This window comes from Galleria mellonella, unplaced genomic scaffold (assembly GCF_026898425.1).
Source record: "Galleria mellonella isolate WM207_F2 unplaced genomic scaffold, CSIRO_AGI_GalMel_v1 utg213, whole genome shotgun sequence".
Classification (NCBI taxonomy): domain Eukaryota; kingdom Metazoa; phylum Arthropoda; class Insecta; order Lepidoptera; family Pyralidae; genus Galleria; species Galleria mellonella.
The window spans coordinates 6,033,299-6,321,656 of NW_026442039.1; the positions used below are offsets into that span (position 1 = coordinate 6,033,299).

General features: G+C 33.6%; 2 protein-coding genes across 4 annotated transcripts; both read right to left on the minus strand.

Moving 5' to 3' along the window:
• Window positions 1-13,878: 13,878 nt before the first annotated feature.
• On the minus strand, window positions 13,879-17,388 carry LOC116413485 (uncharacterized). The gene is made up of 4 exons (XM_052894446.1): window positions 17,307-17,388; window positions 16,830-16,988; window positions 16,072-16,224; window positions 13,879-14,043 (listed from the first exon to the last, which is right to left on the minus strand). The coding sequence occupies exons 1-4, from the start codon at window positions 17,376-17,378 to the stop codon at window positions 13,879-13,881; spliced, it is 549 nt and encodes a 182-aa protein (XP_052750406.1). The 5' UTR covers window positions 17,379-17,388.
• A 71,531-nt stretch (window positions 17,389-88,919) lies between these two features.
• Window positions 88,920-225,660, minus strand: LOC113511618 (netrin receptor UNC5C-like). 3 transcript variants are annotated; one of them, XM_052894511.1, is made up of 14 exons: window positions 225,476-225,660; window positions 188,908-188,987; window positions 145,255-145,349; window positions 138,188-138,754; window positions 125,983-126,182; window positions 122,312-122,390; window positions 115,617-115,790; window positions 114,694-114,726; window positions 104,948-105,103; window positions 95,979-96,116; window positions 95,235-95,382; window positions 94,380-94,501; window positions 92,441-92,674; window positions 88,920-91,900 (listed from the first exon to the last, which is right to left on the minus strand). In XM_052894511.1, the coding sequence occupies exons 3-14, from the start codon at window positions 145,325-145,327 to the stop codon at window positions 90,723-90,725; spliced, it is 3,102 nt and encodes a 1,033-aa protein (XP_052750471.1). In that variant the 5' UTR covers window positions 145,328-145,349; window positions 188,908-188,987; window positions 225,476-225,660; the 3' UTR covers window positions 88,920-90,722. The 3 variants fall into 3 exon arrangements, with proteins under 3 accessions (XP_052750471.1, XP_031769310.2, XP_026751086.2); XM_031913450.2 differs by lacking the exons at window positions 188,908-188,987; window positions 225,476-225,660 and adding an exon at window positions 155,407-155,681; XM_026895285.3 differs by lacking the exons at window positions 114,694-114,726; window positions 188,908-188,987; window positions 225,476-225,660 and adding an exon at window positions 155,407-155,681.
• Between the last annotated feature and the right edge of the window lie 62,698 nt (window positions 225,661-288,358).

The window sequence follows — 288,358 nt, forward strand, 5'->3', positions numbered from 1 at the left end:
AATGAATAGTAAAGAAAATCAATGGTAAAGAATATCAATGGTATAGATTATCAATAGTAAAGAATATCAACGGTACAGAATATCAATAGTAAAGAATATCAACGGTACAGAATATCAATAGTAAAGAATATCAACGATACAGAATATCAATAGTAAAGAATATCAACGGTACAGAATATCAATAGTAAAGAATATCAACGGTACAAAATATCAATAGTAAAGAATATCAACGGTACAGAATATCAATAGTAAAGAATATCAACGGTACAGAATATCAATAGTAAAGAATATCAACGGTACAGAATATCAATAGTAAAGAATATCAACGGTACAGAATATCAATAGTAAAGAATATCAACGGTACAGAATATCAATAGTAAAGAATATCAACGGTACAGAATATCAATAGTAAAGAATATCAACGGTACAGAATATCAATAGTAAAGAATATCAACGGTACAGAATATCAATAGTAAAGAATATTAACGGTACAGAATATCAATAGTAAAGAATATCAACGGTACAGAATATCAATAGTAAAGAATATCAACCGTACAGAATATCAATAGTAAAGAATATCAATGGTAAAGAACGTCAGTGGTAATGAATATAATGGCAAGTGATGATCTACGGAATATAAATATAGTCCTACATAGTTGCCAGTACAAAAGGTGCATGTTACTCAGCAAGCTATAGAGAGAGTTTTGCTCGGAGTGTTTTTGTATGATAGAGTCCGAAATGAGTATATCCGTAAAAGAACCAACGTGACCGACATAGCCTGTAGGATAAGTAAGCTGAAGTGGCAATCCTATCGTGGCCTATCGTGATGAATGCACCTAGGATTCAGCACGATGGTTTCCAGGGGGAGAATGGTGTCCACGTGAAGGTCGACCAGGCAGGGTATATTGCTAGCAATAGGACTGGTAGTCCGCATTAATAAAAATGTCTTTTCCTCTACAGAGATTGGTTAAGGCATTCAGACGATATAAGCTAACAAACACACTTTCAAATTTATAATATTAATAAGGCTTTATAAAGACGTGAAGGTAAGTACAGTGGTAAGTTGACATTCTTAGATTAGGTATATAGATAGAGCATCGAGCTTCAAAAACGGGTCACCTTTTTGTCAGCTAATTGTCAATCTAGCTGACTCATTTTTCCATTATTGTTCTATATATTTATGCACACAATGCGCTTTGTATGTATCTATATTATTTCATAAATAAAATAAGTTTTTATAGATTAAAAAAAAAAATGCAAAAATTATAAGACAAAATAAATATAAGTCATAAAGGAATCACTCATAACTATGTATTTATCACGCAAAATTGTATGAAAAATTTGACCCAGTTTTCTCGAAGCATTTGTATAGAGACATTTTATCTATACAATCTAAGTTGTCATTCTACTTGACATTCGTTTTAGATAAAATAATGTTTATTGAGGATCTGATGGTAAATCTTTGTGAGATAGACCGATGAAAACTCTCCGAAGCGAATAAAAAGCGAACCGGGAAAATAAAAAAAAAAAAAAACTATGAATATTTCAGCGCATTTTCAGACTATTGTGTGGTGTACGTGTTTTTTTCAGTATCCAGAGGCTTTGCTGTATCAACTAATTCGCTATACAATATTGAATTTTGTATAGTTTTGTAAAAAAATGTTTTTTTTATAAGTCTGTGTTGTCAAACCTACTTTTTACTTAATCACTTGTGTTTTTAAGACTTCTAAATTAAGGAGGAGATCTTATTTTGGTTGTATTTTTTTATGTTGTATATTTCCTATATCTCTGTCCCATTCGTGTTTCTACCGTGAAGCTGTTGTGTTTGCATGGCTGTGTTTCGGTTTGAAGGGTGGGATATGGCGTGAATTTACCGGGTACAGAGGAATAACACCTGAGTCCTTAGAGATGGCAACGCATTGGGGTTATCATGGGCGAAACAGTATACCCTGTTATGTCATGTGTGGTATGTTATGTCCATAATACTGCTCATGTCTATAGGCGACGATTACCACTTTCCATCAGGGGGGCCGTCAGCTTGTTTGCCATTCTAAGTTGTATAAAAAAAAATCTTACTTAATAACTCTGTCAGTAAATTATTTTGTTATCTGAAAGAATATAGTTTCCATTAGAAATTTTGTCAAAATTTTTTCAGTACTTTAGTTTTTAGAATAACTAGTTTTGTTGCAAATGAAGTCTAATATTTTTTGTAAAGCATAACCTTATTTTGGGCGTGAAACTATTTTAATAATTCTTTTTGGAATCGATGAAGTTTAATAATGTGATTAGCTTCTATATTGATGGTCCCCCATACAAATTTTGCCATATTATTTAAATCGAAACCGTCCTTTAGATTGGTGTATACCTATCAAAAGGACGGTTTCGATTTAATTTATGGTGTTCATTATGGTGGTTATAATAGAACTCCCATTTTTTTGTCCAAGGTTTTATATTTGTCCTGTTTGTAAACGTAGCTAGTACGTGGTATCTCGATATTATATTGTGGTCCAAGTAACGAGTGAAAAACGATTAAATAATATCAAATAATATGTACTAAAATTGTGTTCCAAAAAAATTTTACTTCAATTGTAGTAGAATCAATTATATTAATTTAAAAGTTAAATTACTAATATCTTAGATAAAAAAAAAATATCCAAATTGGTTTATAACTAATGGAGTTATGAGACAAACATAAATAATACAACCGAAGTTAGGGCCTCCTTTTTGAAGTCGGTTAATAACAAGTAATTCCGGTTTATATAATTATGTATTGCCTCGTAATACTAAGTTAAGACGCTACGTCATTATATGCAGTACAGTGTTAAACCTGTACAAGACTTCCGGATGAATTCAGAACAATTGTCGGAAACGAAAAACATAGTTAGTCCATTAAATTCCCGTTAACACATTTATACCATTAGTTAAGAATATTAACATAATTGTTAAAAAGCAGTCTAAGCGTATATTTTATTTTTATTTTCACTTGTTGTTTGTTCTCTTTGTTTGTACAGTACGAAAATCAATGTTTAATTGTAATAAGTTTCTAAATAAGTCATTCATACACATACAAGTTTACTTAACAATCTTTTGTTAGAAATCAGATTATTAGAAATTTACCAGAGGAAGACTTTGTACGTTTTGACTTTGTCGTGTTTCAACCGTGAAGCAGTTGTGTTTGCATGGCTGTGTTTCGGTTTAAAGGGTGGGATATGGCGTGAATTTACTGGGTACAGAGGAATAACATCTGAGTCCTTAGGAATGGCAACGCATGGGGGGTATCATGGGCGAAACAGTATACTCTGTTATGTCCATGATACTGCTCATGTCTATAGGCGACGGTTACTACTTTCTATCAGGTGAGCCGTCAGCTTGTTTGCCATTCTAAGTTGTATAAAAAAAATCTGATAAAATTAACTATTGACTACCTTTCAGTTGCGACTTCGTCTGCATCATCAGGATGTGAATAAAATCACTGATTGGAATAAAATGTAGCTCATATCCTTCTCTATTCTATATAGTGACTGTATACCAAGTTTCATGGTGATTAGTTTAGTCGTTGGTGTGGATATAATGACAAACAAACAAATTCATTTTTACATTTAAAATATTAGTAAGGAATATTCCTTTTTAAAAGGCCGGCAGTACACCTGCAATGCCGCTAGTGTTGTGGATGATCATGGGCGGCGGTAGACACTTACCATCAGGTGAGCCGCATGCCCGTTTGCCTCCTGTGTTGTAAAAAAAAAGAAAAGAAAAAAAACATGTTTTTATTTCTTTACAAATATGTAACATTAGACTGCAAGATTTTCAAAAATAAATAAATATATAATAAAAATATAAAAATCATAGTGCTCTCTTTTGTCCGCTGACACTTCTGCTGATTCTTGTCCATTGTACCATGCGAAAATTGTCGTTTTAATTTAATACGAGAGCATTCAAGTGTGCGCTGATAAATTATTCCTCTCGCCTACCAGCACCTACCGACACCCACCTGATATTATCACGGTTTTTGTGCCAAAATTAATTTAAAATCTTCCTGTAATTGTCACTTAATTAAGCGTGGGACATCATGTGAAGAGGATGCGTTGCGTTGGTTAATAGCGATATTAAATTTTGTGACGTCAATGACAATATATTATAATATAGGGGTATAGGGAGGGGGAGAGGAAGGGATTGTTAGTAATAAGATTTAACAGCCTTATTGCTAGCAATATACCCCATTAGGTCCACCTCCACGCAGTTCCCCTTGGAAACCATAGTGGTTAATTCGTGTTCAATTGGTCATTATGAGCCAACTGACCTACTTTCATACTCAGCTGAAGGGAGACCCTTCACTGGTGCCTTGCTAGCGTATACCGTATATATCTTCACCCATTAAAAAAATAGGGTATACATATATTTACAGTATTGTATGTACGAGTATTACAGCTTCAAATGCATTTAAATAGCCGTGTGGTACCGGCATAGAATGGGTCACCTCTTTCCCGTGGGTGTAGTAAGAGGTGACTAAGGGAGGGCGAGGGATGGGCAGCAGCGTCCCTTTTAAAACATTTCTAAAAGTATGCCTGCCAAGCATGGCAACTACTGGCAAATCTCCCCTTATGGGGAAGGCTTATGTTCAGCAGTGGACAGTTAAAGGCTGATGTGATAGTTAGTCTCCCTCCTTTAGTTGCCTCTTACGACACCCACGGGAAAGGAAGTGGTGGCCTATTCTATGCTGGGACCACACACAGTCTTCCACCGTGCGTTTTTCAAGGCACTTTCTTCCACGCATAACCATTCTTTGGAATCAACTTCCAGCAGTAGTATTTCCGAACCGATACGACAACATAACTTTGAAGAAAAGAGTATATTCCTTTTTAAAAGGCCGGCAGCACACCTGCAATGCCGCTAGTGTTGTGGGTGATCATGGGCGGCGGTAGTCACTTACCTTCAGGTGAGCCGCACGTTCGTTTGCTCGTTGTGTTGTAAAAAAAAACACGGCCACGGTTTTAGCTACTTTTTGCGTTACAAAATTGATTGTATTTATAGTCCAGACTTCCTTGTTGTAATTTTTTTTTCTATATTTAACGGATAATGACTGAAATGATGGTGCTGACGATGATAATGTATCTACAAAATATCTCCTTGTTTATTGCTTTGCTTTGTTATAAGCAAAGTTGCTTTTTTCTTTTTTTTTTTTCGGAGAGACAAGATATATTTTTACTTATTCAAATTTAAATTAAAAAAAGGTGAAGGAAAAACAATTTGGTTGTTTTTCTTAAATTGTTATCCTTGCAGGAAATTTTTTTTCAAATCCGCTTATGAACGGAGGCGTTTTGAGGTAATAAATACAACAGAAACAATCGAATAACAGAATCGTAATTGTAAAATGATTTTATAGAAGTTTTATCAAAATCGGTTCAGTAATTTAGTTTTTAAATTAAAAGATCTGATTTTGAGGTTCGTGTTTTTTCATGGTATGTAATATAATTGTTTTTATCGTGTCGTCCAATTTAGCAAGCAGTTTACGTGCGAATCCCATAAAACTCGACTACAGAAACGAGCAAATGTAAGAAAAAAAAAAAACAAAATAAGTCCAATTACCGTATCAACAAAATTAATCTTTGGAACAACAATTCTGTAAAGTTTGAATAAAGCGTATTTTTTCTTTGTACAAACACAAACAGCATTTATATTGATAAATACGTACAGCAAAGAAAGTCGCTAATCGTCAAAGGATAAGTTAGTTAAAACTACTGCAACGAGTTCACTTAATAAAGCCCGGTAGAGGGCGCTCGCGTCGCGCGGGAGCACGGCGCATTGTGAACCACCTGCGCTGCTCTGATAATGAAACTAATTTAGTAGATTTAGCACTTTGCAGGAGGTAGGAAACTTGAAATGGATGTGTTGGAACTGAGAGAAGTTTTTATTAACTGAAATACCAATGAAGGGTAACACATTATTTGAAGAGGCAAATCCAAATTATTGTACTAGTGCAAGTGAACATTTTCAACCGACGTCAAAAAAAAAAAATATTTTCAATTCGGTTGTGCTTTTTATCTTTTTTTTTGTTGTTTGTTACCTCATAACTCAGTCAGTTGTAAACCGATTTGGAAAATTCTTTATTCATTTGAAAGGAAAAAATTTACAGATTGGTCTCGTAGAAATTTCATTAAAATCGAGTTCGTAGTTTAGTTTTTAAATTAAAATAACTATTATTTTGTTACAATTGAAGTCGGTTGTTTTTGGGGAACACAACATTAATTGGTAAATAAATATTGGTGGAAAATATAAAAATACCCTCACAATTATATAAATTTACGAGATTAGCTTAAGTAATGGGGACTTTTATGTGTGAAAATTAAATAACTTATTATTCCAGCCATTGTCCACTGCTAAATATAAACTTTCCCCATAAGGGGAGTTTAGCCAGTAGTTGCTATGCTTGGCAGGCGGGTTGGCAATCGCAGGAAGGTTTTTACAGATATTTTAAGAGGTACGCTGCTGACCATCCCTCGCGTTTTCTTAGTCGTCTCTTACGACACCCATGGGAAAGGAAGGGGTGGCCCATTCTATGTCGGGGCACACATGGCGGAAATGGAATAATAGTCTGCGTTAATGTTTAAAAAATCCTACCTAATTTTCACGAAAAAAACTTACTGTGCAGACTTGTTGATCCTTACATTTATTTTTATTTGTTTACCCACAAAATACACTTTTTTGACATATTACAGTGATTTGTCATAAACTTGTTGTTGACAATAAGCACACTTTTTAAAATATAATTAAAAAGTTACTAATTATTACAGTACTTTCAAATTAAACACCAATATACACGTATATCTCTTCCTTTCCCCTGTAGATCGTAAAAGGTAATTAAAGGAAACTTATCGGTCGTGGGATGGGCAGCAGCGTCTCTCTTAAAACATCAACAAAGGCCTAACTGCGGTTGCCATTCCGCCTGCCAAGGCACGGTGTCTATAGATAATTTTAAATTTGAAATATATATATATATATATATATATATATATATATATATATATATATATATAAAATATATATAAAATTTTATGATACCTACTTTAAACGGATTTAATGATTGTTAAGATCTTTAGTTCTTATATATTATCTTTTAGGATTGTACTGGATTTTAAATTAATTTCATAATATAATTCATAATTTATAATAAGTCCTTTAAGACTGTACAGAATTTTAAGTTGTTAAATAAACTAATTGTAATATTATTTTATTCGAATCTGAATGTGATGACGGAGGGAACTAAGGTTGAAGGTGGGGATTAAACTTCCTCATTCATTGAATGCAAATATCAGTAGTTAAGAACTTTCATATTGTATTCATTGAAATAAAAATCGCCAAGAGTAGTTCAGTATAATCTAGATCAATTGAATTGATTGAGGATTAACTGCTGTCCTTTGAGGCGTAGTAGTTAGCAATGTTGTGTACTGAATTCGATTCTTGATTAGAGTATTTTTTCATTCATATAATATTTAAATATTTTTTTTATCATTATTTCAGCCGTTAACTGTCCATTGTTATTTATAAGCCTTTCCCATAAGTTGAGTTTCCCAGTAGTTGCCACGCTTGGCAGGTGGGTTGGCAACCGCAGGTAGGCTTTTACAAATGTTTTAAGAGGGACGCTGCTGTCCATCGCTCGACCATTAACTTCTCTTACCTCTTACGACACCCATAGGAAAGAAAGTGCTGGCCCATTGTATGCTGGAGCACATACGGCGCACACTTATTTAATATTTAGTACTTATATATTTTATATAAATAATTAAATTAATAATAAAAAAAAAACGCTAAATAATCACACTAACACCTAGTGTTCTAAATAGAAAAATCAATCCCGGTCACGCGGACAAAGTCGCGGGAAAAAGGTAATAATCTATAAAGTCAAGATAATGTTTGATTTAATAAACATAAACGAAACACATATGTATATATATCCACAATGTGAAGCAGCTCTTTGATGTTCTTGAAAACCGCATAATCGAAATAACATGAAAGATATGCCAGTCATTTGTCTGCGAAGTATGTACGTGTGGAGCCCTGCTCATATTCCGGTATTTTTGTATTCGAGCGATAAAATGTTCTAGAATTATTAATCTTACTTTTTACTAATATTATAAAATTGCAACTGGACGATGTCTGTACACACCCCAGAGGGAGACTTTGTAACAAAAGTCGTTTGCTTTAGCACCTCTGTCCCATCCGTGTTTCTACCGTGAAGCAATTGTGTTGTTGCATGGCTGTGTTTCGGTTCGAAGGGTGGGATATGGCAGTGAATTTACAGGGTACAGAGGAATAACACCTGAGTCCATAGGAATGGCTACGCATGGGGGGGGGGGGGGGATCATGGACGAAACAGTATACTCTGTTATGTCCATGGTATTGCTCACGTTTATAGGCGACGGTTACCACTTTCAATCAGGCGGGCTGTCAGCTTGTTTGCTATTCTAAGTTGAATAAAAAAAAATCACTTAAACGATTAAAAAGTAAGTAAATTTGTATGAAATTGCGAATTGATATTCGTATAGGTTTGTAATAAATAAATTTTGTATTTTCTTCACAACGTACCGTGTTCAGGACAGTTCGTGAAATTTTAAACATGAATTTCCAATGGTGTATACTTTTATTTGCACTGACGTGCACGGTCCGATACACTCGACGGTACCTCGTATTGTATACTTTGTGTACACCTACAATGTGTCAACATTTGTTTCATTTGAATTATATAGTACACTTCGTGTTCAAATAATTGGGATGCAACATATCATTTATGTATCCTCCCTGCAATGTTATTAGTTATTGTGTTGTTGATACAGGTAATAAAATCGCATCATAATCGACCCAGCAATGTGAGCGAACATGAGAAAAACACGGCTTCGTGGTTATTCTTTTGAACAAATTAAAACAGAAATGTTGACGGAAATTGTTAACTGTCATCTAGAGATAATTGTGTTTATAGGGTACAGAGGAATAACATCTGAGTCCTCAGGAATGGCAACGCATGAGAGGTATCATGGGCGAAACAGTATACTCTGTTATGTCCATGGCACTGCTCATGTCTATAGGCGACGGTTACCACTTTTTATTAGGTGGGCCGTCAGCTTGTTTGCCATTCTAAGTTGTATAAAAAAAATTAACAACTCTATAAACGTCGTGGGGAATTCACACTCGTATCTATCTATTTATACGAGGCTCGACTTTTTTTTTAATTTTTGATTCACGTAATTTCTGTCCTAATATATATTTTTTTTCATATGGCCTGATACTTAGTTTTAGACTTTAGTAGTTAAACTTGCTAACTTAAATGATATAAATAAACGAATTCAAAAGAAATAGTGTAGCTATCCTAGTATGGGAATGCGGTGACAATATGAGTAACTTATACGTCAGCCATCCATCGTGACAGTGACACCAACTTGTCACCAAGTTTATGAAATACTGTGCAATACAATACTGTGCTTTTACTATTCTTTTTTTATTATGAAATTTTTTAGCTTTTAGTTTTTCTTTAATAAAAAACAAGTAAATAAATAAATAGATAGATGTATGGATAGATGAACGGATAGATGAATGGTCAGATGGATGGATATATATATATATATATATATATATATATATATATATATATATATATGTATATATATATATATAAGTTATTTTTTCACAAAAATTATTAAACAATTTTGAATGAATTTATGTACACAGGTACGTTATATGCTAACTTAGTAGATAGGATAATTATATATAATAGGGTTGAGAGATGTTAGGTGAAAATAAAAAGGCAGGTCAGTTAGTCAATCGTGACGAATACGCCTGGAATTCAGTACGACGATTTCCAGCGAGATACGACATAGAGTTGTAAACTTGTATTATTTTTATTAAGGTTAAGTTTACGCGGTATCGTAAACCAACATTACAGCGCAGCGTTTCTGGCGCAAGGTTAGTTTTCTCATACGTTACGGTCCTCCTTAAGCTACGCCATAAAGCCAAATTAGTAGTCCAGGTTTCAGACACACTGTTCTTTGAAACTCTAAAACATTTTATACTATTATTATTATAAATGCGAATATTTACAAGAATAGATAAACAGATAGGTGGATGTTTGTTGCTTCTTCAAGTAACAATTGTTGAATGACAGAGGGAGACTTTGTACAAAAGTCGATTGCTTGGGTACCTCTGTACCATTCGTGTTTCAACCGTGAAGCAGTTGTGTTTGCATAGCTGTGTTTCGGTTTGAAGGGTGGGATATGGCGTGAATTTACTGGGTACAGAGGAATAACATCTGAGTCCTTAGGAATGGCAACGCATGGGAGGTATCATGGGCGAAACAGTATACTTTGTTATGTCTATGGCACTGCTCATGTTTATAGGCGACGGTTACCACTTTCCATCAGGTGGGCCGTCAGCTAATTTGCCATTCTAAGTTGTATAAAAAAAAAAGAATGAACTTTTATACCAAACGAAAGTCTCCCTCTGGTAAAATTCCAGCAAACCCAATATGAGATAAATTGACAGTTTATTAGTAGTTACAGTCATACATGTGTACCAATCGACTTACATGTTATAGATAAAAATAAATAAATAGTACTTAATAATATGAAATCTCTGAAATGAAATCGACAGTATGTATTAAGTAAATTACATATTTTTCTTTACAACTCATAAAGAGTTTTATCCACTAAAGTTTTTATGATATCGGGGTTTTTCAAAGCTGAGTCTCGGAGAAACGGTATCTCATTTATTTCCTTAATCAAAATAATAAAAACATTGCTCTTGTATTTCTAGTAATCATTAATGCAAATAAAATATGTGATTTTGTGCATGGAAATTTGAATTTACCACCTTTTTTTTATCACATCGCTCGCTATTCTCAAGAAATATATTCTTACACGCTAGAATCTAAATGGTTGTTTATACTGCGGTTTTAGAGTTTTCTCCTGCAAACTCTCGGGGAGTGGAATTAGCGACCTGCCGAAATTTTCTCTAGAGACTACTGTATGGGGTTATGTAAAGAGAGTGTATTACAATTTCCCCAGGGTCAGCAATGCCTCTAGTGTTGCAGGCGTCCATAGACAACAGTAACGTTTACCATTAGACCGGCTATATGCTTGAATGTCACCTTCACGGTATAAAAAAATATAGGCTTGAAAAAAAAACTATGCACAATTCGTCCGTTGGTTAACCTTTGCCAAAATGTAATTATGCGGTGAAAAATTTAATCACACTGCTATATATAAATTATAACTGTTGATATTAGTTATCATCATTTCTGTACCATATATAGGCCTTTTCTATAGATTGCCATAAGGAACGGTCTTGATCTACCTGCATCTACCGACTCCCTGCAATGAATTTGAGGTCGACACCCGATTTAGTGAGGGGTCGTCTTACACTGCGTTTGCCCGTACGGGATCGCCACTCCAGAATCTTTCTTCCCCATCGGTTAACGGTTCTTCGAGCTATGCGATTAGTCCATTGCCACTTCAGCTTGCTTATCCTTCGGGCTGTGTCGGTTATTTTGATTCTGTTGCGGCTATCTTCGTTTCGGATTCTATCACGCAAAAAGATTCCAAGCATAGCCCTCTCCATAGCCCGCTGAGTAATTTGAAGCTTTGGCATATATTTGTTGATATAAATATTTATAATTTTCTATGAACATTAGAATATTTCCGTCTCTTATGAAAGGTCCAAAGGTCAAGTCAGATCCCTTATTTATAAAGGGTAGGTGGGTTTTAATATGGGTGAGATCCGATTCTACATACGTTTAGATATAGCTATGTATTTACTGTCCAGAAAATCGTCGTATTTTGCACGAGTATAGGAAAACCTACTGGACTCATCAAACGTTTATTAAAGGCGAATTAATAGGTAAAGACGTGTTCATATGTACATACCAGAGTTTGATTATAATTTCATCATCATCACCTATTTAGTTATTAAATTCGTTGTTACGATATCATGAGTTATCAATTTCTTTCGTGTCAAAAATTAATATACATACTTCAATTTGCTGATGATATAGTAATCGAATCGATGGCGAAATCAATGGAGGACTTGAATACTATGCTCAATGACCTGAATAGTGTTTCTCAACAGGTAGGTCTTAAGATAAACATGGACAAGACTAAAACCATGTCTAACTTCCATGTCACACATATACCGGTCATGATTAAGAACGCTACGAGAATGTGTATCTGGGACAAGTTGTCCAACTTCGACCGAGAGGTTAACCGACGAATCCAATTCGGCTGGGCGGAGTTAAAAAAACTACGCCACATCTCCTCATGCAAAATTACCTTAAACCAGCGCGTGTTGACATGACCTCTAGAGCCAAAACGTGGTCCTACAAGTTAGCCCATATGCAAAAGCTTCAAGTTACGTAAGAGGGGGCTATGTTGGGAGTTTCTTTGCGTGACAGAATCTGAAATGAGGATATCCGCAAAAGAACCAAATTCACTGACAAGCAAGCTGAAGAGGCAATGGATCGAGAAAAAAGTACTTGTATGAAAACGGATTTGTATGAATTTGGTTTTTGGGTAGGCTATATATTAATTTGGCACATATGATACTTAATACAGTGATTCAAGCGGGTGAAGCCGCATGGTATAGCTAGTAAGCAGTATTTGAAATAATAATTAATAACTCAACTAATATAGACACGGCCTAAGCCAAATTAAAGGCAAAGGTACATCCGCCCTTACCGATTCCGACGGGGACTCATTTACCTAAAATTGCTCCCAATTTATTAGGATTCCCAGAATAATTCCATCTCGGTCGGAGACAATTTATAAACGGAATGCTTCCGACGCAACTCTTTTTGTTCACTCATTTGATTGTGAAAGGTACCTTCATTTTCTATCCTATAATTTTCTTTAGAAAAAAATATTAAAAAATTTACTAAAGGGAGACTTTGCACTCGTTTGCTTGCGTGAAATAGTTGGGTTTGCATGGCTATGTTTCAGTTTCAAGAGTTGGGATATGACAATGAAATTACAGGGTACAGAGGTATAACAATTCTTCGGGGATGTCAACGCATGAAAGGTATCAAGAGCGGCATAATATATCTCTGTTATGTCTATGTCTGTTCATGTCTATTGGTGACGGTTACCATTTTCCATCAGGTGGATCGTCATCTTGTTAGCCATTTTAAGCTGCATAAAAATGCAATTGCTTATCTATAGCTATTCATGTTTATGGTTTATCTAGTGGAATCTGGCAACTATCTAATATGAATAAAAACTGTGATAGATCTGTTAGTTAGTTGGCTTTCAATATATATTATATATATATATATATATATATATATATATATATATATATATATATATATATATATATATATATATATATATATATATATATCAGAGAAGGCAACTTATACGAGATATCATGGGTTTAACAGTGTATTCTGTGATATTCATAGTACCATTCAGGTGTAAAGACTTAGCCATTTTCCATTATGTAAATGTATTTATGTATTTATATATATGCCATTATATATGTATGTATATATATATCTGTGCGTGTGCGTGTGCGTGTGCGTAAAAACTTACACACAAATATATATATGTATTTGTGTGTAAGTTTTTATTTATTTATGTATTAATGTTATATTATTATTCATGTACTTTTATTATTTACATATGTAGGTATACAGAGCTGTATTATTTAGTTTATCTTTATTTGTACGGTTATTACCCTTATACATTTTACAGTTTTCTTTCAGCTTCTCAAAGGTTGACTGTAAGAGATCCCTTTATGGGATAAGTCCGCCATTGTATATTAAATCATTTATCAGTGCTTAATTTGAATTATGTACAATAAAGATTTTACAATACAATACAATACAATTAATGGACTAGTTTATTGTTTCTTGTAATCTTTTATTTCCATGTCTATGTAACCACTGCATATAGGTTCCTTTAGTGAAGTATGCGTGATATTAGAATATATACGTCCTTTCAAATACGGCAAACTCCTGGGTATATTCTCCACTGGTATACTCATGTTGTACAAGTGATAATCACCCTGAAACACAAAATTCGAATATTTATCTAAATTATTTATTTCGGTTTCACTCACATTTTAAATTCGGGGATGCCCGACTAGTTTCGCAATTAGTGGGAGCCCGTATTCATGAGCGCGCTTAGAATACAGTATAACTCACAATAGTTATAATTTAAGTGGTTGGTCACCAGTGGCGTAACTATACCATTTGGGGCTTGTAGCAAATTCTTTCGATGGGGCCCTATCATTTATTTTCAAGTAAAATAAAATACTCAGGAACAAGGTAAAAAAAATTCTGAGCTCGCGGCTTCTTGAGCCGGGGCCCTTTTGGGTCGGGGGCCCCTGACATTTTGCCAGCCCCTATTGTTACGCCACTGTTGGTCACTAAACAAAATTAGACAAGGAATATTAGACCGCGATGGAATAGAGACTTGTGATTTTTTTATCATTATTATCATGTCAGCTTTTAACTGTCCACTGCTGGACTTAAACCTCCCCCTTGGGGGGTTTTGCCAGTAGTTGCCACGCTTGGCAGACGAATGGCAATCGCAGTTAGACTTTGGAGATTTTAAAAGGGACACTGTTGGCCTTTCCTCACCCTCTTAGTCGCCTCTTACGACACCTACGGGAAAGGAAGAGGCTACCCCTTCCTTTATTTTATGCCTAGAACATACGGCAATGAACATTTCTTTGCATATTGGTGGAAATTTCCATCATAACATTAAATGCCCAAAAATTATATAAAAGACGAAGTTCACTTTAAGTTGATTGTGTATGGATTTTTTTATACAACTTAGAATGGCAAACAAGCTGACAGCCCATCTGATGGAAAGTGGTAACTGTCGTCTATAGACATGAGCAGTACCATGGAAATAACAGAGTATACTGTTTTGCCCATGATACCCCCTATGCGTTGCCATTCCTGAAGACTCAGGTGTAATTCCTCTGTACCCAGTAAATTCATGCCATATCCCACCCTTCAAACCGAAACACAGCCATGCAAACACAACTGCTTCACGGTAGAAATACGAATGGGACAGAGGTACCCAAGCAACTGACTTTTGTACAAAGTCTTCCTATGGATACCTTTTTAATGTCAATTGTAAAAAAAAAATTGACATTTTTTTTTTATTTTGAACATGTATTATATCACCTTGATTTATTTCACCAATAAAAAAGAAATCATGCAAAGAATGTTTAAATATTTTGTAAAATTTCGAAATTGGCGAGTGATTTTTATTATTATGTATAAATGTGAGAAATTGTTTGTGATATTTTAAAATTAATGAAATTGTTGAAGGAATTTTTGGAAAAGGATATAAAAAGGGGCTTGGATATTTTTTTAACAATTATAAAAAATATACATTACGGTGGTCAATTATCGTGTGGTCCCAGCATAGAATGGACCTTCTGGGTCCGGGTTACTTTCGTGGGAGTCATAAAAGTCGACTAAGAGAACATAACGGTCGAGGCATGGCCAGTAGTGTCGCTCTTAAAACATCAACAGCCCAACTGCGGTTGCCAACGCGCCTGCTAAACGTGGCAACTGCTGGCAAAACCCCCCCAAATAGATGTAGGCCTATGTTCAGCAGTGGACAGGTAATGATGACGTGGTGATGATGTTGGGCAATAAAGATATCTATACTTATAATAAATTTGTAAAGAGGTCAATTCTGTACATGAAATATATTTCCAAAATAACTATCAGGGGGTGATTAGTGATCGATACTGATGCCAAAAATGCAATCAGTAAAATTTTTGTCTCTCTGTCTTTATGTTCGTTATAGAAACAAAAACTACTAATTATTCTTTATATTCCTGGGCAGGTTATAGTAAACTTTTCATCACGCTACGATCAATAGGAGCAGAACAGTGAAGGGAAGTGTTGGGAAAACGGGAGAAGTTACTACATTTTTAAGCTTTCGTCGCGTGTGCAGCCTTAATGGCCACTTTTTAAAATGTAAAAATGTCCACCCGTGCGACGCCGGGACGGGACGCTAGTTATAAATAAAATTGAAACAAAAATGTAAAAAACAATAGAAATCCTACCGGTGGATGTGGACAGGGCTTCAGCAACTTCCCCTGTTTCATGGCGACTCCAAATATATTGTCCATAGTGATAAATTGGCACCATTTTTCGTGCATATCAAGTATGACCCGAAAATGTCCATTACCAACGTCCTGAGCGAAGTAAAAATTCATCTGGAATTGTAAGGAAACTTTTTTTTTTACAACACAGTGGGCAAACGAGCATGCGGCTCACCTGATGGTGAGTGACTACCGCCGCTCATGATCACCCACAACACCAAAGGCATTGCAGGTGTGCTATGCAGATGTAAAATGCAATCATAATACTGCTATATACTTCTGTCAAAAATTTATTTAATTGTTTATTAACGCATCTCATTCACTCACTGGACGCAAAAACTATTACACCAAAATGGATTTTTTTTTATACAACTTAGAATGGCAAACAAACTGACGGCCCACCTGATGGAAAGTGGTAACCGTCGCCTATAGACACGAGCAGTACCATGGACATAACAGAGTATACTGTTTCGCCCATGATACCTCCCATGCGTTGCCATTCCTGAGAACTCAGATGTTATTCCTCTGTACCCAGTAAATTCACGCCATATCCCACCATTCAAACCGAAACACAGCCATACAAACACAACTGCTTCACAGTTGAAACACGAATGGGACAGAGGTACCCAAGCAATCGACTTTTGTACAAAGTCTCCATCTGGTATATATATATATAATATTATATGTTGTAAATTATAAATATTTATATATGTGCTCACCGTAAAGTTGTTGTCAATTGAACGTAATATATTAAAATGCAAATCCACATAGTAAAATGGGTTCTTCCTGCTAAACCGTCTCGACGTTATATTTACATAGGAAAGGAATTTTCGATTATAATACATGACATGAGGCCGCTCCGTACTTATGTATCTAATCTGAAAAAAAATTAAATTAGTTTTTTTTTATTTAACTTAGAATGGCAAAAAAGCTGACGGCCCACCTGATGGAAAGTGGTAATCGTCGCCTATATACATGAGCAGTACCATGGACATAATAGTGTATACTGTAATCCGTAATCATAAAACTTTCCATGCGTTGCCATTCCTGAGGATTCAGGTGTTATTCCTCTATACCCTGTAAATTCACTGTCATATCCCACCCTTCAAACCGAAGAGCCATGCAAACACAACTGATTCACAGTTGAAACACGAATGGGACAGAGGTGCCCAAGCAAACGACTTTTGTACACATACCTTGTCAGCAACATCAAAATGTAGGCACAATAATAAAAGTAGAAAAATTATAAATATAATCTTGTTACACATGTTCTGTGATATTGGCTGGTCACTCTAACGAATGAAAATTCACAATACGAGCCGCGTAACATTGAAAAGTAATGATGCTTGTCACAAGGAAATGAGATAATTAGGAATAACGGAAAATGTCTATTGATGATATGAAACTTGACATAGTCCAGTCATATATTCTGTTACAAACAGTTATTTTATATATATATATATATAATTTTTTTATTTATTTATTTATTACATCCACTGAGTGAGCCTTACAGTCTTCCAATACGCTCACCCAGGAAAACATGAGTACAATAACATATAAAAAGGAATATTACACAAAAATATTAAACAAAAAATAATATAAAAAGATTTAACTAAAACAAAAAAAGTCTGAACACAAATACTCTGTGGTCACTCGATGAAACTCCAGCAAGTTGGAGGCAAATACATCCAATTGCGGATACTGGCTCAAAATATCATTGAGTAGTAGGTATATATATAGACGCACGCACACATGCACGCACGCACGCATTCTCGCACGCACGCACGCAAGCATGCACACACCCACGCACACACACGCACACACGTGCACACACAATAAAAACAGTGGAAATAATTATATGTATTTTAAACTATTATACAGATATAATAGATTCCATAAATAAAACCACATGACAAAACGTGAATTTATTTTCGATATTCTTTAGTCATTTAGCCATATATCTTATTAGCTCATCGTACTGCAACATTAATGTACTAGATGGACCATAATGGGTATAATATTTCATATTTTGTTGTGGCGTGACTAATATTAGTTTATGGTATTGTTTGTATTGTTAAAATAAATTATCCGTATTTATATTATTGAGCGTTATTAAATTTGGAATTATTTAAAATTATTCGGTGTCCTTGCACGATATGTAAATTATTAATTCAATCTTTTTATGCTACTTAGAATGGCAAATAAACTGACGGCCCATCTGATGGAAAGTAGTAACCGTTGCCTATAGACAGGACATAACAGAGTATACTGTTTCGCCCATAATACTCCCCATGCGTTGCCATTCCTGAGGACTCAGGTGTTATACCTCTGTACCCTGTAAATTCACTGCCATATCCCACCCTTCAAACTGAAACACAGCCATGGACAACACAACTTCTTCACGGTTGAAACACGAATGGGACAGAGTTATCCAAGCAATCGACTTTTGTACAAAGTCTCCCTCTCCCTCCCTCTCCAATTTCCATTCCTGGTTTCTTTTGTCGCCCACACTTCTCTTAACAATTGAATCAAAATAAAACATGAAAACACCAGAGGGAGACTTTGTACAAAAGTCATTATGTCCATGATACTGCTCATGTCTATAGGCGACGGTTACCACTTTCCATCAGGTGGACCGTCTTTTAAGTTGTATAAAAAAATATATGAGTATGTATATTGGCGAAAACAACTTATAAGACTAGGGTCGTAAAGGGAAGTCAAAAGGAAACAGTAGAGATGCGTATCAAATTCGAATTTGGTAAATAATAATATAAAAACTATGGATGATATCGTCATAGTCGTAGAATACTACGGATCTTTATATGTAATATTTGTCAGATCCGTCAGTATTCTACGACTATGACGATATAAGTACGTGTCCTGTATTCCACAAGTAGTGTGGATCACCTGAACTAACTAGAAATTGTTAGGGGGAAAAGGATTCCGTCGGAGATGTGGTGAGTGCGAAAGCGAACCCATGTCTCCGACATATGGCAGCTCGAGTGTATATCGTCTGGTTTTGGTGGGTACACCCCCACCTTACGGGGGGATTCCCACAGTATCCATTCACCTCCCACAAGGTGTATGGGTCTGCATAAAGCATTTTCTAGACGTTAAAAAAAAAGAAAGGGGTAAGGGATTGTTAGTAACAGGATTTAATAGCCCCATTGCTAGCAATGTACCCTATCAGGTCGATCTCCACGCGGTTTCCCCTGAAAACCGTCGTGGTTATTTCTCTGCTTGTAAAACTTTGTGTTATTAAACTCTTGTCTTTATCCGAAAACCGTAAATTTTTAGTTACAATTAATTATGTTAATTTGTAGTTATAATACGAAAAAAAAAATAAACCTGACGATTGTACGGAACCCTCGTTGCGCGAGTCCGACTTCCATTTGATCGGTTTTTTCTTTCGAGCCATATGTCTTCGGAAAAAATGGCCAGTCTCATTTGTAGAATACTCACTTGAACGGACACTTTTGGGAGATAAAATTTAAATAGTACTATAGACAATTTATGTGCAATAAAATATCTTTCTCTCGTGCAACATTGTAACTGGACATCGTGAGGAGCCGGTTTATTTTTTAATCAAATAAAATGGCGGGCACGTTGCCCGGGCGGGAGGGTTCGGGACAAAATTACAAATTAGACGCCATTTAATTGGGGTTTGATGGGTTGAACGTGAAATATTTGTTTCTTTTGTTTTGTTTTATTTACTTATATAAGTTTACGAGTATATGTACCTACCTATACACTGAATAAAAATAAAACTGTTTGAAATGATTGATACCAGATTTGATAATAATTAATGTTTTATACTATAAGAAAAGACATCACATCTAGACATGTAGTAGAGATGAGTGGTGACCTCGTATAGGACGACCCCTAACTAAATGGAGTTTATATATATATATATATATATATATATATATATATATATATATATATATATATATATATATAAACTTTTAGTCAGCCTAATATTGGCTGACGCGTATTTTTAGATTTTTTTAATGGAACATGGAAATGGAGTGGTGGTAGCGGTGGTGGTGGACAATGAAAAAAAAAGCCAAGTCAGTCAGTCCATCGTGATGAATACACCTGGATTTCAGAAGTAATTAAATTAAAAATTTTCGAATACAGGTCGATTTTTAAATAAGAATTGAGGACAATTTTTCTGATATATTCTAAATATATAAATGTGAGGGGAAAGGGATTGTTAGTAATGGAGGCTGAGAATCCCATTGCTAGCAATATACCCAACCTGGTCGACCTCCTCGCGGTTCCCCCTGGAAACTATCATGGTTAATTCCTGATGAATTCATCATGATGGGCTAACTGGCCTGTTTTCATTTTCATCTATCACCCTTCACTGGTGCTCCGTCAGCGTATCCCGTTAACGCAGGCGGGGTTACCATACCATTTTCACCCATAAAAAAAAATCCCTTACGATACTCTCGGAAAAGGCAGGGGAAGGGGAAAATTCTCGGAAAAGACAGTATTGCCATATGGTTTTGACATTCTATGCCAAAACCATATGGCAATACTTAATAATAAATGTACATTATGATAACTTGATTTACGAAGTATGGATGAAAAAGTTGACCTATTTTTAGGGAGGGATTTTTAAGGAGACATTATCTATATAATTTAAGATCCTCGCAGACAATGTTGCGTTATTTTGCTAGTTAAATTACTTAAGAGCCGAACAAGTGCTGTTTTTCAAAATAAGGCAAAGTAAGACCTGATAAGCAGATTATAAAGTTTCGCTACGTAAGGCACTTGCGAGTTTTACGTCTAATCAATCTCTAAGGCAGTTTTTTTTTATTAATTCCTTCGCTAAATCACCTTTGTAAAGGGAGAAAAAAGATTTAGGCTATCAAGCTACGTTGCAGTTTCCAGGACCACTACTACGTATATTTTTAAATTTGCAAGTTTTATTTTTATACAACTTAGAATGGCAAACAAGCTGATGGCTATAGGCGATAGTTAACACTTACCATCAGGTGATGGACAGTGGTAACCATCGCTTATAGATATGAGCAGTACCATGGATATAACAGAGTATATTGTTTCGCCCATGATACCTCAAATGCCTTGCTATTCTTGAAGATTCAGGTGTTATTCCTCTGTAGCCTGTAAATTCACTGCCATATTGGGATATGGCAAGGATAAGGCCTTCAAACCGAAACATAGCCATGAAAATACAACTGCTTCACGGTTGAAACTCGAATAGGACAGAGGTACTCAAGCAAACGATTTTTGTACAAAGTCTCCGTCTGGTAAAAGTTAGTTTTCCATAGATGAACGTGGCATAGTTTATGCTGGCTTGGTACCAGTGAGCGCTGATAGGTGAGAATGAAGTAAGGCCAGTTATGAAAGATGAAGGCCATGAAGAATTCACCAAAAATTAATCACCACTCATCAAGGTTACGTAGAAGTCGACCTGAATAGATATATAATATAATACCAATTGGACCCTTAGTCTCCGCTAGATTTTTGTAAATACATAGATATTTTACATAGAAAATGCTTAGACTAATACAATCGTCATACAAATATTTATATCGTGTGGGAATCGAACCCGCGATCATCGGAAGGTTAGGCGCTGTGTTATATCGTTTTACTATCAAGATCGTCTGTGATGTAAATCCATCAGTTATAGATTTATAGGTAATCATTACTGCTGTACAAGAACAGAATTGTACACGAATGAATATTGTTCAAGGTAAAACACCGCAGTGGAAGCGTTTTATAAGGGAAAGATTCTGTCTGTCGAGAAGGACTAACCTGGCATCGGCTTCGTAAGTCTTTCTGCTGTAGGTGCTCGGCAGTTCTTCCTCAAATCCTATATGCACGCACACACAAATTCTTGCAGGTTCTTCAGGGCACATACAGTTTAAAAAACACAAATTACATTTGTTTTACAGGAGCAAGCGTCCGCGCACACGCCTCCATTCAATATTTTTTTATTCGTTAAACTAAGGTTGGAGAAAAATAATAATGACGGACTCCAATATTGTAAACAATCTGTGTTTTAGTACAAAGGGATTAAGGTTTTATTTTGAACAAATATAATAGAATTTATCATACTGGTTAAGGTAATTGAGTTCGAGTATTAAAGTATTTTGTGTCTAGTATCATAAAATTTTACTAAATATAACTACCAATAATTAATAGTAGTTAAGTACAGTGAGTACACTTACTGCTACTTTATACTACAATATATTTACACTTTACATCAAAATAATACTCAATGAATTGCTATTTTACGATAGAAATAGAAAAGACAAAAAAAGAAGTCACACAAAACTCGATTGAAGTGATGTACTATCGAGAAACGATAGTAACGGTCTCATAATCCACCGTCAATGAGCGGTCGGGCCGGGAACTCATTAACGGCGGAATAAAAAGGTTTTATTACTTACATATTTTTATTTTATTTTTTGTAAACTTTGTGCGGCTTCCATGGGATATTTTAAACGAATCCTGGGTATATAACAAATAAAAGTAATTAACGTTTCGCTTAGCTGTAACACGTGACTTTGTTTGCTTTAATCAGTTTATTTTTTTGGGAACTCGTAATAGTAATCTAGCTGACGGCCAGCCTGGTATCAAGTGGTAACACTTTTTAACCAATTTCAAAAAGAGAGAGTTCTTAAATTGGTAGTTTTTTTTTGTATTTTATTATATCAGCTTCTATCTACTGCTAAACATTGGTCTCTTCTTATTGGAGGATTTTGCCAGTAGTTGTCATGCTTGGCAAGTGGTTTGGCAACCGCAGTTAGTCTTAAGAGAGATACTGCTGCTCATCACTCTTCCATTAAGTTCTTTTAGTTGCCTCTTACGACATCCACGGGAAAAGAAGGGGTGGTCCATTCTATACCGGGACCACACGGCGTATATACGGCTGTAAGCAATGATAGGTGAGAAGAGAAATGCAGGTCAGTTAGCCCATCGTGCCAAATACACCTAGAATTCAGCACGATGGTTTCCAGGGGAACCACGAGGAGGTAGACCTGACAAAATGCATTGCTAGCAATGGAGCTATGAATCCTCATTATTAACATTCCTTTCTCCCTTTCGCAGGCGGGGTTACCATTCTATTAAAAAAAAAAACATATACCAATAGCTTCGGCTGGGTTGCCATTAAAGTTTCAAGCGTTAAAGAAAGATCATATATAGTAAATACCACACCGCAACCTATAAAGTACGAAGTATCGGCTTTGTCTTATTTCAGTCGACCGTTTGACCTGAATTTCAGTATCAAAGGCTCGCGGTCGGCGCTACAATAAAAGGTGGAATTACGTGGAATTTATGTCTACTTTGTTTCCTGTATTGGTAGCCCTTTGAAATTTATAAGTTTGCGAATGCCCTTATACTTTGAACGTTTTCCAAGTAGGTACGTAGTGGCAAACCGCTGGGTACTTAAAAAACAATGAGAAAGGAAAAAATTTTTGGTCATTTCAAATTAATTTTAAGCATTTTTTAATAGTTATTTTCAAGAGACTACCGCTCGATTTGGGGTGTAACTCTAGTTGTGTTTTTTAAATACAGATGTAAAATTTCAAAGATTATGAATTTGTGTGAATACAAATCACAGTAAATATGTAAATGTAATAATGCAGCCACGACACTGGAAGACATTACAGGTTTGCTGCCGGCCTTTTAAAAAGGAAAACTCTCTTTTCTTGAAGGTCACGGTGTCGTATCGGTTCGGAAATACTGCTGCTGGAAGTGGATCCAAAGAGTGGTTGTGCGTGAAGGAAATTGCCTTGAAAAACGAACGGTGGAAGACTGCCACACATCCAGATGGTTGGGATGTATTTTAGTTTGTATTGGGTTATACAATAGTGAAAATCAGCAGCAAGTATCAATCCGAACAATTCCTCAGAATAGTATGTTCGATAAAAGAGGCATAGAGATGCAACGTCTCTATGCAGTCTCAGTGGGTCGAGTCAGAGAGAATGGATATGTTTTGGAGGAAAAAATCTAAGATGTATTGAAACTGTGAACAGTTTACAGCTATAGAGTACAAACATAGATAGATACAGAAGGTACATACATGGATACAGGAATAACAAATACACGCGGACAAAGTCGCAGGCACTAGCTATGTTGAGCATACTAGTATGTTGAGCAATGATATACTCATTACAGGGTATGAAAGTAAAACAAAAATATATATCATTCATTTTTCTTTTATACAACTTAGAATGGCAAACAAGCTGACGGCCTATCTGATAGAAAGTGGTAACCGTCGCCTATAGACATGAGCAGTACCATGGACATAACAGAGTATACTGTTTCGCCCATGATACCCCCCATGCGTTGCCATTCCTGAGGACTCAGGTGTTATTCCTCTGTAACCTATAAATTCACGCCATATCCCACCCTTCAAACCGAAACACAGCCATGCAAACACAACTGCTTCACGGTTGAAACACGAATGGGACAGAGGTACCCAAGCAATCGACTTTTGTACAAAGTCTCCCTCTGGTGAAATATAATACGAGTAGGTATATAACACGTACATAATTACCCACGGTGCTCCATAAAATATCAAGTGAGTAAACTTTATATTTCCAACGGTCTTGTGAACTTTGCTCGTAATTCGTCGCAAACCAACCCTCCTTAGGTCACGTAGTGTGCCCTAAATTTAAACGAAAACAGTCCAATAACTCTGTGGAAAAGAGATTGGGAACACACGGCACATTCGTGTTATACATTGTGCTTATTGAGTATTGGGTGGGGTCGTCGAATAGAAGGAAATAAGAAATATCAAATATTACTACTTTATCAATAGTATGAAGCTTAGTTTCAGCGACATTTTTTTTATGCAATTTAGAGTGGTAAACAAGCTGACGGCCCACCTGATTTAAAGTGGTAACCGTCGCCTGTAGACATGAGCAGTACCATGGAAAGTATTTTACAAAGTATACTGTTTCGCCCGTGATACCCCCATGCGTTGCCATTCCTGAGGACTCAGGTGTTATTCCTCCGTACCCAGTAAATTCCCTTAGTTACCTCTTACGATGCCTACGAGAAATGAAGGAATGGCCCATTTTATACCAGTACCATATGGTGGAAAAATAGTCTATATTTTTTTTCTTCTCTTTTCAAATAGCAAATAAAAAGACGCAGTGAGTTAACAAACAAACTCACTTTCATATTTATGATACTGGTATTAGTAAGCAAATATAAATACAGGTAATGGAAAGCTTTCGTCTTGAAACTCACCAGGATATAACCATGTCGAGATAAATGGGAACGTTAATTTATTATTCGCACACAATTAATTCCTGGCTCGGTTGCACCGGCGCCGTATCTCATGGTGTTGCATAGTAAATGTCTGAGAACTTGTAAAATGTTATGGCGGGGGTCTCGGGAATGGGGCGGGGCGCTGTTTAATTTTACATCATCTCGCGAAAAGACAGTTCACTGTGTTATGAAATTTTTGTAACCGACTTTAAAAAGGAAGTTATCAATTTGATTGTATATTTTTTTGTTTGTTACCACATAACTTATAGCTTTATATTTGTATATATTTGTATTGTTTATTGGTATTCTTATAGTTGTAAAAATATTGATATTTATATACGTATTTGTTTAAAATATTAGATATGTTATGTTGTCTAGTATATTTCTGTTTTTTTTTTAATTAGGTATTTTTTTTTGCCCCCACCATTTCACAATTTCTATCACACATTTAAAGGTTGACTGATAGAGATTCCTTTCATGGCATAAGTCCGCCATTGTACTCATTCTTTTCTTAAGAATTCTGTATCCTATAATCTAAGAGTTTACTGTGCAATAAAGTGTTAAATACAAAAAAACAAACTTGGTCACTTCTGAACTGATTTACAGTTTACACTTAACACAGTTTGGTTCCATTAGGTGGGTCGTCAGCTTATTTGCCATTCGATGTTGTATAAGTCCTCAGGAATGGCAACGATTTGGGGTATCATGGGCGAAACAGTATACTCTGTTATGTCCATGGTAATGTCTATAGGCGACGGTTACCACTTTCCATCAGGTGGGACGTCGGCTTGTTTGCCATTCTAAGTTGTATAAAAAAAAGTGTAGTATTAAAAATATATACAACCTGAGAATTTTTAAGTCCTTGTAATTGTAAAGTCGTTTAAAAACTATTAATTAATCGTATCAAATTTATACTGGTTTTTCAAAGAAAGTTTTTAATTTATACCTCGCCAAATTGACGGAACAATAAAACAAGTTTCAGCGAGATGAAGTCGCAATTTCCCGAGTTTACGCCAACGAGCTTCAAAGGGCTGCTCGCGAAGTTAGCGACCCAACAATGCTGGATGATTGATGCGCCGAACGACCTGTTCTGCTCTTTGGTCGCTAATAAAATGACATTTTAATGTTACGGATTAATTAAGGATTTTAATTAAAAGTGTACTTATATTGGATACTAGCGATCCGTCCTGGCTTCGCACGGATAGAAGTATATAGAAGGATAAATTAGTATTTTATATTAGCTTTAATAAGTAAATTTTAGATTTATTTATTTGACGATAATTTTAAAAATTTTTGATACTTTAATTGGATTACATTCATCCAAAGTATCAAAATTTTTTATAATTTTCGTAGAGATCTCTATTTTTTTTTATATAGCTCGTGTTATTGTATATATAAAGTAAACAGTTTTGTATACTAACATCTTTTATCCTGTCAATTTTGACGCAACCCCTGGATCCTGCTCGGGACACAAAATATCCAGTGTTTTATAAGATTATGAACTAAAAGCAAACCGTTGTCGCTCAACGGGATCATTCCATGCATGAAATAAGTACATGCCAAGAAAATTCCCGTGTACTTTGGGGAAAATCAGAGGCACGTGCTTACTAATGCCACAGTTTAAAGAAACGCCGTTCAAATTTTCGAGCACTGGACAGTTCCCTGTTTATTTCGCAATGCTATTTTCTTATCTGTAATGTATTTCGTGATTTTAATCTCCGCATGTGTTCATGTGTTGGTACGTAGCTCTGAACATTTTGTTTATAAAGCTTAACGCATTCTAGCGAAATAAAAGGCTTTCAGCCATAATTCCCAAGTCCGCAGATTGTTATTAAATTAATTTGCATGTAAAGATTTATTTTTTAAATTTTAAATTCCAATGAAATTAGGTGTTTTTTGTATGCAATTTAGAATGACAAACAAACTGATGTCCTACTTGATGGAAAGTGACAACCGTCACCGGTAATCTTGGATACAATAGAGTCCTTTTTAAGTCGTGTTAATGGAATTGTAACCCGGTATGTGCGTTTTTTAATGGATGATAATGGAATGGTAACCCCACCCGCGCTATCGGTATACACCGACGGGGCACCAGTGAAGGATGATAGGTGAGCATGAATCAGGTCAGTTAGACCAGCGTGACGAATTCAACAAGAATTGTTCACGATGGTTTCCGGGGGGAACCATGTGGAGGTCGATCTAATAATATTGCTAGCAATGGGGCTGTCAAACTCCATTGCTAACATTCCCTTTCCCCCCACCCGGTTTGTGCTGTCGGAATACGCTAGTGGGATACCAATGAGAGATGAGAATGAATGTATGCTATCATGATGAATTCGACAAGAATTAACCACAACGGTTTCCAAGGGGAACCATGTGGAAGTCGGCCTAATAGAGTAGTAATTTTATACGGCGGCGGCGGTAGTCACTTACCATCAGGTGAGCCGCATGCTCGTTTGCCCCCTGTTGTAAAAAAAAAAATGCTAGTTATGGGATTGTCAGACCCAATTACTAACAATTCTTGTCCTCCCGATATCATAAACTATACTATGTGTTATTCAATTACTCCTAAACTAAACTAAAAATGGCTGAACGGCGGGTACAATGAAATGTGAAATACAGATGGAGTCTTGCCTGAATTAACACATTAGGTAAGATATATTTTACAATAATTCACGGAAATGTCGTACGCTTTCTGTTTTTACCCAATGGTTAGCTGGCAGAGAATGCCATATGGCATTAAGCTCGCCATTTGTACAGAATTTTATTGTGCAATAAAGAATAAATAAATAAAATAAATATATCTAGCATTGTATATATGTATTATTATGTGACAAAATTGATTCAAACACAACGGACGACAGTCCTGAAAATTTACATAAAGTGGGGGGAAAAAAAAAACAATAACATGTAAAAGAAAAACCCTTTTATGTTGTGAAGTACATACACAATGGGAGAAACAAAGCAGAATCCTGTTTTACCTTCGCATTTGTCATTCGAATAGCGTGACCGTACACTTGGGGACAACAAAAGTACTATACTTGCGCGTAATGGCATCACTAGTACGAGAAATGGCACCCTAGTGTAGTTTAACTGTTTCTCTTCGCTTGGATTTGTCTATTCTCCGTATGAAATACTTGTGTGTATTTTTTTTTTTTTTGGTAATAAATTTATTTTATGTGATAGAAACTTTTTAGTGGAGCAAAATGTATTTATTTCAGTTTTTTTAATCAATTCGAAAACGAAGATTCTCGATACAGTTGTTATATTTCTTACCTTATTGGGTAGGCTTAGGCCGGCAGCACAACTGCAATGCCGTTAGTGTTGTGGGTGATCATGGGCGGCGGTAGTCACTTACCATCAGGTGTGCCGCTTGCTCGTGTTGTAAAAAAAACTTTCTTTCTACATTACTGCTTAGTAAGCAAGTAACTGAATCTGGTGATAAGCCAAGAATACTCAATGAGCGTCCAAACTGCCAAACTAGGCCGCTAACAAGAGTGTTTTAATTAATTTATAATTGATTTCGGAAGTTTCCCGCAAGGCGTAGTGCGCTGTACGATTATTTTGACTCGGTATTATGGTGAATATAAAAACGCCACGTTAATTTTGATAGCGCTAGCTTTTTATTATTCTTGTTTTGTTGAATATTTTATACTGGTTTATTTGTTTGACTAATTTCGTTTATTTTTGATGAAATTTGAAATAAGACAAAAAAAAATTTAGATAAATACAAAAATATTAATCAAAATTTGTATACTTTTTTATGCAACTTAGAATGGCAAACAAGCTGACGGCCCACCTGACGGAAAGTGGTAACCGTGGCCTATAGACATGAGCAGTGCCATGGACATAACAGAGTATACTGTTTCGCCCATAATACCCCTTCATGCGTTGCCATTCCTGAGGACTAAAGTGTTATACCTCTGTACCTTGTAAATTCACTGCCATATCCCACCTTTCAAACTGTAATACAGTCGTGTAAACATAACTATTTAGCGGTGGAAACACGAATGGGACAGAGGTACCCAAGAAAACGAGTTTCTACAGTTTCCCTCTAGTAGACTATACTTCAGGAAATAATACAAACTATCAAAATGTAAATATACAGGTTTTCTCAAGAGCCTACAGCATGGGGTTCTTCAAAAGGTTTCTTCAGGGTCGGCAACGCACGCGTAATACCTCTGGTATTGCAGGTGTTCATAGGCTACGGTAACCACTTACCATCAGGTGGGCCGTATGCTTGTTTGCCACCTCAGTGGTATAAAAAAAATATAATAAAAGAATTGTAAGGTTCTGTAAATAAATAAGAGTAATATTTAAATGTCGATAGATGGGCAACAGTGTCCCTCTTTAAACATCACCAAAGCCTAACTGCGGTTGCCAACCTGATTGCCATGTGTGATAATATAATGGCAAAGCCTGTTGAGGCATATGTTCAATTATATTTAACTCATAAGAGGTGATTTGCTAGTAGTTGCTATGCTTGGCAGGTGGGTTTGTCAACCGCAGTTAGGCTTTAGTAAAGTTTTAAGAGGGACCCTGTTGTAAATTTTTTGACTAATAAATTCAATTAGTCGTCTTTTACAAGAAACTTACTTACTTACGGGAAAGGAAGGGGTGGTCCATTCTATGCCGGGACCACCAATTTAAATAATAACACACGGTAGTTAATATTTAATAAATATCACACTTTATTATCGTTCTCAACATAATCGTCAAGAGAGGATCGTTTTGGCTGTACTCCAAGTGGTACACTGCGCATTTTACAAGCAACTAGGCTAAACAATATGGCTGTGTGCTGTCTTAATATTGAATTCCTTTCATAAAATCACAATCTTATGGTACGGAGTACCATCTGCTATATAAGTATACCAATTTTTTTTTTAATTCGCTGGAAGTGCAAGTAGTTTGCTTAGTAGCTTTCTAAAGTATATGGTGCTGAAGTTCGTTGGTGTGGTATTGTGATAACCGACGTGGTGGGACGAATCTCTGGTCTCCCTGTTATTGTGGTCGAATACGACGATGGCTGGTTCATCCGTCATACTAGTGAACGGGTGCTTCTTGTGGATTTGTTCAAGGACATTGCGAACAATTGTAATTTTTGTATGTAGTTTATAATAGTCACATTTTTCTAATTTTGTTTTAAAAAAGCAATTGTTGAATTTTTTGATTGGCCTTCTGAGCTGAAATTAAGTTATAGAGATATAGAGAGAGACAGAGAGAGAAAGAGAGAGACGTAGTTTCTTAAAGATAGACTATTATTTTAAATTCTTATAATTAAATTTACTGGAATAAAAAATATTTATTATGGTTGAAATGAAAATCAGATGAATTAAGAATCTTTTCCTTTTCGAAAAGGCTACATAATGTACGTCATAATAATAATTTGGAGAGAGCGCATACGTGTACAATATATACTTTCTGTACATGTGCAACTTCTAATAAATCATGTTAACGGTACGTGGGTGCTCTAATTAAAAAGTTGCTTGCGTGGATTCAAAATAAAATTGTGGCGAGAAAATTGTTACGACGAAGTTCCACGTTCATACAATCGCCGGTACAATGTTTCCGCGAAAGTGTGCCGTTGAAATGTTTATGATTGGAACGTTCGTTATACTTGTGCAGGGCGGGGTCGAAGTCATTTGCATTCTTTTGAAGAACAATAACGATAGCAAGTACATTTAATACACTTGATCCCGGAATAGACAGGACCAGCTTCCTTTCCCGTGGCTGTCGAAAGAGGCGACTAGGGAATTTAACAGTCAAGGGATGGGTTACAACGTCTCTCTTAAAAGATCACCAAAGCCTAACTGCGGTTGCCATATATGCTTACCAAGCGTGGCATCATCTGGAAAACTAGCTCAATAGGGGACGTCCCATGTATGGACAGTTAATGGTTGATACAATAAAATAATAAACATTTTAGGTTTCGAAACAAAGATTGTGATTCATAAAAAAAAAAAAAAAACTATTTTAATTGTGGCAAAACCTGTTATTTAAATTTACCAGAGGGAGACTTTGTATAAAAGTCGATTGTCTGGGTACCTCTGTCCCATTCGTGTTTCAACCGTGAAGCAGTTGTGCAAATCGAAACACAGCCATGCAATGGCTGTGTTTCGATTTGAAGGGTGGGATATGGCGTGAATTTACTGGGTACGGAGGAATAACACCTGAGTCCTCAGGAATGGCAACGCATGGGGGGTATCATGGGCGAAACAGTATACTCTGTTATGTCCATGGTACTGCTCATGTCTATAGGCGACGGTTACCACTTTCCATCAGGTGAGCCGTCAGCTTGTTTGCCATTCTAAGTTGTATAAAAAAAAATTCAAAATTAAGCTATTGAAATGATTATGATGAAATTTCGCATACACGCACACACGTACGCACTAACGCACGCACGCAAATACACGCAATCATAGCTTCGAACTTCACAAAGTTAATACAGAACTGTCACAGGAGTCCTTGTTGTTTAAATCCTAACTATTAAAAATACAACCGAATTGAAACACTTCTCCTTTTTTGAAGTCGGTTGGTAAACAAATTCGTTGTAATATAATAATAGAAGAGTTCTAAATTAGTAACGGTATCGAGAAAAATAGTTATAAAAAAACGATTTGTCTTCGAAAGTGACTTAAAAATAGACACTTTAATTTAGTAGAGACTTCGTCATTATACGCAAGTATGAGAAATATCAATAATTCTTAAAGACAGAGGGAGGCTTTTGCCAGTATATTAATTGATGAATAATATTCCGTTAGCATTCTGGGGCGCCAATATTCAGATATTTCCCTTTTGCTTAGATAAGTCTATGCATTCTTGACGTGTGGTCTAAATTATAAACTTGCAGCATTCATAATGCTGTTTTTCAATTTAAAATTAGTGATTCGGCCCAAATTCGCATCTGCAGATATAACTTTCGAAAATAATATATATATATATATATATATATACTACGTTACTATTTTTTTTTTCCAATTTAGACATTGATATAAAAAATCTAATAGTAACAATAATAATAATAGTATTTTTTTATATGTAGACGAATTTTTAATATCGGTTGAGTAGTTTTTGAGTTTATCCATTATAAACAAACAATCAAATATTTTTTTATAATATTAATATAGAACAGACTAGATGTTTTATAATAAAAAAAAATCGTATAACAACTTTAAAGCCTGACAGCGGTTGTCAACCCGCCTGCCAAGCGTGATAATTACTGGCAAAACCTTCCCAAAGGGGAGGCTTATGATCAGCAGTGGATAGTTAAAGGCTGAATTTATGATATGATAATTTATAATCTATAGATATACCCTTTCCGTTATATAAATTTATGTTGCACAGCCTGATCGGTGGTATATTATGACAATCGCTGTTCGCTCGTAACTTGCGACCAATGCACAACTTTTCCAATAAATGTTACGTAGGCAACCGGGCAACTGTCGTTGCGGTTGCTCGGCGCATTGTTGTCCCACCTCACTTGCCTGCCGTTGATTTAAGCACAGTTTTAATCTTTTAACCCCTTTACTGCTTTGTTCGAATCGGTTTCATGTGGCGAAGGGCAGGTTTGCGGTTCAATTTAAAACTTTTGTTACCTTAGATTGGAAAGGCCACTGTTAATTTTCGATTTGTTTGAGCACTCACAACGTACCAATAAATTGTTGTACTTTATAAAAATTCTCCCCTTTAAATTATTTTTTATTTGTTATATAAGTTTCTGTATTTGATAAAGTTTTGAGGTATGTATTTTAGTATAAATAAATATATACCTATACAACAATTAGTTCTTTACCTTAAGGTTGTCTTGAAAAGATTGCTCTCAGCAGTAAGACCGCCTTACTGTACTTATACAATTGTATCGTTGTGTTTGTAAATTGTCTTGCTTATTTTCTATATTGTATGATGCAAATAAAGTATACTCATTCATATACATTTATTCTTCAATTAGCACATTCTGTTGTTACTTTTTTTTTGCATAAAAGAATTTAAATGAAAGTCAATTATTACCTATTTAATTGACGTAGTATATTAATTAAAATGTGATGTTCATGATATATCTCGTATCTTGTTTTTCCTGAAAATTAAGGTGTTACGCCTTATTCTTATGGTGTTACCATAGGAATAAGAGATGGTAATGGTAATTATAATCTATGATGAATAAAAAGACATCTTTATCATTCATAATGGTTACACATATTTTACTATCAAGAACAATCTTAAACCTTCTTATCAGATAGTAAAATATTTTTTTTTTTATACAATTTAGAATAGCAAACAAGCTGACGTCCCACCTGATGGAAAGTGGTAACCGTCGCCTACAGACATGAGCAGTAACATGGACATAACAGAGTATACTGTTTCGCCCACGATACCCCCCCATATAATAATTAATATAATCATAATGATTATTTAAAATTAAGTACTTTATACTAAATAAGTAAATGAGAATACTTTTAAACTTGACACTTTTCAGATTTGAGCTTTTTCGTTTTTTGCTCTTGAACTTTGTGTAATAAATAGTCTTTATATATTGTCGATAAATTTGTTTGAAAACCATTGCAAAATCTATATTTTTGTTTATATATTGATATAACATTAAAAACTCTTATTTTATAGTTAACATTATTATTACGTTCACAAAAAGTTTTAATTGGAGTGGCGTCTGGTAGTGAACCTTATTGACAATTCGATATCTTGTCCAAACTGTCTTCGATGATAAACCAATAAAGGTTTTGTTACTTATAAGTAATACGCTGACAGCGATTTCTGCTTGTAAAATATTTTTTTTAAATTACCTGCTTAACTTTGCGTTAATGAATGAAAACTCTTTACTGTTCCCTTTAAAGAATGATACAGAATATAAAGATTTTTTTTTATACCACTGAGGTGGCAAACAAGCATACGGCCCACCCGATGGTAAGCGGTTACCGTAGCCTATGAACGCCTGCAATACCAGAGGTATTACGCGCGCGTTGCCGACCCTGAAGAAACCTCTTTACCCCCCTTTTGAAGAACCCCATGCCGTAGTCTCTTGGGAAAACCTCAGTAGGGAGCTCATTCCATAACCTGAGTGTTCGTGGGAGAAAACATCTCTGTAATCGCGTTGTACGCAACCATTTAGGCTGTAAGGTATGAGGGTGAACTCCCTGTCGATGGCGAGCCGTATGATGATAGAAAGTGGTCGTAGGCATCATTATGTATACAAACAAAATAAATACTTAATTACATAAAAGCAAGATAAAGAGGCAACAATGGGTGGCCTTATCGTTGAATAACGATCTCTTTCAGGCAACCTTAGGATGGAGAGAAATACATACATACATACATACATATCCGTCACGCCTGTCTCCCATTAGTGTAGGCAGAAACAATGAAAATTAAAATTGTGTCTGGTCAAGGCGTAACAGAATAATAATAAATCCAAAAAAGTCTCTTTCTTTATTTTACTATAGGAATTTCGGTAAATCCTACTTTAATATTATGTTTTTAAAAATTATGCAATAAGAGAAATCATGCCATAAAACATCAATACAAATACAATAAAAACATCCAAAAATATACAAATATATAACTTTTTAGGTTACAGGGATGGTAACGCATGAAAGGCATCATGGGCGACACAGTTTACTGTACTATTCATATTTGTATATTCAGATGAATCAACTGTAGCTGTATTCATTAAAACAATCATTAAAAAATACGCGAAACGCTTTACACATGTACCACACGACAATATAGATTACAAACACGATTTTTTTTAATTCCCGACACGCGACACCTGCAGTGAGTGTCACATATTATTTTCCCGGTTACCGCTGCAACTCGATACCAATAATCGAGTCGCGTGTCGATTACAGAAACCGTACGATGTTTTTGAAAAATACATTAATATCGGACGCGTGCTGGGAGATATAATTATGTATGTAGCTCTAAGAACAAGTAATTACATAGAAGGAGTGATAAAACTGTTCTGTTAAAATTCATAGCAGGCTAGTGTATAGAAAATGTTATACGGCCGTATAATCCTATTAAATTCAGATACAACCTACTTGCATAGGGGGGAAAGGAAAACATACTAACTGTAAGTTGCCAACCCACCTGCCAAGCGTGGCAGCTACTGGCAAAACTCCCTTTATGGGGAAGGCATCAGCAATGGACTGAGGTGAGGAGAGATGAAGAGATGTGGCGTAGTTTCCCGAATGCTGTCCAGTCGGAGTTGGATTCGTCGGTTGACCTCTCGGTCGAAGTTGGGCTTACCCGTTCGGACAACTTGCCTCAGGTATACATACTCATCAATAACTTCGAGCGTAGTGTTCTCAATCGTAACCGGTACAGGTGTGTCATGGACGTTAGACATGGTTCTAGTCTTGTGCATGTTTATCTTAAGACCTACCTGTTGAGAAACACCATTGAGGTTATTGAGCATAGTATTCAGATCCTCCAGGAGTTCCGCCATTATTACTATTTCAACCGCAAATCGAAGGTGGGTGATGTATTTGATGGGTGAAAATGGTATGGTAACCCCGCCTGCGCTAACGGGATACGCTGACGGAGCACCAGTGAAGGGTGACAGATGAGAATGAAAACAGGTCAGTTAGCTCATCATGATGAATTCATTAGGAATTAACCATAATAGTTTCCAGGGGGAACCGCGAGGAGGTCGACCTTGTTAGGAATGTTGTTAGCAATGGGATTCTCAGTCTCCATTATTAACAATCCCTTTCCCCACGGTGAGTGATGTATTCGCCATTGATGTTTATACCATAATTTTTCTAGTCCAAGAGTTTGAAAACATTTTTTAATGCAGCTGTGAAGAGTTTCAGGGATATGACGTCACCCCATCTTACACCTGTCTACACTGGGATAGGTTTCATACTCTAGTTCTGTACCCGGATAGACATCGTGGCTTTACTGTAAATACATTTCAATACTTCGATTTACCTATAGTTTTTTTTTTAAATGGATGATAATGGAATGGTAATCCCGCCTGCGTAAACGGTACACGCCTATCGTGATGGATTTACTTGGAATAGAACACAATAGTTTCCAGGGGGAACCGCGAGCAGGTCGACCTGACAGGGTGTATTGCTAACAATGGGGCTACTAAACCTCATTTTTATTACATTATCCCCCGATATACCTATAGTTAATCTGGCACCGCTGAAGGGACCGTAGTACCGCCCATATTTCGACCGTATCAAAGGCTTTCTCATCGTCCACAAACGACAGACATAGTAATAATAATTCGATATTATATTAATCACAATAATAATGATAAACTAAGTAAAGCCCCCTATACAATGGCCGTCATAATTCCTAGCGGCACCGCGCCGTGCGGTGTGTGGTTTGTCTGCGGTTAACAGCGTTTAACTATTCGCAGAACAATCAGGGAAGCGGTTAAGTAAGTGTATGGACCAGTGTAAATATTGATACTCCGATGACTATGGACATGCGAAAATTAATATCTATAAAATTATGGGGCAATTAATTTTTAAATTAATGTTGTTTGAAATAATGTTTGTTTTCAATTGACTTCAAAAAGAAGGTAATTCTCAATTCGGTTGTATATATTTTTTATATTTGTTACGTCATAACTCCGTCAGTGTCCAAATTAATATTATTTTTTTATTTGAAATAAATATATTTATAGATTTGAATTTAATTTAATTATTAAAGACTTTCTTCCAGCATTAACTGGGTTTTGTAATAATTTGTTAGTGTATCGATTACATACGATTATTATATACGATATAACAAAATATCGTAAAGTAACAATATTATATTTGACTTCAAAGAGAGATAAAATAAGCAGATATTTTTATTGCCGCAATCAGTAACTTTATTATTTGAAGGTTATTTGTACGATTTGTCCTTTCAACGGTCTGAAAATGTGGTCTCATTTTTATTTTTGTGTAAAACTGATAGAATTATGGTGGTTATTTAATTATTTATTCATGGTTATCATTTACAATCAGGTAGGCCGTCAGCTTCTTTGCCATTCTTAGTATCGTAATGTATTAATTTTAACAAATTAAATGTTTTATTACAGTTGATAGTCACATATTTAATTTAAAGATTGTTGTTTTACATTTTAACTACTTTGCCGCTTCGGGAAAAAATAAATATTTCGTGTCTTTTGCAATGAAAGAAGTAATATAATGATAATAACTTACAGGGAACTCATTTAATTATTATCGGCACTTGCTCAGCCTCCGTCGTTCTAAATCGGCCCCTATAGCTGAATAAGCTAATTGTGTCCGAAGTTCAAAGTTTCAGTAGTATAACAGCACTCAAGAATATCCTTACATTATGCTATCTGTGACGAATCTCGCATTTCTATTTTACGTGGCGCGTAGCAAATTGTTTATTCCAAGTTCTCTGTTTCACAAAAAGCTGCCTATTCATGCATGAGTTGTACACGCGTTTGTATGGAAATGTGTGGATTTGAATGCCACGTGCTACGGTTTCCGCTCGAGAGGATGTGAAGGTTTTTATGTTCTTGTATTGGATCTGTTTGTATTAAATTTATTGGTACAAATATAAGTAGCTACTGCTGCATCGTTTGTTTCTTTGAAAACTTTTTATTTCATCGAAATTATTATTGTCGTTCTTAAAGATTCTTTTTATATACTGGGCCACTCCTTTTCTATGGGTGTCGTAAGAGTTGACTAAGAGAATTTAAAGGTTGAGGAATTGGCAGGTGCGTCCCTCTTAAAATATTATCAAAGTCTAACTGCGGTTGCCAACCCGCCTGTCAAGCGTGGCAACTAATGGTAAAATTCCCCAAATGGGAGACCTATGTCCAGGAGTGGACAGTTAACCGCTGATGTGATGATGATGATGATTACGCACAGAGACTTGGTATTGACTTTCTAGTTCTTAATATAATTTATATATATACATTTATTTATACACCTTAGAATGGTAAACAAGCCGACGGCCCACCTGATGGAATGTGGTAACCGTCGCCTATAGACATGAGCAGTACCATGGACATAACAATTATAGTTGGGAAAAGTGTTGGTTTTCCTAATAAATAAATATTTTTTCCGTTAATACAGCACTTACAATAAAAGGGTTAATGAACATTTACCCTCATTTGGCTATATTTGGAAAAAGAAAAAAAAATAGTACAATGCAACTAACAGTAGTGTTGAATTTTACTAAATGTAACATTCTTATTGTTTTAGCTATAAGGTTTAAATTTGCACAAAAAGGATTACAGAGGCACTACACATTCCTCTACACAGCTGTTTTCTCACAGAGCGATATAATTTTCCGTGCTATTGAACTGCGCTACTCCAATGTTCGTGTTGACATGACGCGACACACGGGGACGGATTGCGTCGAGCATAGAAATTTTTATCACTAATTTCCATACAAATTCAATAGTTTGAAACAGCGCTTATTTAAGATATTTTTTGTTACAATCGATGCGGAAGACACTACAGTATCTTCGTGTTTCAACCGTGAAGCAGTTGTGTTTGCATAGCTGTGTTTCGGTTTGAAGGGTGGGATATGGCGTGAATTTACTGGGTACAGAGGAATAACATCTGAGTCCTTAGGAATGGCAACGCATGGGGGGTATCATGGGCGAAACTATATACACTGTTATGTCCATGTACCACTTTCTATCAGGTGGGCCGTCAGCTTGTTTGCCATTCTAAGTTGTATAAAAAAAGTAATTGTTTGGTCATGAACGTTTTGTAATCCAAACGGTGTTGCTTGTCGTGGTAGAAGGACGTGCCTACACGCTAGTGCAATGACGTGTTTACTCATCACCGGTCAGCAAAGTGTTAATTAATTTTGCTGTGCAAATAAATAGATAGATAATTTATTTGCATTACTTACAGCACACAATTTATAACATATACATAAAAAGCGAGATAACATAAATGATTAAAAAAAAAATACATAAAGCCATATAGTATTAAGTCCGCCTTTTGTACCAGACATTTTTTTGTAATGTGGTCAATAAAGAATAAATTAATAAATAAATAAATGAAATACATTCTCGTCGTAATACACTCGAGTGTGTCATCAATGTACGGATTTGTTCCGGCTACTTTCGGAAACGTCCGCCCGCCGTCGTTCGGATATTACATCGTGTTGCGGACGGCAAATGTCCAGATTATGGAATTAATAATGAACTAGGCTCAGCACTATTGGAATTCATTTCGCAAATTGGATTAGTTGGCCCGTCACGGGACAGTGGTGAGACAATGCTTACTTAGAATATTTTATATTACAATTGATGCAGAAAAAACTACAGGATACTACTAGTTTAAAATATATAATGGATACTACAGAAAAATCGGTTACTGTTTATATGTTTATTATTTCGTTAATTAATTTTGCTGTGCAAATGAAATACATTCTCGTCGTAATACATTCGAGTGTGTCATCAATGTACGGATTTGTTCCGGCTACTTTCGGAAACGTCCGCCCGCCGTCGTTCGGATATTACATCGTGTTGCGGACGGCAAATGTCCAGATTATGGAATTAATAATGAACTAGGCTCAGCACTATTGGAATTCATTTCGCAAATTGGATTAGTTGGCCCGTCACGGGACAGTGGTGAGGCAGCGTTTACTTTTTAAACTTCGAAACAAAAGTAGAGTTTAATATGCCTAGGTTTTTGTTTTTCTTTTTTTTTATACAACTTAGAATAGCAAACAAGCTGACGGCCCATCTGATGGAAAGTGGTAACCGTCGCCTATAGGCATGAGCAGTACCTTGAACATAACAGAGTATACTGTTTCGCCCATGCTGACCCCCATGCGTTGCCAGTCCTAAGGACTCAGGTGTTATTCCTCTGTACCCAGTAAATTCACGCTATATCCCACCCTTCAAACCGAAACACAGCCATGCAAACACAACTGCTTCACGGTTGAAACACGAATGGGACAGAGGTACCCAAGCACTCGACTTTTGTACAAAGTATCCCTCCTCTCCCTTTTGTATTTATTGTATATACTTATTTTATTTTATTTGAGAAATAAACAATTTCTAATCACTTTATTACATACTATATAATAGCATAAAAATCAGTGAAATATACACAAGTAAATAGAATATATTTAACTTTGAATAGATATAAATAATTTAATCATAATTTTAAGCCTTTAACTGTCCACTGCTGAACATAAACCTTCCTCCTTGAAGAGTTTTGCCAGTTGTTGCTACGCTTGGCAGCTAGGCTTTGGAAATGTTTCAAAAGGAAAGCTGCTGCCCACCCTTCGCCCTCCTTAGTTGCCTCTTACGACACCCACGGGAATGGAAGGGGTGGCCTATTCTATGCCAGGTCTATACGGGCATTTTATTACTAAATTACTTAATAATGATTTAATAATAAATATATTTGTCTTTATGTGTATATTTGTAAAATAGTAACTTTCAAAGAAACTATTTATTTAATAGTTCGATATATGGTATTCATGGAATACTCGAAATTGTGTTTAGACAAAATTTACTTGGACAGATAAATTTTTAAAATAATATATATTCATATAATTAATTTATGTACAAAGACGTTGGATATAGCTAGTATTATAATAATTTCCCGTGGATATCGTATGGCTGACTATAGCTCAATAGATTAACTGGTTAAATGGACACGACTCGTCCATTTGGTACGACATTCGGCTAATGGATGTGCGGTGCGAACACAAATATACAGAAAATGTTATTTATTTGGTGGCCGCGGACTTTATTGACTTTTTGACGCAATTATTTCAATATAAACATTGGAAGAGAGACGAATTTTTATTGTTAATATTTATTATTCAGTGGTGTAGTGGCCTACAGAACTGAAATATGGTCCTACACGGGCTTTTTTAATGGAAGCTGATGAAATGGTAACCCCGCCTGCGCTAACAGTATACGCTGGTGGGGCACTAGTGAGGGATGTTAAGTAAGGATGAAAAGACAGGTCAATTAAGGTCATCGTGATGTATACATTTGGAACTCAATATGATGGTTTCCAGGGGAGACAATGTGGAGGTCAACCTGGCAGTGTATATTGCTAGCAATAGAATTGGTAGTCCTTACCAGCAATTCCTTTCCTCCCCAATATACTCAGGTTACGTAAATAAAGTCGCGGGTGAGAACTAGTACCCAATAAACTAGGCGTTAATCTAACAATGTAATAGTTATATCGTTGACGCTATCTAGTTTACGGGTCAGTGGTCGTGTCACTCTTGCTTCACTACGTCCCGTGCAGGCTTGTTCCACATTCGACCCGTGATATCATGCTGTTAGATATACCATTCTTTACTAGCTATAGTCCGCGACTTTAACCGCGTGAATCAGCACATAAAATATCTTATGTGCTAAGTTACGATATAGCTTACTCGCGTAAGTTAAGTATAGTGGAACACCTAAAATCAATCAATTTCATTCAAATTCATACATATATTTACACATAATATTTGTTATATACACAATAACCGATTTGAAAGATACATTGTATGTATCTAACGTGTCTAAGCGTAATCTTACTAATATAATAATAAAATTGTAACTAGATTATGTTTGTACATGAGAGATATTTAAGAAAAAAATATACGAGAGTTTTCAATAACAGCGGTAGTAGTGAACACATTTTTGTGTTGAAATTTTGTCTGTTTGCCTGTATGTTTGTCCCGGCACCATTATAAATTTAAGTGTTCCTCTTTTAAACAAGAAATTCCCACTGTTTTATTATTAACCTTCAAGAAAAGAGCATATTCCTTTTTAAAAGGCCGGCAGCACACTTGCAATGCCGCTGGTGTTGTGGGTGATCATGGGCGGCGGTAGTCACGTTTGCCCCCTGTTTTGTAAAAAAAAAAAAAGAAAAAAAAGTAACTGGTCATCGTTTAGAAAATGTTCAAGTGTTTTTATTTGCATTGAGAAATTATATTGATTCCCTTTTTTTTTCTTAGGCAATATTAATTTCAGATGTTCCAAATTTAAATTACTTAATAAATTAACAACTATTTAGTGTGCCTTTTATGAATACAAAAAGCTGGAAACAAGTTTGTATTTATTAATAAATATTTACTATGTAAATATTTTATCTATAATTGTATTTTTTTTTATACAACTTAGAATGTCAAACAAGCTGAGGGCCCACCGATGGAAAGTGGTAACCGTCGCCTATAGACATGAGCAGTACCATGAACATAATAAACTATACTGTTTCGCCCATGATACTCCCCATGCGTTGCCATTCCTGAGGACTCAGGTGTTATTTCTTTGTACCCTGTAAATTCACGCCATATCCTACCCTTCAAACTGAAACACAGCCATGCAAACACAACTGCTTCACGGTAGAAATACGAATGGGATAGAGGTACCTAAGCAATCGACTTTTGTACAAAGTCGATTGCTTTTGTGTAAAATTATGTAGAAACTACTACATATTTTTACACTGAATTGGATGCGTTTTTACAGTTGTGTAACTGAAGGTTTAATTTAACATGTGGTATTATGTTTTATTCTGACACGCCGTGCGTGCCACGCGTGCCAAGTAATGGGCAGAAAGCTAGTGTTGAATATTTTTTATTTAATTTATAAACAACTAGCGACCCGCCCCGGCTTCGCACGGGTGCAATGCTGATACTAAATAGCACCGCCGGCCTCCTATTACATTAAAAACCTCTAAAATTACCAGTGTTTCTCTACTATATTATGCATGTATTATACATATAAACCTTCCTCTTGAATCACTCTATCTATAAAAAAAACGCATCAAAATCCGTTGCGTAGTTTTTAAGATCTAAGCGTGCATAGGGACAAATGGATGGGAATTGACATTGTTTTATACTATGTAGTGATGGAAATCAAATGAGTAGTTGCTGTTGAATGATTGTAGAACTTAAAAAAAACCGACTGATGTTAGAAAAAAAATAACGGAATGTGACCTTACGGGATGAATGTGGAACAATCCATGCACAGTTTCCTGATCCTTTACACTAATAGGGAATAGTTGAACACAAAATATAACGCACAATGGCTTATGTGAACCATGAATTGAAATGCCACAGGAACCATTCATTCATGCATGAATATCATACAAATCGAGGCACATTCTGCATATTTTTATGACAATCTCGCATTTAGGAAATTATTTCCGTTATGTTTATTTATTTATTTAAAAAATCCAACAGTAGTTTACAAATAAAATTAACAAACGTTTTATAACAAAGTAGTATGGCCAATAACAGGTTTTTCTAAATTAATTTCGTAGATTATGTAGTTGAAAATTGTTAAAGATTAGATACCAAATTTGCAGAATTAAAATAATTCTGCAAATTTGGTAAATTTGGTACCGCCCGGGGAAAGGGATTGTTAGTAATGGAGTTTGACAGCCCCATTGCTAGCAATATGCCTTATTAGGTCGACCTCCATGTGGTTCCCCCTGGAAACCATCGTGACCAATTCTTGTTGAATTTGTCACGATGGGCTAACTGTCATTCACCTATCATCCTTCACTGGTGCCCCGCTGGTGTATACCGATAGCGCGGGTGGGGTTACCATTCCATTATCATCCATTAAAAAAAAAATTAACCGCCATTTTGTCAACGACTCTTTTGTCTACCTACATCAAATCACTGTTTGTTTTATTTTTAATTAATAAATCTAAATTATGTTATAAATATTTTATTTTCATGTTTAATAATTTTATATAAAATTTGAATAAAATATTGTCAATTTTTTATCATAATAATTAATGCAATTACAAAATGAGTACTAGTCATTCGACGACTCGGTGATAGTTATTTGTCGATATATTCGTAATAATGGCGATAACCCGTGTTCGGAACGTGTAAACGAACAGTACTGTGGAATATAATACAGTAAACACTCTATATAAGCAACTCATTTGAACCAATTTCAATAAAAAAGTTTCTTTTTGGGAGACATTGCTTATAGGGGAAAAAGGAGTATAAAAATACTTACCGTCTGGAAAATATTTTTACTTATTTGTTTTACTAATTAAGCTGAGTAGAATAAATAAATTATAAAGAATGTTGCTTGTGGAGAGGTTGCTTATATAGAGCGTTCACTGTACTATTTATTTATTTACACTTTATTGCACCAAGTAAAAAGAGAAATAACAAATACAGTAAATATTAACGAGAAGTGATACAAAAGGCGGCCTTATCGCTAAGCAATCTCTTCCAGACAACCTATACTACCAGGACAAGCAGAGTGTTATTTTACGCCGATCATCCTAAAAATTGTAACATTATGATAAATATCTCTTATCATTATAAACACTGATAAGATTACAGAAATTTTACAACTAACTTTAACTAGAGGTTTTGTTGAAGTAACTTAAAAGTTACGTAAGTGACGTTAAGTGAAGTAACTTATATGTTAATATTGAATTAGGTTTATTTGTGTTTTCATTATCACCAAATATATAAAATAGTTTTTACGTGAATTTATAACATTAAACAGAATTTCTGTGAATTTAACGTTCATATCTTTTGAATATTAATATTATATAGAAATATTTTAATTTATTTATTTCAAAAATAAAATAATTTATTTATTTCAATAAAAAAAAAGAAGTTTATATTAAAATCAGTTTTCAAATAATATTAATTATAAATAATATTAACACTATAAAATTACTATGAAACTTAGTTAAAAGAATCACTATGAAATGTAGTTAACAGGTACTATATGGGATGGTAAAGGGGATAGGCTACTGTTGTCTCAATCACGCGGACAAAATCGCAGGTAAAGGTCTAGTAAATTTTATAAACATAACACTTTTGTAAGACACATAATTATATATTTCATCCAAATTATGTTTTGGATACAACAATATAAGTGTGAGCAAAAAATTTCTATCTTTATAAACTTTAATAGATAGATAGATAGATAGATAGATGACATTTATTACCATTACTAAGAAATTAAAACAACAAAAAGGAAAAAAAAAACAATTAATGTTGCTGGTAATAGGAGCCGCCTCAGCTATTGCTATATATGTACAGCTCCAGCGAGATGTACCTATATAGCGCTGATTTTCAGGCGGCCCCTTAACTTCTTTACCTTTAGCATGCGTGCGTTAATATTATGCGTTAATATTCCTCGTATTCGTATTTGCTATTGTAACTTTAATATTTCTGTTTTTGCAACAACAAGCAATTTTATTTACTGTTTTCTTTCGCTTAACATTTCAATTTCAATGTACAAAGCTTGTCAAATTAAATGCGTGACTTTTCAATATAGCGGAGAATCATTGGAAAATAAATAAATGCGGTGAAGCGCCAGTCGGATTGCTATTCCCAGGATTCTGTAAACTAACTTCTGCCCGCAACTTCGTATGTGGAGATATTGGACGTAAGTAATTAGTTCGATATGGCGTATTAAGATGAAACAAGATTTTAGGTTTAACTCTTCTCGATCCAAAGGTTGCCTGGAAAAGATCGCTTTTAGCGATAAGGTGGCCCATTGTTTTCTCATTGTGATTATTTATTGTAATTGTATCTATTTATAATAAGTCTACTACTGTAATCTTTTGGAGGAAACAATAAAGAGTATCTATCTATCTATCTAAGTTATACTATACATACATATAGCCACAACCGATAGGTCCTAGCAAAGAAAGGCCACTCTTTTCTTTCCCGTGGGGAGGCGACAAAGGAAGCTATGGTCGAGGCATGGGCAGCAGCCTCTTAAAACATTAAATAAAACCAAACTGTGGTTACCAATTAACCTGGCAAGAGTGGCAACTAATGGCAAGTTATGGGGAATGCTAGGTTCAGCAGTGGACAGTTAATTGAACATGAGCCTCTACTATAGGAACAGTCCCGACTCACCTGCATCTTCTGACGTGGGAAATATTTTAAGAAAATTTAATATGAGTTCTCTTAACAGAAGCAATAGATGCCAAAATAATTTTAAAAAATTGTCTGTCTCTAGGTCTGTACGTTTATTTCGGTATTAGGCAAAAACTACTGCACTTAAATAGATGCAATTTTCATAGTTGTGTTACTGAAGTAGATTTCCTTAACATCTGTTTTTTTTTACAACACAGTGGGCAAACGAGCATGCGGCTCACCTGATGGTAAGTGACTACCGCCGCCCATGATCACCCACAACACCAACGACATTGCAGGTGTGCTGCCGACTTTTTAAAAAGGAATATGTTCTTTTCTTGAAGGTTATGATGTAATGTTTTATTTTGATATACCATACAGAAATGGCTTATTTCTTAGTTTTTATACTTTTTAAATCTACGAAGTAGCGGGAAATAAGTTAGTACAGAATAAAAATCGTTAGACAGGATATTTTATGTCAGTTACAAGCAAGTGAACGCAATAATGTTTTACTCCACAGTCATTGAAATCGCTTCGCCGGGGCACTTCGACTGTAACACGCATTGTTGGCACGTCAACGCTCCGCACCGGCGTGTTCCACGAAATTGTGAATGTATTTACGTACTTATATTGTTATAAGTACATAAATGAAAAATAAAATAATTTCCTCACGATATTTGGTGGCTGTAAGAATGATTCTTTATCAGCACAGCTCAGTAACACAATGCTGAAACTGTTTCTAACTCAGTTTGAGCGGGGGAAAGGGATTGTTAGTAATGGAGACTGAGAATCCCATTGCTAGCAATATACCCAACCAGGTCGACCTCCTCGCAGTTCCCCCTGGAAACTAACATGGTTAATTCCTGATGAATTCATCATGATGGGCTAACTGGTCTGTTTTCATTCTAATCGATCACCCTTCACTGGTGCCCCGCAGCGTTTCCCGTTAGCGCAGGCGGGGTTACCATACCATTTTCAACCATCAAAAAAACTCAGTTTGTGCCGAGTTAGTTATGTGTGTCAACTAATAAGCAGTATTGTGTATCTACCCACTAAAGAAATGGTAAAGAGAAATTCATATTCTTCTTTGTTTCTGATAGTTTTTGTACTCTTTTTTTTTTTCTAAATCTTTTAAAACTCAGTTTTTGTTAGAAAACAAGCAACAGCTGAGTTCCTTGTTCGTTCATTTCAGCTGTAATTTCATTCTAAATCGAGCGGTGGATTTATAAAAAAATACTATACAAAAATGCTTTTTAAGTTTAAATGTATATAAAAAAAATATTTATTTAATACTATATTGTACACACTAATTATAATATGTCAGAGGTAAATAAATGCACAAAGGCGAGCTTAACTCTAAAAGAGTTCTCCAGCAAAACCCAAAGTGGAAAGGAGCATCAATGCCAACGGATAAAGCGGTGTACATAATATTGTGACAGTTTTCAAACAAGAACATGACAAATTTAAGTGTATACATAATTAAGTAAATCATATATATATATATATATATATATATATATATATATATATATATATATATATATATATATATATATATATATATATATATATATATATATATATATATATATATATATATATATATATATATATATATATATATATAATATCTTAATATACTTATATATCTTATTTAAGAGCTGCTCTCTTGTCGGTGGAGCTCTTGCCACTCACTACGATTTTCAGCGAGTCCCTTCACCTCTTGATACGACACGACACCAACTTTTTCCTTGATCTGCCTGATGTATTTATGCCTTAGCCTCCCCCTTCTCCTTCTTCTTTCCATCTTACCTTTTATTATAATGTTCAAAAGTATAATCATTCGTCGTGTCGTATCAAGTGTCCTAACATTTTTTCTCTTCTGACCTCAATAGTTCTTATAATTTGTCTCATTTCCTTAACCTTATATATATAAGGTTTAAACTTTTGGTAGACAATTTTGGTACTGCATAAAAAGAATAAGGCGATATCTCGTTCTACCTTATGAAAATACGTTCCCGAAAACGTTAATCAATCAATCGTTTATTTTCCATTACCAAGATCAAGTCTGATTGGTGTATCTCGATCGTTTGGTTTCATATTATATGATATATCTTATCTTCCTCGTGACACACTGTCACAGTTCAACTGAAACTGTGCTATATATTTAGTACTTCGATTATATAGATAGAGTGTCTCCATACAAATGTTTCTAGAAAAGCGGGTCAACTTTTTCATACAATTTTATGTGATAAGTAGTTATGAGTGATTCCTTTATGATTTCTATATTTATTTTGTCTCATATTTACTGCTCATGTCTGTAGGCGACGGTTACCACTTGCCATCAGGTGGCCATCATTTTAAGTTATATATAAAAAAAAATTGCATCTTTTTAATGCATAAACACTCATTTTATTTATTAAATAATAAGTCAAGATATCTTATATGCTTAATTATATAGAAGCTTATTTGACAATTAGCTGACAAAAAGTTGACCAGCTTTTGAGATTCGATGCTCTATCTATATAATTTATGATTTTTTGATATAATTTTTATATTATGTTCATACATTTTCAAATACGTACGTATAAGAGAACTAATAGTTGAAACAATAAAATCGGGGTTCAATTTAAACCAGTAATATTCCCACGATTAAAATTTCAGAGAGACGAAGGGCAAAGTTCATTAATAAAACTTAATTACGTTCGCATTAAGAACGTCACGGTGGATTAAGTGTACGTCACTTAAACGAATTAATAGGGATTTGGCGAGATTAGAGGGAATACCTTTGGGATACACGGGCAGATATCGATAACGTTCACGCAGCGCTTGCGGTGTATGAAGAAAAAACGCTGTTTAATATATTTTTTTTAATACATATACCTAGTGCTTTTATCTAAATGATTTAAGATAAAAAGTATTAATTAATTTATTTGTTTATTTATATGCTTTTGTACATTTATTTATAGTACAGATAGACATTATTCGCGTTGTAAGACTATTTCGACATAAGAATATGTAAATAATAATTTCACTGTAGTATTTCATTACTTAATTCGAAACATATGAGTTTAAACAGACAGATGGTATTTTCGACAATATTATATAGCGAGTGTATTAATTAATGATCAATTAACTTAAAAACATTTTCATTACACATATATGTTTATTTTATGCATTTTTATTTCGATAAAAATTACATACGAAGATTATTTCCTGAGCATTCGAAGTATAAAAGTAGCAGTTTATACAGAATATCGACCCGTACGTTTCTGTTAGTACCTAGCTAACTTTACTCTGACCTCGGCTCTGACTTAATCTGAACTCGCATAAGAATATTTATAGAGCTGTGTCTCTAATTGCATTGCCATTAATAAATTTCAAAGAAATTCCTTATTTTAATAATGATATTGTCTTATTTCGTAATCATATGGAGAGCGTTCACACTGAACCTTAACAATTTATTTTCAATTTATTTAAAATTCCAAATGAAATATTTGCACGCCGCAAGGTTGAATGCAGACGTTGAATACTTCTAATGTATTGACCTGTATTCGAGCAAATAAAGTTATCATTCATTCATTCATTTATTCAAATTGACGCGAAATCGGATTATCTGTAAATTTTTGAAATTAACTCAATAATTGTCAATATTTTTGACTGATTATTCGAAAAGTCCCAGTCAAGTAATTAAAATGGTAATCTATACTTATAATAAATCTGTAGAGAAGTCAATTCTGTACATGAAATATATTTCCAAAATAACTATCAGGCGGTGATTAGTGATCGATACTGATGCCAAAAATGCAATCAGTAAAATTATTGTCTGTCTATCTGTATGTTCGTTATAGAAACAAAAACTACTAGACGGATTTTAACGAAACTTGGTACAATTATTCTTCATATTCCTGGGTAGGTTATAGTATATTTTTCATCACGCTACGATCAATAGGAGCGGAGCAGTGAAGGGAAATGTTAGGAAAACGGGAGAAGTTACTCCATTTTTAAGCTTCCGTCGCGTGTGCAGCTTTAATGGCCACTTTTTAAAATGTAAAAATGTCCACCCGTGCGACGCCGGGACGGGCCGCTAGTAATGAAATAAGATTTATCAGATAAAGCTGTCATTGAAATTTGGATTTTAATAACAGAAAAGTATTTGAACACTCTTGTAGCAAAACATGAAATAGGTGCATGGTAAAACCAAACCTGTTATTTATTTATTCTTTATTGCACAATAAAACTTTGTACAAATGGCGAGCTTAATACCATATGACATTCTCTATTAGCTAGCCATTAGGTAAAAACATTTTGTCTTTACTAATTTTAAAAATTTACAATTATTATTTATTATTATTATATCGGCCGTAACCTGTCCATTGCTGAATAAAGGTTTTTCCCGTAGGGGAGGGGGGAGGGGTTGTTTGTAGTTACCAAGCTTGTCAGGCGGGTTGACAATCACAGTTAGGCTTTGGTAATGTTTTATAAGGAATGCTGCTCCCCATTTCTCGAGCATTAGTTTCCTTCATTGCCTCTTACGACACCCATGGGAAAGGAAGGGGTGGCCCATTCTACGCCGGGATCACACGGCAATATAGTTACTATTAAAATGTGCGTTAACTTTTTTAAATCGGTTAACCAAATTTTTGTAAATTTATTTGTGACTAGCAACCCGCCTAGTCCTCGCAAGGGTGGGCATTTTTTAGATTGAGATAATTTTTTTATTTACGAACCGATTAAAATAAAACAAACACTAAATGTTAAGTGAAGTAAACTGCAACGCATTAGTGAAAACCGTATTCAAATCGGTTAAGCCGTTTTTGAGATTAGCGTGCATAAACGTACAGAATTTTTTTTTAAATAATTATTTTGGGTTCTATTGCGTTCATGAAGCCCCCTATAATATAGTTTTTCTTATATATTTACTATGTACAGACAGCGACCGGTTACGAATTTTTTTTATATGTATTGATTGTTTGATTAATTTGTAATAAGCAGACATTGGTAATGTGTACTTGTATACGTAAAAAGATTTTAAAAAGCTCTCTTACTGTATCGACTAATAAAATTTCTTTGAAGCACTTTGTACCTATTATAGAGTTAATACGACCTCCTTCCCGTATGCCAGTTCCAACAGATTTATTTATAAATGGAAAATGCCAATACCAAAACAAACAAACAAATGGAAACCGTGTTTCTAGAAATTAGTTGATATTCATAGATTTCTTATAACGTCTTTTTACAATCTTTCAACCGTTGAATTTAAATGGTTTTGATGAAAGGGTTTCTTCGAAGTCGCTCTTAATTTTGAGACTGGTAACGAATTTAAAACTTTATCTACTTTTTGACAGATTTTAAAAAAAGAAGGTTTTTTTTTATACAATTTGGAATGGCAAAGAAGCTGACCGCCCACCTGATGGAAAATAGTAACCGTCGCCTATAGACATGAGCGATATCATGGACATTACAGAATATACTGTTTCGTCCATGATACCTCCCATACGTTGCTATTCCTGAGGACTCAGATGTTATTTCTCTGTACCCAGTAAATTCACGCCATATCCCACCCTTCAAACCGAAACACAGCTATGCAAACACAACTGCTTCACGGTAGAAACACGGATGGGCAGAGGTACCCAAGCAATCGACTTTTGTACAAAGTCTCCCTCTGGAAAAATTAATTTTAAGTATGCTTGGAATGGTAAACACATAGGTAGTAAACACTGAAAATGGTGATTATCAAATCCGTATGGGCAAACGCAGTGTAGGACGACATCCCACTAGATGGAGTGACGAGTTCAAATTCATTGCAGGGAGTTGGTGGATGTAGGTGGATATAGTGGACACGACTAAAATGTATAGCTATAATAAAATTGTAGAGGTCGAATGTCTGTACATAGAAAAAAAAATGCTAGAAATCGAGCCAGGGGGATATTAGAAGTGAAATAGAACACGTCCAGATTTTTTCAAATTTTTTGTTTCTCTATCTGTCTGTACGTTTGTACGGGCTAATCTCCGAAACTATTATACTATTATTTATTTGTTTAATATATTATAATATTACGTATTTTGTTCTTTTTCAATTGTTTATAAATATTCTTTTTTATGAAAAACTACAATTGTCAATATATAAAAAGGTTAATTTTGAACAATACTGATTTAAATGAAATTTTGCTTAGTTGTACCTTACATCCCTGGTTAACATTTTAGAAGTTTTAATCACGGAAAATTAAAGAGTTTTGTGGGATAGTTAAAAAACTATAGTAACTTAGTAGCTTAGTATACAACATAATTAAAGTGATTTTGACCTAAGACGAAGAGTGAGAACGACTCGTCATTTGTTAATTTTACTACAGTATTCCCAGACATAATTTATTACAATAAGGACGTTAAAAATGTTAATCGAAGGAATAACAAATACCACGCAAACAAAGTCGCAGACATCAGCTATTTGACAATATTTTTCCTGAACGTAATAAACATTGTGTTGCTAAATAACTTACCACTCAACTAAACACACAAAGCTTTCCAAATGAAGCCACATTTGCTGATAAGGTCAAAATCTAAGAATTTAACATTGTTAACAATCTCATTCATTATAATAATCTAAATTTACTGTTCATCATCATCATCGTCATTTCAGTCATTATCCGTCCACTGCTGGACATAATCCTCCCCCATATACATATATAGACTGCCATAAGGAACGGTCTTGAGCCACCCGCATCCACTGACTCCCTGCAATGTATTTCAGGTTGTCATACCATCTAATGAGGGTAGGGGGGGGGGGTTGCCCGTACACGAACCACTCAAGACCCTTTCTTCCCCATCGGTTGTCGATTCTTCGAGCTACGTGACTAGCCCATCAGCATGCTTATCCTTAAATTTACTGTTAAGTTTATTCATTCCAATTTAAAACTGGTGTTGTAATCCTGATATTATTTATTTTTATTCCCACTGACACCGATGTATATGTTTATTTCTCTAAGTGCCTATTAATATCAACAAATTTATACATATAGTCAAAATTTATTAATAGGATCTATATATATAAGTCCATTTTTTAATTAAGAACTCTAAGAACACACGGAAAATAAACAATTCGGATGTCACATCAAACGGGGCAAAACAAAAATACGCATTAAATAAATATCACGATATTGGACCTATTTTTAAACATTGTTTGTCATATTATACATGTGTTTTGAAAAAGAAAAATCAACTTTAAAACGTAGGAGATAAGAACTATTTCAAAATAATTTTATAACAATCAGCGGCGGGACACAAATTACTTGTTCAGAAGAAATTAAACCTTGTCACTGTGGTAATAAGGTGATTTATCGTTCAAGATAGTGATGTCATAATAAAAGCTACAGCAGTAGTTGGAAATATAAGGGAACACCGTTCCACTAAATATTAGGGTTCGATGCGCACGCGCACGCCTGTCAGCTGTTTTTATGTTGACACTGACGCTGACAGGGTTGACATTTGGACGGAACTATTGCTGGTAACTATTTATTTCCAAAATAAACTATTTGTAGTTTTAAGTATTAAGTATTTGACGTATTTCTTTTTTATGAATAATAATGGAATGGTAACCCCGCCTGCATTATCGGTATACACTGGCGGGGCACCAGTGAGAGATGATAGGTGAGAATGAAAAAACAGGTCAATTAGCCCATCGTGATGAATTCTCTTGAAATTCAGCACACATTATTATCTGTGAAATTACCAACCTCATAAATGCTACTTGTACACGTTATGAAAAGTGCACTCTCTTGTAAGTAGCTCGTTTCCGTTACCAATAAAACCCATACCAACTACCGTGAAAAACCCATGAGTTCCCATATAAAAGTTATCATGCCATCAATCGCTCAGCAAACGTGTGTAAACATCCGACCGTTGCGAATTGTCCTAGTTCGATCACCACATCCGTGTTTGATTCTATCTCGCGTATTCGAGTAGTGGTGTCAAGTAAACACGTAGAGTATCGAGTAAAAATCGAGTGTAGATGTTTACTCTGTGGTCGAAGATCAGTTTCACGTTTAAAACTATAATTCTTGTATGTTTAAATTTAAAATTAGTCAATTTGAAATATTCTCGTTTTCATTCGACTTAAAAAAAAGGAAGTACTCGATTCGGTGGTAACAAAAAAACCCAATGAAATAATATTAGGAGAGTTTTTAAGACTGTCACTATGGTATAGACTTAAAAAAAATATTTGTATAACTAAATATAGCCCATTCTATACCGTGTGGTCCAGGCATAGAATGGGCTCTTCCTCGCTTTCTCGTAGATGTCATAAGAGGCGGCTAAGGGGACTTAATGATCGAGGTATTGCAGCGGCGTCCCTTTTTAAACAAACCCATTGGTGAATAACTGCAGTTGCCAATCTACCTACCAAAAATGGCAACTATTGGAAAAACTCCCCTTATGAGGGAGGCCTATGTGCAGTAATGGACAATTCACTGCTGATACGATATGATCACTTAGCGAGCTACGAAGAGGGCTACGCTCGAAGTTACTTCGAGGATATTTACAAAAAAATCGAAGTCACATACATAGCTCAAAGGATAAGCAAGCTAAAGTGGCAATGGGCTGGTCATTTAGCTAGAAGAACTGACAACTGATGGGGAAGGAAGGTTCTTGAGTGGCGACACAAATGAAGTGTTGGACGACTTCCAACTAGATGGAGTGACGACCTCAAATGCTTTGCAAGGAATCAGTGGATGCAGGTGGTACAGGGCCGTTCTATATGGCAGTCTATGGCCTATGTTTAGCAGTGAACAGATAATGGCTGAAATTATGATGATAATGAATGGGATTAATTAATAATTAGTTAATGGGATTAATTATTTATTAGTTAATGGGATTAATGATTAATTACTCATTAAATACTTAAAAATATACTGATACTACTATTATTTACTAATAACTACTAAATATAAGTTTCAAATAGCCAAATTACAATGTCACAATTTCACAATGACATATGTCCAAATATGAAATCACCGATTATTAATTACTAACCCTTAAAAGCTAATGGAATAAGAATGATTTTTGCATAATACAGTACATATAGCGTAGCAACAGATGTTGTAATTGTGCCCAAACATTTGGAGGGTACTCGAGAATTGATTACGGTTTTGTATGATCTAAGCCTGTAAGCGGATTTCCTTTTGATAGTTTTCTTTTTTGCACCCAACGCGAGGGTCAGGCGATACGGGTACGATTGCTTGTTGGAAATTGATTTCGCTATCAAAACGGACAGAATTGTGTATTATTATTATTATTATATATATGAGATTTTAATTTGATACAGTATTATAGTAACAATATGGGATAATACTTATTTCATATTGTTATTTGAAATAAATGTTCTGACGTCTAAGCTGTTTTGTTTAATGGGTAAAAATGGAATAATAACTTTGTCTGCGTTATCGGTATACACTGGCGGGGCACCAGTCTGGGATGATAGGTGATGGTGAAATCTAGTTAACCCTTCGTGACGATTTCCACTAGAATTAACCACGATGGTGAGAGGTGGACATGACAGGGTGTATTGCTAGCAATAATTTAGTTAGACTCCATTACTGGAGACTGAGAATTCCATTGCTAGCAATATACCCAACCGGGTCGACCTCCTTGCGGTTCTCCCTGGAAACTATCATGGTTAATTCCTGATGAATTCATCATGATGGGCTAACTGGCCTGTTTTCATTCTCATCTATCACCTTTAACTGGTGCTCCGCCAGCGTATCCCGTTAGCGCAGGCGGGGTTACCACACCATTTTCACCCATCAAAAAAAAGACCCCATTATTAATAATCCCTTTCCCCCGTTTTAGCTGTTAACATGATAGTAATGAAAATAATTTTAAAATCAAATTTTATATAGCCTTTAGGGTTTAATACATTGTGGGCTCCATACAGGATTCACAACAACTACTTCAGTGTCCAACAAATCCAAATACGATCAATATCTCATGCGTAGTTCACGAGTTCCTATGGCCACCTCATTCTTTTTTTTTTATACAACTTAGAATGGCAAACAAGCTGACGGCCCACCTGACGGAAAGTGGTCACCGTCGCCTATAGACATGAGCAGTACCATGGACATAACAGAGTATACTGTTTCGCCCATGATGTTTGTACCACCCATGTGTTGCCATTTCTGAGCACTCAGATGTTATTCCTCTGTACCCAGTAAATTCACGCCATATCCCACCCTTTAAACCGAAACACAGCCATGCAAACACAACTGCTTCACGGTTGAAACACGAATGGGACAGAGGTACCCAAGCGATCGACTTTTGTACAAAGTCTCTCTCTGGTAGTCTTCATCAGACTGGGTTGATAATATCATATAATTGTATTGTTATCAAAAATATATAATCAGTTAGCAGCCGTGTGGTCCCAGCATAGAATAGGCCACCTTTTCTTTTCCCTTGGATGTCGTAAAAGGCGACTAAGGAAACATAATGGCAGTGGGTTGGGCAGCAGTGTTCCTATTAAAACATCTCTACTATTGGCAGAATTTCTCTAATTATACCAAATATCAGTACAATCGGACGTCAATAAATTGTTAAAAAGTTAATTGCAAATACTGAATGGAAAAACATATGGTAGAACAAGTTATGTAGGTTTTAGTATAAGTATTTTTTTATACCGATGAGGTAGCAAATAGGCATGGCTTCCAGTTCTCCTTATACTTCCACACGCATATATATATATATATATATATATATATATATATATATATATATATATATATATATATATATATATATATATATATATATATATATATATATATATATATATATATATATATATATATATATATATATATATATATATATATATATATATATATATTTTCTAGATATTGATAGTAGATCAGAAAGGTCATCACACACTTCGGTAACCAGAGGGAGACTTTGTACAAAAGTCGATTGTCTAGCCTCTGTCCTTTCGTGTTTCTACCGTGAAGCAGTTGTGTTTTCATGGCTGTGTTTCGGTTTGAAGGGTGGGATATGGCGTGAATTTACTGGGTACAGAGGAATAACACCTGAGTCCTCAGGAATGGCAACGCATGGGGGGTATCATAGGCGAAACAGTATACTCTGTTATGTCCATGGTACTGCTCATGTCTATAGGCTACGGTTACCACTTTCCATCAGGTGGGCCGTCAGCTTGTTTGCCATTCTAAGTTGTATAAAAAAAATCTTCAATTGTTCGATCATTTTTGAAATAAAATAAATATTGGGCAGGTGTCTAAGACGTGAACCCAATGAATGGTACAAGTGAAATACATAGATTGGAAAACTGTTAACAATCATAAATAAAGAGTCGTTTGAGGGAACACAAAGAATTCCTTTATAAATCTTCCTTTTTTTTCAAAGAAAAACCTTTATCGCTTTTTCGATGTACGTTCAGAGTTTGATAACACTAGAAATAAGAGATTGTTTCTTTACACAAATAGGAAATTGGGACGAAATGGTTCAACATTTTGCTCTACAAAAAACACCAACTTTAATCAAGGTAAACCAGTTATTTTGATTTAAAAAATAAACTGCCGAATTGCATTTGATAAATTTTCCATAAAACCAATATAATATAAATCAGGAATGATTACGCATGGGGGGTGTATCATGGGCGAAACAGTATTCTCTGTTATGTCCACAGTACTGCACATGTCTATAGGCGACGGTTACCACTTTCCGTCAGGTGGACCGTCAGCTTGTTTGTCATTCTGTAACACAGTTCTGAGGTAAAAAACACAAAAAATATATATAGCCGAATTGAGTATTTCTTTCTTGAAGTTGGTTAATTTATATGGAGCCATCACCAAAATCAGTTCACAACAGGTGAAGATATTGCTTAATATACGTACCCTTTGTGCAATGCTGGAAACTGTGAAATAGATTAATAGAAAAAAAAAAAATAACAAAAGGAAAAGTCAATATATTGAACAGTACAATGATGGACTTTTTTCTGGAAGAAATATCTTCTAATAAAACCAGAGGTGGGGAAAGAGATAGAGAAAGAAAGAGTGGACAGAGAATAGAATGTGAAAGAAATTATATTGAAAATAATTTTCTATTAAATGTTTATTTTATAGAAAAAAAAAATTATAAAGGAAAGAGTTAGCATTGAACAGTACAACGGTGAACTTATTCCTAGAAGGAACAAACTTCTAATCAATTCAGAGAGTAGGTAAAGAGATAGAAGAACGAGAAAGAGCCAGAGAGAAAATTTACAAAAAATAAAATATGATAGAAACTAAACTAAAAATACAGTTCGCCGAATTGTAGTTTGGTACTATTAAATCTATAAAATATATTCGTTAAATTCATGATTCATTCGTAATTAAATTCATAAGAAATCAGCTTCATTTTCACCATAATCTATGGGGTCTGTTTGGACAGCCGTAGTGTGGTCGCGGAGCGGGTGCATAGGGGAAAATGCAATTAATTTAACAAAAGCCTGCTTCGAGACTAACCGTGGCGTAATAATAGTTGGGTATGTTCTCTTATTTTTTAAGAACGCCAGACGAGAAAAAAGCGGTCGTACTCGGTTTCTGTGAAGAAATGCATTTTGCTCGGACTCGATATAAACGATTGTGGTTATAGTGAAATATTTTATAGCAGTTTGGAGTAGTAGAGATGATAGTGTTTTAAATTGTTTGAGAACTGTAAAATAACAGAAATACTTATGTTAAGCCTTTCCCATAAGGGGAGTTTTGTCAGTAGTTGCCATGTTTGACAGGTGGGTTAGCAACCGCAGTTAGGCTTTGGTGATATTTTAAGAGGGACGCTTCTGCCCATCAGTTACCCATGCAGTTAATTACTAGACTACTTTTTTAATTTTCTTTATATATATATATATATATATATATATATATATATATATATATATATATATTTGTATGTGTCAAATATAAGCACAATTAAAACCTTCTTTTTTTTAATTAGTATAATTGAGAAATAATTCTAAGATAAGTAAGACGTAATTTATAGTGGTACCCTGCTCTTTGGTTGTTTTGTTAAGAGAGGGACTGGCTGAAAACCAGCGCTGTGCAGCTGTTCACATTGTGTTGGGACACTCACAGCATCAGCTGAGCCGGTTCCTTTTGCCGAGTATGGGACACTTTTTGTATATGTTATTTATATTGTAATTGTATGGCAATAAATGTTTCTATTCTATTCTAATCTAATTATAAAAAAACTACTTCAAAACAAAACCATGATACAGAAGTTGAACGAATAGAAAAAGAAACTGTACACGGAATAATTCCCACCAAAAGATAAGGTACAAACTAACAACCCAAGTTCGGAAGCACTAAAACCTTTTACAATTAAAATGGCCCATTATCGGATGTGTCTAATCCAGGATATTAAGTGAATGGCGCACCTGACCGGCCCGACCTTTGTCCTCCACTTTCAGATGTAAATTTTCGGGTGTTAAATCCTTAATACGAAGACTTAGTCGTAGTTTCAATTCGAAATTAAGTTTTAGTATTCGATTGTGGAGATTGTAATGTATAATATTTGTATAATAGTATATACTTAGACTATATAGGTATAGATAGAGCATCAAGTCTCAAAAACGAGTCAACATTTTTTATATTAATGTTATTGTCGGGTATTTTTTTATTAATATAATTACGTATGTATACTTTGACGTATTTAAATTTAATTATTTAATAAATAAAATGAGTTTTCTCGCATTAAAAAGATGTAGTGTTTATAAAACAAAATAAATATAGCAGTTATGAAGGAATCATTCATAACTATTTATCACGCAAAATTGTATGCAAAAGTTGACTCGCTTTTCACAAAGGATTTAGTATCACTCAATCTATATAATCTAAGAGTATATATTATATAAATAAAGATATAAAATATCATCATTATCATCTAGATGAGATGTCCACCGCCTCCCCCATAGACTGAAAGAAAGAAAGAAAGAAACTTAATTCTACAGAAATATGCGACTACACTAAACTACTAAAAATTCATATATTAAGAATTATAACAACGAAACTACACACATATTTATATATATATATATATATATATATATATATATATATATATATATATATATATATATATATATATATATATATATATAAAATTAAAAAAAAAACAATTCGTATTATAACAGTTTCATCCAAAATGTGTGTGTGTGTGCGTGCGTCGCAATACCTGCAAAATGAGGTCCGTGCTCAGCATTATGCTGTAGTGTCCCTGACACTGATTTTCAGCACGAGCCTCTATAACTATCTGCTTCTTTGCCATTATAAGTTGCAGAAAAAAAAAACGGAAAGACATATGCTTAATATTGGCAGGTTAATAGTTTTTTAGGAAACCAAATCACTATCGACCATGCTGTACTTCCCAATAGAAGTTGATAATAGCAGTATCCATATTATTCATGCCTACATCTCAAAAGAATAATTTAATAGAGAATGACACGTTTTACTGGTCAACAAAATTCAAATTAATAATTTTATCCTATTAATATTTTTTTATTAATTTAATTAACATGAGTAAACTTAGGATGCACCTAGCAATAACCATAGTTTCATTAGAAATTTCTCAATAACGCTTCATTCGTTCAGTTTTTTAATGTCGCAGCATGTAAGTTGATTGATCGATCATCGGACGGTTGTACGCATAGAACTAAGTGCCGTCGATCCAATCTCATTAATTAGTGGAAGTTACGAGCCACTCGGAAGAATGTCTGACCCAAAACTTTAAGATCGGAGATAGGACGACAACATATTACTATGGGGAAACTGCATAAAAGTGTTTAGGATTATTTTGTCCTATTCGTGTTTCTGCTGCAAAGCAGCTATGCTTGCGAGGTCATGCATTTTTTTATACAATGATGGTGGCAAACAAGCATGACTCGTCTGTTGGTAAACGAAGTTACCGTAGCCTATGAAAACTGTAACTCTAGGAATGGAACGCACGCATTGCTGACCCTTAAGAAATCTATAATATGCCCTTTTTGAAGAATCCCATGCTGAAGTCTCTAAGGCTCGGCAGGAAGATCGTTCTACTCTTCTCCTCTGAAACCGTACTGTGCGTGACCATTCTGGTTCTAAAGTATGAGGATGGACTTCCCGCTGATGACGAGCGGTACGATGGTGCAAGATGGATGTAGGTTTCAGTTTGAAGGCTGAGATATAACAATGATATTACAGTGTACGAAGGCATAACTTCGTAATCTTCAAGAATGGCATTGTATGAGGGGCAACATATGCATAATAGTGTATTCTGTAATGTTCATGGTGTTATTCATGTTTATAGGCAACGGTTATTAATTTCCATCATGTAGGCAGTTAGCTTTTTTGCCATTCTAAGTATGATAAAAAAAAATTGATTAGTTGAATTGATTAGGGAAACTGCTGATTATTCGTAAGGCAACATGAATGTCTAACTGAAAAATTAAGATCAGTGACAGGAATATCAGCGAAACCTAAGTATTTACTAGCTTTATTGTAATGATGATCTGATAATGTAATAGATGACGTTGATGAGAAATGTATGCGGTAACGATATTTGCGGACAAAGTGCCAGTGAGTATGAAAAGGTAGGTGAGTTAGCTTAGCATAATGAACTTACCTGGAATTAAGTACGATAGTTTTTAGAGGAGACCGCGACGAGATCAATCTGGCAGAGTATATTACTGGCAATTGGGTTATTAGTTCCCATTACTAACAATTGCTACCTTCTCGTATACTAGTTGACCATCGTTCTATGAAAAGATACTGTGGCAATCTAACTAGAGAAATGTTTAAATTGAGACAAATAGAAACACGTATAGGTTACAATCTGCTACAAAAAGGGACATTCAGTAATTATTTTGTCTTTTATACACTTGATTATGCTAGGTCCCTAACTCTAAGTATGGAAAAAACAAACATAAGATTTTTACACTTTTCAGTCATTTTTTAATTTTTATCTATAATTTTTTTTATACTACTTAGATTGGCAAACAAGCTGACGGCCCACCTGATCGAAAGTAGTAACCGTCGCCTATAGACATGAGCAGTACCATGGACATAACAGAGTGTACTGTTTCGCCCATGATACCCCCCATGCGTTGTCATTCCTGAGGACTCAGGTGTTATTCCTCTGTACCCAGAGTACTACATAAGAACCTTCTTTGGACTTCAATAAATATATGTAAGCAAAATTAGCCGAAATGGTCAAACCGTTTGCGAGTTTTATGCTTAACAACACATTCAGCTATTCATTTTTATTTGTAAAGATATTTTGTTCCATGTCTTATCGCCGTGTAAAATAAGGAAAAGATAATGTTTCCTTATTCCGACAAAATGCCTGTCAAAAATAAAACATCCCAGTTTTCATTATTCCCGCCATCCGGCACTCAGTGGCCTACACCGTGAAAACCTCAGGGAGGTCACGAAATTTAATAAGAGGGCGTCGAAAGGACGGCTTTATGCAAATGTGAGTGGTTATATCAAGATGGTTTTACAGCGTACGGGACGTGGACGTGACGTGATTGACAAACCCCGTGAACCGGATAAATCTAGATTAGGAGCGGTTCAGTCTAGATCTTTGAATGTCAGCGTATGAATAATGCGTTCTATCCACATTTATCTCGAGATCGCTTGGTGAATATATTTTAGGGCTAAACTATCGAACTAAGTCTGTTTTTAAATTGCGTTAATATTCGTAACTAGAAAGACAAATTCAATGAAATGGCTAGTGTTTTTTAAATAATAAATTTTACATAAATATCTGTAATGCTTGTTTTCCATTAGGGTAGGCAGAAACAATGGAACACCTAATTCTTTGATGCAAACAACCCTCTTGCACTTCCTCCACATTCGTCAATCTTTTCATACACGCTCGCCGGTTACGAGTACTTATAATTTGGCCCTTCTTCGGTACGTCGCCTATTTGGTCGACATATGTCCGTCTAGGGGGGCCCCTACCCGCATAAAGATCAGGGATTATGGAAAAATTAGATCATACAATTCATCATCACCATATCAGCCTTTAACTGTCCATTGCTGAACATAAGATTCCCTCTAGGGTTTTGCCAATAGTTGCCACGCTTGGTAACTAGATTGGCAACCGCAGTTAGTTTTTGGAGATGTTCCTATGTTGATGTGCCCTCCTTTAATCGCCTCTTACGACAGCCACGTGAAAGGAAGAGGTGGCCTATTCTATGCCAGGATCCTACGGAAATTCAATCAATATGTATATATATATATATATATATATATATATATGTATATATATATATATATATATATATATATATATATATATATATATATATATATATATATATATGTATATATATATATATATATATATATATATATATATATTACCTTTCTATTTATAACGTTGTTTTCCTTATTATTGAGTAGTCGTAATTTCCCCGTAGAATTACTTTTCACAAGAATTACTTACCAGGAATTATGGTGAGTACTGTGGTAACTTAGTATCTAGAGATTTGCGGATCAGACTCACTAATAGTCACTATCAGCCAGTGGCTGTGATCATCTTTTTTGGTAATATATTCATCAAACAATCCATTAACTGTCCATTGCTGAACATAGACTTCCTCTATATGGGACATTTTGCCAGCAGTTGCTACGATTGGCACGCGAGTTGGTAACCGCAATTAGGCTTTTGGTGATGTTTTAAAAGAGATGCTGCTGCCAATCCTTCGACCATTAAATTTCCCTTTGTCGCCTCTGATGACATCCATGGATAAAGAAGTGACCCATACTATGCCAGGACCAAACCGTCTAAACGGTAATATATATTTTCTGCTATCAATATATTACGGTATATATTATATTATAAGTCTTCACGCTAAGTCTCTAGCGGGACAGGCACAGATAATTTTATTACTTATGTTTTTTTTATACAACTTAGAATGGCAAACAAGATGACGGCCCACCTGATGGAAAGTGATAACCGTCGCCTAGAGGCAATTGCAGTACCATAGACATAACAGAGTATACTATTTCGCCCATGATACCCCCCATGCGTTGCCATTCCTGAGGACTCAGGTGTTATTCCTCTGTACCCTGTAAATTCACGCCATATCCCACCCTTCAAACCGAAACGTAGCCATGCAAACGCAACTGCTTCACGGTAGAAACACGAATGGACAGAGGTAGATATGTTATTTTGTTTAGTTATATTTATTGCTTAATATCTATTACATACTACCTTATCCCCGCTGCTTCGTTCGCGTGACTCGAATATGTTTGCTGATCAGGATAAAAATAGTCTAAATCCTTGTCTATTTCATATAGTACGTGTATATAAAATTTCATAGCAATTAGTTCAGCTGTTAAGGAGTTAAGTTATAATAAACAAACAAACTAACAAAGAAGCTCACTTTTATATTTATAATGTTATTAAGTATGAATATGTAAAAACCCTTACTTTCTTACTACGAAAATATGGTAAAAGAAATTTGCTTGTTTCACGCGGTGCGTTTCATATTTTGTATTTTTCCTCGTGGCGAGTTTTCTATTAGGTAGTCCTATACCTTTATTAGGTACAATAACCGGTAAATAAAAAGAAAAATGCGTTTAGCAGAAAAGGGTCTAAATTATTCCTCATTAAAATACAGTTTTGTTTGTGATCTTTTCTTTATGGTATTAAGAGATTTATTGACATACTTTTTTATTTAAATCCTTACTAATATTATAAATGTGAAAGCGAGTTTATTTGCTTGTTACTTTTTAATGCTTTAATGCCTTACCAATCACTATGAAATTTAGTATACACGTACTTTTTTTTAATGGGTGATATTGGAATGGTAACCCCACCCGCGCTATCGGTATACACCGGTGGGGCACCAGTGAAGGATGGCAGGTGAGAATGAAGCAGGTCAGTTAGCTCATCGTGACGAATTCAACAAGAATTGTTCACGATGGTTTCCAGGGGGAACCACGTGGAGGTCGACCTAATAGAGCATATTGCTAGCAATAGGGCTGTCAAACTACATTGCTAACAATCCCTTTCCCCCAAGTATACATGTACTATGTGGGATAGCCGTGTGGTCCCGGTAATGGATAGATCACTCCTTCCTTTCCCGTTGGTGTCGTAAGAGGCGACTAAGGGAGGGCGAGGAATGGGCAGTAGCAACTCCCTTAAAACATCTCTAAAGCTTAACTGCGGTTACCAAACCGCCTGCCAACTATTGGTAAAATCCCCCAAGGGGGAGGCTTATGTTCAGTAGTGACCGGTTAAAGGCTGATATGATGATGATGATGATGTGGGATAGAGAAAGATATTGTTTTTTGTTATGTTGGTCAGTAAACATACTCGTATCCCGGTCACGCGGACGAAGTCGCGGGTAAAAGCAAATGTATAAATTTTTTGTTGACTTCTTATTCGATATCTAAATGTTTTTAGATCTTCAAGAAAGCAACAGTTCATAAAAATGAAATAAAAAGGTCAGCAACGCGCACGTGACACCCTTAGTGTTGCAGGCGTCCATAGACTATAGTGACCGTTTACTATCAGACGGGCTGTATGCTTGCCACCTTTGTGGTATAAAATGCATGGGGGGTATCATGGGCGAAACAGTACATTCTGTTATGTCCATGGTACTGCTCATGTCTATAGGCGACGGTTACCACTTTCCTGATGAAAAATGGTGGTGGGCCGTCAGCTTGTTTACCATTCTATTTGGTATGTTGACCAAATAGGCGACGTGCTGAAGAAGGGCCGAATTAAAAGTACCCGTAACAGGCGAGCGTGTATGAAAAGATTGATGAATGCGGAAGAAGCGAAAGAGGTTTGTTTGAATCGAAGCATTTGGCGTTCCATTGTTTCTGCCTACCCTAATGGGAGACAGGCGTGACAGATATGTATGTATGTATGTAATATAATTATGATAATTACTTCCATCTAACCGTTTATCAATTACAGTATTTATTCAACGTGAACATAAAATGTTTCGTGAAATAAATGCGCATAGATCCTATCTACAACGACGCCATGTTGTTTAATAAATAAAAAGAACAATAATACCACAATATGAAGGCTACGCTACGGCCACAGTTAAGAAACAGAATCTAATTAAAATTGTTCATATGAATTAATTTACGCTTAGCAACTCTGTGTTTACGATATGGTGTATTATTCCTTTAATAATGAGTAGGGATAATATTTATATTATTATAATGTATCACATCTCCCATATTTAAAACTAACAGAATTTGTCATCGTGCCTCCCACCAAATTAGTTTATAATTACTCCTCTCCATCCAAAGGTTGCCTGGAAGAGATCGCTCTTAGCGATAAGGTCGCCCATTGTTTTCTCATTGCGATTATTTCTTGTAATTATTTATATTTATAATAAGTTTACTATTGTAATCTTTTGGGGGAAACAATAAAGAGTATCTATCTATCTATTCTTTATGAAATTATCATTATCATGGCTTTTTTGCTGACCTCAAAATGAGGATTTTATATATAGATAGATTTTATATAATTAAAAGATTCAGAAATACTCACAAAACAGACGAGACAATTTATTAAAATTGACAGAATTTATTGTGACGTTACTAAGTGCAATTAATTAAAAGCTATAAAATTGCTTAGTGATAAGGCCGATTGTTGTATCACTTCTCATAAAATTTTATTGTATTTGTTATTTTTAATTAGTGTAATAAAATATAAATAAATAAATAATTTAATATTGTTAAGTAGTAACTGTGATATCTATTTATTTCTGTAAATCATAGACACTTAGAAGTATGACAATTAATATTGAAAATTTTATTGCCTGTGAGAAAGGAAAAAGCAGCAATAAATTGCAAGTTAAGCGAGTTACTTATCGATCGAGAACCATTGGTATTTCTTAAGTATTTATATAGTCAATTATACGTATGAAGGTTGATTTTCATTTAGAGAATAACATGGTCATATGTTGCAAATAAAGGACCGTGCACACTTATTTTTATGAGTTCGAAATCTATTGATATTTTTCGTGACCGCACACTTTTTTTTATACAACTTAGAATGGCAAACAAGCTGACGGCCCACCTGATGGAAAGTGGTAACCGTCGCCTATAGACATGAGCAGTACCATGGACATAACAGAGTATACTGTTTCGCCCATGATACCCCCGATGCATTGCCATTCCTGAGGACTCAGATGTAATTCTCTGTACCCAGTTAATTCACGCCATATCCCACCCTTCAAATCGAAACACAGTCATGCAAACACAACTGCTTTACGGTTGAAACATGAAACAAGCAATCGAGTTTTGTACAATGCATGCCAATGACGTTTTGATGGAAAATATTTGGCAAAATATAAAAAGAAAAGCAATGGGTAATTATTAACTTGACTATATTTCGGACTTGGTCTATACAGGGTAAAAAAATAATTTTTAGAATACTTTTAAGATAGTTATCGATTCAACCCGAAGAAACGTGTGCTATTATAAACACGAAAAAAATTTTGATTAAGAGAAGTTTTGCGGTGACTGAAGTAAGGTATATTCTTCACACGAATCCCAGGTGAAAGGGATTGTCAGTAATGGGGTTTAATTGTTCCGTTGCTAGCAAGTTATCAACATACCCTAATAGATCGACCGCCATGCGGTTTTCTCTGGAAACCATCATAGTTAAATTTTGTTGAATTAGTCACTATGGGCCAACTAACCTGCTCAATCAACCCTCTTACCTGCAAATCCTCCTCAATTATTACTTGCCTTGCTAGCGTATATTGTATAGCGTAAGCGGTGATACCATTTTATTTTAGCCATTAAACGAGTAAAAAACATAGGTATAGCTAAAGTAAGCACATAGGTAAAGCCACCTTATACCTATGAAGGTACAAGTTGAAAATATACGTCAAAACTTGGATCTTTCATAATGAGATTTTGTACAAAGCACTTAGTGAGCTGGCTTATGGCTTCCATAAAAAAATCGAATGTACGAAATTCGAATAATCGATGCTAAACAGTGTATATACATCTTAATTCCAAACTCGAACAGTCGGGTCGTTTTGATCGAGTTATGCATTATTAATGAATGCCGACATGTAATTACAGGGTACACACAGATTTATCGCTCACAGAGTAATGCAACGATACCGTTCCGAGAAGCCAGTGTGTGTGGGCCCTTAGATTGAGACGTCGATTCGAAATTTAATTGTTGTTTTGAAGTGATAAAATATATTAAAAATTTTATTAGCTATCCGCTCTGGGGGTCTACCATGAAATGGAATTCCGAACTTTCGGACTCCATTTCGTGTTTTTGTTAGTAAATGAAGCTTAAATTTAAGCTTTTCGTTTATCATAAATCCTACGTAAATATTACGTAATTTTAATATGAACTTTGTAGAGGGGAAGGGGTTGTTAGTAAGGCGGACTACCAGTCCTATTGCTAGCAATATACGCTATTAGGTCGACATGCACGTGTTCCCTCTGAAAACCATCGTGTTGAATTGCAGGTGGGCGATCACGATGGGCTAACTGCCCTGCTTGTTCATTCTCACCTATGATCCATCACTGGTGCCCTGCCAGCGTATACCGTTAGCGCAGGCGGGGTTACTATTCCATTATCATCCATTACAAAAACAAAACATGAAATTTGTGTTTCGTTCTATTCCGAAATATCGGAAAATATTTCGTGGTAGGCCTTTTAGTGTTATATGGTTTAGTTATAAGAATAGGTAATTTATACAAAAGTTTAATTGTAAAATGTATTAAATTACCATACACTAATATTGTACATGAAAGGTTTTTGAGTGGCGATCCTGTACGGGCAAACGCAGTGTAATACAACCATCCACTAGATGGAGTGACGACCTCAAATACATTGTATGGAGTCAGTGGATACATGTGGCTCAAGACCGTTCCTTATGGCAGTCTATGGGGAGGCCTATGTCCAGCAGTGGACAGATAACGACTGATTTGATGGTGAATATGATGGAATGCTTTATAACATATGTTGTTAATCACGTTTAAACGGCTGAATTTGAATAACATTTGGTAAACGGGTAGATTGTATTGTAACTTAATACATACTTTATAACACGGATTCACGCGGAAAAATTCACAGAATACTGCTTGTATTTTTAGACGTAGAATGTTTATTTTAAACTCCTGAGCTAAACAGTGAATAGACTTCAATGAAATTCAGTGTACAAGTAGATTATTTCATGAATACCTGTGTCGAAATTCACGCGGGCAAAGAACCGAAAAATAACTAGTATAAAATATAATTCCATCGTATGAGTGCCGTCGAAAAATTCGTTAAAAACTAATTGATATGCGAACGCTACATTGAGGCCGTAAGCAGAAAATGGACCGTGCTCGGGTGACTTTTATTGAATTCGTATTACGCTTTGTTAATTTGGCTTTTGTAATATGTAAATTTTTAATTGGATATGTTATAAATGAGTACTTCAGTTTTAATTAAGTTGTGGGCATGGACATCATCCTTTTTTTTTATTTAACAATGAATGATGCACGCGCGCGCACCTGCATACACACACACAAGCACACACACACACACACACACACACGAACGCACGCACGCACACACTCACACACACACACACACACGCACGCACGCACGCACAGACGCCACTCGCACACGCACGCACGCATATGCACGCACGCACGCACACATGTCACACGCACACGCACGCACACGCACGGACGCTGCACACAAGTTAATTAATTAATAATTAATTATTATTCGATTAAAATATAATCTTCAATTTGAATTATCGTCATTTAGTGTACTTTTGTGGATATAAATAAAATTATTTGATTTGATACTTATCATGATTTATTATGCTAGCATATATGAATAGCACAGGCGGGGTAACCATTTCGTTTGCATCCCCTAAAAATTCCCTCCCTTCACGCCTCTTTCACTACATACATATACAAACTCGTATGTTTGCTTGCCTCTAATACGTTCAATAGTTAAACTCTAATCAATTATTAGTTACAACTGTCAGTTGTACGGTCGTGTACCTGTCAAGAATTACAAACTTCGTTATTAATTGGACAAACGACATGTGTTCTCGACAAAGTTCGTACACGTATCAGTGACAACCATCGCTGCGGACTAATTGGGAGGTTTGGATAATGTGACATGAAGTTTGTCTCTGGAACCAATCCTTCATAGTGCGACTTACCCTTGTCTATTTTAGCAGTATGACTAATAGACATGACGGTTTAATTAATAAATTAATTTATATAAACCAATTTGACTTTTAATATAATATTGCAGGGGGGAAAGGGATTGTTAGCAATGGAGTGTGACAGCCTCATTGCTAGCAATATGCCTTATTAGGTTGACCTCCACGTGGTTCCCCCTGGAAACTATCGTGAACAATTCTTGTTAAATTCGTCACGATGGGCTAACTGACCTACTTCATCCTCACCTATCATCCTTCACTGGTGCCCCGCCGGTGTATACCGATAGCGTGGGTGGGGCTACCATTCCATTATCATTCATTAAAAAAAATATATATAATATTGCAGTATTATTATTGTGTCGCTGTTAATTCTCCACTGCTTGATATAAGGTATTTCCCATAAGGCGAGTTTTGCTACTAGCGTGGGAACGCTTGGTAGGCGGGTTGGACGAGGCTCTCAATCCCTCCACCATAGGGAAGATATTGTTAGTAATACCTACCAATCTCATTGCTAGCAATATATTGCCTTATCGCTAAGTAATCTCTTCCAGACAACCTTTGGGTTAAGGACATTGAGAAAAGAAAGAAAGACAAAGGGACTTACTTATTTTTGATCACGGCATAAATTGTGTTACAGATTTAACTGTTATATAGACATATTTTTACGAAAGGTGAATATACAATATAAAATCGTACAATGCCCGGGCGAGTTGCTAGTGTTACGTATTATTACAATAATATCATCGTATCAGTTGTTAACTCTCCACTGCTAAAGTCCCCATAAGGAAGGTTCTATAGGCGACGGTTACCACTATCCATCAGAGGGAGACTGTACAAAAGTCGTTTCCTTGGGTACCTCTGACCCGTTCGTGTTTCAACCGTAAAGCAGCTGTGTTTGCATGGCTGTGTTTCGGTTTGAAGGGAGGGATATGGCGTGAATTTACAGGGTACAGAGGAATAACACCTGAGTCCTCAGGAGTGGCAACGCATGGGGGGTATCATGGGCGAAACAGTATACTCTGTTATGTCCATGGTACTGCTCATGTCTATAGGCGACGGTTACCACTTTCCATTAGGTGGCCAGCGTATACTGATAGTGCAGTACTATTCCATTATCATCCATTAAAAAAAACGCATTAAGGGCACCATGAGTATCAAACCCATGGTAGGTATATTTAGTGGTGTGACATTCATGGGGATAGTCATTCATGTTTAAAAACGACTATTAATAATTCCCGCTCATGTGACCCGTGTTTGTCATTTTAAATTGTACAAAAAAGAAATCTAAATATTGATATTAATAAAAAAAAACAAAGAAATAAAAGCGCCGCCACACAGGCGTTATCGTCATGTCATTAAAAAACGTACAATCGAGACATCTTGCTCATTAACAGGTTAAACATCGTTTGTCACAATAAAAAAAGATCGACACTCGTCTGATTGCCTTAAAAGCACAATAAATACCCTTTATTAATGCTGACTCACTTTATGTCAACCACCTACGTACAATCAAGTATTTAAATAAAGGAATTAAACGCTAAAAGGATAATTTTACAGTGAGCCCGAGAAAATTCTTACGATCGGATTATAAAAAGAGGAATTTTGAGAAAAGTTACTTTGTCTGTAAACATCTTTGTCAGATATTTTTAAGCGTATTAAAAAAAAGAGAGATTATTTGTTATTTCTTTAACTTTGTAATTTTTTTTTATAATACGAAGGTGGCAAACAAGCATACAGCTCACCTGATGGTAAACAGTCACTTTAGCCTATGGACGCCTGCAAAACTAGGGGTGTCACGTGCGCATTGTCGACCCTGAAGAAACCTTAATATATCCTTTTCGAAGAACCCCATACTGCGGTCTCTAGGGAAAATCTCAGTAGGAAACAGAAGTTTTTCAGAACAGTTTCCTTGAAATACCAAGAAAACCAGAAGTTAATGTATTTTACTAGAAAATTATATTTTTTCATGCAGCTTAGAACAGCAAACAAGCTGACGGCCCACCTGATGGAAAGTGGTAACCGTCGCCTATAGACATGAGCAGTATTATGGACATAACAGAGTATACTGTTTTGTCCATGATACCCCTCATGCGTTGCCATTCCTGAGGACTCAGGTGTTATTCCTCTGTACCTAGTAAATTCACGCCATATCCCAACCTTCAAACAGAAACCAAGCAAATGATTCACAAAGTCTCCCCTGGTAAATTTCTGTGATGTTTGTAAAATTTTGAATTACAAATAGAATTTATTTATTGTGCGTACCAGTTACACGATATTGGCGCTTCACCATCCCTTTACGATAAGCATCGGTATAAACTAGTGCCGTGAACAATCACGACTCAGAATTCTTCTACGAATCCACGTTCACATTCTATAACTGTGTGAGGCGAGTAAATTATGAGAATACTGAGAATTCTAAGTAGAATGCTATGGATGCAATGTTAAAATTACTGTTGTAGAATTTAAGTTATCGAAGAAATTGTTGTGTCACGACTCTTTATAATGACAAGACGTCGCCCGTGATTACTTCACGTTGAATTTAAATAAAATGCCGATGGATTTAAATATTCTTTTTTTTAATCTTAGTATATTGTCGAGTATAAACTCGCTTGTTGTGTAAGCATATGGGTGCTATTTCTCCTTTAAACAAAGGTTGTCTGTAAGAGATTGCCCTAACGATAAGACCGCCTTTTGTACCTTTATGTGTATATTTTAATCTGTAATTTATGTTATTGTATTTCATTCAGATTGTTTAGATTTTTATTTATCTGGTGCAATAAAGAGTTAAATAAATAAATACAATAAAATATATTTAAAGTCATTGTAGTAATTATAAGTGCTAAAACTTTTTTTCAAATATAAGTAGATAAACGTTTTATGAATATTTGATTTATCATTTTTTTAATATTTTTTTATTTAGCTTTTTGTTTGTTACTTGTTACGCGTGGGTTTCAGTATTGGTGAAATCAATAAAATAAACTTTTTTATTACACAAAATAGTTTATTTAATTTAATGTTACAGCAAATCAAGATGAAATACATCACTTTTTAAGGTAGCCTTTTAGGAACACAACAGCGAAAACCTCATTCAATTTGGTGCAGTAATTTTTGCGTCACACAGACACGGACAGACAGACAAAATTTCTACAAATTATCGTTTTGTCCTACTACTGCTGTTATTAAGATCTTATTTTATTCACATATAAACAAAAAGACATGTATTTTGTAAATAATAAAATTGTATTTCACAAAAAAACAGACTTCAATTGACTTCAAAACCAATTATTTTCATTTAAAAATTAAACTACTGCGCCGATTTTAACATAACTTCTGTGGGATCAATGTATAAATAAATCCTTTCAGATAAAAAAGGGATTTTCCAAATCGGTTTACAACTGATGGCGTTATGCGGTAACAAACATATAAAAAAAACAACCGAATTAAGAAGCTACTTTTTTTAAGGTCATTTAAAAATATATTATTCTCTTATAGTTAACTAGCGGCTCATCTCGGCTCCGCACGGGTGAATATCTTTACAACATTTTAAAAAGTGGTTATTGTGACATAACGATAATAGTTGGACATATAGTGTCGCAAAGTTTTTTGTAGTTATTGATATTTTCTTCAATATTGTAGAACATACTTTTGTTTAATCACCAATAGTTTCCGACAAAAGATATTTTATAGCATTTTTTTTAAACCTTGAGTTACGTTACTAAAGTTTTAGTAAGGATCCTTAATCTTTTCTAGCAATAAATATAGCCTATGTTATGTTACTCAGGGTGAAAGTAGTTTTTGAGTTTATTCATTACAAACCTACATATACACAAAAATACAAATCCTGCCTCTTTATAATATTAGTGTAGATCACTTATTTTCGGATTGACATTTAATTGCTGTAAAAATAATGCCTATGTAAATATTATGCGGCAAAAATACCTCTACTAATATGGCCATATTACGTTTGTTGATTAAGGTCAGCCATTTTATAAGAAAGTACAGTTTTTGGCAATATTTTAAAGCTTAAATTCGCTCGCTACTGAGTTTTATTTGTTTTTAAAAGAGCATAAAACGTTTATAACCGAATTAATCCGCGCGTACATTGCAGTACGCCTACGTTTTGTTGCATTTTTATTGGTTTTACTATTTCTCGTCGACCTACTATATATTTTAATGAAAAGGTATAGATTTTGTGTATTATATATATATATATATATTGTGGGATTATTTAACTTTTTGTATTTAAATTATTCTATTCTATTTATTTATATTATTCTTTATTGCATTAAACATACAGTAATAGTAACAATTACGTAGTAACAGTGTAAGCAAAGGTGAACTTATCTGTAAAGAGATCTCTTCCAGTCAACCTGTGGGATATGAAGAAGTGAGTGGGTAATAGTAGTGCAAAATAGAAATCTAAACAACAATATTTATTATTATTAACTCATGATGTCCCATCTCTTTCCACAAATTCCTCTTTGCTACCTCAAACCTGTTATTTTTAAATTCCTCTATGTCATCACGCCATCGCTTTCTGGGTTGGTCTCAGCGACGTTGTCCATCAGTAGGCATGCATGGGAGGCCTTTACCCCCCTATCGGGACTCATACTTACCACTAATGTTTTTGTATTTTGTAATAAATATTCCTCTACGAATTTCCTAGCCTAAAATTCATACTAGCCTGTCATTCGGGTAACATATATTTTGGTTAAAATTATTAAGGTTTTTATAATAAAATAGGTAATTATTTAATAAAACAATAATTTTGATGATAGGAGTTCTCAGAAACTGACAGACGCTTACATGTATAAAAGATATGTATATTTATTTATTTTATTTTTTGTATATATATATTTTTTATCTTTATTCACTGTGCATTTATGTCTATTGTTGTTTGTGTGCTGTAGGTAACGCAAATAAATTATTTATTTATCTTCTTAGATCTACTTTTGTAGCGTCCTCTGGTGTTAACAATTTTTAACACATCAATATTGTATTCCAAAGCTTCTGCCTTAGTTTCCCTGGTAACTCTTACCTTTTACGTAGCTTACGGTGCACTTAAACTTTGAAACGAAACAATAATTTATAACGTCCGTCCTTTTAACTTGGAAATGTAAAGCTACTATGAAGTTACCAATTTGAACTAATAATACCTCTATAGCATTTACACAAAGCGATTAAAGAAATTAACATGTCAGACTGACAATAAAACATTTTTATTACTATTAAAAACACGCCTGTTGAACCGGTCGGCTTTCATGACTCAATTACACCACGAGAGGAGTGTTTAAAACAATAAAATTTAATATATCATAATATATAAATTGTCTATTATATTTCTACATAACAATTTAAGGTTCATGTGTTTTATTTATGGTGGTAATAATGACTTTTGATATTCGTAAAACGGCCTCTAATTACACGAGAACCTTTATGGTGCATTCGTTCTATTGGTGATATGTTTTTTTAAATATTTAAAAAAGGAACGACGTACTCAATTTGAATTTTTTAATTGTTGCCAGATAGGAATTGATAATTTTTTTTTTTAGATAGTACAAGCTATAATTATAATAAAAGAAAAAAAGTAAAATAGATTACAAGCTCTTCACAAAAGGTTCCTGGATACGATGTTATATTATTCTATAATTAAATATATAAATACTTATGTGTGATGATATTGTTTGTGGAATACTTTATTCCAGTTAATTTTTGAGCGTTGTAAAAATCATTGACCTAGGATATATGTATATTTATTTATTTAGGTATAATATAATAATGAGATAAAATATCTATATAGCTACAACAGAAAATACAGAAATATTATATATAAGGAATGTCTCATATTAGGCAAAAGGAACGGGCTTAGTTGATGCTATGAGTGTTCCAGTACAGTATGTATAGTTGCACAGCGCTGGTTTTCAGCCAGTCCAGAATACAACAAAAATACAAACAGTCTACCAGTGGAAGACTTTATATAAAAGTCGTTTGCTTGGGCACCTCTGTTTCATTTGTGTTTCTACCGTGAAGCAGTTGTGTTTGCATGGCTGTCTTTCGATTTGAAGGGTGAAATATGGCAGTGAATTTACAGAGTACAGAGGAATAACATTTGAGTTCTCAGGAATGGCAACGCATGGTGGGTGTCATGGGCGAAACAGTTTACTCTGTTATGTCCATGATACTGCTCATTTTTATAGGCGATATATCACTTTCCATCAAGTGAGTCTTCAGCTTGTTTGCCATTCTAAGCTGCATAAAAAAAACCTGTTTGTATTTTTGTTTCCAATTTCAATTACATGTTACAAGACAGTGCCTTTTATTGTATAATTCTTTCAATGTTAAATCTAATGAGCTATATTTAACTACCCATTAAATCAAGCTTTTATATAAAAAAACAATATAACACTAAATTTATCCGTGGGTTATTATTTTATAACTTACCTGATATTTCCATTAACGATTACTTCTTAAACTTACAACAAACACACTAAATCAAATACGATCATAAAACTCAACGGTCTAATCCTCGTTCGATCCCAAAACGACCCTGGGACGTTATAATATTACTACCATATTGTACCCTACCCTCTATAAAATACGGAGTTGCCCAGGGAACTATCAACTTAAATGTACTTAAAGGAATGTATGCTAGCTAGTGTTGGATTGATTATTTTATTAAATGTATATATATATATATATATATATATATATATATATATATATATATATATATATATATATATATATATATATATATATATATATACGTATACGTTTTATTATATAAATATATACGTTAGAAAGAAGTTATTTTTTATTGAGAAATATTTATATTTATAATATATTTTTAATAGATTTTTTTAATGCGGGCAAAAATAAAGCTTTTATTTATTGGATTAAAAAGCCCATTTTAAAATTTAGTAAAACTAGCACACTTTTTGGACCCCTAGCTTAAAAAAGTAAGATATATTTTAATATATATTTTTCAAAATACACTGGGAAACGATATCTATAACTTTCAAATTTCAAGTTGATAGAAGTTGCTGAGATATTGTAATTTGACAGACATACGGATGGATAAATCGATCCATCTGTGGTCCCGGCATAGAATACGAGTATGCCACCCCTTCCTTTCCCGTGGGTGCCATAAGAGGCGACTAAGTAAACTTAATGAACGAGGGATGGGCAGCAGCATCTCTCTTGAAACCAAAGCCTAATTGAGGTTGCCAACCCAACTGCCAAGTGTGGCAACTACTGGCAAAACCCCTTAAACCCTTAAACTCCAAAACCCCCAAACCCCCCTGTTCACCAGGGGACAGTTAATGACTTAAATAAAAATAATATAATAATGGATGGTTAAAATCATATCAAATGATATAAAGGAATCTATAAGGGTTTCTTATCATTTGAGTACGGAACCCTAAGTGTATGCCAGATTTTGAATTATTTATGATATCAGAGAACGAGTTTCTAAAACTAATGTTAACTGAGTGTTGACTTAGAACAATAGTTAAGTTATTGTTCTGAGAATTTCGAATCCCAAGTGAATCTATGATTAAGTGAACGGAATACAAAACCCCAGATAAGTTTTTTGTTTTAAAAAAAAAGAATGTTATATTTTTAGAATCTTATCCTGTTATAGTATGGTTAGCGACATAAGGTTTTAGTTACTTATTGAAATACGACTAACGATTAGCTATTTACTCTCTCTCTCTCTGTTTACCGTAACGGTTGACTGGTAGAGAATGCCATCAGAAATTAAGTCCGCTCTGTTTATAACATATTTTAATGTGTGTAAAAGTATAAATAAATGTATATATATTTTTTAAAAAAGATTTTGCATCTAAATTAATTAAATTATAATTATATTACTATTTTTTTTTTAATATTTTAACGACATATTACTTAAAGAGAAAAGTCTTTATTTTTTTACTTCAATTCGTGTTCAAAACTAGTTATTTTAGTTTAAAAATTCAACAAATAAATCGATTTTGATAAAATTTCAATGTAACTAATTTATAAATATATCTTTTTTAAAAAAAAATCCAAATCGCTTCACAACTAACGGAGTAATGATGTAACAAAAATAAAAAAAATACTGTTTTACTTTTTTTTTTGTTGAAACCTTTTGAAGTTGAATAAAATATCCATATTTATAGACCGAACTTGTCGCTTATTAATTCTGATAACAATAAGACGAATAAAGACTAGTATTACACCCCTGCTTTGGTTAATATGCCCGTATTTGTCACAATAAAAAGTGGAATCGTCTACGTACGGCCGACCACGCAGCGTCCGATAGTGCGCCGTTGGTGGTCCTTATCAGATTAGGTTGATGTAACTTGATTAATTATGACCTGTTTGATTATAAAGCGTATGTTAAAATCTTTGTTTTATCTTGTAAGATCGAGATGCAGATAAGGTGTTCATTAACTATTCGAGTCGGTTGGGTCAAATTTTTCTAAGAATGTATTCGTGTTTTATATTAAAACTGTATGTATCTTGTATGGTTTTATTTATTTATACATTAGTACAAATATGTGTACATGGCGGACTTAATGTTAAAAACATTCTCTCCCAGTCAACCATAGGGAAGTGTCAGAATACTCGAATGCGGTACTAGTAATTACTGATATACATATATATATATATATATATATATATATATATATATATATATATATATATATATATATATATAAAATTACATATATAAACGAATAAATATATATAAAGAACAAATATACTTACACATATATGACATATACTATATTATACACGAAATTGAAAATAAAATAAAGTACTTAATACGAGAAATATTTAAAATGCTGTTTATTTAGTTTTTTTTTTATAACACTGAGGAGGCAAACAATCATACGGCCCACCTGATGGTACGCAGTTACCGTAATCTATGAACGCTGGTATTACCAGGTGTATTACACGTGCGTTGCTGACCTTGAAGAAAGCTCTTTATTCCTTATTTGAAGAACTCCATACTGTAGTTTCTGGGAAAAACCTTGTCAGGGAGTTCATTCCATAACCTGAGCGTTCGTGGGTTTACAATTGCAGATAGCCTTTAGTAATGTTTTAAGTGGGACGCTGCTGCCCATTCCTTGACCCTTAAGCTTCCTTAGTCACCTCTTATGACAGTCACGGGAAAGGAATGGATGGCGCGTTCTATACGAAGCTTAAATTTTATTAAACGATGTAAACTAAGTAACAAAATTAAAGGTTCATTTGACAGTTTCCTAATAAAGTTAGTAATTCAACGGCTTTGAGAATAACCACCTATCTTGTGACATTCCAATCAAGATTCCTATCTCTAGTCTCATTAGCCTCAAAAGTGGGGTCCTATTCTTAAATTAAACAATCGTAAAAGCATTCGCGTCGGTCGCCCACTTCTTTGTCCAAGATATCAGTTGTGGTTCAATTAATAAGAGATTAGAGGACGTAAGTTAGTGTGGAATTCTGTATCTTACTAATGCATATAATAAAATTCTACTAGACAATGTCTTTTCAAGGGTAATATTTAATAAAAAAAATACATGTGGAGTCTTAACAAGAGTAACTTTCTATCATCGTACGACTCGCCATCGATGGGGAGTTCACCCTCATATCTTACAGTCTAAGTGTATTGAGAGAGTCTAAATGTATGAGATGTTTTCTCCCACGAACACTCAGATTATGGAATGAGTTCCCTGCCGAGGTTTCCCCAGGAGACTATAGCATGGGGTTCTTCAAAAGGGGGGTAAAGAAGTTTCTTCAGGATCGGCAAAGCGCGCGCAATACCTCTGGTGTTGCAGGCGTTCATAGGTTACGGTAACCGCTTACCATCAGGTTGTCCGTATGCTTGTTTGCTACCTCAGTGGTATAAAAAATAAAGTAATAAAAGTCAAAACAATAATTTTTAGCAATTTTATCTGTGTCTATATATTTGTGCTGGTATGACGTAAAAACAAATTGGATGCGGTTTTCACCGCTGGTGGTAAATATTCGTAAAATCGCTGTCTCTTTTGCATTAGGGCCCAATATCTACGTGTAAGGTAAGTCACGACTGGCCACCGAGCCAAAAGCGACGTTTGATAATATCGTTCCCTTTATCCGCCTGACCTTACCCCGTGGACCTTTGAACGCAATGGTCCGAGACTGTCTTTGCTGTCGTTGACTGATACAATTTCTAATGCGATATCTATTTTATGTACGTCTACTGTTTCCTGCGGGTTTGTCCGTGTAAATTTCTTACAACAGTTATTGACGAGTAATCCTGGTATAGAATCATCCCTTTCCCGTGAGTGTAGTAAGAGGTGATTAATAGAACTTATAATGATCGAAAGATGGGCAGCAGCGTCCTCCTTAAAACACCACCAAAGCCTAACTGCTTACTTGATTCATTCGATCTCAAAAGAATTGCAAGTAGATGCCGGCAGCCTATAGATGTCTGTCTGATGTCAAAATGCATAAGCATAATCAAATACCTTTTCTACGAACCTTTCACTTGTTGAAGATCCTTGTTCAAAATTAACCTTTTTATATATATTATAGTTTTTTAATAAAAAAGAAAATTGATAAACAATTGAAAAAAGAACAAAAATACATAATATACTTCAAGTCAACAGACGGCAATTTTATTTACAATTAATATAATATAAATAATAATATATAATAACAAGAACCAGCACATTTTATAAACATAATAAGTGGTCCTTCGAGCCGGATCTTCAACAAGTGTGAAGTTCTAATATCTACCAAAACTGACTTCACTGCTTTATTTCTCAGAAAACATTTTGAAATATGATTCAGTAAACTCTAGAGAAAACGTTGTTTTTAGGCGATAAGTAGTTATTTAGTATAAGTTATAAAATGGACAGTTTTTTTTTATACAACTTAGAATGGCAAACAACCTGATGGAAAGTGGTAACCGTCGCCTATAGAAATGAGCAGTACCATAGACATAACAGAGTATACTGTTTCGCCCATGATAACCCCCATGCGTTGCCTGGATATATAAATTAATAATAATAATTACCTTCTTTCCCAAATAAAGCGAGTGATAGCAAATTAACTAACAAGTCCAAATAAGACATAAATAGAGCATGGCACGATATGTACCATAGACAGTTTTATGGGCACCTATTATTTATGGGGATTGATATTTGAATATTGATTTCTTACAAGTAATTTTACTTACAACAAAATAAACGCCTATACATATACACAAACCATATTTCATTTCACACACACTCTTCACTTCCATTATTAAAAATATATAAAAATATGTCATTATAAATGACGACAATGCATTTTTTTTTTATAAAAGAATCATCCTCACATGATCGTCTATGGGGCTTCAATACTGAAGGGTTACTATACTACACGGGCGACGTAAAACGAAATTAATTTAACGCCCTACAAAAAGAGCCCTTAATAGTGAAAGGAAATAGTTGGAACCCTTCAATGTGACCTTACAACGTGGTTGATGAATTGACGCCCTGCCACCCTTTGTCGCCTTACTGTGCCCTTTCGATTGATTAGCCGACATTTCAGTCCCTTTCAGTTGTACGGCATCTTGGAAGCCACAGCAAGGAATTTAGGGTTACAACGTGATATTGTATTAATTCTTAACGTCATCGTGGAATTTTATATGGAATTCCTTTTTTTTTTATACAACTTTCAATGGCAAACAAGTGGACGGCCCACCTGATGGAAAGTGGTAACCGTCGCCTATAGACATGAGCGGTACCATGGACATAACAGAGTATACTGTTTCGCCCATGATACCCTCCATGCATTGCCATTCCTGAGGACTCAGTTGTTATTCCTCTGTACCCTGTAAATTCACGCGATATCCCACCCTTCAAACTGAAACACAGCCATGCAAATACAACTGCTTCACGGTAGAAACACGAATGGGACAGAGGTACTCAAGCAATCGACTTTTGTACAAAGTCTCCCTCTGGTAAATTCTCTTTTTTTTTAAATAATTTTAAAAACATAGCCTATCTATTCCGTTTCGCATAACTAATTTTCTTCTATTTATAAACGCCCCTATGTACTGGTATTTGATGGGGCATGCCTGAATATTACATTATTCATTGGTCGTGTATCATCCGAGATCGATCGCGACTCGAGTCACGGGGCAATTTCAATTGCTAACTAGAAATAACAGTTGTTAAGGAACTGGGGAGGCTCAGTGTAACGGCGGTGGAAAAACTAATGTTTAACGTAAAATGTCAATAGATAATTTGGATGAAAATTAACTTAAATTGTACCTTTGTGTGTATCTTTCAATCTGTATTTATGTTACTGTATTTCACTTATACTATTCAATTGTCATTGTATATTTTTATATTTCTGGTACAATAAAGAGGTAAATAAATAAATAAATTATATATTTGTATTCTAAATCTATATAATATTATAATAAATAAATATTACAATATTGTAATAAGGAAAGATTTGATTTTTAGTACATTTCTTTGTTGGTATGAGTTTATCCATAACTCGAAAACTACTCGAACTATTAGAAAATTTTTTTTACCAATAGAAATTATTTACTTTGCTTTAAATAAATAACTAAATAGAAAGCTACATTATCAACGAGTAACAAAGGATATGTCCTTACAAAACTTACAATAATGTCATCCAAATTACATACAATAATATTAAAGAACTCGCTTTTAGAAACTCTTTTTTCTCGGTTCGTCGTGTTCATGGACCATGTCTTCTCTGTGTTCCCTCAGGATGGTGTGGTCATATATCGTACTTTAATAAAAAAAATATATATAAAATAGTTTAGATTACTCGGTAATTTTAGAATAGATCGGTATGAAAAGTTTGTAAGGGTTTCATTTTAGAATGCGAAACCCCAATAATTACAATTGTATTATTCAAAAAACCGACTTCAATTGTGGAAAATCTGTTATTTTAATTTTTAAACTCTAACGTACTTTAAAAAAGGAAGTTCTATAGTTGACTATCTCTCTTGTTTATTATATATATACGAGGTCTTGCCCGCGTCTTCGTCCGCTTAACTAAATATATTAAAAAACTGGGATTAATAGAATTCTACCAGAGGGGGGCTTTGTACAAAAGTCGATTGCTTGGGTACCTCTGTCCCATTAGTGTTTTAACCGTAAAGCAGTTGTGTTTGCATGGCTGTGTTTCGATTTGAAGGGTGGGATATGGCGTGAATTTACTGGGTACGGAGGAATAACAGCTGAGTCCTCAGGAATGGCAACGCATGGGGGGTATCATGGGTGAAACAGTATACTCTGTTATTTCCATGGTATTGCTCATGTCTATAGGCGACGGTTACCACTTTCCATCAGGTGGGCCGTCAGCTTGTTTGCCACTCTAAGTTGAATAAAAAAAAAATTACAATTCGGTGTTATCAAATTTTTATCCCCGAGACCTAAAATTCAATAATTAAAGATTGTGTCTCGTAAAAAACCGACTTCGATTGTAACAAATCCAGTTGTTTTGAACTAAAAACTAAACTTCTGAACCGATTCTAATTAAATTTTTATGAAACCATATTCTTTATTCTGTAAGCATATCCTTTCAGACAAAAAAATTGCAAATCGATTTATTTACCAAATGGAGTTATGAGGTAACAAATATAAAAAAAGATATATCCGAATTGAAAGCCTGTTTATTTTTTGAGTCGGTTGTAAAATAAAATATAATTATGACAAATGGTACTCGTAGAAAGAATACTGTCATGCAATAGTTTTTGAAGTCACATGTTTAGTGGGTACATTATGAGACTCGGAAATGGCTCCACCTATTCGGTCATGGGAATTGGACATGTATTGTAAAAAAATTGGTGTATTTTAAATTAACGAACTGAAGAAAATTGTGAGTTGTAATTGTGTATTTAGTGGCAATAACTTTATTTCTTCATAGTGTTTTATTCATTATTTGTTTTGTGATACTTAAAATGACAAACAAGCTAATAGCCCACTAGCCCACTAGATTGAAAATGGTAATTGTCGCCTATAGATATTACAATGGATATCAAACTCTCATATGTTTATATATATATATATATATATACTAGCTGACTCGGCAAACGTTGTTTTACCATATACATTATTTCGAGAACTACAATTATTATATTCGATCGCCTATTGTGGCATATAAAATCGCGATTAAAAAATAGGTGTTGATCATAAAAGCGTGATAATTTGAATTTGTATGTATTCAATGCTAAATAAAAATAAAAAAATTGTTAAAAAAATTAAAAAAAAATTTAGGGATGGGTCACTCTTATCATTGAGAAATATGAAAAATAGATGTTGGCCGATTCTCAGATCTACCCAATATGCATATAAAACTTCATAAAAATTGGTAAAGGCGTTTCGGAAGAGTTTGGTAACAAACACCGCGACACGAGAATTTTAAATATTTTATATATATATTATATATATATATTATATATATGAGACGTATTATATATTTGAATGAATATATATATATATATATATATATATATATATATATATATATATATATATATATATATTATCTGACTCGCATCCAGTACAGATATATTTATTAGTAGCAACAGTTATATAAGAAAAACCATTGCAAATAATTCATTCAGCGATTTTAACGACGTTTAGCCTGTATTTTCACATTTATTAATTATTCTAGACTGTAAGCAGCTACATTTTCGTTAATTATATGTGGCAACTTTTAATTAGCTTATCGTTGTTACGTATAGTTAATTATTAAGTTATTACCGCTGTAAGCTTTCCTCAGAAATTAAGAAAAAAATATAACCTAAATTTTGATATACATCGTACTTCTCATGTGTTCCTAATTCCTGAGGAATGAAATGGTAATCCTGCCTGCGCTGTTAGTATATCTGACGGGGCACCAGTGAGAGATTTTTTTTAATGGATGATAATATAATAGTAACCCCGCCAGCGCTAACGGCATACGTTGGCTTGGCCTGGTGCCAAGCCAGCGTATACCATTGGTGAACTATGATAGGTGAGAATGAAAAGGCAGGTCTTTATTTAATGGGTGATAATGGAACGGTAACCCCACCTGCGCTATCGGTATACACTGGCGGGGCACCATTGAGGGATGATAGGTGACGATGAAAGCAGGCCACTTAGATCATCGTGACAAATTCCACTAGAATTAACCAAAATGTTTTCCAAGAGGAATCGCGTGGAGGTCAACCTGATATGGTGTATTGCTAGCAATGGGTCAATTAGATCTCATTGCTAATAATCCCTTCCCCCTTGAAAAGGTAGGACAATTAGCCTATCATGATGAATACTCCTGAAATTCAGCACGATAGTTTTTAGGGGGGACCACGTAAAGGTTGAGCTGCCAGAGAATATTACTAGCAATGAAACTGGTAGTCCGTATTATTAACAAGCCAAGCGTGCCAAGCGTAGCAAAATTAAAAAATCCCCTCTATGGTAAATTGTCATGAGGAACAACCCCGTTTCTTAAGACTGTCTATGGAGGAAGCATATGTCCAGCAGTGGACAAATAACAGCTGACATGATGGTGATTATGAATCAACATCTAACCGTAGCTGTATTGTTAAAAGGTGTAACTTATTTCGAATTACACTTCAGTGAGTAATACTTTTGTGTATAAAAAAAATATGGCGGTCTATAAAAGATGGCGGTAGCCGCTGGTTATATTTTTTATTGCCTGCACCTGCCTATTAAGGGCCCTCCATTCGAAATGGCATTATAATATATTTAAATGAACGTTTGAAAAATGTTCGTTGGTGTAAGGTGTCAGTGATAGCGATTTTAAATTTACTTTTCTACGAGTTGCTTTGCTATTTGCGAGTTTTTATTTTTACGCTTATATACAGTGAGGTTATACTGCAAATAAACTATTTTCGTGGGTTCTTCTACTTAGTGTAAGCTCTTGCTAATAAAAGAAAAGACTTTTTTTTCATATGATATAACTAGAGGAATCTGTTCCTGTCATTTATCATGAGGAAACAAATGGTAATTTTAACAAGATTACCATTTGTTTATGGTAATTGTATTGGTTTTATAGGTAATATCGTTATATAACTCGAAGTAATTTCCCATTTAAGACGAATTTATTGATACCCAATTTATTAAAATCCTACAAGTTGTTTAGTATATATGTTGAATTGAGAACATATTACTTAAAAAGAAATTCCTATTAGTCTATCCGACAATAAGAATTATTGCGTAGTTTAATCGAACAGGTACTCAATTATTCTAAGATCGGATATATAAAAATCACGTACTACCTACTGCTATTACTTGAGTATTCAAGAATTTCTAGGCATCTCATTCGCACAAGTCTAGATCACCTTCTTTATTTAAAAAGGCTCAAAATTAATATTTAACTAAATTATCTTCACTTTAATATAATTTACACTATAGTAATATATTGAATTTATAAAATACATTTATAATTATAACAGCACTGAAGAAGTCTATGTAATAAAAATTTAAATACAATCAATTCGCTCCTCTCAGCTCGTGTTTACCCGCTGACACTGCGACCCATAAACATCAACCAAACCCGTGACGTGTGAACTATCAACCAGCCATATCGAAGCTCACACCTGCCCACAGTCCACAGATGTGGACAAAACCCAACTTATTTACATGTATTACCGTACCCACTATTGTCGAGTCCGTAAAATTTTAAGATTTTCTCGCCTGTCACTCCGGTAGCCTTCAGAACTGCGTCGGCATTCTCGAGATGTTTTTGTTTATTGTAAATTCCACATTTGGTATTTTACTACAGGCTTTGAATAAGGAGAATTTTAAATTCAACTGTATTTTTTAGTTGATTTTCAAAGAGAAGTATGTCTGTGGTGCAATGTGTAGTTAAAGCATTTTAAATTTGAGAGATTTTAAGCGATTTTCAAAGAATGCTCTGGTTTTGTACGTGTATGTTTGTGTGCAAATTATGTGATATCAAAAATACTACAGAGAGTTTTCTTTGTAAGTATCTTATTTCCAATCATTTGTTTACCGTTAAGAGGGTGTAATTATAATTGCATGGCTATGTTTCTGCTTAAAGTGCCCATATTGCCATATGGCAATGCAATTATAGTACACGGAAGCATAAAAACTTAGCTTTTAAGAAGGTACATGAAGGGTATCATGGATGTTACTGTGTGCCCCACAGCAAGCGACTTGTACAAAGTCTCCCTCTGGTAATATAATAATATATATAATAGCGGAAATTGAGTTCGAAACTCATCATTAATCAACTCATGCACGTTTATAATGAAATACAAATATACCTACTCAATTTCCATCACCAACATAAATATACAAAACTTCCGTCGTGTCAAATGTTTAAAATATATCTTCAATCTTGCATAACAAATTTGTAAGTAGATCATGTCTGTGTACATCACAAAAAGCTATTGGACGGATTTTGATGGAATTAAACTCGTTTCTATGACATTGGATTTAACAAGCTCGTTCACAAGTGTAATTAATACACACCATGATAACAGTTGGTCTCTAATAACCCCATCTGGGAATACAGTTTTGATAACATCTATTTTTTATTTCTATTCGAACTCAACTTTTAAAAGAAGGTAATGTTTAAATACACTATCGGGACTTAATGCGATCAAGAATTTGCAGGTAAATAGATAGATAAGTTACTTCTTCACCATTAATCGTAAGCGAAACAAAAAAAAATTGGTGGTTTTATGTGCCTCTACGGTGAAAAAGCAACGAACTCAGCATTAAGTTGCAAAGTACCCGTAGTGCTGATTTTTTGCTGGTACCTTGTAAAAAGGATGAAAATTTACTTCGAACTCTCAATAATTTTCCCTTTGAAATATTATATGCATTTCCAGACCTCTTATATAATCCTGGGTAAAATTAAAAGTGTGTCAAGTGTAGTTATATATTATAAATTCGTTAAGTCTGGATAATGTATTTAAATATGTGTAAACAACGCGAAAGTTTAAAACTAACTAACGGGCGATGTTTTTCATCTTTGTATGTCCAAACATAACCTTTAGTGGCATGACCAGAACTTCGATTAATAAATGGAATATAAAACAGTTATGATTATGAGGATGTTTCTAATCAAATTTAAAGGAAGACCGTATATTTATTTATTACATCCACTGGGTGAGCTTTACAGTCTTCCAATACGCTCACCCAAGGAAGCATGAGTACAGTACAATAACATATAAAAAAGAATATTACACAAAAAAAAAACAAAAATAATATAAAAAGATTTAACTCAACCAAAAAATGTCTGAACACAAATACTCTGTGTCTACCCGATAAAACTCCAGCAAGTTGGAGGCAAATACATCCAATAGCGGATACTGGCTCAAAATATCATGCAGTAGTTTCAATGCAAGAGATAGGGGAGCTTGCTTATCCAACTCTGTTCTTCGTAATAGTAATAAACAGTTAAAAATATTCCGATAATTTGGGTTTTGATAACAATTAAAATTTAAAAATATAATATGCAGTTTGAGACAAGTATTTAGAAGGGAATCCCATGAAAATTGTGTGATCAAAATTAATAAAAGAAACAAATGCACAGTTAAACATAATTTATTTCATATTATTTTAAGTATCACAGATCCATTTATTTTAATAATCATCACGTTAACAAAAATATATATATAGTCTACGGTGGCGGTGTATAATCATTTACAAAATCATGATTACATAATAACTACTTGTTGTAACTGCGACACAAGTATATACAGCACTTTATATACAGAAATGTGAAGATGCGATGCAGGATTAAGGTGAATCACTTCAGAACGACACGTGACTATGGGTGGCCGTGGATGAATATGCTAATCTTGATAAACCTGTAATCCTTTAGCTGTTTCTGTGTACGCAGGGATTATATAGTTTGTTAATACTGACACACAAAAGCTTTCTTGCGTAAAGTTGCTTACAGAAGCTAGTGTGGCAAGATGGGTGTTACGTAAAGCGAAAAGTTGATCAAACATGTTTAGTATCGAAATCTTTAAAGGAGTACCCGAGATTTTTGTAGCGGAAAATGAAGAGGCAATCAATGTTAAGAGATGTTTAGGCAATAATATCATTGATATCAAGGTAAAGTTTACGGGGTTCTTTAAGACATTTAAGACATCGATTGTTACAATAAAACTATAGAATTTAATAGTATCAATATTGTCAGATTATAATGAGAGATAATTATTATTTTCTTTGTCGTATCAAAAATGGTGACACTAGCAAAATTTACCTAATTTAGTTTATACTATCTAATATGACTTGCAAAGTTGCATTTGTTACATTAACATGAACTGTAGGTAGGTGTAGATATAAGAACGTTTAGGAAAGGACTTCTGCATGTAGTATTTCCAATTAAATTTCATTCCCATAAATGCAATTCTTCAGATTAAATAACAGTTTTTAAGACAGGGCATTATATCAATATTTGATCGTAATCTAAACATGTCATTAAGCAAATTATGATCAAAAATGAGAAAATGATGTCTTATTAGATAGTAATGACGTGTTTTGAAGTGATTCACCAGAACATTATGTTTATAGTGATCAGTAAATGCAATTGGCTTAAGTCTTTCTAAGTGTTAGGCGTTACCATTTTCAATTACAACTTCTGCGTTAAGAATAATTGATTTTTAGCGTAATTGAGTTTTATTAATGAACAGTAATTATAGTTATCATAATAATATTGGCTAACATTAAATAGTCCTAGAAGAGTTATAATTGAAATGGTTATGCCTCTTTTCTCTTAAATAATAAAAAAGACGTAACTACTTTAAGAATACGATTAAGCTCCGATAGTTGAGTTGAATATCTATAACATTTTTTGAAGATTATTGCCAAATAGCGCAGTGGCATCATAGATTTGGCACAAGTTCGAAATTCCAAACAAGCGGTTCATTGAAAATAAAAACAGGCAACCAAACGAGAACTTAAGCAATAAATTTTTGACGTTGTAATGAACACTCAAACATTTATAAAAATTAACAAAATAATCAACCGTAACCAACATGTTGGTATTGTTTCTTTAAAAGACATTGTAGGCACTATTATTGCTACTATAATATAATTTATTTCCCATCGCTTATCTACAGCATAGATAATATTCTATACAAAATATACTACGACGATTTTACAAAACCTTAGGCCGTTGGCCTACGAAACTATACTTTCTCTAACGTAACATTTAAACTACTCATTATTTCACCAACAAATCATTCATATAAATCCATCATAATTTATACGCCTATACCTTTCACATTCATTTTAATTTACAATTCTGAATAGAAAATTATCGAGTAACCGGCTCGAAGCGTGAATCGCTAATTAAAGTCAAGACCTGACTTGTCGATGATTCATAACCAAGATGGCCGTCCTTGGAGTAAGTCGGCGGCATCGTGTCGATCCATTTGCCTAAGAGCTGCAGCTAGGCCAGCTGTAGCACCGGGACCGCGTTCTCTGCATTCCCACAATTCCAAGATAGCCTCAGTGGGTGAGCTCTTTGTGGCGAACCACGTTGTATAACGATCAACGCCGAGTCTCGCCGCCAGCGCGCGCCAGTCGTTACCGCGTGCATTCGGTGGATCCAATATAGCGCATAGCTGCCGTTTTATTCGTGCACTTAATTTAAATGACCCTTCGCCCGCACACTCGTTGACTCCCGCTTCGCTCACGGTTAAGTTACGTTTACCACTATCGCTCCCCTCTTCGCTCCGGCACATTCGAGCCTCTAAAAGATTCTCAGTTATGTTAAAACTACGTTGAGATTCGGCACGAGGGGAGCGCCCTCTCGGCGATCGACTACGTATATCTTCGAGAGATATTCGGAATGTCTGCTTGTAGGAGGGATTGGTCCTTTGACATGCGGAAATATTAAAATCAATATTGTCACAGTCGTGTGTCCTTTCCAGAACAAAACTGCAATGCAAAGCGTTGTAATTTGAAGTCCAAACATGGTTGAATGGTATTTCCTGGTAGCCTATACCTGGTTTTGGTTTCCAACCAGGACTTACGTGTTCCAAGTTCAAACATAAATTAGAACCACCATCTTGGAATAACAATGTCTTAGCACGTTCAAGTAAAACTCCACCTAGCTTTTTCTCTTGCTCCTGACAATAGTATGGTGCGCAAGGTGTATCTTCAAATACATATAACCTAATACTATACTCTGTACACGATTCATTAATAGATGATGGGGCATATATGGCTAACTGTAAAGCTTTAACTGCTTTACCATTGAAGCTCTCGCCTACTAATACAAATGTAGACAGCATATCTGTCACAAGATATATTTTGTCGTTGTCAAGCTGTGTAAAGACTGGAGTATTAATAGTTTCTTGGCCCAGACCAACAACTTTCCTCCATTGTGGCTGATTATTATCAGACTTTGCATTGTTATGATCAATAGCATACAGTGAAAGGTTCCAGAACCCGTGTTTAAGACTTGCACAGTGAGGGATCTGCAGTATTACCGATTTGTTTAATTGGAGACGCGGAGGTCCACATTTTACTACTGGACTCAGCTGCGTTATACCTGCGGGGCAAAAATTGTTTTTAATATAGGACGTCAGACTACAGCGCGATACATGCGATGTCTTAGCCTTGGGGTAACTCGTGTTTTTCTTGACATAATTACACCTCTCTGGCATTTGATAGCGTATTAAATAAATTAGATTTATTAATACCCATACGGAGTTTATCGCAAAAACATATTTGCCGATCATCCACACAAAGTATGTTCTAAAGAAATTACATGTTGTTGCATGTTTAAATTTAATCATATAATTTATACAACAATTTTTAAGATGGTATCTAATTATAGATAAAACATATCAGTTTTTAAATATTATAATGTAATTAATGAATGATTGACTGTCTGTGCTTTTAGGATAAATATAAATTGAAGATTATAGAAAAAAATGGTAATAGCTACGAATTAAATATGAACATCTTTGCTATAAATGACATTATGATGGGACAGCAAACTTGTCTGTATAATCTAGTAAAAAAACATTGTTGTGTGACACATGTATTTCATAAAAGGAATATTTTTTATTGGTATTATGATACCTACCTTTCCCAAGTCTGGGTCGGTATCGGTCGTCCTTTACAACGGCTACGTACATCTGTTCTCTTCTGCCCCTGCTTAGAGCACTTTCAGGGACTGATAGTGCCACGCCAGCAGCTGGCAATGCCAATCTCGCTCCAACGTTTGATACTGAGAGTGATTGCGAGGTTGGTGAATTTGAAACCAGTTCAGCAAGTTGAAGAGTAACCGATTCATTTGCAGCGTCGTACATGGAGCCAGCTGGAAGAAAAATATTTTGTTAAATCTCTTTTCATACCACTGAGGTGGCAAACAAGCATACGGCCCACCTGATGGTAAGTGATGACCGTAACCTATGAACACCTGCAATACCGGAGGTATTACGCGCATGTTGCCGACCCTGAAGAAACCTCTTTACCGCCCTTTTGAAGAATCTCATGCTGTAGTCTCTTGGGAAAACTTCAACAGGGAGCTCATTCCATAACCTGAGTGTTCGTGGGAGGAAACATCTCAGAAACCGCGCTGTACGCAACTATTAGACTGTAGGATATGAAGATGAACTCCTCGTCGATAGCGAGCCGTACGATGGTAAAAAGTGGCCGCGGGCATCATATTTCTCCTCATCATTATAAGAACTCCACGTTCCACTATTATTAGTTTTATTAAGAGTATCATGGGCATCACAGTATATTTTCTGTGATATTGATAGTGCTGTTAATGTTTATAGGTAACATTTACCATTTTCTATCTAGTAGGTCATCAGTTTATTTGCTGTTCTAAGTTTCATAAAAGAAATCTTCCTGGACATCATCGTTGGTAAATTCTGGTGAATTAGTTGTGATAGGTCATGTGATTTGACTTTATTTTTACTTATAATTTTTTATTGGTACATCACTATCAAAAATCAGTAAAGCTGGGAAGGGGGGGGGGAGGGATTGTTAGTCCTAAAGCCCTATCACTCAACCTCCGCGCGGTTTCTCCTGGAAACCATTGCGGTCAATTATTGCTGAATTCACGAGGAGCAAACTGACCTATTTCAATCTTTACTTTTCATGTCTTATTGAATCCTCTATAGCACATACTAATAGAGCAAGCAGTGTTACCAATCCATGACAAAAAAAAAATATTATAATTTATTTATTCATATCTTAAAATCTTTGATTATAATATTAAAGTTATTACGTAGCTATCGACATTTTTAATTGGAAATCATATTTAAACTATTAATAGCCCTGAACTTAACTATATTTTAGACAATAGACTATTATGTTATTATACTACCGATTAAACGCTAATGAGAAATAAGATACCATAGAGATACGATCTTAGTTTAATCGACGAAGGTTCCTTCCTGCTTTAACTATAAAAAAATTTCCTATATCATATTTAACTAGATACTAGCTGTTTCTTGCGGCTTCACTTGCTCTAAGGCCCATTATTTTCCGTTATCCTAGGATTTGGAGAAATCCGTTATAAGCCCGTAAAATCTTATGTAACAAACGCCTGTGTATGCAGATTTTAAGCTCTGGTGTTCTTGGTCAAACAATTGATTACCAAGACATAGTTATCCTAGTATAAGTCAATAAATCATCATCGTCATCATATCAGCCCACTAATTGTCCACTGCTGAACATAAGCTTTGCATTTCATTGTCTCTGTCTACCCTAATGGGAGACAGACGTGATAGATATGTATGTATGTATTATAAATATGAAAGTGAGTTTGTTTGTAGGTAACAAAGCGACTTATTATTATGAAATTTGGTATGCATGTTCTATAGAGAATGGAGGAGGACATAGGTCTACTATAGGTTCAAAAGTGGGGTAAAGAGGGTAATACCCCTGATATTGCAGGCGTTCATAGGCTACGGTAACCGTTTACCATCAGGTGGGCCGTATGCTTGGTTCACGTGAACAAAGTCGCGGATAAAAGACAGCTGTATAAAATATTTATAAAATGTACTTACAACTGGTGAAACAACTAGACACCGAATGCTCGGATTCGCTGTAAGGTTTGCTATCATAATCGTCGCTCTGCCCTTTGCTGGATGCACATGGCGTGATTTGATGGTCCACCGGAGACGCGTAGCTGCAGAAGAGATGTAAATTAAATATGCATAATTAAAAATTTTGATACAAATTAAAAGGGCATGTTTTTCATAATTTACCTATATATATATATAAACCTTTGAGGTCGCGTCGGCCATGATCCTTAAGATTTTTTTTAATGAATGACAATGGAAAGGTCGCCTCGTTTATGTTATTGTTATACGCCGCAGCGGCATCAGTGAGGGATGATAGGTGAGGATGGATCAGGTCAGTCAGAGGTTACTGATTCATTGTCTTCCCATAAAATCGACATAGACACACCGTGTTAGTATAGGATTTAAAGATTTTTTTTTGGTTTTCCAATAATAAATCAGCATTGAATGTTTAGATTAGATTCAATTAAATTAAATAAGTTAAAATTAAATTAAATGAGATGAGATGAGATAAGATGAGGTGACATGAGGTAAGACGAGTTTTTTTAATGGATGATAATGGATATTAGCCCCGCCCGCGCTGTCGGTATACACTGGCGAGGCACTAGTGTGGGATGAAAGCAGGTCAGTTGGCCCATAGTGATGAATTTATAAAAAAAACAATCAAGATGGTTTCCAGAGGGAACCGCGTGGAAGTCGATCTGATAAGGCATATTGATGGCAATGGGGCCTCTAATCCCATTACTAACAATCCCTTTTCCCCTATGGTGTGTTAAGGTGTAAGTAAGTAAGTAAGGTAGTAAGTCTCGAAGATTATTGAAAAATAAAAATGAGTTGTACCTATTAGTGAGATGAGGTACATCGTAGTGATGCTCAGCTCTTGTATCGGGTTGCGGATGCTCGTATCTTGGAGGTCGATGCTGCATCAGGTCCGGTGCCAAAGACAAGGACTGTTTCTCCACTGTCGGGTATATTTCCGGTTGGAAATCTGTTTAAAAAAAAGAAGAATTATAGAAGACATATGTATAAAATTTATTTATTGAACTCTAATGGACCCAAACAGTGTAAAAGGTGGACTTAATATAACAACAGTGTCATTTATTGGACAGCAGGTATAAACAAAAAATCACAGTGCAATGTAATGAGCAAACAAACAGAAAAGATTATATAAAAATGAAAATAAGATAATACCCGACGATGGATTTCGAACTGTTTCATAAACATATAAAATTTCAAATATTTGAATTCAGAACGCTGAATTGAATTTGTTGTGCAAAATAAAAAAAATACAGCTTCTTAATTTAAATACTATTTAGTAACAAAATTAATATGTGATATACACACGATTAAATCCAATTAATTGGAAAAATAATTATCAAAATCGGTTTAGAAGTGGCGACACAATCACATCAACAGAAACATCTACAAAAAGAGACGAATTATATATATATTCTTTATTGCACTTGTAAGTTACATATAAACTAATCTATTTATAAATGTTGTGAGCAAGAGTGGACTTATCTCTGACAGAGATTTCTTCTTCAATTATTGTCTTTTTGAAGTCCTATATACGCGTAAACTCACCAGTCCTCGTCATAGTGTAGAGCGAATGATCCCTTGTCTTCCTTTGTAGCAGTTTGTAGACCACGGCAGCCCCCGCTAGGAATACCACTACGGCCACTGCGATGCCGATGTACAGAGGCACGTCGCTGTAGGCAGCAACTGTTGGTAATATTTAACCATATAGTGTGAGAACATTCGAATTAACTTACGTGGAGTCGAGAATGCTCGAGTAGTTTCGGGACCATCACGGACCCGTAGTCAAGAGCAGCTGTGTAGAGCGCGAGCCTCGGGAGTATTGTTTAATTTATTGTAAAATTAACATTAGCTTTTTACGTGAGTTTCCTATGGATCTTTTTTTTTTTCTATTTAAAAACTATTCTTAATTTATAGTATTTTTATAGTCAAGATACTAAGAGGCAACAAACAGACACACTTTCACGTAACATATAATAAAACAATTAAAATATTACTTTTATATTATATATAGTATATACTTTTTTTTCTTGTTTTTGTCCTTTCATACCTATTAGTCTCGTTATTTATCCATAGTGCTATGTCTATAGGCGATGGTAACCACTTCCCATCAGGTAAGTTACGAACTTATCATTCTAAGTAAAAAAAAAAAAAACTTCTCGATAATTTTCCACGAAAACTCAAGACTGTTAAAAATGAAAATTTAAGGTTAATCTAGTTTGAACTTCAATCAAGTTTAATTATAGATGAAAGCGCATACTTGAAATCTGAATAATAATATAATTTTCAAAAGGCCACTTCGAATGCTTGTTCCTGGAACCCTTTTTAAGATTGTTTCTTTAAAATTGATATAAATTACGAAGTAAATTATCTATTTATGAAAAAAAAAAGTTATTTTCATACCTCGACCATGTTTTTAATAAAAAAAAAAACTTTGTCTCATAAAATACGTTATAAGTTTTCAAATAGTTAAAAACTTTTTGATAAATCTTGTATAATAAGCGATATTAATGTATTATCAACAAAACAAATATTTACGGAAGGTAAAAATGAGTTGATAGAATCAAAATCAGAGGGAGACTTTACAAAAGTCGATTGCTTCGGTACCTCTGTCCCATTCGTGTTTCAACCGTGAAGCAGTTGTGTTTGCATGGCTGTGTTTCGGTTTGGGTGGGATATGGCGTGAACTTACTGGGTACAAAGGAATAACATCTGAGTCCTTAGGAATGGCAACGCTTGGGGGGTATCATGGGCGAAACAGTATACTCTGTTATGTCCATGGTACTGCTCATATCTATAGGCGATGGTTACCACTTTCCATCAGGTGGGCCGTCAGCTTGCTTGCCATTCGAAGTTGTATAAGAAAAAACATTTTTTTTAATTTTTATATGAGTAATATATAATGATAATAAAAGAATATTGTGGCTGAATATAACTCTAATTACAAAGAATTAAAATTGAAAATACTGTAAACTATTTTCAAGGGTGAATAGTTATATTCTTTTTCTGATCACTCGCTGTGAACATAAAATGTCTATGTGTGTTTCTTGTACAATCTTCAGTACGGTAATCCCATTTACCATCAGACTGGCCGTATGCTTGTTAGCCACCATATTAGAATAAAAAAGTATATTGAAAATATCTTTCTTACCCAATTTTGGTGTAATTAGCAAACTTACAGACGTTAAAAAGAACTAATATAATTTTACTATTTGTGCTTGATGGGTTTACCCATTAATTTTTATAAAAAATATCCTTAGTTTATGATATAAAATATTTTCATGGAATTATCAACAAGAAATCACAAGGGGTTTTAAAAATGCCACTAAAACTAGATTTACTTCATGCGTCACCACATTTGAGCGTGCTTATAAATTACATAGATTACCCTATATGGTCACCCATCCAAGAAAAGACCGCACTCAGTATCCCTTTACCTCATTGATCGATCAGTCGAGTACAAAAGCAATGAGAGGTTAACAATGAACAATGCAAATTCTTAATAATTATCGCACTATCATTTTTAAGTTCGCAGGTTCGCAGATAAAAAGAAAAAAGCGAGCTCTTACTGGGCGCACAATGAAGCCATCGTTCGATAGCCCGATAACGAAGTGGGACGTTACACGGGTAATTAAAAACAAGGCGCGGTGTAGCCAACGTTGTGTTCCGCTTGGTACCTTTAGTTTTGACGTGACAGAGTGTTTTTTCTTTAATTAATGATAATGGAGTGGTTACGTCTGCATTATCGGTACACGCTGGAGGGGCAACTGTTTCGAAATTTTAAAACAAACAAAACAATTTCGAAATTTCTATTATTCCCATTTGACTTTTTATAAAGAAAATAAAACTATTCGTTGAGAACGAGAGAGAGACACAGGCGTATGGATAGACGATTTCGTACTATGAGGGTCCCATTGACATCCTATACATCCTATTATAATATATCCTGAAAAAAACCCCAAAAAACTCTTTTTTTACTTTTTTTTTATAATTAAATGACGCATAGTGATTTAGAGAGTACGAAATTTTATCAAAATTCATCATCATCATCATCGTCATCATCTTCCTACCCTTATCCTAATTATTATTTGGGATCGGCGTATTACAGTAAATTTTAATATATTTGTTGTTTATGTTAAGAGATGACTAAGTGACTGTAATATTTGTATTACGTTTAATTTAATTAATGTCTTATATACTGTATGAAATTATTGTATCTTTCGTATTTACTTGACATTCAAAAACATATTTTTGTTTATGAATAAATAAAAAAAAATGTTTTTTTCTATATAACTAAAGGATTTGGCTTATAGTTTTACGACCGGCCGCCTGCGTGACGTCAACCGTTTTTGGGAAATCTTATCAAAATTATTAAAAAAAATTCTAAGAGTAATTAGATAAACAGTAATTAATATTTTATTTTAAAAATCTAATTTAAAATGGGGTCCAGTAAGGAACATAACTCGCGTTCATGAGTTCAGAGCGGTTCTGAACCTGAATATAGTGAAGTGGTTATGTCCGCTGCTCACTTGGTTAGCTGGCCATCGGCAAAAAAAAAAAAGAATTAAGCTGCTAACAACAGTTGTTTTTTTTTTAATCGTATTTTATATTCAGCCAGATTGAATTGTATTTCATTAAGAAAATGTTACAATAGAATACATAATTAAGTAATGATTAAAATTTTTTCTTACAATTATTTGTCCATTTTAAAAAAAGAAAAACAACGTTAATTGACTAGGTATTTTTAACTATTTATTTGTTTTAGATATGATTTATATTTTGCCAAAACACACAAAATGTTTTAGTGAATTATTAAAATGCACTTTTGTTAAAGATATTGACTGGCACCTTGTAAATAATTCAACCATACAAAAATACATACCTAGTATCGAATTTGCTAGATTGCGTTTAACGTCAGATACAATTAAAGTTGACACTACGTTTGAATCCATTTTTTTAGTTGGCTGAGAGATTGAAAACAAAATTTCAAAATTTACATAAGCTTGTTTTAAAAGGGCATCTGCAGCTTTTGATATATTTACTTTAAGTTTTTGATTTTTGATATATAATATTAAAGAGAAATTAATCCTAACTAATATTATAAATGTGTAAGAGAATGAATAGTTATTAAATTTGAAGCAAGATGTAGGAACATTCTACGTTCACGTCAATACGTTAACGAACGATACGGTCATCGAAGTGGCGTGTTAAAAATAGTTTGCTATCAATTTTTTTATGCAACTTAAAATGGCAAACAAGCTGACGGCCCACCTGATGGAAAGTGGTAACCGTGGCCTATAGACATGAGCAGTATGATGGATATAACAGAGTATATATTGTTTCGCCCATGATACCTCCCATTCCTGAGGACTAAGGTGTTATTCCTCTGTACCCTGTAAATTCACTGCCATATCCCACCCATCAAACCGAACAGCCATGCAAACACAACTGGTTCACGGTGGAAACATGAATGAGACAGAGATACAAAAGCAAACGACTTGTACAAAGTATAAATCACAGTATATTTCCAATAAACTTTAATGAATTCGACAACAAACGTTTTTGCTAAATTCAATTTAATTTCAATAACAGACCGTTTAAACGTCATACAGTCTGTATTTAGGGCGTGGGTAATTACAGATGCATACTGAATGATATATGTCCATTAATTATCGTTAAAACTGGCTGATACGTACATTGGTTAGTTATTACTTGACATACGTTTAATTATAGTTAACTATATTCCGTGGAATCATCCGCATGAATTAGTTCATTAAGTATCGCACGTGTTACATTAGGACAAAACTTAGCCCAGTACCAAATTTTATTGCAATCCGTTCAGTAATTTTCACGTGAAAGAGTAATAAACATCGATCCATTCAAAGTTGCAAACTTAAGCATTTACATGAGTAAATACACAGTTAAAAATGCCCAGACTCAAGAATAAATTATCCAAAATTCTATTATTATCCAAATTTCATTTTTTCCAAAACTTTCTTCAATTATTTCAACTCTTTGACAAATTTTAATGTAAAATTGCAAAAGGAAAAAAATATTAACACTGGCAATGTGATACCGTGAACTAGCTTACAGTATGCAATTCCCAGGAGTCTAAATAAAAAACAAGGTTAATTAAAATTCAATTCAATATACTTGATTAAGTTGACCCCACTACAGGTACTGCATTATTTTTATATTTTCTCATAATCTGATAAGTAGAATGAATAAGAACTTGCCTTTTATTCTTGGTAAAGGATTCAGTTCAAATGTTTAATGTAAGACCATAAAATATTTAGACCCAATAACGTAAATGGTATAAAAAATAATCATACTACTGGTGGGACAATTTTAAATGCATAAATTCAAGATACTGGCCAGAATTCCACAAATACACCTTTCAAATGTACACGTGAAACATTCAATGGCGCAATAGCTGTGGGGCAGTGCCCATAAATCTCTGATATAAACAAGCATCAAGTCTCCACAAGTTTTATTGCTAACCAATGTTTAAAATTCAATAAATCACCCGAACATCCGCTACTTGATTTCATACGTTTAATAAAAACCGCGAAAATTATAATCGTGTTCATTTACGAATATAAACGACGAATCAAACTTATCGGATTAATTTCAAAATTTGTACGCGGTGTAAACATTTGTCAGTGCCAGCCATATATTCGTGTCTGTTGCAGATTGCAGATACGAAATCCAATCGAAATTTACAAACCCTTGTAGTTCTGCCCATAACGTGGTAGGAGGCCTTGCGGAATTAAATCCTCTTGTTAAAATATTGCGAGACAATATAGACTCTAGAGTCAATGAATGGAAAGATGATAATGGCGCGGAAGATTGGATTGGATATGTGGATGCAGTTTGCGATCACCCGCTGAGTTCACTCGACAAAATAACAACAAATCATTCACGGGGTCCACCTCCGGTAATGATGGCTGTACCCAACATAAATAGATTTTTACTGTTGTTTGTTTATTCAATATACGAGAGCCTTATTTGGCTTTATTGAAAAGCTATTATAGAAGCATAAAATAAATTTTATAGCGCTTAGGAAATGGGAATGTCGTAAAATAGACAGGTGCATTTCTAGTCACTGGAGTGTGTTCACTTACTACGTATATTATAGCGATCTTGAGTAGCGGTAAAATATCGATGTAGACTTCCCCGATAGCAGAATGATTGAGTAAAGTGACTGATAAATCATGTGTAAACAGTTTGTTAACATTTTAAAAGCACATCATTAACTTCCAACCCATATGACTACGATCTCTAAGAAAGGTTTATACTTATTAAGTGTATTTTATGCATTTAGTAACAAATTAATTAAATATACAGATTCTTGATGGTTTTTTTTCCAACAAAAGATAATCCGTTTATTTAAAAAAATACATGAATTACTGTAAAAAAGAGAATAGTAAAATATAGAAAAACAACATTGAAAATTGGAACACTTTTGATTATATATTAGGACTTAAGCAAATGTTGTCCGAAAATAATTATTAATGAAAATTACAAAACTAACATCTGTTCCAAAATATAATAAAAAAGAATTAAACGAAAGAATAAATAATCTAGAAAAACAATTCAAATCACATTCAGACAATAATTTTAATAAACAAAAACATTCAAATTCTATCTCGGGATACTATTAACATACTTCCCGAGTACATTATTTATAGGATCTTTAGTGTGTTTCGTTAAATAAATGACATGTTCACAATCTACTACGATGTTTAGGCAACAAAAGATGAAAAGCCGCTATAAAATTTTCGCCATTTCCCCTTTGTGTGTCGGCAATTAGGCTAATGAAGTGGTGCGAGCGCCGGCGCGAATGAATGGCCCCTCGAAACGTTCTTCGCATTCACCTTTCATATGGGTAATTTGCTGATGGTTCGCATTCTATGGCCTTACTTGAATTAGTTGAAAGCAACGGCATAATAGTCCTGGAGTAGATAGTGACTTCCCTTTTAATTCTCCTGATGAATTATTAGTATCAATTTGGACTAGCAATGTTTTCGTGTTAATGAATTGTGGCGGTTTTAGTACAGTTCATTCGTTTGTAAGAAAATTATTATCTTATTCGTTTTTTGGTGACAGAAACAGTTTTTTATCAGATATTTGTTAAAATATGATTATTTTTTAAATTTGTAGTATTATTATAGTTGTAATTAATTTAATTTAAAAACTGCAAGATAATTCAATCAAATGTGTATGATTACAAAGATCTGCAAATATGTAATCGAAAATATATGTCAAAACCATGGAAGTCTATTGGGTTACTTCATGTCGTATATGTGGTCCATGGCACCCGTCATGCGTAAATAATGTTTTACAATAAATAACAATCAATCTTTATAGAGAGATATACAATAGCAATTTATAGGGAAATATGTCAGAGATTGTAGATTTATTTAGCGTGAAAAGCGGAGCATTTGTGGGGAAGAAGAAATTGTTAAGTAAACCAAAACAACTCACGAGGATGCCTGGGAGCTATTTATCAAATGTTCGATAAACAGAATGGGAAATTGAAACTGAGTCAACGGGGACCACTGAAATGATTTATTGCCATTATAAACAAAATATGGACTGATCATTTTCCATTCCAAGATTGAAACGCTGCCGCCGGGGACCTGGCTCCGTTGGAATGTTTCGGAATGTTATTGAATCAATTTTAATCGTTTAACCCTCGCTTGAGGAATTGAAATTTACGTTGAAACCCTTTTTGGGAATTAGAAGAATTTATTCGAATTGTTCTAAAAAGCTACGCCCATTTCGAAAGGGAAGTTGTAAAGACAAAATAATTGCGTATACCTTTATAAGGCCATACGGCAAAACGGCAATTGTGGCAGACCATATACAAGCTACAGATATGAATATTTAGTCGACATTTTGGTTCAGAGCACCATAAAATTTTAGGCTCTCTTCTAAATTTAGACGATATGATACGACCCAGATGGTCACGGTGCCCGATTTTAGTATCTCTCGAATCTTTTTAACGCGGCCGCCAAAATGAGACCCGTGCTTCACCTTTGGTTTACTTTCAAGTGCGCGATATTTGTTTGAGTTGCGGGGGGTGTGTATGTCTTAATAAAACGGTAGGTCGCAGTTACAACCGATAGCCTGTTATAAAGCGCCCAGTACACGTAATATTTCATAGTTATGAGCGCGCGAGCAAAAGGAAGTATATTTTTAGTGTATGTGGCATCTGGACGAACGGAACCGTGTGTCTTTCACAGAATTGGCTCAATTAACATGTCTCTGAAGGTGTCGTTTCATAATTTGTAATTCCCATGTGACAAGCAATCGTAAATTCCTATAAAATCTCGATGTTTCTAATTGTGTGTCTATGTGGAGTTTGTTGATATTAAAGATGAGATATCGTCCTAATTAAGCCTGATGGGCTACGAACGGAAATGTGGAGATGATATAATAATATATTTTAAAAAAAATATTGGAAATGTTAAATTGTCTATTTATAAAGATAATATTTTAAAAAGAATAGGGCAGAATAGGGAAGAGGGAGAGCAAGGCATAGTTAAATCAGGCAGATCAATAGAGATACCACTGTCCCATTCGTGTTTCAACCGTGAAGCAAAGGAAGGAATTGTTAGTAATGAGGAGTTTAGTCCCCATTGCTATCAATATACCTTATCAGGTTAATATACCCTCCACGCGGTTTCCCCTGGAATTTATCGTGACCAATTTATCATTGAATTCGACACAATGGGATAACTGACCTACCTTTTCATCCTCACCTATCACCGCTCATTGATACTCCGCTAGCGTATACCGATAAAGCAGGCGAGGTAACTATGCCATTCTCACGCATAAAAACCGTGAAGCAGTTGTGTTTGCATGGCTGTGTTTCAGTTTGAAGGGTGGGATATGGCGTGAATTTATAGGGTACAGAGGAATAACACCTGAGTCCTCAGGAATGGCAACGAATGGAGGGTATCATGGGCGAAACAGTATACTCTGTTATGTCCATGATACTGCTCATGTCTATGGGCAACGGTTACCACTATCCATCAGGTGGGCCGTCAGCTTGTTTGCCATTCTAAGTTGTATAAAAAAAAAGATACCATTGGTGTAAAATATCCATTCTATAGATTGTAATAAGAATGATCAAAATTGCTACAGAATTATCGGAGATATTGTATGATATACACACAAATAATTTAAGATTGTGTTTCACTAAGAAAAATTCTTAAAATTCAATTGTGGTAAAACCGGTTATTTTGACTTAAAAATTAAATCACTAAACTGATTTTGATAAAGTTTTGAACGAGCGAATCTGTAAGTATATCATTTCAGATTGGAAAAAAAGAATTTTGCAATTCGGTTTATAATTGTCCGGAGTTACACAACGATATAGTATGCCTAACAAATATATTTAAAAAAAAATCCAACTGAATTTAGAAACTCTTTCTTTTCGAAGTCGGATGCAAATTAAAATCTTTTTGTGTAATTCTTCAATTTTGAAGTCTTAAAAGGATATCACTCACCACCATGGACACCACAATAGTCTCCCACGCAGTCAGCGTGCTGGACATGTTGACCAGAGCACGGAGTGTCTCCAGTGCAGGACCTTCGCCTACTCTGTCTACAGTCGGCTCCGCAGACGGACCACTCCGTCCAGGTGCCCCAGCGGCCAGGCAATGCTGTAAAGGATACATGATGTTAGTATTCTGGAAATTATGCTGATTAATTATAAAGTTAATGGAGTCAGCATCAACATCATTATTAACTTGTTGTGTCGGTTTGAAGGGTGGGATATGACGTGAACTTACTGGGTACAGAGGAATAACACCCGAGTCCTCAGGAATGGCAACGCATGGGGGGTATCATGGGCGAAACTGTTTACTCTGTTATGTCCACGGTACTGCTCATGTCTATAGGCGACGGTTACCACTTTACATCAGGTGGGCCGTCAGCTTGTTTGCCATTCTAAGTTGTATATATAAAAAAAAATTATATTAGTCGTTAACTGTCCATTGCTGAATGCAAGCATTCTCCATAAGGGGGAGTTTGCCAGTATTTGCAATGCTTGGAAGGCGGGTTGGCAACCGCAGTTAGGTTTTTGGTGAAATTTTAATGCGAAACAGTTAACTCTGGTATGTCCATGACACTGCTCATGTCTGTAGACGACGGTTACTATTTTCCATCAGGTGGGCCGTCAGCTTGTTTGCCATTCTAAGTTGTATAAAAAAAATTAGAACGCAGTCAGATCGGTCAACGACCTCCCTAATAGCATGGTTAGTTGGCAAGTATAAAAAGTGCACGTATTATTACTACTTCGCATAACTGAGTTAAAAAAGTCGCGGATTCGATTCTGATGGGTTCAATTTATGAACTTTTTATAGGTGTTTATAGTCAAAGAGCTGAAATGAAATTTTAGTAATATAGTTGTTTATCAGTTTGTGTGTCTGTCATACAACCGACTTCAAAACAAAGGAGTTCTCAATTCGATTGTATTTTATTTTTAACGTTTATTGCCTCATAGCTCCATCAGTTGTAAATATATTTAAAAGAAATTTATCTACACTCGCGAGCAACCAAATCGACTCAACCCTTGACGGTGCACATATGCATTGATTTTACTAAAACGACAAATGTCAATTATAATAATGATATGTCATTCGAAAGCTGAAGAATTATGCTGTCATTTAACATCAATACTCTAAAAAAAATTTAAGCGCTGATTTAATGACGCATTTTAATTGGGCGTCAGGGAAAATTTGTCTACAATAGAATAGAAGAGAAATAAAAGAAAGAAAAATAGTCGACAATAGAACTTCCTTTTTCAAAGTCGGTTAGAATTTAGCCAAACTGGATATATCTAGTACATACCAGATTGAACACTAAACAGAACGAATAAAACCATCCACGTATATTTCTCACAGTAAAACTAAGCATTAGCCACAGTTACTGCCCAAGACGCTAACAGTCGGCGAGTTTGAAGGTACCGTCCTATAAATTGAAATTAAAATACATCTGAGAGATGGCCGTAACTGCCCTTACATGCGAGACGGGCGTAAATCACAAGGGTTTTTTTTTTATTTCACAAAGAAATAATAGAGAGTCGGTGTTCATATGTAGTATGGAATGGGCCAAAGGAGAGACGTAAGCGATGTAAATTTTATTCATTCATACAACTTTACATAAATAATACACACTTTTACATTAATTATTGCTGAACTTCCAGTGAGGCGACGTTTCAAATAAGTATTTCCACAGATTTTATTTTTATATTTTTTTTTCTATTTAACTTACCGTCCAAAAATAAGCGTAATTTTATCTGGTATATAAATTGGGAATCTGTTATTGGCTAATGTATGGTGGAAATATAATATTTTTTAATTATTCTAGATATAAGTTGTTGATTCAAGATCTAATATTACAATAAAAAAAAAATATTGCATAGGAAGTGTAACTTTTTATTGTTTAATTTTTTTATTTACAGTATAACAATTTATTGTTGTTCAAATAAATAATTACTGTTTACTGTTTTCATATATTAATAAGATTAAATATCTTATTAATATTATGAATATGAAAATAACGTTTTTTGTGTGTTTATTCGTTTATTAACATTTGGCGTATTAACCATGCAACTAATAATTTTAAATTTTATTCTACATCTAGTATTTGATATGACATGTATTTCGATTAATTGATATATCTTTCAAATGCAGATAAATCACGGGCACAATTAATATATAATAATAAGATATTTGTAATAAAAAATATTTATTTTTATTAAAATTTATATTTATTTAATTTGTATATATAAATTAGCATAATTTTCTTTCAAATATTAATTAATTTCTAAAAAGTTTCAATAAATATGTATATCTATTTAGTTCAAAACTACATTGGTAAAAACACTAAAACTTTAAATGTCATTAACACGGAAGTGTAAATCAGTAAATTTGTCATATATTTGAAGTATCCGCTATATCTTATGCCTTGCACCCTACAACTCCTCTCTCCGACCACGTGTGGGTGTATACGCATATTAAACTACAAAAGTGTGTAACATTTCTTATTAATTAATGCGCGCACACATAAATCAGTCGAGGTTCGTTAGCAAGGAACAACGATGTAAAGGATTTTCATATGTATGGGTATATTTTACTAAAGGTGTACTCATAATATTACTGTTTATTTTCATTCAAAATTTTCTAATATTCGTCTATTTATTGTTAAAAGTTTAATAAATATATTACGGTTTAACTTCTGTGTATAATATTAGAGAGAGACTTTGTACAAAAGTCGTTTGCTTCGGCACCTCTGTCCCATTTGTGTTTCTACCGTGAAGCAGTTGTGTTTGCATGGCTGTGTTTCGGTTTGAAGGGTGGGATGTGGCAGTGAATTTACAGGGTACAGAGTAATAACACCTAAGTTCTCAGGAATGACAATGCATGGGGTATCCTGAGCGAAACAGTATACTCTGTTATGTTCATAGTACTGCTTATATAGACATTGGCGACGGTTACCACTTTCCATCAGCTGGACCGTCAGCTTGTTAGTCATTCTAATTAGTATAAAAAAATAATGTAATTTAGTCGAGAAAACTCGACTAGTTTCGAGAGTATCCGGGACCCTTAATTAAAGTTGTTACATTAAAATACTGATTTAGTATTGTAATATTTTTACTCCCTTTTTTCTTTTTCTTACTTTTTTTTATATGCTTCATATTTTTAGACACATTACTGTATATGTAGATATAATGTATATGTATGTTAAAAATTATCCATATAGATTAAAAATGTTTATTTTAAAAGAACCAAATTTTTTACTTCAAAATATTTTTTTATCGACTTAATTGATAAACTAATGCATTTTTTTAACTAAAAAACAAAAGCTATGTGAATGTATCTTTACTTCAAAACAACTTAATGGAGGATAAGAAATAAATTACATGTAATTGCAAGCTACTGTCACGTGACTGTGACAAACAGATTTTTTTGGAATACATCGTTCGAGAACGTGAACGTACGTAGACATTTTTAAATTATTGTGAAACCAAAACGAAAGTAAAAATATTTATGTACTGTAAAAAGTGTCATTAAAATCGTCTTAATAGCCAAGATATCGCACTATAATTATAATAGAAAGTACAAATAAATCGATAATTTTTTTTATTACTTGTTTCCCATGGATTTGCTCGAGTAAATCCAATTAATATTATAAATATGAAAATTTGTTACATTTGATGGATGGATGTCAATCCTTCATATAAAAATTACTAAATGAATTTGAGTAAAATTTAGTAAACGGGCAGATCAAATCCTAACTCTGCACTTAGGATACGTTATGTAGTTATCGATTCATGCAAATCGAGCCGCAGGATCGAGCTAGTCAATACGTAAACTATGCTATGTATTAAGTCAGGATTATATATATATGATATTGTCACGATTGATCAATCGTCTTTATGTATCCATGTCTTTATGGATATGTATGTATGTTGTATTTCCATATGTATGTTATGTATGTTTAGTGTGTACAATAAAGTACGCATAAATAAATAATTTTTCCGTTTGATTCTGGCATAGAATGGACCATTTTCCACTTCCGTGGGTGTCGTAAGAGGCGATTAAAGAAACTTAATTGTACAGGCAGCAGGATCCTTTTGAAATATCATCAAAGCCTAAATGCGGTTGTCAATTTGCCTGCTAAACGTGGCAACTACTGGCAATACCCTGTTTTTGAAGGAATCAGTTCAGCAGTGGTTAGTGGACGGCTGATATGAATGAAATATGAAAAATTAATAAATACTAATACTATTGTTTTTACCAATTATTTTAAAACAAGATTACAACGTAAGTTAATTAGAGCTTCAAATATAATTAAATTATGCCACTTCTTTGTAAGCGTGATGTTATATTTTACCTTGTTATAAAAGTTCTCCAGTTGTTTTAGGAAGGAAAATCTGCTTAGGACGTCTGTGGGTGGAATTTATAGTCACCTTTACCTCCGCGGTGGAGACAGCCAGGTCATAAGGTCAAGTGACAGGAATAATAAAGATTCATATACCACATTAGTGGTTGAAAGCCTATTTCCGTATTCTTCCGGCATTTGAATAAGTAATAGTAAGTAATGGCAACGCATTGGGGGTTACATGAGCGAATCAGTATACTCTGTTATGTCCATGGTACTGCTCATGTCTATAGGTGACGCTTACCACTTTCCATCGGGTGGGCCGTCAGCATATCTCTTTCAAGAATCCCATGGTGTAGTCTCTTGGGTAAACCTCTTGAAAATAGAGCTATTTGAGAATTTTTTGAGAATCTGCTTAGTTTTTTTTTATACAACTTAGAATGGCAAACAAGCTGACGGCCCACCTGATGGAAAGTGGTAACCGTCGCCTATAGACATGAACAGTACCATGGACGTAACATAGTATACTGTTTCGCTCATGACACCCCCCATGCGTTGCCATTCCTGAGGACTCAGGTGTTATTCCTCTATACCCTGTAAATTCACGCCATATCCCATCCTTCAAATCAAAACACAGCCATGCAAACACAACTGCTTCACGGTAGAAACACGAATAGGACAGAGGTACCTAAGCAATCGACTTTTGTACAAAGTCTCCCTCTGGTAATTAGTAGTCTGGTAATTGGTAGTTTAACATTGTTTTACCAAATTTTTTTAATTTTAAAAATAAATATTTTAATATATTAAACATTTTAAAATGTTCTAGTCATTTTGTTTATTTCAATGTAAAAGTAGAAAAATAATGGTGCTGGCTGAACTAACTAAAAGTTCACCGCAAGCAGCCGACATATGTTTCTAATTAGCCCAACAATCCCAGTTTAAGCTTAAAACAACCTCTTGATTGCATTTTATTGTCTACCCGGTTGGTCTAGTTTATTATTGTGGACGATACACACAGATGCCAAGTTCATCGTACTTATTATAAAAAGGAATTATATGATTGCTTGTTTGTAATGGAAAAACTCGAAAATTATTCAATCGAATTTAATATTGCTTTTAGCTGTTGAAAGCTACATGATATATAGACTTTATATTATTTTCAAAAATTATATCTTCCCAGTTGGAAATAAATCTTTTTTTTTTTATGCAACTTAGAATGGCAAACAAGCTGACGGCCCACCTGATGGAAAGTGGTAACCGTCGCCTACAGAAATGACCAGTACCATGGACATAACAGAGTATACCGTTTCGCCCATGATACCACTCATGCGTTGCACCTGAGGACTCAGATGTTATTCCTCTGTACCCTGTAAATTCACTGCCATATGCCACCCTTCAAATTGAAACACAGCCATGCAAGCACAACTGCTTTACGATAGAAACACGAATGGGACAGAGGCGCTAAAGCAAACTACTTTTGTACAAAGTCTCCCTCTGGTAAAATGTACAAACTATTATGTATAATAGTGCAAAATTATATATATATATTAATATAATTATAATAAATTATTAAAACTAGCTAACTCGACAAATGTCGATATGTCCAAACCTATTGGACTGCGGTGGCCCATCTATAAAGGAACAATTTGTACGGAGACAAGAAAAATTGGGTATTTACACTTTCATTTGAAAACAGGTCTTACCATTCTCGAGTTTTACGCTTAGCAACACATTTTGTGATATATTTTGATATATATAAAAATAGATAAATAAATGTAATTAAACGCCATTATGTGCGGTTATTCTTATTGAATCATTAAGACCATAGTTTTACGGTTGCTTTTATTTCAGCACTGAATTCTGAATGGAAATTGTGTCTTCATTGGAAAATTGTTAGCGATTAATGGCTAAGATCGATCCTTAGCAGAGCATGAGGGAATACTACTACGTTATACACTGTTATACTAATACATTTATACATTTTATAAATTTTTTTTTAATTCATAATGTATGTAACTTTTTGTTGTTGTCAATAAATGTTTTCTTTCTTTCTTTATTTAAATTGCCAAAGTAGGGAATACTCAGCATAGTAATCTACAAACTTAACCGTAGTGCTAAATTTTGTGCAACTTACATAGTGGAATGAAAATGTCTTTTACAATCTAAAGTTTCAAGTATATGTTATTCATTTATTTATACTTTATTATACACAAAGATTACATTGTTTTATATTACTTTGAATAAAGATGTACAACAGGCGAGCTTAACTCTGTTAGAGTTCTCTTCCTGTAAACCCTGACTAGCATTAATTAAATTGAATTAAAAATGTTTTCACAAGTTTATTTAAGTACTCACAAAAGAAACTGTTTCTACAAAAACAAATCCGTAAACATTACACTTATTTAGCATTATACAATTCTAATATATTAACATAACAAAGAGCATGTTACTGTCAAACCTTCACAGTCATTTTTATGTAAATTTTGTATTAGTCATGCACTGATGACTCTGTATAGAACATCAGATAAAATTACTTCAAATAATTCTACTAGGAACACATTACGAAAATATCTAATAAATTTAATCTCACTCAGTAACTAACAATTAAAAATTAATTGTTAATGTTTACTTAGTAAGTTGTTTATTTTAATATATATATATATATATATATATATATATATATATATATATATATATATATATATATATATATATATATATATATATATATATAAAAGTTAGTTTATATAAATTTTTTTTACAGAACAGGATTCAATTTGGATGGTGAATGTTATGGAAAAAGTGGATGAAAATGTGGACTAGTATTCATACCAGTAACATCCACTTAGAATATGCATGTGTGTCTGTATGTATATGTATGTGTATATATATGCATATCTATGTATATGTATATATAAAGATATAAGTTTAGTATATAGAAGTTTATAATTGTTTAAAAAGCTGTATGTACAAGAGCGCAAAGCTGCACACAAACTGCAATGCAGTCTCGCGGCACTAAGAATATATACTGTCTATGTAACTGTTTACTTGAAATAAATAAATAAATAAAATAGATGAGATTCAGTGACGTAAGCATTATGCTCATCTGGGAGAAGATTTTCGGATGTATACAATGAAACGCCAAACAAAATTTTATCAAGTGTTTATTAAATTTGCTTTATGTAATTATTTACAAATATCGTTTGATCCTGACATAGAATAAACCACACTTTTCTTACCTGTAAATGTTGTAAGAGGCGAATAAGAGAAATTAAATAGGGGAGGGATGAGCGTTCAGTGTTCCTTTTAAAACATTACCGAAGTCTAACTGGCGTTGCCAACCAGCCTGCCAAGCGTGGAAACTACTGGCAAAACCCCCCTTATGGGGAAGGCTTCTGTTCAGCAGTGGACAATTAATGATTGATATAATAATAAAAAATAATATGTCTTTTCGTATCTTTCGAATTTGTCCACGATCATACTTTTTTTTTTTTTGATGGGTGAAAATGGTATGGTAACCCCGCCTGCTCTAACGGGATACGCTGGCGGAGCACCAGTGAAGGGTGATAGATGAGAATGAAAACAGGCCAGTTAGCCCATCATGATGAATTCATCAGGAATTAACCATGATAGTTTCCAGGGGGAACCGTGAGGAAGTCGATCTGGTTGGATATATTGTTAGCAATGGGATTCTCAGTCTCCATTACTAACAATCCCTTCCCCCCCCCCCCGATTACACTTTTAGGGTATTATATATCTATATATATAAGCAAGCATTCAGTTCCATCGAACCGTCACTAACCAGTGTCTACGCGACGCAAATTTCCACACTGCTGCAATGTTTTCAAAAGACGCAAACTTCGGTTGAACTTTGAAAGTTCGCTCAACATATTTCCCTAACATCTGCGCGCCATCAGAACGACACTAAAGTTAGTTGTCCAACACTTGCTTGTTATTACTGTCGCCATGAAACACTTAACCCTTTGATGTGAACGCAGTACTCGCTTTATGTCCATACAGAATTAAACAGCGGCATTTTAATAGTTCTTATGGAAACGCATTCGAATAGTTACGTTTTAGGGCACGTGTCCTTTATTGTATTATTAATTTCAATTCTTTATGGCCGTGTGTGACAACGCTATGGTTTGATAGCGGTTCTCTTGTTTTATTACATATATTTCTATGAAGCTGTCCCTGTAATAATTGTGACGGGAATTTTAATGTACTGTCCTGTCTATTATTAAATAAATCTATAGATAGATGATAAAACTGAGTAAGTATAAAGGTACTGATAATAAATTATTTGGTTTGCATTTTTATTATTATTATTATTTCAACCGTTAACTATCTATTGCTGAACATAAGATTTCCCCATAAGGGGAGTTTTACCAGTAGTTGCCACGTTTGGCAGGCGGATTGGCAACTGCAGTTAGTCTTTCTGAAACATTTTAAGAGGGACGCTGCTGCCCATCCCTTAATCATAAGCTCCTTTAGTCGCCTCTTACGACACCAACGAGAAAGGTAGGGATAGTCCATTCTATACCGGGATCGACAAGATGAACGGTTTGCCATTTATGTACTCTATTTCTTCTTACTTATAGAGCTGAGTAACACGCAGCAATATCTATATACTTGTTTATTTACTTTAAATATTACTGTAGATAGATAAATGTATTGCACCAAATTTTTTTATGATATCACTAAGCCATATTTATTTGCCAAGAATATGTAGATAGATAGATACTCTTTATTGTTTTCCCCAAAAGATTACAGTAGCAGACTTATTATAAATAGACATAAACGATTTGTCATAAAAACTAGAGAAATATACTAGTGTTCTTCAGAAGATCTTAGATTAAAAGAATTGGCGGAATATAGGAAGTCAAACTGCTCCTTCAGGAGTGACCTGACTTTCCCTCGCGAGAGGAAGAGGAGTTAAAAAGGATATTGTGGAGTAGTAAAATAATGTGAGTATTCCAGCGAAAACGAATAGAGAAATGATAGATAGACCTTTAAATTTATATATACGGTTTGTATATAAAAGTTAAACATACATACATATCTATCACCCTTCCATTAGGGTAGGCAGAAACAATAGAACGCCAAATGCTTCGATTCAAACACTTCGGTTACGGGTACTTTTAATTTGGCCCTTCTTCAGCACGTCGCCTATTTGGTCCACATATGTCTTCTACTAACATCTCCATTCATTCTTGCTCGATAAATCACTTTCGTTATTCTTCTTTCATCCATCCTCTCCAAATGACCAAACCAACGCAACATTCCTTTTTCGATTTTGTCACTACATCGTCTTTCAGTCCACACTGTGTCTAGTAAGAAACAGCGTGATAAATATTAAACTTACCGATTAATTGTTGTGTGTTATCCAAATATCCTTCTTCATGGAAAGCCAAGGAAAATATAATTGCTTAATTAATATTTTCATTATAACAAGATAGATAGATAAACTTTTTATTTGAGCTATTTATGACACACGTAAATTTACAAATGAGTTTATATTAAGATGTATTAAGGGAGTATGTTTTAAATCATTAATGCTAATAAATAATTGTTATTTATTAACTATTTAAAAACAATATTTTTTTTAGATTCACGAAAAATACAATAAAAGAAAAAATAATTACGCCAATTATTATTGTTAGAAGAATTTGAAATTGTTCCATAGATTTTCCATAGATTAATCTTTAATTTAAAACAGAGGTTGGAAGGCATTGAGGGAGGCATATATCCACAAATAGAACGAAATAGTCCAGGTGGAGGCCCAGAGGCCGGTATTTTTTTAATGGATAAAAATGGAATGGTAACTCGTCTACGCTATCGGTATATCAGTGAAGGATGATAGCTGAAAATAAAAACAGATTAGCTAGCTTGTCATGACGAATTAAAAAAAAAACAACGGTTTTAGCAGGAAACGCGTGGAAGTCGACCTGATAGGATACATTACCAGCAATGGGATTTTAAGACCCCATTAGAAACAATATCTTTCTCCTTAGAAGCCCGTTTGAGTTATATCAGCCTTTAAAGTCTGTAAGCTGAAGTGGTAAACTGGTTACTCCTGTCGAGTAAGGGACAATAGATGGGGATGAAAACTGCTGAAATTAAGTTTGCCTATAGAAAAGCGCTTCATGGACCAACCATCCTCTAAATGGACTGACGATCTCCACAAAACAGCGGGGAAAAAATGGATGCAGAAGCAGAAGATCGCATTGAGAGCAGCCTATATCCAGAAATGGTTCAGAATAAGCTGATAATGTTTGATGGGCTTACCGCTCTGACAAGCAACACAGTTGGACGTCCGCTGGACTGACTGTCCCTGGCACTGCGCGCCGCCGTTCAGCGGGTAGGGTTCAGTGCAAGTGCGCGTGCGCCGCTGGCCCTCAGTCACGCGGCCGTTGCAGCGGCACTGGCTCCATGGACTCCACGGACTCCAGCCACCATTCACTGTAATAGAAAAGCTACTTAATTAATATGTCCTTGTGGCATTATTTCGTGTGATACTAAGTAAATGGTATCATAATTATTTCAGTTGTGAATTCTTCATTGCCGAATTCAGGTTTTTAAGATTATTATAAGGAATGGTCCTGTGGCCACCTGCACGCAATCTGTTTGGTGTCGTCTCTTTATCTAATAAAAGGGGTGAGGGAGGGGATCCTACATAGTGTTTAATGCAGTCGCTACTTCAGAATTTTTGATATACTATCTATATACTATGTCTATGTTTATACTCATACTATTATTATAAACTAGTTGTGTCCCGGAGCTCTACCTGTGTGAATTAGTACATAAAGTATTCTATGTTTAGTACATAGGATAGTAAGTAGTTTAGTAAGGATATAACATACTCGTGTACCAGATTTAATTTAAATTAATAAAATTTAATAACTGGCATTGCAAGGAGTCAGTGGATGCAGATGATTCAAGTCCGTTCCTTATGGCAGTCTATAGGGGGAGGTCTATATCTAGCAATGGACGGGTAGTCGCTGTAAAGGTGATAATGATTATGAACTGACATCTTTCTATCCATTCATCCATCTATCCATGCATCCGTTCATCCATTATTAGAAACTTTCGCATTTATTATATTAACAGGATGTGAAAGCATGTCATGTAATTTGGCATACACGTACCATATGGGACGGAGAAAGATATGCTCAATCAATTAATGTATCTTGATGGATTGTTAGTAATGCAGATAACCTGTTCCATTGCTAACAATATATCAGGACCTTATCTTTCACGTGGTCCTTCTGGAAACCATCGTGCTGTATTACAGATGTACTCATTATGATGAGTCCCAAGGACGAAGTCGCGGCTAAAAACTAGTATGAATATAATTTTATTCTTTCGCAGCACCAATTGTAGTTTGTATGTCATATTATTTTAATTATAAAGTCTAATGAATCGACGCCCCACTATCAGGTGCAACGGAACATAGTTATTACATAAAAAATTAAACCAGGAACGATTCGAACACGCAAATGTTTCTGGGAATCGAGTATTATTTATCATTTACCGATAGAAATTTCGATTTTTTTTTTCTTTTATGTGTATTTGATTTTATATTTCCTAGTTTTTTGTTCGCTATTTTTGAATTTTGGACAAAGGAAAACCAATGAACCACTTCAAGATAGCGCATCAAAACATGATGATATTAGTCTTTAATTGTCCTCTACTGAACATAAGCTCCCCATAATATAAGGTTATTGAAGAGTTTTGCCAGTAATTGCCACGATTGGCAGGCGGGTAAGCAACCGCAATTAGGCTTTGGTGATGTTTTAAGTGCTGCTGCCCATCCCTTGAAAATTAGGTCTCTTTAGTCGCCTCTTATGAGACCCATAGGAAAGGAAGAGGTAGCCTATTCTATGCCGGGACCACCGTCGCAAAATATTTATACTTGATTAAAATCTATTAACATTTCAGTGGACTCTGCATATAGACATAGAAGGAATTAATTCTAGCAGTTTAAATACTGCACAATAATAGAGATAAAAATAATTTTTCATTTAAAAAGAAAACTGTTTTTATTACTTCATAATTTTTCTACGTACACTTTCTTATACAAAAATGAAAGTCTAATTGAGTACCTCCTTTACGATTATAACACTAACCTTCTTTATTTAGCAGTCGGATAAGAATAAATAGTACAAACTGCATGTGTATAATACATTAGAATCAAACTGTGTGAATTAGGACGATCGTATTTAGAAATCTACAGGCAGACCTGCGTGCTGCAGTCAGTATAGGTTATATCTTTACCCGGATCGCCTGCTTGTTAGGAATGCACGCAAAGTCGCGTGCAATACCTAGCATCTACAGTGTACCAGTACACACTAATAGGCTAGCCAGAATTTCGCTTTTCTATAATTTACCTCATTTACCATGTGGATATAGCGTGCGTAATAGAATGAATTCCGAGAAATAAGGTAGGTATTGTGTTTTAGGTATATAACAGTGCGAAGGTGTCTAATGATCTAGCTTTCATAAGTTTAAAACTATTTTTAAAATTTTATTAAAGTTGAATTAAAAAACACTTATTGAACAAAACCTATTACACACTAAACGATTAATTAAGTGACAAACGTGCATGGTGTTAGTCGATCATGCACGGATTTTTAACGACCATGTAATTTTAGACATAGTACATTTAAATAAATACGCATAATGTTAACAGAGATTGAAAAGAATAACTGTTAAGATTCTTGTGGGCTCTTCTCAACAGGTAACAACTTTCCGAATTTTGGACTAGATTAAAAAAAATAATGACGATTTAAAAGTGCTTGTAAACAAATATATTTGAATAAAGATGATTCGAAAGAAAGATTATATCGGTGTATGAATGAGAAGAAACATATTATGTCGGTTTTGGTTTTTGCAAATATTTTTATAAGTTACAAGAGATAGAACCTGGAATCTGTTTATTTATCTTTGCAATTTAAAAATGGAAGAGTGCAGATAGAGCCTGTGGATTAGTCCAGTCCATCGTCATCAAATAAACAGAGTTCTGTTTGAGGAAGACGTCACCAGAATCGTCATGTATACATAACAGTAAACGAAGGAAGAGCCTCTCAGTTCTCGCAACCAATTCGTAAGTCTTGGCATGAAGATCAATACATTTATATCATGCAATTTTATAACGGATTTAAATAAGTATTGAAAACTTACAGGTAGGTACTTTAATCGCCTGTATTACAGCTGTTGTTCCCTTAAATGGTGTCTAATGACGGGGCATTACATCAACATGGTGAAGGCATAAAGAAAGGAAATATGTACTTTGATAATGGAAAAATTAAATGGGTTCGACCCGGGTGTAATTTTGACTTTATATAATTATTTTTACATTACACCAACGATTTTACTTTTACCAGACCTGTAGTATTTTGATTTTGCAATAAAACAAAAAGAAATTAACGAAAGCAAAGAATAGCAAGAAACGCTAAAATGTTTAAGGTTTTTTTTGCAGTTAATTTATATAACTGCAAAAAAAAAAAACTTTTAACGTTAACTATAATATTTTGGACATCGGAAGGAAGCACTTACATAATACACAAGAATATTTTTTTTTAAATGTCATTGTTTTAAGAAGTTTTCAAGAGGTGTAGTGCGAAAAATATTCGGAGAACTGGAAAATATATCAAGTTCACAGTCTCATTGTTGTAGTTTCTATTATTGTAGTCTTACATGTTGCAAGAATATAAGACAACGATGCATTTTTTGCTAGGACGTTTACTGTTAAAGTTTGAAATACATATAATGTTAAATGTGGTACAATAAAACAGTATCATGTCTTTTTTTCTCCTATGTATCTTGTTTGAATGCATATTGTACCAATACTTTGTTTGAATAAATTATTTCTTTCTTTGTTTCAATAAGGATTTTTCCGAGATTTGTAAGCCATTTCTTTCTTATGTTTTGTTTCCTTGAAAGTATTTATCATATTTTCTTCATAATTTTGCTAAAATGTTACACAAATAACATTGTCTTCTTCTTTTCTTTCTAATCTTATTTATATAAATTACCCGTTAGTGGATCTTCAAAAAAATTATTAATAAACTACAAGAATCCGTAGCGGAATAGTGCGGTCCAAAAAATTTGTTGACAACAAAAAATCCTTGTGACACTTAATTAGTGTTGATTTTTTACGCTTCGCGTAGAACTAATGTGGGAGAGATTTCAAAAGAGACTCGGAAAGTCACGTATCTCCGAATTTTATCTCTCAGTTCAAAGTTAATTTTTTGTAGTTTCTAAGAATAGGCGATTAGTTACGCCTACATGTAGGTATCAAAAGCAATATGACATTCTGTTGTTATCAATGTTACAACGAACGGGTCTTATCTTACTTTCTTTATTTTTTCCAATACATGTGCGTTTATGTCACATAATTGTCTTTGTACTTATACAAACAATAAATTATTTTTATCAAAACAGATTCTTTAGACTGATCCAAGTTCGCAAATATATTTTAAATACTTGTGATGGTTGAGCTATTAAAGTAGTAATAAATAAACAACTTCACTTTCACATTTTATAATGTCAACAGGTGTATTATTATCATTATTCACATAATCTATTGTATCTCTTCATTCGTTTTCTTTCCTAATTTTTACATTTTCTGTTTTGTCAACTAAATTTACTTATAAAAAATATATATGTTTAACATTATTAGTTCATATGACATAATGAACATGTTATATCATGACAAATAATTATCACCTTTAAAAAATAAACCTGTTACGAGTATTTGTATCTTCCTATTTAAATTTTTCAATTTTATTTTCAATTATATTGTTAATTTATAAAACGATACACTTTTCAATTAATAATCACCATAAAAGACACGAAAAGTGTATATATATCTTTGTATAACACCATTAACATGCAACAAAGTATTTATTCATTCAAAAACAATTAAATCTTTATTTAATGCAAAATAATTCTTCCCTACTCCACTGAAGAGGGAATTCAATGTAAATCAGACCACCCGTGGTTCATTCGGTGTTTCTTTCTCAATAAAAATTGATTGCCCCATTAGAGCTGCGTATGTTATTAACCTATTAAAGCACTGTTAATATTAATAAAGTGCTTCCATATGGCTATAGAAAATTTACCATCGGAATTTCGATTGGGGAAAATTAGTTTCATAGTATCGACAATGCGTTCGCCGATTTAGGAGTGGCTTTGTCCGAGTTTAAATAATCTTGAGCAGGAATTACTAGTTATCGTTTATCTTGTTTTGCTAGTTTATATAACGAACTGAACAATAAACTAGTTGTATTATTATAAATCTGAAATGAATCTCTTTGTTTGTTATATTTCAATGAACTAATTTAGTTGGTATTTGGCAAACTTCAGTTAAATTACTCAATAGCTACTCATAATATGCTCGTATTGCTGTTCATATTTTAATAAACTATGTATTAGTTAGGAATTACAGCCTAATATGTCCGTGTAACTGCCTCTTCTCAAGAATACTAATCTACAAAAACCTTTTAATTTACTTTTCGTATTTAGTTATAAAATTTGATTACAGATAAAATAAAAGACACTACACATTTTATAAGTGTTTTAGTAGTTGAAAAACTAAGTTTTAATATTAAGTAATAGTGACATTGATTAACCACCCACAAACGTGAAATTAAAAGAAAAAGCTTTCAATCTGAGAGTTATAAAACTTAGAGTAATGGTAATACGAGACGTCTCGCTATACGACAATAAACACGAGATCATCACATAATTGTGCGAGGTAATAAAAAATATTGTGAAGACATACGCCCACCCGAGTTCCATTCACGACTTGATAACGACGATATATTACCCAATTTGCAAGTAAGTGCCACAATTTCTATAGCACATGCACAAAGGGCTTTAAACCCTTCATAAACTGAATTGGTCGCGGTTTATAGTGGGAACTATTGAGCTTATAGTTTAGTAAATTGTGCAAGTTATACGTCAATTATTATTTACTGGCTGACTAATGGATAGGAACGAAAAAGTATGGATTAACTACGAGAAGAGATTCTATTACATACAGTTTTTATATGTATATAAAAACTGAACATTGATAAATGTTAGACAAAGACAGTAGATAAAGTTTAAATTTATATTATCTTGAAATAGTACACAGTGATTAAAATGAGGATTCCTGTATATACTCTTATCTATACTATTACAAGATAATAAAATATAAATGTATTAATAAAATTTATTTTAGTCCTTAAATTGAAAAAAATAACCATGCTACAATAAAGTCTTCTAATCAATCTACAGCTCGCAACTCTTTTAAAGCGACGGACGTACATATAATAAAAATTATGATGATATTAAAATTAAAGATAACGATGCAACAGTTAATGTTAATGATACGAAACAACCTACAGAATTTGGACGTGTTAAGTCAGAGGTGCTGATTGCAATCAGTTAGGCGCCATGATGCAGGCGTGGGCGAGCGGCCCTTAATGACTCTCCCAGCGTTCGGGCATTGTAATAATTGCAAGCCATCGGCACATGCCCTTTGATCTTGTAGTAAAGATAGTTATTACGTATAAGTGAGGGTGAAATGAGCGTTAAACAGCGCGGTTTCTTGTCTGATAAATTGCACGTGAAATAATGATATGCGGAATTGTGGTGTAATAAACATTGCCTATTATTAAAACATGTAGTTGTAACATTTTCTATGAATATCAATGTGTAGGATGACCAATTTAGGAAACGTATCTTTCGAAAATGGCTCCAGTCTAGGCGTTCTGAATTTTGCTTCCAGATGTTCGTTCGTTAGTGATAGGTTTCCTAGCTTAAGGACTAAATAATTGGTGTGATTTTGTATTTATAACTATTTATAGAAGCATTGATTTATATAATCTCAGTAATTGAATTTTTTAATTATTTTAATATTATGGTTTTATCATTGTTATAAATATTACTTTTTGTTCAAATACAATGAAGACTTAAAACCAAAATGAACTTACCGTAAACAGTCACTAGTGCCGGTTCCGAGATTCTTTTCCCAGCAATATTCTCAGCGACGCAGCTGTAGTTTGCCATATCCTGTTAACAATATAAATTTCATGTAAAATTTTATTATATGCTGAATAATTATTTATATGGAATATGGTATATTCGGCGTCGTGTAATATAAAACAGGCCACCTCTTCCTTTCCCGTGGATATAGAAAGAGGTGACTAAAGGAACTTCAAGATCTAGGGTTGGGCAGCAGCGTATCTCTTTAAACATCACCAAAGCCCAGCTGCGGTTGCTAATCCGACTGCCAAGCGTGGCAACTACTGCAAAACTCCCAATAAGGGGAGGCCAATGTTCAGTGGATAATTAACAGCTGAAATGATGATACGATTATGGTTATATTTGAGTAATAACCATTCGTTTTCTTTTTATGCTTTGTGAATATTTAATATTACATGATGTTCCTATATAGAACTACAACAAAGAAACATGACCAAGATTCACCTTTAATTCTGTTCACAATGTAATAATTTAATTTCCCGACTCTCATGCTCTGTATGACATATTGCTCTTTTGATCTCCAAATAGTGTTTCTAATTTCGTATACCGTTTAGTCACTCACAATTTTGGGATTGTAATAAATAAGATACGTTCTTTGTGATGCTAACAAGACATTTCCTTTTTAAATTCAGTTCGCTAAAATTTAAATTATACATCTTAGAAATTAGTGTACATGTGAAATGTAGAATTGTCTCTTTTAAAATAACAAAGGACATACCCATTAATTCAAATGGCGACAGCAACACATATTATGTTTATATTAATTAAGAAGAAGCTTCTGTCACCTTTGCGAATAGGGGTAATGTTACACACAGTCTACCACAATGAGAGAGCGAGTGACAGTGTCTACAATTAATCCACGTCTGCTCGCACTGCCTAATTAGCGAGATACTGCTTTCAGGAAACCAGAGATGGAGTGAATTATTCGCGATTGTATATAAAGATGTTCTCTCACTAGATGTAAAATTTAAAGTTTTCGTTCATTCAAGAATTTTATATAATGAAGCCATTTTATTTTCAAAATTTTAGAATCAATTTGAAATGAAAAATTTTCAACAATAAGCAAGAATATTTCTGTTCAGCATTATACTTATTAATATTTTATCAATTTTTAGGAATTCTATTAATTTTTTTTTGCATTTCAAAATTTATTTGAAGGTAGTATAAAATTGATCATATTTTTACAATTGATAAAAACTTCTCTGCTCGCCCTTCCAGTTTTTAACATTTCATCAATTTTAACGAGACGGTATTAAAACATTAAAATGTTTTAATAACGTTTAAATTATATATATGTATTTTATTTTATTTTTATTTTTATTATGAAACAAATAACAAATTTTAAATTTGAGAATTCTCCAAAGATGCAGAACAAATGAAATTTGAAAAATGACAAATTCTCGAGACATACAAAACAAAGTACACTTGTGAAATATCGGATTGCATTAACCTACACTTTTGCAGTTTTGTCACTGTTCCGTCTTTGCCTTTGAAAGCGTACACCGCATCGCGACAAAAAGACAACAAACACGCGGAGCGACAGCAACGCGTGTCGCAATTAATAAACGTCCGACGCGCACGACTAATTAGTCGCAGTCGCATCGGGATGAAACAAGTAATTCATGATTCTACGATTGATCGTGCTAATATTTTGCAACAACAACGGTCATGAGCAATTTTAATGATCTATAAATTAAATGGTATATTATCAAATTTTGATGTCTATTGATATTATTAGAGAAACAGTTATTCTCGTATACTAGCTTTTACCAGCCACTTTGTCCGTGTGACTTATGTGAAATATTTATTGATTGAGATAAGAAATAGCCTATATCTTTCTCTATCCCATATCGTTCGTGTATACCAAATTTTACAGTGATTGGTTAAGCCATTAAGGCGCTATAAGTTAATAAACAAGCAAACTCAATTTCACCTTTATAATATCAGTAAAAAAAAATTACCTACACCCTAAGTCTAGGAAGGCAGAGAGAACCCAGTGTCAAAGGTCTCTAGCCTTTATCTTGTGCTTTATTCATTTTTATAGATAATACTCGTAATAATAGTTAGACATTATTTCTTAAATCCTTACTATCTTTACAAGTATTATGAAATGTGAAAGTGAGTTTGTTTATTTCTTTGTTATCTCTCAGCAATTTAACGACTTTAGTTATGACTACGAAATTTTTATTTATACCACATAGGCTACTTTTGTCTCGGTCAATGATCATATCCCGGTCATGTGGACGGATTTGCGGATTAAAGCTAATAACAAATTTAAATCTACTTGTCAAACAAGATCATGGAAAATCTAAAAGTTTTGGTTGGGATTTAATATCAAAAACCTCGAAGCGCAGCCAAAAATTCTCCGGCTGTCCTAAACATTCTAGATTCAGTAACAAAAAACACGTATCCATTATTCTAATTAACTTTAAATCTCTAATAAGCCAGAACACAAATATTGCGGTTGTTTCATACAAATGGAATAAAAAATACAAAACACTAAAAAAAAAACAAATACCACCTCGTTTGTTTCCTTCCCTTTCTAATGATGTTAATAAAAAAAGGATAATTCTATCTAGCCTCCAGGAACACGCTGCGAGTTTGCATGTGTCATGTTACGAACAGACCACATCACCATATGTTGATGTGACTCATTCCAAGAAATATTCGTTGTTACTTTTATAACATCTGCACCGTTAAATTTTGAACTTTCAGTATATCTTTTATAAGACATAAAATTAATTGTACGGGTAGTGAAATATTTGTAAATTTTTTAGGACATCCAAAGACTGGTACTAACTAACATGTCTAATTTATGAACGCTTTAAAATATAATTTATTACATAACAAACATCTGTTTCAGTATTCTGAATGTCTTCTTTGTTTACATTTGCGGTTGATAAAGATACATTCTTATAATTATAATCACTGTTTAATTGATCATTAAAATTGGGATAACAAGGATCACGTGTGATATTTAAAGCCTATTTAACTAACACAAACTAATATATCTTTAATTTTTTTAATGAGCCGGCATAATGCTGACAACCGTTGAGAGTGCATGGAACGTACTCTTTTCGATTCATCGTATATATGGACTATGTCGTCTTTGTTTTCGTTCAGGATGGTGTGGTCACATCATCATCATCTTCATATCAGCAGTTAACTATCCACTGCTGAATATAGGCTTCCTTCTATTGGGGGTTTTGCTAGTAGTTGCCATGCTTGGGAGGTGGGTTGACAACCGCAGTTAGGTTTTGATGATATTTTAAGAGGAACACTTCTGCTCATCTCTCAATCAATATGTTCCTTTAGTCGCCTCTTACGACACCCACGGGAAAGGAATGAGTAGCTTATTTTATGTCAGCGAGTAACATAGGCTATAAACTATTTTCGGGAATTCTATCTACCTATTAGAAACCGGGCTGGATTGCTACTTTATTTATATTCTGATTACTGTTTAAATTAATAGAGAGATATATATCACAGTTGTCAACTATACCAAGCCGTAAGGCCAGCATAATTTTACCAGATTAAACATCATCTTAAAGACGAGATCTGTTCTGAATATTTAAATCAATTATTACGATGTTAACGTTGATTTTAATAATGAACTTACTTGCAGACTAGCCCGTGATATCAGTAAGTTTCCTTCTGGCGATATCAATACATTGTGATCCTGTTGCAACGGAGCTCCTTGCTTCAGCCAGGATATACGTGGCGCTGGTGCCGCAGCAGGTGGTGTGCAGCGAAGTGATGCTGGTGATCCTACTTCCACAGAAATAGAGGAAGGCGATGCCGAAAACTGCTTCTTGAGATCTGAAGACAAAAGAAAATTGTAAATAACTTCGAAGTTCAACAAATAATTATTATTTGTAATTTTAACTTCAAGAAGGACTAAATTAACTAATGAGATCCCGTCTTCAGTTTCCATTTACAATATAATATGGGGCATTTCAAAAAACGTGCTTACAAACATTTAAAAGGCTAACAAGGCACAAATAACTTCTCTTGTGTTGTGGTAATTATGGGCGACGGTAACCGCTTTCCATTAGGTGGACCGTCTGTTCTTTTGCTTCCCTAGCCTTACAAAGAACATATGCGTGAGAAAGCCATGGTTTCGGAAATCATCGTGTATGCACGAATCATGAGAAGATATAATGAATTAGATATATATCAGGATAGAAGTATTCGGTACTTGATTCTCTCTACTTATCCCGCAAAGGGTTTGGAGTGAATATAAAAAAAGAACTCACAATATGTGGGAAATATAACACTAGTCATATCTACATTTCTATCACTCTGTCAATCAGTACAATTTGGTTTGTTACAAATGTTTTTCATCAGGAAACTTTATTTGGTGTCTAGATTCGAACGTACAACCTTTGAGGTCTGCATGTCAATACTACGACGCATGAAAAAGTTAAGTCACATACACTAATATACTATGTATAATATAATTTATCGTGATTCCAGAAATACATAAAATGAAGATGAAGTAACCGTATCTCTTAAGCTCGGGTATTATCAAGGACGAAGCCATGTCACTGTCTCCAAGGGTTATAACTACGCGAGTCTAATTTGATGCCGCGATCCTATTACGTGAGACGCAGTTTGTAATATATTTTGATAGGTATTAGCTATGCCCGCGGCTTTGCATGTGTTATTTGTATCACGCACTGTGATAGGAACTAGTTACGGATTATTATTTGTAATATATGTATCATATTTGTTAAGCAGTTTTTTTATTTTAAAAATAACGTAAAAAAATAAGTACTTTAATCGTGAAAAGTGTCGTCAACGTCAATAATAACAACCGTTAACTGTCCACTGCTGAACATAAACCTTTCTTTATTTGGAAGGTTTTGCCAGTAGTTGCAATGCTTGGCAAACGGGTTAGCAACCGCAGTTAGGTTTTGGTAATGTGTAAAGAGTGACCTTACTACCCATCCCTCGACCGGGACAGAGACTGAGAATCTCATTGCTAGCAATATACCCAACCAGGTCAACCTCTTCGCGGTTCTCCCTGGAAACTATCATGGTTAATTCGTAATGAATTCATCATGATGGGCTAACTGGCCTGTTTTCATTCTCATCTATCACCCTTCACTGGTGCTCCGCCAGCGTATACCGATAGCGCAGGCCATACTATACCATTTTCACCCATCAAAAGAAAAAAAAGACCCAATCCTCGACCATTCATTTCGTGAAAAATATATTTTCTAGTAATTCCATTACTCTTATATTGAAACAGAACTACTAAGGAATATAGAGATGATTGATACCTAGATTAAAAATATTTAAATGCAACAACAACCTTGAAGAAACAACTTTATCTCTTTTTTTAAGAACTTCATGCTGTAGTCTCTTGGAAAAACCTCAATATGGGGATCATTCCATAACCTGAGCGTTCATGGGAGGGTACTTTTCTGAAACTGCGCTGTACACGACCGTCTAGGTTTTAATAGTATTGGAGTGAACTCCCTGTCGATGGTGAGCTGTACGATAATAGAAGGTAGAGTGTGAGAGTCTTAGTTTGTTTTATAGGGGTACATACAGCAATACAGTCCACATTATGTACTATTTGAGCTCAGATACGAGTATGAATAGACGTGTCAATAACTATTAACTGAATCCATTTACAAAATAGTTAGAAGGTCGTGAACTAATTCGATAATTGTTCGATCAATTTTGTTTTGCGCAACGCAAAAGATTGGTCCAAGTTACGAAATGTATAATGTTTTTGGTACAGAATATTTATACAATTGAATATACCTTTTTGAAGTCGGTTAAAAATTTAAAATGTGAATTTTTTATAATCTCTATCTGTTATATTAAAAGAAACTTAACAGGAATAACACCTGAGTCCTCAGGCATGGCAATGCATGGGGGATATTATGGGTGAAACAGTATACTCTGTTATGTCCACGGTACTCATGTCTATAGGCGATGGTTACCACTTTCTATCAGGTGGGGCGTCAGCTTGTTTGCCATTCTAAGTTGCTTTAAAAAACATTATTTTAAACTAATTTTGTACTGGTTTTATTAACGTTTTACAATTTGATTTTTTTTTATTTTTTTGTGTGTATATTACTGGATCTGTGATTTGGAACATTTTTTTTTATTTACAGTTTACTTCTATATTTTACTAGATATATATAATATTTGTATGTTTTAAATTTAAATTAAATTATGTTCATAGAAGTATTTATTTTTTATTTAACTCTTTATTGCACCATAAATAAAAATATACAATGACAAGTGAATAATTCAAGTGAAATACAGTAACATAAATACAGATTGAAATATACACATAAAGGTACAAAAGGCAGTCTTATCGCTAGGGCAATATAGTATAATAGTTTTAATTAGTTAGGGAAGTATAATAGTTTTAATTTTGAAATTAAATATTTTTGATATTTAAACTTGGATATTTTTTACAAGTTTTTTATTTGAAAAACAAAAATACTGTTGACCTCGATTCAAGGAGATATTTTTAATATTTTAGTTGACGCTAAAGTTGAAACGTGTGTGTTCTAAAGAACGACAAAGAAGCACGTTAAAATAAAAGATAAATATTATGCTAAGTTATAGTTAAATAGTAATAATAAATAGTAATATATAAAAAGTAATAGTTAAAGTATTTGTCACAATTTAAAAATTAAATATTGACTTTGAAAAGCAAGCAGTTCACTCGTTATACCAACACCATTCAAAGTTATAAACAGTTTTACTTGGTAATAAGTAAAATAACTTAAGTTTGTATGTAACAAAAAAAAAAGACTTTTGTTGTGGTTTGATTTTAAAATTAAACTACTAAACCTATATTGATAATATTTCCATGAGACCAATCTAAAAGTATATCCTTTCAGATAAAAAAATAATTTCCGAAATCAGTTTATAAATGACGAACGAATGAAAGGAGGAAGTTTTAGTTTAGTATTTTTTTTATGTTCACTACCTCATAACTCCGTCAGTTCTGAACCGATTTGGGAAATTCTTTTTTATCTGAAAAGACTTGTTTCCGTAGAAGTTTTGTCAAAATCGATTCAGTTTTTAGATCAAAATAACTAGTTTTGTCACAACTGAAGTCGCTTTCTTTTGTGGGATAAAATTTTTAAACATCACGCGTCTAAATAGTTACTAAAATGAATCATCGATCGCTATCAGTTTATAAACTAGGGCACCGCACGGCTCCTGTCTCTCACATCAATCCTAATAAAAACATAACGAGATCGTCGATTAAACAATTTGGCTCGCGACAGTTTTGTATAACCAACTGTAATTGTTATTCATTAAACAATTTAACATAACAATGCAATATCAAATTGTAAAGATCTTTTCAACCGACTCCAAAAGTTCCAACTCCAAAAATTTTATACATTAATTTTTTTTCTATTTTTGTAACCTCATGACTTCAAAAAGAATGTTTGATTGATCAAACATGGACACAACTGAGTACAGCGTTTCGTCCATGATACCTCCCATGCGTTGCCATTCCTGAGGACTGAGGTGTTATTCCTCTGTACACTGTAAATTCACTCCATATCCCACCCTTCAAACCGAAACACAGCCATGCAAATACAACTGTTTTACGGTTTAAATAGGAATGGAACAAAGTTTTTAGAGTAAAGTTTTTCCCGACAAAAATAATAGTACGATCCTGGTGAGTGGTTTAAACGGAGTGCACCCATAAATCTGCAGCGTACCCGCTTCATTACGCGACCGACAACTGTCTGGATGGGTTCGCGTTTCGCTTTGTAGATTCTATGTAGGTAGCGTCTTTAAATAATATAATATGTATGCAAATATTTCAAACTAGCGACCCGCCCCGGTTTCGTAGAGATGTAATGCTGATACAAAATAACGCCGCCGCGCCGGCCCCCATTACCATATGACATTACATTAGAAACCTCTAAAATTATCAGTGTTTCTCTACTATATCTACATTTCTTAACTTATTAACTTAATCTAATTTAATTTATTAATTGTCATCGTTAAATAGTAAAATAAATAAACGTCGATTTCATTTAGGTAATAAAATTGTAAATTATGTAAAAAAAAAATATTTTCTTACGAAATACTATACGAATTTAAAAAAATGGCTCACCCGTTTAAAACGGGTAGGGTAGCTGATAGCTCGGATGATAAGTGCTAGGTAGAGTGGAGTTCGCGGCTATAAATTACAGAGTACGTTTCATTTCCTCTACGGAATCTGTTCTTACGAAAACATGGATGTACAAATATTGGAAGTACTTATAATAGATAGTTACGAATTATTAAATTTTATACTTAAATATATGTTGTGTGGTCACGGCGTAGTAGGGGCCCCTTTTCCCTGGATATCGTAAGAAGTAACTAAGAGAACCCAATGATCCAGGTATAGGCGGCAGCGCTCTTCTTTAAACATTTTAAAATTCTAACTGCAGTTGCCGACCTGTTTGCTGCGCGTAGCTACTACTCGCAAAGTCGCCTTTGGGGGAAAGGCATATGTTCAGCAGTGGATAGTTAACGGCTGATATAATTATCATTATACATCACATAGTGATGTTCGTCTATCGACAAACATCACCATGTGATGATCGAGTAAGAACATTATATGCAATGCACTCTTGTAAGGGAAGAAATTTGATGAAAAGACATTAATTCTAATTTGCTAGCAATAGGTCAACCTCCGTGCGGCAACCTTCAAAATTTTGTTGTCAAAAGAAATACACTGGCGGGTTGACCACTATGCGGTTCCCCTCGAAATAATGATAATATATTATCAGTCTTCAAAGAAACCTAGCATGAAGACATTTTTTTTTATACAACTTAGAATAGCAAACAAGCGACGGCCCGCCTGATGGAAAGTGGTAACCGTCGCCTATAGACATGTGCAGTACCATAGACATAATAGAGTATACTGTTTCGCCCATGATACCCCCCATGCCTTGCCATTCCTGAGGACTCAGGTGTTATTTCTCTGTACCCTATAAATTCACGCCATATCCCACCCATCAAACTGAAACACACTGCTTTACGGTTGAAACACGAATGGGAAAGAGGTACCCAAGCAAACGACTTTTGTACAAAGTCTCCCTCTGGTATATATATATATATGTTTGTTTATAGCTTTAAATAATTGTTTCCTTAATAATGATCACATGTAAGGTAAGATATATTTAGAAGTACGCGATGTTTTATTATTCTTAAATAGATGATGTCTAATTTCTTTCTTTAGCTTCATTAATCTTTACTTAGTTCAGCGGCATCTGTTGAGTAATTTGTGTAAATACACGTTTACTTTACTTCTAACCTAATCTATTCTATTTAGGTTAAATGACTGACAGATTACTTGAAAAGCTTTTAAAATATTAATTAATTATAAATATTTTAAATAGCACTAGTATTATTATTTATAATCCAGTTTTGTTTTCGGTATTATGCACTTCGAGTATGGCTTTGCTGATGATAAGTTTATTTTAAAAAATCTATAATCAAACATTTATTTAGATAGATAAAGTTCCAATTTGTTACTAAAGTTGAATTTACATTATTTAAACGATAATAACCAAAAAACAAGCAATTGCAATTGTCTATTATTTGAAGAGATAATTTAATTTAAACTAAACTTGTATTAATTACAATACTTTTTGTATCGAATGTCTCTTCTAGTTATTTTATATAGGTGATGCACAAAAGTATGGTTCGAGCTCCGGATACACTATACAGATTTGTTGGCAGTTAACATTGAATTATACGTAGTGGCGGCTGCCAGATTTTTGCATACGCTATATATCTTCTTTTCAGATATTTTACGGATAATTTAGTATTATTTGTGACTATCATGCACATATATCACCGTGAAATAGACAGTGCTATGTATACTCTAATAATACATATATGAAGATTTGTTTCAAATTGTATCAACAATATTTTGATGAGCCTTAGAATCTATTACATTCGGAGTACTGTATCCTAGTACAGAGCATCAGGAGTGTAAGGCCACACTATGCGTGTAAGGTCGAGAGTAACAGCTAGTAATAGATATAATAAGAGATAATGTATTAGAATAGAGGCTTGAAATGCAATTACTCATTGGCTGCCTTAATATTGCTCTTTTGATAAGAAATACTTTCGATAACATAACTCTTGTACAACAGCTGGTAGTAGATAAAATAGGATAATGTTGATAATGTTTTAGGACAGAGACTTGAAATGCGATTACTCATTGGCTGCCTTAATATTGTTCTTTTGATAAGAAATACTTTCGATAGCATAATTTTTGTATAACAGCTAGTAGTAGATAAAATAGGAGATATTGTGTTAGAATAGAGACTTGAAATGCGATTACTCATTGGATCTCTAAATATTACGCTTTTAATGAGAAATATTTTTGATAACATAATTTTTGTACATAATGAAATAGATAGTCGAATCGATAGAGACAAAATAGTAATCTCATTAAGAATGTTACAGTATTATAGTATTAATTATAAGTTTTTTGATGATTTTCCACTAATCGAGTGCATTATATTAACCGTAGACTGTGTAGATGAACGAATAAATTTATTGTGACAACGATACAACAATGACAACGATTAAAAGTAGGATACTTTTCGACATTTGAAGAATCAGACTAATTTTTAAGTTATATAGATAGAGCATCGAGCCTCAAAAACTGGTCAACTTTTTGTCAGCTAATTGTCAAATTAGTTGACTCATTTTTTTTTTATTACTGTATTATACACTTACGCTCACAATATATCTTGACGTATCTATATTTAATTATTTTAATAAATAAAATGAATGAGCAGGTGCAGAAATTATAAGACAAAATAAATATAGAAGTTATAAAGGAATCACTCATAACTATTTATCACGCAAAACTGAATAAAAAAGGTGACTCGCTTTTCTCGAAGCATTTCTACGGAGACACTCTATCTATATAATCTAAGGGCTAATTATATTTATTGAATAAATAAAAATTCTTTATTATTTTCTTCAACAAATAGGTACTATTCCATAAATACATCTATAAAAAAAAAACAAAATGACAAAAAGCAAAGTAAGAAGGCAATGATATACCGCATACCATTACATAATTGTACCCTAATATATGAAAGACAGTTAAAAGAGGTATTAATAATGTAATAAATATAAGACTATTTAAAAAACTCAACCTTAGCTATTTAAATTTACTACCAAACGACCACTATATTTAGCTGGCGAACACGTGAACTAAGACTCGAATACGAACATGAAAACACAGCATACCACCTTTGAAACAGTAAATTTCCAAGCAAAGACTTACTACTGACACTTTTACGTGCACTTACGATTCTGTATGTATTATCATTAATAGCAACATAGATACCACTTGAGTGTATATTTAAAGCTCTCCGAGTACAATTAAAACTGTCGGGATGAAAATTTAGGGCGTCGTATTACACACGGATGGTTCGCGCAATTAGCGAGCGAGGATCTCTCCTGTTCTGTGTATATTTAGACGTTTATGAGTTCTTTCAGAGATGCCATGGTGGAGTTAGGAAGATCTTCTCATAGGATGTTTTAAAGCAAAGGTGTTTCAGTGTCATATGTTGTATTCTTAATATTTCTCTGTGTTTAAACATTATTATACTCATACCTACATGAATGACGTTATAACGAAAAATGTTTGTATGTTACCATTTGCACTAAGGTAAGCGTGAGCTAAGTAAGATATCCTTATTTTGTAGCTTGCAGTCTATTTAGTATATCGCTTGCTATATTTTTATTATTTTATGAAAAGTACTTTTTCGTAAAAAGTATGATAAAAAAAAATATTCAAGAAATTAAATTCTTGCTCGATATAAATTGGCAAACAATTATTGCTAAAGCATAACCGATACCCTTTAGTGTAACTTTCGATTCGTGAATCTTTTAATTTATTAATTTCGATTATTTACAAGAAAATTCGATTATTAGAGACAGAAATTAGAACTTTATAGATATGCATCTTTTATTAAAGTAACATGACCAGATGTACCAAAAAAATAAGCTTTTAGTACTAGAGCAGGCACGAAACATAATTATGAAGTAGACTGTGAAACTTGTCCGGTAATAAAACTTTATTGAGGGTACCAATTTGATACGATCAATATAGTACGCGAACGCAATCGGTCGTCGTCTAACAAAGGTAGTTTCAGCGGTGCCGTTGTTAATTACGTAACAGCTCAATTTCATGTCAATATTCAAGTATTGTCAGTAAAGATAAAAACTATTACGTAAGTGGATGTGTTGTATCAGATATCTGTGGTCATTATCACACCAATAAAGAATTCAATGACTTCAACGTTGGAGAGAATAGAAAGTCCAATATAAAAGTTATTTGTTAAAAGAATTCAAATCTTCAAGATGCTAAGTGTCAATTTATTTTTCGTAGAATAATCTTGTAAGATCTAATAAGAGAAATTATACTGTAAATTGGAATTGGAATTTCTAATTAAAAAAATTTAATTTATTAAAATGCTGTGCCGTGTGGTACCAAAATAGAATAGCCACCTTTTCCCGTAAATGTCGTAAGAGGCAACTAAGGAAATATAACAGTCGAGGGATGGGCTGCAGCGTTCCTCTTAAAATATTATCAAAGTATATGTACGGCTACCAACTCGCTTACCAAGCATGGCAACTACTAGCAAAACCTCTCTTATGAGGAAGGCCTATGTTCAGCAGTGGACAGTTAACATCTGATTTGGTATTGTATGAGCTTTAAAAATAGAAAGACACATAATAGCAAAGTATTGCGTAACTTTTCATATAAAATGTATATTGTCGATCTGGAGATTTATTGTAAAAGATTTTTTTTTCAACTAATAATGGCAAAGAAGCTGAAACGGTTACTGCAAACCAAGCGAAAATATAATTACAGTATTGACCGCGAAATATACAGCCTATAAGCTTATGGTCAACTCTCACATATAACCACTCCTGTGATCTAAGGTATCAAGTATTTTAAATCAGAACTTGTGATTGGGTGATCCATTTCTACACAATAAGCCAGTATATTGCGGAGTTGGTTTGATTCTTAACTGCCTGATGTTTCTCCCAACACTAAAATGAGATGTAATGGTAATGAAATAATGAAATATTGATTACAATAAACTATACAATATTTAACAGCATTAATCTTATTTTAACAGGTCATAAAAAAGAGAAAGATACAAATTTATTATACCAATGAAGATAAATTCCAAATACCAACAATTTCTAGCTTTAACAAATCTACACAAGTAATACTTTAAATCTATTTAGATGAGCAATCAGTGTGACATTATTTCCCTGGGGCTTTTTGGAGGCAAAATAAAGAAATGTATTAACCTATTCCAGAGTACACCTTGTTTGTGTATATAGCCTGTCTACGTCCGACTAACGATCTCTTTGGTGGAAGCCGAGCCTTACCTCTAATAGGGAATGTTGCGCAACCCACATAAATCTGACGAACGGACCGACCGACATTTATTTAATATGCACAGAAGATTTACCTCTGGCGAGCATTGAATTTAATCGAGCCCAGCTGCTGTAATAGAGTTTATGAACAATAATATAAATGGTCCATGCATCTTGAGGATTTGGTGGTCACGGTTTCCGTTTTAGGAAACTGAATTACTGCGTGATAAATTGTTTCTTTTATTGTTTGAGTAATGTTCTCTTAAGTACAAAATGTATTTTGTACTATTTTTTACTATAGTAAGAAAATATTTTGATTACTAATTTGATTTATATTTTACGTAGCTTTAAAATTAATCATACTTAACTCACTAGTAAACTGTAAAGTGAGGGGAAATCAGATATACCGTTAATTTTGAAACAGACTTTCATTGTTAAAAGATTGAGGGTTAGTATAGACAGATAGAGAGTCTGTATAGACAGTTTGAAGCTTAAACACTGAAAATCCTGTTAGAATTACAACTCTATGCTGTATTTAATAAACATACTATAAATATATATGAATTGAATTGGCGAACTTTAGTCTCTAAAAGGTACTTAAACTATTAAAACATTTAGTATATCCTTTACTGATACAGAACATAATAAAATTATGAGTAAATCTATTTTTAGTATCGCACAAACAAAAGGAAGTGATGATTTTAGATGAAGCTTAAGTAAAAATTGTTCTCGTGATAGGATTTCATGGTAAATCTCCAAGAAAACATTGAATACACGCAAAGAAACGACGAAGCGAACTGGGTTAATCTAAATTGGTCTACGGAAACAGACGAATTATGAGTTTCGATGAAATGTAACGTGCCAGAGACCGGATATAAACTTTTCAAGCTTTTAATATTATAAACGAAGACACTGACGTGTTTATTGGCAATTCTCGTATCAGTAAATAATATTTTAAAATTTTAATGTTTATCTTTCGTTTTAGGATCATAAAGTGGCATTCGTTTTAGTATAAACTTTCAAAAGATATTCTTGCTCATTTCGAAGTTAGATAAATAACAAATAAATGAAATTGGAAGTCATTATAATAAGCTTATCATAGATTAATTTACTAATATTGTAGCTAGACATGAGTGCTGTGTAGTACCAGCATAGTATGGGCTCCTTCTTCCTTTCCGTGGGTGTTGTAAGAGACGACTAGGGGATGGTGAGGGATGGGCAGCAGCGTCCTTCTTAAATCATCTCTAAAGCCTAACTGCGGTTGCCAAATCGCCTGTCAAGCGTGGTAACTACTGGCGAAACCCCCCAGAGGGGAGGCTTATGTTCAGCAGTGGACAGTTAAAAGCTGATGTGATGATGATGAGTCTATACTGGTTATAGGATACCCAAAAATGATCTTATATTTTAAAGCATTGTCACACATGTAAAAAAGAATTATAAATACAAATGAGACTACTATCTAGTCTGTTAGTTAGAGGCAAAACTAATATTATTTTTATTTTACATTGAGATTAATAGTAACTAAGTTTTTTAAGCAAATAATGAAAGAAGTTCACAATTCAATATTGTTCATAGTACCAGTATTTTCATTTTATTGCACATTTTTGATGATTTGATTACTGTTAAATTATTATCAGTATATCAAAGCGATTTAATTAAGTTTCAATTATGACAGACATTTCAACGTCTGAAATAATTACGGTCTGATTACTCAAACACGATATTTGTTAATCAGTCACCAATATTGCGTATTAATATAATATAATTTGTGATATATAATATACCAAATCTATTTCACCTACAGCAATGCCAATTTAATTCAGTTTAATTTAATCATATGATTATTCCGAATTTATTGTGACATATCAAAGCTATTGTTACCCATATAATTGACGACATTATATAAGAATACGGAAAATTATGTCGACAGCCGTATAAGAATGAGCTTTCTTCAGACCCTTTTTCCTTTTATTAGCGATAAGAGCTTAATAAAAGAAGTTATACGTATTATATCGTACATTTTCTTGTAATATTATTTTATTATATCCTATCATATCACAATGTTGTTTTTATTACTTAGAATATCTGTGTAAACATTTTAAGAAGGTTTGTGTTCAGTGAAGTTTATTAATAATCTAAATACATAATTAATTTCTTTAATACTTTTTTATATGAAATCATTGAGCGTGAATTTCAACCAAATATGAGTGAAATGAAATTATCTATGTATCAATAGGTTAGCATTTTACAATGAAAACTTATATGGACCTTTTAAACATTAAGGCACAGAAAGAGACAAACGTTGAGAATCCACAAGTATAGCTGGAATAAACTTTAGACAATAAAATTTAAAAATTAAAATATGCCGAATAAAATTTGGGGCAACTCCATATTTAGTAGGGTCTTTTACTTACATGCCAATTCGAGGATAGCCGGTTGACTTCTAATGTTTCCTCTGCTACTCCAAGCAAAACATGTACACGCAAATCTATCACCGAAATAGTCTTCCAATTGATCTCTTGTGACATTATATTCCGCCTCCACAATCCTTACGCCACTTTGTGGATCAACAAATTCGAATTGCGTACTAGCATCTGATTTCATATCATTGCATTTGAAATAAACTTGGAGAGCATTAGCGGCTTGACATCTTAGTGTAGTTGGCTTATTTCTAACTACAAAACCATGTTGAGGTTCTTGCAAGAACATTGGAAGGTCATCTGTGGAACTTTGCAACAAATGATCTCCGGACAAAGACGGTAGCTCATCAGCATCGTCTCTATTGTCATGATCGTCTTCTTTGTGTGATTCATGATCGTAATCTTCTTCTAAATAATCTCTATGATGAGGTGGAGGTCGATTCTTTTCTGAATTATATGGATCTAGTGCTTCTACTCCGGCGGGATGGGCATATTCAGGACGAAGAGGTATGGGCGGTGTTGGAATTGTCGTTGTATGGTCTGATTCAGTTGTATTTGTTTCTGTAACAAAGGAAAAACAAGTTTACATTATATAAATATGACATTTTATAAAGGCCTATGTTGAGCAATGGAAAAATAATGGCTAAAATGATGATTATATAAATAAAGATGATACAGATATATCTGTCCCTAAAAGAAATAAATGAATTGTTACGATGATGAAAAACAAAACAATCCAAAGAATAGATGATATCCTAGATGAGCTTTTCGCAATATTTAGTATAACATGTAGTACCATAATCCTTAGGAGAAGCAACAAAAAATTCTTACGGGCGGTACAGTATATACTGTGATGTTTAGGTAGTGTATTATTTTATATATGACGTTTAGGTAGTGTATTATTATATGTATATGACGATTACTAATATTTTTATGTAGACTTTTATTTCATTCACTACTCCTATTATGTAATAAGTATGTCGCATCTTAGAAGTTTTTGACACCAGAGGACGTTACCCTCAAAGAAATAGTAGTAAAGTAATAAAAAATTATATGAATAAATATAAAATATCATTATAATAAAATATTGTTTCATATAGGCTTAAATATGGAAAAGTTTATACGACAGGTTTATAATTGAATGTAGGAATACAAATACATAAACTCACTAGGTGGTCACGTGAATGCTGTAAGTAGAAATACTTGCATGCGCAATACCTATAAAGTCAGCAGCGATAAAACAAGCTACACGCATTTATCCTGAGAATATTTAAGGTTTGTTAAATCATACTCATCTTGCAAGATTTAGTCACTAGCTGTTTATAAAACCTGACGTTAACATGAACTCAACTAATAGTCTTGATATAAATACTATCTAATTGTACAAAGTTAAATTATACGACGCCATTAGGAACAAACTGCAACTGTCATATTAACACGACCCTCCGTGCCTCGTCATCGATTTCTCTCAAACCCGCACCTGGTTTGACGCCTCAGTCGCGCCTATTTACACGCAAAACATAGATATTTGGATACTGTACACCCTACTTTACGATTTTGGGTGTCTCCAAACCAAATTTATCTCACCAGCGAAGCGACAAAGTTCAAATTTATTTGGCAACAAAATTTAAATATCCCTTTCAGAATTTCGCTCAGAAATTGCTATCAGCACATCAGTGTGTGTTACACTTTCAACAGTGTTGACAGTAATACCGAGACTGTATTATTTGAAGACGATACGAAAATAAACCACAACTTGCGCGAACTGAGGATAACTTAATTAGTTTCACTTCCGTTCAGCTTATTTCTATTTCCGTTTTCGTGGGGTCGAACGCTATTTCCTACTGGGATCTATTTTTCCTTAATAGGATTTGTTTCGGGAGTCGTTTTTCCCTGCTCGTCGCGGTGCTTAGCGACCTCCACATCAAATCATTAAAATTCCAATTTGCCTTGAGGACTCTCAGGTGTTACTGACCTATATTTAGGGGACGGAGGTTTGTAATTCGTATTCTTAATGGTAGAGTTTTTGTGACACATTTATGAAAATATTACCAGATCTTTAAATGAGTGAAAATATTTCAACTTAACAAATTTTAATGAGATATTACAAACCTCCAGTTTCTTTTTAGATGTTTAAACAATTTATATGCTGTAATTGTCTTGCTGCATGTAATTAACTTGTATTATGTGCACACAATTTTAAATCTAATAATAGATTTAAGGTTAACAGACATAAGAAACAAGACGAAACAACTCATGATTACTTAATTACGTGTCGATCGATAATGTTGAATCTAGCTTCATGTCACATACTCGTTTATACTGATGGAGGTGAGGTCAATTATACATTCTGTTGAGCGTACGAAGCTTAGCAAGCATTTCATTATGGCCTGTTTATCCCATGTCTGACTCCTATTACCGTTGGATTGGGTAACACTTCATTGCTTCGTCAATTTTAATTGGTTTTTAGCACTCCGATTTGATTAATAACTGGTTTGTCACTTTCGTAATATGAATGTTCTCTACGATAATTCCGGCTAGGAGATCGTTTCATCCGAATTTTAATTAACAATTATTTCTTTAGTTATCTCCATCTGTCGTCTCACGACTGTATTTCAAATGAATGCTTTTGTAATGTAGGTCGTCTTTTATACTGAATGAAGTATTCACGCTTATTAAAGTGTTATCTTACAAGTAACGAAACTGTTCGTTGGTACATACTACATACAAGAAGCACAACTAAAACGAATGCACGTCACGAACTTGTTGTAAATTATAAATATACGTATGGTGCAATCAGAACGCGTAACTATAGAATGTTTACGGTATCAATCAATGTTAGTACATCTTTCATCTTGTTAACCGTTTCAATAGTGACTGTGACCTCAAGGCCATAATTCAATATCAACATTCGTTTAACACGTCATTAAGTTGTTGGATTCTCATCGTAAGATTAGAATAATACAAAATTAATAGATAGTGTGTTTTCATAGTTTTAAAATACAGTCGCATTTAAAATAGACGCGCGCCAAAGAAATCACATAATGAATGTAAATGGAGAAATGCCTTATCGCCACGACACGAAGTGAAATATGTATAGGCTGATGAATGTTCGAATTCTCAGGGTGACTACTAACGAGATCTAAAAACAAACTGAGCGCCCATCGAATTGGCGTCATCCCGTCATTAACAGATGGAAAGAGCCGCCTCCTGTCATTTTGTTCGGTATTCGAATAATTAAGGTTTAGATCGTTGCTATTCTAGATAGAGAAGGACTTTATTGATGGGCTATGCTTAATCAACGTCCGGAACAAATTCTTGTTGCTTTAATGTATTTAAATTGAGGACGTTGCTTCGTTTAATTTAAAAATTATTACTAAAACGTTTTAAATGTATAAGTACACGTTCATAAATCGTTAAAATATATATTTTTTGTCTCTCTGTCATATTTTTATAAATAATTGGTATGTACAATAAAGTCTTAAAGAAAAAATAAATATTTTTTTTTTTATAAAGATTAAGCTATATTAGAAGTAAACTTCGAACCAGTGATCGTGGAATGAACAATAAAAATCCATCTCTATCTGTAAAGAAAACAAGTTGAGTAATAGTGTCTATTAAAAATTAAATGAGAGGCTCACACATTTTATCACTAAAACATAACACATGCGCCCAATAACATCAACTAAGTGGCTCTCGAGCCGAATACAGAACGTATAAAACTCTTCAATCTTCTAATGGTGCAGAGATATCGTACATTAAACCCGTCTGTTTTTTTTTTCTTTGAGTGCACGATAAACCTTCATAAGTTTATAAGAGTATTGTATAAATAAATCAGTTGTGAGCAGAATACGTGAGTTCTGATAAATCTGTTCGAAGAAGGCGTAATAAAACATTCAACCGTTGCATTCGCATCCGTTGAGACGAAGACGCCTCCCGTTCTTGATGCAGTTTTACTCGTAAATGCACTTAACGTTAAGAGAGACATAAAAAGATGCACTCGATCTAGTTAATGGAGATGTAGGCGCGGTCCTGAAATATTACCGAAAGCAAATCAAAAGGGGGACATGTGAAACCATCTGTGGATCTAACGATTGCGTGACAACTTTTTTATATAAGTGCAATAGGTCATAGATACATACACATACATACTCATAGTCAAACTAATACATGTGAATATTTAGATATTTGCTATAAATACATGCATAAATTTGATGTAAATAAGGAGGACATGGCTATGTGTTCCCGGCATAGATTAGGTCATAGTTACAGTTAGACATTAGGCAGCAGTGTCCCTCTTAAAATATCTCCAAAGCCTAACTGTGGTTGCCAATTTACATGCCAAGCGTGGCAACTACTGGCAGATACCCCAAAGCGGGAGGCTTATGTTCAGCAGTGGACAGTTAAATATAGATATATGGTAATGTTGACGATAACAAGACACTAACCAAGGAGATTGCTTCCGATTATATTAGATTTAAATGCACTCCGTAAGATGTGGATAAACAAAATTATTTTGACTACTGTTTTTGAAATTACGATAACTTTTTTTATTTATAAAATAATAAATTAAAATATTAACTCTATGTGTAGTGTATACATATACATACATAATAGTGGATACATGATTACTTAAATATTTATAAATCAATAATTACGCAGACTACTACCATAAAAAGTATCCTCTATAATACCAGATTAGGTCGAATAACTAATATCAAAAAACTTTTAAATGTATAATATTTATATACACGTCATTTTAAATTATAAGTAAAGGAGATTAAAAATCAATTGGATCTAAAACTTTATAATTGCAAATTAATCAATACTAGTGAACACTTTATTTTTAGTTATCATTGCTATATTTTTTGTTTATAACATAGAAAAGTAACACTCCTGACAAATATTTACATTAATATTTTAAGATTTTATTTTACATCCCTACAAAGTATATATAAAAAATTTAAAATGTTTCAAATGATAAAGCACAATATTTTTTATGGACTATTCGTCAATGAGGTGTTCAAATCTAGAACTATAATTAAATTCATATTTATGCAAGAATAAGAAACATAAAAGAACACAAAACAGGTTTGTTTGAAAACAAAATACATATATACAATACATTAGCAAGGTGCAAAAATCTCCATACAAAAATTATCATTCAAGCATGCTTCACTGAATGCATCGACAAATTCTCACCGTTGCTGCAAGAATGAGAAAAACCGACCACACCCACAAAAACTGATTGAATAGCCACCTTTTATATTAGAAATGTAACACGATATATACAAAGAGTCGTCGAGTACCAGTCAAGATGGGCCCAAACAAGATAATCCCTTTGTTAGTCGAGTTATAATGGCGTCTCCTGGGAGTCCTTCGCCATTATTTTCTGTTTCATTCATAGCAGCTGTGAGGTGTGCTTGAGTGGCCGTTTCCTATTTCAACGCTAATGGAACTCCGATTTCTGAATCAAATAAAATATCTTGGAATTATGGTATAATTGCTTATCCTGTCGTATCTTATAATAAAAATTCTTATAAGTGTTCGAGATCTTTCTATAGTATTATCCAATTAATTGCTCTCTGATTATTATTTGGTTCGATTATAAATAGTTTATTTGAGAAGCTAAGTTTTTCTATACCGGATACAGATCAGAAATACTGGATTTTGTCGCTTTGTATACTATATCCCTATAAAAATTAACTACCAAATAATTTAAATTCGTAATATAAAAAACAGGTATGTAGTCGTATTTATATGTAATCGCATCACATTAATTTCCGAACATTAATTTAAATTTATGGTCGTCTTCCAATTACATTTTTTTTGTCTATTGATAGCAATGATTTTTTCGTGAAATAACTATTCGCTTTTTATATTATACACGGTACGGCGTGAGTATATTAGATATAACGAGACTGCTATGGACATTGAAGAATATTTTAATGGGTTTGTCGTGTTCGGAAGTAGCACTTAGATCGTGACAAAATAACGTTTTTTGCTTCATCGACTCGCGTTATAGTATCGCCCTTTTTATCATCATTTTTTTTAGTTTCTGTCTCATCGCGATGGCTTTCTGAAGCGTTTCTTCGGGCAGCGACAGTTACCTTTTTTGCTGCGTACCTTCAGTTATCTGATTCGAGATTACGTGCAAAGTCTTCGAGTGGTGTGACGTTATATTTTTTATCACCCTCTTAGATATTTTTTCGGGCATAGATAATGAATCGCTTTTTGTAAAATTTCTCCAAGATAAACGTTGTGAGCTTAAGTAAGTGCCTACTTACTATCTCTCACCTACCGAGGTCATCATGGAAAAATGTTAGGATATTTTATCGCTGTGACCTCGTTTAAATTTCAAATTAATTTTTCTTATGTTGCCACATAAAGTTATTAATGGTCGTAAATTTATATTACTCTTATTATGCATAGTTACACAAACTATAGGAAAGCTTGTAGAACATATCTGTAATGGTATAATAAATTATTAAAATTATTTTTGTATGTATATTTATCTTAAAATGTATTAATGTATTTATATTATCTCTCAAAATATCTATTTAATTTACGAATTATTTTTGTCAAATCAATGCACAGTCTTTTACCTTCTTTGTTTACCGTAAGGGTTGACTGGTAGAGAATGTCATTAGGCATTAAGTCTGCACTATAGACATATTTTAATGTGTGCAAAACTATAATTAAATATTTAAAAATCATAATCCTTTGGTTTTCTTAAAATTTATTTCGACTAAATAAAAATTATAACTTTAGTATATATATAAACTAATTATAAACGCTTAGGCCAACCACGGACTATTTATTTTATAGAGATTTAGACCATACATATTACTTCCATGAAAGCTATATAACTAATAACATATATTTGCAAATTTTCCATCAATTACTTTTGGACGTACGTCGGCTTAGTTAATAAATATTTCAATTTATTTTGTAAGAAAAATTAAATTCTGTTTTGAAGTAAAATATTAAATATTCATGGTAACAACTCGTAACTTACAAAAAAAGCATCTAAAAGGTCAAGGAAAAGAGTTGAAACTCACCATGTTTACTGTCCGCGTCGGCTGCGGCGACCACCCAAAGCAAGAGGAGCAAGACCCTCCTCCGCGCCATCATTTCACACGCGTGCACGCATCACCTAAAACAATAAGCCTATTTGAGTACGTGAAAGCTGGCTAATATTTGTTTAGTTTTGAGGGCACGCTCCGTGCAGGTGGACTGGACAATAGTGGCTGTTGCCGTAATTTGTTTTTGGAACAATATGTTTTTTAAACTCAAGCATTTCTTTTAGGAATAATTCCAAATTTGAAAAGTCTATACTCAATTTTAGAATTTATGTTTGCTGGCTGGAATTTAGGTTTAGGATTTAAATTTAAATTTGGAAAGAAATGTTTGGAAAGAAGAGTTCCAGAAAGCTTATTGCTTATAATTGCTTTATCTGGTCAACTTCCATTTATGAATCAACTGACTTGGCTTCATCCTCACCTATTACTAGTACTCTGCCAATATATTCATTTTCAATTATTTTTATGTTAATTACATATTTTTTTACCTGAATTTTATTAATGTTTAATAACCTAATTTAAAGTAAAATCAATTGGTGATATTGATCAATTGACGAAGAATTGGTAGAAATATAATTTTCATTATTAAACAATAATAAATACTAGCTTTTGCATGGTTAAGAAAGGCTAAGTCTAAACAGATGTCCAATTGCGGCTTATCAGCCTAATATATCATTTTAAATGGAGCTGTCTAAGGATAGAAGTAATGCCATTTTAATGTTCACTTCTCTGGGCAGTCGTTGCAAATTCGTGCTAATTTATAGCAATCATAAAATCTGTTACGATAGTGTCGGCCAATGGACTTAAAGTGGAGCATTTATTAATGTGATAATACATGTATATAGAGATTTTAATTGCTTCAGCGAATTATATTAACAATACCCTGATTGGGATAAAATTTATCTTCGATTAGGGCAGTATTTTTTTTTTTTACAAAGTATAGCTGTAGTCAACTTTTTTAACAAAGAAATAAAATGTTTCATTCTTAGGATTATCTGTTCGATTTTGTAACTTTGATGTAACGTTCAAGATTTTTTGCAAAATTTGAACCTCCAGGCTTGAAATTAATTATTTTAACAAAAAAGCAAATTTAATTTGATTTTATACAGCATGCTCATATCATTTTTGATTTATTAGTTATAAAATGCGGATGAAGATAGACCTGCATCAACACTTTTTTCTTTAATTAATTAAAACACAATTGTGTTTCAAGTAATTAAAGGAAAAAGTGGGAACATTGGTGTAAATATAGAAACAGTTTAGATCTTTACATGAATAAAAATAAAAAGAGAGAATTTTCTAATGCTAACTAAACGATATCACTGTCGTAGCAAACAATGAAAGATAAAAGTTACGCCGCCTTCACATTTTATCAAGAAGTAAGTGTAAAACCATATTGAGAAGTAATATATTGTTGTGCGCGGGAGCACTAGATGTTCCGGGTTGTAAATTATTACTATCTTTTCATCTGGTGTCGATTGCATAGAAACTCCTAATTTGGGATGTTGGAATGTGGATTTATCTTTCTTACTATTCGATTTATTTCATGTAAGCAAGATCCATGTTTCTATAGTACATTGCCGTTTTTGTTAATATATTATCGTGGATTGTTTAATTAATTGTTACTATCTTGTTTAATTTAGATGTTATTCAAATTTTATGTCCGTTTATTATGCATGAGACTTTAAAATGTAATTGATGAGAAGTATTATGTTGCTGGTTTATTTACATAGTATCAGGTGCCACTTATTTTGCATACGCCAATAATGTTTTCTACAAGAAGTTTTTATTCGTACTTTCGTTTTGGTGAATTATATAGTTAATCAACTCTTGGCCAATACTAAGATAGCTTAGGATTTAACTAAAAATTATTGTCATGACTGAAATGACATGTCTGAAAGAATAATTGAAGAAGTACTATTGTAGAATATAAAAAAAGAAATCTATTCTTCTTGTGTAACACGAGCTAAACATTAATAATAACAATAAATTAATACAAAAATACAAGATACAGATAGTGTTATTTGATACACTAATTTGCTTTACACTACGCTACACATTTTTATACCTTGAAGCACTTTTAAAGCTGCTATTTTGTAAAACATAGCCCTGTTGCAAGTGAACGAATTTAGAATATTAAACAGTCCATTATAAATTTCCGGTTGGTGTAATTCGTCAACTCCAAGCCCATACCATTATGTTATGGTACAACTAAACATTTTAGTATGGCATAGTACCGTAACTAATTGGGTCCTTTTGGGGCATTTTACGAAAAAAATAAACGGTCCCATTATTGACTGCGGTAAGTAGGCTTGTGGTGTGTAAGCTATAGAGATGAAATTCAAATAATATTTGGAACGAATCGTATTCAGAGCTATTACTCCCTAGTTGTCGGTTTCTGTCTTTGATCCAGTTTTTATCACATCAGCCTTCGTAGTTATAGGCGGTTTGAAATCGTTCGCCGGAAATATATTAAATCTTGTAAATTTTAGACAAAGGAAATCTTCATCTTTAAAAATATATATGCAGTTTGATCCGTAGGAGTTAGAATTACAGTTTATTAATAATATTTACAAATACATTTGGAAAATCTTTAATGACAGATTGAACATTTCATGTAAATTGAATTATGACATCTTATAAATCTTGAGATAATATTTATATAGAAGAGATTTCAATCTCAATCCTATCAATTACTGCAGTAAAAGTATTCATATTTCCTTCTTATATAATGTAATAAGTAAATGTATTATTATGTTTACAGTCGTGATTGACAGTGGATCTTGTGCACATACTATTAAAACATATATTAGAAAAACACTTGTACTCTTCAACAAATTGTAAACTCAAATCGAAACTGAAGTTATATTATGCTTTTATCGCTATTAATTTAATTTCAACAAAATTAACAAGTAAACAAAGTTAACGTCGCGACAATAAACCGTGTTTCGTTTACTTTACTTAAGAGTCCCTCCAATTAAATAACCTTGAATAGAATCAAATGATATTAAAACTTTCTGTATTCACTTGATGGTATTCTAAGCTAATTGTATAAGCAAACCAATAAATCAGTGTAACGATTAATCAAATACAAAACTCTAACTTGTAAATCGAGTTAGGAGTGAACTCAACGAAACTGTTTGTACTGTAATTAGTACAAGGATAGTCTATTTGGGATACTTTTTACAAACTTTTATTGGACTTGGAAAATTTTATGTACAGGTCAAGGTACTTGAGAGACGAGCACTTCTGGACCAGTTCCTTTTTCTGTAGATCTCAAGTGGCAATTAGTGACGTAGACACATACGCCGAGATCGACTACGTTAGATTGATGTCGATTTATTTTCACATTGTACTACATTCTTTGTTTATTTATTTATTTAAGTTCAAATTAATTAAATAATATTTAAGTTAAATTTAATAACTTATTAAACTGAACTATGTATATTTATGTTTGTAACAATTGTTAAAAGTATTTATTATACACTAATATACATATTTACGAAGGCATTTTTTTATTACGTGAAAAATGTTTTTACTTAGTTTGAAATCAAAAATTTATTATAGAATTTCATTCCAGTATAATCTAAGTTTATGAAAGTGATTTACATACGTTGATGATATTTCTAACAGGTTCTGTTATTACAGTATTCATGATAATTTTTTTGCTATTTTCTTTTAATTTCTTCATATTACTTTTGTCTTAGAAATGTTCTTTAAACCTCGGTAATGCAGTAGAATCTGCTGACAAAGATTTGTTATAGAACAGTTCTGAAAGACTTTTTATTTATTTATAACGATAATAATTTTAATTATTGCATACGGCTTGGATTTTATACTTCTTTTAAATGATTAATTACATATTTAGATACAATGCCTTCATGCTAATGAGAGATTTTAGAAAAAGATTAAAAAAAAAAATACTATTATTATTACTAATTATGTTGATAAACTCTATATATTGTCTCCTAACGCAAAAGAAGTATTTCTTACAAATGTTACAAGAGATGTAAAGAATCTGTCTTAGGGATGATTAAAAAGTTTGTTCTTTGTACTTGATTTCCTCTACCCTTCCCGTATCTAAGTAAAGTTAGTTAGAAATACAATATTAAAAACAAGAATATTATGAAACCATAACTTCTACTACAAATGAATATTTACGCTGACTGAATACCACTAATATAAAAATTACAACACAATCATATTGATAATCAAGAAATAAATCTCAAAGTTATTATAAACGAGCTTGTTAAATCACCGTATCGCTTATATCTGATTACGGCGACGTCTTCTCCGATCGTCAGTCTACAGCACGCTTTATTGTGTACATCTCTAGAGTTACTGCACTTTGTTTTGTTTCAGATAAGGCTGGCTTCCGTCGCGTTTATCGAGAGTTTCATAAACAATGCCCAGTATCCTCAACATGTTAACGATTGGAGTCGATGTTGCTGACGTTTTATACAATATACGATGTGTCTACGTTATTTATTTCAGAATACATAATACTCACACTGTGTCTAATATCCTTTTGGATGTAAACATTTATCCCACTAGCGCGTAAGTGATTCGACAAACTCTTGGGAATAGTAAAATATTCCATTTTCTTCTTTACGAATATATATTTCGTTTTATCCATTTCGAGTGATTGAAATGTATCTGTGCTAGCTATGTCGTTTTATATCTAAATATATATATTAAACATTCTCATTTTAGGAAGGTATTTTTCAGAATTAACTCTTTTTGGTTAGGAATCTGATGTCGACATAACATTTTTTAATACTTATGTTGTAAATAATATTAACAAGATTGCTTCTTTTTAGACCATAAACAATTTATCATTATTCCTCTATGGATTTTTTAGAGATTATCACTTGCCTGATAGTTGTAAGAAAGGTTGCGAATAGTGGACTATATATTTGGCGCTGTATGTTAATAAAAATATCAAATAATGGCATAGAGAGTATATATAGCTGTAAGCATCGATTGCAGTTTATTACAAGAGAGTAAGAGATCGTGGCAAAGTGCTGCCACATATAGGAGAATAACATAAAAAAAAATTGATTTTGAATAAAATTTTGAGCTTATCAATACTAACGTAAAGTAGTTTTAGTAATTCTTCAGAACATACAAGTGTATGAAGAGAGAAAAAAAGGACCAAGAATTATTTAGAAACTACAGTATTGGAAAACTACAGTATCAAAGAGGATGTAATAAGGTTTCATAAGGATGAGCAATGTAATATTTCTGGTCTTCCAAGTGTCCACAGGCTACGGTTATCCCGTTTACCATTAGAATGGGTAATTTCAATTCTTTAAGTTTAAACTGCACGAGACTATTTTTACCATTAAAGCTTTCACTACTATTCATGAATTGATTTTAACATGATTCTATATAATTAGTAATATAACAGTTTCCCATGCTTAATGGTTACATTACACGAACAGCACATTAAAACGACACGATAAATGTTAGCTAAGCATATGTGAAGCATACCAATGCTGTTACAGAAACGTTCATTTCAATAATCACCTTGGCCAACATAGGGCTAAGGTACCTATAAGTTTTTACTGCAACTGATATATCGATAAATTTGTTGAAGGCTATAATTGCTTATTCCAAAGGTCAGGTTTGTCATGAACATAGAATATAGATTTATCAAAATGTTACAGTCAAAATTTCCAACCGGTCAGAAGTTTTTAAAGACAAAAAATCTTTAAACCTACTCGTCCGGCTAAGAATCTGAAAATAACAATGATTTGTATAGATATTGAAATATATAAATAAGCCTTAATACAACTAGTTAGTCAATCTTAACCTAACTCGTAAATACAAGTAAATGATTTATAAGTATGGATTCTAAAATCTGATGGGAACATGAAATAGTAAATATAATGAATCTTAAACAAATTTTTGGACCAAAATTTACTATACATATATAAGTACTCAAAAGACATTTCACCAAATTCGACCATAAAATCTAGAAAATAAATAATTAGCAACGACTAGTAGGTCCCAACCCAAGAAAAATGGATGCTTTTTTTACAATGAAAAGATATGCTAAGATTTTCGACTAGCACCGTAGTCGGTACGCGATTGAACAAAATATAATATTTATATTATGAATCACCATGTTAATTCGCAGTATATGCATTTTGTCTCTTTGGGCTTTTGCCTGGCTAACGTCCCATAGATAAGACCCTGAGTAGGATCGTACACAGGAAAGGAATTTTATTTTATCTTTAACGTATACAGAATAGCCAGCAAAGGCTTGTAGAATTATAATTGGGATTTACTTATTCGAATATATTGCTCAGTCATGTTTTCTATTGTGTTAAAATATCTGTGTTAAGACTTGTGTATTAACAATCATTTATAATTGGATACATGTAAAGATACAATGAAAATCCGTGTACAATAAAAAAAAGTATTCTCGTCCGCATGTTGAAATCATTAGTATATTTTTTAGTCATGTATTGTGATACTTTTGTTAAATTTAGATGTTTCTTTTAGAAAATGTTGTTCATTAATTAGAAACGAGATGGCTATCATTTCATTATATATATATATATATATATATATATATATATATATATATATATATATATATATATATATATTTATCTATATATCAATTCAATCTTAATTAAGGTTTACAAAAAAAAAAAACTAGAATTATTAAACAAAGCGAATGAGTATATACATAAAATGTTTCTATAGATTCTTACATTAGTTTGTTTCTACGTTTCGTTTTTGTTTTTTTTTTTTAATGTGAAGACAAATTGTGTTTATTATTAAAAGCTTACAAAATACATAGTTTTTTATTACAATTAATTAAATATATAATTTACTTATGACATTTACCAATATTTTATTTATACATTTTTGTTTGTCATTCCTAATTTCGCCGTGATGAGGTTTATAAATTGTCAAAAAATCTTGTGTCAAGACCTATACACCGCATCGCAGCTGTATTTGAAAAATAAAGGAAAAAAAATACCAGATTACATTGCAAGTTGCATTTAAAACAAATTGCTGATAACAATATGTAAAACAAGCACTTACAAGTGTATAGCAACGTACGTTATGGTTGCGGAGTCTATAAAAGTTTTATTTTAAAAACCAGAATGTCGAATACCATATGATTGTCGGGCCAGCCTCGAGCAAGTAGGTAATGGGTAGTTATCTTTTATGGTAAAAGGGTGGCCGAGTATCTTCACACAGGGGTATTACCATTATCCATACAGAGAAAGACTTTTTATATTGCTTTTTGATTTTTTTCTTTTTTTATACACCATAAAATGCCTAAAATACAATGTTAGCTACCTGAGAAGAAAATGGGCCATATTTTTGCCCAATAGCCGATAAAGTAAGTAAGGTAATGTTTTATATCATATGAAATGATGATAAATATAATATATTTTTTATTTTTATTTTATATTAAGTTTTTTACGTGATGAAATATCGTTATACTCCTTTGGGTAGCTTCTCTGTTTGTCCATATTTTTGTTTTTTTTATAAGACAGGGAGCAAACAAGCACACGGCATGAACACCCGCTGCGCCGGAGGAATTACAGGTGTGCTGCCGATCTTTTAATAAAAGGAATATGCTCTTTTCTTGAAGGCTACAATGTCGTATCGGTTTTGAAATAGGGTTATTGAATGTAGATTCCAGAGCGTTGTTATGCGAGGAAAAAAGTGCGTTGTAAAACACGCGTTGGAAAACTGACATTCATCCAGAAGATTAGGATGGAACTTTAGTTTATGGCAGTTTGTAAAATAGTGAAATTTAATATATGGTATTAAACCGAACAGTTCATCAGAGCACTCCCTATGATATATTCGATAAAAAATGCATAGAGATGCAACGCCTCTATGCATTTTCAGTGGGTCGATTCATACATTAGAAAGTTTATGCAATAACTTTTTTTTTATACAACTTAGAATGACAAACGAGCTGACGGCCCACCTGATGGAAAGTGGTAACCATCGCCTATAGACATGAGCAGTATTATGGACATAACAGAGTATACTGTTTCGCCCATGATACCCCCCATGCGTTGCCACTCCTCAGACTCGGGTGTTATTCCTCTGTACCCAGTAAATTCACGCCATATCCCACCCTTCAAACCGAAACACAGCCATGCAAACACAACTGCTTCACGGTTGAAACACGAATGGGACAGAGGTACCCAAGCAATCGACTTTTGTACAAAGTCTCCCTCTGGTCGTAATAATATTAATTCTGAGTCATAAATTATTGTTTTTAGAGTCAATAGGATTTACATTTAACGAAATACTGTTCGTTTCTTATATAATCTAGATATTAGGTATATTTTGAATGTTTCTTCATAATACATTCTTTATATGGTTGCCACAGAACAATACCGTAGTTTCTTGTTATATATCATTATATATACTTTATATTATTATTATTTTTTCTTCATACTATTTACTAATTTCATCTTATACATGGACGTCAATTCTAGACTAGTTTCACTATTGAAATACGAAATGCTAACAATGGTCATTTTTTAAACATTATTCTAGATGATTCAGTCAAAAGTTTGCACAGTCTTTACATTTTATCAGATAAACGTCACGAGAAAACTCCATTAGACGTAGCACAGTAGAGGTCATCTTTTCCTCTAAAACTAATAGGACTTTTTTCCTAATCTACAAAACTATCTTGTACACGTGACGAAGCATAGTAATGAGGGTTATCATTAACCTATTTTTCGGAGGCGGCAGTTTTTATCTGATCCAACTCGTCTCCCATCACAATTGCTACCGCTTGTACCGTTGTAGTGTCGTAAAGAAATAAACATAATAGTAACTCTGCTTTCTAGTGGAGCGAGATAACTTCGTGACCGAATTCTACACCATCATTGATGGGTCCGTGTTGGTAATAAATCTCTACGGTATCGAGGTATGCATCTCTTACTGCTGGTTGTAAATTAAAATGAATAACATTAATACTGGTAAAGTCTTATTCAACTATTGAATTTATAATTGTATGTATATATGATAATTTAAAATGTATATAATATTCTTAAAGGAATTTAGACAAGTTATAATGGAAAAGAGTTGATATATATGTATAATTAATAACCAAGCAACAATCTAGGTGTCAAGGAATGCGTGAAATGTAGCTTATTAGCTTTTTTTTATACAACTTAGAATGGCAAACAAGCTGAAGGCCCACCTGATGGAAAGTGCTTATTAGCAACTTTATTTTACTTACTAGCTTACATGGTAGAATCTTTAAATAATGTTTGGATTGATCCTGTTTATGGGTTGTATAGTGGTCTCCCATTTTCTTGCATTTAATATGCCATAATATATATTTATTGTAAATATATATATATATATATATATATATATATATATATATATATATATATATATATATTTATGAAACTAAAATACTCCAAGTAATAGAGATGAATTGAAAAGAAATGGAGAAATTTTTTAGCCGATATTTTTGTGAAATTATCTAATTAAACCGTGATTTGATTTTTTAGTTCAATAAATACTGTATCATACTAATCGAAGCTTTATAGCTTGTAAAATTTTAATACGTTTCAATTAAAAAAAGGAAAAATTTAAGAAAAATTAAAAAGAAAACATTTTTAAAACGTTCATAAATAGAAGAGGACAGTAAGCGCTAATCTAAAGCCCTAAATATACTTTTAGTATAATTTTCATTATAAATGTACCTACATGTTATAATTACAGTTACAGAAATAAGGATCGTTGAAAAATACTGTTCATGATAGTTGTTGATAAGGTTGAAGTTATAAATAAAGCTGTTGTACTAAATATCTAAACACGGAACAAAAGCACAACAAATAAAATTGATCTCCAACAACGATTAAATACCGTTACAACTTATATACACGCAATGTTACTGAAAGCTCATTAAAATAATTCTATTGTATTACACCTTAATAATAGTTAACTTATCGATGAAAAGGATACACGAAGGATTACGAATCCACTAATAAATGCAAAAACATTGTTTATTACAAGAATAAATTATTTTGACAGAGAAAAAAAGAAAAACAATATCGGTTATCGGATCTATTTTATTAAAACTAAATCATTAGCTATTTAGAGAAAAAAAAAACTTACAATTATAATTCACAATCCAAATAACATAAGTCGCACTGGAAATACCTAGTAAATTAAATTAAATCTTCACATCCGTCAAAGTTAATTAATCCATTAATAATATGCATAGAGTCATAATCACATCGCATGGGTATGAAATTGAAAACAAGTTTCACTTCACGTATGCAAATGATAATAACGAAAACAGTTTCCACAATTCGTCGTTCGCGTGTACACCGACGAACTCGGGCCAACACGTCCGGCGCCCGCCGCGGTCGCGATTTGACTGATTTAACCGCTCTAACGGCGGGGAACAGGGAACCCAGCGGGAAGGGACTCCGGGGTGAAGGGGGACACTCTCCAACCGAGAAGATAACTTTTGATCTTTTTGGAGCTATAGATGATTTTAATGATGCAGTCACATCTGGAGGTTGGATAGAAAAACTACACGACTCTGCTCTAAGTGTTAATGCATGTCAAGAGCTTAGTAAAAAAGATGTGTTAGAAAAAGTTATGAAGTTAAGGTTGCGGGTGACATTTTTAAAAATAACTCCGAATGAGGAGATTAAATTGAAACAGGCTGGTGACCTAAGTTGTAATAAAACTTCAGCAAAATACGACTTCAATCTTAGAAGATTTCAGATAAGATTTTGCGCGAGACGGTTTGTATTTGAAAGAAATGTAATATGCTTCCCTCCAAGCGGAATATTGCGTTTTATATTCTTCCGTATTATTTTCACATCAACCAAGAGATCTGAGGGCAGACAATATTGCGCAAAGGCGGTTTTTGTCCCTGCCCCGCACATGTCAGGGGCTGCACAAAGAGCCGTAGAACGGAGCAGGTACAAAAGAATCCAACCCCGGTTCAAGTTACAACGGACTTCTCATAGATTAATGACGGGAACATTGTGGAGTTAAGAACCCAAAAATTTACAACTGCATTGTGTTCTGCGTTTAACAAAAGAGCACAATAGATAGCATCGGCTTCTGTTATTACCTTATCGTTTATCGGAGCTCCGTGATTTCTCTCACTTTTCGAGTAATACGAGAGCTATTATCAATGGTAGATTTATTTTAACAAGAAACACGGATCTATCCCATACAGATGTTTGGGAGGTGCACCGTTAACAAGCATACAATAATCAGATTGTTATTCTCAAGTATGAGCATTTAAATGCAATTTCCGCACTTTCGTACATTAAAAAAAAAACTGACATTGAAAAGTATTAAGTACCTATTTTCGTATACAGAGTTCACCAACTTTACTTTACTTTAGATTTACTTGGGAGATAAAAAATATAATTATTCTAATTTTTATATTTATTATTACCTCATTTTTTAATTATAAATGTGTGATAAAATTATTTGTTTTGTGTAGTATATTTATAAAAAATAGAACACACAATATTTCACAAGTGTGTCGCAGATAAAATAATAAGAAATACTAACCAACAAGTCTGTATTGACAACAATGATTTATCTGGACTTCTTCGAGCGAAGTAAAGACAAGAAGTATGGACCGATAACAAGAACAGTGCAAGTTGCAGTCAATATAAATCATCGCAAACAGTAGTTCGGTAAAATAAAAGCCCTTCACACGAGCAAGTCACCGACTGTAATGAGTAATGGACGAGCGTTCATTACTCAGCGCGACGCCCTGGAGTTTACCCGTCATCTGTCGTCAGCGTCGCTTTGCAGTCTCCTCTATAATGGCTCTATGGTATTCTTGTCTTGTCATGTGCAGATGAGTGTGTAACCGAATCAAAGTGTAAAGTTTGTTAAGTTTGTGACTTTATTTGTTGGAAGCTATTCTACTTCCTACTCATGTTATTGTAAATGTAAACGTTTGTAAAGATGTTTAAATATTTATATATTTATTACTATATTACACTGAATCAGTTCACTTTTAATTTGCCATCTATAAGAAATACTTTATTGTTATTAAAAAGCTCAAAGTTAATTATTTTTATTGACTATATTCGATAATGTTCAACCTATCGTTTTGTAATTTTTATACCCAATACACTCGCCACTGCACACCATATGTGTCCACAAGTTGATTGCAATCTCTTATGGCATCCGAAAATTTATTGACGCTATTTAAGATTTTTACTTCGGTGCTACTGATAAGCGAAATACGTCTTGCAAATTGTCTCATTTTTTAAATTCCCCGCCGTTTACAGTCCAGAATTATTTGGAGATAATTAAAAGTCCTGATTGCTTGCCTTGTTTCTTCACCGCTTCGCCCTGTTTGCTAATTAAGCCATACAAATTGTTGGCGGGGGTCTAACCGCTATTCTGATTGCCTGTGACCGCTCCACTCTGAAGAATCTATTGTTATTCCGAAAGCGTCCAGGCTTTGTTCATCCATCCGTCCTATACTCGATGCACTTCTTATTCTTATCGGGATTTTCTTCACGCTCACGTTTCAATGCACTGGCGTATACCAGTTCCTTTATGGCCAATTTACGCTAGACTCCGATAGAATTGTGGAGAAACGAGGGCCGCTACGGAAAAGTCTATTTTGTTTTACGACATAGCTGAGTTCCTTTATCGAATAGCGTGATGTTTTAGAGTTGTATAGTAGGGGTCGTGACTTGAGATAGTGTTCGATAGTGCATACAATGCACCCGAACTGGAACCGATTACGTCAAATTTGATAAATTTACAAAGAAAATGTCAACGATAAAATATGGGGTCACAGAGCTTTCGGTATTTTGTGTATACGTAACCTATATAGGCATAATATCAGCGTTTTGGTTGAATACCCGAATAAAGAATTTCCAACACAATTTACATAAAACGAGCTGCTAAAGCTAAAATATATTCGAAAACAAGCAACCGCGTCAGACATTCACTGTAATAACATTGCAAGTTTGAAATTATATCGCGAGCGCTTGTTGACTCCGCAGTACCCTGAGGCGAGTCCATCGCTCATAGCTCAACTCAAACATCGAGAAAATTAATCCCAGTTTACTTCGTTAACTACCATCAGTTTGTTTATTTTTCAATCGTTCTGACTTGTTCATTTGTATTTAGAGATCATATTTCGTATATAATGTCAACGTAAGAGCATTTAATATTCTACGTGACATTCCAAATCCATTAAATCACGTTCGAAAGCCTAATAAAGTTTAATTTTTTTGTAAACTATTGCGTATTCATCTGGGTCTATTGTTGAAGAGAAATCGTTTGTAACGGTTATGCTTTTCCGTGTTTTCATATATTTTTTTTCTATATCATACTGACTACTTACTATGTTTAGTAACAGTAAATTTCATTTTAAAACCAAACTTCCATTGGAAAACAGTCACATATCTAATAAATAGATAGAGAGTAAGTAATTCATTTTACTTTCACATAATACTAGGGCTTCTAAGTCGATAAAATGGATATGAAATAACCACTAGCGTTTCGATACATCATCTCTTTACTTACAAACAAATAGAGACTGAATCTCAACTAAATAAGAGGTTTTCCATCGGGATCGTAGAAAAGGAATAAAAGTGGCACGGCATTCGCTTGCTGCGGTTTTATTGTACCTAATAAAATCTCCCGAGCTTCGATACAGCGGCTGCTTGAATTATAAACGCGTTCATACTGGCTACCGTAACAGTGGCGGCACGTTGCTGTAGCAATTTGTCTTGTGGATCACGAAATTTGAAATCTTGGCGTCTTGTTAATTGCTTATTTAATTCATTGGCTAACAATACAAAGTCTAGGAGTCCTACGGTCGGGCATATTTCGTCGGGAGTTGTTTGAATTATAAACACGCTCGCGGGCTCGAGGCGGGATGGCGGTTCGTGGGCTACCGGTGCGGTCGGCTCACGACGCCATTTGTCTAGCGCCTACGGCCCCGGTTCGTGCAATTTGCATCTTTAGACCACGCCTAGCGGCTTCCACACTACATTATTCCTAACCATTGTTCTTTCCAGTAAAACAGCTATCTCTGCGATCAACTATAGATTTTTAATGCTCTCGCTGTTTTCTGTTTGGTCTCTCATTTCTATTTCGTATTCGTATTCATTTGTACTGTGTTTTTAGTAAGTAAAGTTGATTGAAAAAATTGCTATGTAGCAATAATAATTTTAGAAATATATTTAAGTTCAGATTTCTTAGTAATTTGGTAAATTGAATAAAAAAAAATCATAATCATAGTAAGTACTCAGTGTATTTATTTGTTAAATTGTTCAAGTTGACTTTTATATAACACAGGGAACAAACGAGCGTACGGCTCACTTGATGGCCAGTGACCACCGCTGCTCATTAGCATCCGCAACACCGGAGAAATTGCTGGTAGTTGCGGTGCTACCTGTCTTTTAAAAAAGGAAAGGACTTATATATATTTATGTCAGGTACTGTATTAGTTTCAGAATCATTCAAGATCCTTATTCATAAATAATCATGACGCAAAAACTAAACTAGTCAAAATACACGTAGGGGAATCCGTTTAATTTTGCAATTGACTAGCTCGGTTAATGTTTTTTATAGGATTGTAAAATTCAATTACACATAGGTCGCGGTGTTTGTTAACCATGGTAATCACATTCAACGAGCGGCTAGTATTTCGCCCATTACCATAAATAGTATGAGAAGCAATCAACTCTTAATTACACGTTACTGAGATGGCCCGTCCCACCAGTATTCCTATATGCTCGTAAACCCATCTCTCGGCAGCCTTTGAGCTTGTTCAGTCTCATCAAAGATCATATTTTATGGCGCTTTTACAGTTTATGTGTTACAATCATTACCTATTTAAAGCCTGTCTCAAAGAGAACACGCTCCATGTAGCTGTTTGCTGGACATGTATTTATTTTAGCATATTAAAGCAACATACAAAATGTCAAGACTTATTTACTTTTTATTCAACTTAAAATGGCAAACAAGCTAACGGCCCACCTCATAGGAAGTGGTAATGGTCGCCTATAGACATCAAAAGTACCATGGACATTATAGAGTATACTGCATCGCTCAAGGAACCCTTAATTCAACCATTCCTGAGGATTAAGGTGTTATTCCTCTGTGCCATGAAATTTCATTATCTTCAAACTGAAATATTAGAATCCTTGTGATATTAAAAACGGAGCAATAAATATCAGTCGACATATCCCAATACACCCAGTCTGGAACTAATTCAGAAAAGTTCATTTCTGAAATTGGCTCGGCCAAAAATCGATTCCAGAACCTCATTTACGCAAAGCAACGTACTCGCTACTGCATCATGGAGGTCGTATTGATTGTAATACATCCCATTAAGTAAATTTTAATGTAATTAGCTTATTTAAGGCATGATGATGATGATGAAATCAACATGTCAATCAAGTACATTTCATTGCAATTATATTAATATTTCGAAAATGAATAGATGAATGTTTGTTGGTCTTTCATGCAAAAACTACTAAAAGGATTTGAATGAAATTTGATACACAGATAGCTTGTATCCTAATTTAGTACATAGAATACTTTATGTACCGATTCACGCAGGCAGAGACGCGGGATATAGCTAGTAAGATAAATCATTATAAAAATGACGAAGATACCGTATGCATTCCACGTGTTTTTGTATATTAAAAAAGGAAAACAATTATAAATCTAATATATAAAATTTTCGTGTCGCGGTGTTTGTTACCAAACTCCTCTGAAACGGCTTTACTGATTTTTATGAAATTTTGTGTGCATATTGGGTAGGTCTGAGAATCGGCCAACATATATTTTTCATACCCTTCAATCATAATGGTGACCCATCCCTAATTATATTTTATTAAAAAAGTTAAATATTTTTTACACCCTTAAATATTTTTTTTATTTTTTTGACAATTTTTTTATTTTTGTTTTGTTATGATTTAGCATTGAAAAATACATACAAATTCAAATTTTCACGCTTTTACGATCAACCCCTGTTTTTTAATCGCATTTTTTATATGCTGCAATAGGGTTGCAAGAAGGCGATCTAATATAATAATTGTAGTACGAGAAATTATCATGCATAGTTCTCGAAATAATGTATATGGTAAAACAACGTTCGTCGAGTCAACTAGTTTTTTTTTTTTATAAAAAGCATTAAGTATATATTAAATTGATTATAATTTAATATTGCTTTCATTATTTAAATATGTAATTAATTTGCGTTGTTATATCTTTGTATATAAATACAGTACTTGTTATAATCGAGTCAGTAAATAGTATATGAACAAAAAATGGCCACCCGTTGTATAAAATTACCCATTTTAGGGATCCGTGTCTCAATTGCACATAAAAATTAAATATATGTTATTATTTTTAGACGAACATTTAAAAAAAAATAGATATGTATTAAAAATCTTAATAATTGTGTTTAAAGATAAAATAAATGTAGAAATTATATAAATTGATTAAAATATAGGTGATGTATTATGTCACATTTATCATCATTATTTCAGCCGTTAACTGTCCACTGCTGGATATAAGCCTTCCCCATAACGGGAGTTTTGCCAGTAGTTGCCACGCTTGGCAAGCGAGTTAGCAACAGTAGTTAGACCGTTGAGGATGTTTAAGAAGGACGCCGCTGCCTATCCCTCGTCCTCACTTAGTCGCCTTTTACGACACCCACGAGAATGGAAGGGGTGGCCTATTCTAAGCCAGGGCAGACACATTACTTCAAATTAGGAATTATAATTGTGTACATATTTATTTATTTACTTGTAATATATAACTTGTTAATATAGGGGGGAAAGGGATTGTTAGTAATGGAGACTGACCAGGTCGACCTCCTCACGGTTCCCCCTGGAAACTATCATGGTTAATTCCAGATGAATTCATCATGATGGGCTAACTGGCCTGTTTTCATTCTCATCCATCACCCTTCACTGGTGCTCCGCCAGCGTATCCCGTTAGCGCAGGCGGGGTTACTATACCATTTTCACACATAAAAAAAAAACTTGTTAATATATAATTTTCTACGGAACCCTATGTAGAGAATTGCAGTTCTTTTGTCGTTTAGTTTAAGGAAATTGTTTCATCAATATGCCCAAAGGGTGTATTTAATGAATAATTGATACCATAATTCTGCTTTGATAGCATTTATTCACTTTAGAGGAGCATTATAATTTTGTTTTTTTTTTTATGTTCACTAGCGACTCGCCCCGACTTCGCACGGCAAGATTTGTTTTATAATTTTTAAACTGTTCAACACATTTTAGTGAGGCTGGTATTTTGACGTGTGTAAAATAGGACACATATATTTATAATCAATCAATTAGGTCTTCTCTATGCCCGCCAGATGGTGTGTGTGTGTATCATGAGCAAAACAGTATACTCTGTTATGTCCATGGTACTGCTTATGTCTATAGGCGACGGTTACCACTTTCCTTCAGGTGGGCCGTCAGCTTGTTTGTCATTCTAAGTTGCATAAAAAAAATATTGTAATTAATTACTGAAAATATATATTTACTAAAATAAAGAGCTGTTTATAGCACTCAGGGATACTATACTTTTCTAACAATGAAATTATTTTCAAATGAAAATCACTAGTCCAGGAGATTACCCCAAATATTCAAACTCACAAATTTACCTCTTTATATTAACGAGGTGTTAGTATATAGTACATTACTGCAGCGGCCAGCAACTGAGGCATTGATGGACGAACGTGCAAATGTGGGTCGAGGCGTAGCCGAGGCACACATATGTGAGCCCATCAATGCCTAGTTGTGGCCAAGGCTTGTATAGTACTTTTCTCAAACAATGCGCGGAAATCAAAAACACAATTTTACTTTTTAAGTGTAATGACGAATAACGAACAATAATAATTTTTCACGCGCCATAATGTTCCTTGGTTTTTTTTTCAATAAACAGCTTTCTATTTGCAAGCCAGTTCGAAATTAAATAAAACCTTTTATTAGTTACCTCCTTGGTAGCCATGTTTCGAAATAAAAGGTCATTCCATTTTTAAATTACAGGACAGATATGAGTTTACATAGTAATTTATCTGGCCGCAAAACATGACAGATATAGATTTTCATACAACTTTTGCCGGCCGCTGCCCGCATGTATCTGGCCAGTACGGCAATTTTGATTTATCTCGAAGATGATTGTGAAAATAATGCTCGCATTTCCAAGCATGTTTGTGAAAAGTATATAGCATACATAGATTGTTATATCGCATTATTTATTTACGAACACTTACATCGTCTTCTTGACCTTTGGTTATCGTTTATTATAAATGAGGTCAATTTGTTAAAAAACATCAACAATGATATCTAATAAACCTCTTGTTTTAATTTCAATGAATATGTGACATTGATTATAATAAATTATTTATTATCTCAAGTTTTTTTTTTAATAATTAATGGAGATGTTATTAAGAGTTAATAAAGTAAATATTATTTTATGTTTTCATGTAATAACTACCGGTTTAACTTATGTGTGACTTGATCGAGAGAGCTCAACTAGTTCCAGAATCATTCTGAACCGTTAAATTTTTTTTTTTAAATACGAGTATAATTATTATATGGCATTGTTGGCAATCCGGAATAAATATAAAGCTTTATTTTTTTCTGTAATTTTAATACCCTCTCTTTTTCATCACAAATCCAACTGAGACGGACATATTTTTGAGAAATTACATATACTTCTATGTTTCGATATTTTTATTTGACAAATAGTATATTTTTGTGTCTTATTTTTTAACTAGCTCCACCGACTTCAAGAGAAGGAGAAGGCCCTTAATTCGGTGGTTTTTTTCTGTATTTGTTACCTTATAATTCTGTCAGTTATAAGTCGATTTGGTTTCTAGCAATTATAAGCTGCGTATTGCGCTAGTGCTCCTAATTGAATGTGCTATTTCATGCTCCTAAATGAAATGGGCTATTTCATCCCTGACCAGCTATATATTTGACAAGCTACCTGATCGTATAATACTTTTCATTTATTGAATAAACAATACCTACATTAGTAAAAATATAGTTTGGTCCTTCGAACCGGATTGACGATTGATAGAATCAGTAAAGTAACTAAATTGTTTTTATCCTTGTTTAGAGATCTATTTATGATACAAATAGGGAATTATAACGTATATACATTTGTGATAAATACATTTGTGTGAGTTTAGGCGTATGGTAGTATGCCAATCCATTTCAGAAAGATCCCAATTAATCAGAAAGAGTGCGGTAGGTCCGATAAAGAGCGGTCTTGCTCTCTGTCTGATTGGATTCAAATATGCTTGGTGAAATTCCAGCAAATCAAAATACCATATCTATAAATATTTCATTGAGTAACTTTCATAAGTAAAGGTATTTCTTACGAAAGCTTTTACCAGAGGGAGACTTTGTACAAAAGTCGTTTAATTGGGCACCGCTGTTTCATTCGTGTTTCTGTCGTGAAGTACTCGTAGTTGTGTTTGCATGGCTGTGTTTCGATTTGAAGGGTGGGATATGGCAGTGAATTTACAGGGTACAGAGGTATAACCTGAGTCCTCAGGAATGGCAACGCATGGGGTGTATCATGGGCGAAACAGTATACTCTTTTATGTCCATGGTACTGCTCATGTCTATAGGCGACGCTTACCACTTTCCATCAGGTGGGCCGTCAGCTTGTTTACCATTCTAAGTTACATAAAACAAAACTATTCTAGCAAATCAAAATACCATATTTATGAATATTTTATTAAGTTTCAACTTTAGTAAAGGTATTTTTTAAGGAAGCTAAAAAGTAACTACTTATTATTGTTTATAAAGCGTTCAGTTTTTTTTTTTTATATATTGGACAAGAAGCAAGCGTTTAATAAATCATAATAATATTCATCTATATGGTATATTAGGTATACACTAAAGCCTCCCGCAAGATTAAGACGGATACTCACTTGACATGAACACATTCATTTTTCACCGGAACGCGGTAAAGATAAAAACGCTGCAAATGGTATCTACTCTAAGTATTATTTTTTACGTTATACGAAAAGAAAAAAAATATATCAAATTCTTGAACAAATTTATAATTTTATAATGTATATAAAAAAAAATACAATTTAAATGTATAAGCATCTTAAAAAAAAACTATATTTTACATTATCATCATCATCATATCACCTGTTAACTGTCCACTGCTTACCATAAGCCTCCCCCTTGGGGAGTTTTCCCAGTAGGTGGCAACTGGTGGTAACTACTGGCAAAACTAGCTTGGCAGGTAGATTGGCAACCGCAGTCAGGGCTTTAGAGATGTTATAAGAGGGACGTTGCAGCCCATCCCTCGTTCTCCCTTAGTGGCCTCTTACGACACCCACGGGAAAGGAAGGGGTGGCCTATTCTATGCCGGTACCACACGGCAATATTAAAAATATATTTTCATACTTTAATTAAAAACCATATCTTCTTTTCTTTTAGGAATTTTCTCTTGTCGGTGCAACTAATTCATGCATCTTCCTCCAGCCAGTTCTATCCCAGGCCATATCCTTGACCTCCCTATATGACATGACCCCTAGTGTTTCTTTTATCTGTCCCATGTAATTATTCCTCGGTCTTCCTCTTCCTCTTTTACCAGAGGGAGACTTTGTATAAAAATCGATTGCTTGGGTACCTCTGTCCCATTCGTGTTTCTACCGTGAAGCAGTTGTGTTTGCATGGCTATGTTTCGGTTTGAAGGGTGGGATATGGTGTGAATTTACAGGGTACAGAGGAATAATACCTGAGTTCTCAGGAATGGCAACGCATGGGGGGTATCATGGGCGAAACAGTATACTCTGTTATGTCCATGGTACAGCTCATGTCTATAGGCGACGGTTACCACTTTCCATCAGATGGGCCGTCAGCTTGTTTGCCATTCTAAGTTGCATAAAAAAACCTCTATTTTTCCGTCTACTATGCTATGTTTTCTTTCTTTCTTTCTCTTTAAAAAATCGTCATGTCGTATAAGATGGCCCAGCAATTTACCTTTTCTATTCTCTATTGAAACCATATAAGATTTAAAAAATAAAAGATTTATTCAAAGTTGATTGTTTTTAATAAAAAAAAAAGTCGTAAGCAACATACAGGCATATTTTTCTATTTAGAAAAGAAACGACTTTAATAAATAACAATAATATTCCACCTTACAAGCCTCCCCCGGGATTAGAATGATGTTTTATTTGATACGAGCGCATTCATTTTTCATACCAAAAATAGAAAAAAAAAACGTTAAACAGAAAAATGTAAACAGTAAATGGTATAAATTGAGATAAAGACTAGCGGTTTGGGATTTACGTTGTTCAAGTATTAAGGTTTCAAAAGAAATATTAGTGACGAATGAACGTCAGAATAGAACCGAAAATGTGTTTGTTGATTTATTTTATATGTAAACACAAAAAGGATTCATTTTGTATTTGTATTTTATTATTATTATTAAAACTATGTTTGCACTAAGGATGTTATAAGAAGAAATAATAACAAAATATTACTTAATCCAATATAACATTAAAAAATTTAAAAATATTATATAATTAAAGATAAAAAATTTCTTTGAGATCACTGCCAGCTGGTAGGGTGCCTAGGATACTTGCTGCATTTCCACGCTGAATAGCAATGGAAATGCGTTGACTAAAGTATAGGCCAGCCTTCTAGTCACCAGAGATTTCCACCAGCCGGCGTGAGATCTCTTTGAAAAGAGATGTTATAATATTTATTATTATGATATCAGCCATGAATTGTCCATTGCTGGACATTGGCCTTTCCCAATCGGTGTATTTTGTTACTATTATATTATCTCGCTTTTTATGTATACTATTGTGATTTGTATGCTGTAAGTAATACATCTATCTATCTATCTATCTATCTATCTATCTATCTATATCAATCAGCTGTCATGCTTGGCAGGCGGGTTGGTTATTACAGTTATATTTGGGTTATGTTTTAAGCGGGACGCTGCTGCGTAGTCCTCGATCATTAAGTTCCCTTAGTCGCCTCTTACGACACCCATGTGAAAAGAAGAGATGGTCCACACCACGCTGAGACCATACGCATTGCATTTGTAAAAGTAAAATTTAAAAAAATCGATGAGTGGATAATATATAAGATATGACTCGAATACCAAATGTTTTACTACAAACCGTGCGACTTTTTACACTATTTTCTTTACGTTTTGCTTTCCATAATAACATACATTGAGGATATTTGCATAAATAATAAATTAAAGAAATAAGTTTTTTTTTACAACACAGAGGGCAAACGAGCATGCGGCTCACCTAATGGTAAGTGACTACCACCGCCCATGATCACCCACAACACTAAAGGCATTGCAGGTGTACTGGCGGCCTGAAATATGCTCTTTTCTTGAAGGTCACGATATCGTATCGGTTCGGAAATACATTCAGAAATTCATAGTAGATATGATCTTACATTTTTTTTTTGATGGGTGAAAATGCGCTAACGGGATACGCTGGCGGAGCATCAGTGAAGGGTAACAGATGAGAATGAAAACAGGCCAGTTAGTCCATCATGATGAATTCATCAGGAATTAACCATGATAGTTTCCAGGGGGAACCGCGAGGAGGTCGACCTGGTTGGGTATATTGCTAGCAATGGGATTCTCAGTCTCCATTACTAACAATCCCTTTCCCCCTATGATCTTACATTGAAATATTAAATTAGATAAATAACACTGCATTAAATACAAATATATCTGGAGAAAAAAAGTTACTTATGCTTATCGAATTTCTAGCAGAAGTCTTTTTGAAGAAATACGAAATGGTGAAACATTATATTCGTGTAGTCAGCAAGATGTCCAATTTGGTAATACGAAAGTGGAACTGGTTTGCATGTGGATTGAAATCTGACGGTAATCCATGCATGTTTCGTAATATGAGTTCGTTAAGCCATGGACATGTTCCTTTTAAACTAATATCAGTGTCTGTGTCAAAATATTTACAGTTATTAGAACAGTGTTCTATTTTGAGAAGCTAAGTAGTTATTGCTTAAGAGATTACTCTTATGGATTCGTCATCGTCATTGACATAATAGCCGTTAATTGGCCACTGCTAAACGTAGGCTTCCTTCTATTGGGAAGGTTTTACCAATAGTTGCTATGGTTGACAACAATCGAAGTTAGGTTTTGGTGATGTTTAAAAAGTTAACGCTATTGCCCGTTCCTCGATCATTAAAAGGCAAACACAGCGTAGGATTTTTTTTAAATAAATGATAATGGAATGGTAACTCCACCTGCGCTAACAGTATACGCGACTGGGCACCAGTGATTGATGATAGGTAGGATGAAAAAGCAGGTCAGTTAGCCCATCGTGATGAATACACTTGGAATTCAGCACGATGGTTTCCACGAGGGACCACGGGGTGATCGACCTGTTAGGGTATATTGTTAGCAATGGGACTGTGGGAGAAGTAGGGATTGTTAGTGATGGGGATTCCATTACTAACAATTCCTTACCCCACAGTGTAGGATTACCCCCCACTAGGTGGAGTGACGACCCCAAATGCAGGGAGTCAGTGGCTGTTGATGGCTTAGGATCGCTCCTTATGGCAGTCTATGGGGAAGGCCTATGTTCAGCAGCGGACAGATAACAGTTGAAACGATGATGGTGATGTAATTCATTATATCGTGATATCCACTTACACGCAAATGCTAACTTTTGTTCCCTTTCATAACTATTAAATAATATAAAAGAAATACGATGACGTTTCCTTTATGGTGTTAGTCAAAACAAATAATAGGTAGGGACCCCATCCCGTCCTATCAGGAAAACAAATTATGTTACACGAACAAAATATTGTCTAGTCGTACAACTCACAAGCCTACCAGAGCGTGTCTTGACTGAGTGTCCTATTTCACCCAAAGGGAACATACCTAACGATGTGTCGAGACGGACTTTTTTTTATATTCGAGTATTTTGGAACTCGTTAGAAAAAAATAATCGAGTTCTGATTCAAGTCAAAGAACTCGAACTCGTATTCGAGTACTGTTCGAGTATTCGAATATTTCATTAAAATCGGTTAATAATTTAATAAATTTTGTTTTAATACTTAAGAAAAAGTAACAGAAACGGTAAAATTGATACACATATAAAAACTAAGATAAAAATCGCAACTATTATTCGATTATCGTAAGTACGCGATACTATGTATAAGTATTCGAATAACGTGTATTTGAATTCTGTACATTAAATACACGAGTATGTGAATATCTACAGCTCGGTATATCACTGGGTATTCCTAAGATGTTTTTACAGTCAGATAGACAGATCCGCGTTTGTAACTCACATATGCATGTATTGAACTCGAGTACCTAATAGGTATTCGAGTTATTACCCGAATCAACATATATTAGTCAACGTCACTAAATATACGTAAAATGTCTTTGCTCTGCACGTACTGATCTGTATTTGAAGCTGATGTATGCGAATTCTGTATATTGGATTCGAGTACTTAGTAAGTATTCGAGTTATTATCCGATTCAGCTTGACTCGTTACATCACTAGACATATCCAAGATATCTTTGCTCTGCAGGGACTGACCTGCGTCACGTAAGGCCCGTTATGTTCTAATATTTCATTATAATTGCATTTTTGTTGACCTAATCCGTTTTATTTGTAATTGGATTTTAAATCATTCACTCTTTTACATTCGAAATATCTGACATTTAATGGAAAAGAAGAATCCAGAGTGACCCTGTACAGGCAAGCAAAGTGTCAACTAACCCCCTACTCCCATTAAATCAAATATACATAGGTGGAGTTATAATTTTATTATCTATATTTACATTTTCTTCTACATTTCTTAAAAAATCCACTTAATACGATTTCAAGGAGAATGCAGATGGCTCAGATTCGCTTCTTCTTTCATGCGTGTGCCACAGTAACACAAAATGGTCACAACTCAGTTTATTGCTTTGCCCTCAAAAGAGCAAAACACTTACATTCTGTTGTGGCCAAGAGCCAATCGCGAAATTCCTTAATAAATATAATAATAATAAAAAAGAAATATGAATAAAATACATTGTGTGTGTCCATCACATTTGCTATCATTTGATATCTTATGCTAAATAAATAATAAAATAACAGATACCATTAGAAGAGGGGTACTTTTATCATTATTATTCTTATGTTATTTTATTATTAACCAGAGGGAGATTGTACAAAATTCGTTTGCATGGGTACCTCTGTCCCATCCGTGTTTCAACCGTAAAACAGTTGTGTTTGAATAGCTGTGTTTGGGTTTGAAGGGTGGGATATGGCGTGAATTTACTGGGTACAGAGGAATAACACCTGAGTCCTCAGGAATGACAACGCATGGGGGGTATCATGGGCGAAACAGTATATTCCGTTATGTTCATGGTACTGCTCATGTCTATAGGCGACGGTTACCACTTTCCATCAGGTGGGCCGTCAGCTTGTTTGCCATTCTAAGTTGTATAAAAAAATATATGATTTATATAGAATAAAATATCAAATGGTATATACTGCCTATGGTATAAATAGTCACAGATCATTTGATATAAATAAATATAAATACATCCAATAATAATAATTCGATTAGTATATTTAGCATATTTTATTTATTCATAAGTACTCCATTATATATATATATATATATATATATATATATATATATATATATATATATATATATATATATATATATATATATATATATATATATATATATATATATATATATATATATATATATATATATATATATTGCCCTACATTGAGAAAAAAAAATGTATTATAAATAAAAATATGTCTGAGTAATTAACCCTTCTTTGCATAATGGTGGAAATTTCCATCATAACATTGAATGCCCAAAAATTATATGTTAATCAAATTCAAAATATATTTATTTATATAGGTAATGATAGGATTTTAAAACTAAAACCTTATATTGAATAGAATCAGGACCAGTCAGATTATACTGCTCAATATTTCGATACTTATCGTAAAGTAATCACGACATTCATTGTTTAAAAGTCCAGTAAAAAGAAAAATGTGAAGACGTCGGTAGACTAGTGTGAGATAAGACAAGAATATACAAGCAGAAGTTTGTTTTTGTCCTATATAATAATATGTAAGGTAGAGGATTTGTGTATTTGCCCTTCTAGCCGGGGGCATACTGTTTGCATTATTTCGTATGCTTCTCCGTATCTTAATAATATAGGACAGTGATATATTGGGTATTTTTGACCTTATTATCATATCATCATCATCATCATTGCCTTTTTTATTATTTATCATATATCGAGAAAAATATTTTTAGTTTAGTTTTTTTAGAAGCTATTTCTAAAGAAATTTAAGAAAAAAATATCACCTTTTATGGCACCCACAGGAAAAGAAGTTGCCTATTCTATGCAGGGATCATCCGACTATTTTTTTAATAATAAATTAATTTGAATTAATATTATAAATTAATATGAAAGATAAAAATGAATTTTACAAAAATAAAATGGATACTACTTAGAACGGCAAACAAGCTGACGGCCCACCTGATGGAAAGTGATAACGGTCGCCTATAGACATGAGCAGTACCATGGACATAACAGAGTATACTGTTTCGCCCATGATACCCCCCATGCGTTGCCATTCCTGAGGACATATATATATATATATATATATATATATATATATATATATATATATATATACTTGTTATAATCTAATACCTATATTAAAAGTGTATATACAAAAGCATAAATAAATAAAATAAAAATATATTTTTATCTTCCCGAATTTATTGCCCTTTGACTTGACTTCATTCATAAATAAATATTTGTATCATGTACATATATATTGATCCCAACGTTATTAAAACTATACACGTCTCATATTTATTATCATAATATTTTTTTTTATATCTGATCTCCTTCAGAGATTTATAGGAAATATTATTATATCTATTGAGGAAGTTAATTTAAGAATAAAATATACTAGTGGTCGCCCAGTGGAAATTCGACCATGGATATTTATGAGTTATGGTTTTATTCACTTAACGAATGCTTATGTTTTACACTGTGGATAACTAAAATTAGCTAGCATGTAGTAAATGTAATATAATATGTAATGAATTTGGTAAAAAGCTGATGTTATCCCAAATAAAATAAAAAAAATATATATATATATATATATATATATATATATATATATATATAAAATAAAGCAAGCAAATTTATCTTTTAATGTTACGTAAAATTTCATTTTACGTATTGAAATATAAGTCAATTTAATATGCTTACAACTGTAATTTTTTTTAATAGAAGATAATGGAATTGGTCCACTACCTAAGCTGTCGGTATACACTGGCTGAGCACCAGTGAGAGATATTAGCTGTAGATGAAGCAGGTCAGTCGTCCCATCGTCACGAATTCAATAATACATTAATTACGATGGTTTCCAAGGAGAACCGTGAGGAGATCGACCTGATAGGGTATATTGCTAGCAATAGGACAGTTAGGCCCTAATAAAATTCCTTGGTTTACATAGTTACCTCTGAAAACCATTGTAATTAATTCTTATTGAATCCTTCACGTTAAGCTAACTGATCTGGTTCTATCTTTACCTATCAACACTCACTGGTGCCCGGCTAGCGTATACCGATAGCACAGGTGAGGTTACCATTCCATAATAATCCACTAAGACTAGGATATATTATACCGGAATTAAAAGAAACTTATTTCCTTCTTCATTCCATATTTACCATACCAAATTCCATAGTGACTATTTAAATGCTATGAGATATTAAACAAACAAACTCACAATGAGCTTTATAATATTAATAAACATTTTTATATTTATATAATAATTCTTCTATTTCTAATAAATAGTCGTATTTATTAGAAAACATTTGGTATTTCCCATTTTATATTAAACTATTCAACATGTGATCACATCAAGTTGTAACTCAAAAAGTTCCTGAGAAATAACTTCATTAACGCAATTCTCATGAGTTTTAACTTGTATTTTATGGTCGGTAAGCATAATTAGAATTTAAATTAAGTGAAATTCATTTAATTATAATAGGAAAGAACCACCGAATGGACAACATCATTATAGGAGTACATTTTTTTTAGTAAAACTAAATTAGTTTAAACAAATTTCATGTGTTGCATGTAATTAGATGGCATAGTAAATAATTACAACAATTTTATTTTATTTTCATCCACACAAATATACTTTATTGTACATAATAATTATACATGCAAATATGACAGAGGTAATCGAATGTACAAAGGCGAGATTAACTCTGAGTCTCTCTTTAAGCGGAAAGGAGCATCAATGTCAGCGGGAAGAGCGGTGTACAATATTGTGATAATTTTCAAACAAAAGAACTAGACAAATTTAAGTTTATACATAACTAATTGTAATATATTTAATCGTATATATATATATATATACACATATATAGACATAAATATACATATATATAATATACCTATACATATAGATAAATAAATATATGTTCATAGAGATAGAAAATGCTCTTTAAGTCTTAGTTTTACTCTTAAAAATATTTGCTCTTTCTCTTCGACTCTCACGGATAGATATGGAAAAAAAATTCCACAATCACAATACTGTTATATCTATTATATATATACATTTATCAAAGAGGACGCTGATTGACTAACTGACCCATATATTAGCATACAGCTAAACTATTAAATCTATAATCTTGAATTTTGCAGATAATTTCTTAATAAAGTGTAGACGAATATAAGAACAGTTGAAAATTCAACCTCTAAAAGTAAGGTAAAACTTCTAAAATCTACAAGTACAGTGTGCAAAATCGCGGACAAAAGCTATTTATGTAATTCAAGTAAACAGTTACATAGACAATACATATTTTAATGCCGCGAAACTGCTTTGCAGTTTGCCTGCAGCTCTACACTCTTTTACATACAACTTTATACTATACTTTTAAATAGTAGCAAACTTATATACTAAATTTATATTTATACACATACATACACATATAAACACACACACACACACACACACAAACACACAGTCACGCACGCACGCACGCACACACACACACACACACACACACACACACACACACACACGCACGCACGCACGCACGCGCGCACACACACACACACACACACAGAGAGAGACACACACACACACACACACACACACACACACACACACACACGCACGCACGCACGCACACGCACGTACTCACGCACAATAACTAATATGCATATGTCTAAAATATAATCTTGAAATTAAAAATAATTTAGAAAAGGTCACAATAACTTCGGAAACAACTATTATTTAAAAGCCAACTCAAACTAATATAAGATAAAAAATGTAAAAGCAAGTATTTATTCGTCAATTTACTAAGTAATCAATTTAAAAAAAGACTAAGACAGTGATGAAAAGCGAGTGAAATTATCTAAATGAAGACACAATGAGTTGGGAATAGATTTGAAGTTTTAAAAGATTCTCTAAAAAGTCTGTTAGTTATAAAAAAAAAAAAACAATGGCCCGAGCTCCGATGTTTCTCATAGATGTGCCATAAGGTTCAATCAATCAATGTCCTTAAAAATAAAAAAAAAGTGGGTAACACGACCCACGTAAAGTTGGAGTTTGAAAAAACTCTGGCTTGTATATTTTTTGTGATTCCATCCCAGTGCATATTGGAATTGTTTTGGGCGATCTATTAAGCAAGGTACGGTTTGGTTTTTTTTTTCTATTCTAGTACTATTATTTCTGTATTAAATAAAAACTAATGTAACGATATAATTCGTAATATTATAAATTTGTAGGTAAGGATGTTTGTTCTATACATTATATAATATATAAATTTATACATAAATTTGGTATACATATACTATACGATCTGAAGAAGGAATTCTGTAATATATGTGTATTTTGATACTTCTTTGCTTTTATCTTGGTTTGTGAAGATATCCGCGCAACGCAGACGAAGTCGCGGGTAAAACCTAGCAATATAATAAAAAGTTTATCAATAATTAGTATAAATATATTAACGAAACTACGATACAGATTCTAGTAGTTATTTTATAACCAAATATGAAAAAAGACATAAAAAATTCACTAACATTTATGTTTCTACATCCATTTTCCACATTTAATTTCACGATTCGATTATCTTACTGATATAAAATTTATATAATATTACAACTAATCATGATTTTATATATATATATATATATATATATATATATATATATATATATATATATATATATATATATATATATGTTATATTATATATGATATACTAAACGATTATATAAATGACAAGCGTGCGGGTTGTTCGTCGATCATGCACGGGTTTTTAATGATCATGTAATTTTAGACATAGTACATTTAAATAAATACACATAATGTTAACAGAGATTTAAAAGAGCAACTGTTGAGTTTCTTGCGAGATATTCTGAACAGATAATAACCTTCCGAACCCTGCAGTAGATTTAAAAAAAAAACACGATTTAAAAGTGCTTGTAAACATATTTATTTGAATAAAGATGATCTGAATTTAAATATATATTTGTGGCTTAATTAAGCTTAAACAGCGGATTAATTTATTTTTACTATAACATTTAAGTCGATTGGTACACATGTATGACTGTAACTACTAATGAACTGTCAGTTTTCTCATATTGGGTTTGCTGGAAGAAATCTCTATTGGAGATAAGCTCGCCTATGTGCACTATTATGTTTGTTTTTACATTTCAATAACCTTTTGTGTACAATAAAGAATGAAGAATAACATTGGTATTTACACAAATTAAATCCTACATTAACGTATATATAATAATTTTATTTATGCAACTAAACCATAAGAAACAACTAGTTTATAGTGCCAATGAAATAGCAATCATAACAGGTTATCAATAAATCCCTCGAGAATCTACTTGTTAGATTGTATGCTTTTCAAATAGGTGCTTACTTCACCTTAATCTCAGAATTAACTGCCAATACATTTTCTTGTATGTTTACTAACTCGATAGAGAGATCATGTTGTCGAGCGATAATGTATTAGCTGCTCATTATATAGTTTACAATCTATCAAAAAAGCTTTTCATCTTGATTACATTTAACAGATCTTAATATTAGATGAGAAATTGTTGATATATCCTCGCCTTCAGCAGACGCGTGAAGAGATAACTCTGAAGAATGAAATTTCAGACATTATTTATTACCAAGTAATCTTATACTCTCCCCGTCACATTCATCAGTGGCGTCTCTCATGCAAATGGCCGCGTCGTATTTTACACACGCGTAAATTTCCAAATAAAAATTATGATTGCGCTCCTCTTTGACAAACCCCATATTTCTAGCACTTACCACACCCCCACACTGGGATCGTTCGAATGAATATTTATAACAGACGGGACGCATTTTTATCGTATTCCTTTGGACGTTTTGTACCTGTTGTGGCATCGGCATTTGACGACAGGTGCGGACAAAAAAGTCATCCATATAGTTGGATTTCATTAGAGCTATAATTTACAATTCGTCTGCGGATTCCGCACGCCCAAACTCGGTCAGAGTCAGAATCGACAGTTCGAATGTATTTTTATGTATTATACTTTTAAATATCAAAATTCTGCAAACAAGCAAAGGCCACTTTTTTACATTGGACCATTAAGAACTGGGTACAGGAGAGATTGTTGTTATGTCCTAAAAACTAAAGGAAAAAATGAATTTTGTTTGTTTGACAGTTATTTGAAACTTTCTCTTAAAACTCTATATATCCTGTAAATACATAAAAAAATACTAAAATTCTTCTTTATTTTAAACCACATATAAAAAAAAGGCGATACTTTCAGTCGATTTCAAGAAGCCAAGGTCTTAAATCAACCATACTTTTTGGGTATATATAATATTACGTTGTTTCTTTTACAATTCTAAATTCGATGACATTTATTTAATCTTTTTAGAGGTCAAAACTGCTCTTGTATGTCTCTGTATTCTGATGAACAAAAAATTTTTGAAGACAGTCCGCTCGGCTGCGCAGGCCATTCAAAGACGTGATCGAATTATACATTAACTTAAAGTGGTTATTACACATTGTCGACACTAAGACATAATAGTATTGTTTCATTGTGTACTTATTAGATTTATTTCATTAATCAAAGAAGTTATTTAAGTTGTTAATTTGTATTACCTATACACTAACAGTTATTATTTTTAATATTTTTTTTTCAATATTAATATAATTATTCGTGCAAAATTTGTTGGCTATTATGATATGAAATTTTGTAAATATTTCAAAAATTTATTGCTTTAAGCAAAAAAAGTAAAGGAGAAAAAACTATATATTAACATGGAAAAACTGTAAGTATATACAATATTGCTGTGTTGTTATTAAATAATAAGATTACCAAATTACGCTTAATTTAAACCTGAAGTTAATACATCAAAAATAAAATAAATTGGTAAATTGTTTGCCATTTTAAATTGTATAAAAAATATACTCGTAATAAACATAATTCTGTAATGGATATACTAAAAAAATATTTAACTATTATAAAAATTCTTTCACCTTTAAAGAATTACTTTTTTAGCGAGTAACATGGGCTGTATTTTATCTAATTTATCTTTCTACCTATCCACCCTTGCGAAACCGGGTCAGATTGCTTGCTATTAATAAAAAAACGCAAACTGCTTAGCAGTGGAACTCTTAAAGTTAAAATCAAATAGAAATAATTTAAAACGATAAATTTAATACATTGTTACGTTCACAGCACCTATTTCACAAACTCGTTCTGTGAGCAGACGTGGCGCTTATAATTTTATCATGGCATCTTTTTCTGGGCGCCGACAGAAGTTTTTACGTCCTCTTCGCCCTATCTCACGGACATCGTTATTGTTTTCTTTATGAGCGAGCATGTTGCAACGTCCAACTATTGTTAGTTCACTCCTGCATCTATTACTACTTGGATACATTCATCTATTCTAAAATGCATTAGTAAAATAATATTGTTAGATATATTTTTTATATTTTATTTTTATGCAACTTTGAATGGCAAACAAGCTGGTGGCCCACCTGATGCAAAGTGGTAACCGTCGCCTATAGACATGAGCAGTACCATGGACATAACAGAGTACACTGTTTCGCCCATGATACCCCCCACATACGTTGTCACTCCTGAGGACTCAGGACTCAGGACCTGTTATTCCTCTGTACCCAGTAAATTCACTCTATATCCCACCTTTCAAACCGAAACACAGCCATACAAACACAACTGCTTCACGGTTGAAACACGAATAGGACAGAGTTGCCCAAACAAACGACTTTTGTACAAAGTCTCCCTCTGGTGAAATATTTAATGATACAAAATTATTAGTTTATTTTTATGTTAGAAAATTTTAATTTATATTTTATAAGTTATATATTTTACGTAATATTACTATGTTTTTTATACCATTGAGGTAGTATACAAGCATACGGCCCACCTGATGGTAAGTGGTTATGTTATAGAATACCAGATTTTATGGGTATATCAGATTTCATTTGCATAAAATTAGCTTGTTAATACGAGTAATCGTACGACGAATTAGCACTTTCTGGACTTAAAATATTTTGTCTACTTGCTTGTACATTAAACACAATAATACATAATTAATAGAATATAAAATCTTTTAGTAAAGGCAGAATTTAAATGCAAAATTTCAAAGTTTACAGAAACCAATAGACTGATTACTGAACAATAATATTTATAATGGAAAATTGTTCAAAGTTGAAGTTTGTTATCTTTTATAAGATCAATAAACTGTCAGTGCGAATATATATATATATATATATATATATATATATATATATATATATATATATATATATATATATATATATATATATATATATATATATATATATATATATATATAAATATAGGTAGGTATATATACTTCAGTGTTTTAATGGATTGTTTTTAACTTTTCTATTTGCAATTTTAAGTTTTTGTTTGAATTATAACCTTTCTTTATCGTGCCAGCTGTTATCCTAATTATAGCTGTCAGCATTAGGTACTACTTTTATTTCTTTCTATTTTCTTCGATCTTTTTTTATCTAGCTCGAATAATGCATTGTATTTTGATTGTATTTATGTTCCATTTATGAAATAATTTTAAGTGACGTTTAAAATATATAATATTTCTTTTATAATACTTAGAATGGCAAAAAAGCTAAAGGTCCACGTGATAGAATGTGGTAACCTTCGCTTATAGGGGAAAGGGATTGTTAGTATTTGGCTCTAACAGTTTCATTGCTCGCAATATACCTTGTCAGGTAGACCTTCACGCGGTTACCTCTGAAAAACGTGATTAATTTTTGAATTCGTCTCAATGGACTAACTGATCTAATTTCATCCTCACCTCTCATCTCTTATTGGTGCCCCGACAGTGTATACCGATAACGCAGTCGGGCCTACCATTCTATTTTCATCCGTTAAAAAAAACATCGCTTATAGAGCTAAAAATCCATTATTTGGGGGGGGGGAGAGTTTTTGCTACATTGCTAGCTATATACACTGCTAGGTCGACCTCCACGTGGTCTCCTCTGGAAACCATCGTGCTGAATTTCTGGTGTATTCATAATGATGGGCTAACTGAACTGCTTTCATCCTCACCTATCATGTCTTACTAGTGCCCCGACAGTGTATACCGATAGCGTAGTCGAGACTACCATTCCATTTTCATCCGTTAAAAAAATCTTAACTTACAGAGGTAAACACCCATTATGCCTATGGTATGCGTTATTGCCATTACTAAAAACTACTGCGTTATGTTAGATTATGTTATCTGAACACAATCCCCAACTATTAGTAATCCGACATCCGTAATGACGGTGAAATTTCTCTTGGGAACATCTTTATCACTGCTCCACCGGTATTAGAGCCCTAATCAAACAAGTCGGGTTGTTTATGAATATGGCAACACCTGACACGTTTTATGGCGTAATTGTTTCCGGTGTACACTTGTTACTACACTAATTGTTTGTCTCACGTATCTGGTTGATATATTGATGCATTACTCAGCGTCTGAAGACGATGCCGGGTCAATGTGGGCGGTATCAGAATAAAGATTATGAAGCTTGTTATAACATGATCGATCGATTATAAAGGATGTACCGGTATAATAAATCGTCAACGAGGGTTCAGGTGTGATGGCGTTTTAACCGACTTTCAATAAAAAAATTATAATGTTTTTTTTAAATGTATCATGTGGATTTGAATCTTTTACCAGAGGAAGACTTTGTACAAAAGTCGATTGCTTGGGTACTCCTGTCCCATTCGTGTTTCTACTGTGAAGCAGTTGTGTTTGCATGGCTGTGTTTCGGTTTGAAGGGTGGGATATGGCGTGAATTTACAGGGTATAGAGGAATAACACCTGAGTCCTCAGGAATGGCAACGCATGAGGGGTATCGTGGGCGAAACAGTACACTCTGTTATGTCCATGATACTGCTCATGTTTATAGGCGACGGTTACCACTTTCCATCAGGTGGGCCGTTAGCTTGTTTGCCATTCTAAGTTGCATAAAAAAAAGTTGTAGCGTAAACATTTTAATAGATTAAATAAATAGGGTATTTTCATTTTTTTTTATTATACTACTATGGTAGTAAATAAGCATATGGCTTGTCTGATGGTAAATGGGATTACCGTAGCCTATGGACGTTGTAACACCAGGTATATCACGCGCGTGTTACCGACCCTATAGAAACCCCAATACGTTTTTTTAAGAATCCAATGCTGTAGTTTCTACGGAAAGCCTTGGCAGGAAGATCATTCCACAATCTGAGTGTTCGCGAGGGTGGGGGGTGGGGGGAACTCCTCTGAAACTGCACTATATGTGACCACTCTGATTCAAAGGTGTGAGAATGGATTCTCAGCCGATGGTGAGTATGTATTGTTAATGTTAAGATTGATATACGCTATATGATAATAGCATGAAACAAATTTGTTAAAATTTCTAAATTTGCTTCACTTTCGATAGGCATTTAACGTTGATTTTTTTTGCCCACTTATCTGAGTGTATGTGTATCATAAAAACATTATGAATTCTGTCAGAGTGGACATTTATATCACAAATGTCGGAACAAAATTATTGAATTTGTATTTAGCAAATTGTCAATTAACTAATAAAAGGTGAATGAATGAATATACTTTATTTGCATCATACATTATAGGAAATAAGTAAGACAGTTAATAAATGCAACGATATAGTTGTGTAAGTACAGTAAAGCGATCTTATTGCTGAGAGCAATCTTTTCAAGACAACCTTAAGGTAACGGATTAATTGTAGTACAAGTAGGTATGATAATATTGTATAATTAAGTTTAAAATTAATGTTGAGAATTATTTGATTTATTACTAAACAACTTATTAATATGCACATACACTTATATTATTTTGTACTAATTGAATAAAGTTAACAATAAAGTTACACTTTGCAAACATAAATCTACACTAGAATGATTTGCGTGCAAAAATCCATATGAAATATTAACATCGAGATGATTTACGCTTTTGCGGTGCACGAAGCTTAATTGAACACATTTGTGGCATTGGCTTTTAGCTGATAGCGTCAGTTTTGACGCATCCATTGATAAGGCACGTTCTGTAGAAAGGCCGTGCGCAATAACAACTCCGTTGTGCGAATTTAATTAAAAACACTTGTAAAAACAACCGAACAAATTTGCCACGCCGAATATTTTCAAATTTCGACGCCAACTCGAGAGATCAAATTCAATTTTATGATACAAGTCAAACATAACTTTCGTGTGTACTTCACTGTAACCAAATATTCATACCGTGGGGACTCATTCGGACAACATTTCAGTATTTTCAATGGGCATTTCAATAAAGTTTAAAATTAAAATCGATGTTTTGACAAAATATAATGGCAACGCGTCGTTAATACTCTTTTTTTTTTAATAAACAATACGATGTTTTATACGGACCGTGTATAAGGGCATGTTGGGATTATTGAAAATAAGTTTTCGAATGTGATTTAGATTTATTCAACTTCGTCTGTTATTCACTTTTTTTTCTATCTGTCTACATTGTTGTCTTTGAAACAATAGCTTATGGTATTGTCGTATCCGGAATTTATCATTCTGACACCATCAACGGAAACGCTAGGCGATATGAGTTTATAATGTGCTTCCATGGCCTTTTTACTCTATAACTGTTTGTATGAGCTATCTGAGTGATGTAAGGACCCTATTCAACAATGCACGTATTGCATATAAATTTTTTATAATTCGTGAAATTGTGTGGTCTTTAGTCTTCAATATCGTGAAAATGAAGTTAAAACAATATGAACAACAAAATAATTTTATTTAGACTTTTTTTTTTATAAATTTCAAGTAATTTTTAATTATTTTTGTATATATATAGAAAGCAGTTATAGTACCTCAACATAGCCTTGGCATTGTCCAACAGAAACTGTTACTATTTGACAGTTAAAATATATAATTATTTACCAACAGAATACAGGGATCTGACAGATAAAAAAATTAATGAGAAAATTTACAATTGGCTTACTGAGAAATATTTTTACTCAAACTTAAAGATTATTTTAAGGAGAAGTTCTAAATTAAATATTTATTCGCACGTCACGCGGTTGAATACAGAGATTCTGTTTTTTAACATTAAATACTTCTAATAATCTGTATTCAAGCAAATCAAGTTATTCATTCATTCATTCATCATCATCAATCAGGCATAATTAGAATTTAATATAATAAAACTAGGTGATCACCAGTAATTCCTTTCTTATTTCTTTGTATAAAAATTTTAATCATTCTATTATTATTTGTATAAACATTAAAACAGCTATGCATTTACTAACGATTGTATCGATCAACGGTTATTAAATGATGCTCTTAACAAAAAACAATATTTCAGAACAATTTAATTATTATAACCCCATCAAAGGGAAACTTTTTAAGTAGAGAAACGTCAATATAACCCTTTATTTGCTCCAAAAAACAGCATAAAAAATGGAAAATTTGTATAATTTAATAAAATATATTGTTTTTTGTAAAATTTTGGGTAACCTATAGAATTTTCTGTAAATTTAGCTTCAAAATTACTAATACTATATCTTGTAGTAAAACAAAAAAAAAAGTAACGACGGGGTAATTAAAAAAATACATCTTGCAACAGCATTGTGGATAGATAGAGTCAATATTTTGGAACTACCGAAGTTAATCCTGACAAAACAGAACATGGTTATTAAAAAAACAAAGCTTGGGAGGGTGCTAAAAGTTGGTGTTTGTTTGGGACAAAACTTTATGAGCGGGCCACGTCCGTTGTCGATCCAGAATTTAGGCGCCACTTGCATTAGGCAAACTGATAGAAGAATCCAATCCAACATTAATGGAACATAAAATGTTTACCGTCACATAAATTATTCACTAAAGGAGTCGATGAATTTTTGATTCTACCGCACTAATGTTTTATTGCTAATGGACCTTTATGGACTGTATAATTTTATTTTTAAATTTATTACAGCGCCTTTCGATTGGAAATTTTTTAATTTTTTTTTTTCTTCTACGTCCGTAAATCACCGCGTGAAATTCTTATTAGGATCTAAACATCGGAGCTATAATTTCCATTCAAGTGTTATGGTATTATAAACCGTAAAATGTGTATTAATGATGACAGTATGAATGGGGAGGATTGTAAATACGTTGTAAAGTGATATAGAGCGTTTTCGAATCACCCTCGTGACAATAATTTGGCCCACGCTTGGCGTCCAGAGATTCTGAACACAACAATACTTTTACGTTGGGCATGATTTGAAGGACGCGCACGAATAATGATATAGGTCCCTAAGGAGCAACACAATGCATTGGCCATAATAATAGTTGTAGATTTGAGAGTGATTTGAATATGAATGGCACCCTCCCGCGCAGTGCTCGTAATAACAAATATGAAGTGTTGCTTTTGTGCGTCACCCCAATGATTTTGACTTTAGTATAACGAATTGGGTTTAAATTGTTATACTTTTAGTAATTATACATGTAGTCGTAGCATGGTGTCTGGTGTTTAGGGCGTTTATCGATCACATACTCGTATGTGATGTTGTAAACGAGAAAAATATAAAGGTTTATAAAGTAAATAAATTTTAACCAGTGACAGACTTTGTATAAAAATTTTATTTGTTTGAATACCTCTGTCTCATTCGTGTTTCTATTGTGAAGTATTTGTGTTCGAATGGCTGTATTTCGGTTTTAAGACAAAGATATGGCGAAGAAATACCATACCATACCATACCACAAAGGCGTAAAACTTTAGTCCTAAGGAATGAAAACGCATGAAGAGTTGTTTCTTATCTATTATATCTATAGTACTGTTCATATCTATAGGCGACCATTTTTCACCATGCTAAATTGCATAAAAAAGACTTCTTACCATCAATCCATTTAAGGCAATGCACGGGGGGTATCATGGGCGAGACAGTATACTCTGATATATCCATGATACTGCTCGTGTCTATAGGTGACGGTTACCATTTTCCATTAGGTGGGCTGCCAGCTTGTTTGCCATTCTAAGTTGCATAAAAAATATATTTCATCATATATATCATAGGTAGTTAACATCATCATCACCATTATCCGTCCTATTTATTCAATTATATAACCTTAAAACAATTATATTTAATGGAAGGCAGAAATGTTGCAATGTGTGTAAATTTATAAATTTCTATAAAAACAAGTTCCGTGCACCGACACGATCGTGCCTCAACTACAAAATTTAATTCCTAAAAGTGACATGAATAGTGTTTAATATATTCCAAACTCGTGCCTAGAACAAACGTGCAGTTCGATTCAGTCAAAAATAACATCCATTTAGAACATATTGTTATAACATTAATATTAACAATTGTTATATATTGTTATGACAGTTATTACTATTAATATAATATTAATAAAAAATCAATCGAAAAAAATATGGGATCAAGTTATAAAATAAAAAATCTTTACCTACTTTCAGATTTCGGGGAAAGTAGTCTGGACTTAAGTTTTATATTATTACCAAATATTATAGGAGACTGCCATTTGTTTTTTTTTTTTTTTTAAAATTATATTTTATTTTTTGTCGTTTCCAACAGACATAGTATGTTCATAAAATTTCCGTTGTACACATACAAAGGCACCCTTCAAATTACTATATCCTTGTATGAGTTTTAGTAATTTTTACGAACACCTACGTGTCACATGTGTGACGGCCATTTTTACATTATGCAAATTAGTTCGTCCCCAGTTCCACAGTGTTTGTTTTGATTTTATCCCCGCGGAATTATGCGTCGGACACAGAATGGATGTTATGTCTGGCATGGGATAGAAATGTTTGGTATATTTAAAAACAGCTGTAACCTCCAAATAGTAATTTAGGATGTTGGCACTACCGTCTGTCAAATTTTATACAAGGCAAACAAGCATACAGCCCGTCTGATGGTAAAGTATCACCGTAGCTTATGGACACTTGGGGTAGGCCTGCAACACAAGGGATAGAGGGAAAAGGGATTGTTAGCAATGGAGTTTGACAGCCCCATTGCTAGCAATATGCCCTACTAGGTCGACTTCCACCTGGTTCCCCCTAGAAACCATCGTGAACAATTCTTGTTGAATTCGTCACAATAGGCTAACTGACCTGGTCCATCCTCACCTATCATCCTTCACTGGTGCCCCGCCGGTGTATGCCGATGGCGCGGGTGGGATTGCCATTCCATTGTCGATGTCAATTCGATATCAATCATACATTTTATACTGCACTCATGTAACAACAGTTAGGAATTAAATTATAATTGGGATCGGTTTACAATAGTTTGCATTGACAAGTTGCACTAATATGCATCTATCAGAACAGTATGGAACCATTGTGTCGCTAGTAATGCAATTCGAGAGTGCAAGTCTCAATTTCAATATCGATCTATTGCAATTTATTTCAAGAGTGACCCTACAGGTATTTACAAAAAAAAATGAAAACAATAAATTACATTCAGTATAAAAAGTTTTACAAATCTGTAACACGCCGGTACGCCTGCCAGATACAATACTGTTCGTGCCATATCGAAATATCTGATAGACTTTCCAATTTATAATGGAAAATGATACGGTTCTATAAAAACATTTTATTTTAAATAAATATATATGCTTACGTTAGTATGTACTCATGTCTATAAGTGACGGTTACCACTTTTCACCACGCGAGTCGTCAGCTTGTTTGCCATTCTGAATTGCATAAAAAAAAGTATTTCCTGATCGTGTAGTCGGAGACATTTGTTGAGGTGTTACCATTGTATTGTACATAGCACTTGATATGCCTACATTTTGTTATTTAAAATACGATGTGACAGGAAGGCAAAGCTAGAAGAAGCTATGCAATAGATAAAAATACAATAGCAATAGATACAGCAATAGCCAGCATTATTATATCAACCGTTAACTGTCCACTGCTGAACATAGGTCTCCCCCTACTGGGGGGGTTTTGCCAATATGTAGTTGCCACGCTTGGCAGGTAAGTTGGTAACCGCAGTTAGGCTTTAGAGGTGTTTAAAAAGTGCTACTATCTATTCTTCTACCGTTAAATTCCTTTAAGGGGGCTTTTCTATTCTGGGTTCATATGGCAATAGCCATATCTCGGATTAATTTAGTTTACTATTGGTGTACAAACTACAAAGAAATCTTTGATAGATCTATTTGTAATAAATAACAATGCAGTTTTGTAAAAATCGCTATGACATCCCAGTTTACTTGAATCTATAATCAGATTTTTAAAATACTGAAGAGTTGTGACTCGAAGTGCCTTTTAATAAATCAAGAATTACAATCAAAAAGTGTTTTATTTTGTTTTATAATTATCTGACATGGACAAAATGTATAGACGGGAATAAATTCATAGTGATGCGGGGTAGCATGTCACGCGCGGAATAAGCTGTCACGCTTTGTATCAAATCTAGTGTCAGTTCGACGTGACAGTGCAATTTGGTGGGCAACGTGTTTGGGTGCAACGAGCTATTTTTGTCCTTTCAATAATATTTATAAATAATCTTATATTTGATACTAATCGTCTGGTAGTCTCATTTATTTCCAAAGATTGTATCTTAACACATTTTTAATGTAAATTATCAGATAGTTATTAAGTAATGAAAAAGTTCTTAGGAAATTTTGAGTTATTGTGTATTTGAGATATAAAAATATAGCTATGGTTCATAAATATTAAGTAATTAAGTATGTAGATTATATATAATAGATCTACATTAATATATAACATATTATAAAACAATTGCAAACTAAAATAACAAAAACATAACAGTAAATAACTGATGATGTTTTTTAGATAATATTTATTTGTAATAGTTTTGTTTTGTATTTATTTATTTAAGAATTTTTGTCTTTTTTATATATGCCATCCCATCTTATCTTAGTCAATTTTAGGATGTCATTATGATTTATTTTGATAGTCGAAAGATACGCCCGCAAAATAAGAATGACAGAAATCTTGTGGAAAAAATATATAATAAAGATAGATAGAAAAAACAAACAAAAATAACCTATGGCCAGATGTAAGCTTCAATGTGGGTAGATCTATATTAAAATTTACATAACAACAACTATCTGATTAATTCTTATTACTTATTATAAAGAAAAAAATATAAAAAGCATATGTAAGAAATAATTTCAAAAAGATTTCATTTCACAGAATGTATTAGTTTCGTCTATGTCACATACGAAGTTAGGGGTTAATTCTCGATTCGTAGAAAATTTTAATAATAAAATAATATTAATTATTTAATGGGAGACAGGCGTGAGAGATATGTATGTATGTATTAAAATTTTAAGAATAATTTATTAGTTTAGTTTATTGTAATTTAAATAATTTTAATGTTAAAACAAAACTTTTATTTTAATTATTATAGTAACACGTTAATCATTATAATCCTAGATGAAAGAATTAATTTTGTAGATCGTTGCTATTATTAGGAATATTATTCAATTTTCATACAATTCGTCGAATTTATTTCAATCAAACGTTGCCTAAATGCATATCTTGTACTAATTGCAGTTTTCTTTGAACACTAACTTTTTGGTCGCTATTTATTGTTTGTGAATTCCATAAATAGGAAAACTAATGAAATAAACCACATTTATGTTAAGTAACATATCAAGACACATACAATAAATTTGAAGTTAAAACCTCAAGAGCACGACTATGAAAACCGCATCCAATTTGGTGCTATAAATTTTGGCGTGATAAACAAACATTCAAAAAAATAGATAGACGGGCAAACAGACAGACTAAATTTAAAAAAAAATGTTATAGCATCTGTTCTTCTTAATAAGACCTTGAAAATATTTTTTTCTACTTACTTTACTGGGTACAGAGGAATAACACCTGAATCCTCAGGAATGGCAACGCATGGGGGGGTATCATGGGCGAAACAGTATACTCTGTTATGTCCATGGTACTGCTCACGTCTATAGGCGACGGTTACCACTTTCCATAAGGTGGGCCGTCGTCTTGTTTGGCATTCTAAGTTGTAAAAAAAATTACAGAAAAGCGATTGTTACGAGATACAGACATACCTTATATTTAGTTATACACTTTTTCTGGATACAAGTACAAGATGCTTCAAATACCGCCGCCAGTAGAAGTTTAATCCCACCTGTAACAAAATAATTAATATATGAAGTTATCAATATAGGCAATTAAAAAGTATACATGGAAACGCATGTCGTATTAGAAATTACTTCATCGACACAAGAATCAACCCTGAGTATTAGTTATCGCTAATTGCTAGGCATCCTCATACGTGATAAAAAAAGGGATAAGGTCCGTGACAGTTGATTACTGACGTGACATCACTAACTAGCAGATCAATTTTAACAAAAAATAAAATAAAATAAAAATATACAGCTGTGTAATCTGAGCATAGAATAGGCCACCCCTCTCTTTCCCGTGGGTGTCGTAAGAGGCTACTAAGGGAGGGCTAGGGATGGGCAGCAGCGTCCCTTTTAAAACATTTATAAAGCCTAACTGCTGTTGCCAAGACGCCTGCCAAGCGAGGCAACTACTGGCAAGACCCCCCAAAGGGGGGACTTATGTTCAGCAGTGAACAGTTATGATGATGATCGAAACGTATGTCGTGTTCGAAATTATTTCATCGACACAAGAATAGGCCCAGAGCACACGTTGTCGCAAATTGCCGAGCGCCTCCCATACGTGACGCGACGAGATATGACGCGTGACAGTTGATTACCGACGTGACGTTTCACTAACTAGCAGGTTTCCTTGTAATTTAGGTGATATTGATTCAGACCTTTATCGAAATGGCAATATTTTTAATTAAATTTGTCGAATTTGGTGATTTTAATTTAGCAAGTTGAAAATACTTTTCATAACAAAATGTAATGTAATTCGCAGCTTTTAACATGTAAATAAAAGTATTTTCTATCTATACACTAAATTCCATTAAAATCCATTCATCCATGTTTAAATAAAATTGAATATGTAATAAATATTCACTAGAAAGGATTAATATTCCCAGCATAATCGTCTACAGGAGTCTAGATTTATTTATTTATTTTGCAAGACCTATTTATTTATTTATTTTCCTATAACTTAGGGACAAAGGAGCATGCGGCTCGCCTGATAATTACCATCGCTTATAAGCTCTCGCAATATAAAAATATTTCTAGAAATATTACAACATTTATCATCCATCTTACATTGATTATTACAAAACATAATTAAATACGTCAAAGATGAAAATCATGGCATATTGTAATATAGCAGTAGATTTAAAAAAGTAAATTGTCAAAAAATAATAATCTATTTCAGCTGTCAAAAACATCGCGCATCCTGTTGAACTGTCAAGTGTGTGATGTGACGGCACGTGCCGTGTTATCTCCACGCGTTCTTTCTTTTTAATATGTGCTCGTAAAATTCTTATTCTATTTTTAAAATGTGCTCGAAATTTGAATACAATCATTTAGTGTATGTATCCGTTTTTTAATATGTAATGACAATTTGACACATAATTTTTTTTCTTGCTTTCTTTCTTATAAAATTTAAATATTTGCATGTTTACATCGTTTAATTAAACAAGTACCAAAATAGTAACAAGTGGCTTTTGTAATAATTTCAAGATTGCTAATTGCAAATAAACTAATTTAATTTAATTTCGTTTCATTTTGTTTCATTTAGTTTAATTTCATTTCATTTCCTTTAATTTCGTTTCATGTCATGTCGGAAACGAAAATTTAATTTCATTTCGTTAGTATTTTCCGTTTAGTTTTTCCCTTTATTAATCGACTTCAAAAAGAAGGAGGTTTACAATTCGCCTACAATATCCATGTACTGGTTAAATAACGAATCTGTTTAAAGTCTGGTATCCAAAAAATAAAAATTGGTAACAGACTTTTAACAAATTCGAAAATATATATCCAACCGATATGGGCGTTATCGAAATGGGTGATGACCTTTATTCCACTATCAATGTCCAGAAATACCCAATATATAGATTTCGGATCGGGAGAGAGGGAGATTTTGTACAAAAGTCTATTGCTTGGATACCTCTGTCCCATTCGTGTTTCAACCGTGAAGCAGTTGTGTTTGCATGGCTGTGTTTCGGTTTGAAGGGTGGGATATGGCGTGAATTTACTGGGTACAGAGGAATAATACCTGAGTCCTCAGGAATGGCAACGCATGGGGGGTATCATGGGCGAAACAGTATATTCTGTTATGTCCATTGTACTGCTCATGTCTATAGGCGACGGTTACCACTTTCCATCAGGTGGACCGTCAGCTTGTTTGCCATTCTAAGTTGTATAAAAAAAAAGTTTTCATATTACCAATGTCTAGAATTTATAATGAAATAGCGTCCTTTATTTTGAATCAAGTCGAAAGTTTAACAAAGTCCATTCAAAAATTTGCCAATAGTATTATTATGTTCAGAAGAGCCAACTGGTAATGAACTCATTATAAAGTTACTAACGGTAGTGACTGTGTGGTGTAATTGATAGGATTTGAGCGTTTTATGTTTTTTTTTTTTTATAACACAGGGCGCAAACGAGCATACAAATCACCTGATTCGTAGGCTACGGTAACTACTTTAGCCGGTGTTATTTCAGAATAACATACATTTAGTCCACTAGGCTTAAATGATCGATGCGAGGGCGGCAGACCCTTGCAGATTGCTCGGGCAAAGAGTATCGACTCGTGGTCTGTATTTTTTTTATTTAATGGGTAATAATGGAATAGTAACCCCACCCGCGCTATCGGTATACACCGGCGGGGCACCAGTGAAGGATGATAGATGAGGATGAAGCAGGTCAATTAGCCCATCGTGACGAATTCAACAAGAATTTTTCACGATAGTTTCCAGGGGGAACCACGTGGAGGTCGATCTAATAGGACCTAATATTGCCAGCAATGGGGTTGTCAAACTCGATTGCTAACAATCCCTTTCCCCCCCGTGGTCTGTAGTAGCATCCCGTACGGAGATGACCACTTGTGTGGTAACCGCATACCACAGGTGGGCCGTATTTTTATCATCTCAGTGGTAGAAAAAAATGGTGAAAAAACACCACGTTTGTTTGGAGTTATTCGAAAAGTACGTATTGAGGTTTTTTATGGGTCGGTAACGCTACAGTGACACCGTTTACCATCAGACGGGCCATATGCTTGTTTGCTACCATCGTGGTATACTCGTAAAAAAAAATGTATATAAAATGAAAGGACTCTGACGTCCAAATCTGTTTGGAAATTTAGAAATCATGGTAGAATAAAGTAATTCACAGTAACTTACTAATCCCATTTTTAACCGACTTCAAAAAGAGAGCGGTATAAAAAAAGTAAAGCGTATATTACTTTCATAAAATTTTATTTGTATAATCGCTTCTAATTTAGTGCTGTGACCAATTTTCTCACGGTCCACCGCCGCAAGGGTTCCGTGCTAATTAATGGAAGGCGACTTTTCATTTGTCAATGGGAACGGGCGAGGTTTTACTATCGTTTACAAGGGTGCTGTTAAAATAGTACCAGCGGGTGTAACTCGATACCGTGGGTTTTTGGTACGTGGAGTACACAATTGTATTAATTCTAAATACGTTGTATTAGATGTGAGTGACGTATGTACTATACATACATACATACATATATATATATATATATATATATATATATATATATATTGTAGTTAAAAATCCTATGTATTGGACCGATAAATAATAATTAAATATCTGTTCTCTAAGAAATAATATCGAAATGAAAAATCTGATTGAAATAAATACTCTTTCTTCCACGCACAATTACTCTTTGAAATCAACTTCCAGCAGCAGTATTTCCGTACCGATACAAGATCGCAACCTTCAAGAAAGGAACATACTCGTATTCCTTTTTAAAAAGGCCGGCAGCACACCTGCAATGCCGTTGGTGTTGTGGGTGATCTTGGGCGGCGGTAGTCACTTACCATCAGGTGAGCTGCATGCTTGTTTGCTCCTTGGGTCGTATAAAGAATTATAGATATTCGACTGGTATGGGTGATTAAAAAATTTTTCGTAAATAACATGGCGTGATTGACCGCTATAATAATATTGCTAATTCATAAAGGAATTTATCTTATATTTGTATGTATTTATATAATTTTCTATGTTAGACTTGCTTAGTTTTTGGTACGCTAAATGAAATTAGGCTCCGTAAAATCCATTGTGAGAATACCCTGCAGCCTCTCTGCATAAAGCAAGCATAAATATCACGCGCTCTATCGATACGGGTGATGGCTTATTACATGATTGGAGCGGATTTATAAGCGCAGCGGTTTTAAACGCTACGCAGTTGTAACGTAAACATGTTAGATAAATTTTAATAATATATGGATTTGAAGGATATATTGTTATATTTACTGTAAATAGTGAATTTAATTTAGGTAACTTTATTAAGATAAACGATCATTGACATTTCTGGGTGTTTTAAATGCATTAAGAAATTATTAAGTGCTTATAAATTGTTTATATATAAAAAAATACTTGTTACAGTTTATATGTATATAAATATATTATACTTGTATACCAACTGACCGGATTAACGAGTTGTTTCTACAAATTTTAATTTATATAAATTTATTTGTTTTATTTATGTATGACGTTTCCTTATACATTTATGTATATATAAGTAAATCCTGTATTTTGTACAATTCAGTTATACCTATTACACACTCGACTTTGTTTTTTTTATACAATTTAGAATGGCATACAAGCTGACGGCCCACCTGATAGAAAGTGATAATTGTCGCTTATAGACATGAGAAGTACCATGGACAATAATTTGTCAATAAGAATAAGCATTTTGCAACTACAATTTCTAAAATAATAATAATTGTAATATTTTAATTATAAAAACGCTTCTCCTGTACAATGAATCAGAGGTCTGTTCCCTTACGCTAACGCTAGGGGCCTGTCCGTATATTTCACGGACGGTCTGCATTTAATAGCCCAGCGGTTCCCCGATAATTTTATTATTGGTGGATTTTTTTTTTTCTCTGGCGATGACGCGAGCGGCAGTTTTATTGAAATAAAAATAATAGCGCTAGTTTCGCATTAAAATCTCACCGTGGGCGCTCGCTGTTTTAATGGCCTCTTTGGTTTTTTTAACGATCGCGGGTGGCTGCTAATTTATCTTGAACACGCTTGTTTTGAGTGGATATCATACCTTTATTATACTTAAATGCAGAATTTATCGTTGTTATAATTTTTTTTTTTGTTATACTATGAAGTACTTTATATTATTGTCAATTTCGTGTATAATATAGTATATGTCATATAGGTGTAAGTATATTTGTTATTTATATATATTTATTCGTTTATATATGTAATTTTAATATGTATGTATATCAATCACTAGTACCGCATTCGAGTATTCTGACACTTCCCTATGGTTGACTGGGAGAGAATGTTTTTAGCATTAAGTCCGCCATGTACACATATTTGTACTAATGTATAAATAAATAAAAAATAAAAAAATAAGATAGCTAACAAACATACAGCTCGTCTGATGGTAAACGCTGACTGTAGCCTATGATCACCTGCAACACTAGGGGTGTTACGTTGACATTGCCTTGCTGACCTGATTAAGTTTATGGTACTGTCTGTCTATATGCGAACCGATACGACATCGTAACTTTCAAGAAAAGAGCTTTTTTTAATGGGTTAAAATGGAATGGTAACCCCGCCTGTGCCAACGGGATAAGCTGGCGGAGCACCAGTGAAGGATGATAGGTGAGAATGAAAACAGGCCAGTTAGCCCATCATGATGAATTCATCAGGAATTAACCATGATAGTTTCCAGGGGGAACCGCGTGGAGGTCGACCTGATAGGGTGTATTGCTAGGAATGGAACTGTTAGATCCCATTACTAACAATCCTTTTCCCCCCAAAATAGCATATTCCTTACTAAAAGGTGGCAGCACACCTGTTAGTCTTTTAGTGTTGCGGGTGGTCACAGGTGGCGGTAGTCACTTACCATCAGGTTAGCTGTATGCTAGTTTTGCTATTTGTTTATTAGTTAAATTTTATTTAAATATATAATAGCATCGAATATTTCATTATACAGCACTAGTATTTAGCCGTGACTTCGCCCGCGAAACCAGAATGTGTTGACTAACCGATATAAAAAGCAGCTTCAGTCCTACTGCTATAAGGTAACAAATAAATTGTGTTAAATAATATAAAAGCAATCATCATCATCATCTCAGCCATTATCTATCCACTGCTGAACATAGGCCTCACCCGTAGACTGTATAAGAAACGGTCCTAAGCACCTGCATTCACGGATATTAAAAAAAAAGCAATAATAAATAGTAACAAGTATCTTCGATAATATTATAATAGTAAAATTTAGCTATGAACTATCTTGCGTTAAACATTCTTCAATAAAAAAAAAAATCGCATTGAAATTATTGTAATTTTTTCGAAAATACAACATAGGCTATACAGAAACAGACAGTCAAATCTTTCGAACTTGTAACACCATCCATTTAGATCGAGGTTTAAAAATAACAGAATACCCTTCGAGTTATCATGTAAACAGATGTATGATTAATATTATTATTGTAAACAAAGCATTAATTACACTATCACTATCGTCACTTAATCTATGAGAAATAAACCAAAATAATTTAGTACGATGACTCTATATTCCAAAATTAAAATGAGCCTTTTTATTTTATTTAAAAAATTATCCGAAGCTCAAAAATAACATAGAATACTTTTCAAGCTATCACGTAACCAGATGTAAGATTATTATCGTAAACAAAGCATTAATTACACTATCACTATCATGAATTAGTCAATGGGAAGTAAACCAAAATAATTTAGTATGATGACTCTTTATTCCAAAATTAAAATGAGCCTTCTTATTTTATCCCACATATTATCCAAAGCTCAAAAATAACATAGAATATTTTTCGAGCTATCATGTAAGATTAATATTAATATTGTAAACAAAGCATTAATTACACTATCACTATTGTCAATTAATCTATGAGAAATACCATAAAACAAAATAATTCTATATTCCAAAATTAAAACGTGCCTTTTTATTTTACATTACAAATTATCCTAGATTAAAAAAATAATATAGCAAACTTTTCGAGTTATCATGTAAACAGATGTAAAATTAACTATATTAACTATGATTGTAAACAAAGTATTAATTACACTATCACTATCATCAATTAATCTATGAGAAATAAACCAAAATAATTTAGTACGATGACTCTATATTCCAAAATTAAAAAGGCCCTTTATATTTTTTTCCCACAAACTGCCAGTAACAGCATTGTGCTTTATGACTATAACAATACAGTTCAATATAGAATGGATATTTTGATAGTATTTAACGAGGGGTTAGTTTAGTACAATGGAATAAAATGCTTGAACGATTTAGCCCCGATCACTGACAGGGTTGAAATCGATTAGTACCATGATAATATAGTTTGTCTCTTTATAAAAGATAATGGTATTCTATCATTTTTATCCACCATAACATAGAGGTAGTTTTAGAGAGAATATGTAAGTTTTTTGTAGTGTATTTTAATGTACGTAACATACTAAGACTCTTTTAAGAGATTTCAAGACTTATTAAATTTCAATAATTCTATATTTAATCGAAAGACTTTTATTTTTATATAATAAGTATTTCTTTTGAACCGACTTAAAAAAAAAGTTCTCAATTCGACTGTATTTTTTTATGTTTGTTACTTATAACTCCGTCAGTTAATCTATTTGGAAAATTATTTTTCTATCTTAAAGAACATACTTACATTTTATATTTTATTACTTACTTAAGGTCCTATAGAAATATTATCAAAATCGGTTTAGTAGGTTGGTTTTTAAATTACCTGGTGTTGCCATAACTGAAGTTGATTTTTTGTCGTGGAACACTATTTTACTTATTGGAGGTAGTCAAGTGCCTACACTTGAGTTATAACCTGTCGAACTACATCTATATAGTTCGAAAAGTATTTAGTAATTACCATAGTTCAGAGGCATTGTTGATGATTTACCGACACTTGTAAAAGAAAATCTGGAATTGCCCAAGAAATATGGTGTGAAAATAGATATTTAAGACGAATTTTCAATAGCGCTATTTTGACACAATTCTTTGGAATACATTGTAACGAAAATCCATCAATCACTAACAGAACACCTACTTATAGATGGCACTCGCGTCGAACGGGTACGCAGACAATGAAATCACGCACTTTGGCAATGTATAGAGCGTAAAAATAAATCATTCATAACATTCAACACTTCGAAACGAATCGATTCAAAAAACTACGTTCATTGAATCGCTAACAATGAAAATCTCTATAACAAAGCTTCCAAATCGTTTGGTACAAGCGGTAAATGATTTATCGATAAATAATAATTCGATAGCAATATAGTAATATAGGTCAAATGTAGTCAATAAATAAAATCAAAAGGTATTGTATTTTTACGATTAATTACTCGAGTAGCGAATAAAGTTGGTTGAAGACATTGTCGTGGAAAAAATACAATCACTTATTTAGAATAAAAACAACTGAAGAGATCTTACTATTAAAGAAAAGATATTCCTTGTGAAAATTTTAGCCTGACATTGGAATTGTAGCTGTTTTGAAAACAGGTCGTTGTTGATTTAGGAGTTTGATTAACTACACTACCTATATAGTTGACCTATGATACTTAGAAGAACAAAGCTGATGGCCCACCTCATGGTAACTGATAACTACCACTTACAGACATGAATAGCACTACGGACTTTACAGAGTAGTCTATTAATGCTCATGGAACTCCTCATGTGTTGTTATTCCTGTAAATTACCATGATTTGGTAATGGGTTAAAATGGAATAGGAACCCTGCCTGCGCTATCGGTATATAGTGGCAGAGCATCAGTGAGAGATGATATGTGAGTATTAAGCAGATTATTTTTATTTTATTTTTTATTAAATAAAACTGGTTGGTCCACTACTATGATTAAAAGGGTATAGTGTTAGCAATGGAGTGTTTAGATATCACTACTGATAATCCCTTTCTCCTTTAGATTATGGTGTTATGTCTCTGGACCTTGTAGTTTAAATTCCATATTCCATACTTCTATCCAATACACAGCTATGCAAGAACAACTGTTTTACGGTAGAAACACAAATTGGACAGAGGTACCTATGCATAATGCAGTTGACTTTTATACAATGTCTCCCTCTGGTAACTAGGGAACTATTATTTTTTTATTTAACTCTTTATTACACCAAACATTAGAAAAAAAATATACAATGACATTTAAAAAATTCAAGTGAAATAGAGTAGTATTAAGTACAGATCAAAATATAAATTAAAGGAAATATAATATAAAAGAAATCTCTCAAAGACAATCTTTGGTTAATGGAGAATAGATAGAATAATATAGACATAACAATATATTCTTTATTGATTAACAATAACAAATTAGTAACAAAGTAAGTAAAGGTGAACTTATCTGTCAATGATATTTCTTCCAGTCAACCTAAAGTAGTGGCATAGGAAGTAGTGATGTATCTATGTAGAATTTTGCATTTAGACGTTACATTTTATAACTTGTACCATCTGATATAAATAAAATTCGCTATAACAAAGCGCTTTAAACGTTTAAAAATAAAAATAAACTGCAGCACAATAATACTTGGTGCTATTGTTTTATAATGCACGTCGAGTGTTGTGCAAATAATAGCGTAGTCTTATAGGTGATTATTATGAATTTGTTTGGTGAATACAATCAAACACGGTCGAGATGAAACTGTTTTGTGATCGTTGTTTAATAACATGTTTTAGTTTTGATTTATTTTGTTTAAAATTTTTATATGATTACACGCTTTGATATGATAAGCTGGACAGAAAAACTAACGAACGAGGAAGTCCTAAAAAAAGTAAACGAGAAGAGAGCATTGATTAAAATAATGAAGAATAGAAGAGGCAAAATACTGGGCCACCTTATACGACATGACGATTTTTTTAAGAGCATAATAGAAGGAAAGATAGAGGGCAAAAGAAGAAGAGGAAGACCGAGGATTAACTACATGGGACAGATAAAGGAAATACTAGGCGTCATGTCGTATAGGGAGATAAAGGATATGGCCTGGGATAGAGCTGGCTGGAGGAAGATGCATGAATTAGTTGCACCGACAAGAGGAAACTCTTAAATGAAAAAAAAAAACACGCTTTTCATTAACATCAATAATTATTATAATTAGGATCGTGTTTCATACAAAAAAACAATGTTAATTGTGGCAAAATTAATGAATAGATTTTGATAAAATGTCTGCGGGACCAATCTGTTATCTTTTAGATAAAAGAAAGTATTTTTCAAATTGGTTTACAACTGTCAAGGATATGAGGTAACTAACACAAGAAAAAAAAAATACAACCGGATCGGGTAACTCCTTCTTTTTGAGTTCGGTTGATAATGGATAAAAATTTTTAGTAATCCAAAATTAATATAAATATTTTATGATGATTGATGCATGATTAGTATAATCTGATGCAGATATATTTAAAATACGCAGATTTAATAACGAAAGACAAAACATATTTTTATGAAAGCAGCTCAACATTATCCATAAACAAAGAGAGAGGAAGTAACAATATAGACAACATTTACAAAGAATGTTGCCAACATATACATTTTGTCTAATACCATAGATAGTATTATTGTATTACATTTCTTAGATAATTAACGTAATTACTTATCATTAGGTGAGCCGCATGCTCGTTTACTTCCTATGTTATATAAAAAAGTACTAGTACAGCAATTATAGAATATTCAAGACTGCTTTTTAGAGCGGCAGCTTCAAATATTAAGATTGCCCTAATGTTGCCCAATCTTCGATAGGAGTGTAACTCGAAGTAAAAGAAGTTCCTATTAATAGCTTTACTAAATGCAATATATCTGGTTTTTTTAACACGTCCCCAACACTGAACTTTCACGTACAAACAACGAGAATTAGCGACACCACTTTTATGTTTTACAAACAAGACATAAATAGGAAACTACACGTATTTATCGTATAAACTTTCCAAGTCTTTTGAATATTTACAAAGAAAACATTGTGTTTACAAATTAAATATACACACGTGCATGCTTACGATTTTTATTTAAATCTGTACAGAGGAACTGTATTGAGATGAAATGTATGTGGTTGTGCATAATTTATTTTTAGGTCAACGTTGGCTATAAAATTGAGCAAATAATTATCATTAGCAGCACTAGGATTAACATAAAGATGGCAAAGCATACGTGCAAGCCTGTTGGAACCAGTATCCTATTACAGAAATCCATTAATGTTTTTGATCGTCAAGACATAAGAGAAGTGAAAGATATAACAGCAATGAACGATATGCAAGTGAATTCAATTGTGGATATTATAGAAATGACAATGTAATGTATAGCGTATTAGTATGCTTATATTTGTAACTAGCAATTTACCTTTTATTTCATATGCGTAGATTTCATTAGTACTAGTTTATTACGATAAAATATACGCCAGTTTTTAAAGTAGATCTCCAAGAATGCAATTCTGAAAACCAGATCAAATTTGGCATAGTAGTTTTTGCGCGATACCAGAATAAACATACAGATGGAGAAAAATTCTGTTTTGGTATCAATTGTTTTTATTAATTTTATAATTAATTTGTGTTCATCATCTTCTATGTACAGATGTCGTTTAGCTATAATTTTATTATATGTATCCAGATAAAGGATCATATTGTAACAACATACGGGATAGCTGGCATCTGCATTAGGTGCTATCAACCCCTTATCTGGCGCGTGTGTACGCGCCGTCGAGCACGCGCGCTAATCGCCACATCGCTTACTCAGCAGATATAACGATACGAAATAACGATAATCACATAAAGGTTTTATAGTATCCGGATTTGAAGGGAGGCAAGGATTAGGAGCAATTTGCCATGCGCTCTCAAAATAAGATGGCTTTCGATAGGCCGGGGGCGACCCATTTTTTGAAAGGTATGGCGAAATTGAGTTTTTTTTTGTTGCTGATTGTTGCATTTTATTGTATGACAAGCAGGTTGTTTTGGCTTCGCATAATTTTATTGTAAAATAAAGTACTGCTTGTGTCATTTGCTGATAATAAGTTTTCTATAGATGAAAGAGTATTTGAAATTAGTCAAGTAATTTTGAGTTTAATTAAAGGAAAGGAAAATAAAATAAACTTAAATAATCACAAATAGTTAAAGATTGTGTCTCACAAAAAAGTCGACTTCGATTGTAATAAAATTAGTTATTTTGATCCAAAAACCTAAAGTACTAAATCGACTTTGATAATATTTCTGTGGGGCCAATTTATAAGGGTAAAGTTTCCAATAAAATAAGAATTTTCTAAATAGATTTAGAACTGACGTAATTATGAGGTAACAAACAAATAATACAACCAAACTGAGAACTCCTTCCTTTTTGATGTTGGTTGAAAATGAAATTATGCAGCTTTAACAAATACATGGAAACAAGTATTTCGAGACCACGATCCCCGTGTCCAAAAAGGGCCAAATAAGATTTGTCCTTAGCCTCATTATGTAAGCACTTTTGTTTTGCACGATCGCATTATACCAAACATTTGGGGATTGATTCCTATCCCAGTCAGGTCGAGCCGAATGCATAATATATGTGACCTTAGCAGCAGGATGGTCGCTGAATATGTGAGGAGGCAATTGCAGCATGCGAGTATTACGACCTGACTGGTTTCCACGTTCCATCTCGGTGGAATTATTCAAATTTACATAGAAATGTGCCGGAGTTTATTTCTTGGTAAAGTAAACAATATTTATGTTGGTTCGGTGTCTCTTTTATACGTCTTCGCAATAAACATTATTTGAAGCACACAATTTTACGAGAAGCCGTAAGCTTCTGCCGATCATTAGATTCAATTGGCATTTTTATTTTTTTTAATAAGTTTTCTTCACGATTCTTTGAAGCAGATTTGATATTGGAGCTGTAATATATAAACAAGACATTTTCCTCTATAAAAGAGCGGTGTATCCGATCAATACAAAATACACTTTTGAAGTGATCTGTTTCGTCGACAGATATTGAAAATATTTGAATTTAGAACGTAGAATTGTGTGTATTTAAAAATATATTGAACTACCCTAAATTCCTATTTTTATTCTCATTTTCCTGTCCCGTCTCCCACCTATTGAAATTGATATATTGGATAAAACTATTACAATGCCAATAAAAAAAAATACAAGCAATTTATTCTTAAAGAGACATAGAATTAATAAATATATTAATATTAAAAATGGAAATAGACAAAATAGCATGAAAAACAAATAGAATGGGAATTTCTTTCTCTCGGATATTGTTCAAAAATATCTGATTAACATTAATCTAAATAAGAGACGAATCGTCAGATCTATTCATTTTTATATAAAAGATATTTTGTATTATTCAATTTTAACTACAAACCGTGTTTTCAGCATTCATACTTGTTGAAATACCTGTTCAATGAAATTCCTGTTTTGTTGTTGTTTTTTCAATTACATCCAGAGTAATTTCGCAAGCGAAGCATTTTACAAATACCAATTATTTTGTTGTGTAATTTATTTGTTGAGATATAATGTTACTTTACATTATATTTATCTGTGCCTACCGATTTTGCAAACTTGAATGAGAGATTTAACATACATCGAAACTAAAATTTTCATGGGGAGGGGATTATTGATTTATTACCAATCTAGCAAATCCTATATAGATGTCAGATTTTTTTTTATACAACTTAGAATGGCAAATAAGCAGACGGCAAATGGAAACCGTCGCCTATAGACATGAACAGTACCATGGGCATAACAGAGTATACTGTTTCGCCCATGATACTCCCATGCGTTGCCATTCCTGAGGACTCAGATGTTATTCCTCTGTACCCAGTAAATTCACGCCAATATAACGGGCCAATAATAGCCCCATTGCCAGCAATATACCCTTTCAGGTCCATATCCATACGGTTCCACCTGGAAATTATCGTGGTTAATTCTTGTTGGATTCACCTTGATGGATTAACTGACCTGTTTTATCTCATTTGTACTTTGTCCGTTTATACCGATACTGTTACAATTTTATCATCAACACATTGGGAACTCCAAGGAACTTCCACAGATAACAAAATGAGTAAATTCTTATAACGGGAGGAAATTCAGAGAGCTGTGAAACAATGATTGTATACAAACAAAGCAATCAGCTGTAGCAACAATTTATACAATGTATCCGAACAGTTCCATGTTGCAACACTGTTGAGACGTTAAAGCTTTTTAACCGACTCCCATTGTTTATTTTCTTTATTATAAACCGTGATAAAACGACAATGTGTAATACTGCAATATGATGATCAAGCTTTTTCCGGCTTTCGTTTCCCGGTACTAAATTTGTAATAAAATTTTCAAACACTTGAACGTAATCTGATTGAGCTTAATTTTGGAATATCTTCTTAAATAAACAATTAATATGATGACAGAGTAAGTTCTAATGTAAAAATACTTGTTTTTTTCCAAGATGCCATAAAATTTATCAAAATAAATAAAACACTGTCAATCAATATTATTGTAAGAGAATAAACATTGGAAACAAGATCCTATATCAATATTCAAACCTCTATTACGAGAAGATATCTGTTCAGTTTAATTTTTAAGCCTATACAGTGTTTCATTGCTAGGCAAACACATAAGGGAGAGGCTCCTTATATCTTTACATGTCTCTATTCAGAGTTCAGCCATATCACGCCTCGCCTGAAGATATATCCAAACAAACAGTGTGATAGATTTAACCATTTCTGAAGACCTAAGCATAACTCTTAAGTTGATGGATGATTGGACGTAGCTACAAATACTTCTTTTTCGTTCTAGTTTTAATCTCGGGCCAGGACTAAATTTCCTGCTCTTTTTATTCTACTTTCCTTGATCTTGTATTTATCTTAGACAAAGTATTTACTCACATGTTTTTAATCATTACATCACGTCAGTATGTTTGCAAGCACTATTTATAAATATATATTTTCTGCTTTAATAACTCGTTTTATGTATACACACCAGTAGTTATGGGAATCATTAACTTCTCCCAGGGATAGCACCAGTCCATGATCCAATTGATATGAAATGTCAAATAAAATGTTTGAAAGTTTCAATATAAAATTTACGATAGCTATACATCAGACTAATGAGAGCTCTCAAAAATTGGGAGAGTTATCTTTGCTCTAAAAGATCGTAAAGCTGCAATAAGTGAAGCGTATAAAAGGAATTCCTGAACCGTACAGAACAGGTTTCCAAACTATTAATTCTCTTTGGTAATGAGATCAACAAAAGGACTGGCATTCCTATTACCTATTAATACGGATATAATGTAATTTATTTAAATGAAAAGATAAGTGTAAGACGGAACTTTATTATGTAATTGAGAATAACTGATTAGTTGATTAGAATTATTTTGTTTAATATTCCGCTATAAATTACTTTACCTGTGACTGGCAACACTAAGATTGACTACTATAATATTATCATCACCAGAAGTTTTACAGAATTCCATATTAGACATCAATCTCCGACTATTATTCCATCCACATACGTTTTGCGAGAAGTGTTTAACCTATAAACGAGGGAAATTCAGACGAATTAACAGATTGTTGCTCGGAGCCTGGTATTAACTTGAAGTGAAGACACCGAATCGGTTCAGAAACCGATTCGAAATTTGTGGGGAAAAATTGGGGGGTATCATGGGCGAAACAATATACTCTGTTATGTCCACGGTACTGCTCACGTCTATAGGCAACGGTTACCACTTTCCATCAGGTGGGCCGTCAGCTTGTTTGCCATTCTAAGTTGTATAAAAAAAAATACGTGACATTAAAATAAATGATTAAATTAAACAATTTTCCCACATCACATGTACTTCTATTACCCAAAATGTAACACGAGTAATATTAAGCCACCGTACGAGGGTGGTGCCCAATCAACCAATTACAAAACTTCAGAAAGAGGATTTAGCCCATTAGCTCATTGGAGGAAATTAACAATTGCTTGAACTCTAAATAAACTCGTCAACTTAATTCCGGCATGTCAGTTATCATTGCTCTTGGCAACGCTGTTAAAAGTTTATTGACTTGTTTATAATATTGTTGGCCTAAATATCAACAGTTTTATGTGCTCGTATTGGTTTTTTTTATAATTTTTTTATACAACTTAGAATGGCGAACAAGCTGACGGCCCACCTGATGGAAATTGGTAACCGTCGCCTATAGACATGAGCAGTATCATGGACATAACAGAGTATACTGTTTCGCCCATGATACTCCCCATGCGTTACCATTCCTGAGGACTCAGATGTTATTCCTCTGTACGCTGTAAATTCACGCCATATTCCACCCTTCAAATCGAAACACAGCCATGCAAACACAACTGCTTCACGGTATAAACACGAATGGGACAGAGGTACCCAAGCAATCGACTTTTGTACAAAGTCTCCCTATGGTAAAAAGTGTCGCTGATTTTGTAAATAACCCAGGTAATTCCCATCTCTTATAAACACCAACAAGAGGGATGGCTACAATTCAGTACAGTACAACTCAGTAGGCACAAAATTGTGCGGTTTGAAAAATGGTGGTTTTTTTATGGATGATAATGAAACAGTTACCCCACCTGCGCTATCGGTATACACTGGCGGGGCACCAGTGAGGGATGATTGGTGAGGATAAAAAGGCAGGTCAGTTAGCCCATAGCGACAAATTCAACGATAAATTAGTCATGATAGTTTCCAGGGGGAACCGCATGGAGGTCGACCTGATAAGATATATTGATAGCAGTGAGGACTAACTTCCCCATTACTAACAATCTCTTCCCCCTGGGAAAAGGTGGTGGCACAGACTGCACATCATAATTATGTTCCTCAGCTATGAGGATAGGAAGAAGAAGATAAACTAAACTATGCAATGAAGGGGGGGGGGGAGAAGGGATTGTTAGTAATGGGGACTGAGAATCCTCATTGTTAGCAATATACCCAACCAGGTCGACCTCTTCGCGGTTCCCCCTGGAAACTATCATTGTTAATTCCAGATAAATTCACCATGATGGGCTAAATAGCCTGTTTTCATTCTCATCTATCATCCTTCACTGGTGCTCCGCCAGCGTATTCCGTTAGCGCAGGCGGGGTGGGTTACCATACCATTAGCACCCATCAAAAAAATAAAAAAAACTGCAGTGGAATAGTTTAAAAACAAAAATATTATTCTATTGAATGCAAATAGAATGGTAAAGACAGTTACTTTGGTTTAAAAACTAGATTTTAAGAAAAGAATTTCCAATTAGGTTTATAACTGACGGAATTATGAGAACTTTGTTATGTCTGTTACATAAAAAAAAAACAAATTGATAACATCCTTCTTGCGGTCGTTTGAAAATTGCTTTGTACTTCATATAATTTAAGTCTTTTATATCGCAATCTAATACAAACAAACTTTATATTCCTTTCAATAATCAAATCTTATCTTAAAGCTACCGTATTTTCTTACATAATTTAATACAGCGTTATAGCTGCTTGGCGATTCTAAAGTCATTATCTCAACTTAAACTTGCAGATATAACGATAAAAAATTATCCTTATTTCAATAGCAATAAAATCTAATTTCCTATAATCAATAGTTCAATACAAATTCGTACTGCCAGCATAACGGCTTGTCAAAATGTCTATTGTTACTATCAAAGACTTGCAGTTTGTTATGACTTCGCTTGTTATAAATTGCTAACTCGTGTTGGTATTAGGTATCGGCCGAATAAGAATTGTAGTTGATAAAATTAATTATTAGAATGTATTTTTCATTAAAACCTATTAATTCATTAATACTAATTAATTTATATTAGTTAACTAATTAAATTTTGCATGTTGCCATTATATTACCGAACATGTAACATTTACATGTTTTAAATAAATTAATATTGTTATTATTGTAACAAGTATATTCCTTACCTATTTATTATACATTTTTTTAATTAAATAAATACATTTTCTCACGGTTAACGGTTTGTTCAATCATTTATTACTATTGACTATTAAAAAAAGAATAATGACTATTAATCAAAAAGTAAAAAAAAAAAAATTGTGAAACTTGAATTTAACTTCAAACTGAATGACCATGAAGCTGATGGCCTACCTGATATTATAGAAAGCAATAACCAATCACCTAATAATAAATATAAAAATACACAATATATCACATTAATTGATCTAAAAAAAGGAATAATAAATAAAATAATACATACTATTAATTAGTAAATTAATGAATTTTAAATGGTAATCTAACTTTAAATTTAGAAACGCAAATATTTAATAACAGTATACTCGTACAGAAAAATTTAATACTTGAGTAACAGTATAGTAAACACAATCTCAAGCTACAATCATTTCAAAGCTAATGGAATCTGGACTTCATCTAATTGGTTGAAGTATCGAAAAATGAGGTAAATAATTATTCGTCCTTGATACTACTTTATGTTACGCTCAATGGTTTCTATTTATATCTTCAAAGCATTTGATTTATGTTGTATAATCATTCTCTTACTAATTGATTCCTCAGAAAATCTATATGCAAATTCGATTTGCATTTGATAATTATCATTATTATGCTAAAATTTTATAATTAATCTATCTACAGCAGAGCTGTCCAAAGTATGACCCGCGGGCCATATGTGGCCCGCGGCTTGAATTGATGCGATCCGCCGAATCTAGCTACTACCAATATTAATATTGACAGAATTGTAAAAGATAAATTAATGAAAAAGTAATACAATAATGAGATAATGATAATATTTTGCGGCTCTCCAATGAATTTAGTCATTTTTATTGGCTCTAGATCTTATATATTTTGGAGAGCCTTGTTTTACAATATTGTGAAGCAAATTTAAAAGGAAAGAGGCACTCGATTGTATTTTTTTTTTATATTTTTTTTTTTGGGATCATGCGAAGTCAAAATATTGGCGCTGGTTACAACACTTTTTTTCCTAATCCTTAAAATTAGTAGCAGAGTTAGTTTCGCACCAATTTTGTTATGATATAATTATGTTCTGTGAAAAGGAATTTATCCTTTTTTACAGAACATAATCATAAATTATCAAGTCTTTAATTTAATCATAAAATACAAATGCTAAAACTAAAAAAAAAAAATTAAACAAAACTTACATTAAATTTGATGAAGTATATATTTTCATTTTTTACTTTGTTAGTACATTTTAAAATGCCAATATGCTTACTAAATATTAAAATATCAAAGTGTGATATTTTGGATAGTTTGTTACCTCATAGTACCTTAACATCTAAACTGATTACTATAAGATTCGATGTACATGTACTATATGGAACGGATATAGACTTTAATCATGGTAATTGAACATATCCCTGTCACGCGGACAAAGTTGCGCGTAAAAGTGAGTATTGCATAAAATTCGCATTATTAACCTTACGAGAATAATTCGCATTCATCTATCGTTAAGCGTCTATGAATGTTTCTACATATTTATCGCCCATAAAAATTTATTATTGAATTTCATGACATATTGTTTCCTTGTTTTGCCTATCGTTAATAACATCCGTTTCTACGCATTGTGCTTTAATAATAGTTAATAGTTTGTTTTATTGATACGCTTGAGAATTTTATTACATGTATTTACCATAGCAAACCATAAACTTTCCACTACTGGACACTTGTCTCTCTCTATTTGAGGAAAGTATTTACTTCTAGTACAGTAATCAGAGGGGAAAGGAATTGTTAGTAATGGGGTCTAATAGCCCCATTACTAGCAATATACCCTCTCAGGTCGACCTCCACGCGGTTCCCCCTGGAAACCATTGTTTAATTCTTGTCGAATTCATCATGGTGGGCTAACTGGCCTGTTTTCATTCTCATCTATCACCCTTCACTGATGCTCCGCCAGCGTATCTCGTTAGCGCAGGCGGGGGGTTACCATACCATTTTTACCCATAAAAAAAAACTACAGTAATCAGCCAGTTTGGTAAAATTACTTGTATTTTGAGTTTTTTTTTTTCTTATTCTGCTATATGGTACTTTCTTTACTTAGTTGTCTTTAGTAAAATTATGAGGATGAAAATAAATATTAAAATTGTATTTTTACGACTTTTTTAAAATATTAAATATATCCTTTACTTTTCCCTCAACTGCTTCCTCTTTATAATTACAATTATGTAATAAAAAAATACAGTAATCGATATTCGCCATGATCTTCCATACTAGTTTGTTTCTTTAATACCACAAGAGCAATGAAAAGTTAAAAAAGATATGCGGCGGAAAACATGGCCACCTGCGCTTTGATCGTGATCTGAAACCAAACACAGATTTATTTATTCTACCGATCTATGCCAATAACAAAGGGCAGGTCTTATTACGCTATTATTTATTAAAGTTTTATTTTGAAGTTCAATTCTATTCAATTTTTATTGCCCATACATGCATCGAAACTTAGATTTTGTGAGTTACAGCTGTTTCTGCTACGTGTGGAGTTTGATAATAAAACTTCAAAGATTCGAGCGTTCTCAATTTAAATTTGACGATTAACTCCATTTTGTACATATGACGCCATATATTCGCTAATTTAAAATACATTTTTATGTTTTTTTTTTCATTTGCTTCTGTTGGTTAGATACTTAGTGAACATTAAAATCGTTTACTTTTTATAGTAAAGACAAATAAATGAGCATATTTCAATGTAAGATATATGGAGATGTAGATACAATAATTACTTGTCCTAATTCAAGTGGGCAAATTCCTGAGTTACAGAAAGCAACAAAAATAAACATCATCGGAATATCGATCTGTAAACCTAAAAAATATCCATTCGTGTCCACACACAATGACAGCACCACATTTATATTCACGCTTGCACCCAGCAATTTAAAATGGATAAAAAAGTCCTTCCATGTTATCTCACTAACAAATCGAACGTTCCGATCCGAACTATGATAACGCACCTTCATCCAGTAACTGTAATATGTTCATGAATGTTTATTCAAATCACATCCTCGACGACTCGGAACCTTTTACGGTTCATCTTTTTTTAAGTTCTCAAATATTGGTTCTGGTCAAAGAATCGATTATTTGATTTACACTCGATTTGTCGGAAGTATGTCTGGCTTCTAAGAAAGGTGCTTGTTTAAGATACTGGTTTGATATACGAACAATGGATGCTGTGATTTTAATTCGTGTTTGCATAGATTATTTACTAAGTAGATATAAATATTTTCTTCTCTTACATAACTTTAGTATAAATTCTTATTTCATATATATTATTTAATATAGTCAAATTTAGGATAAATAATTCGGATATAATCTGATTTTAAACAACTTTTACAGTACACCAATAACTTCTTATGGATGATCGATTACAAAAATAAGGTTAGGATTTTTAATATACTCATTTATTTCTTAACTTCTGATTAGGCAAATATGAAGATAATAACAACTGACCACATTATATAAATCATATAGACTTTAACTATACAAAAAGCTAAAGAAATGTAGAACTGTTCTTTATTAACCATTATTTTTTACATTTCCGATATTATCTCACGTCGTATATCGTCCTTCGAATTCAAACTCGTCTCCATCCTATTTAAAGTCATTGTCTTAAGAAAGGGTTTAACTAAGGAATCTTGAACTGAATTTAATTCTTACGTAGTTTCGTTTGAGTCGAAATTAACAATTTTATTATCTCTCAGAGAAGTAAAACTACATTGAAAATAATTTTAACTCCTTGGTTCGTTTAAGCCATTTGAACTGATAAAAATGCAATCATGTGATTTGTTTGCAGCCATTTACTAATTTCTGTTTAGTCTAATTATTTAGTAGAGGAACTTTTACAGTTGTATTAGTATATATTTTGCTTTGTTGAATTATCCCGGTACGCTATATCAGGATTCATTGAAGGTTCTATTAGTTGCATCTTCTACTAATGGAGGATTAAAGCGGTAATGGAAAGGTTTATATCAAAGATTTACGTCTAGCTCGGAATCCTTTGCGGTTCTAATTCAAAGGTTGGCCCTAATTGAAAGTTATTCGGTGGAGTGACAGGGGCCCGTTAATAAGTCCATCGCTGGCCGCAGGCTGTATTGTGCTTTGTTACTTGTCAGATTAACGTGCCTCCCTTGGCGCCTTCGTCTAACTATGTAACAAACTAACATTGTCTAAAAGTCGGAATTTCTGCCTTCATTGTAGGGATAGCGGGAATAATGAGGAGGAATTTGTTGCTTTATTTACAATCAAATGTTTCACGTTGAGGGTATAGGAAATTAGTTCGGGTTTTAAGATCTGCAATGTGTGGAAAGTATTTATGTATGTATTACCGCAGATTATTTCTTTTTGATTATATATATCGAGTTTTTTTTATTATAAAAATCAGAAGCATATCAAATCATAAAAAGTATTAGCAAAGAAGCAAGAGACGTGTATCTGGATAGAGGTTTTTGGTATTCGAAACTTTGTCTACGTCATTAAAATCGCTGTTTTATTGAGATCTATAAAAATACTGTATAACTATTTATTATTTTCAAAAGAGCGAAGATGCGCAATGAAATAATAATCCTATTATATTTGAATGCTTAAAAGGCACATTTTCAATCACAATTTTGTAAGGAACAAACAATAACCCTGATATTGTCACAAAGCTCTCGATAAGTTACAGCTGTTGAAGTTCCCTTAATTTACTAAACATCGTTAATGACAGTCGTTCAACTGTTTCAAGTCAAATACATGTACTTATAGTTATTTATTATCTTATTAGCGATAGTCTTTATTGTACCCTCATAAAGTTCCAAATTGCAATGCTGAAACATGGCACCTTCTGAATCGGGAATGGTTATTATGAAGGCAGTATTATTAGTGACAATTTAAAGAAGTTATATATTATTATCCTTGCCTCTTTAATTCTATCAATTATAATGTATTCTTCCAATGACACTAATAAGTTTCATTGGTTGTTACTTAATTGGATTTACTTTAATGATAGATTGTAGGTATTTTAATAACGTAGAATAAATTTATATTTAAAGAAATTTCATTGGAAAAGTACATAAAGTAAAATAATTATTATGGGATAATTTTAATAATATAGCTATAGAAATAAAATGTGGTAATATTAAATTATATTCTCTGACATAGTAATTACAGATTGTGTTCAACAAAAAACCGTCTTCAATTGATCACAATTAATTAGTTTCATCAAAAACATAAGCTATTTTGATCTTAAAAACTAAACTCCTAAACCGATTTTGACAACATTTCTATGAGACCAATCTGTAAGTATCTTCTTTCAGATAAAAAAGCATTTTCCAAATCAGTTTAGAAATGACGTAGTTATGAGGTCACAAAATATAACCGAATTTGAGAAGCTTATTTATAAAGTCAGTTGCAAAGATATTTTATTTTTGAAAAAAGAATTTACTTCTTTGCAACAAAAAAGATCAAAGTTGTGGAGAAAATACTGTCGATTGTAATAAAAATTGTAAAAGTTAGTTCATAATTGTCAAAGACATTGTTTAACATGCATCAACTCCTTTTGGAAGCATCTTAAAAACACTTCCTCTTTTACATTATTATAAACATTTATTTTTCATCCAACTGCATATTTCACTAGTACTCATTGCTCTATCTAATATTTATCAAAGAACGCATATAATGTATGGTAAACAAACCAATACTTACAATTATGTTCCGACAAGACACAAGGTCACCATTCTTATCATTGACACATGACACACGACTTCTGGTATCTTTCAATGTGTCAAACAAGCAGTTACTCTCTCTGTGTCGTTATCTAGTAAGAAACTAAGAAACTGCAACTACTGTACATGATTCTGGTGCTTATTTATTGTAAATATCTTCATACATTTACAGATAAGCTCTTATTAATAAACGATATTGTTCTTTGTAACTACAGCCATAATTTCTAAAGGTATTATAATAATAATGACTATCTCCATATGAAGATAACTATTCATCCAAGACACATAATGAAGCGTTTTATTATTGCAGCTTATTCTGTGTTTATTATTATTATTTCAGCCGTTAGCTGTCCACTGCTAAATGTACACCTCCCTCATAAGGAGGATTTTGCCAGTAGTTTCCACGCTTGGCAGGCGGATTGGAAACCGCAGATAGCCTTTAGTGATGTTTTAAGATAAGTTACTGGCTATCTTTTGACCATTAAATTCCCTGAGTCGCCTCTTACGACACTTACGGGAAAGGAAGGGGTGGGCCATTGTATGCCGATATCATACGGCAATTATTAATTTATATTAACTTTACTCTATTATGATAAATGTCATATTTTTTTTTTATACAACTTAGAATGGCAAACAAGCTGATGGAAAGTGGTAACCGTCGCCTATAGACATGAGCAGTACCATGAACATAACAGAGTATACTGTTTCGCCCATGATACCCCTCATGCGTTGCCATTCCTGAGGACTCAGGTGTTATTCCTCTGTACCCAGTAAATTCACGCCATATCCCACCCTTCAAACCGAAACACAGCCATGTAAACACAACTGCTTCACGGTTGAAACACGAATGGGACAGAGGTACCCAAGCACTCGACTTTTGTACAAAGTCTCCCTCTGGTAAAAATATATAGGCACTTGGGTACTGGCGAGTTAAGTCCAATAAAAAAATGGCTACTTTACAGGCGAAAGTGGTAACCTATGTAATTATGGAAATGGATTCTGAGCTTGAAGAAGGCTGTGATATTAAACATAATACTGAATGCACCTAAGATTTCTCTGTGCACATTTTGATCCAAAAAGCCAGGGTATTTAATTTTCACAGTGATCTTAAAATATATTTTATCAAATGTAAAACAGAAATACATATTATTGCTTAAGCAATGAATCTTTTTAAAATTTCCCACACACCTCTAAACAACAAATTGATTGAGCACTGAATAAAAGTCTAAATTGTTTTAATACACCTAAATCAAACACATTTAAAGCTATTTACTTTCTAAGAATCGTCGTTTCTAATGTTGTAAATCGTAGTTCGACAATGGGTATATAAAATGCCCAATATCACTAGACCTATTTCCCCCTTCTCAACAATGAAGGATTCAAGATGTCTAAGGGAATTTATTGGAGTGTTAGAAGCTCAAATTATATTGGCCGATGAGTTAGCTTCGACGGTTAATATATCGTTACTCAGTTTGTGTTGTGCATAGTTATTAAACACACGTCTATCGTTAAGGTCAATGCACTCTTATTGTTAATGGTACTGATAGGGTCTCTTAGCAATAAAAAATGTTATTTTTATAACCTCATTTGCAAGTGTGGCACTGAGTAATCCAGTTGAAACTATATTAGGCTCATTTTGAATCAAATGTACTTTTAAATGACTAAAATTAGAAGTGTGTTTGATTATTTTTATTTTTGTTACACAATAACGTAATCGATTTTGATAGTAATAATAATAATAAGTGTGGCGTCCACCGAAATTATTCTAATCGTTTTGTCGGTGAACGGTCTCATCCAAACTAGTCTGGAACAACATCTCAGACAGTTGAGATTCCGAGGCGGCTCACTTAGTACTACTTACTACACGTTTTCAGTAACAGAAAGACTGTAATACATCAGTGCAATCTCTTCTAAATGAAGTTTTTTAGTGGGGAAAATTAAATGGCCATCTTGCTGCGCTATTGGTTTATGCCATGTTGTGTTATGAGTGATGAGGTTGATGAATTAGTCAGGTTCATTGCAACTAATTTACCAAGACTTGCCTACGATGGTTTCTAAGGCCTCACTAGGAATCATCCTGGTTAATTTTTTTTGGAGGTCCGTCTTGTGGAGTATATTATTAGAATAAACCACAATGTGGGAATCGTATGAATGTCGGTCTGACAGGATTTTTTTTATACAACTTAGAATGGCAAACAAGCTGCCGACTCATCTGATGGAAAGTGGTAACCGTCGCCTATAGACATGAGCAGTACCATGGACATAACAGAGTGTACTGTTTCGCCCATGATACCCCTCAAGCGTCGCCATTCCTGAGGACTCAGATGTTATTCCTCTGTACCCAGTAAATTCGTGCCGTATCCCACCCTTTAAACCGAAACACAGTCATGCAAACACAACTGCTTCACGATTAAAACACGAATGGGACAGAGGTAGCCGATCAATCGACTTTTGTACAAAATCTCCCTCTGGTAAAGGATATATTGTTAGCAATGAGGTTGTAAGACCCCACTATTAAATAAAAACCCTTTCCCCGAATAAATCAGTTTAAGAAAACAAAATGGCAAATACTATACAACATTTTCTTTAACCGTTATTAATTTTAAATAGAGAAATATTTTTTTTATTATTAACTGAATTATTATAGATAGATAGATAGATAGATACTCTTTTTTGTTTCCGCCAAAAGATTACAACAGTAAACTTATTCTCGATATATACAATTACAAGAAATAATCACAGTGAGAAAACAATAGGCGACCTTATCGCTAAAAGCGATCTCTTCCAGCCAACCTTTGGATGGAGAGGAGTAATTTATTATTATTTACATTTTTGGTATAATTTTCATATAAAGTTCACCTTTATCATGTCAGCTTTTAACTGTCCACTGCTGAACATAATCTCTCTTTGGAGGGGAGTAGCTTTTAGAGGGTCCCTGTAGTTGCTATGCTTGGCTGGCGGATTAGCAGCCGCAAATGTTTTAAACATTAGCAGGCTTCGGAAATGTTTTAAGAGAGACACTGCTGCTCAACTCTCGCCCTTCTTTAGTTGCCTCTAACGTCACCTATGGGAATGGAAGGGGTGGTCTATTCTATGCCGGAACCACACGGCAAGTTTATATATACTAATATACAAGTTTATATAAACTGCGCAGAGATGTTGCATCTCTGTGCATCTTCTATCGAATTTATCATGGGGAGTGTTCTGAGGAATTGTTCGGATTGATACCTGCTGCTGATTTTCACCACCGTACAACCCGCCACAAACTAAAGTTTCATCCCAATCACCTGGACGAGTGGCGGTCCTCCACCGTGCGTTTTTCAAGGCACTTTCTTCCACGCATAACCATTCTTTAGAATCAACTTCCAGCAGCAGTATTTCCGAACCGATACGACAACATAACCTTCAAGAAAAGAGCATATTCCTTTTTAAAAGGCCGGCAGCACACCTGCAATACCGCTGGTGTTGTGGGTGATCATGGGCGGCGGTAGTCACTTACTACCAGGTGAGCCGCAAGCTCGTTTACCCCCTGTGTTGTAAAAAAATATATATATAAAATTGCATAAGTAGAATTCATTCGAGCGCCGCACAATTTCTTAATACAGATCATATAGAAAGCATTCAATAGTCCATCCATTTTCTATTGAATGGCATCATCAATTATATTTTCTGTTCCATTATTCTCTGATTCTAGATGTTAATTTATTTATATGTTGCAAGAAACTCTGTAGCCGTCAAATACATTATATAGTTTTATGTAATTTTGCAATTACACGTTGAAAGGTAACATTACTGCGGTGCTGATTTGTTCCTTTATAGAATTTACGATGTTAATGAATCAAGTCTTACAATTTATGACCTAATGGTGTTTGTAAATAAATTAAAGCTGAATCTTATTGGAAATATGACTGACTGCTGCAGAAATAAATTACTATTTGTGTCATTAGATAATATAGTGTTTATTATACAATTATGTAGTGTATAATTTAAAATTTAATTTATATTTTTAAATTTTTTAATGTTATATTGGATTAAATAGATATTTAAAAGAAAATACGATACTCGGCAAAATTATCTAAATAATAATTTAATTAAGTATATGCTAGTGACGATTGGTGTTAAACTTGGTTTCACAAAATAAGAGAGCACTGATGCCTGTAGCACAGGTGCAAAACCTAGTTTAGGCATACAGGGTCCTCACTTTACAAGGCGCCTGAAACAAATTGCTGTTTAGCGACAAGGACGCCTACCGTTGCATATTTATCTTACATTTGTATAATATTTTGAATATTATTTTAATTTATTATTATTTATTTTATTATTAATACTAGTAAGAAACTCAAATCAAGCTATCTTCTTACCTAATAAACGGTTGTTTTTCTTTATAACTGACATAGTTATTGAAATTTATTTTATAAAACTAATACATTTCACAGTATCAGAAAAAAATAAATAATGATCAGTCCCATTCATGATCCGAATATTAACAAAACTTAATTTGTATAATTAAGTTTTGTTAATATTATTCCTTTTTGTTTGTGCACATATTGTTAATCTTTGTAACTAGTATAATTTGTAATTTATAAACTCAATAAACAAATATTATTATATTTTAATTATTAATTATTACGAGTATGTATGATTATTAATTATTTATTATTATTATTAATTATTACGAGTATGTATGATTCTTGAAAAATACAAGATATTGAACATTTGTAATGCTGCTGTCATCATCATCGTCATATTAGCTAACTGTTCACTGCTGAATATAAACGTCCTCCATATGGGTGAATGGACTCGTAGGTACAGGCTATGGTGATTCATTTACCATCAGGTAAGCCGCATGCTCGCACACGCAACTCGCAACGCTTACACAAAAAAATTGTCACGAAAATTATTAAAATAATTGATAAGAATAGATTTTTTTTATGCAATTTAAAATGGCAAATCAGCTGACGGCCCACCTGATGGAAAGTGGTAATCGTCGCCTACAGACATGAGCAGTACCATGGACGTAGCAGAGTATAGTGTTTCGCCCATGATACTCTCCATGCGTTGCCATTTCTGAGAACTCAGGTGTTATTCCTCTGTACCCTGTAAATTTACTGCCATATCCCACTTTTCAAACTGAAACATAACCATGCAGACACAATTGCTTCACGATAGAAACAAGAATGGGACAGAGGTGCCCAAGCAATCGACTTTTGTACAAAGTCTCCCTCTAGTATTTAGAGCAGATGTACAAATAAAACGAATAGAAAAAAAAACCTGTTAAGGTATTGAACAGTACAATGGTGGTTTTACTCCTAGAAGAAATAACTTCCAGTTAATGCAGAAAGCACGGAAATAATTTTCCATTGTGCATTATTATAATTTAGTAACAAAATATAAGTGTTACAATAATAAGGAAAAACTTTTCCTATTAGTTTCGACGTAATTACATTTGACCCAACACAAACCAACTTGAATATCAACCACAAACATACCTTGTCCTACTTTTTCAATCGAAAAACTCTAATTAAAACTGGAACATTACTACTAATTATCGCTACAAATAATGTTTAGCATAGTTAGAGCTTTGCTTATTGATCGAGGTTTGGTTCCCGCTACCAACGCGGTATGCATGATAATGTAGTTTTTTCCCTTTTGTTTTAGTCGGCCATGTTTTTTTCGCGTTTCGTTAAAATATATTAATGCGATAAATTGATACATATTTAAAGTGTTTTTTTTTTCTTAGGGTATTCCCTATTACCGTATACCCTTGTAATGTAATGTAATGTAATGTAAATACGACTCCATTTTCCGCATTTAGCCTCTCATTTGGGCCGTTGTGCGTATGAGTCGTGGTTAGTACAGCCAATCTAGCTCCGCTCAGAAGCACAGAAGCTTCTTGGGATCTTCACAGGCCTCACGGAGCGACCTCACCGTTCCGAGGATTTCTAAACGTTGATAGACCACAGCTTCACATTCCAGTTTCTTCAGCGTCGAAACAGCCTTGACATAGAGGGCTGTCTGTGGCTCCTATTGTGTATAAATGTTTGTTTAATGGACAATGTTATTTGTTATGGCCTGTTATTGTCCCTATTATTATTTTGAGGTTTTTCCTACCTAGATGTAATAAACGTTTTGACAGTCGTTGATTCAACGTGGGTACGGCCAATTTTGATTGTCTGCAATCAGTAGCCTGTATCCATCTTTGGTTTTGTATGTCAGCGGATCTTTGACGAATCCATATTCGAAATTGCGAGAACGGAAGAGGAAGAAGTGGATACGGGCCTGCCACCTTCGTTCCTGAGCCTCTTTTAGCTAGTTCGTCTGCGGCATCATTACCATAAGATCCACTGTGCTCTCTTATCCACTGGAGGATTACTCGGTTATTGGAAGATATCTTATCCAGTGAATGGTGGCATTCAATTATTAATTTGTTGTTTGTCTTGTTGTTTCGTAATGCTTTTAGTACTGCTGCGCTGTCAGATAAGAATCTAATGCTAAAACCATTTATTCCTAGCTTATGTACAGCTGCAGCAGCCTCGGTTATTGCTACACATTCGCATTGGAACCGTATACCCTTTCCCTAAATTTTGGGAGCCTTATACACTAAGTTAAAGAAATACCGGAATAATAATGGAAGCCGTGTGTGCCTCGGCATAGAATGGGCCACTTTTTTCTTTCCCATGAGTGTCGTAAGAGGCGACTAGGGCAACTTAATGGTAGATAAATGGCCGTCCCTAACTGCGCTTGCCAAACCGCTTGCCGAACGTGGCAACTACTGGCAAAACCTCTCTTATGGCCTAAATTCAGCAATGTAAAGTTAACGGTTGAAATGATGATGGCAAAGTAGCCTACAAGAGATGAATGTCGCAGAAGCTTTGTACTCAGCAGTGGATAAATGGATGATGGAAAGTGGTAACCGTCGCCTATAGATATGAGCAGTGCCATGGATATAACAGAGTATTCTTTTTTTTTTTTTTTTTTTACAACACAGGGGGCAAACGAGCATGCGGCTCACCTGATGGTAAGTGACTACCGCCGCCCATGATCACCCACAACACCAGCGGCATTGCAGGTGTGCTGCCGGCCTTTTAAAAAGGAATATACTCTTTTCTTGAAGGTTATGTTGTCGTATCGGTTCGGAAATACTGCTGCTGGAAGTTGATTCTAAAGAATGGTTGTGCGTGGAAGAAAGTGCCTTGAAAAACGCACGGTGGAAGACCGCCACTCGTCCAGATGATTGGGATGAAACTTTAGTTTGTGGCGGGTTGTACGGTGGTGAAAATCAGCAGCAGGTATCAATCCGAACAATTCCTCAGAACACTCCCCATGATAAATTCGGTAGAAGATGCACAGAGATGCAACATCTCTGCGCAGTTTCAGTGGATCAAGTCGGACAGTAAGGCGTTGACTATCGATAATTCGAGCCGCCCGACTCTGAATGCGGTCTTACGGAAGGAGTTGGTACTGTGGCGCTCCTGCCCACAGGTGAGAACAGTATTCCATATGCGGCCTGACTTGGGCTTTATATAATTTCAGGCGGTGTTCTGGCATGAAATATCGTCGTTCTGTTTCGCCCATAATACTCCCCATGCGTTGCCATTTCTTAGGACTCAGGTGTTATTCCTCTGTACTCTGTAAATTCACGACATATCTCACCCTTAAAATCGAAACACAGCCATGTAAACACACCGGCTTCACGGTAGAAACACGAATGGGAGAGAGGTACCCAAGCAATTGACTTTTGTACAAAGTCTCCCTCTGGTATACTGGTACTGGTAGGGAGTTACCATTGCATTATCATCCCATAAAAAATGACAACTAGTGACTGCATGTGATTGATTTACAACTATATTAAAGATGATTAAATGTAAACACAGTGTTGCACGGTACGAAGGTTATTTACGACTGGTAACACAGAGGAATATAACGTGATTTAATCTAGGCACAGTATGAACTTGCCACGCGAACTGGGTCGATTGAGTCACAAATTAACACTACATCGCAGTTGCAATACAGTGCTTCATTGTTCAGAGTTTGATAATTGCTTCATTACTAAGTAGATACAGGATATTGTACTCGTATGATGCCAGTATTTTTTTTACATCACGCTCATCCGGCCAGAGAAGGGATTGTTAGTAATAATAATATTTATTGAAACCCAAAAATATGTTTCTTTTTATGGATGATAGTGGAATGATGGCCCTGCCTGCATTATCGGTATACGCTGGCGGGATACCAGTGATAGATGATAGATAAGCATGAAAGCAGGTCAGTTAGCCCATCGTGACGAATTTCACAAGAATTAACCACAATGGTTTTCAGGGGAACCACGTGGAGGTCGACCTGATAGGGTATATTATTAGCAACGGGGCTGTTAGACTCCATTACTCCTCCTACTCCATCCTTTCCTTCCTAAAAGACATGTAAGAATTATACATTTTGTTCCCAAAACTTCGCTAGGATTCCCTGTGTCGTGAAGTCATGGGCTTTCTTCTGCTAACAAATCTTATTAAATAATTTATGATAGGACCACATGGTAATAAAATGGCAACTTTGCCTATATCTAGAATAAACCACCTATATTATCAATCTCTATGATGATTAATCTCAATAGATATTATTTTTATTTAATTTAATTAACAAGTACAATATTAGTTAAGCATGGATGTTTAATTTATCTGCAGTATTTTTAATAATTTCGCGGCACTACACTTTTTTATTGCCACAACACACACACACACACATACACACACTCACACATACACACACATACGCACGCACGCACGCAAGCATGCACGCACACACGCAAGCACGCAGGCACGCACGCACGTACGAACGCACGCACACACACACACACATGCCTGAGACGCCTGCCCTCTGGTGTGAATGCAGTGCAACAAGATAATGTGACTTTGGCACGGGAAAAGAAACATCGACCTGCACAGCAGTTTTTGAAAATATCACTAATCTTCAGTTTATTTGGGGTGAGTTTAGGTAATATTTATTATTTTTATTGTTTATATTTATATGTATACGTATACATATAAATCGAAGAAAATAGACAACGATAAGCGAATTACGCGAGCCTTGAATCAGCAACCTAAGTGTGAAATAAAGTAGGTGATGAAAGTCAATATTCCACAGAAATTCGTTTATATAATAATGGACGACTTACTTAGTTGTGTTTGCATGGCTGTATTTCAATTTGATGAATAGAATATGACAGTGAGATTACAAGGTATAGGGATATAACACCTAAGTTCTCAAAAATGGTAACGCATGGAGGGTATCATGAGCGAAACAGTATACTCTGTTATGTAAATTAAGATAAAAATAGACATACAAACAAATAGTACATCAGTTAAAATAGATGTTAGATAATTATTCTAATTCATTAACACATACAATTATGAGTCAAGATGTACAGTTAAATAAACCCAACTACAGTAATTGCACGACCAACGAAAATGGTTTTAAATTATTCAAAATTAAACTGAACTCCGCGAGAGTTCAAGCAAGCAGTTATATTTGAACCGTTCATTATAAGTTCGTCTACCGCAGCGTTTAATTGTTAGAATTCTAATTACTAATGGGTGCTAATAATAAAGAGATTATTAATCTCTCTTATAGTCGCTCTAACATTCTCAGCGATTTGTCAACCGACTTCAGAAAGAAGGAGATTTTCAAATCGGTTGTATTTTTTATGTTTATTACCTCGTAATTCTTCGTATAAATATTTAAAATTTTGGATTTAGATATCATAATCTTGGTATTAAAAAGTAAATAGAATAAGTGTCGTACGTGTTAACCAAGATGTTACCACAACACCAAATTTCTCCAAAATCTGTATTTAGTTCCATCAAATCACACCAGTACTTAAATACCTCGAGTATCTCTGCACATTCTAAAGATTGACTAATTGAGAACGCCTATAGCATAAAGTTCGTTTTTTGCACCACATTTAGTTTGCCAGTAAAGTTTCAATAAATAAATATACCTAAATATGGATATGTCGACTGTATAAAGATATAGGTATATAAAATATTTGAGAAAATATTCCCAGACTCGGTTGCCCTAATAGTATTCGACATTCAGAATGCCTTTCCTCCCCTGGGAAATAGTATGCACGGAAATATACTTATATTTCCATTCTCTTTCACAGTTTTGCAGCTTCCAAGGAAGTGTTAGATTTCCTATGGGAGTACACTTAGATTTTGTAATTTGTGATGCATATTGAAATAGCATTGATTGAAAAAAATAGAGCAATTATCTAGTTATAAACCTCTTATAGACTTTACTGCCATTTTAAGCTTTAAATAAATACACATTTCAAATGAATATTATAAATGATAATAGCCGGATTGAAACGAATTTAGAATAAGTAGTTCCAAGTATCTTGACATGACATGACGATTTTTTAAAGAGCATAGTAGAAGGAAAAATAGAGGGAAAAAAAGGAAGAGGAAGACCGAGTAATAAGTACATGGGACAGATAAAAGAAACATTAGTTGTCATGTCGTATAGGAAGATCAAAGCTATGATCTGGGATAGAACTGGCTGGAAGAAGATGCATGAATAAGTTGCACCCACAAAAGGAAACTCTTAAATGAAAAGAAAGAGAGTTCCAAGTATTACTAAAGTTCTTCAACCAAAAATTGAATCGTGAAATTACCTAGTTATAATACAATAAACATTTATACTTATTAGATTCTTAAAATTTGCACGCCTAATTATGGCGAAATATATGGACTTATACTTATTGTTAACATCTATAAATAATAGATGTTTTTTACCATGTTTCTTGTAAATAAATATTCGTTCATTCATTCCTTTATAGACTTCACAGCCATCTTAAGCTTCAAGTACACACACATGAAAAATATAATCAGCCATATATAAAATAGCCAGATTCGAATCAATTTAGAATAGGTAGTTTAAAATATTACTAAATTTCTTGAAGCAAAAATCAAACCTAAACAATTTAAGAGTTTACTCAGCATAAAAAAAAAACAAAGATTTTAATTGCTAATATTTTACCAAACTAGGTATTATAGTCCAGTGTCCATATAACTGATTAGTTATTTAGAATTATTTTGTTCAATTCCACTACCATTAGTAATTAAACAAAATAATTCTAATAAATTAACCAGTAATTTAAATCGTGAAGAAGTATATAGGACTGACAATGCATTAAACCCAATCTATTGTAAAAAGAATTATCAAAATCAATTCAGCATAGACGAAGATATTGCACAAAGTATTGATGTACATAAAGATAGAAAAGAATAGAAAACTTCTTTCTAAAATTACTAAAAAAACCTAATTTCTTTTCTACATATGAAGCCCAATAGATAAAATATTGCAGTACCTTAGAATTTAAAAGCACACAAATCACAATAAGATTTCTTTTAATAACACACTGAGTGTATAGTTTTACGTCTTCAATACAAGAGGCCTAATACGAGCGAGTCTAGGTCATAGGTAATATGTACGGACTGGAATATTCACATTGGTGGGTTATACAAAGCAAACTTTGTTATAATTCGTGGAAGGTGATCTTTTTAATCCCTCTGTTTCTTTTTAAAGTCACTTGAAAATTATGCTGCTTAATAATACATTCAAATTGCAAAACAATCTGATGGACACTATAACGGCTTGACAGGATAAAAAACATTCATGACTCTAATCCCAGATGAATTAATCTGGGTAATTTTGTTTATTGTTGCTCGTATGAGAATTTAACATGACAGGGGTAATTCTAGCACAATATCGTGGTTTAATTTATGTATATTGATATTTATAGGTATGTATTCAGAAAGACTTAAAAGTAGCAAGTACTTCAATCGTCAGCTATGAAACAAAGCAAATTATTTTTAATACCTATTCTAAATCTAATTGCAAAGTCATTGATAATAATGATTGGAGATTAAATACATAGTTTTTTTTCTCTAATGTTCAAATCAGATAACACGAATAAAACAATAACTGGATGACTTATGAATTATTTATGCATATTTATAGCTCAATTTTAATAGGATTAATTTTTAGCATACTATTAATTATGTAGATAGTTCAATCTGTGATAAATCTCCATTATATAAACATGTTTATACATTTGCTGTTTATGAATATTTATATATTTGCAGTGAAAAATCCAAAATCAATATGTTGAAAATAGATATCATTAACATTGACCATGTTAATATTTATTATATGTATTTCGTTGATTTTACTTTATTGATCTAATTAGAATAATTATACAATATTAACATACCTACTTGTACAATAATCAGTCTATTACCCTAAAGTTGTCTTGAAAAGATTGCTCTCAGCAATGAGATCGCCTTATTGTACTTCTACAAATGTATCGTTATATTTATTAATCGTCTTGCCCATTCCTAATACTGTATAATATAAATAAAGCACACTCATTCATTCATTCATTTATTCATTATATACATATAATAAATTATGTAAGCATTGCAATTTCATTAAACATTTTGCAGTTCTCAAAAATCATTTCGAACATTACTATTTTAATTAGGTCATTGTATGTCCAATTATTAATTAGTAAAATATAAACAAATTTAAGGAATTAGTTTTATAAACTTGAGTTAAAAATTAAGGAAATCTAGTAAGTGTATAAATAATATTTGTTGTAACTGTGAAGGTCATTATCTCTGAAATAGTCCCAATGACAGAAGCAAAAACAAGTATTAAATTCGATACCGGCGAACGAGATTTCACAGAAATCGAATTAATAAAAAAAAATTATCAAAACATTCAGATCAAATCCAGAATCAGATATAACCATAACAAATCATTTTCATTACACGCAGATATATTAAAAAGAAACTCACATTAACCAGAAAGTTATCCTCAATTTTGTTGTACAAGAAAAAAAAAACTGACAACACCTTCACAACGGCATTATAGAATCTATAGAACTTTTTGCTGCACAAACACAAAAAAAAATGTACGTGGCCACGAGCCGCGAGAGATACGAACGGGCAGTTGGAACGCGTTCACGTGCTGGTAGCTTTAATACGACTGTCGCTTGAGAGTGGATGATTGGAGTTGTATTCTTAGGAGACACATGCATTTCTGTGTCGAACACTGTGTTTAGGACATGTAGGGAATCGGTATGCAGTTTGATTGTATACAAATTATGAATGTAAAGGTTGATGTATATGTTTGTTCTGCAAGTAGAAATAATGTCCAGCAAAACAAGATATCACTTCGTCGCGTTAAATAGTAAATTCACAAAGCCTAAGTTGTTTTGTTGCAAATACACATAATTGTAGCCCTATGGATTGTAATAGCAATATTTTCTTTTTATTGAACTCAAGTGTTTTTATTATAGTAATATGAATTTAGTAATTTAAGATGTTTTTAATTCTTAAAAAGAGTACAAATAATAATTAAATTGTTATATAGTTATGGCGACGTGTTTGCAAATTTAGTAACAAATAAATTTGTTACTAAATCTATTATCACAAAACTTAAAGACAAATAAACATTTATCAATAAATATCTAACATTCTGATACACATTCCTTTGAATAGTTTGTTTTAGAGAAAAAAAGAAGATAAAAATAAAAAATAAGAAACATCATACATTTATTTATAAAATTTAATAAAAAAACTTCTTGACTCTTTGTGGATGTATAAAAAAAGGTTATAAATATTAATTCCGTGTCTACAGCAGGAAAACAGTTTTGTGTTGTTTTTGCTCTATGTCTCGGGCATGCGCGGTCGGCTACTGATTGGAGACAGAGGCTTCGACGGCATCTTTGACAAAACGAAATTGTTTATCGGCGGCAAAGTTATTGGTATTCTTGGAGCATGACAAAATTGATGATGATCACTTTAAGGTCTTGAAGAAATGACGTTGACCCTTGTTGCTCCTTTATGCGGTGCCGAAAACTTTTTCTACCAGATCTCCAATAACCATTGCGAGCGCTGTACTTCATTATTTCTATTCAAATAAAGAACATGTTTGTTTTTTTTTAGTTCATAAATTTTAACAAAAACACAGTTTTATATTTCTTCATACTTTTTTTTTATTTCAAATTTATGTTCTTTTTTAACAAAATCTAGATTATATGTATAATAGGAATTTACTATGTTGCCAGTTTCCAATAATTGTTTCGACTCGATCCGATAGTCCTCTTTAGGGAGTGTACGGAGCTTTGCGTCAGAGCGTCTCGCCTCGTACTGCGAGCTGCATTCGCAGAGTCCGTGAAGGTGTTGGGACGGGCTTAATATTAGTTGTTAAATATGTAGCTTACCTTACAGACCGTTACATGGTCCAGTCCTGAGCCAGGATACAATTGTATTACGGCCAGGTAGAAGTGATAATGATGTGTATACGTCAGTGGATGTAGATTGATCAAAATGATTTTTATATTCATTTAGTGAGATAAATAGTCGCAACACCACACAAATGAAGACAAATAACAGCAGGGAATGACGACTTCCTATTTAAATATATTGTAATGATTTGATAAAAGGCTTATGACCATTTTTAATGACAGTCTATAAGGAAGGTTTTACAGAAAATAATGAATATCTAAAATAGTGATGATCATCTTCATAGATAGAAATTTAATTATACTGAAGTATATATTGTATAGCTATAACTAAATACTTGTCTTTGATATGGTTAATTTAGAAATATACTATTTCTTTTGGAATGCAATTACTAATTTAATTTTAGTTTGCATTCGGGGTGTATCTCATATCTTAAACATTATTACTCTAAAAATATCCTATTATATCTGTACTAAAAGAGACTTATCCATATTTTGTTCTAAATGGAAAAAATGACAAACATGCCCAAATTCGACTTTAAATTCACAGTCAAAATTATAAAGAGCGCAGGAATGAAGCAATTTCAACTATCAGTTTCATCAAAAAGAACATCAAACTTAACGTTACAATCGAAGTGTTGACGCCATTATTTTGGTTAACATCTAAATCCAACATTATTTCACTCGTAACCAGACACCTTTATGCTGTGACCGAGAATAAATACTGGACCGAGAAATGTGAGAGGTGAATAGACCTAACAGTTGGTGCTTAAGATGTATAAAGACTGCTGTTCACACTACGTAATAAATTAAATCTATAAATTAAATTACATTTGATAAAATGCAATTTTGTAAATGGCTACTGAAATTCTAAATGAAGAAATCTGTAGAGCTAAAGTAACCGATATATTTTGAAGGATTGGCAGAATAAATTGGTAATTCCTTGGCTATTTAATTTGAATAATAGATAATGAAGAACAAGTTAGTTCTTGACTGGAGATGTTATATTCGAAAACAATTCAGTCCTCCATAAAAAGTAAGTCTATACTCAAATATCTATAACAACAGAAAATCAATGATATTGATAGTTCAAGCTTGTACTTTTTAATTAGCTTTAAAAGGGTAAAAAGCTTTTAATTGACCCATTAATTATATGATTAAAATTAAACATTTACTATAAATTATAGAAATGTTAATTTGCAATCAATTTCGTGCAATTACATAAAGAAAGTAAAAACAATTTTGATTTGCCAACAAATTATTGAAGATGCTAACCCATAGATATTTGGAAATCTCTTAGATAGATATTATCTGCTTTCAAACGCCCATTTTGCTAAGTTTAAACTCGCAAACTTTGGTAAAAGCCATTAAACCTGTCTCCTCGTAAAAATATATGGCAGATCACATTGAAATTGAACTTCTTAAAAGTATGGTAATTACATTTTTAATTCGGGTTCTTTTATTAGGCACTCGTTAACAGTAATCAAACTGTCGTATAGTGAATGGGTGGCACTGAATGCCAGTTATTTAATGCTTCGTCGCTCTCAAAAGAGTCGCGAACTCCTGCAGGATGCCATTTATGTTACTAAAAGTAGGGTTCAAGTAGATAAACAGGTCTCTCTTTCACGCTTGTTGATTTTATTCCTCGGGGGAAAAAGATAGAAAGCGGAAAATGAAGAGGTAAATAAAAGGCAATGTAAAGCGCACAAACAAGTCGATACTTTTCAGATATCGAAAGAATTCGTTGACGTGATATAGAATTGCTTATATTGGAATAAGTTTTATCTATTTTTACCTCACAGTGTTACACACTATCGTTTATCTCGTAAAGCTTGCCGATTTAAAAAAAATCTCCTTTCTTCTCACTTAGTTGATACATGATCGGTTTTAGCACCAAACTCTATACCACAGATGTAAGACATGGTAATTATACTGCCTCTCTGAAAGTAAATAATATATACAACATTATGGATCTTAGTTACATGTAGCTGGTAGCAAGAAATATTAATTTTTTATTGCACAATAAAATTTGTACAAATGCAAGCTTAATACCGAATGGCATTCTTTACCAGCTAAACATTAGATAAAATAGAAAATGTTTGAAGGCAGAGTAATAGCGAACGTATATTACACAGAAAATTAAATGTACCTATTAATATGAATTGAATATGAAACTAAATTTTGAATTCAAAGTAGAGCCATTCATCAAAGAAAGCAAAACAACAAAGTTTTTAAGGTCCAAAACGGATTGATTACACAAAGATAAGTGAAATCATCTAATTCATGCACAAAACTAGTATCAGATCAAATATCAGGATTAAATTCAATAGCAACACGAAATAGTAAGTAAACTGTTGGCTTACTTGATAAAAATTGATAAATGTCGCCTATAGACATGAAGAGTATCATAGATAGTTCAGCATATTCTACAAGATATCTTTATTACTTTGAGAACTAAGGTAATAAAGATATCTCCGATTCTTGCTAATATCCCACTTTTAAAACTGAAACAGTCGTGCAAGCATAGTTGCCTAAAATAAGAAACATGAATAGGAGTTAACCAAATGACGAATTGTAAATCTATTTAAACACTAGACTTTTATCTTTAAAAACTGCGTAATAACAAGATCTATTCCGTACAAACGACTTTGCATCTCACTTGAAGGTTTCATTACTTTTTACTGTTATAAATGGTTACTTTCTAAAGGCAAATGGTATCTGGGAGCAAGTGTAATAACAAGATCTGTCAACAAAATGAATAAACGTAAAAACACGTTACGGTGAAGCAAAAACGTCCTCGGAAATTATTTCGTTTTGTTATGAAACGACGAGTAACATGAAGTGTTTCTATAGTTGTGATGGGCTCATAGTATTCTATTCTAGGTTGAGCATCATTCTAAGAGAGTGCAGTGTTGCCAGATTGGGTATTTTTTTCGCGATTTAGAGGGAAAAATTGTGTGTTCACGAAATTTTGGAGTTTTTGGAGAAGAGTGGAATAAGCTTGGAGATATTTATATTTTTTTGGTAGTTATAAAATGCATAGCGGTAATTAAATACAAGAAAATATATCAATAATATTAATAAAATAAAGAACGCAGAAAAGTGGGGAAAGGGCGATTTTTACAGTGGTTCGCTTTGCATTACGTAGTTAAATGTAGTTCAAATCAGTACAAATATTTAATTGGGTAAAAGTAGAGGAGGTCGCATCTATTTGTAGAAAAAATATTAGACGTTTTTGTAAAAATTAAAAAACGTATCCTTGCAATAGATTTCCAATTAATCTAATACATATATTAATACTCGAGAGTCATACCAACAGATCGTGTATAAAGTTCAATAGATAAAAACTAGAATTATTTTTATTTTTGTTTGTATTCCCCGGTACAAGATACAAATAGACTTAAGTACTATATTTTATTAAGTATAAATCAATACATAAGTGCCACATAATCCTACCCCGCTTGATCCTTAAGATAGGATACTCTACCCACTAAGGGATCAGACAACGAATATCTGGAAGCACAATCCAGAACACTCCAATCTAATTCAGAAGAGGGAGGGGTGAGATATTGTTACTAATGCAGACTACCTGTTCCATTGCTAGCAATATGCCCAACCAGGTTCACCTCCACGTGATCCTCCCTGGAAACCATCGTGCTGAATTCCAGGTGAATTCATCCCAATGGCCTAACTTGGCTGCCTATTCATTCTCACTTAGCATCCCTCACTGGTGCTCCGCCAGCGTATACCGCTAACGCAGGCGGGATTACCATTCCATTATCATCCATTAAGAAAAGTCAATTCCCTAAATTGGCTCAACCGTGAATCGAACCCGGTATCTTAATGCAATCTACTACTCCACCGGCCTACTATCTATTAAGATAACAAACAGATTATAAATAAAAAAATCATATTATCCGATCGATTGAAATGCAATCCCATACATCATAATATATCAAAATTAAATCGATCGGCCCCATACCGCACTCGATAATACTCACTTGACATCGATTAATCATTGCTTTGTGACTGTTATGAAGAGAAATAAATCATTATGAGAACTACCTATCTATAAGGTATCTAGCAAGTAGAAAACTAGCAAGTGGTAAATCAGTGATAAATAAGTGATACCAGAGGGAAACTTTGTACAAAAGTCGATTGCTTAGGTACCTCTGTCCCATTCGTGTTTTTACCGTGAAGCAGTTGTGTTTTCATGGCTGTGTTTCGGTTTGAAGGGTGGGATATAGCGTGAATTTACAGGGTACAGAAGAATAACACTTGAGTTCTCAAGAATGGCAACGCATGGGAGGTATCATGGGCGAAACAGTATACTCTGTTATGTCCATGGTACTGCTCATGTCTATAGGCCACGGTTACCACTTTCCATCAGGTGGGCCGTTAGCTTGTTTGCCATTCTAAGTTGTATAAAAAAAAATCGTAATATTTTAATTTCGCCATAACTTCAAAACAAAACGTCCAATTTTAATCATTCAAAGACCAAGTATTATCTACATAAACTGTATTTACTGTGATGAAATAATTTATTTTGATAAGGATTAATAGCATGAGTAAAATAAATGCGTTTAAATGTAGTTTTCAAAAAAATTCAAGATTTTTAAATAAAAAAATGGTTGTTGTGCCTCACTCGACATAGATAGGTATAGTATGTCGCGGACTTTTTTGTAGCAATTAATAAGATCTACAATTAATTAGAACATTTTATGGTTCTATCTTTTATATTTTAGGCAGCGTACGCAAAATAAGTAACTTTTCTGGTTGATTTTTTACACCTTGTGTCCGAAAAACCCGAATATTTTACGGAACCCTATTTTTTTCCAAAATAAAATTTATCCTATGTTACTCGTAGATAATGTAGCTTTCGAATGGTGAAAGAATTAAAAAAAACGGTCTAGTAGTTTTTGAGCCTAATCATTACAACCAAACAAACAAAGTTTTCCTCTTTATAATATTAGTGTAGATAAATAATGTATATAGCATAATACAATGATTAACTTTACATTAAGTTACTACACAGTAAAATATTCGAGCAAATAAATCGATAGATAAAAAAACGGGAACATTATACCAATGTGACAGTAATTGAGTGCCTTTTATTGTGCTAATGATAACCCCCGCCGGAGATACGGGGGCATATGAAATGAACATGTTATGAATATGACACTTATAAATCTGCATACCGATGTTGCCAGTGTATTTAAATAAATACCAAAGATAACAAACAAAAGTTATTGAGAATAGTAACTCATTATTCCATTTATGATTTCTAATTTAGAATTATTTCTATTTGTAATTCTCTTTTTGTTTTCACCATTTTATATTTTTTTTATTTTTTTTTTTATACCACTGAGGTGGAAAACAAGCATACAGCCCACCTGATGGTAAGCGGTTACCGTAGCCTATGAACGCCTGCAATACCAGATTATTATTATATCGTTATAACCTTCAAGACAACGCCATGTAGGTCTTGGCATAGAATGGACCACCCCCTCTTTTCCCGTGGGAGTCGTAAGAGGCGACTAAGGGAGCATATGGTGGAGGGATGGGCAGCAGCGTCCCTCTTAAAACATCTGTAAAAGCCTAACTGCGGTTGCCAACCCGCCTGCCAAGCATGGCAACTACTGGCAGGGCTCCCCTCATGGGGAAGGCTAATGTACAGCAGTGGACAGTTAACGGCTGAAATAATAATAATAACCTTCAAGAAAAAATAATATTCCTTTTTAAAAAGCCGGCAGTTTACCTGTTATGCCTCTGGTGTTGCGGGTGATCATGGGTGGCGGTGGTCACTTACCATCAGGTGAGCCGCATGCTCGTTTGCCCCCTGTGTTGTAAAAAAAGCTGTTAACTGTCCACTGCTGAACATAGGCCTCCCTTATAAAAGGGGGTTTCCCGGTAGTTGATTGGCAGGCGGGTTGGCAACCGCAGTTTAGCTTTGATAATGTTTTATGAGGGACATTGCTGACTATCCCTAGACTATTAAGTTTCCTTGGTCGCCTCTTACGAATCGTATGGGTAAAAAAAGGGTAGCCTATTCTATGCCGGGAATATAAAATTTTTTTATAATTGTGAAATTGCTTTAAAATGTTGTTACTAAATAACATAAATAGCTGAACAGATTACAATATTTTTTTTTTTTATACTGATATACTATTTATGTAAGAAAAGCCTAGATTACATACAGGTTACTTTTAATCCAAATTCATATCATCCAATTCAGGCAAAGTGGCAAGGGACGGCTAGTAAAGAATAACGGTATCTATACATAACTACCAAATATACTGCAACAGCTATTAGTTGGCAACACTGCGTATTACCCGCATGGGGCGTTCATGGTGCGTTACCATTGTCAATTGTCATCAGCTATTAACGCTCTGCTTAACAATTATATAAATGAACTTGCCCAATTTAGTGGGGCGTGATATTTTCGATTTTTGTGGGAAAAAAATTCGATACTACAGTATGGGGTTCTTCATAAAAGGTGTGTTAAAGTTTCCTGAGAGTTAGCAACACGTATGCGATACCCTTAGTGTTGCAGGTGACTATAGGGTACAGTGATCGTTTACCATCTGACAAGCTGTATACTTTGCCGTCTTCGTGTTATAAAAAAAGCGTAGCGTACGCGGTAATACTTTTCTGTGAAAGATTTTATAAACAAAAAAAGGATTTTAATTCATAATTATTATATTTTTTTCCTTATATATGAAAACCGCGTTATTGTAGAAGCTTATATTTTGTAATAATAGTAAAGTAATGGATGATCACATGTACTAATACAAGGACAACGGCAGTAAATGATATAGCGTGTCGCCATGCCATTCATTAAAACCAAGATTTTTTTATTATGTCAAAGATTACTGAGTATTTTAAGATAGAAATACAATCATATTGATGTTTATTTTTATTGATGACGATTACCTACCATTTTTCATTAGGACTGTGATTAGCTTGCTTACCATTCTAAATCATAAAAAAATAAAATAAACTCTTGATTGTATGAAACAAAAATGCATGATTTTTTTACGTCAGAATTGGGTAAGATATATATATATATCTAATTAAGTGAGTTATATAAAAGTCTGCGGCCAATTACATACTTATAAATATGTATTTAAATAAAAGAATAGTCAAGCATTTTTATCAGTATTCTTTGTTAACATCAATATAAATTTAACAAATTTAAATAAAAAAAAAAAACTGTTTCTTAATTAACTCTGATAGGAATCTTTTTTGGATAGCAACTAAACTAAACAATAAATAAACGCTAACCATAACATAGGTTACCAACCTTTTTGAGGCTTGACATGATTATTATTTTTAATTATAAATTTCAAACACGCATCTCACCTTAACACGACTGTGTTTTTGAGTTTGTTATTTTAAGTAAGCAAGAAAGCCGAATATATTAATTCGTATATCAAATAGCTAGAATTGAATACAATAATTAAATTTCTTATTGTATATAGAATTTTCAATGAAAAAGAATCACGTTTTTGAATATCAAATAAACCAGTTGTCGCCTAATAGGTGCGCACGCGCCGCTCGCGGCACATCAAACAGAGCGGCGCTACGCCTCGACGACAATATGGCGGCATGCACAGAGTATAAATTAAATGGCTTAGAACCGACAGATGATAATTTGAACTAATGCTTTTGAAGTGTTTTTTTTTTATAAAAAGCAGATTTAAACAGGTTCGTTATTAAGGAAGGCAGCATTATAATCTCCTGTCAATTTGGACAAATATGAAAATGAAAATGCTGGAAATAGAAATCTGTACGAACGTCTAATAAATTGTCGTTTATAAGGAAAGATTTGAGCATAATAATGGGATGGTAATGTAATGTTACATCAGTCAAACTGTATCCTTGTATTATTGACAGGTTTAAAATTAGGTAGTAATTTATTAATAAAAATTTAAAACAAAAATATTATGTCATTATATAATATGTTAGATATTATATAATGACATTTTTGTTCATCAAGTTCAGACCAATTTCCTTGCAGAAAGAATCGACTGCCGAAGGTTATCCTTAGATACAACTCTTGCTTATTTCATGTACATAACTCATTTTATGCGGGGGGAAAGGGATTGTTAGTAACGGAGACTAAGAACCCCATTGCTAGCAATATACCCAACCAGGTCGAATTCCTCATGGTTCCCCCTGGAAACTATCATGATTAATTCCAGATGAATTCATCATGATGGGCTAACTGGCCTGTTTTCATTCTCATCTATCACTCTTCAGTGCTGCCCCGCCAGCGTATCCCGTTAGTGCTGGCGGGGTTACCATTCCATTTTCATCCAATAAAAAAAAAAACTCATTTTATGCATACACACTGCTTTTGCTGACTATATATAGAACATGGTACATCTGGTCATCACAGATTTGACCAAGGGGTCTATCATGAAATGAATTTTCGGGCTCAATTTTGTGTTTCTGTTCATAAAAACACAAAATTGACCCCGTAAACAGAGCTTAACTTTTTGTGCGTCATAAATCTTACCATAAAAGTCTAAAGGAACGATATTTAACAGAATTTACAGGGTACAGAGGAGTAACACCTGAGTCCTCAGAAATGGCAAAACATGGGGGGTATCATGGGCGAAACAGTATACTCTGTTATGTCCATGGTACTGCTCATGTCTATAGGCGACGCTTACCACTTTCCATCAGGTGGGCCGTCAGCTTGTTTGCCATTCTAAGCTGTATAAAAAAAATTAATATGTGATATATTTATAAACAGTACTTCTTTTGTAATTTTAATATCAAATTTTTGTTTCATTCACCTTCGAAATTTCGGAAAACATTTCATGGTAGATCCTAAGGTTTCGTCCTGTACCTGCAATTCACTTTCGCGCCTTATATTTGTTTGTGTCAATTTTTCGCCTGATATATTTTCTACATGCTCGAAACCGTGTAATACGTTCTTTCTTATACTAACACTTTCATACTGTCACATCTATTTATTATTTACTCTTGTAGGATGACCACCCATTCTTAGCGGACGTGACGGGAACACGCTCGTCACCATACATACTAAATTATTACTATGCATTTGTTAGAATATACACATATCATAGAACAAAATAATGTTTGCTTTTTAATAAAGTAGTATTTTATTTTTTCTTATGTAACTTAAAATGGCAAACAAGCTGACAGCCTACCTGATGGAAAGTAGTAAACGTCGTTTATAGACATGAGTAGTACCATGGATATAACAGAGTATACTCTTCCGCCCATAATACCCACATGTGTTACCATTTCTGAGCACTCAGGTGTTATTCCCCTGTACCCTGTAAATGCAGTGTCATATCCCATTTTTCAAACTGAAACACAACCGTGAAAATACAACTGTTTCACTGTAGAAACACGAATGGGATAGAAATGCCCAAGCAAACGACTGTTATACTATTTGTAATTTTTAATATTATGTTATTTTTAATATTAGTTCTTATGCGCTAAACAGTATCAAATTCGAACGTATTAGAAATTCTAGATTAAATTTACATGTAGAATCTATAATAATTACTATGCTGGTAAAGTCGTAGAATACATGTGATACAGTACTGAGAAGCTTTTTATGATATTATAAAGGATGAGAAGGATATATCCACTTACCATCTGGTGGGCCGTATGCTTGTTTGCCACCTTAGTGATATAAAAAAACTAGCTAATGGCCCACTTGATGAACAGTGGTATAAATAGGTAAAGACGTATTACCATATCATACTATGTCAGGCATTTACTGTCCACTGCTAAACATAGATTTCCCTCGATTAGGGGGTTTTGCCAGTTGTTGCTACACTTGACAGGCGAGTTGGCAACCTCAGTTAGGTTTTGGTGGTGTTTTAAAAAGGACGCTGCTGCCTATCTCTTAACTATTAAATTCCTTTAGTCCCCTTTTACGACAACTATGGGAAAAGAAGGGGTGACCGATTCTATACCATGATTACACAATTAAACCATAGATGTATTATCTAGTAAATATACCAACATAACTAAATGTGGACTCGTTTAAACGTTCTAAAATATTACGCAAAGATTCCGCAAATACCTTGTAGTATCCCCTAGTGACGAACAAGACCCTACGAATAATAGGCACCACACGTCGGGTGCTAGGGGCCTGTACAATCAAATTTATTCTCTATGTATATTTACACAGGACCGGTTTATGTAAACAGAGGCTTTGTCCCAAAACATTCCTGAATTACATCTTAATGTGTGTTTAATGTATTAATGAGTTAGAACTTACTGCGGTCCAGTAATCGTAATTTGCGTTATTAACTAAGGCTTCGGTTTTCCTGTTTGCTTTGGTTTCTCTTGGTATTTCAATATTGAAAGACAATATGGGAGTCTTCGTTTACATCTGCGCCTGTGTGGAAAGTTTCTTATTGTTACAGTCAAAAGGGTATATATTGCTACGTATACTATGAACTTTTGTTATTTCTATCACAGTAGCTATGATTTTAAACGATTAGATCACATAGATAGAGCATCAAGTGTCAAAAACGTGACCAAATTTTGTCAGCTAATTTGACGTTTAGCTATTTTTTTAATTAAAACTACCAGTACAGTATTATATGACATATGTGAAAACTAAACGCGCATTTTTCAATGTTGCCAGTAATCAGATTAAAAATTTACCAGATCGGATCGATTTTTTAAATTTGAATTGGGAATTATTTTGCTTTTATAATGTAAGTATACATAAGTATGTATTGTTTACAAATTATTTTATATAATGATAATTAAAATGGCGGCCATTATTAACGATTTAAAAATGTAAACATATTTTATGTCTGTACTCAGAAAAGTAAATAAAATCTCTAAATCAAAGTTACAAGTAAAGATAAGTATCATTGTGTATCGTTTTTATTTTTTAATTTAATCTTACAATATAATTTTTACTAAATAATAAATGTATATTATGGTAACCCTATTCACGCATATATAAATTAAAATTTGACTTATTTTTGATGAAATATTTGTATGTAGACACTCTATCTATATAATCTAAGATTGGAATAAAAATGGTAGATACGTTACAAGCACATAAAAAATCAAACTAAGACATGGCGTTGATATCCACTACTATAATATTTTCATACGCTTTTATGCAAATGTCAAATATGTCATCATACACTGGCCATATTTTTTATTCTTATTATTTTATCACTTCATTATTTAATTATTTAACGATTCCACGACGTTGCATTGAAATGTTTATAGTATGCTCTATCTATATACAAAACGTTTTGATTTATTTATTTTCTGTGGATGTATGGTATCTTATTTAAAAAGTCGTTCTCGGGTAGTGCAAAACATTTTAAATTGCGAATACCGCGTACTGGCATCTTTAAATGTCTTCGCGCCATTTCGACCCAACTAATTTTGAATTTCGAACCTGCATATCTCTCAGCTAATCGTCCGAGTGCATTCCTTTCCAGTTACACCATGGAAAAATACTATCAGTCGATAAGTTTTTTCGCATCGTTCGAAGATCTTTAAGCCTGATAGAGGCGTTATCTATCACATTTTATTTCAAAGAATATATGTATCGCATAATGTAATTATTTTTAAAATTATTTGGTACTAGGTGTATTGCGCATTTCCGCCCAAAGAGGAACAAACATTTATCCATCCAATCAATCCACCATCACAAACTTTCGAATTTATTACATTAATAGGATTTTAAAATTATGTTATTCAGAAGAAGTAAGAAAATAGGGAATGAACATTTTTTTTTACTGCACAGGGGGCAAACGAGCATGCGGCTTACCTGATGGTAAGTGATTACCGCCGCCTATGGTCACCCACAACACCTACGGCATAGCAGATGTGCTGCCGGCCTTTTAAAAGGAATATGTTCTTTTTTTGAAGGTTATGTTGTCGTATCGGTTCGGAAATACTGCTGCTGGAAGTTGATTCCAAAGAGTGGTTGTGCGTGGGAGAAAGTGCCATGAAAAACACACATTTGGTTGTTCTTTTCAATATATTTGGGGTATTGCTGTTTGATAGAATCCTAACCGAGGACCCTCATTTAGGATTCAATCAAATCCTCCTGTATCTCCTAAACCGTCTATCTATTAATCTTTTCTAATGAATCCCACGTTTTATAATTGATTAAATTGAGTTTGTCTGTATGTGGGGTCACTCATGAATTTTTCTTTCAGTTTTTGAGATAAAATTTTTTTTTACTACAATGGTAGCAAGTAAGCATCCGGCCTAACTAATGCTAAATAGTTACCGTAGCCTATAGATACCTACACGCACATTGCAGACTCTGAAGAAACCTCATAACAACACCATGCTGTAGTCTTTAGAGAAAATCTTGGCAGGAAGTTCATTCCACTACCTAACCTACCTACCAGAGGGAGATTTTGTACAAAAGTCGATTGCTTGGGTACCTCTGTTCCATTCGTGTTTCAACCGTGAAGCAGTTTGCATAAATTGCATTGTGAAGTTGTGTTTGCATGGCTGTGTTTCGGTTTGAAGGGTGGGATATAGCGTGAATTTACTGGGTACAGAGAAATAACACCCGAGTCCTCAGGAATGGCAACGCATGAGGGGTATCATTGGCGAAACTGTATACTCTGTTATGTCCATGGTACTGCTCATGTCTATAGGCAACGGTTACCACTTTCCATCAGGTGGGCCGTCAGCTTGTTGGCCATTCTAAGTTGTATAAAAAAAAAGAGTTCACGTGAGAAAAAATCTTTGAAACCTGGTGAATTAAAGCAATTAAAATATTTCGGACAATATAAGTATTGAATCTCTAAGTTATCCGTACTTATTATAATAATAAAATACTTTCCAGAACCCACTTTGAAATGAGATTGCTTAGCGATAAGGCCACCTTTTTATCACTTCTCATTAAAATTACGTGTATTTATTATTTTATAAATGGGGACAATAAAGTGTAAAATAAATAAATAAATAAATGACAGCATATAAAACCAGTAGCTGTGCAAACAACACGTAAAATAACTTTGTATCAAGTAACACTCGCTATGTAAACTGAACTATAAAATCGCCCACTAGAAATGACATAATGAAATGTTGATACCATTTTTATGACTTCACTAAAGACTCACCTGCAGTTCTTAACTTTTATATTTGCTTTATGTATCTAATATTACTATCACATAGGTGCATAGTGAAATACAATGTATCAGTAACCATTTTAAGGAAGATACTGTCACGAAAACTGAGTACTTTTTTATGTAGAAATGGGTAAAAACTCAAATATCATTTTAGTTGTTAACTGTCCACTGCTGAACATAAGTCTTCACCTTAAGGAAAGTTGCTAGTGATTGCCACGCCTGCCAAGCGGATTGGCAACTGTAATTAGGCTTTTACAGATGTTTTAAGGGTAACGCTGCAGCCCATTCCTCTACTATTAAATTAACTTTGTCGCCTATTACCACACCCACAAGTATGGGGGAGGGGAGGGGGTAATCAGGATAAAAATATCAGAGGGAGACTTTGTTCAAATATCGATTGCTTGGGTACCTCTGTCCCATTCGTGTTTCAACCGTGAAGCAATTGTGTTTGCATGGCTATGTTTCAGTTTGAAGGGTGGGATATAGCGTGAATTTACTGGGTACAGAGGAATAACACCTAAGTCCTTAGTAATGGCTACGCATGGGGGGGGGGGGGTATCATGGGCGAAACAGTATACTCTGTTATATCCATGGTACTGCTCATGTCTATAGACGACGCTTAGTACTTTCCATCAGGTGGGCCGTCAGCTTGTTTGCCATTCTAAGTTGTATAAAAAAAAAATCTATACTGGGACTATAAAGTGAATTTTTTTAAATTGATTTTGCTTACATAAAAACATTTTATCTTGAAAATTCTAAACAATTTTGGGGGTAAAGTTTAGTAAACAATATATATACACCTATTTTATCTGCTATATTGTTGTATTTGAAATCTATGTGAAGATAATGCAATAAAATAATTATTTTTATTGTTCTACACCCACGCTGTTGTAAAAATTAAAGCTCAGTTTACGACGCTCTTAAAATATTTGTGTTAATCTATGTTCACATATATACTTGTTACACGTTTGTCGTGCCAAGAAATTAACATACATATCTGGAACAAGAAGTAAAATACAGTATGTTAATGGCAATTAATATTTTACAAAATTAGCAGATATCTTTATCAACTATAAAGTCGTGAAGATTGAAAAGTAAACTAGGTTTTTTCAACCAACGTCAAAAAGAAGGAAATTCTTAAATTGCTTGTTTACCAGAGGGAGACTTTGTACAAAAGTCGATTGCTTGGGCACCTCTGTCCCATTCGTGTTTCAACCGTGAAGCAGTTGTGTTTGCATGGCTGTGTTTCGGTTTGAAGGGTGGGATAAGGCGTGAATTTACTGGGTACAGAGGAATAACACCTGAGTCTTCAGGAATGGCAACGCATGGGGGGTATCATGGGCGAAACAGTATACTCAGTTATGTCCATGGTACTGCTCATGTCTATAGGCGACGGTTACCACTTTCCATCAGGTGGACCGTCAGCTTGATTGCCGTTCATATATATTTATATTCTTTATTGCACTAAAACGTACAGTAATAACATCAAATTAATAACAAAGATAGCAAAGGAGAACTTATCTCTAAAAAATATTTTTTCAATAGTAATGCATAATTTAAAACATTTACATAAATCTACACTAATAAAAACTTCTGTCTTCGCCCGACCAAACCGTATGCCACCCACAGATAACAAAGGACACCGATGATAATTAGCACAGATAAAAAAAAATCACAAGGGTCTGTTTAATAATTTTTTGCCTTACCTTTGATGTAAATTGTGTAAGTTTCGGAAAAATACAAAGAATCACGACTCCTTGTCAAGAATCGATAGATATGGGCGTGATATACGAGAAGGTACTATCTGGAAACCAAAATTATAAACCGTGTCAAATCTCTTAAAAATAATTTTGAATTTTTAAATACGTAGCTAATCTTTGTCCTTTCTAGGAGTATAATATATATATATATATATATATATATATATATTGCATATATTCTTATTCTATTTAATATAATAATAAAATAAGTAATGCGAACTATCAGTCCCACTGCTAGCAATATATCCCGTCAGGTCGACCTCCACGTGATCCCACTTGAAAACCGTCGAGCTGAATTCCAAGTGTATTCATCACGATGGGCTAACTGACTTGTCCTTTCATTCTCACCTATCTCATGCCTCGTCAACGTTATCGTTAGCACTTGTAGAGTTATTCCATTCAATTATCATCAATTAAAAAAGAAAACAATCTCTCCCTCCAAAGGTTAACTAGTAAAAATACATTGTATCACTATTATTAAAATATAATTTTATTCTTAGATTAAATTTATACAGATAACTGTAGATAAAATCTAGAAAATAGATACAGTTTAGTTTAACTATCACAGCGATAAGTTCATTATTTCTGTCATCAACCAGCCATAACGTGAGGTTCCATTATTGTAATGGTTCTAATCCCCAAGAATACTGTTATAGTTTTCCATTGCAATCTACAAAGTATGCTTAGCTGCAAATAAAATAGGGCTGTACGTAACAGGTAATGCCATAAGAATAAATATACGGGTAGAACTGACACTTTCGATAATACATAGGCGCGATGTTGATTCGCGTCCAATTCGCGTCCTTATCAAATCAGGGCTCGCAGTAAGAGCATGCGTCTTGCTCATTCGCATATTTATTTATTTATTTTGGCACAGCTACAGTAACACAATTTACATTACATTGACTATAAATAAGCTTTATAAATAAGTAATTGTTATAAAATTGTACACTGTTAATTGCTACGTACAGAGTTAGCTTATACTAGTTTCAATATTATATACAACTAGCTGACCTCGTAAATGTTGTTTTACCACTTATTGCGAAATATAAAAATCGCGATTAAAATACAGGGGTTGATCGTAAAACGATGAAAATTTAAACGTTGTATGTATTTTTCAATGCTAAATTATAATAAAATAAAAATAAAAAAAAAATGTAGAAAAAATAAAAAAAAAATTTGGGGTGGGTCACCCTTATCATTCACGGGTATGAAAAATAGATGTTGGCCGATTCTCAGACCTACCCAATATGCACACAAAATTTCATAAAAATCGGTAAAGCCGTTTCGGAGGAGTTTGGTAACAAACACCGCGACACGAGAATTTTATATATAAGATAACAATAAAATATAAGAACAATTTCAGACACTTCATTTACCATTTTAAGAAAAGAATTTAATTTTATATATATAAAATATTAAAGCAAACGTACGGGTTTAACAGAATCTATTACAATTATAATAAAGGACAGATTAAGTCTTGAATTCGAATGGACGTACGAGTATGTAAACTCTTTGTTTTCTTTAAAGAAGAGACTTTGTACAAACGTCGATTGCTTGAGTACCTCTGCCCATTCGTGTTTCTACCGTAAAGCAGTTGTTTTTGCATGGCTGTGTTTCGGTTTGAAGGGTGGGATACGGCGTGAATTTACAGGGTACAGAGGAATAACATCTGAGTCCTCAGGAATGGCAACGCATGGGGGATATCATGGGCGAAACAGTATACTTTGTTATGTCCATGGTACTGCTCATGTTTATAGGCGACGGTTACCACTTTCCATCAGGTGGGCCGTCAGCTTGTTTGCCATTCTAAGTTGTATAAAAAAAAATATTTTTCCTCGACCGTGATATAGTATTTCTCCTAATAGGACGAGTAGAAGAAAATATTTAGCACTTTAATAATTATATAAAATTATAAAGATTTGCAATTTTCATTAATTTAAATTGTATAATCTCGTTCTGTTAATTCGTTCATTCATTCATCCATCCATTGTTTCATTAATTCCTTCATTCATTATTTAGTTTGTTACTTTATTCATTCATTGGTGACACTGTCAAAATTCACAAACAAAACCTACGAGCGTTACTTCTAGCGAGTCTATTTGTTCTTAGGGCAACATCGTTAGAGCTTACAACTTTAAAAATGGGAGTGTAAGAAAATTATTGGAAACATTTTAACGAGTTTCGATGTCATGGCGCTTCTTTTACATTTTCGATTGATTACATTTGAATAAGTCTCGTTATTTCTTTTCCTCGAATAGATTTTTTTTTAAGTTCTATGATGATGACGTCAGCGGTTAACTGTCCACTGGTGAACGTAAGCCTCTCCTCTTATTGGGAGGTTTTGCTAGTAGTTACCACACATGGTACTTGGCAGGCGGGTTGAAAACCGTAGCTAGACTTTGGTGATGTTACAACAGGGATCCATTTCTCGACTACAAAGTTCCCTTAGTCGCCTCTTACGACACTCACTGTAAAGTGGTGGCCCATTCTATGCCGGACCATACGGCAAAGGTTATGTAGTTTTCAATGTCTCATTATAAGTGATCCAGGCTACTTACTATAATTTATTCTGTACCTACTGTTCTAAGTTGCATAAAAAAAAAAAACTAATATTATAAATCATTCCTCTTAAAATATTATTAAATCCTAACTACGGTTGCCAACCCGTTTCCCAAGCGTGGCAACTAAGAACAAAACTTTCCTTATGGGGAAGGCTTGTGTTGTTTATAAAAATGTTTACTTACTACCACGCGGACGAAGTCACAGGAACAGCTAGTTTATTTTTTTTTTTATACAACTTAGAATGGTAAACAAGCTGACGGCCCACCTGATGGAATGCGGTAACTGTCGCCTATAGACATGAGCAGTACCGTGGACATAACAGAGTATACTGTTTCGCCCATGATACCCCCTATGCATTGCCATTCCTGAGGACTCAGGAATGGCAAAATGTAATAAATAGGAAGAAAATTTTATAATTAGCAATTCCGTGTAGGCAAATGCAGTGTATATACAATCGATATAACAGAAAAATAATTTAAAATACTATCTGTCTAAACAGTGTTTAACAAAACTCTGTCTAAATAGTTAAAACTGTTTATTCAGTGTAATAATATTTATTTACAAGAGGGAGATTTTGTACAAAGTCGTTTGCTTGGGCATCTCTGTCCCATTCGTGTTTCTACCGTGAAGCAGTTGTGTTCGCATGGCTGTGTTTCGGTTTGAAAGATGGGATATGACAGTGAATTTACAGGGTGCAGAGAAATAACACCTGAGTCCTCAGGAATGGTAATGCACAGTACTGCTCATGTCTATAGGCGACGGATACCACTTTCCATCAGGTGGGCCGTCAGCTTGTTTTCGAATCAAATTTGAATAAAATAAAAGTATATGTAATTTTAGAATCTAATATGATAGATATTTTAAATATTTATTACTTTAAACTCTTTTTATTTTTAAGAGTACAGACTTTCTTTTGTTTTGACGTAAACACATGTTAGACAAGCTTTTATAGTATGACGTGAAATCATGTATTGAATTTTTGGGACTATGGTTAGATAATAAAATGACATGGAAAATACACATTAACAAAATATGTTACAAATTAAGTCAGTACGCATTTGTACTATATAAACTAAATATGTCAACCAAAATACAGTACTAGTGGCTTAGCATGCTTATGTAACCTCGACAATACGCTATGGTATAATTTTCAGGGGCCATTCTACTGACCGAAACCTTGCTTTTAAAGCTCAAAAGAGATGTCTGAGGGCAGCTTGCAATATTAAATCGGTAGACAGCTGTAAGCCACTATTCAAAAAACACAACATATTGACGTTACCTGCGTTATATATTTTGAAGCTGGCTTTATTTGTTAAAAATAATTTAAATAAATATAACCGATTAAAAAATAATAGACAGCACCATAAAATCATTTCAAAACCACATAGAACGACATTATTCACTAAAAGTGTCTTAGAGATGGCACCTAGAATATATAATAACTTACCTAAATCCCTCACAGACATAGATGACATAAAAAAATTTAAAAATAAACTGTATGAATACCTAGTAAACAGAACATACTATTCAATTGACGATTTCCTTGTAGATAAATTTCCATAATATTATAAATTTTTACTATACATTGTTGATTTTTTTTTATATAATATGTTTTTTCTTATATAATTGCAAATTTGTATACCTCGATATATGGGGTTGATCATACAGGACTTATCTTGTTTTACTATCCATTGTTACCTATGCATCACAATTTAAATAAATAAATAAAATTAAACACCTGTTCATCCCAAATCTAACCTTTTTGTGATAAGTTGTAATAAATCGAATAGTATACTTAACCATGTACCAGATTGAAGATGAAACTAGAGAGAGAAAGAAAGTGCTTTCGTAATAACAATAATCATTATTTTACTACTCACAAGGAATATTGTGCAGTGTATAACTATTTAGGTTTTAACTTAATTATCCTTGTGAGAGTCTGGAGTCTGAACTAGGTCGAAACCTGTACTACAGATCTCCAGGCTCTCTCCGGAGTTTTACAATATATTACTGAACATTTTTTTTTTATAAGGGGGCAAACGACCATGCGGATCACCTGATGGTAAGTGACTACCGCCGCCCATGATCACCCACAACACCAGCGGCATTGCAGGTGTGCTGCCGGCCTTTTAAAAAGGAATATGCTCTTTTCTTAAAGATTATGTTGTCGTATCGGTTCGGAAATACTGCTGCTGGATGTTGATTCCAAAGAGTGGTTGTACGTCTACATCTACATTACTATATAAATACAAATATTGTGACATAAGTATTCTTGTTATTTCTATTTTAGAGACGAATGTAATGAATCGTAGATCCAATTATTCCGGTATAAACCTTATAACTTTACGGTCATTAACCTCATTACAATACCATTCAAAATGAGTTTGTAACAAAAATAAACCGTATAAGTTAAAAAGTCATGCGGTCCGTGAGTCACGCGCACGGAACCTCTAAATATGTATTAGGGAATTAAATATACAAGGGAAGGTAGGTGAGATATGGGTTAGTCGGGTTATTTAAATGAACAAGAGTTGACCTTCCGTTTGTACGTATGTTACTATTAGCATACAACACGGAAACTTAACTGATATAGATTTTTAGATGCGGCGACGATTTGTCGCTGTCACACGGAAACTTTACTTTTTACTTTTTTTATGTTTCAATTAAAATTACCTTACGACGGTAATGAAGGTACAAAATTATAGATGGAATTTTCAAAAATAATCATCATCATCATCTTCCTATCCTTATCCCAATTATTATTTGGGGTCGGCGTAATATGGTTTTATCCATATTGCTAAAGGATTTGGCTTATAGTTTTACGACCGGCCGCTGCCTGACGTCAACCCTCTTTGGGAATTTTCAAAAATAGTACAGATATATATTAATCAGCAGTATTATTCTATAATAAAGTCTAGAAGGCATAATTCTACTCTATTTGTCCCACTAGTGTCATCGAATCATAGACAAAATTCATTCCTTCGGCGAGCTAGCAACAACTTTAATACTCTTTCTAGATCTCTTAATATCGATCTATTTTCGAAAAATACAATATCAGTGAGAGACCGAGTAGGTAATTCTTTTATGCATAGTCAGTTTGAATAAATATTGTATGGATAAGAAGGGCATTGTATAGTATTTATATACCTTGCTATGGTATGCAGGTTGTAGTGGATGTAAAGTCCAAAGGCACTTGATATAATTGAATATTTATTATTTTAAAACTATATATAAAGAGACGACGTGTTATACGTGCTGAGTGGCGGGAGCGAGAGAGCTTGAACGAACGAGTCAGAGTGAATGATTACTAAACAGGCATATTTTAATCAAATATTTACATTTAATTTTTACTTTATATTTTATTCATCATTATTTTTTTGTTATTATTCCTTTTGTTTGTTCGTATTTTTTTTGTTAACACGTATTTTTATTTTTTTGTGTACAGCGCCTTGTATCTGTATTGTTGCTGCTTGTGAAAAGCTGTTAGTGGTTTATTTTGTGATTCTAAACTGTATCTATTTGCTCTAGTGTAGCCCTGGTTTTCCTGTGAATAAATAAATAAATATACGCTGGCGGGGCACCAGTGAGGGATGAAAGGTGAGGATGAAAGTATGTCAGGTAGCCCGCTGTGATGAATACACCTGGAATTCAGTATGTACTAGGGATGTTAGGTGAATAAAAACAGGTCAGTCGATTTATCCTGACTGTTTATTAAATATGCTGGTTCTTGTTGTTATATATTATTATTTATTAATTATATTAATTGTAAATAAAAATACCATCTGTTGACTTGATGTAATATATATTTTGTTATAATTCATATGTTTTTCAATTTTCTTTTTTATACATATATCAATGTATACATAAAGATTCGTTTTAAACACTGACTAATTCACCAGAAATTAACTGCGATGGTTTCTAGGAGGGACGCATGGAGGTCGACCGGACATATTAATAACAATGGAAACGCTGATTTTTGATAACTGTCCATTCGTCCCCGGTGGAACGTGGTTAGAATTATGACGTTAGATAGTGAACTCAGGGTGGTATGTTCTAACACATTTACACAATGAGAGTGTAATAGGGTAAGCGTATCTGATCTGGCAAACCAAGTGCTTTAACTAGATAAATATATAATAAACATCTTTAATAAACTTTAGATGTAAACATCTCCCAAGAAATTGGTATTATTATAAAATTAAGCAATGTTAGTTTTATTATTATTATTTTTTATTGCAACTTAGAATGGCAAACAAGCTGACAGCCCACCTGATGGAAAGTGGTAACCGTCGCCTATAGACACGAGCAGTATCATGGACATAACAGAGTATACTGTTTCGCCCATGATACCCCCCATACGTTGCCATTACTGAGGATGTTATTCCTCTGTACCTTATAAATTCACTGCCATATCCCACCCTTCAAATCGAAACACAGCCATGCAAACAACTGCTTCACGGTAGAAACACGAATGCAACAGAGGTACCCAAGCAAATGATTTTTGTAGTCTCCCTCTGGTAATCTTATCGTCACAGATTCAGGTTACTTTTGAATTTATTTTGTCTAAGAAATTAGTAAACAAAATAAATAGATGCGATATCTATTTTGAAGTGAGTCTATGCTCACTGCTATCTTTCGGATAACGAGTAGCTATTTCCGTACGATGTCTGTATATTTTTGCGAATATTACATCACTTGCGGATAATTGGGACACGTGGTGTAATTCTGAGAACTAATTAAGTGCGCACGAATAGAGTATTCGTGTACTACATTTATGCAAGGTTCGTGATGGGAATAGGAATATTTCTGAGGGCACGTAATCAACACGGCAATATGGGGTAAGTTAGTTATAGTTTTATTACATCTTTATATATATATATATATACATATATATATATATGTATATATATATGTATGTATATATATATATATATATATATATATATTATATTATATGATTATATGTATGTATATATATATATATATATATTATATATATATATTATATATATATATTATACGATTTAGAATGGCAAACAAGCTGACGACCCACCTGATGGAAAGTGGTAACCGTCGCCTATAGACATGAGCAGTACTATGGACATAACAGAGTATACTGTTTCGCCCATGATACCCCGTATGCGTTGCCATTCCTGAGGACTCAGGTGTTATTCCTCTGTACCCAGTAAATTCACGCAATGTCCCACCCTTCAAACCGAAACACAGTCAAACACAACTGCTTTACGGTTGATACACGAATGGAACAATATTAGTTTAATATATATAAAGGCATAATTTATAATTTGCCCAAGAATATTAATAAAAAAAATCAAAGAAGAGCAAACAAGGTAACGATTTTATCTTCTATTGAAATTAATTTTAATTTATTTGTAAATATTTTTCCAATTCCATTGAATGCCAATTTAAATCCTACAACATAAGTAGCAACAGGAAAACATATTGTTGTATACAGTGCCCGTTGCCAATTACCGTTCATCGTTAATTACTTTTTCAATGATTTTAATTGGTCATGTTATTGATTGAATACACAGTACTTCTTATTTTCATTTATCTATCTATACTTATAATAAATCTGTAGAGAGGTCAATTCTGTACATGAAATATATTTCCAAAATAACTATCAGGCGGTGATTAGTGATCGATACTGATGCCAAAAATGCAATCAGTAAAATTTTTGTCTGTCTGTCTGTATGTTCGTTATACAAACAAAAACTACTCGACGGATTTCAACGAATCTTGGTACATTTATTCTTCATACTCCTGGGCAGGTTATAGTATACTTTTCATCACGCTAAGATCAATAGGAGCAGAACAGTGAAGGGAAATGTTGGGAAAACGGGAGAAGTTACTCCATTTTTAAGCTTACGTCGCGTGTGCAGCCTTAATGGCCACTTTTCAAAATGTAAAAATGTCCACCTGTGCGACGCCGGGATGGGCCGCTAGTCTTAAATAAATAAACACAATATAAATAATAAATAACACCGAATCGTAATTAGGAGCGCGGTAATAAAAATTTAAATTACAATTTCGCCGAAGTGAAACTTTAATTAAGTGGAAAAAAAAAATTGTTCGACGAATTTTCGAAAACAGCACTATCCATCATTCGGTTTAAGGTTTAAAAATATATATATTTATATCTGCTTATGTTTAAAACAAAATCGAATTGTCCAAAACGGGCTTGTTAATTAAAAACGTCAATCAAACCGCGTCCCGCCGACAATGGATTTAGTTTCGTTAATATGGAATAAACGATTAAAGAACGATTCACACAGAACGATAGTTATAATATTTAACATACGAATTTATTTTAATTGTATTGATTTGTATATTTTTTAATGGATGGAAACGAAATGGCAACCCCGCTTACGCTACTAGTGGGCGATAATAGGTGAGATTAAGGCACGATTCACACAGAACGATAATTATTATGTTTAAGTTACGAATATATATTGTGTCGGTTGGTATTTTTAATGGGTGGAAACGAAATGGTAACTCCGCCTGCGCTACCAGTGAAGGATAATAGTTTTTATATAAAGTTTATATAACAAAATTTTATTTTCGGACAAACGATAAAAACTGTATTCCGAGTGGTATTTGCAACAGTATCGAGCGGAAAAGTGTATACTATCAAAGAGTGAAGGATAATAGGTGAGATTAAAGCACAATTCACACAGAACGATATTGTTATTATCTCGTAAAATATTTATTTAATTTGATCATATCACATTAGCCTTTAACTGTCTACTGCTGAACATAAGAGTAAAACCCCCTTAGGAGGAACCTAAGGGGGTTTTAGTCTTAGTCGCCTCTTACGACACCAACTGGAAAGGAAGGGGTGGCCTATTCTACGCCAGGACCACATCGAAATATTTAATTTATAAGTTGTCTTTGTTAAACCAATGCACCGCCATTTACTCTCTCTCTCTCTGTTTAGCGCAACGGTTAACTGGTAGAGAATACCATCAGGCGTTAAGCCCGCCCTGTAGATATATTTTATTGTTTATAAAAGTATAAATAAATAAATAAACGATAGTTATTATGTTTAACATTCGAGCTCGTATTGTATCGATTGGTATATTTTTTTATTGAGTATAAATGGAGTACCACCCCTACTGCGTTACTGGTATACGCTGGCGGGGCGCCAGTGAGAGATGATAGGTAAGGATGAAAGCAGGTTAGTTCGCCCATCGTGATGAATTCGAATAATTAATTACAATAGTTTCCAGGGGAAACGGGAAAGGAAGGGTTTTTTTATGTGAGATAATAAAATGGTAACCCTGCCTACGCTATCAGCGTACGCTGGTGGGGTACCAGGTGGGAAAAACGGCAGCTCAGTCGGTCCATCATGAAGAATTTGACAAGAATTAACCACGATCATTCATCATCCAGGGGGAACTGCGTGGAGGTCGATCTAATGGTATATTGCTAGAAATGGGGCTGTTAGAACCCATTCCTCCCGGAACAGAAGGCGTGGCCTATTCTATGCCGGGACCACACGGCAAAATAAATAATAACATCAAATTAAATACAATACTGGAATCTTTAATCGACTACATTTTAACTAGAACTGTTTTACATTTAATGAACAACGATAAAGTCGAGAAGCACTCAAATTAAAAATTCTCATTTCGTCTCCGTATTGAGATTCGACGACATTTCCATTTAATGAACGAAACAAATAAATCATCAAATTGTATCTATTTCAAGTTTATCGCTTAAGATGTCGTTAGGACAATAAAGTTTCGACCTTTCTGTGTTAACGAGGCAACAGTTTTATGAGCCAGTGATGTTCAGAAGAGTATAAATATCTCATGAAGCTGATATCATATTCTCAGTAACGAACAGCGATCCAAAGCCTTTGGGCATGGCCCGACTCTTTTCATTTTCTTTATTATAATTTGGGATGTATAGTGCTGTCTGTATGTGTTTGTTGAACGACAGATCTTTAAACTATGCTATAGTATTATATATTATGACAAAGTATAACAGAATAACACAAGAACATTTTGCTCCACAAAGAAAACATTACCTTAATTGTAATAAAACCGGTTATTTTAATTTTGAAAATTAAACTATTGTACTGTTTTTGATGTAATTTCTGTAAGATCAGTTTAAAAGTATATAGCTGTAACAAAAAGAAAAAAGAACTTTCCAAATCGGCTTATAAATGATACAATTCTGAGGAAATAAACATAGAAATATAACCAAATTGAGAACCTCCTTTTTTAAGTCGGTTAAAATATCGGCAAGTTAACAAATGCCTCTGTCTGAGAACTATGGTATACCTATGCCTCTGAATCAAGTAATTTTATTATTATATCCCACCAATAAAATCATAAATATTGACATGCAAGTATTGCAACGGAACTCTGAAATTTTAGAGTTCCGTTGCAATTTCATCATATCTGCTGTCTTCCTCGATTAAATAAGAAAATAAACTCACCTTCGCATAACCATTATAGTGAAGGTAATCCGAAACAGGAAACAATGAAGATTCGTTCCCCGTATTTCGTAATCAAACCTACGCAGTTTCATCCACGTCTCATTAACGAGCAGGTCCTTTAACATGTTATATTCATTTCTAATGGAAAGTAGTTACCATCAATTATAGGCAGCACTATGGACAACAGAATAAATTGTGATACCTATGGTGCTTTATAAAAGTACCATAAAAAAATTTTAGGTTTTTCTTTTTTTGGTTGCTTTTTTTTATGGATGAAAATAGAATAGTAACCCCAACTGTGCTATCAGTATACACAGGCGGGATATCAGTGAGGGAAGATAGGTGAGGATGAAAGCAGATCAGTTAGCCCATTGTGACGAAATCAATAAGACAATCACAATGGTTTCCAGGGGGAACCATGTGGAAGTCGACCTGATAGGGTATATTGCTAGCAATGAGGCCATTATACCCCATTACTAATAGTCCTTTACCCCCATTTCTTGGGGGCTTAGGTCATGCCCAGTGAGCATTTAAAACTGAATCACAGCCATATCATAAATTTGTTATAGTAGGTGTTGGGTCGCTGACTCGTAAAACTGTTCTTTTTGGGTTACAATTTGGAAATTTTATTGTCTGAAGACAGTTATATTTAAATAGGTGGGTTCTAATTTGCATGATGAAATATTTTATGGGAGACAATTACTGGATATTGTATAATCAAAATCTTTTCAAAACGTTCTTTAATACACGACTGTTCTGAGAAGCCATATTTTCCTATAATTGGGTCACTTTTATCTAAAAGTATCTAAAGACATAATCTTATGATCCCTTTATTCATTCAAATATATTTCCTTTGGAAAATATACATTATACCTTGAGGAGATAAAAACACCGCTACAAAGAGTATCTTAAAATTCCTGTCACTTAGAAATTAAGAATGTTTTTTTTTTAAAGGCGAAATATCATGTAAAGGTCGCAGTGTCACAGGTTTTTCTACTTGAAAAACGCCGTCTTTCAATAAAAATAATAATAGTCATTCAAAAAATACTAGTTACTTACTCAAGATGTATTTTAACTAATTGCCGAAAACCTAACACTTATTCAAAAATTTTCTTAAAATTTAGTTGCAAATAGTCTATTACTCCTGAAGTCCTGCATCACTTCCACAAATAGATTTTTTGAAAATGGTTCAGATCCTGGATCCGCTCAGTAATGGATTTTAATGATGCCAGTCCCAAATTAATTGCATGTATGCATTAACATCAAAGCTGTAAGTCACAACTGTTAATTTGTACTTACGTTTACAAATTCGCTTAACAGATACTCAGTTCTCCAACTTCAGTTCAACCTGTCTATACTTTGTCAAAACGATTGTAATACAAATTATAGAACCAGTGAACAAAGCGACAACGTTGCAACCGTATACAGGCAATGGAAAATATCAAGCAGAGGTCCACTGAATTTATGAAGTCATAAACTCCTACATCAGTTATAGCGTGGATGCCTGTGCTTTGGTGGGCTTTACGTACGAGTAAATCGATACAGGTAGGCGACACGGTTCAGTTTACAAATTTACAATGGCAATTAAACAGACATTGTAAATTTATGTAAAAAATAGTGCAGCTAGTTTCCTTGATGTAATTTACGGCCAGCGGACAGCAAATGGTCAAGATAATAATGGTCATGCAACAGTGAGAGTTTTTAATAACACCGGTGACATTTTAATTCCAGTTGGTATACAGTTCCTTACAATTACTAGATAGGCACCTATTAATGAAACTTGTACGAAAGTTGATAGAAAGGTTATTTGACAAGGAGAGAAAGTATAATCTACACGATATAATCTAAATATCAAAAGGATAGAGTTAATAGTATAAAAACAAGTAATAACATCAAAATTATAACGTGACTGTGGCAAATAAGCATACAGCCCATCTAATGTTGATAGTGAATGGTCATTGTAGCCTATTAATGTCTGCAACACCAGGAAAATTTACGAGCATGTTAATAACCCTGAAGAAACCTTAAACTTATTATGTAATATACGAACATCTTTATCTTTGGCGCAATATTTAGATCATATCTTTAGTTTCGTCTAAATGTGAGAGTGCTAATGAACTGAATGATGACAATATAAAATAAATATTTGCCATAATATAAATATAGGGCCGTGTGGCCCCAGCATAGATTAGGCCACCCCTTCCTATCCCGTGGGTGTCGTCGTAAGAACCGACTAAGGGAGGGCGAGAAATAGGCAGCAGCGTCCCTCTTAAAACATTTCTAAAGTCTGACTACGGTTTCCAATCCGCCTGCCAAGCGTGGTAACTACTAGCAAAACTCCGAGGGAAGCATATGATCAGCAGTGGACAGTTAAAGCCCGATATGATGACGATGAATATAAATGTTACCAATATTTATTTTATTCTTATACTATGACCATAAACTGTCAAAAACAATAAAAATGTCTCGTTTTTTATAACTTTCACATCCACTTTGGCAAATGAGCATAAACATCATAATAAAAAAGATTAACTTTTATTTATTTTATATATTTTTAATGATTGTATTGAAACTGGTTTTTACAAAAGCTTTTTTTGGTAGTACCAGAACCTAACAGTGTGTCTATATTTGGGCAACCGTTATTTGTTTGTCCTTGTTACCAAAGAGGTTGATAAAAATATATAGTACGACCTCTAAATGTTTGTTGTGGCCAGTATCAAACGCTCAATCTTATGTTGGCTTTCTCTGCAAATTTATAGGTCCTAAATTGAATCAATAGCTGTAAATTGTTACTTTTAATTAATGCTAATGAAAGTTTAGTGCACAAAAAAGTCGCGAATGACAACAAAAACGGGACTTGTAGCAAGAAAGAAGTTGTTAATACCGCGAATAAAGATTGATGAAGAATCAATCGCGTCGTTTTCCGCAATAAAGCCGACGTCCGAACGATCAATTTTAATCTGGGAATTGTACACGTGCGTACAGGTGTCTCGTTCTAGCTCGCTTTAAAGTTATCAAGGGAGAAAGGGACAGCGTCATCAATAAGGCTTGTATCAGTTTTGATGTAGGTGCCATTACTGCGATGACGCCAGTCTACTTAGGGAATTAAAGTCCGCTAAGGAAGATTGAACGGGGGACCTTATCTGCTAAGACAATGATGTAAGCAAAAACATTGATGCATCTGCTCGATTGAAAAATTGTTGCGATAAACAAGTGTGATTGGATATTTATGAATGAACGGTATCTTAAAAGCTTTTAAATTTTTTATTTTAATTTTTTGTATTTACCTGCAATAAGCATTGATAATATTCATTTACGTGTTCAATGGATTGTTTAATATTTTCTAAATGAATTAATGAAGTACGAGTTTTAAGAGACTAGCAATAAAACCCGGTTTCGCACGGCAAGTTATAGTTTTTTAAAACAATACGTAGCTTATGTTATTTGCTAATTGTATATCTTTCTGTAAATGAAAGAATTATAATATTGGTTGAGTAATTTTTGAGTTTATTCGTTACAAACAAACAAACGCAAAATCATATACAAATTGATAAATTTAAATGCTCTCTCTGCCTAAGCTATACAAAATAGCATAAAAACATCTTCATAGTATGTTTTTTACTCTTACCATATGGTCTACGTATAGAATGGACCAGTTCTTCCTTTCCCGAAGGTATCGTAAGAGATGACTAAGGTAACTTAATGGTCGAGGGATGGGCGATGCAAATTCTTCTTAAAATATCACCAAAGGCCAACTGTAGTTGCCAACTCGCTGATAAGCATGGCAACTACTCGCAAAACCTCCTTTGTGGGAGAGGCCTATGTTCAGCAGTGGACAGGTAATGACGAAAATGATGATGATGACGACGATGAAATAAAAACGTAAAATCATTCCCACATAATTAATATAAAACTAATACTACAATAAACCTTATCGATCGCAAGAATAATTATCAAAATCAGTTCCGAACTGGTGACGTAATTGACGTAACTAGAAAAAAAAAACTGACGAATTAAAAACCTCTTATTTTGAAGTTACTTAAAATGATAGTAACCATCCCATTCATTGTGGTGAAAACGTCAGTGGTTAATTTAAAACTCCTACGTAAACGTTGAACGGGCATGGTAAAGCTGCATCGAAAGCTGTTTAGTGGCAGTTAGGTTATAAATTATAAGACTATAAATCAGTTAGGATTAAATCGATTTGTAGCTTAGAACGAGTTACACGGAGTATTTGCTCATTGTATTGATGTGTCATGATTTATGATGGATGGCGTATGAGGTATTGAGGTATTAAGATTGGAAACCTCGTAAACGTATCAAGGCAAAACGGACTTCAAGGCGTCTGTAATAGATTTGATATTGATTCCAAAAGATGTTTGAGGAATTTAATTTTTGCTACATCTGACATGAAAAATACATGCTGGTTCTTCTTACCTATCTCATTTAGGTTATTTTATAAATCACTAGCTTTTGCCTACGACTTTGTTCGTGTGACAGGAATATGTTAACTAACCGGGAAAAAGTAGCCTATATTTATTTATTCATTAGTACATATATGTGTACATGGCGGATTTAATGCTAAAAGCATTCTCTCCCAGTCAACCATAGGGAAGTGTCAGAATATTCGAATGCGGTACTAGTAATTATTGATACTGTGGATATTCCACATTTTTTTGTGATTGGTTGAGACTTTAAGGCGCTATAAGGTAGTAAATAAAGAAAATAACTCAGTTTCACGTTTAAAATATTAGTTAGGATTGGATATATCTTTATTTATATGTATAATGTTATTATTATAATATGTTTATATAACCGTTTTTCTCTCATTGCATTGGGTTGACTGGAAGAGATGCCTTACAGAGATAAGCCCACCCTTGCTAATAAGTTATTAAACTAATCGCTGTATATTTTGTTTACAAGTGCAAGCAAGTTTTACTGCTTATTATATATATTCATAATCATTATTAGGAAAAAAATTTTTGATCGTAAAAATTATTTTAGCTATATCCAAAAGACAATTGTTTCACATTTGGAAATTCACAATTGGCCTGTATTTTTTTGAGTGTATATTAAATTAATAAGGATAAGCTGGTCGAAGTGGCAGTGGACTAGTTACATAGCTTAAAGAACCGATAATCGATGGAGAAGAAAAGTTCTTGAGTGGCGATTCCGTACGGACAAACGCAGTGTAGGACGATCGCCACTAGATGGAGTGACGACCTCGAACGAATTGCAGGGAGTCAGTAGATGCAGGTGGCTGAGTACTGTTCCTTATGGTGATCTATAGGGGAAAACCTATGTCCAGCAGTGGACAAATAATGGTTGAAATGATCATATTACATAATATTTTAGCTGATTTGAACATTACAGAGATTTTGAAGTTAAACCAATATTGGTGCCATGAAAGATAAGAGAGAGATTTATCACAAAATTGTCAGTTCAAATCTGTTTCACAGGAGTATTGTCAGCAACTTGCTTCTTGTATCTAGTTTGAAGTCAGAAACTGTCTTTACCGTTCATTCACCTGTAGCAAATGATTACTTTATTACAGTGGGTGTTCAAAATAGAATAGTATAGCATTGCTTGTATTCCTAGTTTGTCTATTCCCGTTACATAATTTAGTTATTAGCTACTACATATGTTAACAGCCTACAATTTGTTGTCTTCAGTAATTTCAAATGAATATAAACAGGGAAACGCTTATTTCTATGAATAATAAAACATATCATTCCATACAAATTAAAGGCTCCAGGCGTTCCCTGGCTTTGCTGGAAATGCAGCCTGTTTTAACACTGGGTTTACACTACGGACCCTTGAGAATGGACAGATGGTTTCGTAATTGTCGGAGGGATAAATTTTTGGATGCGGTTCTTTGAATAGAAACATACTCCTATTGTAAAAATTAACGATAACATTATATAGAGATATGAATTTATTAACAATAATTTATGTTCTTTATAGAAGAAATCTATAAAGAATCAATTGCAATAATTTTTTTGGGAAATCATTGCAAAAAACTATCATCAAATTTAAAGAGGGTTTGGCATACATTCGAAAAATACAATTGAATTAAGAAATGTTATTTATCCATAGATGCTTTTGGAAATCAGCTAAAACACAACAGCCAATAAATCGATTGCTCTGTTTGAGAATTATAGTTGTGGATATATATATATATATATATATATATATATATACATACATTTTAATATTACGAAAAGTACAAATTTTATTGTTCAAATACTTCATGGTGGATGTAGATACATGGTGTTCATAAACGATTATGATAAGCGGAATCTTTCTTCCTACACACACAAATGAGATTGTGGTTTGTAAGAAATTTTGTCGCAAAAGAAATTTTTCATAAATATTATTTACTCATATTTAAATCACAGTAATTACACTGTAAGTGATCGATAGTTCGATCGATATTTTAATGAGTAATTTCATGTTTGTTCGCCGTTGAACATAAAGCAATAATATTCATAAAATAATACGGTACTTTAATCGTATTATACCGCATCCAAAGTATTTTAAGGATCAAGGATTATGTCAATGTACGTTTATTAGTCTTTTCCCTTGCCAGTAAGGTGGTGTTTTTCTAAGGGGCTGTGGGGGCTTACGTCATAAAAAATTCACTGCATCCAAAGTAGTCTCTACCAAGCATTGGTTTTACCCAAAGTACTGTAAAACTTCAGCATTTTTAGAATTTTAAATTGAATATAGAATTTTTTTTTTTGTTAATATAACGGCAAAGGCCGTAATATAAGCGGCCGTTATAATCATTGCTTTGATGTTAAAATATTTCCAACAAACATACATTAATAACACACATTACTTGTACATACGTGATTTTAGCACATGCCAAGGATTCTTATTTATTTATTTATACTTTATTGTATATACCAATACCAATATGACAGAGGTAAGTGAATGTACAAAGGCGAGCTTAACTCTAAAAGAGTTCTCTTCTAACAAATCCAAAGTGGAAAAGAGCATCTATTTCAGCGGGTGAAGCGGTGTATAATGTCCGACAATTTTAAAACAAAAAAAGAATTAGACTTAAGTTTACACATAGCTAATTATATCATATTTATTGTTTTCAATTTATGTTTTTATTTATTAAAAGGTTAAATTAGCTGTATAACTTCAAATAATTTAACTTATTTAGAATTGTTATATAGTCTCTTTTTATTTTTTCTGTTTTACGTATCAGTTGTAATTCTGGATGGACTTTTATGCATAGCATCTCTTACACGGATATCTTTTTTTGCTTGTAGCCTTTAATTCGTTAAAACATACTTTCGCCTGAATTTTCGATTAGTTTCCTGTAACTTTATACGTATATTTTATCTGGATTATTTTTTACTGAACACTATTTTACTCTTATTTCATTATAAATAATATAATGTTTTTAAATTTCATTTTATTTTATAATCAGTTTCTATTTCGTATGCTTAGATTTGAGAAATAGGAAAACCAATCGAATAGACTTTACGCTTCTAGACAATATATCGACATAAAATATACATCAGTTTTAAGGTAAATCTTCAGAAATGCAATTGTGAAAACTTTATTCAAATTGGTGCAGTAATTTTTGCGTGATGCCAGAATACGTACAGACAAAAATTCTAATGTAATATTATTTTTACATCTGTTGCTGAAATAAGTTTTGTGATAGCAATTTTTTTTTTATTTCCCATGTACAAACATCTTCTAATCACAATTTTATCCAATTATTAAGAAATGACCGAGAATCATCTTTTTTAACTTATTTTTAATGTATTTAGATTATTACAGTAATTATTGTTATATATTTTTCATTATAATAATATTATTTAAACAAAAGTTTGTTTCTGGCAAATTATTTTAGCGATTATGATTATAAAAATAAATTCAATTATATCTACTGTTATTTTTTTTTATGGGTGAAAATGGTATGGTAACCCCGCCTGCGCTAACGGGATATGCTGGCGGAGCACCAGTGAAGGGTGATAGATGAGAATGAAAACAGGCCAGTTAGCCCATCATGATGAATTCATCAGGAATTAACCATGATACTTTCCAGGGGGAACCGCGAGGAGGTCGACCTGGTTGGGTATATTGATAGCAATGAAATTCTTAGTCTCCATTACTAACAATCCCTTTCCCCCCTATCTACTGTTATTTGAACTATTAAAACTGTTCACTTATTCATAAACTTAGAAGTTTGTGCTGTTCAATTCATGCTTATTTGCAATTTCAAATCGTACTAAAATGCCATTAAGCCATGCCTTAAGGCGTACTGTGTACACTCTTAACTGATCTCAATAATGTCGTATTAACAGCTCTTGTTTCGTTGCATATCACCAAGCTAACATTGAATGGGCGCTTCGCTTCATTAATATTACAATTCGACGTGTTGTCTTTATGTTGGTACGTATATATTGTTATGGAATAAATAGTGTTAAGTTCAGATATGGTCCTTTGTTTTTACCATTAATTAGAGATTAAATTATAAGAAGTAATATAGTTCGAAAGATCAGCAAACTAAAATGCCAATAGTCGGTCTTTTAGCAGATTCACAAAGGCGATGTTCAATATAGAGCGAGGTAAATAGGTTTCTGGGTGATAGTCAGGTATAAGCGAACACACTGTAGGATTATTTTACTACGTTGATAGAAATTCTTCAAGTATTCCGTAGGTAGTAGGACGCAAATAGCTTGAAATTATAAACTTATAACCTGGAACTTGATATCCGGGCAAATGCTGGCTCCTTCCAGGGAGTGTCAATTTAAAAAAAATAGCTTGAAACAATTTTTTTTAGCAATTTAAGGAGATCTGTTACTAAGGTGTCTGGATCATGAATAGTTGAAAGCTATGAGAATTGTGGATGATCCCAGGTTTATAAGCGATATCGAACTCTTAAGTTTTAGGAGAGATTTAGACGCACTCTGCGTTTCTATCGCTTGTATAACGGATTGTGCTCAGAGGAATTGTTCAATATGATGCCCACGGCCACTTTTTACCATCATACGGCTCGCTATCGACGTGGAGTTAACCCTCATACCCTAGAGCCTAGATGATCGCATATAACGCGGTTTCAGTGATGTTTTCTCCCATAAACGCCAATTCGCTTGCCAAGGGTGGTAACTACAGGCACACCCTTCTTATGGGGGATGCCTACGTTCATGAGTGGACAGCTAATGGCTGATATGATAATGACGATGAATGTAACCAGTAAACTAAATTATAAAAAAGATTGATAGTAATGAGATCTAGCAATTGCTCTATTATTAGGTTCGTAGTTTATTAGGTCCTTTTTAGGATGATCTCCTAAAACCAATAAGCAAAAGTCTTACTTTTACAGATTTGTCTGGTTTCCAGTACAAACAAATCAGGCCCTGATGACGATAATTGAGAGTTATTTTAAACAATTTTAATTAAGAATGAAATATTTTTGAATACGACGAAGAAAAAATAAACAAATAAATAAAGGTTACCTATTCTGATGATAAAAAAAAGAAACTAGGAGCAGCACATCCGAGTCACAGTGGAATAGCTCTCGTCGCGCGGGTAAATTGAATATGTCCAACCACGCCTCTTACCTGTACCTCGTTACTGAACCGAATATTGAATTGATTCCGTATTATACCCTTAGTGCTGGTTCAGTGCCAACCCAACAATTTCTGTTTGTTTTTTTAACTTCGACTTAAAAAGGGGTGTAATATGTTTAAATGTGGGGAGAAATTTCTAGTAAAAAAAAATTATTTACATTTATTCGTCGTGTGTGCCCCGGAATAGAATGGGCCGCTCTTTCCTTTCCCGTGAGTGTCGTAAGAGGCGACCAAGGGAGGACGAGGAATGGGCAGCAACATCCCTATTAAAACATCTCTAAAAGCCTAACTGCGGTTGTCAACTCACCTGTCAAGCAGGGTAACTACTGGCAAAACTCCCCTTTTGGGAAAGGCTTATGTTCAGCAGTGAACAGTTAATGGCTGAAATAATAATAATTACATATATTACTATTGGATCCAAAATCTGGTGAAAGAGACTACACCATGGGGTTCTTCAAAAAGGGCGAAATGAGGTTTCTTAAGGGTTGGTTACGCGCGCGTGATGCTTCTGGTATTCTAAGGATCCATAGGCTACAGTAATTGTTTATCATCAGACGGGTCATATGCTAGTTTGCCATCATAGTAAGAATGAATGATTGAGTATACTTTATTTACATTATTTAATATAGGGAATAAACAAGATAATAAATGTAACGATACAGTTGTATAAGTACAGTAAGGCAAAAGTTTTCCTTCAGTACAGTTCAGCCATCAGTCTCCCCAATACATACACAGAGTTATACTTAAGTAAATAGTTCATACTTAAAAAATTAAACAATATTACCGCTGCGATAATAAAATATTACGATTTTACGACCAATTATTTTCCCATTCCTCAATTATAATCAGCTATGTCAAGTATCTGCTGGCGCCACTGCATGTCCTATACAATTAACATTTGAATTTAAATTAATCGCGCCAAAAGGCGGCAAAACAAATTGCTATTAATGTCGTAACTAGATAAGCGGTGTGATTTAGCCGCGTTAATTACAGCGATTACGCCGTAATATTACACTGCTACGAGGGGCCCGTTCACGTTGACATTATTTATACGACAAAACATTTTGTTTAGACGGCAAAAACGTACAACCGTTTTATTTTTCAACGTCAAAAATCAGGAGGTTCTCAATTTTATTGTATTTTTATGTAGTTTCATCAGTTTATAATTTAAGATAAAAAAGACTTTGTTGTAAAACTGATTAGTTTGATTTCAAAATAGAACTATTGAATTTATTTTGTACAAATTTCTATGATACCAATCTGTAAGTATATCCTTACAGATAAAAAAAGAATTAACTAAATTGGTTCTTAACTTATGGAGGTATGAAGTAATAAACAAAAAAAAAAACAGAAACAACTAAATCGATAACCTCCATTTTTGAGGTTAGCTAAATAAAGAGTAAGTACGCCAGTATAATTAGAGTAATGTATAGGCTTCCTTTCCCATCCGTGTCGTAAGAGGCGACTAAGAGCGGGCGAAGGATGGGCAGCAGCGTCCCTCTTAAAACATCTCCAAATCCTAACTGCGGTTTCCGATTCGCCTGCCAAGCGGAAGCGTCCCCCCTAAGGGGAGACTTATGTTCAGCAGTGGACAGTTAAAGGCTGTTATGATGATAATGACGATAGGGTTACTATGCCTGAGGACAAAGTAGTTCTGCCTTCTTCGTCTTGCAGTTCATATATAATGCGCAATCATAATATTAATATTAATGTTCATATTTATAGGTGTATAGGTAGGCACTACCGTCAGTAGAACGGTGACAGCTGATTCTGTTAACGTTTGAATAATCAAGATCGAATCTCAATCTTTCCAAAATTTTCAAATTCATTTTTAGTTCAATTAAAAAATTGTCATTTGACTGGGTTAGCAGTGTACTTAAAACTTTTATTAGGTAAGATGCGTCTTAATCCTAAGATCGCCTTAAATATTTTTGGCAATACAGGATTATACTCTTACTCGAGTAATAGAAAGTAATTCTTTCCATCAGGTTTTGAATGGCAAACAAGCTGACGGTCTACAGCTTGTTTGCCATTCAAAACTTAAAAATATTTGGTGTCAGCCTCACAGCATTTCGGTTCTGTAAGTCAAGACACTTGATTATTAAACTAAGGAGCTAGGTACGTAATCTAATTTGCCATCTTAAAACAACTTTGTGCCAATAATTTTATCACCGTAGTTTATAATCTAAGTCAGTTTGCTGCCGAACACCATTCGAGTTACTGAACCGGTGGTAGATTAGTCATTTAGTGCTAATGCAGAGAGTTTAATCGAGGTGGAAATGATTGCGTTGCACACACTTTCTGGAGTAACTAAGTAAGTTTCTGGAGTAAGCTAAGTAACTTTCTATAAAGAATAGGATATTTCTATTGCAAGTAATTATGGATAGCGATCGATTTTTGTTATTAAACGTATTGTGTACTGGATTGAGACAATTTTTAAAGAAAAAGGCATTGTTTTCTATAGATTATTTATAGTTGAGTAGATTTCTATTAATGGGCGAGAATGGAATAGTAACCCCGTCTGCACTATCAGTATACGTTGGCGGGGCACCAGTGAGAGATGATAAGAGAGGATGAATGCACGTCAGTTAAGTTAGCCCATCATGAAGAATTCTACAAGATTTATATACGAAGATTTCAAAGAAGAATCACGTGAAAATCGACCTGATAGAATATATTGATGGTATTGGGACAGTTACATCCCAAGGTTAACAATGCCCTTCCCTTACTTTGAAAAGTAGAGTATGATAGTTAAGTTACTGATACTGATGATTTTGGCATTGCAAGTGATCATAAATAGTGATAGGTTCTTGTCATCAGGCGTATACTTGAGTAAGGCAGTATTTAAAGAAAAAGGCCTAAGTAATGTTCATGATTGGTCGTTTTAGACTTAGCAATAAATTACTTGTTTAACCTTTTAATCTTACCTCCACTCTCTAATTTCATATTAATAACGAGGAAACGAATGTCCTCGCCTCCCTTAGTGGCCTCATACGACACTCACAGGAATGGAAGGGATGGCCTATTCTATGACTGAACAGACGGCGAAATTTATTATCATCCTTAAAAAAAAAACTTTTCTAGCCTTATAAGTCCTGAGCGTTATAAATAATACATTGCTCATACTTCGTGCAGGCAACACTAATTCTTTGTCTCTAACAGTAGCTGGAACGCGGTTTGCCTGTTATTTAATATCCTTGATAAAATACTTCGAGAATTATTGTTATCTCGTTGCGAACTTATTGCATACTTCCCGTGCACTGATTTGTACGAGTATATCTGGAAACAAAATATGCACCGTGTACCTTGCTTGCAACTAATTATTTACAACTGTGTTGATGTAATGTTGAAATCTATTGTTATTGAAATTATTTTCATAAATAAATAGATTATATTTCCTGCAGTGACATATTTAGCGTAATTATAAAATAAAACATACACTTTCCTTTTATATATATTTTATATCTTTGTTCATTCCATATAGAGCGCATATACCAAATTTCATAGTGGTTGGTTAAGCCGTTAATGCTACGATAACAAACAAACAAATTTACTTTCACATTTATAATAGTATTAGATCATTATCTGTTATAGACAAGTTTTATCTCGGCATCGTCTGCCTGAATCAATATATGAAACAGGGTAGGGTGCGTATTGCTGGTAAAATGGACTGTCCCATCCTAAAATATTGGGTGGGACAGGTCATCAAGGCATGAGTGTCAAGACCGCAAACTCATAACTAACAAAATGAACCTTATGTTGTCTAAATAAACAAATTATTATTATTATATTATCATTATTTATTTAATTTTTTTTTTTTTTTTACAACACAGGGGGCAAACGAGCATGCGGCTCACCTGATGGTAAGTGACTACCGCCGCCCATGATCACCCACAACTCCTACGGCATTGCAGGTGTGCTGCCGGCCTTTTAAAAAGGAATATGCTCTAATTCCACTTATATTACCTATCATTTGATATTAAATTCCCAAATAAATATTTCGAGTTATATTATTAGTTATATATATATATATATATATATATATATATATATATATATATATATATATATATATATATATATCTTAAGTTTTTTTTTTCAGATGAAAGCACAAATATTTCCTCTTCTATTTTATATTCTTGTGCGTTTGACATTTTCTTTTGTATTGTATCAAAATGATTCTATTCAAATCGTCTTCCCGTAAAAGACTTGTCAATAAACGTTTTCGCAAATAAACTGCCTGCGCTGACTTCGGCACATTAGCGAGAAAATATTTAAATATATAAGATTTGTTTCCTGTAACGTACTTTGAGGAGATTACAATGTTTATTCTGAGTTTGAATTCTTGAAAATTAAATCAGAGGATAAAATGAATCACAATATCTGAATTATATGTCATTATGGATTTCGTTCGTTAATAAATTGAAAACTGTCGAGAATTTACAACTTCATCTTGTTCTATGTTCAACATTGGACAGATAATCCCCGATAAACTGCCATAAGGAACGATCCAGAAGTACTTGTATCTACTGACTCTCTATGCTATAGTTTATAACTTGCTTAGAATATTATAAGAGCTTTATATAGTTATATATTAAAAAAAACATTATTCATTAAACTTGCTAATGCGAGTTGTAGCTCGCCGAAGACATCGGTGCGGTTCTTAAAATTATCTTTTTACACACACACACACACGCACGCCCGCTCGCACGCACGTACGGTCGCACGCACGCACGCACGCACGCACGCACGCACGCTTGCACGCACGCATGCACGCACGCACTCTTGCACGCACGCACGCACCCATGCACGCACGTACTCACACATATGTGTGAAATAATTTAAAAGTATGTTACATCGTAACGTAATAATTTTGAAGACTTACTTTTTGTATTCTATTGATTTCTAAATTTAATTTACCAATAATAAAACTAGTTAATCAAAATTATATAAAACAAACTATATATTATAAAACAATAAGATTAATAAATTGTAGCATAAAACTTTGAAAACGCCGCTATAAATGTCACAGAAACTGTTCATGTGGGTTTTAAAACACAATGAATTAAAATTCTGAATGTTTAAAGATGCTGACACAAAATACTATATTGCATTCTATAAAGAGGCAATCAGAAAATTATACAGGCTCAAATAAAATGGAAAGCGTGAATGCATAAGAACCGCAGTTTTATAGTGTTATCGAGTATAGAATTTCTATTAGCTTGCCCATATAAATGGTATAGGCATTGTAAAATTATCTACTCAGTATTTAAATTTAAAACACACACACATTCTGCCTTCACAGCGACCTTTTATTGTTTTTGTGCAACTTAAAATGGCAAGCAAGCTGATGGCACACCTGATGGAATGTGGTAACTATCGCCTATAAAACAGCAGTATTACTAATATCATAAAATACACAATGATCTATTTCGAACTATCGAAAGTTAAAGCAATGAATATTTTTGAAAAACGAAAGATTGAATTAAATTTATTGCTAAAATTTGGCACAATAATGTGATATGGTTATACTACAAAAATTGGTTTCACACATTTTAGTATTACTGGCATGAAATAATCATACAGAGTTATGACAAAATAAATCTTTATAATAAAATAGAATAGAATAGAATTTTGTTGTTAACTATGTACATATAGCAGTAAACATTGCTTTGGACTTGACATCAGTATCAATAGTTCTACCATATTGAACATACAACAATTTAAGAACAGGTAATTAAGTAGCAATTAAATAAATATCAAAACATTTAAATACTTTTAACATTACATTAATAAAAACTTAAATTTCATCCCAACCATCTGGACGAGTGGCGGTCCTCCACCGTGCGTTTTTCAAGGCACTATCTTCCACGCACAACCACTCCTTGGAATCAACTTCCAGCAGCAGTATTTCCGAACCGATACGACAACATAACCTTCAAGAAAAGAGCACATTCCTTTTTAAAAGGCCAGGAGCACACCTGCAATGCCGTTAGTGTTGTGGGTGATCATGGGCGGCGGTAGTCACTTACCACCAGGTGTATTTTATAAATGCAATGCAAGTAGATACCATTTCGTTTACGTTATTATGATATTTTTGAGTTTTAGCGTCAAAGTATTAATTTATATCATTAAAAACATTATTAAGAAATCCAGAGGGAGACTGTACAAAAGTCGATTGCTTGGGTACCTCTGTCCCATTCGTGTTTCAACCGTAAAGCTCTTGTGTCTGCATGGCTGTGTTTCGGTTTGAAGGGTGGGATATGGCATGAATTTACAGGGTACAAAGGAATAACACGTGAGTCCTCAGTATGCTTTGTTATGTCCATGGTACTGCTCATGTCTATAGGCGACGGTTACCACTTTCCATCAGGTGGGCCGTCAGCTTGTTTGCCATTCTAAGTTGTATAAAAAAAAAAGTCATAAAATTAATTCCATATTTAGCAATATTTATATAAATCAAGAATTTAAATTACTATAGTATTATTAAATTGTTACTTTGTTGTTTGTTGTATTGATGAAAATAAGTTCAATAAAATGGTTGCGCAAAGATTTGAAACTAAGATATTTCCGACAATAAAACTAAACTGGCCCACTCGATCCATATTGTGAGCGAACTATAAAGAACTAGTTTGGAATGATTCAGATCGGTAAGTCTCAATCTACGTACAAAATCTGATTAAGGCGACAAGAGGAGGCAAACTTTATTGGGAACAAGCGAAAAGTTACAAGCGATATTACAAAGCTCAGTGTCCAATAATGTTGCCATTATTGGGCTTTTGTTTGTTATTTGATAATCTGGATGTTCTATATCATTTATTTTCATGCCAAGTCTCTTGTGAGGTAAGCAGAGAAGTGCACTTAAGAATAAAGTATTTTACTAATAAAACACTTACACCCTTCTTTGCATGATTTTTTTATTGTTGAAATAAATCCAAGTGATATAAGTCATGTTTAAAATTAAAGGAAAAATGGTTAAAAAAATAAATTAGACAGCTATATTTTTTTTTCTGCAATGGACATTAAAGAGGTATCCAGACACGATCAACTTAAACTGAACTTGGTCTTTTATATAAGTTTTAGGCATTCAATGTTATGATGGAAATTTCCACCATTATGCAAAGAAGGGTTAATTTTTGAACGCGCTGTTTAGACTTACTTAGTAATTGAAATAGTAGATTTTGTAATAGATTATCATTTTTATCTATGGTATGTGTCTTGGTATAGAATGGACCACACCTTCCTTTCCGTGGGTGTCGTAAGAGGTGACTAAGAGAGGGCAAGGGATTGCTAGCAGCGCCCTTCTTAAAACATCTCTAAAAGTCTAACTGCGGTTGCCAACCCGTCTGCCAAGCGTGGCAACTATTGGCAAAACTCCTCTTATGGGGAAGGCTTATGTCCAACAGTGGACAGTTAACAGCTGTAATAATAATAATAATCCTTTTTTATACCACAAAGATGGCAAATAAACATACAGTCTGTCTTATGGTAAACGGTCACTGTACCCAATGGACGTTTGCAACACTAGCGATACCACGTGCACATTGCTGACCCTATTTTTTGTAATTGTGGTATCGTGCAATTAATTGCCACGTCGTTATAATTATTAAAGAAGTAAATTATTTTTATTATACACACACTGCACAGACAATCACCAAAAATATTGCTCTTTTTATTTTATATTTATTTTAATTATTATTTTCACGTACCCTCAAATGGGTTAAAGCTGAAAATCAGTGTTTTGTTCCTTGAATAATGTTCCACGCCGAGCTTCGACCTTTTTGTATTGCTACAGATCACACATAATAACACAATTTTATAAATCTTATATTGTTTTATGTATTATCTATTCTTATGAACATGTTGTGTGTGATTAGTAACAAACAAATAAACGATATATCTGTCTATCTATCTATCTAAATATAATATTGATACGGTCACTATATTGGTGATAGGTAATTTATTATATTATTATAACAAAGTTGTTAAATATGTGCTTCTATAGAAACACTATTTTCCATAGAAAATAATTGATGTTTTGGTTTCACATCTCAATTTATTGTAGCAGAAAAATTATGTTGCAAGACTTGATATTTTTTTACATTTTATGTTTTTAAAGGGATAAGTTATTCTAGGTAAAATTAGCGGTGGTATATATATATATATATATATATATATATATATATATATATATATATATATATATATATATATATATATAAACTTTTTAGTTTTTGTTTTTCTTTTGTTATTATTATTTATATAAATATTAAATTTTGCGAATGTTTGTGTATTATACTATTATATATACTATTATTATATTATTATATTACTCTAAATGTTATTTTATGATCTTGATGGATCGGGCTAAGTGATGAGGTGCTAATTGAAAACCAGCGTTTCTGCTTCTGCAGGAACTTTAAGCTGAATTGGTGTCTTCTTTCATTTTTCCCTGACACTGATTCATTCATTCCCTGACACTGTCCGATTTCAATTACACTTTCTATATAAATTTATTTTTTTTTTCAATTTTTTTTAATATTGTTATTACTTGCAATCTAAATATATGTAAGTGTTGTGGATTATTGAAATAAATTTTCATTCATTCATTCATAAATAAATACTAATAAATTCAGTGCAAGATGACCCCCAAACTAGATGGAGTGACAAGATCAAATGCATTGCATATTGTCAAGGGATGCAGGGGGCTCGGGACTGTTCCTTATGGCAGTCTTTGTGGGACGCCTATATTCAGCAATAGACTGTTAACAGCTGATGAATGAATGTATGAGTATACTTTATTTGCATTATACAATATAGGAAATAAGCTAGACAATTTACAAACACAACGATACAATTGTATAATAGTATTGCAAAATTAAGAAAGTACTTTTATCAATATATATATATATATATATATATATATATATATATATATATATATATATATATATATATATATATATATATATATATATATATATATATATATATATAGAATATCTCGACCTGGCTCACGAGGTGACCGAAATGTGGGGGGTGACGTCCACCGAAATAATTCCAATCGTTTTGTCGGTGAACGGTCTTATCCCAACGGTCTTGGGATTCCGAGGCAGCTCACTCCCGGGAAAGATACAGAAAGCAGTGCTTTTAGATTCTGCCCGCATTGTACGCCGGTTTCTCTCCCTGGGGCCCATAACTCGGGCCGACTGTGCTTCTACCGGGGGTTAGTTGCCATCTCCTCTTCTTAAGAGGGGAGATATGAATTTCCTAAAAATAATAATTAAAAAAGCATATCTGAACTCTTATAACTTATGCTGTAGGCTAAAGATCATTACAAACACCCACAAACAAGGTGAGCCGCTAGGTAGTCAACAGCAAAATGTCTTATTTAAGACAACAAGATACACACAGCCACTTTTATTGGCTCCCTTTATGTTTTTGTTTTGTTTAATCCGACAAGCGTGGGTTGGACTCGCCAGATAGTTTATTGCATATAAATAATAACATTACTTGTACTTAATCGGGAATATGGTTTAATTGTATTAATATATTAACATTGTTTGTATGTTCGGTTACATTTTTTACTTTAACAAGATAAGTGTCTACTTGTGCGGTATTTAATACAGTCGATAACTTGAAAAGTGAGTTTTTTATATTGTAACTAGTTTTTAACCGCGATTTCGTCCGTGTGACCGGAATACGTTCAATGTTTGAGATAACGTAACCTATATCGTTTTCTGTCTTATAAAATATACCAAATTACATAGTGATTGGCTAAGTTAGTTAAGCCTGTTAATAGATCATTAATTAATGAAGCCCTTAATGGGCTACAGGTAACAGACAAGTCAACTCACTTTCGTATTTATACTTTAGTAAGGACTAGTTGACTCAGCAAATGTTTTGCTCTATATCGCCATCTGCCGGATATTTTCTTTTTTTTATTGGAATAATAAAGATTGTGTCCAACAAAAACTTTGATTTCTTTAGTGACAAGACCCGTTAATTTGATCTAAAACTAAACTACTAAACAGATTTTGATAACATTTCTATGGGACTAATCTAAAAGTATATCCTTTGGATAAAAAAAAAAAGATTTTTCCATATCGATTTAGAACTGACGAAGTTAAGAGGTAACAAATAAATATAAAAATAAATGACAACCGAACTAAGAACTACCTTCTTTTTGAAGTCGACTGAAAACTATCTCTTATTTCAATTTAAAGCGAACTATATATATTTACAAAGTTTTATTAAAATTGTGTGAGCAGTATTTTTTTCTTTTTTACAACACAGAGGGCAAACGAGCATGCGGCTTATCTGATGGTAAGTGACTACCGCCGCCCATGATCACCCACAACACCAGCAGCATTGCAGGTGTGCTGCCGACCTTTTAAAAAGGAATATACACTTCAGAGATTATGTGAATGAATGACAAGGGGTTTTTATATATTAATAATTACTGTATTTATTTATTTATGTATGTATGTATTTATCACGATCTTATACCTAATTTATATTGCCATTTATGTTCTCCTCTAATGATTTGTCTGGTCCCTCAATAAGGGTACATGAGTACGCAACCAAGGTCTCCCAAAGCACTGCCGTTTTCGACCAATATTTTCTCCATAATTGCAGCTTGTGTTTGCATAGCTGTGTTTTGGTTTGAAGGGTACCATATGGCATTAAATGTATAGGATACAGAGGAATAATACCTTAGTCCTCGGGAATGACAATGCATGGGGATATAATGGGCGAAACAATATAGTATGTTATGTCCAAAGTATTATTCATGTCTGTAGGCGACGGTTACCACTTTTTATCAGGTGGGCCTTTGTTTGCCATTCTAAGTTGCATAAAAAAAGAATAAAACTTTGCTAAAAGCTAAAGCTTATTATATATTTATTTCCTTTTATATCAACTTTCTAACACTAAGTTGTGATGATCTGTTGGATTATTACAATTTAGTGGGTAACTAATATAATGGGTAAAACATGTGGGGCATTCAAATCCAGCAGTGGAATGTTAATGTGCTTTACTATTAAAATCTAAGCAGCAATATTTTCGAATAGATACAATATTATAACATACATACATATATACGTATCTGTCATGTCTGTTTCCTATTAGGGTAGGCAGAAACAATGGAACGCCAAATGTAAAAATTAGACTCAAACAAACCTCTTTCGCTTCTTCCACATTCACTAATCTTTTCATACATGCTATATCATAACGTTCAAGGAAAAGAACATATATCTTTTTAAAAGGCCGGCAGTACACTTGAAATTATTGCGGTGTTGTGGATGCTTAGGGGTAATGGTAATCACTTACCATCCGGTGAGCTGCACGCTCATTTGGCCCCTGTGTTAAAAAAAATCAAGCACATAGAAATCACATTACAAACTATTGAATTTAAACGGACTATACTCGTATAGTGTAGTTAACGAGTAACGTCGCATGTTAATGAGACAGCTGCACTAACATATGTCCCGGTTGGCCGTTGTGGATGGCAATTATTTGAGAAACAAAAGTACGCTAAATGTGCTAACAAACGTACAGCCACTTTGATGGTAATTCCAGTTGAAAGGTATACTTCACAGCTTTAATTGGATATATATTTTTGGTTGTGTTTGTAAAGTGTAAAGGAATGAATGTGCTTATGGTTTTAATACTAGATGGAGTAGTCAGTGTAAAGAAGTGTTCATAGCAAGAGGGAGACCAGAGGGAGACTTTGTACAAAAGTCGTCTGCTTGGGCACCTCTGTCCCATTCGTGTTTCAACCGTGAAGCAGTTTTGTTTACATGGCTGTGTTTCGGTTTGAAGGGTAGGATATGGCGTGAATTTACTGAGTACAGAGGAATAACACCTGAGTACTCAGGAATGGCAACGCATGGGGGTATTATGGGCGAAATAGTATACTCTGTTATGTCCATGGTACTGCTCATGTCTATATCTGCTCGGTTATCACTTTCCATCAGGTGGACCGTCAGCTTGTTTGCCATTCTAAGTTGCATAAAAAAAAAGCAAGGCATGAACGCTGTCGTAATGTAAATCTTTATGGAATATACTAGTGATCCTAGAAAGGCGATCAGGTAGACAGTCTTATTATTCTTGCCCGTCGTTAACTGTCGACTGTTGAACATAGGTCTCTCCCATAAAGGGAGTTATTGCCAATAGTTGCCACGTTTGGCAGACAGGTTTGACTGAGGTCTTAGTTATAAGATACTTAAAAGAGTTATAATTTTACTACTTACTAAGCTTTGATGGCGAAATTTGGTATCTCGAGTATCTATACAATGCTGCTAAAAATATAAGACAGAAATAAAAGTAACACATATCGGGTATAACTACAGACTCTCTGTCTGAACTCTAAACAATTCACAAAACAGTACCCACAAAGTAATAAAGGGACAATCTGTCTATTCAATAAATAAAACACTAGGTAATAATATATCACCGTTATCATCATATCAGCCTTCACTGTTCACTGCTGAACACAAGTCTCCCCCTAGGGGGGTTTTCCAGTAGTTGCCATGCTTGGCGACGGATTGGCAACCGTAATTAGATTTTGGAGATGTTTTAAAAGGGACGCTGCTGCCCATCCCTGACTCTCTTTTAGTCGTCTCTTACGACACTCACAAGAAAGGAAAGAGTGGCTTATTCTATGCTGGGACCACACAGGAATATAACTTATATGTATTTATTCAAATTGTAGTGCAATTCTTATGATGTGTTAACTCTTTATGACTTGTTTAATCTTTTTCGGATAGCTTTGTAAACTACTTTGGGCACTTCCAAGGATCATTAGTGGTCCGTGAACCACAAATTAAGAAGCTCTAGAAAATGAGAGCCTTTTACATTTTGACCTCTGTTAATACACAATCATACACTCGATCATTATCCGTAGAGAATCTAATAACAGAGGAACAGAACGATGTAAATATAGCAATCAGTTCTTCAAACAATACGAATATCGATTCCGCCTTCGCCCGCTGCTGAATATTGCATGAAGTCGGCTTCTGTCTTTGTCGTTGCAATAAAATTCATAATACGACTACACGGGTGAGTTTTAGAAGATGGTCTTTGGAGTAATATATTTGACAGCATCATGCCATTTTTAAACTTGTTTTAATTTTACACATTCTTATGCTTTTAATGTTATAAATATGATGGTGAATCGTCTATTACTGCTTAGTGCCTCAACGGCTTGATCAATTGTAATGAAATTTGATGTACAAGGCGGAGAAGGACATAGCTATTTTTTATACCGATCAGTGAACATATCCTGGTTATGTGGACGAAGCCGCGTGTAAAAGCAAGTAATATATAACTAAATAATGGGAATTTAATGAAGGTTACTAATGAGGGAATTAATTAAAGAGAAGTGTGAGTTACGTCGCAGCGTACGACTTAGGCACCGCACTCGCCCCGAAAAGGACTTCTAGAAGAAGCCAAAACAATTGTCAGAAACGGTAATCTCAGTATGTTTCTTAAACATCACCAAAGCCTAACTGCGGTTGCTAAATTGTATACAAAATATGGTAACTCCTGGAATAACCTCGTAAGGGTGAGACTTTTGTTCAGCAGTTAACGAACAGGTACCAGTTAACATGATGGTATAATAAAAGTTTTTCAAAAATATTAATAGACGACTTAGAAGTCGCTATTTATAAGATATATAGAAGAAAGAAAAAAGAAACATACTTACTCTGAACTCCATTTAAAGTAATATACGTAGAATCTTTTTATGGTGTCTCTCCATCTAGTCAGGTTAGTTACCAGCTACTAAGACTTTGTCTCTTGCGAGATGAAATAATTCGGCTGCATTCGCGATGCTTATCCACTCTCGGATGTTGCGGATCGAAGATTTCTTCTGCAACCAACCCTTGCTAGCAGCAACTTTGCCCATCATAATCACGTGTAGAAAAAGATTCAGTATTTTTTATGCAACTTAAAATAGCAAACAAGCTCCGTCAGCTTGATGCAGCATGATGGTAAACATTTTTAAATTAATTCTAATGAGATAAGCAGGCCCTCTGCTATGTTGGATTTTCATATACGGTCTGAATGTTATCTTGATTGAAACGACATGGTCATCGCCATCTCTAACATCATCAGACAGAAAGAGTAAGAGAGAGAAGAAAAACATTATTACAATAAAAAAACCATGTAGTGTAAAACCATTTTGTATTTTCAAAACACAATATACGGTTATATTATACTGTCTGATAATAACATGTGTATTTCGCATAATTTTTCATGCAAAATGATACACTTCGACACAAAGGTTTGTCGCCATTCTAAGTGTCATATTATATTCAGCCACTGTCCGAAGCTTCATCGCTGATTTTCATTATATATGAGCAATTAAGCTATTACAGCTTTGATATCCCTATTTACTAATTCACTAGAAAAGCGATGTCAGTCAGTACTATTAATTTGAATTAACTGAAACTAACAATATTATATATCTGACCCGATACAACATCATAAACTTCAAGAAAAGAGCATATTTCCTTTTAAAAAGCCGTCAGCATATCCGCAATGCCTCTGATGTCGTGGTGGTAGTCACTTACCATCAAGTGAGCAGCATGCTCGCTTTTTTTATGTAACTTAGAATGACAAACGAGCTGATGGCCCACCTGATGGAAAGTGGTAACTGTCGCCTATAGATATGAGAAGTACCATAGATATAACAGGATATACTGTTTCGCTCATGATACTCCCCATGCGTTGCCATTCCTAAGGTGTTATTCCTATAGTGTTATGCCATTCTAAGTTGTATAAAAAACATTTTTTATACAACCATGGTAGTAAATAAGCATACGATCCGTTTGATAGTAAACGGGGTTACTGTAGCCTATGGACGCCCGTAACATCAGAGATGTCGTTGCCGACCCTCAAGACGCCGAAATCTTAATACGCCTTTTTTGAAGTAACCCATGCTGTAGTCTCTAGAAAAAGCCTTGGCAGGAAAATCATTCCATAACCTAAGTGTTCGCCGAAGAAAGCTCCTCTGGAATTACGCAGTGCATGACTATTCCGATTCTAAGGTATGAAAATGGATTATTACATTTTCATTAAGTTTTATTTAAATGAATCCCTCTTTCGATCATTTTCATTTTCGAAATCTATGTTGGATGGAGTTATCCTACCGTTTGTTTGTTTGTTTATTTATTATTATTATTGTCTTTTTTTTATTTAGACTTTAATTCAACTGAATTTAATTTAATTGCTTTCTATTTGTATACTATTTTTTTGTTTTTGTTTCTTTTCTTCTTGTTTTTATGCGCTATTTTGTGGGTGTCGCTTTTTTTTGCATTTTTTTGCTTTTTTTATTTCTTTCTTTCTTTTTTATTTTATATAATCGTTTCCTCTTGTCAGTGCAATTAATTTACGCAGTTTCTTCCACTCACTCTATTCCAAGAATATAATATAATAATAAAACAAAATGTAGTACACGAATATTTAATAGTAAACAGGTAGAAGGTATAAAATTTCGTGTACTATTTTACATAACCGTATCACAAGTGAAAATTGTATTGTACTCTGTATTTGCGAGTCGGGAACAACGTTTGCGGACATATAAACGCTCCTTGCCAGACATTTATGTGGAGTTCCTGCGTTGTTATTGCAGAGTTTACTATCATAACACCCGGTTACATTCTGTTGATTAATTTCCACTGAGCGTACAATTTTCGTTTCAACTAACATAATATTTAATTGATGAATAATATTATAGGTACTATACCATAGCTGTGTAGTCCCGGTATAGATTAGCCCATCCCTTTTCTGTGGGTGTAGTGAGACTAAGGGAGAGCGAGGGATGGGCAGTAGTGTCTTTTTTAAAATGTCTCTAAAGCCTAATTGCAGTTGCCAATTCGCTTGACAAGTGTGGCAACTATAACACCCAGAGACAAAGAGGAGACTTATGATCAGCAGTAGACAATTTAAGGCTGACATGCTGATGATGATAATTATAGGTTCCTTATAATGCGTACGGATTTCAAAATAAGAGAAATTTAATTCTCTTTCATAAACTAATATTATAAACTATCGGCCCGTCCCGGCTTCGCACGGGTGGACATTTTTGCATTTTAAAAAGTGGCCATTAAGGCTGCAGACGCGACGGAAGCTTAAAAATGGAGTAACTTTACCCATTTTTTCAACATTTCCCTTCACTGCTCTGCTCCTATTGATCGTAGCGTGATGAAAAGTATACTATAACCTGCCCAGGAGTATGAAAAATAATTATACTAAGTTTCATTAAAATCCGTCGAGTAGTTTTTGTTTCTATAACGAACATACAGACAGACAAAAATTTTACCGATTGCATTTTTGGCATCAGTATCAATCACTAACCACCCCCTGATAGTTATTTTGGAAATATATTTCATGTACAGAATTGACCTCTGTACAGATTTATTATAAGTATAGATGGGAAAAATTTGATTTTTTTTATACGTTTGTTTCTTTGTTTGTAATCGTTCAACTCAAAAACCTTTCAACAGATTTTAAAAATTGATTCGTCTATAGAAAGCTACAATATTAATGTGTTATCACATCAGCAGTTAACTGTCCACTGCTGAACATAGGCCTCACTCATAAGAGGGATTTAGCCAGTAGTTGCCACGATTGGCAAGTGGGCTGGCAACCGCAATTAGATTTAGGCGATGTTTTAAGAGAAGCTCTGCTGCCTATCTCTCGACCATTAAATTCCCTTAGTCGTCTCTTACGACACAAGAAAGAAAGGGACGGAAAGAAAGGGGTGGCCCATTCTATGCCGGGACTAAATGACACTTAATATTTACTCTATAATATTGCTTCCCATTAATACTGTGAACTTCAGTAAGATCATGTGAATAGACTCTGTAACTGTACTTCAGTACAAAGCAAATAATATGACAAGTATCAAAACATACCATATCTATTACATAGCAATGTACATGATAGCGGCGGCGTCTAACGCAAGTTTGTGTTACTCTCGAGACGGTGCCCAATATTTACAATACTCGGTTGTAAATGTACTAGTATGTTGCTTGCGAATGTCACTAGTGTCAAATTTTTAGCCAATTTTAAATAAAAATTGTATTCCACAAAAAGAATTTACTTCTATTGGCGTGAAATTAGTTATTTTAATCTAAAAATTAAAGTTAGAGGGAGATTTTCTACAAAAGTCGTTTGCTTGGGTACCTCTGTCCTATTCGTGTTTCTACCGTGAAGCAGTTGTGTTTGCATGGCTGTATTTCGATTTGAAGAGTGGGATATGGCGCGAATTTACAGGGTACAGAGGTATAACACCTGAGCCCTCAGGAATGACAACGCATGATGGGTATTATCGGTGAAACAGTATACTTTGTTATATCCGTGGTACTGCTCATGTCTATAGGCGACGGTTACCACTTTCCGTCAGGTGGACCGTCAGCTTGTTTGCCATTCTAAGTTCTAAAATAGGCAAAAAGAAACAATTTTTTTTTTATTTTTCGACATATAGATCTTTGGAAAAAAAATCTAGTTCTAATATTCTTTTAAAAATATGTTAACCATTTTGATATCATTCTATTAAATAATTGAACTCATCAAAAAAGAACGCAAAGTTTGTTTTATCCTTTATGCAAAGTAGTCAAGAGAGTTGATTTTGTAAAAATCAATTTAAAATTTCCCAAATGCCTATTAAGATAGCAAAATGAAAAGGCGAGCAATTTCTCGAATCACTGAACGGAAAACATTGGACGGAGTCGAACTCAAAAACAATAAACAGCTACAGTTTGGCGTTTGGCCAAAAATTTCAAGATAATTTTCTTGCCGATAAGACGTAAAGTTAAAGAGAGGCTCTGAGAAATTCTTTATAAATATTACCAACCTTATAAATATTCCATCGGTGTTTCAATTCGTTCGTAATCTTCAAAAGGATTGTTTACAGTAAACATTTTGATTCGAAGTTAACTGGAGGGATCGGCAGGGTCTTGGAGACTTACAGTTGGATCATTTACAATTCTAATTAATCCTTCGAGTGCAAGATGAGTATCTTGGCCCCGTTTTGTTATAGCCAAATTGGACGGACAGTGTTATTGTTGTCCAAGCTTTGCATTTTGATGTTCGACCGAGATTTTGGCTGTGGAATACTAATTTTGATTTATTAAATTCGCCGTTAGTCAATTCCGTCGTGCCTGTTCAGTATTCCGGTTGGCTCGCCGTAAACAAATCAGGTATTAATTTTAAATAGGCTCAAAATGTTATTTGCCAATATAACTTGTAATAAGTTATTTGGTTTATTTATTTATTTATGTTCACACCAAGTCCTTTGGATCCCAAAAACCTCTATACCTATTTGGTTTATAATTCTATTAGTGTAGATTTGAAAAGATATTAATTTCGTGTTAACAATAGAAGGTTCTACATTCCTTGTCATTTTTTAACTATTTTTTTCTTATAAACTAAATCTTCAGTGTCTCTAATAAAATATTCCTTTAAAGTTATTTTAATGAAAAGCTAAACCCATAATTCTGTTTTTTTTTACAATACAATGGGCAAACGAGCATGCGTCTCACCTGATGGTAAGTGAATACCGCCACCCATGATGACCTACAATACCAACGATATTGACAGGTGTGTTGCCAGTCTTTTAAAAAGGAATATGCTCTTTTCTTAAAGGTTGTCAATTTATTTGTTTGTTTGACTGTATGTTTATTTCATTATCACACAAACACTATTACACCAAATTGAATTCGGTTTCCACTCTTATATTCCTGAAGGCGTAACATAAAAACTGGTGTATGATTTATTTTGATATGAAACGTGTACGTATTTTATTTTTATTTTATTTTATACAACTTAGAATGGCAAACAAGCTGACGGCCCACCTGATGGAAAGTGGTAACCGTCGCCTATAGACATGAGCAGTATCATGGACATAAAAGAATATACTGTTTCGCCCATGATACCCCTCATGCGTTGCCATTCCTGAGGACTCGGGTGTTATTTCTCCGTACCCAGTAAAGTCACGCCATATCCCACCCTTCAAACCGAAACACCGCTATGCAAACACAACTGCTTTACGGTTGAAACACGAATGGGACAGAGGTACCCAAGCAATCGACTTTTGTACAAAGTCTTCCTCTGATCTATTTCATTAATTTTCTTTCTTTAGAACTGCACTTGTGCGAAGTAACGGGGAAAAAGTTTGTTTAGCATATAATAATCAGTCTGCATTTGACTTTTAGTCATTTAGAACTTTTTCTTGTGGAAGTTTATATGAAGAAAAAATTTGTTTAAATTTGTTTAATTTAGTATTGTCTAATTTTGTGTTTCTCTTACTTGTATTTTATTTGTGCAAATTTTAGTGGCTGCCAAATTACTATTTAAATATATAATTATATATTGTTCTAGCTGTTTGTTTGCCTAAAATAAATAAATAAATAAAGATGATTTATATTATATTATAAAGAAAATATATATTATAAATTGGAATATTTTTATAAAAATATCAAAAGGCAGACAAATATAATTTCCGAGTAGAAACGATGTTTTATTTGAGGGTTCTATTAATTGAGGTTCGTCAATTTATAGAACCAACAATATAGATTATGAGTTCGTATCTGGCCGACATCAAAAACTTTTTGATTTTACACAATTTGAAATGGGGTACCAAAATGAGAATAACAATTTCAAACTATCTCTCCGTTGACCGATAACATATTCAACAAACCAAATAAATCTATGGAACATAAATAAATAGACTTATTTACCGCAAATAAAAATTCTTAGTGAAATCAGAAATCAACAATTATATGAATTTTTGAATAGTAGTTTTTCATTTTCACTTACTTATAACATCGTATATTGTCTGCTTAATTGTTGTGAGCAAAAGACACACCAACAATATGGTGTGTCTTTTATAAATAAATAAATTATAGAAAAAGACAACGAGGAGGGCAAATCAAAAGATGCGAGGACGATTTACGTAAAGGATGGAGAAAGTCTGCTAGGGATAGAGGAAAGTGGAAGCAATTGGGGGAGGCCTATGTCGACAGACAACCTGACCAACATAATGGTTGGTAGTAAGTTAGCTTAGTAATAAATAGTATGTAAGTTAAATTAAAGTTGTGGTCAGAGAATAAAGGCTTTATTATTATTATTATAAATAAATTACTAATTTCATTTTATTTTTATCAAAAGTTACAGCTACAAATAAAAAAATATTTAAAAAACAAATTTCTAATACATTTATTACTCAATTGCAATAATTAAATACAAAATATAAGGTTAAAGTGAACGTGAAAGGTACCATTTGTGTAAGGCATGCGGTGGGTGTCAACATGTAACACTAATTGGCGGTATTGTCCCCACGGGACAGCTAAAGCCTGCATAGCAACGCGCTCGTGACCGAAATACCGAGAGCAGCTGCTCGACGTACTGATGAAATTACGGTGACTCCAATTTTTACCGTTTGTTTTAATAATAAATTTTCCACTCGAGATTAGGCATGATGGTATTTCAGAAATTAACTGGGTCCAAATGGCGCAGGATAGAGACAAACGGGCGTCTTTGGAGGAGGCCTTTACCCAATCTGGGGTTCTTGAATAAAGAGAATATTATTTATTTATTCTTTATTGCACAATAAAATTTTGTACAAATGGCGAGCTTAATGCCATATGGCATTCTCTACCAGGTAACCATTGGGTAAAAACAAAAAGCGTATTATATATACATAAAAACTAATTAACTAACAATTAATTTAAGCTAACTTATTAATATACCTAGTAGAAATAAGATAGTACTGTAATAATGCAAGAAATTAAATGTTTTATTTATTTTTATTTCAGAGATTGCATGTTTAATTTCGTTTAGAAATAGGACATTTTGTAATTAGAATCTGAAATGAGGGTATCTGCAAGAATCTAAATGATTTACGTAGCCCGTTATACAAGTAAGCTGAAGTGGCAATGAGTTAGTCATATATCTCGAAGAACTGATAACCGATGGGGAAGAAAGGTTATAGGAATATAATGGGGAAGAATAGGTTTTTTTTGTAACACTGGCAAACGAGTATGTGGCTCACCTGATGGTAAATGACCTCCGCTGCCCATGATCACCTGCAATACTGGAGGCATTGCAGGTGTACTGCCAGCCAATGTGGCGCACCTTTGGCTGGCAGTACACGTAGAGCAAACGTAGTGAGACGTGGATGACACCCCATAGATGGAGTGACGACCTCAAATGTATTGCAGAGAGTTAGTAGATACAGGTGGCTCAGGACCGTTCCTTATGGCAGTCTATGGGAGAGGTATATGTTCAGCAGTGAATGATGATAATATTTTATAAGTAAAATTTTAAATATTATATGAAATAAAAACATATGTCATATCTGCTATTATAAATGGTGCTAAATAGTTGCTGTGTTTAAATTTCATCACCATTCATCGACGACATTCGGTCAATAATTAATAAATGGAATCACAGCATAAAGTAAACCAACAGATGACTGTAAATATCATAAATTTTACTCCATTTTTAATGAAAAATAATAGTTTTTTTTATACAACTTAGAGTGGCAAACAAGCTGACGGCTGTTGGGGGGAAAGGGATTGTTAGTAATGGAGACTGATAATCCCATTGCTAGCAATATACCCAACCAGGTCGACCTCCTCGCGATTCTCTCTGGTAATTATCATGGTTAATTCCTGATTAATTCATCATGATGGGCTAACTGGCCTGTTTTCATTCTCATCTATCACCTTTAACTGGTGCTCCGCCAGCGTATCCCGTTAGCGCAGGCGGGGTACCATACCATTTTCATCCATAAAAAAAAAACAAGCTAACGGCCCACTGGATGGAAAGTGGTAACCGTCGCCTATAGGCATTAGATAATTGATTTATTAAAAGTACGCTAGTAGAATATACAGATACGTAACAATCAAAAACAAATATACAAAGGCGAGCTCAACTCTGCAAGAGTTTTCTTCCAGCAAACCCAAAATGGAAAGAAAGGTCAACGTCATCATGTTAAAATCATATATTCGTATCATCATTCTAAGTTAAAAGTACTATGAATCAAGTTCACAAAAGAAGATATTTTTTATTTTTTACAGAGTAAATAATAAAAAAATATTTTGAATGATAATGAATTAATAGTAGTAAAAAGTCTTTACAGTGCTTCATTATCATATTAGCCTTTAACTGTCCACTGTTGGACCCCATAACGGGATTTATAGTACTTACTAGAAATTAATTACTTAATAATACAATAATACATTAATTTGCAGTAATGTATTATATATATATATATATATATATATATATATATATATATATATATACTATCTCATGAAATATTTACAAAGACTTCTGCAAGAAGTGAAGCTACAGGAGAAATTTATTCATATAGAAATTTAAATGAAAGTCGACAGCTTTTATGAACAAAATATCACATAGGCACATACTAAAGGAGTACCTAAGTTACTTATTCATGAGTGTAGACTGGCACGAAATGATTCTCGTACATCATACATGATTTATACGACCGTAAACTTGAGATACTAGCCCACTGGAGCTGGGCTGCATTAAATTCCTGTAATTTAACTTTTGTACCATAAGATATGGAACTAAAAAGTTTTTATATTTGCATTGTGGCGTGCAATTTATGGTACTGAAGTAGACAAGGGTTTCTATTAATGGGTTTTAATTTAAAAAAAATGGTACCCTTGCCTGCGTTATCGGTATATGCTGACGGGGCACCATTGAGCGATGGTAGATGAGAATGAAAGTATGTCAAAAAGCTAAATAATCTTGAGCAGAAAAATAACAAAATTTTAAAATCTTTAATCAAGTTTCTTTCATGCAATTTAGAATAGCAAATTACCTGATAGAAAGCGGTAACCGTTAAATATAAGCACTAACAGTACCATGGATATCGACATCTTCAGTAATTCTTTAGTGCAGTTTACTAGACTTATTAATAATATGGATTGGTAGTTAGGTCTTTTCTAATTGTATAATTGTTAGTTAGTGTACATTGACGCTTATCTGTGAGAGCTGTATACACCTTTAATTGATGTGTTCATATGGCCTTAAGCTTGGTAGTGAAGCGTAAGATTTTTTTGTTCAAACTTAGATTTAAGCATTTTTTAATAGTAGTTTTTCTCATTTTACTTACTAATAACATTGTTTATTGTCTACTTAATTATTGTGAGCATATTGTTGGTGTGTCTTTTATAAATAAATAAATAAAACAATTAATAAATATAACAGAATATACTGTATCACCCATAACACTTCTCATTATTTAATATACCTAAGGACTAAAGTGTTATGCCATTGTAACCTGTAATAAAAAAAAAAATAGTATAAGAGAAATATATTTTTTGTCATATTTTGACCCAAATGTTTATTCATTTCTAGAAAGTTCCTCTAAAATGCCAGTGATGTCGATTTCAACCTGAATTTCACCATAATAGTAAAAACAACACCCTCCCTTCTTTAACAGTCGAGTAAAAATCCAAACCCAACTTAGACAGTCACAGTTATTCGTAAAAATATAGCCTTATCCCTTTTTCTGTATTATTATTCCATTCTTGTAGTTTTTCAGGGTCGGCCGAATTATAACCAAGAAAACAAAGTTAGACACGAATGTTTGTCTCTGTGCCGGTACAGGAATGTAATTTATAGCTTTTCCAATACTTTGTTAACTAGCCCAAGTAATATATCAAGGAAAAGTAGTTTTCCAAATAACTTTGTGAACTTTTCATACATGTCTCCTAAAGATATACTGACTATGAGAAATGTTTTTCCTCTGTTTGTTTTTTTATTTTAGTTATTTAGAAAACTATTTGAAATTGTAGTAACTGTTCTAGTAGTTCTATTCAGAGACCGAAGTATCATTAATTCGAGTTTGGCAGATAAATCAGCATGTTAATTTGAGTTAAAAAATTTCCTAAGTTCGATTCTCGATTAGGTCGATTTATGAAATTTTTTTTTTCCAAATTGCTTTAAGTATTTGTGGATTTAGGACTAAAACAATAAAAAAACACAGGATATAAAGCATTGGATATAAACTTAGGGCTGTATCAGTTAATGTATGGAGATGTAATACCTTAATCCTCAGGAATAGTAATGAACTTTCTGTAAATATCACCGGAAGGGATCACAATCATACCATCATTCTATCAGCCTTTGACTATCCATTGCTAAACATAAGAGGTTCTGCCATTAGTTACCATGTTTAACAGGCGGATTGGCAATCGCAGTTAAGTTTTAGACATGTTTTAAGAGGGACGCTGCTAGCCCTAGCCCTCCCTTGGTCGCCACTTACGACACCCACTGGAAAGGAAGGGGTAGGTAGTCTATTCTATGGCGAGATCACATGACCAGCCATAATGTATTTTATTATATTTATTATGCTGATCATAATAATAAAATATATATGCTTTTTTGTCTTTTCTGATATAAGACTTTTTCGTACTACAGAAACCGTTCAATCACTACATTATAAAATAAAGTCCCTGTCGCTGTCTGTCCGTCCCTATGTATGCTTAAATCTTTAAAACTACGCAACGGATTTTGAAGCGGTTTTTTTTTTAATAGATAGAGTGATTCAAGAGAAAGGTTTATATGTATAATACATGCATAATATAGTAGAGAAACATTGAATATTTTAGTGGTTTCTAATGTACCGGCCGGTCGGTGCTATTTAGTATCAGCATTGCACCCTTACGAAGCCGGAGCGGGTCACTAGTATTACATAAAATACATACATAATAATAACATTATATCGGTCAATAGAATTAAACAATTCGACATTACATTTATACAGATACAAATAAAATAAAACATATTTCAATTCGCGTGCATACATTTAATGCATTTAATCAGAGATTCATATCATAGAACTTCATATGCAGTATCAGAATATATGCACATTCAATTTCTACTGATAAATGCCACAGATCTAAACCCATTGCAGAAATATGGAACGGCCATATTTCTCCAATGCTTTGGTCATAATTTAAGAGGAATGCTGCTACTCATCTTTCGACTATTACGTTGCTTTAGTCGTCTCTTACGACACTTACGGGATTTTTTTTTATTAAATATATAATATTTATTTTTATACCATAAGGTGGGAAACAAGCATATGGCCCACCTGATGGTAAGTGCTTACCATAGCCTATGAACATCAGATGATTATTTTTTTTATGTTTGCTACCTGATAACTTTGGCACTTGTAAACTGATTTCAAAAGATTCTATTTTTTATCTAAAAAATATACTTACAGATTATATCCATAGAAATTTTATTTAAATTAAGCAATAGTTTAGTTTTTAGGTTGAAAGAACTGGTTTTGTCACAACTGAAATTGGGTTTCGGTCTTACAATTTGACTCGAAGTCCATCGGTAAGAGTCAATACTTTATCATTACATTACATTACGGTAAAGCTTTAAAGTCAGTTGCAACCAACAGCAAATACAGCTAAAAAAACAATCTTTGCATGCAATTTCTTATTGAGAATACTCTCCAATCTTTCAAAAGATGGAGTGATCAATACACATTTACAAAATTAAATTTAAAATCAATTGAGCAATTTAGAGATTTCACGCCGGCTGGTGGAAACCACTGGCAACCAGAAGGCTGGCCTATACTTTGGTCAACGCATTTCCATTGCTATTTAGCCTGGAAATGCAGCAAGTATCCTAGGCACCCTACCAGCTGGTAGTGATCTCAAAGAAATTTTTTATCTTTAAATATTTTTTTAATTACTTGTTCTTGAAATTTATAGCACGTAAATGTTAATTCTAAATATATTGAGCAATTTTGAATATTAGTACGAACGAACATTGCGATATGGGATTTTATATTAAGGTATTACATTCCAAGCGCTTCTAGATAAATTCGTATCGATATCTATTTACATCTGTGCACCACTC

Coding starts and splice junctions, on each gene's coding strand:
- LOC116413485 (XM_052894446.1), bottom strand. CDS start 17,378: ATGTGTAACAAGATTATATTTATAATTTTTCTACTTTTATTATTGTGC. Junction 16,225..16,829: donor CAATTGACAACAACTTTACG/GTGAGCACATAT, acceptor TTACAATTCCAG/ATGAATTTTTACTTCGCTCA. Junction 14,044..16,071: donor AGCCCTGTCCACATCCACCG/GTAGGATTTCTA, acceptor TTTGTGTTTCAG/GGTGATTATCACTTGTACAA.
- LOC113511618 (XM_052894511.1), bottom strand. CDS start 145,327: ATGATGGCGCGGAGGAGGGTCTTGCTCCTCTTGCTTTGGGTGGTCGCC. Junction 115,791..122,311: donor GGCACTAGTGACTGTTTACG/GTAAGTTCATTT, acceptor TTTCTATTACAG/TGAATGGTGGCTGGAGTCCG. Junction 92,675..94,379: donor GTCTAGTTGTTTCACCAGTT/GTAAGTACATTT, acceptor TTTTTCTTCCAG/CTGGCTCCATGTACGACGCT.